General features: G+C 41.1%; 5 protein-coding genes and 1 non-coding gene across 8 annotated transcripts; 4 read left to right on the forward strand and 2 right to left on the reverse strand.

Moving 5' to 3' along the window:
* Window positions 1-10,245: 10,245 nt before the first annotated feature.
* On the reverse strand, window positions 10,246-10,893 carry LOC110588817 (centrin-2-like). Its single transcript, XM_044918852.1, is given in 2 exon segments — window positions 10,246-10,844; window positions 10,846-10,893. Coding segments are annotated over 2 exon segments (519 nt in total). The 3' UTR covers window positions 10,246-10,373.
* A 4,242-nt stretch (window positions 10,894-15,135) lies between these two features.
* Window positions 15,136-170,693, forward strand: AAK1 (AP2 associated kinase 1). The gene is made up of 22 exons (XM_021699275.2): window positions 15,136-15,304; window positions 15,592-15,988; window positions 93,334-93,452; window positions 111,284-111,392; window positions 112,880-113,022; window positions 122,191-122,312; window positions 123,665-123,746; window positions 124,248-124,380; window positions 127,820-127,923; window positions 129,866-129,945; window positions 134,534-134,688; window positions 135,634-135,941; window positions 139,255-139,509; window positions 143,710-143,939; window positions 145,255-145,412; window positions 147,714-147,818; window positions 154,014-154,109; window positions 165,065-165,166; window positions 166,184-166,285; window positions 167,673-167,783; window positions 169,445-169,555; window positions 170,445-170,693. The coding sequence occupies exons 2-22, from the start codon at window positions 15,826-15,828 to the stop codon at window positions 170,537-170,539; spliced, it is 2,883 nt and encodes a 960-aa protein (XP_021554950.2). The 5' UTR covers window positions 15,136-15,304; window positions 15,592-15,825; the 3' UTR covers window positions 170,540-170,693.
* A 9,129-nt stretch (window positions 170,694-179,822) lies between these two features.
* On the forward strand, window positions 179,823-180,987 carry LOC110588744 (uncharacterized protein FLJ45252). The gene has a single exon (XM_021699121.1). The coding sequence runs from the start codon at window positions 179,974-179,976 to the stop codon at window positions 180,985-180,987; it is 1,014 nt and encodes a 337-aa protein (XP_021554796.1). The 5' UTR covers window positions 179,823-179,973.
* Window positions 180,988-198,649: 17,662 nt separating this feature from the next.
* Window positions 198,650-227,202, forward strand: NFU1 (NFU1 iron-sulfur cluster scaffold). 3 transcript variants are annotated; one of them, XM_021699128.1, is made up of 9 exons: window positions 198,650-198,947; window positions 201,872-201,972; window positions 205,125-205,260; window positions 209,924-209,990; window positions 214,795-214,909; window positions 218,638-218,698; window positions 220,184-220,358; window positions 222,818-222,863; window positions 226,773-227,202. In XM_021699128.1, the coding sequence occupies exons 1-8, from the start codon at window positions 198,886-198,888 to the stop codon at window positions 222,860-222,862; spliced, it is 762 nt and encodes a 253-aa protein (XP_021554803.1). In that variant the 5' UTR covers window positions 198,650-198,885; the 3' UTR covers window position 222,863; window positions 226,773-227,202. The 3 variants fall into 3 exon arrangements, with proteins under 3 accessions (XP_021554803.1, XP_021554804.1, XP_021554805.1); XM_021699129.1 differs by lacking the exon at window positions 226,773-227,202 and having other exon boundaries at window positions 222,818-222,992; XM_021699130.1 differs by lacking the exon at window positions 201,872-201,972 and having other exon boundaries at window positions 198,874-198,947.
* Window positions 216,312-216,418, reverse strand: LOC123326085. Its single transcript, XR_006540871.1, has one exon. It is a non-coding gene; the product is annotated as a U6 spliceosomal RNA (small nuclear RNA).
* Window positions 227,203-232,123: 4,921 nt separating the features above from the next.
* Window positions 232,124-284,908, forward strand: GFPT1 (glutamine--fructose-6-phosphate transaminase 1). Its single transcript, XM_021699122.1, has 21 exons — window positions 232,124-232,372; window positions 232,898-232,965; window positions 235,218-235,324; window positions 244,745-244,852; window positions 247,639-247,746; window positions 252,608-252,733; window positions 254,123-254,181; window positions 255,687-255,821; window positions 257,218-257,279; window positions 258,462-258,541; window positions 261,700-261,805; window positions 263,835-263,998; window positions 264,929-265,024; window positions 269,333-269,430; window positions 273,859-273,979; window positions 274,832-274,989; window positions 281,193-281,307; window positions 281,575-281,702; window positions 282,472-282,639; window positions 283,262-283,423; window positions 284,714-284,908. Exons 1-21 carry the CDS (start codon window positions 232,124-232,126, stop codon window positions 284,756-284,758), a joined length of 2,463 nt encoding a protein of 820 aa, XP_021554797.1. The 3' UTR covers window positions 284,759-284,908.
* Window positions 284,909-288,358: the final 3,450 nt, after the last annotated feature.

The raw sequence follows: 288,358 nt of genomic DNA on the forward strand, positions 1-288,358 counted from the left end.
TCCCTGCTTGTGATCTCTCTCCTTTTCTCACTCTCTTTCTCTCAAATAAGTAAATAAAATCTTTAAAAAAAAATAAAGTAAAAAAAAAAAATAAACAAACTTCAGAAGTTTACCCTACAGTGCTGCTTATAGTCAACAAATCCTATCTAAGCACTCGGTTTCTAGTCATCTTTTCAAATCCCCAGTCTTAAATCTGAATACACAGCCAAGGATTGTCACATGTTAAGGAAAGTCTTGATAGGAGACAAAGAGACCAAGTCAGCTAAATAAATAGAAAAAGGCAGCTTGATGGAAACAGAGACCATGTAAGGAAAACAAACAAAAAAATCGTTAATCCTCAAGGAGATACTATATTCATGAAATAGGAACAGAATCATATAAAAAGAAATGCTTAAAGAAAGTGTTCTTGAAATTAAAAATATAATAAATATTTCAAATATTCAATGGAAGAATTGGAAGATAAAGTTGAGAAACTATTCTACTAAGTAAAATAAAGCAAACAAAAAACATTTTTTAAACAGAGAGATGGAAAATAGAAAATTCCAAAAGAAAAAATAGAAGAAAATAAATAGGTAAAAATCATCAGTGAGATAATTTAAGAAAAATTTCCAGAACTGCAGGGTATGTATTTCTAGAATAACACGGGGACAAATAGAATATCCTATAAACAGTGAGAGAGAGAGAAAAAGAGAGAGAGAAAGATTCACATACAAAGAGTCAGTTATCAGAATGGCTTTATACTACCTAAGAATAACCCTGAAAGCTAGGAGATAATAGATCAATGCCTTAAAAATTCTACAAGAAATTATTTCTATCCTAGAATTCTATACTAACCAAATAATCAAGTATCAGAGTAGAATAAAAACATGTCAGACATGGTATTTTTCCAAAAATTTACCTTCTGTACACTATTCTAGAGAAGTTACTGAGGGTAATTCTTATCAAAATAAGATGTGGGATACAGAAAACAGAGGTTCCAACATAGGAGGAGGGCCAAGGGAATTCCCAAGATGATGGTGAGGGAAAATCATAGGATGTCAGCTGCATATCAGGCCCAGAGGGCACATAGGCCAAACTGAAGTAGTCAGAAGATTCTAGAAAGATTTATACAGAAAGATGGAATTGATACAATACCTAATGTGAATGACCACCTTGACAGCTGGTAAGAGCTTGGAGTTGAATTAGTAAAAAGTATATAGAAAACTAAGGAAATGAAAAAAGAAGATAGCTATTAACTCCAGGAAAACCAAAATGTTCCATGACAAAAGAAAAGAAATCATCATACCACATGGCTCCAGTGTGAATAATGTTTACTCACTAATGATAATGTAAACACTGACTACTAATCTAACCAAAATTATGATATAGTTATATTACAAGATGGACATGGGAAGGGTATTGAATGTGGTGGATGTTAGAGAAAAAAGGAAGCAAAGTTATTTTCTACCATAGTGGGAAATCAATAGATTATGACCAAAAGTAAAAAATCTAAAAGTAGCAATAAAGCATATTTAAATACAAAGAGTTAAAGACCAAAACAATCAACCATGAAAGGTGAAAATAATTACTTCCTGGAAGGAAGAAACAGGAGGGAAGTAGGAGTCTGCTATTCTTCACAACAAACCAGAGGGAACTCTTTTAACTCTTTAAAATATGTCATATATAACTTTGATATAAATGAAAACTTAAAAAAGTTAAAGCAAATAATCAAAGATTGTATTTCAATATATAAGAGAAGACAACTTCCCTGAGGTGAAAAAACACCTGAATCTGGGCACAGTTAATTAAAAGAAACTATTACCTAGGGATGCCTGGGTGGCTCAGTCGGTTAAGCATCTGCCTTCAGCTCAGGTCATGATCCCAGGGTCCTGGGCTCCTTGCTCAGCGGGAAGCCTGCTTCTCCCTCTCCCACTCCCCCATTTGTGTTCCCTCTCTCGCCGTCTCTCTGTCAAATAAATAAATAAAATCTTTTAAAAAAAATAAAAATAAAAGAAACTAATGCCTAGACCTACTCTTGTAAACAAGTTTTGAATTTTAAGGATAAAGAATCCTACAGTAAAATTTTCTACAAAGGAACAAAAATAGGGAAGGTTTTAGACTTTTCCTCAACAATAAACATTAGAGGACAATGGGGAAATTTCTAAAGATTTGAAGGAAAAAATTACATCCAGGAATTCTACAGTTAACCAATGTATCTTCTCTTTAACTTGTAAAGGCAACAAAGACACATTCACAGATATCTTAAAAAGCATATCATCCTCATATCTTTGTAGAAAAAAACTGATATATTCCACCTGTTTGAGAGCTGACTCACAAAAACTCAAAGATCATGGTAAAAAGAACTCTCTAGAGGCATTAAAATAAGGCAAACAAAGAATTTAATCAATATATTTTTATAATTGTGGTTTCAAAGCAATTCAAATGTAAAAAATTATATTGAAAGATAAAATAATAACTTCATAATATTAACAACTAACATATTTATAAAGTGACAGGCTCTAGTCTAAATGCTTTACCTGAATTAATGTCATTTAATCCTCAGAATAGCCCAATGATGGTAAGTACCATCATTATGCCCATTTTACAGATGAGGAAACTGAGGCATGGGGGGGGGATTAAGTAATTTGCCTAAAGTCACACAGCTAGTATACTGGCTATTTAACTGTCTCTATGCTGTGATCCTGAGGCTGGAACTCTGCAAATCACATTTCCCAAACTTCCTTGACAGCTAGCTCCCTGTTTCTGCTAATAAGAGGCACCAGAAGACTGTAGGGAGGGAGTAGGAGAGAAGGTCTATCCTTCCTGTCTTCCAGTACTGTCAGTGGTTCCACTGTCAGCAGCAAATTGGCTCTAGCTCCCAGCTTCTTTTTGGGTCTCCCAAGCATGAATCCTGCTTCACCCCTGCAGAGGTATTTCAGCAGGGGTGGGGTAGGGAATCCTCTTCTCCCCTGAAGTTCAAGCGCCAGCTGACAGAGTTTCCTCTCAAAGATCTGAGCACCACCACTACAGGGCCTCTCCTCTGAGCTCCCACGTTCTGGAAACAACTTCCTTTTTTTCTCACAGCCCTAAAAGTGGAAGCTTTTTCCTGCAGTTACTAATTTTTTGTTACCTCAGCTTCTCCTTTTTTCATTTTAGTCTTCCAACATCTGTGTAACCAATTCCCTGCATTAAATACTCTGTTTGAAATAGTGCGGTTTCTATTTTTCTGATTGCACCTTGACTTACACAATTAGTAAATGACAGAGCTGGGATTCAAATCCCATAGTTTGACTCCAGAGCTGTACTCTCAATCACTATTCATATTATTCTAAGCTCTTAAAAACAAAACAAAAATAAGACAAAAGAGTAAACATGACTTTAAATAACCTTGGGACAGGGGTGCCTGGGTGGCTCAGTCGTTAGGCATCTGCCTTCGGCTCGGGTTGTGATCCTGGGGTCCTGGGATCGAGTCCCACGTTGGGCTCCCTGCTCAGCAGGAAGCCTGCTTCTCCCTCTCCCACTCCCCCTGCTTGTGTTCCCTCTTTTGCTGTGTCTCTCTCTGTCAAATAAATAAATAAATAAAATCTTTAACAATAAATAAATAAATAAATAAATAAATAACCAACCAACCAACCTTGGGACAAAGAGGGACTAAACACTGTAAAATGTAATGAGTATTTATTTATTTATTTTAAAGATTTTATTTATTTGTCAGAGAGAGAGCACAGCACACAGCAGGGGGAGTGGCAGACAGAGGGAGAAGCAGGCTTCCCGCCGAGCAGGGAGCCTGATGTGGGACTCGATCCCAGGACCTTGGGATCACGACCTGAGCCAAAGGCAGACGCTTAACTGACTGAGCCACCCAGGCATCCCTATTTATTTATTTATTGTAATTAGAATATTAAATAATGATTAGAGAAAAGTGAAAACTTCTGTTTCATGTGAAAGCTCTATGGACTGAGTGAAAGTCTTAGCTTTAAATGGTTTTATTTTGAAATAAGAAAAAAGCAAATAAACCAAATATTTGTCTGAATAACAAAATAAAGCAAAGTAAAGGCAAAGGAAAAACAAAATACAAATAAAAGCAGAAAATAATGAATTAGAAAAATCTCCACGGTTGATTTTTAAAAAGCTAATAGTAGGGGTGCCTGGGTGGCTCAGTCGTTAAGCATCTGCCTTCAGCTCAGGTTATGATCCCAGGGTCCTGGGATTGAGCCCCATGTCGGGCTCCCTGCTCAGCGGGAAGCCTGCTTCTCCCTCTCCCCCTGCTTGTGTTCCCTCTCTCACTGTGTCTCTCTCTGTCAAATAAATAAATAAAATCTTTAAAAAAAAAAAAATAAAAAGCTAATAATAGTTTCTTTGAATATATAGACAACAGTTGGTCTGATCAAATTAAATGGAGAAAAAATAAATATACAAAATTAGAAAGAGAAATGGATATAATAACAGAATATTTTTACACTCATGAGAGAATGAAAAATACAAATGAATGAAAATAAACCACTGGTTCCCCAGAACTATTTTATGTGCTGGGGATAAAGTAGTTAATGAGATAAAATTTCTACCTTCAAATTTTACATTTATTTGATTACCTGATTAATGTTTATATCCTAACCATCTTCTTGCCTACTCTACTCAAGCTAAACTGAAAAATTTATGATTTTTAAAATATTTAAGTCTCATGTCTATTTTTGCTTATTATTTTATCATTTGAAAAATTTTCAGTGCCTGTTAGAGGTCCTTGCACATAGTGGAAAAAACAGGCTGCAATGCAGTATATTCTCTTTAAATTAAAACTATTACACACACGTTTATCATAATATATATGCATATTGAAAACAATAGGAAGGATATCCTTCTAACTGTGTGGGGTTTACTTGTGAATAATAAGATCAATTATTTTTATTTTCTTCTTTCTGCTTTTCTATATTTCCAAATTTTACAAAATGGTTATGTATTATCATAACTAGAAAAACAGTTTTAAAAATAAGTCATCAAAAAAAAAAAAAAAAAAAAAAAAAAAAAAAAGCCAAAGATCAAATTGGGAAAAAGGGCTTTCCATTTCTGTGACAATGGTTTTAATTAATGCCCAATCTAAAGTAGTCACAGAGGTACTCTATCACATCACCCTAGTCTAATTATCTGTATGGCATTCATCACTATCTAACATTTTCCTTGACTTGTTTGCTTATTTATTGTGTTCTCCTCACCCTGACCCCAGTATAAACTCTCTAACAAGAAGAAACCTTGTTTATCTTGTTCCATATCATCTTCCCTGTGCCTAGAAAAGTGCTTTGCACGCTGGAGGAGCTCAATATTAAATAAATTGATTTAACTGAATAAAGAGCATTTTAAAATCAACTCTTAAGAAGAAATACTCCAACAGAAAAATGGAAAAGGATGTAACTTTAAATGAAGAAATATACATATCCAATGAGTATGAGACTATAAACTCTGTAAGGGAAGGAATATATCTACCTTATTTATCATTGTTTCCAGCTCCTGATGATGAAGTATAGTTGGAAGAAGGGCAGGCAGGGACAAAGGGCCCCTCCCCCCCCCCACGAGGGAACCACCCTTAAAAGGATTTTATGCTACTCTGGAAGGAGCCCTCCACCTTTTCCCACGTGATAGATGACAAAAACCTGATTGGATGACAGGTGCATAGAGGGTTGATCAGATTAAAACAGCCCCCCAACAAGCCCATAAATACCCCTAGACTTAGAAACTTCCCCGTGGCAACCTTCTCGGGTCCCCTCCCTCTTTGGGAGCTTTGTACTATCACTCAATAAACTTTACTATCCTCAATAAACTTTGCTTTGCTGCCTACCACTCTTCCTCTGGTCTACCTCTTCATTCTTCAAAACGGCGTGACCAAGAACCTTGGGCACCGAAGTGAAAGAAATCCTGTAACACTAGCATAGTTTTGGCATGTAACAAGTGCGTAACTAAACAACTAATGAATGAAGTAATGAACATGATGTTAAAGAAAAAATTTTCATGACACTTGTCAAAGACAGTAAGGAAGATTTTATTCAAAAAAAAAAAAAAAAAGAGGAACTATTGCAATGAGGGTTTTGTAGTAAGGGAGAGAGATGGAGCTCAAGTCCAAATACAACCAGGATAGGTGGAGACTTATAGCCAAGGGTGGGGGTTGGTGGATAGAAAATTCCTAAGAGGAGAAACATCAAGAGGAGAAACATCAAGCTAGGGGGATTCTTTGCTATATAGACTCAATAGGATTCTCACTGAAGGTAGGCCAAGGTGGTAAGATATGGAGAGAGGGGGATGAGAAATTCGATCAGATATCAAAAGTGATCAGATTTCAAGGATGGGGGGGATTTTTGCTAAACTGACTCAGCAGGATTCTTGCTAAAACTGGACTAAGTGGGCCAAGCACAGAGCCCAGGGTCAAGATCTAGTCAAAAAGAGGACTCAGAGGAGCCTGGTTCAAGTTTGGCTAAGGAGAAAGTCCCCGTCAATAAAAAGTACCCAAGGTCACTAAGTTGAACAATGACAATTTAAAACAATGAGCACCATCTCTACCTATCAAATGGGATAGATTTCTCTTTTAACTGTACAAACTCAGTGTTTTTTGTTTGTTTTTTAGAGAGAGAATGAGCACATATGAGCAGGGCAGGGCAGAGTAAGAGAATCTTAAGCAGGCTCCACACCAAGCATGTGGGAGCCATTCTCACAACCCTGAGATCATGACCTGAGCTGAATTCAAGAGTTGGATGCTTAACTGACTGAGGCACCCAGGCGCCCAGACTGAATGTCTTCTTTTAAGACCAAAGGCTCCTTGAAGGCAAAGAGTGTATCTATTTTGTTCATTGCAATAAAATTTCTGGTGTGTAACCCATGGTAGGTGTTTAATAAATATATGTTAACTGAATCAAGAGTGGAGAGCAAATCAGTATAACTTTCCTGGAGGAAACATAATTAAGTATGTATGTGAATAATATACATGTAAATGTAATGTAAATATATGTACTACATATGTAAAACAGTAAAATTTTAAAATAAAACAATAAAATATTCAACAGTAAAGAACTGATTATTGAGCATCCATTAAAAATAATGTTTCTGGAGAATATATAATGAAGTGGGAAACTATTAAATGAAAAAAACATAGTAGAATGTACCAAATATGCAATGGGATCTAATATGGTAAAAAAAAAAACCCAACTGTATTTATATACTGGAAAAAATGCTAAAAGGAAATTGATCAAAGTAGCAGAAATAAATGGAAAGACATTCCATGATCATGGATTGGAAGAATTAATATTGTGAAAATGTCTATACTACCCAAAGCAATCTACAGACTCAGTGCAATCCCTAACAAAATACCAAGGGCACGTTTCACATAAATAGTAAAAAAAAAATCCCAAAATTTGTATGGAACCATAAAACACCGCAAATAGCCAAAGCAATCTTGAGAAAGAAGAACAAAAGCATCATGCTCCCTAATTTCAAACTATGTTACAAAGCTATACTAATTAAAACAGTATGGTACTGAGCTAAAACAAATATATCAATGGAACAGAGAGCCCAGAAATAAACCCCTGCATATATGGTCAATTAGTTTAAGACAAAGAAGCCAAGAATATGCAATGGGGAAAAAAACAGTCTCTTCAATAAATGATGTTGGAAAAACTGGACAGCCACATGTGTAAGAATGAAACTGGATCACTATCTTACATTGTACACAAAAATCACCTCAAAATGGATTAATGACTTGAACCCAAAAACCATAAAACTAGAAGAAAACATAGGTAGTAAGCTCCTTGACATAGGTCGTGGAGATTATTTTTTAAAACCTGACACCAAAAGCAACAAGAGCAAAAATAAACACCAAACTAAAAAGCTTCTGCACAGCAAAGGAAACCATCAACAAGATGAAAAGGCAACCTACTGCATGGGTGAAAATGTTTATAAATCATATATCTGATACTGGGCTAATACCCGAAACATAAAGAACTCCTACAACTCAATAGCAAAAAATCTCTCAAACAGTCCAATTAAAAGATGCGCAGAAGATGTGAACATTTTTCCAAACAAACAAAAACGTACAGATAATCAATAGGTACATAAAAAGATGCTCTATATCATTAATCATTAGGGTAATGCCAATTAAAACCACAATGAGACATCACCTCACACCTGTTAGGATGACTAGTATCAAAAAGACATGAAATAACACATGTTGGTGAGGGTGTGGAGAAAAAGGGGCACTCCTGGGCACTGCTGGTGGGAATGTAAATTGGTGTAGACACTACGGAAAACAGTATGATGGTTTCTCAAAAAAATTAAAAATAAAACTACCATATGATCCAGCAATTTTACCTCTGGGTATTTATCTAAAGGTAACAAAACCACTAACTCAAACAGATATCTGCAACCCCATGTTCATTACAGCATTATTTACAATAGCCAATATATGGAAACAAGCTAAGTGTCCATCAGTGGATGAATGGATAAAGAAATTGTGATTTATATATGTGTGTGTGTGTGTGTGTGATGGAATATTATTCAGCCATAGAAAAGAATGCGATCTTGCCATTTGTAACATGGATGGACCTAGAAGGCATCATGCTAAGTGAAATAAGTCAGACAAAGTCAAATACCAAATGATCTCTCTCACACGTGGAGTCTAAAAAATAAATATATTAAGCTTATAGGTACAGAGAACAGATTGATGGGTGCCAGAGGCAGGGGGTGATGGGTGGGAGAAATGGGTGAACTGGGTTTTTTTTTTGTCTGTTTAAATAAATTGAATTAAAAAAAAAAAGGACTGAGAGCTATTTGTTGGACATAGTAATGTGGAGAACTAGTAGAGATGACAAGGATAGACAACTGTACTGATGTGCTTTGCTGGAAAGAGGTGGAGAAAAATGGGGTAGTTGCTGGAGAATGAAAACTCAAGGTAAATTGATATTAAACTAATGACATTAAAATAAACTGCAGGAGAAGGTGGAAATGAGTGACCTAGAACGTCTCAGGTACTTTCATATTGTTAGAGAGAACTGAATATCCTGTACATTTTAGTAATCCTTCGAGATTTACTGATCATCAAACTTTCGGGTCTAGAAACTTTTGTGATGAAGGAATTCTTCTAAAAGAATATTTCTGTGGTTAATTAGACTATTAGAGCTCAATCTAATTAGGACCCTGATAAGAAGCATTAAATATGTTTCAGTATTTTGATATATTTTTTCATTAAATTACTAATTTTCTGTTCAAAATATTTATTGAGCACCCATTATGTATGTGTGAGTCAATTGCAAAGGCCAGAAAGATGAGTGTGATGTAATCCTGAAGGGAGAAACAGGTTAACCAACAATGACAGTACAAATTGATTTGGGCTATAATGGAGGTACATTCAAAGTTCTACAGTAACAGTAAGTAGCAGACGTAGCAGAAGGAATAGCTGAAAGATTTATAGGGCAACTAAAAAGAGAAAAGGGATTTAGACCTCCAACAGGCTGTTGGACTGGATATGCTGAAAGGTCCTTGAAATTTTGAGCTTCATGAAAATAGTCAATGCAAAAAAAAAAAAAGTCAATAGCAGTTATCTCTGAGTGACTTTTATTCTTTATCCTACTTTCTTCAGTGGTTTATGTAATTACCTTTCTAACCAGAAAACAAAAACAATAAATGTTCTTGTTAAAGAAGGAAAATGGTTGTTATAATTTCCCTTCTGCTAAACAGTGGTTCTCAAACTTGAACATGAATCAGAATCACCTGGATGGTTGGTGAAAGGGGACTGCTGTCCCTGCCTCTACCTAAATATGTTCTGTTTTTACTACGATTGTGCCTTTCTTATCAGTTTTAGTTCCTGTCGTTTAATACACTTAATTTTACAGGATATTTTAAATTCCTTGAAAGGATTATATATATATACATTTTTTTTAAATAAGAAAGGCTTTATTTTTAAGACAAAACAAATAGCACAAACACACATCCAAATGCACGTAAGTTCATTGGGTTTTATAAAAGAGAAAGCGGCACTCAGGTGTCAGTTATAACTAGAAACATCAAGGAGATGCCCCTGCTTCTGGTGGCATGGATACAACATGTGCTTGTCTAAAAAGTCGTTCTGGGTGGCATCATTGTGGAAATGCATGACAAGAGTGAGGTGATACAAGGCAGAAATGCAGGTGGGTGAAAGCTTTAAGACCCTTTTCACCACCCTAATGTGCTTTTGTTTTGCTCTGGGGAATTGAAGCAATCCCCAGGTCACCTTAAAAAGAACTTAAGTGTCAAAGAACACTTTCAAATACCTAAGAGAGATTTAAGATTGTTACTAAAGTTATACAGGGAGGTCAGTAGGAGAAAATAGTTTATGTTCTCAAAACCCAGGTTTCACACAATATGAAAAGAAGAGGCTGATTTTAGTAAGGGCTGGTCTTTTTCATGATGCGCAGGAACTCCTGCTCATTGACTTTTCCATCTCCATCTCGATCAGCCTCATCGATCATTTCCTGTAGCTTCTTATCAGTGAGGTTCTCACCCAACTCCTTGGCCACACGCTTTAGATTTTTGAATGATATCTTCCCAGTTTCATCATCATCGAAGAGCTTGAAAGCTTTCAGAATTTCTTCTTTGGTATCTTTCTCAGACATTTTCTGAGTCATCACAGTCAAAAAGTCACTGAAGTTCATTTTTCCTGTTCCTTCCTTATTGATTTCGCTTATCATTTTCTTGATCTCTTCTTTCTTGGGTTCAAAGCCCAGTGCCCTCATTGCCACCTTAAGTTCCTTAACATCTATGGTCCCAGTTCCATCAGCATCAAAGAGATCAAAAGCTTCCCGGATTTCCTGTTTCTGCTCTTCAGTAAGCTCTGGCTTAGGACTCATCCTTTTTTCGCTGGGCAAATGATGCCATGCTTGCCTTCTTAAAGTTAGAGGCCATTGCTGATGGACTCTGCTGCCCGTTGTTACGGCAACTGACGTACATTGAAAGGATTATATTTTATTCACTTTTAGCCCCCTGCTCTCTCTTTTTAAGCACTAACTAAGGAGTTGCTGAAAATAAATTTCTGAAAACTATCCCTGTGTACCATTTTTAGTGCTGGAGAAAATACAACAATGATAAATATGTCAATTATACCTTAGAAGAACAGGAAAGATATTTAAATTAAAAAAGGTTTTTAAAATGTTAAACCAAAAGTGTAGAAAAAAGTATATGGCTCTTCCCCTTAAGCGATGCATTTGATTCATTCATTATTTAGTAACCCAATAGTTAATGATCTGAGTGGGGCCTGATATTCTGTATTCCTAATAAATTCTGCTGGACTAAAAGCTGGCAATATAGAATGGCTACATGGTGTAGTGAAAATGATGAGGGTTTTGAGGTCAGTCAGGTTTTGATTCTGCCTCTGCCCTTTACAGGCTCTGTGTAACAATAGTTAACATACATTAACCTGGCTCAGTCTGTTTCCACATTGACAAAATTAAGAGTAATGTGTCCCTCATAGGTGTATTGTGAAGACTGAATGATATGATTAAATATCCAACACAGTGCGGGCCTTAGTTAAGGTAGTTAATTAAAGTTGGTCCCCTTCCCTTTGATTTCCTCTAAGGATGCACCACACATTGCCATAACTGGGTTTACTGGGACATGAGTTAGCCACACCACAGGGCAAATCATTTTCTCCTAACCTAACAAACCATGCACATCCCTCTGCTACTAACAAAATCTTCACTGTTCATCTATAAAATTGGGGATAATAGTATAATAGTATCTACTTTAATATAATAGATAATAGTATTTACTTTGCAGAGATGCATACAAGAGGATTAAACAAGATATTATGTTAAGTGCTTAATACAGTAACTGGCATATGGAAAATACACAGTAAATGTCACTTTCTTTTCCCCTTCTCGCACTCTCTCTCTCTCTTTTTTTTAATGGGGGTGGGGGTTGGGGGGGAGGAACAGAGGGAGAGGGAGAGGGAGAGAGAGAATCTTAAGCACGCTCCATGCCCAGCGCAGAGCCTGATCTCACAACCCTGAGATCATGACCTGAGCCCAAATCAAGAGTCAGCTGCTTAACTTACTGAGCCACCCAGGCGCCCTCCCCTTCTCTTTGATTAGGTATTTATCAATAGTATCTCCTAGACTAAGTTTAAAAGCTTACCTAGTCCAGAATACTTCAAATCAATTTTTTTTTTTAAGATTTTATTTATTTGAGAGAGAGAGAATGAGAGAGAGCGAGCACATAAGAGGGGGGAGGGTCAGAGGGAGAAGCAGGCTCCCTGCCGAGCAGGGAGCCCGATGCGGGACTCGATCCCGGGACTCCAGGATCATGACCTGAGCCGAAGGCAGTCGCTTAACCAACTGAGCCACCCAGGCGCCCTCAAATCAATTTTTCTACCTTAATCAGACTGCTCTCTTACATGTCACATTTAATTTGAAGTCAATTATTTGGCTTATTTAAATACTGGTAAGGACACATACCAAATAAACTTTTGTATTGAATGCCCAAGGAGATAAGTAGAAGACTGTTCCTGACTTTGAGTACTTGAGGCGACAATATACATGAAAAGTTGAATAGGAATGCAACAAAGGGTGGGGCAAATTACACAGCAAGTGAGTGTGGTAAGAGTTTTGGGATTATGGTGGCTGATCTGTGATTATTTTGCACTCAGGAACAAGAAAATTGTTAAGAGTTGTAAGAGGGCACTGGTTTTATGGCTGAGGAAATAGGTACAGAGATCTAAGTAGTCTAGGGCACAGCTATGGAGTGGCAGATATTTCCTGTCTTCTGGTCCCTTGCTACTTGCAGATGTTTCTAACTATTTTCTAGTATTTTAATCAGTTTATATATATTTTTTCTAAGTAGGCAGTTTAGTGTAGCTAGTTAAACACTGGGCTCTAAAGCCAAAATGTCTGGGTTTGAGCGCTAGCTTCGCCGGACACTATCTGTGTGACTTTGGGCAACTCATTTATCTCTGTGCTTCAGATGCCCCATCTAAAAAATGAGTACAATTTATATTACCTTATTTCATAGGGTTGTTATGAGGATCAAATAATTTATTATATGTAAAGGATTAAAAACTGGAATTTTGTCTTATAATTGTTACTAGTCTCTGAAAGAGTGGAAAGCAAGAAACCCAGTGTTCTAATGCTTTTTCTTTCTTTTGCTTTTTTTTAAAAAAAAACACCTCCTCAAAGCATCAGGTGGATGCTTGTTAGCTGCCTTAATCCTATCAGAAAAAAAACAAGTTTTTGTTCCAAGGAAGTGAGAGTTGGGATTTGCATAAGTCTGGCCTAGTCTGGTAACAGGAATGTCTAGAAAAGTAAAAACTGAGATAGCAACAGATTCTAGGACCCAACAGAACCTCTTTAAAAAGTCAGCCAAGATCAATAGATGTAGATAAAGATGGAGGTCAATGAATCTAATTCCAATGAGCTTTCCCATCTATTTTAAGGTCTATTCCAAACTTCCTTAAGACAAAATCTAGCCTTTTAAGGAAAGTGCAGAGAACATGCCTCCGTGGGCTTCCTTTGAGGGAATGTTTTAGCAGGTGCTGCATTCTACCCTGGAGGTGGCTGCATGAATTTGTGAACTGAGGTGACAACACTGACTCCCTCTGGAAGAAAAAAATGCTGTCTCTACACAGGAAGCTTAACTACAAAGGCACTACTTGAAAAAAGGAGGGGGGGGGGAGGAGGAGGAGAAGAGGGAGAAGAAGAGAGGAAGGAGAAGCAGCAGTCACGGCTCAGTTCAGTCACGGCTCAGTTCAACATTCAGATTAGAGAGGGTAAGAAACACCACCCCCCCTCTCCCCCCGGAGTACCTCTCTGTCCTCTCCTCAAATGCCTATTGAAAACGTTCTGGGATGAATTACAAGCCAAGAGCGCTGTTGCAGAATTAGGGAGAGCGGGTGGAGGTAAGAAATAACCTATATTCAGGTGGTTAGAAAAATCATGGATTTTGGGGGGCAGCGGGGGTGGGGGCAGGGATTTGGAACTACTTTCAGCATCACCCATCAGGAAATCTAGGGATGGAGAAGGGTACTAACCGGCCTTCCAAATCTTCTGCATTTGGCAGATGAAAATCACGTTGTCCACCCAGTGGACTTTGGCACTCAGGCAATATCAGGGTAAAATAAGCATCAAGGAGGAAATCTTGAAGTGAAAAAGAAAGAACAGAAAGTCAGCCTTGGGTGTTTGTGTGAGGGGATTTGTGAAGGTCAGGCCCACCCATAGCATCAGGAAAGGTGGAAGAATTAAGCGTCACTGTCGGCAGCCAAACCCTAAAGTATGGGATCAGACCAGCAATTTGGATCTCCTGGTACCCTAGGATCTGCCCTGCACACACCCCTCAAGTTTCTCGGTTTGAGTCTCGCCTGTAGATTCCCAGACGAAACACTGTCTTAAGTTTTCTCACAGTGCCTAGCTCAGAGCTGACCGCAGAGTAGTTCTCAATAACAACTGGGAGCAAAAACAGCTTTTGAGGTTGAGGGGAGAAGGGTACAGGTTTTACTTAGGGTTGGCGTTCGGGTGTGGCCTTGTACCAACCGCCAGCAAAATTCTCCCGATCACCCCTTGTCTTCCACTTTCTGCCCAGGTGACGTCGTTAAGCCTCGCAGGACAGGCTAGGAGCTAAGAGGTTAAGCCGCGCCTTCAGGTGTCAGCCTCGATCCTTTCGGAAACAACCCCCAGAATCCCTTGTGCAGGGAGGTCAAGCCGCAAATAAGATGGCTCCAAAAGGGTGGTACATGCAGCAGTTTCCTAGTCCTTGGCAGTTTCTTTACCGGATATATTTAAATAACCGAATCCCCACAAATGCACCACCCCACTAACCACCTTCGAGGCCGATGAGGCCACCGCAGCCACCTCGCTCGCTCCTTCAGGGGCATCCTGGGAGTTGTAGTCCAACCGCTGGGTTGCGCCGAACTACCTTTCCCATAGTGCCATGCGAGCCGGGCGATAAAAGTTCTTTTCTAAAACTCTCTCCACACTGAGACGCCCCCATCCCGGGTCCCCTTCTCTCCGACGACTCCTTCTCGTCTGTCGCGATTGAGCGGCAGCAACAGGAGGGCCTCGGCCCGTCGCCGCGCCGTCCCGAGAGGCACTTCCGGCGGCGGTTCACTTCCTGGTTGGGTGGATGGAGCCGGGCGGGAGCGCGCGCGGGGGAGGGGCGGCGGGTCAGTCTCCGCTGGGCGCTCCGGGGATCAGCTGGCGGGCGGGCGGGCGCCGAACGCGGCCCCGGCTCTCGCTGCAGCGCCGCCTCTTCTCCGCGTCTTAGGCCGGCCCGGCGGCCGTGACAATGTTGCAGGGCTGGTAGCTGGGCGCCAGCCGCCGAGCTGTCTCAAGTGGGTGCTGCCGGGATGCTGCCTCTCGGGGCGGCGGGGAGACCCGGGAGGAGGGGGAGGCAGTGCCCGGCTCGGTCGGCGCTGCCCGAGGCGGCCGAATCCTCCCTTTTTCCGAGCCGCGGGCACCGCGGTCCCGGGCTCTGCCGGGTTTTCAGCCCTAGGGTTTTTCTGCTAGGAAAATGCATGAAGCGTTTCCCCGGGATGATGGCTTTTGCTCTCTCTAGGACTCAGCGGCTGAATTCGTAAGTGTGTTACTGATTCATCCTCTCTCTCTTCTGTCATCACAGGTTTAAACTTACACGAATCGCTCTCTTGAGGAGGAGGGGACCGCGGCGCGATTGACACGCATATTCCTATAGGCATCCTCCCTCAGCCCCCACCCCCACGGCCGGATTCGGGTGGCTCCTCTCTGAGCTGAAATCCGAGAAGAAATCCTTGGATCTCTTGTTTTCTTTAAAAAAAAAAAAAAAAAAAAATCCAGAAACCGTCGGTATTTTGCTTTACTGCTTCCTATTCGCAAGATGAAGAAGTTTTTCGACTCCCGGCGAGAGCAGGGCGGCTCTGGCCTGGGCTCCGGCTCCAGCGGAGGTGGGGGCAGCACCTCGGGCCTGGGCAGTGGCTACATCGGAAGGGTCTTTGGCATTGGGCGACAGCAGGTCACTGTGGACGAGGTGTTGGCGGAAGGTATGGTGGGACTCTTTCAGTGCGCCGTGAATTAAAATCTTATGCTGATGCAGCAAGACTGGTTTCTAGTTGTTCAGTGTATGAATGGGTTTTGACCAGTTGACCCTCCCTTCCCCCTTCCCTTGCTCAGTGAATCATTGTCCTTGAGAAATTTAAAACTGAGATTTGGAAGTGACCGGGCTTGTGGGGTGGAAGGACGTTGCTGGAAATTGTTTACCTCAGTGGCCTTTTATTTTATTATTTTTTAAAAAATTGGCAAGCCAATTCTTGTCTGCCTCACTGAATTATAAGGATCAGATGAGAAAACGCATGTGTGAAAGTGTAAAGCTTCACATCAAATGTAGGGTGCTGGGCTTGTCATCCTCCTTAAACTTGAAATTGTGATGTGAGGGCTGAAGGGTGGAGATGGAGTAGCTTTAAGAAGAGAGAGGGGTTTCTCCTTCTACCCAACTTTCCCACTCCCAGGAGTAGGCATTTGAGGAAGAGAGGATTTTCAGAGAATGGGAATATGTTTTTCTAAGAGCCAAGGCTCTTGGTGGATTTGACTAGTTTTGTTTCCTGACCCAACTGTAATCCGGTCCCCAGGATGTAGCCAAGATAACAGAAATTACACGAGATGAATGTGGTTATTTTGAAAGCAGTCTACTAGGCCCCTCTTCCTCCTGTTTTAGTTTTTATTTTTATTTTTTAGCCAAAAGAATTACTTGAGAGTAGCATCTGATTTTTGTTTTTCCTCTATTGGAGAAGATGTTATTTAGATCTGCTGTGTAAATTCTCTCCATGTGTGTTCATCTGTATATCTGTAGATATGTAAATACGTATTTTTATCCCCCAGGCTTTCTGGAAATCTTTGCGTGTATCTTTTGGTAACCTTAACCTCGACCTTCATAATTACGCCAGACTCATACTTTTCACAGCCCATTGCCTGCCTTGTGTGCTTTTATTTTTAATAAAAGCAGCAATTTCCTTGGCATGAAGCTATTCAAACTAATTGGATGGGGCCAACCTGCTGTAGGTTGTGTTATCGGCTGAGAGGGGGGATGCAGGAAGGGGGAGGCTTCTGTTACTGCAACATGGTGGTTTTGGGGGGGACAGTTTATTAGCTGGGGAAGGAGCGTTTTTGCAAGCTAAGGTTGAAGCAAAGGTCCTACCCTGGGCCTGGGAGATGCCTGTCACGGTGAGTGTTGCAGGCAGGTGGGTTGAGAGGATGAGGAAGCTGTGTTTGGCTTTCAGCTTATGAAGTACTGGGTTCAACTTGGGCCCATTTTTCTGGGGTTTGGGTGGAAGCCTTTACTTTAAAAACACTTAACAAAAAAAGATCTGACAGTTAATGTCCTTGTGAAATTCTTGCTCTTTTCCATTCTCAGCACTGCTCTAGGTGGACTTATTCCGGGGCCTGAGTCACTGTCCCTCTGGATCTTTCCTTGTGGGCTTTGGTGCAGGATGGGAGATGCTTCTGTGCCCGCTGCCAGATCCGCACCCTTGAGTCTGATCTGTGTCTTTCATCCCTGTGCCAAAGCCCTTAACTGCAGTGGGATGGAGAAATGGAGAAGGAGTACGTGAGAGAGAAATCAGGAGGCATGAGGGGCACAGAGCTCTTTCCTTCCTTTAAATGGCTTCTGCTGACCTTATAGCCTAGGAGCATTTTGTTCAGCTAGGATATTGTCTTACTGTAGTTGGTGATACCCTAAGCCGTGCCTGTTTTCAGAGTCTGAATGATGGGAGAAAGAGAAAAGGCAAAATTGTTCTTTGTAATCTAGGCTGTCCTCCTCTTCCCTGGAATTCATCCCTGAGAACTGCACATCATGCATTATAGTATTTTTATGTGGAACTTAGGGCTTGCAGCTCTGCATTCATTTATTCATTCAACAAGCAGTTATGGTGTATTTATGATGTGCCAGGCACTGTGCTAGGCCCTGGGGATATGACCTAAAACTAGATGCTATAGTTTACAGACTACGTTGAGAGATGGAAAACAACCAGTTAGAATAGAGTGATATGCGCTATCACGGAGACAGGCTTAGGATGCAGTGGCCCCCAGTTTTAGAGAGCCAAGAATTGCTTTCTGCAGGAAGTGACTGACCAAAGAATGAGTAGGAGTTATCCAGGTGTGGAGACAGCATGGGCCAAGACTTAGAGCAGCAGGAGAGAGTCTCACGTAAAACTGGATCTGGCGATATTGCTCTCTTTATATTCTTTGACTATAGGTGAGTTTGAATTTGTGGCTCTTAGAAGTATATAGCTATATAGGAGTCTGTATACAAATTATTTATGTAGCACCTACTAAGTAAAAAGGTGCCACTAAGTTCTGAGAGGGATGCTAGGGAGGTCTAAAGGGTGATGTCTGCCTTTAAGGAGCTGCCAGTGCGTTTGGTAAGACGAGGCAAATATTCACACATACAGCGTAGCATGGTTACCAGCAGTGTCTACAGAGTCAGGCAGATCTAGGTTCAAATTCTGCATCTGTTCTTTACTAGCTGTGAAACCTTGGATAAGGCATTTCAAATCTCTCTGGAATCTGTTTCCCTATGGCAGTGGTTCTTAAAGCGTGGAGTCCTGGATCAGGAGCATCAGCATCACATGGAAGCTTGTTAGAAATGCAAATTAGGGGGCGCCTGGGTGGCTCAGATGGTTGAGCGTCTGCCTTCGGCTCAGGTCGTGATCCCAGCGTCCTGGGATCGAGTCCCGCATCAGGCTCCCTGCTCCTTGGGAGCCTGCTTCTCCCTCTGCCTTTCTCTCTGTCTCTCATGAATAAATAAATAAAATCTTTAAAAAAAAGAAAGAAAGAAAGAAATGCAAATTAGGCCTCACCCCATAAACCATGAGGGTGGGGCTTTAACAGATTTCTGGAGAGATTCTGATGCAAGCTAAAGATTGAGAACCCCTATCCTATGGAGTGGTAATGAATATCAAATGAGCCGATGTATGAATTATTTAACATTTTTCAGGTGTTCAATGAATGGTAGCCATTATTTGCCAGCAACATTATATCCTTTTTGTAGTTAAGGGGGAGTGGGGGGGGGGATGTGAAGGTTAGTTTGGCTGTAGCAATCTGCAGCAATCCTTTTCCCCACTGTGGGTGGACAGAATCAGATATTTTTCTGCAGAAGCCTCACTAGCTCCTTGAAGGGTCAACAGATGTTTTGGGTGACCATGTTCCTTCCTGCACCCTCTTCTTTTTGAGTCCCCAGGTGTGGACCTAACCACCAGTCCCAGCCAGAGTTGTCCAAGGATGATGAGGATTGTGCATCGAGTTGCCAGGGCAGTGACCAGGCAGTTTGGGAGGGTGGGCTTTAAACACAGACTCTTCAGCACCACATCCCACCTGTCACTCCTGTTTCTTTAAAATGGGTATCAGTCTATGCTTTATAGTGAGGAATGCAAGAGCACCGAGGAAGAGGTGCTAGAGTAAGACAGGAGAATACGTGGGCTGCCATCTCCCCATCAGCATCAGCCCTGCTCGTCTGCTTTCACTTACTAGTCCATTGGGGCTTGTTTGGGAGAAGTGAAGTTTTAGACCATGAGTTCAGAGGGATATGGCTGTCTCCAGGCTGGATATTTTCTCTAGCTTCCTCAGTGAGGATGCCATGATGACTTCCTAATCATGTCTGAGGTCATGGGCATGTGATGTCAAGGGAAGATTTGGTTTAAGCTTCTGGAATGAGCTCAATGGGAAAATTGGAGCAATGCTCAGAGAAGGACTGAAGAGCTGTGCTTTTATTATATGTCCTTAGCTATATGAGGCCTTACATCTAAGCTTTAAACAGTAAATGTTTGTTAAATACCTGCTGTGTCCAAGACCACTTTCCAGAACTGTATCAGTTCTTTTTTTTTTTTTTTTTTTAAAGAATTTTTTTTTTTTTTTTTTTTTTTTATTTGACAGAGAGAGACACAGAGAGAGAGGGAACACCAGCAGGGGGAGTGAGAGAGGGAGAAGCAGGCTTCCCGCCAAGCAGGGAGCCCGATGCGGGGCTCGATCCCAGGACCCTGGGATCATGACCTGAGCCGAAGGCAGACGCTTAACGACTGAGCCACCCAGGCGCCCCCTGTATCAGTTCTGTATAAGGTGGACCACGTGCTCCATCAGAGCAGTTTCCTTACTTCCACTAAAGGAATCCAGGTCTAGAGTTAATGAGAACTACTGAGTGAATTTCCATACCAGTAAACTTACAATTTCTTCTACCAACATCACAAGATAGTGAGGCTTAAATACCTAAAACAAACATATGTATACATGTACGTATGTTTCTATACACACATGTGTAGCATATAATTACATCGTGTTGGTATTGATATGATGCACACATGTATTCATTTAGTGAATGTTCATTAGGCCTTCTTTGTGGCAGGAACTGCATTAGATTCCAGAATTACTAATTTGAATAGGATGTGGGCCTGGCTCTTAAGGAGCTCATAGACCAACAAATAAACCTAAGATTAGTGTCCAGCCCTTGGTATGGCCCTTGATATATAGTAGATGATAAAAGATGTTCTGAGGTGATAAAGAGAAGGGGCCTGAGGGCCAGGGTTTATAGATGAAGTGTGGTTTGAACAGGAATGGAACTTGCCCAGCAGATGGTCCAGATGAGGGTTACCCAAGGCCTTCCCAGTAGAGAGAGTAGTATATGCAAGTGTGGAGTGGTGAAACAGTATGATGAGTTCGGGGATAACTGACTAGTGGTATCATCTGGGTTAGTACGAGTTTCCCTTCCAGAAGCAAGGAAAGAAGGACATGGAATGGTAGAAGGAAATTGTTTTACGTTTGTTTCCCTGCTGTTCACTTGCTGCTCGCTTCCTTCAGTGGCCCTGGGTCTTTGGAGTAATTATTGAATAGCTCTCCAGTATGCACTGCTACCATCTGTGCATCAGCCCTATGCTAATTGTGGGGAAGGGAGGGATAGTGTTTGGGGGCAGGGGAGCAGGCCTGAAGGTTCAGTGAGAGGCAAGCAGCTTGAAGGAGAAGCAGGTGGGGGAGTGGGATGACCAGTGGTACAGAAGGGAGTAGATGAGGGGGAGAGTGAGGATATGTGTGACCAGAGCAGAAGGTATGTTGGAGAGAAAAGAAGAGGCAGCGAGGTTCTGGAGAGCATTAGTGCCAGGCAGAGAGGTTGGTTCTAAGCACCTGAGGTCTTCTCTGACGCAAACACCAGTTTGATCCCTCCCACTTCAGAAGTCTTTGCCTGCTGGGAAGTCTGGTTTTTTAGTGGCAACTGCAGATTTTCAGGGGGTGGTTTGTGAATGGTGTCTTCTTCCTGGCTTTGGGCATGATGACGGTTATAGCTTTGCTAAATATAGCCAAATTTAGAATTCAGAAATGAAATCCAGAATAAGCAATTGCATGGTCAAAGCCTTTCCTTTGGTCTTTCTAACAAAGTCACACTCATTTAATGAGAGATGATAAAGAGAAACAGTTTCACATGGGTTCTGAGTGGGAGGGTAGGAGGGGAGGCGTCCACTTGTACCTCAGTAGCTAAAACTGCATGTAGAGTATACGGGAAAAGCTTGATGAATGTTAATCTGGTACATGTGACATACGACTGCAGCAGAGCAGTCATTGCAGTATTTGAAAGGTGACCCCTCAGAGAGGGGACCAACACCACCACGTACCTTCATTTTGTGCCCTTCAAAGGATAAATGCTTTCTGAGCCTGCTTAAGAAGTAACTGTGACATCTGCATTTGAAAGAGCCAAACAGTGATAATAATAGAAATGGTATTGTCTATTGAAGTAGCATCTGGCACTGTGAAGTAGCAAAGAGTAGCCTTCAGTCGGCTTTTCTGGAGCCATTTTTTTGGTGTGGTAGAAGGAGCACTGCAGTCTAAATGGGGAGATCAAGGTTTGTTGGTTCACTCATTGCTGTAACCAGTGACCAGTGCCGAGCACTCACTATGTGCTGGGCATCAGCCAGTGAGAAATAAGACTCTGCATTGAGGAACTCTTAGTGCTAGAACTTCAGATACATGAGCCAGTAGCTCCAAGTGCTGGAGTGGAAGGCTATGAAAGGGGTAGGGCAACAGACAGGAGGCAGCAATTAATTTTGTGGGGTCAGGAGTAGTCAGGGAAAGCTAAAGAAAGGTGATATTTGAGGTAGGTCTTCAAAAATAAGAATTTATTACTAGGTGGACAAGGTTGAGAGAACATTCAAGTCATAGAGAATAACATGGCCAAAGACAAAAAGTAGGAAAGTGCACTGCTCGTTGGCAGCTTTATGTTTTGAGATAGCATAATAGCATATTAGCATAATCTATTAGTGGTCCAGGGCTATGCTGTCCAGTAAAGTAGCCATAGCCACATATGGCTGTTTAAATTTAAATTATTGAAATTAAAATTCAACTTTAATTCTTCAGGCACACTAGCCACTTTTCAGTTGCTTAATAGCCACGTTTTGGCTACAGTATTGCACAGCACAGATAGAAAATATTTCATCATCACAGAGAGTTCTATTAGACAGTGTTGGTTTCGAGCAATGATGGCTAAACTTTTTGCATAGAATGGCACTATCAGTTAACCATTTAACCTCTTCATTATAGGTATGCTTGTTTGTTTATACATTATATGCATGTCCTGCTATTATTAGCTAATATCTGAAGGTACAATATATACTTAAAATGAAGTTCATCATTTATGATAGTAGATGCAAATCTATATTTTAAGTCATCTGGATAGGTTTTGGTGAATTTCTTGTCATATCTTATTAGATTTTAATTGTTTCTACATTGTAATGTGACTGATGAAAAGTACACCAGGAGGAGTGCCTGGATGGCTTAGGTGGATAAGTGTCTGCCTTCGGCTTAGGTCACGATCCCAGGATCCTGGGATCGAGCCTATCGGGCTCTCTGTTCAGCGGGGAGCCCGCTTCTCCCTTTCCCTCTGTTGCTCCCCCGCTTGTGTGCCCTCTCTCTCTCTCTCTCTAATAAAAAAAAAAAAAAAAAATTAACCCAAATAGGAATGAGGCACTGCCATAGTTTTGTTGTTTGTGTATGCTTATGTTATCTTTAACCCAAGGTATCTTTGCAGGAATCTTTTAAAGCCCCTTTTTGCTTTATGAGGATTAATTCATTCAAAACAAATGTGATCAGTAAATCCACTTAACCAAGCACATGAACTGTAGTACATCGCAGTCCATGTCAGCCTGTGCTATGGAGCTTCCACTCTTTCCTCATTATTCCATCAGATTCATATGAGACCCAGGACTGACATAGAGACTGGATGGGAACACTAGTGTTGGGCCATCTAGTAAATAGTAATAAAGATAAAATCTTATTTTTTAAGGTGGAAATCAATATAAGTGGAGAGTCTCATCTATATATTTTTCTACCCCAGTGGATTGTTTTGTGTACCTCTGTTTGGAGACCGCTGGTCCAGAGCAGTGGTTCTCAACCAGGAGCAGTTACCCCCAGGTGACATTTAGTAATGTCTGGAGACATTTTGGATTGTTACAGGGTGGGAGGTAATACTGGCATCTAGGGGGTATAGGCCAAGGATACTGCTAAACATCCTACAGCATACCCAGTAGCCCTCCCTCCCCACCACAACAAAGAATTATCCAGCCCAAAATGTCAGTCGTGCCAAGGTGGCACAACATGACGTGTTGACCATTGTGGGGAAGGAGAGAGGAGTCAGGGATGGCGCAGAAGGGTCTAATCTGACTTCAGGCGAATCACTTTTTATTATTTTTTAAAAGATTTTATTTATTTATTTGACACAGAGAGAGAGAGAGAGAGAGTATGAGCAGGGGGAGCTGCAGGCAGAGGGAGAGGGAGAAGTAGGCTCCCCGCCGAGCAGGGAGCCCGATGCAGGACTCCATCCCAGGACCCTGGAATCATGACCTGAGCCGAAGGCAGACGCTTAACGACTGAGCCACCTAGGCGCCCTGAATCACTTAATTTTTAAATTCATTTTCTCAGAATCAATGAGCCAGCAGTCTTTCTGTTTAACCTGTTATGGTTAAAAATCTTCACGTCATTTTCTTTATAAAATGGCTACTTCCAGAAATAAACCAGTGAACTAAAGGAGATAGAATGGTAAGTCTTTGTAGGCTCTGGCCGAGGGAGTTGTAACTATACTCTACCACTAGCTGAATATGGAGTATCAACTTTAGACAATTCTCCTTATATTCTCATTGCTCATATCTGAGCAGCCCCAAAGTATTGTGGAAGCATTTTCTGACTTGAAATTGTTTATAGGGAGGTTCAGTTGGGAAGGGTTATTAAAAATCAGAATGTTGTGAGAGAAGATGTTGATAATTCTTTGTACAAAGAAGAATTTTCAGGAAGAGTCTAGCACTTGCAATTAGGGATCTGGGGTTCAAGTTCTTTGACTACTATTTCCAGTGTGGCTTTGGGGAAAGTCATTTAACCAATGTGAGCCACTGGTTCCTCATTTGTAAAAAATGTCCTTCCTACCTCTGTAGGGATGTTGTGACCATGAAACAAGAGGGCATAGGGATAATGCAGAGTGCAGAAGAGACAGCTTGCCCTGCCAACCAGGAGTAGCAAGGGTTATTGAGCATCTACGGTATTTTCAGCTCTACGATGCTGTGGCATACAGAGAAATAATGGAAGATTTGGCTCCTGCCCTCCTTGTTGACATAATGTGAGCAATACACATGAAACAAAAGCACCCTACAACAGGGTGTGTGGTGTAGTGTCTGAATTCTGGAGGTGTTGAGGGGAAGGAGACCAGTGAGGACTGAAATGGTTAGGAAACATTTTGTGAAGGTGGATTGTTCTTAATGGAGTCTTCTCTGGAACCCCTTCGAGTAACCTTGTTTTAGGGAACACGTCTAGTTCTGCACGTTTGCATATGTTATATTCTTAGCAAAGTTGAAGTGAGTGTTGCAACATTTTTGGTTTCTTTTGAGGAACAGAATTGTCTATATAAATAAATCATATGTTCTGTGCTTATACCCAAAGTAAAAAAGCCTTTTCATTGCATGTGATTTCGAATCGCTCAGCAATCCTGGCTGCAGTATTTTGTGCCTCCTTCCCCTTCCAGGATCTAGTATTACTAGTCTGCTATCTTTATTTTTAGTGTATTATGTATACTTTAAACAATCTCAGTTCTTCTTTTGAGTTTTGGACAATTGTTAGGGAAGAGGAGTCCTTCTTATGAGTGACACTTCCATCTTGGCAGAGGGCGAATTCCTCAAGTTGGAACAAAGTTGAAAGAGTGAAAATCTGGAGTTTCATTCGGAGCTGCTGTGAGCGAATCAGCCTGAACTGGTCAGTTTTCTCCTTGGGCTCTGAGTTAACCTTGGCAGACAGTGGATGGCAATGCCAACCGAAGCTTTGTTAGTCCTGATTTCTGAAGAGCCGAGAGATAATTGGATGAAAGAGTTTATGGCATCCCTATATTATTATCATAGAAGGCCAAGCATAGCATTGATGTTAGATTATCATTTGTAATTATAATGATCTTAAATAATGATGCCTTTCATCTGGGACTTGAATCCTGGAGAAAGCAATATAATGCCATGTAATTTTGTTTGCTGCCTGTTTTTGAGGATGCTTACAGCTATTGTACTGGGACCTTTAGGATGAGAGAGAGATTATTGTCCGCCTGGTACAGAGCATGAATTTGAGAACAAAATGGAGACTTTATTACCCTTCGGGAACAAGAAAAAAGAAGAGGACTCTGGCCTTGTCGGTTGGGCCCCTTTTGGAGGATTGGGGCTTGAGCAACATTTACAGAGGTGGCAAGTCTCCTGCAATTCCCCCAACTCATCATTTTCCCTGGTCAGTGAATCTTGTTGGTTCAGGAAGTGCTGATTATCCTACCGGTTTGTTAGATTTGTTTAATTTCCCTTGCCCAGCCCTGTTCCTCAGACCTTTGTCCCCTACTGTTTTTAGAAGCCTGGGCATCTTGGTGGTGGGGATTAGGTAGTGTTGGGAGAAATAATTCCATCTGACCTTTTGGCTATGGAATAATCTTGATTTGACCAGAAGGGGTAACTCAGTAATGATTGAGGAAAACGTGCTATCCGGTACTGTCTTTCTTCCCCTATCCCCCAGAATAATGGAAGCACTGTGATGTTCTACTTAGGAGAAGACTTCCGAGTTTAGCCCCATGTGTGGTGGTTTAAAAGCATGGGAATTGGAGCTAGGCAGCCCTTGGCCTGAATCCTGGACCTGTGATGTTGGGCAATGAAGATCCTGGCTTCATTTGTAAAATACGGCTAATACTGTGGTTGGTTGTAAGGAATAGATGAAATTATGCAAAGTGATTAGCATAGTGCCTAGCATATAGTTAGCAGTCTGTAAATGGTAACTTAGTATTTGAGTGCATGAATTTTGTTTTTATCAGGCAACATTTGTTTTGCTGTGTCTATAACCTGGTGAAGTTAGTGTCCTGGAGATACATACACACACACACATCTTTCAATCTCAAAAATAGAAATATGAGTTATATCATAACTATATTATCTTAACTATATAAAGGAACTCAAACTATTTAAATGAATGCTATACTCAGAAGATAGAAAGATAGATAGAGATGAGGAATAAGGAGAAGAGAATCTCAGATAAATACTGTGGTTTGATTTTTTTTTTTTCCTGCTTGAAAGCCACCTGTGTGTTGGAAAATTTCCCCAGCCTGTCATGTGATTATTAATATGAAGGGCTTCTCTGCCCCTGAGGAACGCCTGATCCCAGCTGCCTATCCAGCTTCAAATTCTTGTGCTCTAACACAGGTTATCTGTTTCGTTTAGGCCTGTGCCCTCCTCATCTCCCTTGTACCGTGAATATAGTTCTTTCCAGTGCTTTACTCATAGTGCTCCCTGTACCTGGGATCCCCTCCCCTGCCCTACCCACCTACCTTAATCCCACCTAACTTCCGTACAGTCCATCCATTTCTCCTGTCCTGTGGTTGCTTGTCATTCTTGCTGCTTTTGTTGACTCTTTGGGCCCATAATCTCAGAGTTTTGTTTTGCTATTTATCTATTTCATTCGTATCTACTTTCTAGTGTTAGATAATTCTTAGGAGGCAGGGTGTAAACCTTAGGTTTATTTTGTATCCAATTCAGGACTCTTACATTTGAGCAACAGTGGGTACTAGAGAATAAATTAATTGAAGAAATAATACAGTAAATCAATACTAATTCAAATTTAGTGGGTAGGCACTACAGACCAGACAAATGTGAGATATACAGACCTCCCTATTCCTATTCCATTACTATAGTAGATCTGTTTGGGACCTTATTAAAAGGATAAGAGCTATCAAATCTTGTAAGTTTTTGGTAAAGTTGAAAAATAAACTCAAAGCAAAGTAGAACACCTTCCAGAAAAATCACATAAATCTCTTTATTGATTGTATTCAATTATGGATAGCTAATGCTATCAATCTCAAAAGTAGAGATACAAAGTATAAGTATCTTAACTACATAAAGGAACTCTAAAACTATGTCAGTCTATATTATGAAGATGGAGAAGATTAGGTCAAGGATCAAAAACTCAGAAGTAACTAGAATTTGTCTTTGAGTGAGGCATGCATTAAGTTTCTAACTCGTGGTGCCCCAAGATCTGATCTTTCAACAAGGTCACAGAGCTCACAGAGCAAACCACTGGGCAAGATTACTGATGATCCCCATTTTCACTGCTTCTCTCTGAACGTAGCAAGAACAGGGAGAAATAAATGCCTATCTATGTTCTAAGAGCTACATACAGTGATCAATTATAGGTACCACCTCTCTAGACTCAATTTATAACTGAGCTTCTAGTGCCATATTTATGAATCTTTTAAAAACATATTCTCGGGTGCCTGGGTGGCTCAGATAGTTAAGCGTCTGCCTTCAGCTCAGGTCATGATCCCGGGGTCCTGGGATCGAGTCCCGCATCAGGCTCCCTGCTCAGTGGGGAGCCTGCTTCTCCCTCTGCCTCTGCCTGTCTGTCTCTTATGAATAAATAAATAAAATCTTTTAAAAATAAATAAATAAATAAATAAATAACATATTCTTGGACACATGGGTGGCGCAGTCAATTAAACACCCGACTCTTGGTTTCAGCTCAGATCATGATTTTGGGGTCTGGGATTGAGCTCTGCATCAGGCTCTGAACTCAGTGTGGTGTCTGCTTGAGATTCTCTCTCTCCCTCTCCCCCGGCCCCTCCCGCTTATGCTGTTTCTAAATAAATAAATAAAATATTTAAAAAACAAAACCATATTCTCTTTGATAAACATAAAAATCTCATGTCCTCCCTTCCCTCAACCTCTTAGGACTACAGTATACCTCTTAAGAGGGTATACCACAGGGGCGCCTGGGTGGCTCAGTCGTTAAGCGTCTGCCTTCGGCTCAGGTCATGATCCCGGGGTCCTGGGATCGAGCCCCGCGTTGGGCTTCCTGCTCAGCAGGAAGCCTGCTTCTCGAACCTCTCCCGCTCCCCCTGCTTGTGTTCCCTCTCTTGCTGTGTCTCTCTCTGTCAAATAAATAAATAAAATCTTTAAAAAAAAAAAAGGAAAGAAAGATCAGATCTTGGTGGCTCTCTGACCAATGATGAGAATTCACTTGAAAAAAGTTAATTGGAGATAATGTAGACTTTCTCAGAAAATGAAGTATTTCTTTCTCTTTTAAAAACATAGTTTTAGATTATTAATATGTTATGTTCATATAAAATGGGTCATTTAAGTGGCTCACCCAGCAATTTTGGAGTGATTTTAAGGTGATATGATAGAATAATGTCCAAGTCTATATATTCAAGTTCTGATTCGAGGTTTCGCTCATACGAACGAACAAGTATATCAGGTAAGGGAAGTAGATTGTGTAGTCTCTCTCAGTGATCTGGGACACATGACTTCCCTTCTGTGAGCGTGTTTTTCGTTATATAAATATGGAGATCACTGGTGGTCTCAAAGATATCTTCTAACTGGAAGACATGATTTTTAAGTTCTGTAGCTTCTGTTGAGACTGTTTGAGACGGACAGTGGCATGGGTTGGTTAGGTTGAAGTGTTAGACTTGTGTAGCTGGGACTAAGACAACATTCCTGAGATGGGTTGTTAACCTTGGCTTACGTATGAGCCATACTGGGAGGTGTCATTATTAGTGGAGGCAAAAGATTCCTTTCCTTTTCTATTTACCTTCTTCCGGATCTCTCCTTTAAACTTGAAAAATTGGTGTTCATAATTAGATGTTGGAGGTGAGAGGAAGCTAGGTTGAAGCTTGGGCTTCTGGCTTAAGTGACTGGGTTGATAATGGTGTCAACAAAATGAAGAAAGAACAGTGTCTGAGGGAAAGAGAATGACTTTAGTTTGGGACTTTTTGGTGTGAAGCACCAGTGAAAATCCAAGGGTGGATATGGTTTAGGACACTGGAGGATAGGACTGGCCTGGATTTTAGAGAAAGGTTTGGTGAGTGTTGTCCTATAACCACATGATATTAATGAAGAGTGAAATGGAATGAGATCTCACAGGGAGACTGTGTGGAAGAAGAGAGAAGCGGGGTATGGGTAGGTAGAGGAAGAGTATAGCACACCTGGAGTAAAATCCGAACTCCTCCCTCTGACCTGCAAACCCTGGCTTATAAAGGCTTATATCTCTCTTCACCCTAACCCTGGCTTATAAAGGCTTATATCTCTCTTCACCAAAATCCTGTGTGCTCTTTAGCCACAATGATGCCCTGTTATCTCTTTTGAGCATTTAACATCGTTTCCTCTTTGGTATCTTAGGCTTGGCTGGTTCTTTTGCCTGGAATGTTCTTTTTTTTTTTTTTAAAGATAGGGAGAAATGAAGGACGGAGGGGATAAAAGAAAAGAACAAAGGAAATGCAAAAGGAAGGAATGAAATAAAGAGTGAAAGAGGGAATGAGGGAGTAGATACTTGGATAGAAAAATATATTAAAATCTATTTTTAAAATAATTTTAATATTAATAAGTAATTTTTTATTGAAGTATAATTTACAGTGTTATATTAGTTTCAGGTGTACAACATAGTGATTCAACAATTCTGTACATTACTCAGTGCTTACCACAATAAGTGTAGTCGCCACCTGTCACTGTTATTACAGTATTTTTGACTATATTTCCTATGCTGTACTTCTTATCTTTATGATTTATTTATTTTATAACTGAAAGTTTGTACCTCTTGATCCCCTTTATCGATTTCACCCCCACCCATCTCCTGTCTGGCAACTACCAGCTTGCTCTTTGTATTTAAGAGTCTGTTTTTTTGTTTCTTTGTTCATTTGTTTTGTTTTTTAGAGTCCCTGTATGAGTGAGATCATGCAGCATTTGTCTTTCTCTGACTTATTTCACTTAGCATAATACCCTCTACGTCCATCTGTGTTGCTGCAAATGGCAAGATTTCATTTTTTCTATGGCGGAGTCATATTACATTTTATATATATACACCACATCTTTATCCATTCTTCTATTGATTGACACTTGGGTTGCTTCCATATCTTGGCTATTGTAAATAATGTTGCAATAAACGGGGGTGCATATATCTTTTTGAACTAGTATTTTTGTTTTCTTTGAGTAAATACCCAGTAGTGGAATTACTGGATCATAGGGTATTTCTTTCTTTCTTTTTTTTTTTTTAAGATTTTATTTATTTGTCAGAGAGAGCACAAGCAGGGGGAGTAGCAGGCAGAGGGAGAGGCAGGCTCCCCGCTGAGCAAGGAGCCTGATGTGGGGCTCAATCCTGGGGCCCTGGGATTATGACCTGAGCTGAAGGCAGACACTTAACCAACTGAGCCACCCAGGCGTCCCAGGGTATTTCTTTTTTTAATTTTTTGAGGAACTTCCATTCTGTTTTCCACAGTGGCTGCATCAATTTACATTCCCACCAACAGTGCACAGAGGTTTCTTTTTTTCTATATCCTCACCAGCATTTGTTATTTCTTATTTTTTTTATTCTAGCCATTCTGACAGGTATGAGGTAATATCTCATTGTGGTTCTGATTTGCATTTTCCTGATGACTAGTGATGTTGAGCATCTTTTTTTTTTTTTCTTAGCATCTTTTCATGTGTCTCTTGGCCATCTGTGTGTTGTCTTTGGAAAATGTTCATTCAGGTCCTCTGCCCATTTTTTACTTGGATTATTTGGGTTTTTTTTGGTGTCAAGTTATATAAGATCTTTATATATTTTGGATATTAACTCTTGAGCAGATAGATCATTTGCAAATATCTTCTCTCATTTAGTAGGTTGTCTTTTCGTTTTGTACAAAACAACACAAAAGCTTTTTATTTTGGTGTAGTCCCAATAGTTTATTTTTCCTTGCCTTAGGAGATGTATCTAGAAAAAATACTGCTGCAACTGATGTCAAAGAAATTACTGCCCATGTTTTCTTCTAGGAGTTTTATGGTTTCAGGTCTCATAAATAGGTCTTTAATGCTTGGAAGATTCTTCTTCCTGATCTTTCCATAGCTGACTTCTTGCCATTCAGACCTCACTTAAATCTTACCTCAGAGAGACCGTCCTTCACCATCCAATATAAGGAACTTACCATGTTTTGTTTTGCCAGGTAGCCTGTATCAACTAATTCTTGCTTGTTGTTTATCTCCCTCCATAGGATTATGACCTTCATGAAACAGAGGCGTTGACTGACTTGTTCACTGTATATCCCCAGTGCCCTGTGTAGCGCCTGACACATCTCAGTTGCTCAGTGAAAACCAGTTGAAGGAATGAATGAGCAGATGGAGGCAGAATGATTGGAGATATAGATGTAGAACCAGGAGATATTAAGTGATGGAAATGAATACTAAGTAGATTTAAAAGGAGAAGAGTGTAGATACTTCGGGGTGTTAGGAATCAGAAAGGTCATGATAAGGATGGAATAGTGTTTATTGGGTTTGGAAACATGGAGATTATTCATGAGCTTTGTTAGAGCAGTTTCAATGGATCGATGGAGTCAGGAGGCAGTGATACGAGTGAATGGGAAGTCAGTTGGATGCTGAGTCACGGAGGAATTTATTATTATTTTTAATGGTGGAAGAGTCTTGAGTACATTAAACAGAGAGGAAGTAGCCAGTAGAAAGGAAGGGGTTGGAAATAGAGTACAGGGGGGATTATTGATGGAATAGGATTGAGGAGTTGATGACAGGTCATGGATAGAAACCTGAACTCAGGTGTAGGAGAGGACTTTGGACAAGAGAAAGAGCACTTCATTCACTGACCTGGAAGGACATAGGAGAAAGAATGGGTACAGAAGATAAGAAATTGGTGAGGTTTGACAGGTTAAGGGAGTTCTTGCCTCATGGCTTTTTTTTCCTTTTTTTTTCACATCTCCTAGCTTTTGTTTTCTATGCTGTGGGGGTAGAAGTTGAATTGGGGGGGTTACAGAGAGTAAGGAAGGATGGGGAGAAATTCCTTAGGTTTATGAAGAAAAGGACTGACAAGATAAATAGAATAGTGGCCTGGTCATTTGGAAAGCCTGTGTGAGATGACTCATCGTGGGAAGACAGGTGTTCCTGACCCCTGAGTGTTTTATCAGTTTTGAAAATGTACTATTTTGGATAGGACCTTTTCTGAAACAAATTACATATTTCCTGTCTTCTAGATTATATGTCACGGAGGTAGTGTGATGTAGGTAGAAAGTACGCCTGATCAGAACCTGTCTGGTGACCACCATGCCCTATACTCTGGACAGCTTACTTCCCAACTCTGTCCATCTGGGTCCTTGTCTGTAAAATGAGGATGACATGATGGTGACGTTACTTTCCAAGTCTAACACCTCACCATTCTTTTATTTCTCGAATGCGTTGTTATTAGATCTGTTAGGATCTTTGCTTGATATAGGTAAGACAGTTTGCTCCTGAATAAACTGCTCCTGGCTTGCACTGCTTGTAGAATTTCATGTTTGTGCTTTATTGTGTTTTCCTTTCTTCGGAGACTGTCCCTTGTCACTTCTTGCTGCTATCTGTGTGCATTCCTGAATTAGTGCCTCTCTAATTTGCTGCTTTTAATCTGCAGTGGACTCAAAACCAGATGACTAAGCCTGTTAGAACCGTGTGCAACTGTAAAGAGGCTGTGAGTGAGAGTTGGAGGGTCTTGCCTGTGATTAAACTACAGGAGCTGCTGAGCATGGGCTTTGTCTCCTTTTGGCACAGAAATTAGTTTTTTAGGCCTCATGTTCCAGAAAGGTTGAGTTCTGAAGAGATAACGAGTTATCATTTGATAGTTCTTATTAATTAAATGTGCTTAGAAGCATTTGTCTGAAAAGTTGAGTATCAATGCCGTAGGGACCTAACCTATTTCCTACTTTCTATCCCTTCTCGTCCTGTCTCCCACCTACCGTCCTCATACACAGAAGGCCCTTCTCAATACTTTCAATGGAAGGCAGTGTTGTGGGGACTATTATAATATTATCTCATTCAATTTCCATTTATTTGAAACCACGGAGAAGTTTCCAGGATTATAACTCACTGCTCAATGCTGTATATGTTTGTATCTCAGTTAAGGGCCCCGCTGGAGATTCTCAACTGGTATTTAGTGTTGGGGGCTGGAAGACTTGAAATAATGAAATGAATGCTAGTTCCGTATATGATATGTGGTTGATAATGGAAGAAAGCAATCATGAAGCCATAAAATATTTTTTTAAGTTTTTTTTTAATTTAAGTAATCTCTACTCCCCATGTGAGACTTGAACTCATGACCCCAAGATCAAGAGTCACATGCTCTTCCTGACTGAGCCAGCCAGGCGTCCCTCATAAAATATTTTTTTATATACAAATTAATCCATAGAGATAGAATAGTCAGAAGATAAAGTTAGACAAAGAAAGAAAATATTGGGGCACCCGGCTGGCTCAGTCGGTAGAACCTATGACTCTTGATCTTCTGGTTGCGAGTTCAAGCCCCACGTGGGGTGTAGAGATTAACTGGAAAAAAAAAAAAATCTTAAAAAAAAAAAAGAAAATATTACCCATAATCCTATAGATCACCATTGTTAATGTTTTGGTGTGCCTTCCAGACTTGTGTATTTTTTATAAAACTAAGACTATACTTCACATCATCCTCTGTAATCTGCTTTTTCACTTAGCAGTATATCCTAACTATCTTTTTGTGTTATATGTCTGCATCATCAGTTTTAGTCCATTGTATGGATGTGTCGTGATTTATTTAGCCAATCTCCTATTAGACATTTAGGTTATTTATAGCTATTATGAAATAACCGCAATGAGTATTTTTCAAGCCTTTGGGTACTTGTTCTATTACTTCCTTAGAATAAATTTCTGAATGTGAAATGGCTGGATCAAAAGATATGCATATTTTAACTTTTTTTTTTTTTTTTTTGAGATTTTATTTGTTTATTTGACAGCGAGAGAGGGAACACAAGCAGGGGGAGTGGGAAAGGGAGAAGCAGGCTTCCCGTGGAGCAGGGAGCCCAATGCGGGGCTCGATCCCAGGACCCCAGGATCATGACCTGAGCCGAAGGCAGACGCTCATCGACTGAGCCACCCAGGCACTCCAATATTTTAACTTTTGATATGTATTGTAAAATAGCCTCCAGGGGCGCCAGGGGCTCAGTCGTTAAGTGTCTGCCTTTGGCTCAGGTCATAATCCCGGGGTCCTGGGATCAAGCCCTGCATCGGGCTCCCTGCTTGGTGGGGAGCTTGCTTCTCCCTCTCCCACTCCCCCTGCTTGTGTTCCCTCTCTCGCTGTCTCTCTGTCAAATAAATAAATAAAATCTTTAAAAAAAAAATAGCCTCCAGAAAGATTAAACCAATACATACTTACATAAGAAATGTATCTTTTTTTTCTTTTAAGATTTATTTATTTATTTGAGAGACAGAGAGGGAGTGGGGGGGAAGGGTGCAGGGGGAGATAGAGAGAATCTCAAGCAGACTCCCTGCTGAGCGAGGAGCCTGACGTAGGGCTTGATCTCAGGACCATTAGATCATGACCTGAGCCAAAATGAAGAGTCAGATGCTTAGCTGACTGAGCCACCCAGGTGCCCCGGAAGTGTATCTTCTTTATGAGGTTGAACATGTTCTCTTTGTTTCTTTCCGTCTGTCTGTATGTCTATTTATCTGTCCTTTATATTTTTTCTGTGTTGCTTTTTTTGTTTGTTTCTTTGCTCATATTCCTGTTACAGTGTTCATCTTAACAATTTACAGAAGTTCTTCACATATTTAAGATGTTAATCCTTTCACACACACATACACATTGCAGACTTTTCCCCCCTATTTTGTCATTTACTTTCTGTTAAAGTGGGGTTTTGCAGATATTTTTAATTCTTGTGCAATCAAATAGGTCAGTCTTTTCCTTTATGATTTCTGTCTGAAGAGTCATACTTGGAAAGGCCTGAGGAGAAATACAGAATACAGAAATACAGGGCCTAGATCACAGAGACCCTGTGAGTCTGGTTTATCTTTTGAGCAGTAGGGAAGCCAGTCAGGGTTTTAGGAGGGGATGCCATGATCAGATTTGCAGTTTAGTTACATATGTGAATGATGGGAAGGAGCTGAGTCTAGAGCCTCTGGGAGGCTGTTGCCATGATCCAGGTTAAAGGCAGTGAGGGTCTAAGTGTCAGAACACTAATAGGAACAGAGAAGAATGCAGACAAATATTTAGGAGGTTCACATAGTCAGGACTTGGATGCTTGATTGGATTTCGGGGTTGAAAGAGGGATACCGAATCAAGCATGATTCCAGGCTTCTAGTTTGAGTGCGCAGGTGCATGAGATAGAAGTGGCACCAGCTGAGCTATATTATTCAGGGAGAGAGGGAGGGTGGAAAGAGGGAAGACACAGGTTTAATGAGGAAGATGATGGGTTTGATATGATCAGTTTGCCCTGTGTCTGGGTTTTCTGCTGCTGTGTAACAAACTACCTGCAACCCCAGGGACTTAAAACAACAATGGTTTATAATTTCTCAAGATTCTGTAGGTTGACCAGGGCTCAGCTGAACTTCTGCCGGGGTTTCTGCTTATCTAATTTAGGGTCTGTTAAAATTGGTCTTTACTGCTACTACTCTGTGATATACCTGAATTCAGAACATTCCAACATGGACTCGTACATCTCCCTCCCTCCCTCCCTTCCTTCCTTTTTCTTTCCTTCTTTCCTTCCTCTTTCTTCCTTCTTTCCTTCTTTTCTCTCTTTCTTGCGGGAGGCAGAGGGAGAGAGAATCCCAGGTAGACTCCATGCCCAGTGCCAAGCCCGATAGGGCTCAATCCCACAACCCTGAGATCATGACCTGAGCCGAAATCAGGAGTTGGACACTCAACCAACTGAGCCACCCAGGCACTCCAGTGCATCACATTACTAACACCATGTTGCATCCTTTACAGAAATATATGTCAGAGAAATATAAGAAGCCCTATGGATCTTACATGTAGAGCTCTGGTGTTTTTCACTCTGGGGGATGCACTACAGTGAGAATTGGGTGAAGGTGTGCCTTTTACAAATTTTGATTGCTGGGGCACCTGGGTGGCTCAGCCGTTAGGCGTCTGCCTTCGGCTCAGGTCATGATCCCAGGGTCCTGGGATCGAGCCCCACATCGGGCTCCCGCTCCTCGGGAAGCCTGCTTCTCCCTCTCCCACTCCCCCTGCTTCTGTTCCTGCTCTCGCTAACTCTCTCTGTCAAATAAATAAATAAAATCTTAAAAAAAAATTTTTTTTTTGATTGCTTATTTATTTCTGGTAAAGTGGGATAAGGGCTTTGGGGAACTTGGGCAAATCATTTTTAGGAAAGAGAACCTAGGGAAGTTGAATATTATGAAATTGATTTGTTTGGAGTTGTCCATAAGGAGGTGCTTGTACTCAAGTTTGAAAAGTCAAGAGTGAGAAGACCAATGGGCTGAGAATGGAATTGAGGTTTAGGAAGATTTAAACGATAGCTTGGTAAGGAAAGCCCTTTAAGGAGACTGCGAAAGAATATCCAGAGAGGTTTGGGGAGAATCAGTAGACTGCAATGTCTCTCTCACACACATGGGACCCTACAGAGGTAAGAAATCAGAGTCTGGAAGAGGATTAAATGCCCCAGAGTGGTCAGGTAGGATAAAGACTGGAAAATGTCCTCTGGATTGGACAGTGGGATGACACTGGCCTCCACAAGAGTGGTTTCAGAAGAGTAGTGAGTTGATGGTGGGTGCTGCAAGGGTTGCACTATTTCTTTAAGAAGTGTGAATAGAAAAGGACAGATTGTATGGTGGCTAGATCAGGAGATGTTTGAGTATATGATTAGTATAATAGGAAGGCACCGGGAGGCAGAGGGGGAGAGAGAGAAATTAAAACAAAAGTAAGGGCAGTTGCCTATTGAAGTGAGGTTCTAGAAGAGACTGGAGGAGATGACGTCTTCATCTTTTTGAATTTCAAGTCTATCCTTTTAGTTACTCAGGTCAAAAATATTTCTTCCAGTGAGCCAGTTGGGTCCTTCCATATTCTCAGGCCCCAAACCTCTTCTCATCTAGCTTGTCAGAAAACTCTGTTTGCCATTCACAATATATCCCCAAACCCAACCACTTCTAACCTCCTCAGCTGCTGTCTCCATGGGTCAAGTTGTCATTGGCCTGGATTACACGAGCTGCTTCTTCATTGGTTTCTGCTTCTCCCTGAGCTTCCTCAGTCTAATCTCCTCACTGTAGCCAGAATGATCCTTTAAAATGCAGATCCTTTCATGTGACTCCTCTGCTCAGAACAATCCTAGTGCCCATCTCACTGAAAGTAGAACTGCAAATCCTGATGTGGGCCTAGGAAGTGCTCTTCTCTGGCCCACGGTCACTTCTCTCCTATTTTACTACTCTCCTCTTAGGTTATTGCACTCTATCTACCCTGGCCTCCTCATAGCTCCTTAAAGCAGGGTAAGTTCACGCCTCTGCCTCAGGGTTTTTGTACTCATTGTTCCTTTTGCCTACAATAGTCTTCCTCTACGTAGCCCCAAAGCTTGCTCTCCCTCATCTGTTTTGCTTAAATTTCACTTTCTCAGAGAGTTCTTCTCTGACTATTCTATTAAAAATTACAACCCTCCATTTCCCCCAGCTCTCCTTATTCCTTTTCCCTCTGTCTATATGCTCTGTAATTTACTTATTTATTTGTTGATTGTCTCCCTTCATTAGAATGTAAGCTTCGTGAGCTTGTCTGTTTGGTTCACAGGCTGTCACAGGATGGGCTTAGTAAATACTTTTGATTAAAATGGTGAATGAATGAATGGGATCAAGGCTGGTCCTTGGAAAAGGAGGAAGAAATTTCACCCTCAGAGACAGGAGGAGATAAATGAATCAGTGTGGACGTAATTCAGTTTGTAGTGGGAAGGCTGGGGTTGTGTGGGGGAGATAGGAATTTGAAGGTAGTCATGACAGATGCCCTCACTTTTCTGGAATAAGGAGGCAAGTTTGTTTGCTGAGGGTGGTGGTGAGTATGGGGCAGAGGTGACTCCTGAGGATTTAGGCTAGTCATTAAGAGGAATAGGAGTGGGAGTTATTCAAGGACAAGTAAAGGACCCAGGCCAGGATGAAGACCGTGAATTGATAGTGATACAGTTTTTCGAGATTGTGTGATTTTTCTCTGGTAGAACTCAGGAGATTGGGGTTAGGAACCAATAGGTGGATTTAGCATTGATTCTGGGTTGGGTAGATGTGCTGGAAAGCCAGGGGTGCAGAGGAATCAAAGGAGCAGTCCACATTGTCAACCACGGGGCAAGAATCAGGAGAGAAGGGGGCACTTGGGTGGCTCAGTCAGTTAAGCGTCTGCCTTCAGCTCAGGTCATGATCCCAGGGTCTTGGGATTGAGCCCCGCATCCGGATCCTTGCTCGGCGAGAGTCTGCTTCTCCCTCTCCCTCTGCCTGCCGCTCCCCCTGCTTGTGCTCTCTCTCTCTCTGTGTCAAGTAAATAAATAAAAATCTTTAAAAAAAAAAAAAAGAAAGAATCAGGAGAGAAGACCATCCAGAGAGCAGGTTGGTTGACAGGAGAAAATGGAAAGAGAGCCTGGAGGATGGATGAGTTTGAAGAACAGATCAGGCCAGAGTGAAGGCATGAGAGACTGGAAGGGTTGGAAGGTGTGTCAGAAAGTGAACAAGTGACATTTAAGATTTGTGTTGACAAGGACTAAGGTGTGGCCATGGATGTAGGTGTTTGACAAGACCAGAGGTCTTTGTAGTGAAGAAATTTAGAGGCTAAAGTATAGGAGTAAATCATCCTTGTAGATTTTGAAACCATCCAAGATGTTGGCAAGAGTTATGGCAGAGAGGAAGCCAGGATGCCAAAGTCTTCAGTGAATTTGGGGAAATGAGTAGGAGGTTGGAGGTAAAAGGCAAAGCAGGGTGGAAGCCATGGGAGCCAGGTGGCACGAGCTCAGAGGAGCAGGAATTTTTTTTTGCATGAGAGTGGAAATTGGAAGCAGTAATGATCTGGACTTAAGAGAGCAAGGAAGATTTTGACCTTCTGCCCTGAGGTTGGCGAGGTGTAGGAAAATCTGGCAGGAGAGGGCTGGTGATGCAAGCCCTGTTGGCCGGTGCAGAAGTGGGCTAGAGCAATTTGGATGACGAATCTTTTAGCCAGGTTAGGGAGCTGAGTTGTTGTTTATGGCATTTATTTGACAGCTTTGTGTTTCCTCTTAATATTAAAAGGAATAAACTTTTCTTTCAGTTATATTTTATATATTACATATTTACTTGTTTTTAAGCATATTTATATAAATTTTAAAAAATTTTCCCTTGGGTTTTGGCTTTGAGAAGAAAAAGACCTGTCATGGTCACTGTAGAGATATCCTCAGTATGTGGTTTTGAATTTACCTTTTGTATTTTATAGATTGCTGGGACTTTCTGCTCACCTTTAACTTTTAGGCCCTGCTGATCAGGTTGGGTGCCTCTTGGTTCTCTTTTGTCACACTGGACTAATGATTAACTCTTCAGGGAGTCTTTTAGCTCAGAGGTTGCTGAGTGATGAAGGACCACTTCTCCCTGAGTCTTTGCCAGCCTCTAGATAAAAGAAAAGGTCTTTGTCAGCAAAAATGCTCAATTTGAGAGTTAGACATGGTATCCTGCGTATTTCCAGTTGTGCAAGAATCAAAATAGTTAGCTGAGAAGTCTCCATTCAATGCTGCCTCCTCCATACCCCTGATACTTCAAGCTCCTCACTTCACCTCCTGCACAGATCAAGGGTGCTCCTGGGAATCCCTGTTGACTCATTTTACATGTGATTAGTTGTTCTCAGTGTTTGTTCTTTCATACACTCAAGCTCTTGGCACACACCTCTTCACTTTTTGTTCCATCTTAACTGTGTTCATTTATCTCTTTGTCATCTTAGCTGTTCTCCACCTACCCCTGACCCAACTTGGGCTCCTAAAGGGTGTGGTTAGGTTTCCACTTACCTTTCATATACACTTAATAAGTAGATACTTAGTAGGTATTGAATTAACACATTAAACTTAGAATTCAAACAGCCTGACTCACACATTTTGCAAAGGAGAAAACTGTGCCCAGAGGACTAAATGACCTGTCCAAGGCTACACAGGTTCAGATGGAATTAGAATCCATTTCTCCTTTCAAGGTTTTGGGGTTTTCTGAAAGATTAATGTCAAAACAAGTAGGCCTCAATTGATTGTGTCCCCCAAAGGTAGAGATAATTGAACTTCTTGAAAATTTAATCCTGTCTTCTAGGAATAGGGGCTTTTGACTTCTCATTTCACCCATCAACCTGTTTGGGGATGGGATGATGGGTGGGACTTTCATTGTTCTTTAATTAACTACTGAGATTGGGGGATGAGGGCCTAGACACAGGAAGGTTCTGTCCTACTTGTAAAACTGGTAGGTTTGCTTTTTCCCTGACCTGTACCTTCAGGATGCTCTTCTGTCCCGTGGTGCTCATGGGGACCTGGAGCCGAGCATTGGGAACCTGTGAGGGGTACTGGGTAAATTCTGGCCTGGCAGGCAGAAAGCAGCATACCTGGGGCACTTGTGAATGGTTTGCGGGAACTTGGGATTAGAAGAAAGGACATTATAATCAGGTGCCAGAAGTTCATAGATAGGTCATTTGTGGCTGGTAGGGTTGGCAGGAAACAGTGAGTCACACTGGCAGGTCGACAGGGGATTGAAAAAGAACAAATTCTTAGTAATTGCTGGGAGAGCCCTTTTTCCATTTAGACCAGTGGTTCTTAATCGGGGGCTATTTTGCCTGCCAAGGGACATTTGGCAATGTCTGGGGACATTTTAGGTTGTCACAACTTGGCAAATGGTATATGTGTATGCTACTGGCATCAAATGGGTGAGGCCAGGGTTGCTGCTGAGCTGATCCTGCAGTGCATAGGACGGCCCCTCGCGACAGGGGATTATTCATCTAGCCCAAAGTCAGTAATGCTCGGCTTAAGAAACCCTGATGACTAGTTAAGTCATTAAAACAAATGTTTTTATATGTATTATTTACTTTGAATTCTGTGGTTAGATGGCAAAGTAGGATTTATTTCACCTTTTCTTTTTTAATTGAGGTGAAATTCATATAATATACATTTAAAAGTGAACAGTTCATTTGCATTTAGGACATTCACAAGGTTGCACAACTACCTCCTCTGTCTAGTTCCAAAGGATTTTTCACATCACCCTAAAAGGAAACTGGTTCCCATTAAGTAGTTACTCCCATTTCCTCCTTCCCCAGCCACTGGAAGCCACCAATTGGCTTTCTATCTCTATGGATTTACCTATCCTGGATATTTTCATATAAATGGAATCATACAGTGTATGACTATCTTTTGTGACTGGCTTCTTTCACTTAGCATAATAATTTTGAGGACTATTATAGCAAGGAATATTATTCAGGCATAAAAAGGGATGGAGTACAGATACATACCACAACATGAATGAACCTCAAAATTATTAGATATATCACAGTTTATCCATTCATCCACTGATGGATATTTGGGTTGTTTTCTATGTTTGGCTATTGTGAATATGCAGATATGAAGATTTTTGTACAGGTTTTTGTTTGAAAAACAACATTCTTTTTTAGTTATTTTGGGTATGTACCCAGGAGTGGAATTGCTGGCTCATATGGTAATTCTACATTTAGCTTTTTGAGGAACCTCCAAATTGTTTTCCATAGCAGCTGAACAATTTTACATTCCTTCCAGTAAGGCATGAGGGTTCCAATTACTCCACATCCTTTCCAACACTTGTTATTTTATTTTTTGATAATAGCCACTCTAGTAGGTGTGAAGTAGTATCTCATTGTGGTTTAAAAATTTTTTTTTTATTGTGGTAAAATATACATAACATAAAATTTACCATTTTGATATTTTACCTTATGATACAAACTGGTCATTCGACCAATATATTTTGAGGCCCTACTCATGAGAGCAAACATTGCTTAAATTATGATGAGCAGAATAGCTATAGGCCCTGAGGAGGCAGGACATTTTTGAACTCCCACCACTAGCTTGTGATTTTAGCAGAAAGTATAGGACGTGTAGCTGCTACATCAGGCTTGACTGTCACAATTTTTTGGTTTCCACTGTGTGTGTAGTTCCTTTCATATAAGGACATATTCATAGGGTGAAAGACACAGGGAAAAAAAGAAATGAAGAGAATACAAGGCCCAGCAGTGAGGAGGAGGGGGGAGGGAGGACTGGGGCTGTGGCATTTGTCCCCCTGTCCTGTAGTCCACTGGGAAAATCCTGTGTTTCAGATTCCTTTAGAAACTCCCCAGGCTGGTTCTTAAAACATCTTCCATTGTAGTCTGTCTTATCTTTTGAGCCACATAGATGGGACAGTCATATTTGCTTTTGAATTGGTTTGAAAGCAAAACTGTGTACCTTCCTCCTCCAATCTGTGTCTTCTGTAAGGATCAGAGTCCAAGTGAGATGAGGTGGGCTGGGTGCCTGGCGGTAAAAATGACCCGTTCCGGCGTGTGGAGCTTCTTTCTCTGTGAAGTCCCTGGGACGTGGCTACGCCGAGGTCCAAGTCCACATGGAAAGCACAGTACCAACGGACATGAAATTTTCTTGGTAGCCTATGTAAGTGAGTATTCCCCAGAAGAAAGACTTTTGATAGTGCCCATGAGGAAGGAGTACAGCACAGTGTTTGGCTTTTTTCTCCCATGCTTGGGGTCATATTATTTTTTTAGAGCTGCTGTGACAAGTGACCACAACAGAGAATTTACCTTCTCACCGTTCTGGAGTCCCTGAACCTGAAATCAGGATGTTGACAGGGCCGTGCTCCCTCCCTCTAAAGTCTCTAGCGGAGGACCCTTCCTCGCCTCTTGCGGCTCCTGGCGGCTCCTGGCGGCTCCTGGGGCTCCTGGGGCTCCTTTGCTTGTAGTTGCATCACTCCGGTCTCTGCCCCTGTCTTCACATGACCTTCTCTTCTCTTTCTTCTTTTTTTTAAGATTTTATTTATTTATTTGAGAGAGAGAGACTGAGAGAGAGAGCACATGAGAAGGGGGAGGGTTGGGAGGGTCAGAGGGCGAAGCAGACTCCCTGCCGAGCAGGGAGCCCGGTGCGGACTCGATCCCGGGACTCCAGGATCATGACCTGAGCCAAAGGCAGTCGCTTAACCAACTGAGCCACCCAGGCGCCCTTCTCTTCTCTTTCTGTCTCTCTTCTGAGTGTCTTGGTCTAAGGACACTTGTCATTGGATTTACGACCTACCAGTATAATCCGATGATCTCATTTTGAGATCCTTAATTACATGCCAAGACCCTTTTTCCCAAATAAGGTCACATTAGGTTTCTGATATTAGGACATGGATCCCAATATAAGGGTGAAGGAGACAAGGTACTTTTCTTACAGGGAACCATTGGACTTGGGGAGGGGATGGGCCTCCTGAGACTTTGAATCACCCACTTCTATTTGATTCCCCAACTCCTCCCCTGCCCCCTGTCCCCTGCCCCATCTAGAGCTTGGGCCATCATATATGGTTAAATGCACATCTCCCCTAAGGATAATAATACGTCTACAGGTCCGAAGCCTAGTCAGCACTTCTCCAAATAACACTTCAAGATGACAAAAACATTGGCAAATCTATAAAGTTGACATTGTAGGTAGTAGAGTGGAGGACACAAAGGATCTGAAATCTTTGCCTAGCTTGGAGAACATCATTGAGTTGCTTTTTATAAACTGGATCATACCTTCCACTGTAGGATGAAGGTGCCAGTTCTTAATTTTTCCAAGGTATGTCCTGTCTCCTGAGGCAACATTGAGACTTGGCTGGGTAAAAATTATACAGGATGTAGTTCAATCCTAGAAGAGTTGAATGGTGAAGGGGGCAAGGGTGAAAGGATCTTGATCAGTAAAATAAAAAAAAAAAAAAAATGAAAGCATCCTTCCCTAGGTAGTGATTCAGAAATAAGTTACAGTCCTTTTGTGGCCAAAGTCCTGGGAGTCAGCTGTGCCACCCTCATAATCTTAGTCCTCGTCGTCGTCGTCGTCATCATCATCATCATCATCATCATCATCATCATCGGAGCTAACTTTTAGTGTTTCTGTGGTGACTGCTTTACTGGGATTATCTCAGTCCTATGGAGTAGGTACTGATATTACCTCATTTTATATGTGAGAGAGGTTAAGCAACTTCCCTAAGGCCATAGAATTATCTATTGTGGGTAAAGGGACTTTTTTTTTTTCCCCTCTCCGTTGTGGTAAAAAATACATACTGTAAAATCATTTTAACCATTTTTAAGTGTACAGTTCTGTGGCATTAAGTACATTCCCTCTGTGGTACAACCATTGCCACCATCCATCTCCACAACTGAACTCTGTACGCATTAGGTACTAACTTCCTATTTCCCTCCCTAGCCCCTGGCAGCCACCATTCTCCCTTCTGTCTGTAGGATTTTGACTGCTTAGAACCGGAGTCATGCAGTATTTGTCCTTTTGTGTCCGGCTTATTTCACTTAGCGTAATGTCTTCAAGTTTCATTCATGTTGTAGCATGTGTCAGAGTTTCCTTTTTAAGGCTGAATGATATTCCATTGTACATATTTACATTTTATCTATTCATCTGTTGATGGACACTTGGCTTGCCTTGCTTTTGACTATCGTGAATAAGGCCACTGTGAATACGGGTGTACAAGTATCTGTTCAAGTCCTTGCTTTTACTTCTTTGTGGTAAATACCCAGAAATGGGTTGGTATTAAACACAATTCTGTGTTTAATTTTTTGAGGAATCACCATACTGTTTTTCACAACAGCTGCACCATTTACATTCCCACGAATAATGCACAAGTTTCCAATTTCTCCACATCTTTGCTAATACTTGTCATTTTCTGTGTGTGTGTGTGTGTGTGTGTGTGTGTGTGTGTGGTGTTTCTGTTTCTTAATGGCCATCCCACTGGGTGTGAAGTAGTAGGTCACTGTGGTTTTGATTCTCATATTCCAAAAGATGAGTGATGTTGAGCATCTTCTCATGTGCCTAATTAGCCATTTGTAGATCTTTGGAGAGATGTCTATTCAAGTCTCTTGTCCATTTTTTAATAGGGTTGTTTGTTTTTTTGTTGTTGAGTTGTATGAGTACTTTATATATTCTGGATATTAACTCCTAATCAGACAAATTTGTGTCCCATTCAGAGGGTTGCCTTTTCATTCTGCTGATAGTGTCATTTGATGCAAAAAACCAAAAAAAACAAAAAACCTTTAATTTTGATGTAGTCCCATTTATTTTTCCTTTTGTGCATTTGATGTCATATTCAAGATATCAGTGCCCAATCCATTTTCATGAAGCTTTTCCTTTATGATTTCTTCTGAGAGTTTTATAGTTTGAGCTCTTATGGTTAGATCTTTGTTCCATTTCGAGTTAATTTTTATGTACATTGTAAGGGTCTCCATTTTTTCTTTTTTTTTTCCCCTTGTGCATCCCAGTTTTCCCAACACCATTTGTTGAAAAGTCTGTCATTTCCCCCTTGAATTGTCTTGACACTCTTGTCGAAAAATTATTTGACTATATATGTGAAAATTTATTTCTGGGCTTTCTAATCTATTTCATTGATCTCTGTATCTGTCTTTATGTCAGTATCACACTGTTTTGATTACCATACTTTTGTAGTAAGTCTGAAATCAGAAAGTGTGAGTCCTGCAACTTCGTTCTTTTTGAAGATTATTTTGGCTATTCAGAGTCTCTTGAGGTTTCTTACGAATTTTAGGGTGGATCTTTCTGTTTTACTGGGATTTTGATGAGGGTTGCATTGAATCTATAGATTGCTTTGGTAGTATTGACTTTCCCCTGTGAAAGTCTATTGGAAGACAGTATTAAGTCTTCCAGTAGACATACATGGAATGTCTTTCCATTTATTTGTGTCTTGAATTTTCTTCAGAATTACTTTGTCGTTTTCAGAGTACAAGTCTTGAACCTCCTGGACTGTTGAGGTTTAGTTTATTCCTGAGTATTTTATTCTTTTTGATGCTATTGTAAATGGGATTGTTTTCTTTTTTTTTTTTTAAGATTTTATTTATTTATTTGACAGAGAGAGACACAGTGAGAGAGGGAACACAGCAGAGGGGAGTGGGAGAGGGAGAAGCAGGCTTCCCGCGGAGCAGGGAGCCTGGTGCGGGGCTCGATCCCAGGACCTTGACCTGAGCCGAAGGCAGACGCTTAACGACTGAGCCACCCAGGCGCCCCTGTGATTGTTTTCTAAATATGCTTTTTGGATAGCTCATTACTAGTGTATAGAACTACAATCGATTTTTGCATGTTGGTTGTATCCTGAAACTTTAATGAATTTATTAGTTTTCACAGTTTTTTGTTGAGCCCAGGCTTTTAATATGCTGCGCTCTTTCCCTGTCACGTACTTTTAAAATTAATCCCTACCTCATTTTTATCTTCTTTAACTTCTTTGTGTTCTTGAGGAATTTAAGTTTTACTTTACTAATTTGATTTTCTGTAGCCCTCAATTTGGTGTTCCTTTCCTCTATTACTATTTAAATTGGCATTCAGAGTTTTAACCAGTCTTTCCTGGTTTAGAAATTCCTTTTTAAGTAACAGCTTACTTGAGTATCATAGTTATATTGATTCCTTAAATCTTATTCCAAACAGAGTTTTGCAACCATCACCATAATCTCATGAGAGAAGGATTCTTACAGAGATAAACTGAGTGTCTGTCTGACTTCTTCATATCCAAGTGAAGAAACAAGGGGAAATTTTAGGTTGATTGAATTTATGTTGGGGCTGCCCATGCCAGGTCCAGCCCTTTAGTGCCACTCCCTCTGTCCGACTTGGTGGCCTGGGCAAGAGGTGGGTGGGATACTGCTGGCCCAGGGCTCTGAGAAGGGTCCGTTTGGTGGGCCTTGACCAGTGCTGTAGCAGCTGTGTGTGTGCTGCGCTTGCCCTCTTGTGTGTTCTGCTGGCGTTGCCTACATTTATTGCCAGAATACTTGTTTCTCCATAGAAAGCTTGCTAGCCCATCTTTGGTCCTGCTCCATCTTGAGTATATCTAACAGAAATTCCTCAAAGTTCTGGGCAGGTGGGATGGCATTCTTCCGAGTTTCTAGCTCAGATACAGATAGAGGTTTCTCTCTATTTTTGTGTTTCTTTATTTTAAAGAAAACGGGGCAGGAGACACCTGTCCTCCTGTTACCATCTTGCCCAGATGTTCTGTAAGATAGAAGTTCTCTCAACTAATCCACCTGATGAGATTAACAGCCCCCCCCCCCCCCATTCCTCCTGTAAAACACATGACTGCTCACAACAGACTGAGTGGTCATGGGCTAATCTCTGCTATATGCACACTGCTAATGATTTCAATCATTGGCCTGATTGAATCATAGAAGAGAGAGCTTCTCCTGTATTAATCTGATGATTCAGGGAAAAATGAAAAAAAAAAAATTTTTTTTTTTTTTTTTAAAGATTTTATTTATTTGACACAGAGAGACATAGCAAGAGAGGGAACACAAGCAGGGGGAGTGGGAGAGGGAGAAGCAGGCTTCCCACTGAGCAGGGAGCCCGATGCGGGGCTCGATCCCAGGACCCCGGGATCATGACCTGAGCCGAAGGCAGACGCTTAACGACTGAGCCACCCAGGCGCCCCCCCCCCCCAAATTTTTTTTTTTTTTAAGTAGGCTCCATGCCCAGCGTGGAGCCCAATGCAGGGCCTGAACTCACGACCCTGAGATCAAGACCTGAGTTGAGCTGAGATCAAGAATCAGATGCTTAACCGACTGAGCCACCCAGGCACCCTGGGAAAAATCAATTTTTTAAAGAAGAATTACTGAATTTAGAAATGGGTTGATTTTAGTATAAGTCTAATCTAGAAGGCTTTGATGATGCATTCTCACCTTTTGATGGCTGTGTCCAGTATGTTTTGCATCCTGGTGGCTGGGAGTAATCAGTTATCTGTATTTGATAAATTATTTTACCCTTGAGTGCTATTTTGGGTGCTTGTTAACATGGGAAAGACATACAGGTAGAAAAGGATAAAGAGTGAAATAAAGTGTCATCAGTAATCAAGGCAAAATCCTGCTGTGTCATACAAGACCCTGCATGATCTCCCCTCCTTCACCCTCTCCCACCCCCTAATCCGCCACCTTTCCGAGCTCATTTCCTAACACTCACGAGCCTTCTTGCTAGTTCTTGAATATGTTTGATGTGCTTCCGCCTGCTTTTCTCTCTGCCTGGGACAGTCTTCCTCCCAAGTAGCCCCATGGCATGCTCCCTTGTCTCCTTCATGGTTTTGTTCAAATGTCATTTCAGGGAGTCCTTCACTGACCATTGCTTTAGAACTGTCCACCTTCCTCTCAACATATATAACCCCCTGTCAACCTTGTTTTGTGTTTCTCCAAAGCACTCCATACCACAATCTGTAACCTACTTTTAAATTTATGTATGTATTTTATTTCCTGTCTCCCTGTACTTGAAAACTCCACAAGGGCAGGTATTTTTATCAGTTTTGTTGACTGCTGTATCCCCAGTACCTTGAAAAGTGCCTGACATGTAGTAGTCACTCAGTAAGCATTTATTGAATGATCAGTGATTGGTGGCTTCTGTGTCACTCAGCAGCATCAGGATCCATGGCTGATGTATTTCTACTCTAGGTCATTGTGTCTTTTTTTTAAGATTTTATTTACTTATTTGCCAGAGAGACAGAGAACACAAGCAGGGGGGAGCAACAGGCAGAGGGAGAAGCAGGCTCCCCGCTGAGCAAGAAGTCTGATGTGGGACTCGATCCCAGGACCCTGGGATCATGACCTGAGCTGAAGGCAGACGCTTAACTAACTGAGCCACCCAGGCATCCCTAGGTCATTGTGTCTTTTTTTTTTCCTTGAAGATTTTATTTATTTATTTGACAGAGCGAGAGAGGGAACACAAACAGGGGGAGTGGGAGAGGGAGAAGCAGGCTTCCCGCTGAGCAGGGAGCCTGATGTGGGGCTTGATCCCAGGACCCCGGGATCATGACCCGAGCCGAAGGCAGATGCTTAATGACTGAGCCACCCAGGGGCCCCTAGGTCATTGTGTCTTAAAAGTGTTTTCAAATGACCTGCAGATTTTTAGGATTCACTCATTCCAGAAGTTTCTGGTGTATATCCTCAGTGAGCTACGCACTGGGGTAGCAGCTCATTAGCCCCCCCCCCTTTTTTTATTAGCCCCTTATAAGCATATTTATTTTTGCATCTCCAGCACTAAGTGCAGCTAGTGACCGATAGCACAAAGGAAGGATTTGTGAAAGTCTGTTGAAACCAAACCAGTGGGTCTTGTGAAGACAGAAATGAATAATACATACCCCTGTGTTTGCTGGATCAGGGTAAAGTGGGGAAGACACAGACACACAACAATTCTGTGCTCTGAGTGCTGTAACAGAGGGATCACAGAGAAGGGAAAAGTCAATTGCTACGGGATGTTGGAGGTCAGGAAGAGCTTTTTATAAATATGACATTTGAGCTGAGCCTTTAGAGATGCTTTTTCTGAGTGGAAAAACCAGGGAGGGAATGTATAGGCAGAGGAACAACATAAGCAAAGATACAAAGGCAGGAAAGTGTGAAGCATGTTCCTAGGGAGTGAGTGCATTGTCTTCTCTTGCTGGAATAGTGAGTTCATGGGAGTGGAGGTAAGCAATATGCTGCAACAGTAGATCCAGACCACATCATGAAGGCCATGCTGAGATCTGCCAACTTTATTCTGTAGGCAGTGGGACATTGTTAAGAATGTCAGTTATGGAGTTAGAGAACATATTAATGGTTGTCAGGAATTAGGGTTGGAGCCGAGGGTGGGGTAGGGAGGAGGATGAGTTTACTGTAAAGAGGCAGTACAAGGATCATTGTAGTGATGGAAGCATTCTGTATCTTGATTGTGGTGGTGGTTACATGAATCTCTACATGTGGGAAGTTTACATGGAGCCAAACCTACACGTACACATGCATATGAGGTAAAATCTGAATAAGGTCTCAAGATTGTGTCAGCATCAATTTCTTGGGTTTATTATTGTACTATAGTTAGGTAAGGATGTTACCATTGGGGGAAACTGGATGAAGGCTACATGGGTCCTCTCTGTACTGTTTTTCCACCTTCCTATGTATCTGTAATTATTTTGAAATAAAAAGTTAGAAAAAAGTGCATAAGAAGGAAAACTTGATGAAGGAGAAGCTGGAGCAGGGAGACTGATTGGAGTTTTTATTTATTTAATAATATTTTATTGTGAAATGCTATATTGAGGTACTACGTAAGATGCTGGGGAAACCGGAAAACATGGTGCCTGTCCTTGAGGAATTTGTTGAGGGGTGGAGCCAGACATGTTTTAAATCATGCTTATACTGCATGCTGGTTTTGTATTGGTAAAGATAGCTACAAAGCACTATGAGAGCAAGGGAAAGAGACAAACTGCTGGTGGTGGGGAAGGCTTCATAAGTGACAGTGACTGGGAAGCAGTCAGGGAAGAGGGAGAGTTCGGGTAGCATACACTAGGTTCTGCAGTCGTCCAGGTGCAAGATACAGCTACAGTTAGTGGTAGCAGGAACTGAGAGTGGGGACCCAGCTTCACGACCATTTTGGAATTGTATCAATGCCAATTGTTGGTGTACTCTGTTTGGACAGAGAGGGAAGAGTCTGAGGTGACTGAGGTTTTGAGTTTAACTGAATCCATGGTGGCTCTATTAGCCGAGATTTAGAGTAGAGGAGGAGACAGGTTTGGGCCAGAATAGTTTAGGTTTGTAGTATCTGAAGAACCCCACTTGGAGAGCCCGGTGTGTGATTGGTGTGTGGCACTTGGGAGAAGCAGACCCCAGAAGTAGAGATGTATTGGACATTAAGCTGCATCCACACTGGATCACTCACCACTTCCTCAATTATCCACCCTCAGCGTGTTTTTTAAGTCTGCTCTCGGCCTGGATCATCCCTTTCTTTTTTCGCCATCTAGTGAAATCCCACTCCCGTCGATGTCTACTCCAGAATAGAGGTGATGGCTGGCACTTTGCTAGTATGTGAATTTGCCACAGATAGTGCAGAAGGGCATGAAGAGAGGAATATGAGTTAGCAACCTGCATTTGGAGGTGGTGAGCCCTAGGGAAGGAGATGAATGGTGGGGAGAGTGGAAGAACCGAGAAAGTAGCGAGGCCAAATGGAAGTTTGGTTGCTCAGCCACAGCAGAGCTGACCAACCAGAATTAGACACGCTAGGAGAAGAAAGAGGCCATGATCTAAATTGTAGAAGTTCCTGACAATTAAAGATCAGCATTCAGTCCAGGCCGGCTCAGAGCTGTGTCTCATATGTAGAACTGCCTGACATTGAATGGTGCTTTGCCAGCTGGATTAATTTTTAATATGTGCTTCTCTGGTGCAGTGGCTGGGCACTGAAGTGTATCAGTGGCAGCTTTTGTTTTTATGAAGTTGGTCAAAATAATACTGGGGAGTTAAGTTACTGTAACCTTGAGCTCTGGTTATTCTGAAGGGATGAGATCAGACTCTTTAACTTCCCTGGTTCCAGAAGGCTCTTCACCTTTTGCAGGGCAAGTTATTTGGAATTGGGAGTAGGCATGCTTCCTGTTGGGTGCTGGGCCCTTTATTATTGGAAAATGCCTTATTTTCTGGCCACAGAGAGAGAATAGCATTGGTGAATCAGGTTTCCGCTTGCCTGCCCACTTCCTCTTCTGTCCATTACTTGAATGATAAGGTGTGTTGTCTGAATTCTGAAAAACTACTGCCTGCCTCTCAAACACGAGAGAATTGAAACACAAGTGTACTCGGAATAATATGCTTTTTACACTGTGTAGTCCCCAAAGCAGATGGTGATGAAGATGATGATTTTTGAGTGGGTTCTACTATACAAGAGCTTCTTAATTCTTTTAATTTTTCCATCTATACTTTTAAATGTTATACCTAAATGTTCTCTTTTTAAATTAAAAAAAACTTTTTTCATCCTCCTATCTTTCTACACAGAACACATTGATAACTGAGGTTGGCTAGGATCTGAGTGGTGAGGACCTATCTGTGTTTAGAGCTTCTCTGATGTGACTCAGGTGGACTGCTACCGTCTGGATTGATGGTGACTGGTTAGGCAGGAAGGGGGAGGATGGTGGAGAGGGAGACGCATTCCCTGGTGGATTCTGTTTTATCAGCCGTGTGCTTTTTGAGAGCCCCTAGTTCAAATAGAGCAATTGGTAGGGACAGAGTCCACCTTTTATTCTCAGAATGGGGTTTTCTCTCTCCTCTTTCTTGCTCAGTGGCTTGCTATCTGTCTACCTATAAATATACTTTCACAAACTGGAAGGACTAGACATTATCATGGACTAGTCAGAAAACTTTCTACTCTACTTGCTTTTGCATTACTTGAAAAATTTTGCAATAATCATAATTACTTTTATAATCAGAAAAGTTACAAATATCCCCAGTGGAAAAATAAACACTTAAAAATCTGGAAAAGATGTTCAAATACTGAGAATTTCTTTTTATTGAATTTATAAGCCTTTTTCTTTTTTGACTCCTATAACTGATTAATTATTTTAGTGGATTTCTTGATATTCATTCATCCATCCATCCATCCATCCATCCTTTCTGAAAGAATTTGATTTTTGATCTGTTATTTTAACATACTGCCAGATTCCATTTGCTAGCCTTTTATTGAATACCTCTGCATCTTTATCTTTAAATGGGTAATCTATAGTTTTCTTTTTCCTATATTTAATGCCAGAGTTTTGGTAATATGGCTATACTTTCTTGCCCCGTAAAATTACTTACTTGTTCCCATAAAATAAATGTGTATTTTTATTTTCTTTTTAAATTTGAAATAATAAATATCATCATTTATTTTGAGCTTAGTTTGTGTGAGGCACAGTGATTAGCACCCAGATCTGCGTAGCTCCAAAGGTCTGTGCTCATCCAGTTCATCATTGCTGCCTATGTCAAAGGAGAAATGCTAGTCTTGGAACCTGGGTCTCTGTGATCAGAAAGCCCGGTCTTTTTTTTTTTAAGATTTTTTAAATTTATTTTTTGACAGAGAGACAGTGAGAGAGGGAACACAAGCAGGGGGAGTGGGAGAGGGAGAAACAGGCTCCCCGCAGAGCAGGGAGCCTGATGCGGGGCTCGACCTGAGCCTAAGGCAGAGGCTCAACGACTGAGCCACCCAGGTGCCCCAGAAAGCCCGGTCTTAAACATACCATATCCATCTGAATGTCTGTTTACCTCCCTCCCTTCCTCTCTCCTGTCCTCTATCCCCTCCTTCCTTCCTCTCTCTCTCCCTCCCTCCCTCGCTTCCTTCCTTCCTTCCTTTTCTTCTTTCTTCCTCAGATTTTGAAATAATTCAGAGTTATAGAAACAGTTTAAAAATAGCACAGAAATTCTGGGGCGCCTGGGTGGCTCAGTCATTAAGCATCTGCCTTAGGCTCAGGTCATGGTCCCAGGGTCCTGGGATTGAGCCCCACATCGGGCTCCCTGCCCTGCGAGCCCTGCGGGAAGCCTGCTTCTCCCACTCCCCCTGCTTGTGTTCCCTCGCTCCCTGTGTCTCTCTCTGTCAAATAAATAAATAAAACCTTAAAAAAAAAAGTGCAGAAATTCCCATATACATTTTTCCCATATTCACCAAAAGCTAAGGTTTTGCTACATTTACTTTTCATTCTGTCTATATACACATTTTTTTTCTGAACCATCTGTTACAGATATAATGACCCCTTTCCCCTAAGTACTTCAATGTTTATTTTCTTAAAAAACAACAACAACAACAACACTATACAGTTGTCAAAATCAGAAGGTTAACTTTGATATAATACTGTTATGTAATTATTTCAGATTTTACCAGTTGTCCCACCAATATCCCTTATAGCAAAAGAAAAACATTTCCCCCCAGTCCAGGAACTAATTCAGGATGAAACATTTTATTTGGTTGTCCTGTCTCTTAAATCTTTTTTAATTTGGACCAGCTCCTTAATCTTGCTCTGTCTTTCATGACCTTGATCTTTTTAGAGTACAGATCAGTTCCTTTTTGTAAGATGTCCCTTAATTTGGTAAGTCTGATGTTTCCTATGATTAGATACAGGTTATGTGTTTTTGGCTGGAATACCAGAGTGTCATTGTGTCTCTCAGTGAATCCTGTCAAGAGACATGTGATGTCTATTTGTCCTGTCACTGGTGATTAACTTTAATCACCTGGATAAATGCTGTGTGCCAGGCTTCTCCACTGTGAGGTACTATTTTTTACTTTGTAGTTAATAAGTATTTTGTGGTATAATACTTTTAAGACTATAAATATCCTGTTCCTCACCAAACTTTCACTCAGTAATTTTTAGCATGCACAATATCTTTTGAGGCAACATGCAAGGGTGCTCCAAGTGAATACAGACTCGCTTCCCTTGGAACTGAAGTGAAGCCAGGGGAAAGTGACACATTCAGTCTCTTAGGGGGCAGATCAGCCACATTTTTTTAAACCACTGCCTTTGGTCTTTGAATTTTGTCTTTACATATGTTAATTTAACTTTCGTCACACTCTTCAGAATAGTGATTGGCTGTAACCTATAACCTTTGGGCTCCTGGTTTGGTCACCCAGGGCCCAAGATCCATCCAACCAGTTTATTTGGACACAAGTGCCCTTTGGGTCTTTGGCCTATGGCTCTATTTGGTCTTTGACCCCTTATCGTTGCTTCTGATTAAGATGCTGTCAGTTGGAGGCCAGAGCAAAATGCTTATGTGTTGAATCACTTGTGACGGAGCATTGTGTCTGACTACCGGGCCTTTCTAATCAGATAACTGTCTTGTGAGCCCCAGTTACATATCCTGTGCTGTGCTAAGGCTGCCATTGTGTGAGTCACAGGAGCCAGTTTTTAGTATGTTAGAGTCCAGCACATGATATGAAGCATAATATGAAGAAATTAAAAAAATACCAGGTGGTATATAATTAATGGCCAGTTCTTACAGTTAGATGCTGTAGAAGTTAAAAGAGAGGTGAGTGAAACAAAAAATAACCAAGGCAGAGCTTCTTGGGGAAAATGAGCCCCAAATGATAAGATTGGTAGGGAAGGATATTGTGAGAAAAGGCACATTGGGTAAGAATGTGCAGCCTTCACACAAAGGATAGGAATCCATCCTTTCTAGTACATGTCTCAACCAGAAGCTGAGAAGTAGGGTGATGAGGCAGAGTGGTGGTACTTCCTTTTGGTGGCCTTCTAGCACCAGGAACATATGGGAAGGCACATGCTAGTTGTCTCTATGCTAGTTTGCAGGCATTCGTAATAGCCACATCTCTGCTTCTGGCCTCTGGTTATGGTGCCTTCCAGCTTTTCAGTTGAACTAGAGGTAAGATTGCATGTTGAAACAAAGAAAGTTGGTTTCTTTGGGTCAGTATTGGTAACGAGGAAGCTGCTCTCCCTCCTTAAACACACACAGTTACTCAGCGGGTTACCTCGCCCTTTTTTAGAGCACAGTTTCTCAGCATTTGTCGGTTTCTGACCTCACCCAGGTCCTTTTGGGTAAAGCTGGTGACTTCTATTCATGAGACATCAATGAGGTAAGATATGATTAATTGGACATGGTATTCAGCACTCACATTCCTGATACCCATGACCTTGAAAACACAGCTCTCTGCCATGGTGTCACCACACACCTCTGTCATGCTGTTAAATATAAAACACTGTATTTTAAATAATTTATTTTGAAACACAATTATATATAGACGTCTGAATAAATTCAAGGTTATCCCCTCAATAACTGACTCTCCCTCAAGATTTGACTTTTCTTGAGTGCCAAAGGATGGTGTGGAGGTACAGCTTATACCCTTTAGGAGTTACACACAGCCCACAGGATGTTCAAACTTGAACTAGCCCTTATGAGAGCCCCCTGGCTGTCCAGGAGCATATGTCTTATTTGTGAATGTCACTGGGCATGCATGCCATGGTAGAGGACAATGGAGTGGCTGGGCTGAAACAGATTCGACTTTAGAAATACACCACTGCCTCACCTCCCTTTCCCAAAGAAAATTTTTTAGGTGTCAGAAATCTCTCACAAAAGCCTCCTCTCATTTGTACCTTAGGAGAGACTCTGTGCCCTCCCTTGGTCTTTTTATTCTTTCTCTTTTTTATTAATGAGCTCTTAAACTTTAGGTTTACTACTAAATTAAAAGCGGTAAATTAAAATAGAGAAAGACAGCATCCTGGCAGTAGTGAGAAATGACAGGAGCCACTGAGCAAGAGACAAAAGCATAAAAGCTGACAGAAGAGTTAAAAGCATTGTAGTCTGGGCTACTTAATGAGTGAGAGAAGTAGTATTACACACTCCAGTAGCTTCTGAGGGCAGTCCAGTGTTGAGTACAGAACACGTAATTAATATCTCTAGTGATTTCCCCAGTTAATGATAAAAGGTAGAATTGTATCCATTATACAATTTGGGAACATCTGGATGAGATGATTATGGTTTATAAACTAACAAATTACTGGTTCTTTACACGAAGAACTTAACATATTCAGTGCACAAGCATGGTAACTTTTGTCTTAAAATGCCTACTCACGGGCTATACAAAATCTGAATCAATCCTCATGAAGGAGAAGAAAAGTCTCATAATTTGAAGAAGAGGTGTAAGTGAATCTGATTCTCATAACCCAAATGGGTGGGTCTCAGAATCAGATGTATTGATTTTTGTGTAACGTTTTTTATGGTAAAATTTTTTCCAGTTGTCTCTAACTTTTTTGGTGTGTTTTGTTTGCCACATGTAAGTTTAAAAAAAAAATTTTTTTTTTTGAAGATTTTATTTATTTATTAGAGAGAAAGTGAGAGAGAGAAAGCAGGAGCAGGGGGGAGGGGCAGAGGAAGAAGCAGACTCCCCGCTGAACAGGGAGACTGATCTGGGGCTCTATCCCAGGACCCTGGGACATGACCTGAACTGAAGGCAGACACTTTACCGATGCACCCTGTAAGTTTCAAATTTTAATGAGGGAAAAATCCATAAAATTTTGGTTACTCCTTTCATATTATGTTTGTAGAAAACTTTCTCTACTTCAAGGTTATAGTCCCATCTTAACTTTCTTTTAGTACTGGTGTAGTTTCAGTTTTTACATTTAAATCAGAAACTGAAAACATTTTTATTCAATAGCCTGATTTCACCCCTAGAAGAGGTGGGGATTTTTTGTTTATTTTTTCCCCTCTAATATACTGTTTTTAAAAGTTGGGATTATCTTCTGATTTGCCCCAGTCCTCACAACTCCCAATTGTCTTATACCTCACATATTTAGATTTGAACATTTTATTTTACTTACATGATCCTTAAGGACATTTGAGTTTGTGACCCCTAATTAGTCAATCTACAGTTTATTTTGGTATTTGAATGATAGAGGGAATTGACTTGAATTCTCCCTACCCTCCGTCCCCCGCCCCAGTGACTAGTACCAACAGTTTTTATTGGATAATTCCCATATATATGTTAAATTCTTACATGTTCTTGAGGTTTTTGCATTTTTCTGTTTGTTGTTACAACAATCACATTTTATAATGTTATATCTAAATTATATGTTTTAAAAATTTTAATGTCTGGTGGGACCAGCTTCTCCCCATCCCCAACCACCATTTGACAATTTCAGTATTCTAGTGTATCTTTTTTTCCTAGATGAAATTTAGAATAATTTAGCTCCAAACAAAAGTAACCTATTGAAATTTTAGTTTTAATTTTCACTCAGTTCAGAATACTTCCTAATTTCCCTTTTGATTTTGTGTCTGACCCATAGGTCATTTAGAAGTGTTCTATTTAGTTTCCAAATATTTGTGGATTTCCCTAGAGATCTTTCTGTTATTGATTTCTAATTTAGGTCCATTTAAGATCATGTTAGAGAACATACTTTTGATTTAAATCCTTTTAAATTTATTGAGAATTGCTTTATGGCCATAGAATATGGCATGTCTTGGTCTTTTGTGGGCACTTGAAAAGAATGTATTCTGTTGTTAAGTGGAGTGTTCTATAAATGTCAATTAGGTCAAGTTGGTTATTAGGTCAAGTTGGTTGGTAGTGTTGTTCGAGTCTTTTATATCCATGTTGATTTTGTTTATTCTAGTAATTACTGAGGAAAGGATATTAGAATCTTCGACTATTATTATAGATTTCTCTATTTCTCCTTGCAGTTCTGTTAATTTTTGCTTCATGTATTTTGAAGTTCTGTTATGGTAGACATTTAAGAGTATGTTCTGTTGATGAATTGACCTCTTTATGATTATGAAATGACCCTGTAATATGCTTTGCTCTGAAATCTACTTTGTCTGATATTAATATAGTCTCTCCAGATTTCTTTTGATTAGTGTTAGCATAGCATGTTTTTTTCATCCTTTAACTTATCTGTATCTTTATGTTTAAAGTGGGTTTCTTATAGGCAGCATATAGTTGGATCTTTATTTTTTATCCAGTCTCACAATTTCTACATTTTAGTTGAGGTGTTTAGCATGTACTCATATTCTTTCTTTCTCTCTGGCTACTTTTATACATTTTGTTTTTGAGGTTCATTCATGAACTCAGTATCCGTATAAAGGTAGTTCATACCTTCTTATTTCTGTGTAGTATTTCATTATATAGACACTAGACAATTTATCCATTCACCTTTTTTTTTAAGATTTATTTTTTTATTTGAGAATTTGAGACAGGGAGAGCATGAACAGGAGTGGCAGAGGGAGAGGGAGAGAGAATCTCAAGCAGACTCCATGCTGAGTGTGGAGCCCAGTGCAGGGCTTGATCGCAGGATCCCGAGATCACTACCTGAGCTGAAACCAAGAATCAGGGGCTTAACCGACTGTGCCACCCAGGTGCTCCTATCCATTTTCCCTTTTTAAAAAAATTTTTAAAAAATTTTTATTTGTCGAGAGAGAGAGAGGGAGGGAGGGAACAAGCAGATAGTGGCAGGCAGAGGGAGAAGCAGGCTTCCGGCTGAGCAAGGATCCAGATGTGGGACTCCTGGGACCATGACCTGAGCCGAAGGCAGATGCTTAACCGAATGAGCCACCCAGGAGTCTCTCCATTTGCCTTTTGAAGGACAGTTGGATTTTTCCAATTTGGTTGTTAATATTCTCATGCAAGTCTCTGTGTGGATGTTTGTTTCATTTCTCTAGGAGCAGGATTGCTGGCTCCTAGGGTAAGTGTACATTTAACTTTGGAAAAATAATCTTTTATAAAGTTATACAGTTTTACATTATTGCTAGCAATGTATGAAAGTTTCTGTTGCTGTACATTCTTACCAAGTTCTTGGATTGTCAATCTCTTAACTTTGGAAAGCTATAGACTTTTATAACCGACTGAGCCACCCAGGCGCCCCGTAGCTATAGACTTTTTTTGTGTTGGTTTTATAACTAGTTTTCTTACTTAGCTTTTATTAGTTATTTTTTTATGTAATTGAGCTTTCCAAGGAGACAATTATATTATCTGTAAATAATGGAAGTTTGATCTGAACATTTTCAGTATTTCTCTCTTTAGTTTTTCTTCTGGTTGAATTTCATTGACTTAAACTTCCAAAATAGGTTTAATAAATCTGAAAAAGGATTTCATCAAAAGAATTAACTCAAAATATGTTGGCATTCTTTGGAAGATCTGAAAAACTCAAAACAGCTCATTCTTTAGTGATGTAGTGTGAATGATTGTTTCTAAGTTGTTAGTTAAATATCTGTAGGCTCATTATCAATTAAATACAAACTTTTGAAGATTAAACAAATTCTCTAAGTTTGTCCCCATGACAGGTTCAGAAGTGTGTAAAATCTTTTAAAGCATTTTAATGCACCTATTTATGTTACATGTTGTAGAAATTCTATGATGGATTTTTTTTAAAGGTATATATTCTGTTCTTATAGTTACCACCTACCTGGCACAGTCATTGTCAACATTTATGAGTTAACAGGTATGGCCTTGTGATTCTAGGATATATATGTGATAGATCATCTCCTAGAGCAGGGTTTTTCAATCTTGACACCATTGACATTTAGGGCTGGATAGTTTTTTTGTTGTGGGTTCCTGTCCTGTGCATTGTAGGATATTAGCAGCATTCCTGGCCTCTACCCACTTGATGCTGGTAGGTCTTGCCACCCCCCCCCCCCCCCCCCCCGATCCCCCACAAACCAAAAATGTCTCCAGACATTACCAAGTGTCTCCTCTCGGGGGCAAAATAGCCTCTCTTGAGAAGTAGGCCTTGGTGTGACAGACATTGAAGTGGGTTTAGGCACTACCTAACTAGAAACACTGGCAGGACATGAGATTAGTTCATTGGCTGATGGAATGCCCTAACGGACCATTTCTTGAGAATTGTATTCTAGTCTAGATATCAGAGAAACAGGAAATTTGGAAGAATAGTCTTCCTTTTGTCTCAGTTTGTGGATTCCACAAGTCACTTGGTTCCTCTGCCTCACTTCCCCGTCTTCTCTTACTGACCCCCCTGTAGGATAGCAGAACCAGGAGAGGGTAACTGGGAGCTATTAATAAAATGTTAGGAAAGTTATCAGCCGATCCCTTGATGACATCTTGCCCCAACTTTCCTATTTAAGCTCCATTAGACTGTCTGTGGTCGTTGTGGTTTGAAATATAGAACCAACTCCAACCCTTGCCCAGAATAAAGTGATTTATAAGTCATTTACACAGACTTCTTCCTCAACGTGGTCTTATTTCTCCTGCCCTGGTCCACTGTGAGCTGTAGGAATGACACTTCTATACTCTTGTGACGCATAGCAGAATCTTTCACGTGGAATCCAAGTTGCGTTGTGGATGATTAGTAGACCTTATTGGTTTTGACTGATTTCCAATTATTTTCATGCTCTAATTGAGCCAGGTAACATAAGTTGCTGAACTGGACTTCATTTTTTGCTTTGCTGCTGTGACCTTTTGAATTGAGTTCTTTATCTACCTTATGCCTTAAATCTACCTATTTCTCAAAGTCATTGAGAGTAATAAAATTGCAGTGATATTTATAATGTTAACCTCTTAAGTATAAATATTTGAACTACAGTTTAAGTAAATGCTCTATAAAATCTGGACATACAAAATGGATTTGCCTTTCTAAATCTTTTCCAGCCCTTCAGAATCGATCCAAAATTCCATTTGTCTCAAGAAACTTTCCCTACCAGTTCCCGCTAACATGTGTTTCCATAGGCTTACATTTTTTGCTTATTGTTTCATGTTTTATCTCTCCCACAAAACTGTAAATTTTTTTTCAGGGGGGTACGAGTGGGGATTGGAAGGGACATTACATTTTTATGCGATATTAAATCCCTTTTATGCTTTATCTCATTTGATCTTCCTACTAACTTTAAGATTGTTATAATTATTCCCATTTACAACTATGAAAACGAAGCTTTAGAGAAGTTGAGACTTGTCCAGTGTTATCCAGTTAAGAATTGATTAAGCCAAGGATAGTACCCATTAGGTACTGGGATTCCTAACTAGCGAAATTGTTCAAACCTAAAAACTGTTTTTGATTTGCCATTATGTTTGCAAGGTGCAGAATCTTCGTGTTGCCAGTTAATGTACTGAGACATCTAAGCCTGCTATATTAAGTAGGCTGTGGACAAGGTTAGTGGGGATGGCTTATGCTGAATCACTCCTGCCCTGGCTCTGTCCTCCAGGAAGGACAGGCACTGCGAATAGCAGTCTCGGGGTGGGTATACAGACTGTGATCACACAACAGCTTCTCTATAAAGCCTTCTTGGAAGGTGTGCTCTTTCCTGTTCTCAGACACATTTGCTGACCAAAGTTCCCAGTGTCCTCTGCTTTAATCCTTAGCATTTCTGCTGCTACTGATAGAGCTTTGTGATAATACCAGCTAAAACCGAGTGTTTTAGGAACAGGCTCCAGTATGCCCTGAAGTGACCAGGAAGTTAGTATGTCTCAACCAGTGTGGAAACCACAGAGAATGGCTCTGCTGGTAGAAGAGGATGGAGCCTTGTTTTTAGCTCAGCTCACAGAATGGATAATGAAGCTCCCAGCTTGTCTGCATGTCTGACCTCCGTTGTTGGTTGTCCCGTGCATTGAACAGTCATAAAGAGGTTTTTGCCTTATTCTCTCGTGGCCTGGCAGAGCTAGTTTCTATAGATTATTTTAGTAGAACTACTTGGACTGTTTGGGTTTTTTAAAAATCGTATTGCTTTTCTTTCTTCTGCGAGATCAAATGGAAGCTACCTTGAAACCAGCTAGGAGCTGCTAACTTCCCTTTGCCTGAAGTACCTAGTCCAGGTGCTCTCTTATCTGTACTTGATGAATGCCTGAGGCAGGTCATGCCTGGAGGGTGCTTCTCCTTTCAAGGACACTTAGCTTCTCGGACCCAATACTCCTTTACCTTCTTTACTTTGGAATATTGTGTATCTCTTCACATCCCCTAGGTTTCCTTTTCCTGCTGATTTTCTTTCTTGGTCTAGGCTCTGTACCTCAGCATTTGACCATTAGCCAGCTTCAGAGTCCAGCAATTGTATCATCTGCTCTGTCCAGCATACAGTCAGCGAATTGTCTGGGCTCTCTGATTTATTCCCGACTTTGACAGGTCTCCACCTAGTGTTAACTAGTCTAGGAACTATAATTCCTGTCCAACCTGATGCATCTGTGCGCCCGCCCCCCCCCACCTCGCCCTAGGCATTCTGTGAAAACGCTGGTTGCTCATCTGTACTCTGACCCTTAGCCCCAGATGACACTGGTACGGCTTTGTGATTAGGTTGTGACACTGACACCTCCCCCCCCCACCATGCATACTGTATGTGTATATTGTTTATGTGTCTCTCAAGACTGAGTCCACCTTTTCTAAAAGACCTCTAAAAAGCAACGGGAAATCAGAAGCTGCCTTTTTGGGTATCTGTTCTTTCATTTATTCTGTTGGAGATACCGATTGAGCTCTTTATAAAATATTCTTCCCCATAATGTACTGGCATAATACTAACAACAGTAGACCTTGACCTACAGATCAGGTGTGCCCTTTGATAAAAATAAATAATGTGGAAGAACTCACTAGCCTGTTTAATGGAAGCATCATAAAAGCTTGTGTGGGGGGAAAAAAAAAAGTCTGTAGCTGGGGTAGCAAGTATGAAACAAATGTCAGAACTGAGGAGTCATAAAATTACACAGCTCATCGCCAAGGGCTGGTTTCACAGATGCTCGGATGCCATAGCCGTCCAAGACGAGGCCTCATTTTGACCATTCAGGCAGTAGGCTTTCTGGATACTTGCATCATCTGAAGCTATCTTTTACTGCCAACAGACCATTATAACATATCGGGAGTCATTAGTTAAGAAGAAGATGGGTTTACTGTTCCCTCTTAATATAAGGAATGGAGAAACTGATGCTCATGACAAATACTGAAATTGGAGCAAAGTTTGTGTCAGCAGAGCTCCTGTACCCAGAGTTTTACTGAAGGTGTCAGGTGGTATCAGACACCCACCTAATGGACATTACTTAGGAAGGAAGGGGTGAGGGGAGATGGGGGTGAACATTTGTTGGCTGCTTCTGCGGTTAGATACGTGCCAGGTGCTTTGTGATGCTGTCTCCTCTAATCTTTTTTTTTTTAAAGATTTTATTTATTTATTTGACAGAGAGAGACATAGCGAGAGCAGGAACACAAGCAGGGGGAGTGGGAGAGGGAGAAGCAGGCTTCCCGCGGAGCAGGGAGCCCGATGTGGGACTCGATCCCAGGACCCTGGGATCATGACCTGAGCCGAAGGCAGACGCTTAACGACTGAGCCACCCAGGCGCCCGCTGTCTCCTCTAATCTTGATTAACATCTCAGGGGAGTTGCTGGTGGTTCCTCATTTTATACATATGCTGAGGTGACGTTCCGGGGAGTGCTTGCACTGGGCTTTGCCTCCAGCTCTGACTCCGAAGCGTGGCTCCTTAGAATGATGCAGGCTTGCTTTAGAAAATGAAAACCTCTGATTTTGGCAGAAAGGCAGGAGATAGGAAGGACTCAGTCTCCATTTCCTCATTTCGTAAAGATTGCTGCATTTGAAAGCGGGGTGCATTAGTTTCCAACATCAGCTATTACGGATCACCTTTGTCTTTTAGGATCACATATGGAGATTTCAGAAAACAAAACAAAACAAAACACCCAAAACCAAAAACAAACCCACCACCCTGAGGATTCTGAATCTCAGTGGATTCTGGATGTGGGGCTGGGACTTCCAAGGTGATTGTGATGTGCTATTGGGATTGAGAAATGTTTCTATAGAGAGAACAATGAAATGGATGTGAGCCCTCGAGTGGCCCTGGAGATAATATCTCCAACCTTCTTGTGAGCGGAAACTGAGGCCCAGAGAGCTCAGAAGCCAGATATTTCTTCATTCAGTATAGCACTTACCCAGCATTGCCTGTTTGTTATTTTAGGTGATTCAAAAAATGCAAAGAAAAGAACACTTTCCCTGCCTTTGAAGAGTTTTTAGCTAAAGGCCACGTAGTTGGTGAGTGCAGTGCCACAGTTGGAATCTAGGTTTCATGACTTCATTGGTGTTATAAAGCCCTTTGAATGTTATCATTCCCAGGTCCTCTTTGAGATCCTTCCGGTCTGTGTAAGTGGTTGCCGTTAACACTGTGGTGAGTGGCCTCCAAAGCCCATGGCTCCCTGTTCCAGAAGTCTCCTGCCTGCCCTTCTGCCTCATTACCAGCCTGGTATTCAACCACCCATTTTGCCGTAGGTTCACAGGCCCACAGCTTTTTAGTTGACTGCTTTGTTCTTGGTTCATTTTTAAGTGTCTCACCTGGAAAAGGCCTGAAAAGCTGCACAATGATTATTTTAGGAATGTGATGCTTGGACAAAACCTGCCCTATTGGTGGTCATCGAGATCTCTTTGCTGTGCTTTCTAATTAGTTCACAGTTGTCTGACTCATCCTGCAGTGTTTTTGCGGGCTGCATATTTTTCAGAGTTTTTCCCAGACCTCTTAGGACAGTGAGCACAGCAGAGGGCAGGGAGCCATTCCTTCCAGTCACTGGGGAGGGAAGGAGGAAGGCAGTGTGTGTGCCCAGCACTGTGCAAGGCCCTTTTCCATACATTTTTCTCTTTAATGCTTCTCAGTGGCCTTGGGGGAGAAAGTTTCTGTGCCTGCAAATATGGGTAATAACAGCCTTACAGAAGTAACTTTGTCAAGGTTATGTAAACAAGTGTTTTGTTGCTAGAAATCCAACCATAGAACCTTCCGACCTAGAGGCCATGTTCGGTTCCTTAGACTGCATGCCACGTCATATGTAAAACTTTTGCTCTAGTCCAAATCTGCTTTTTGGATAAATGACTCTCAGTTTGATTTCTGATATCCTCAGTAGGTTTTAGAGAGCAAGGCTTTGATTTAACAGTCCAGGAGGGATATAGTAATTGGGACAGGACTCCAGACAGGGTAGCATTAGGTGTCATGGTCTGAGAATTGCCGTGAGGCAAGGCGCTAAGCCTGTAGGCCAACCCAGCCACCCCAAGAACAGCAGTTTTGATTCTGGGTAAAGGGAGCAGTGATTCTTGGAGTGTGGCTAACTCCAGAAGCAAAACCAGCGTGGGGATGCTGCATTGCGAGTAGGGTGGAAGGCTTCCGATTTCTTGGGGATGGAGGGGCTGTAAATGAGATCTCTGAGTGCCTAGAGTTGGAGGTCTTGGGACATCAAAGACTAAGCCTGATTCGATGCTGACCTGGGGTAGCAGTTGCCATGTGCTTATGGACACCGTTTTGTGCAATCTTTAGCTTGGCGATGAGTTGTTGAGAGCCTGACTTGACACCAAAATGTGATGGAGTATCTGTAGAAGTTGAATCATGTGCTGTAATGTGTATATGTGAGTCTTTTAATGGAGCCAGTGCATCTGGGGATTGGCATGAGTCTATGTGACAGGTTGTGAGACCAGGGTATCAAGACAGAGAGTTATCCATACAAGTCTGGACTACTCAAAGCTGAAGCTAAAAGCAGTATTTGACTCTTACCCCTCCCACACTCTCTTACCTTCTTTCTTTTCCTTTATCAAAACGTGGTGGGGTGCCTGGGTGGCTCAGTCGTTAGGCGTCTGCCTTTGGCTCAGGTCATGATCCCAGGGTCCTGGGATCGAGCCCCACATCGGGCTTCCTGCTCAGCGGGAAGCCTGCTTCTCCCTCTCCCACTCCCCCTGCTTGTGTTCCTGCTCTCGCTATGTCTCTCTCTGTCAAATAAATAAATAAATAAAATCTTAAAAAAAAAAGTGGTACGACTGTGTTCTCAAGAGCGAATTATAATTAAAGTAACCACAGTGTAAAGCTCCTCAATGCAGGGTCTCCGAGTGAAGTAGAGAAGCTGGTTAGAGAAGAGGTATTATGTAATGACCTAATTATGAGGCCTGCCATCTGCTTAGGAGTCATGCTTGCCTGCTTAGGATTCCCTGATTGTGTTTTTCAAGGAGGATGCTAGATTGTTCAGGGGAGCTGTGTGTGTGTATGGGGGCGGGGGCAGGTAAACAACACTAGAAATACTAATGCCTTTCTTGAAGGAGGTTGGTAGGTTGTGGGGGGAGGGAGCAGAAATAACCTTGGAGGGCTCCTAAGCAGATGTTACCCATTAGTATGAAGAACACTGGTAGAAGGTTTAATTATTCTGTAGAAGAGGCTCCACATATTAGAGGAGGGGCAGTCAGGTGAAGGTGACTGTCAGGATGTGGCCGGAGACCTCAAGTCTACCTGGAGAACCAACTGAGACATTTTTCTCTGTTTAGGAGAAAAAGGGAGATATCCACTTTGTTTTTTCAGTGGGTGGTTTCTACTGGAGATGAAAACATTAAATCCAGGATCCTGAAAAAATAGGATGAGTCAATATAGAACTGAAATGCAAACCACCATGTTCAGGGCACCTGATGAGTTAATTGCCTCTGAAGGGACATAGGTCCAAGAATCAATGAAGAAATCATACAGATAGCAGGAAAGTGGCAGGTGAAGGGAGTGTGTCTTTGAACCTGCAGTGGGTATTGTGCTCAGCTGGAAAGGAGGCTTTGGACTGTGAGCCATGAGGCCAAGCCCCAGGATAGTGACACACTGGGAGAAGCAGGCTTCCCGCCGAGCAGGGAGCCCAATGCGGGGCTCGATCCCAGGACCCTGGGATCATGACCTGAGCCGAAGGCAGAAGCCTAACACTAGACATATAGGGAGTGACTTTCACGGAAAATATCAAACTTTTTTTTCTTTTTTCTTTTTTTTTTTTTTTAAAGATTTTATTTATTTATTTGAGAGAGAGAGAATGAGAGAGAGCACATGAGAGTGGGGAGGGTCAGAGGGAGAAGCAGACTCCCCGCTGAGCAGGGAGCTCGATGTGGGACTCGATCCAGGGACTCCAGGATCATGACCTGAGCCGAAGGCAGTCGCTTAACCAACTGAGCCACCCAGGCGCCCCTCAAACTTTTTTTTCTTTTGAAAATATCCAACTTTCTAAACATTCTTAGAGAACTTTTTTTTTTTTAATTTGTCAGTGAGAGAGAGAGCACAAGCAGGGGGAGGGGCAGAGGGAGAAGCAGGCTCCCTGATCTGCGGGACTGGATCCCAGGACTCTGGGATCATGACCTGAGCTGAAGGCAGATGCTTAACTGACTGAGCCATCCAGGTGTCCCTTTAGGAGAATCCCTAACAGAAAATCTCTTTGCCTTCAGGTTTTAAAAATATGCCTATATCAGGATAATCAGCAAGTGATTGCAGTGAATATCCCAAAGGGTGCATTGTTTTGCCAATTCCTACCCCTACTCCCACCTGTCAGAGAGCTCTTTAAAATTTATTTTCTTCTACTTCTCAACTGCTACCCTCCAGTATGAAAGCAGTGTTGTCTTTTAAAGAATAATAATTCAAAGTCCTGCATAGAATTTAGGAGGTTATTTGATGTGTTTCATGTCCCTAAAGAATTATCAAAATATGGCAGATACCTCGCCCCAAATGTCAGACATTTTTCTGTCCTTTTAATCCAGTGCCACACTTTTATTTTACAGATAAGGAAATGGAGGCCCAGAAAAGGGTAGTGGCTTGCTCAAGGTCATAGCTTGTCATTTGTGGGACTTGGACCAGAACTGGGTCTCCTGACTCCTAGCCTGTTCTTTCTGTTGCCCCTTGGTATCTCTCACGTGGAGATTTATTTGAAATGTTGCCAGCAGTCGTGTGGCAGTGACAGTCACACATGACTGTGGTGGGTGTGTGTTCAAGCCTTTGGACACGATGTGGGCTCTCTCACTGATGTCAACTAGGGCAGAGTCCTCAGGCCCTCAGAGCAACAGGAAAGACTTTGAAGGTGCTAGACATCAGCATTCTTTTTCTAGGAGTTTTCTAGGAGTTTGCCAAGACTCTGGAGCAGAAAGTTTTATTTCTACACCGAAGCCTGCCTCTTATCTTCCCTTTGACCACCACTTCTTGTTGAACCCCATTTCTTTCTTTCTTTTTTTTTTTTTAATATTTATTTGTTAGAGAGTGAGCACAAGCAGAAGGAGTGATAGGCAGAGGCAGAGGCAGAAGCAGGCTCCCCACTGAACAGAGAGCCCAATGTGGGACTTGATCCCAGGACCCTGAGATCATGACCTGAGCCAAAGGAAGATGCTTAACTGAGCCACCTAGGTGTCCCTGAACCCCGTTTCTGAAACAGCTTTGGGTTGGCGTTTCTCTTTTGCCTGACTTTCCTAGCATTCAAACTTGAACTTGAGCAGACATCTGGCAAAGAGGTTTCTCTGTAGGATCTTGAATCGCTATTTAAAATGTGGATTATGGTATATTTTGTTTTCCCCGGTGGCAGATCTTTTCAGGAGAATAGGAATTTGCAGTCATTAGCTTCCTTTCCTCGACAAAGACAGCTAGCATGGTCAGACTTCCTTAACATTTCTCTTACCCTTAAACCACTGGTAGGCTTCATTTAAGTTAGTCACACACACGCGTTATTAACATAAAGAGACACTCTGATTATATTCTAAGTGTTCTTAGTATACTGCAGTTTTTACTTCTTATTTCAAAAAGATCTGAAATACTTCTTGATCCTGGAACAGTGGTTCCCCAAAATGGTAGATGACCCATATTGCCTGGGAGGCTTTAAAAAAAATAGATCTTAAGGCCCCACCCATGCCTATCAAATCAGACTCTTTATCAGCATTTAGCTATTTACCAAGTACTTTATCAGTGAGGTAACATGTACTTTGTATATTGGATACTTAATAAGTGGCTTAAGAATTTATCTAGAGCGAGGACAAAAGGTTTTGTTTTTTAGAACACTGCACTACGTTCAATGTGGCATTGTAAGGTGAATCTGTTTTTTTCAGCAATGATATAAGAATGAATAGTGAAGGGGCGCCTGGGTGGCTCAGTTGGTTAACAACTGCCTTCGGCTCAGGTCATGATCCTGGAGTCCTGGGATCGAGTCCCACATCGGGCTCCCTGCTCAGCGGGGAGTCTGCTTCTCCCTCTGACCTTCCCCACTCTCATGCTCTCTCTATCTCATTCTCTCTCTCAAATAAATAAATAAAATCTTTAAAAAAAAAAAAAAGAATGAATAGTGAAAAGCATTCTCTAAATATGTTCTGAATTGGGCCATTTGAAAATGGACTGGCTTACCTGCAGAGTGTCAAATGAGCTCTACTAAAAGGCAGAGAAATGTTTTAATTTAGGGCTTTAAAAAAGGAAGCAATTTTTAAATGTACACTTATGGTAAATAGATTGAAAATTGGCATGAATAAAACACTTTCTTTACATTAAAATAGATATTCTATTTGTTTGTTTGTTTGTTTTTAAAGATTTTATTTATTTATTTGACAGAGACAGAGACAGCGAGAGCAGGAACACAAGCAGGGGGAGTGGGGAGGGAGAAGCAGGCTTCCAGCTGAGCCGGGAGCCCGATGTGGGGCTCGATCCCAGGACCCTGGGATCATGACCCGAGCCGAAGGCAGTTGCCTAACCAACTGAGCCACCCAGGCGCCCCAATATTCTATTTGTTTTTAAACTCCACATCTTTTGGGGGCGCCTGGGTGGCTTAGTTAAATGTCCAACTCTTGATTTCTGCTCGGGTCATGATCTCAAGGTCCTGGGATCGAGCCCCGCATTGGGCTCCCTGCCCAGCGGGAAGCCTGCTTCTCCCTTTCCCACTCCCCCTGCTTGTGTTCCCTCTCTCGCTGTCTCTCTCTCTCTCTCTGTCAAATAAATAAATAAAATCTTTAAAAAAAAATTTCATTTGGCTGTCCATGATTTTGCACATAGACTGAATATAGAAATAACGCATATTCTACCTGAAAACTGTAGCATGTTAATGTTTACTGCCCTCACAGAGTTTATCTAATTCAGTCTTCTACTTTTACACATGGGGAAGCTGAGACCTAATGAGTAAGAGTGAGTTAATCCAGAAGTGTTAATCAAGACTCTCTATAGGTACATAACAGTTACCTACTTCAACCAGCTGATGTATAAAAAGACAAAGTAGGCAGGAGTCTGTCATGGAACCTGGGAGCGGGAGTGCCGCTGACCCTCAGGAAGGGGCTGAGATCAGGAACAAGAAGGCTCTCAGGAGTTTCTGTTTCTCTGTCTCTGTCTCTCCTGTATCTCCGCTTTTTTCTGTTTCCGTGTTGGTCTTTTTTTTCTTACATGTGGACCTACCCTGTTCACTCATTCATGTGGCTCAATCTGGTTACTATACACCTCCTACTTTTACTTACAGCTTAAGTGGCCTGCCCAGACTTACACCAAAATCCACTTCTGTGGAAGAAAGCATCTGATTGATCCAAGCTTGGGTCAGCTGGTTCCATCAACTCTGACAAGGTGGAGGTGAAGGTATTATTTAGTCAGACATGACTGGAGGAGAGGGAATATCCAGAGGAAGGTGAGTCACTGAGTTGGGCAGACACCCCACAGCTTTTCTGAGAGTACACTAATACATTCTAGCATTCTAGGGGAAAAATGAGGATGATCTGAAATAAGGTAATGGCAGGGAGTGTGGGAAGAAATAAGCAGATTTGAGAGAGATGGAGAAAAATCAGTAAACTCTGGTAATTAGTTGGATATTGGGGAATGGGAGTTGTCGAAGATAGAAAATGGGGTAGGGGGTGGTCACATTCACAGTAACAGGGAACACAGGAAAGGAGGCTTGGGAGGTATGAGGGAGGCAGATGGGGCTTGATTTCAGTTTTAAATGACTGGGAGTGCTTGTGAAAATTACAGGTGGAAATGTCTGTCAGGTTAATTGAGTAGGTCAAAAATGTATGGGTCTGGACCTCTGGGGAGAGTTGTCAATATTATGAATGTAATTAAAGGATGCTTAATGGGTGAGCTTGCACAGGGAGCATTTATAGAGCGAATAGAGATGACTCAGGACTGAATCCTGAAGAAACACTAGCATTTAAGAAGGAGGGAGAAGATGAGAAATTCTAAAGGAGATTAAGAAGTGGACAGAGATGTAGGGGGAAAACTGTGTAATGGCCTTTCCTTTGGGAGCCCAGTGGAAAGAGTACATGATTCAGGAGTGTCAGGAGTGAAAAGTGCCGCGTGGCGGACATGTGACACAACACCTGAAAAGCAACGTGCTGGACTGAGCCCCGGAGAGGGCCGTGCAGAGGGCAGAGACCAGATTACAGGAGGCTTTTGAATGACTGGAAGGTAGAATGTGTGCAGAGAGAGAGGAGTATTAGACCATTAAAAAGATCTGGTTGTAAAAGAGAGGAAAGGGGTAGTAGCTAGGTGGATTAAGAAGGGGTGAAGAGGGTGCCTGGGTGGCTCAGTTGGTTAAGCGACTGCCTTCGGCTCAGGTCATGATCCTGGAGTTCCAGGATCGAGTCCCGCATCGGGCTCCCTGCTCAGCGGGGAGTCTGCTTCTCCCTCTGACCCTCCCCCCTCTCATGTGCTCTCTCTCTCTCTCTCTCAAATAAATAAATAAAATCTTTAAAAACAAAACAAAACAAACAAAAAGGGGTGAAGAGATTGCTTTTCCTTTTTTCTTTTTAAGATCAGAGAGACCTAGAGCGTGTTTAAATACTCATGGGAAAGGGGCAGTAGGGAGGAGCCGCTGGAAATACAGGAGAGGAGGCAGTTTCTGGAGTGAAGTTCTTAAAGAGGGAGTGATGGGCTCCAGAGACAGGAGGAGGGATGGAGGCAGGCTGGCTGATGGAGGGAACTTGGAAGAGGGAGGGGTGTGAAAGTCGAGGACACTAGCTGGATTCAGGACTTTCTGGGACTCTAGAACTCTTGGTAGTTTGGGGAGGTGAAAAGGGAGGAGTTGAGGCCCCTTTCAGTGTTGAGATTTTTTTTTTTAAATCATGCTTTTGACCCTGCGAATAATTTTAGAAATGGAAGTGGGTGTCTGTGCTGCGTATTTCAGTGGGAGTTGGGAAAGTGGTTCACCTGGGAATAGGATCTCCTTGCACTTGAACTCTTATCTGAGCCAGTTGTAGACGTGCTCAGCATTGGAGTCTTTGGTTTCCTTAGGATTGAATCACTAATTGCAATGAAGAAGGCTCAGAGCAGTCAACATCTCTTAATATTCAGCATTCAGAGATAAGTCTAAAGGCATCTTTCTGTTCAAAATTTCACTGAAAATAGTTCCCACAATCCCACATACTCTTATTAACATAGCCCTGTTGGGATATGTGTGTGGTCTGATTTTGTCTAATGCTGACTGCTTTTTACTTCATCGTAAACCCCAAACCCTTGACTTTGCCATAGTTAGTTGCTGCTTGAAAGTTGAGAGGTAAGGCACCATGTTCCCCTCTGTGGCCCTGGGAGTGGGAAGGAAGAAGTTCAAGGAGTTCCTCGCCCAACATAGGCCTTTCCCTCCAACTGAGACCATATTGCCCGAGGGAGCCTGAATTCCCCAGGGTACCTTAGTGAAGATGAAGGTGAAAGAGCACCCAAAGCTAGTGAAAAGAAGTAGACTTTAAGAATAAGATTAGTATCTTCACCATCCTTATTCCCTCCCTGACCGAAAATGCTAGTCCCCAACCAAGTGTGCTGCTGCTGTTCTATCTGGGTCTCTTATGCCTCCTGTGGAAACAAATGTGGTGGGGATAAGGAGGGGTCTCTTGCCAGTACCTGGCCTTTGGTAGATTATAACCCGCCTCCCCCTGGGAGAGTGAATACAAAGGGCAAGAGAAGAGGGGTTAGGGCCAGGAAGGAAGGAATGTAACCGAAGCTTTGTAGCTGAAATCCCTCCCACAGTCTGCTTCTGGGGCAGCTCGGCAGCTCAGGGCAATGATCTCTTCTACTGTGCTGGAAGGTAGAAGATGATGTGCTGAAAGCTGGCGCACAGTCGCTACTTGGCGCGCTCCCGTTATTGTCACTCAGCTCTCCTTGTGATGGGGTGGGAGGGAGCGGGTTTACCTAGAATGGAGCCCGATTAGAGTGTTAGGGCACCATTTCTCACTCACAGTTGGGGAGTAAATTCAGAACAGCACAGTGGGCCACTCTTAAGTGCATGGTACCAGAGGTCAGATAATGGAAAGTTTAGTGAACTCCTGCTTTTCTTTATCAGTGAAATGAGACTTGAGTCTCTGAATGGGCGATGAGAAAATCACAGCAGAATAAGCTGAGGGAGCCTTTGGAAGTCTGGTAGGTGGGCTTTAGGAAATGAGTGTGTGAGGCACAGATTCAGGGCATTGGACATGTGCCTGGGCTGTTGGGGCTCTGCTTGCAGAATGAGTCTGTGGTTCCCCATTGGATAAATGCATATAATAATACTTGCCTCACAGGACTGTCATGAGGATGCAATTAGTTGATGCATGTGAAAGTGCTTGGCACAGAGCTGAATCTCAGTAGTGCTATTTTTGGATGTGTCCTAAACAGATGTGCTATAAAGTGGCTGGAAGATGGGAAGGTCTGATGGAGAATAGGCCATGTAGCATTATATTGTGTGTATGTTTCTTTACCTTATATTCACATTATATTTGTGTTCTTACTAGAGCAGTTATTCAGACTGCTGTCCTGATCGATGGTGCTTCTGTGGTCATTGACTTGATCTCTTGAGCTCTAGAGGCCATTTTTATCTAGAAATATGTACCTCTTCTTTTCACCATGAGGACTCAGGCCTTGATGAACTTCTCATAAGCATGGTTAATTGAGCTTATTATTATAGTTCACTGTCACTCCCTTGCTTCCTGGATGTTTATGTGTGTATCATGTGTCTATGCTGCCATTAAACGCAAGCATAATTACTAACTTACACATTTTTTAAGTAGGATTCTGTTAAGGACTGATGCTTCTTTTATGGTTGAGTGGGGGTTTCAGTCATTGTGTATTGTATATTTTCTGAATAGAAAGGAGTTTTCTGTTTTGATCCCAGAAAATCACTGGAGAGAAAGGTTGGGCTAGAGTTGGGTCCGGGGGGCCTGGGAGAGTGTGTGGGGCTCTCTCAAGGCCATCACCACTCTTTCGTTCATGCTTAGTGCTGCCATCAGACCAGACAGGCACTGGTCCACCTCACTGCCCTGACTGTGCTGGAGGGGTGCAGACATTTTCCAGGAAATTAGCCAGTCAGGATTATGGTAAGCGTAGAAACAAATTTTTTTTTTTTAAAGATTTTTATTTATTTATTTGACAGAGAGAGTGAGACATCGAGGGAACACAAGCAGGGGGAGTGGGAGAGGGAGAAGCAGGCTCCCCGCTGAGCAGGGAGCCCGATGCGGGGCTCGATCCCAGGACCCTGGGATCATGACTTGAGCCAAAGGCAGATGCCCAACAACTGAGCCACCCAGGCGCCCTCTCAGCTTTTACCTTTAAAAAAGTCATCCATGAGAACTAGACAAAGTAACATTTATTGTATTGCATGTTTAGTTTGAACTAAGGTAGTTAATTGAAATTTAAGTTAGTGCATCTGAAGTGTCTGAAGGATATTAGGCGGTTATGTAAAGAATTGTCTTAATTTGATGAAAATGTCATTGTTAGAAGTAAAACCAGATGAAAAGAGCCAGCAGGTTTTTGTTTGTTTTTGCAAACCCAGACTTTGAGAAAGATCTCTGCTTTATTTTTTTTTTAATTTTTAAAATTTTTTAAAGATTTTATTTATTTGACAGAGAGAGACATAGCGAGAGAGAGAACAAAGCAGGGGGACTGGTAGAGGGAGAAACAGGCTTCCAGCGCAGCAGGGAGCCCGATGCGGGGCTCGATCCCAGGACCCTGGGATCATGACCTGAGCCGAAGGCAGATGCTCAATGACTGAGCCACCCGGGCGCCCCAGAAACAAATTTTTTTGAAAGGTTTTATTTATTTGAGGTGGGGGAGGGGCAAAGGGAGAGGGAATCTCAAGCAGACTCCTTACTGAGCATGGAGCCTGACATAGGACTTGAACTCACGACCCTGAGATCATGACCTGATCTGAAATCAAGAGTTGAATGCTCAACCAACTCAGTCACCCAGGCTCCCCAAACATAGAAATAAATTAATGCAAAGTATCTATGACAAACAAAATATCAGACTTTTAAATAAAGACAGGATCAGTAACAGTGTTGTGCCCAGCCATTTTGGAGCCTGAGGCAAAAGGAAAATAAATACGGGTCCTGTCTTTATTTAAAAAGTTGAAATTTGGAAAAAAAAATTGAAATTTGTTCATGAATTTTTTGCATTGATGTTCATTTACAAAATATGTTAATATTTTATTTACTTTGATTACTGAGTTTTTTGGCACTGCCTTAAATTTTGTGTCCAGACAGATACCTCATTCCCCACACCCTATTCCCAGCCCTGGTTTTACATCAAAAGCAGAGGAAATTTTCTCCACATGTAATTTAGTACATTGGTTGGTGCTGGTGTGCTCCTGGTCCTTTTTGAAGACTTACCTTCTTAACACACCTCCCCAGGTTTGGAGGGCAGGTTTTTCTAAAAAAAAAAGTTGTTCTTTAAAAACAACTAAAAGAGTTTGTTTTTATAACTTAAGAAAGATAATATGCGGTCATTATAAAAAATTTGGAGGAGTGCCTGGGTGGCTCAGTTGGTTAAGTGTCTGACTCTTATTTTTGGCTTAGGTCATGATCCCAGGGTCGTGGGATGGAGCTGTGCGTTAGGCCCCGCACTCAGTGGGGAGTTTGCTTGAGGATTCTCTCTGTCCCTCTCCTTCTCTCCCCCCCCCCAAAATGAATAAATAATTTTTTTTTTAAGATTTTATTTATTTGTCAGAGAGAGAGAGAGAACGCACACAAGCAGGGGGAGCGGCAGGCAGATGGAGAAGCAGGCTCCCCACTAAGCAAGGAGCCTGATGCGGGGCCCGAACCCAGGACCATGGGATCATGACCTGAGCTGAAGGCAGACACTTAACCGACTGAGCCACCCAGACATCCCTGGATAAATAAATCTTTAAAAAATTTGGAAAATAGAGAAAAGGATAAGGAAGAAACCAATCATCTATAATCCCATCATCCATAGGCTATTCAGTCTTTGAAAGTTTTTGCATGTTTTAGTCATAGCATTTTGTTGTATTTTCTTCTAGTCTTTTTGCTACACATACGCATTTCCACATAATTGTGTTCTTAACAAGGTTAGAGCTTTATATCTTGTTTTTTTAATTTGCTATCTTGTGCACATTTTAGTATTTTAAAAATGTTAAATATTTTAATAGCTATACATCCCTCTCCTCAACTTTATAGCCTTAACAATAGTACTGGATACTTGGGTCAAGTTGTCCTCCTCTTCTTCCAGATTGGGTGGGATCCTCTGTTCTTCAGACCTACTTCCCTTCCTCGTTTGGCATAAACCTCTTAGAACCCTATGACATCTTGGTTTTTTCCTAGTACCTTGTCCAGGCTCCTGAGAGAGTGAGCACTTTCTTAATCAAACTTCAGATATTTTTTCCATAGGCTCTGCACTGACCCCGTAGCTTCTTTCTTCAGTGAGGGCTAGAAGGTTCTTGTTATTGGAAGACCCACTTTTCTCCCTAACTTATATTTCTCTGTTCTGTTGGGGTTGGTACTCATTTGTTATCAATCTAGTTGATGAGCTTATACTCATTTGGTATCTGGGCTGTTTTTTTTTGTCAGAGAGAGAACGCACAGGCACAGGGAGAAGCAGGTTCCCCTCAGAGCAAGGAGCCCAATGCGGGACTCCATTCCAGGACTCTGGGGTCATGACCTGAGCCGAAGGCAGATGCTTAACTGACTGAGCCCCCCAAGGCATCCCTGGTATCTGGGCTGTTAATACTTGATCAGTGTCCGTGAAATTTGGTTTCTTTATGTTTGTTTGGTGCCGGAGTCAAGTCTGATCTCTGCTGTGTCCGAGAGGGCTTGGGAGTAGGCCATCCCTGGAGCTTTACTGCGTCACTGTAGTTGCCACAGAAAGCGAGAAACGGACTCCACTGTTCTGTGTCTCTTCCTGTTACTCAGTCCCCACTCCCTTTAGAGTCACTCACTGAGTTTCTGTGCCCCCCGCCCCCGCCGGTGTGTTTTGACCTCTTAAGTCTGCCAGGGAGTAGAGTGCAAGGACAGTATGGACATCGGTGCCTGGGCAGGTTTCTCTCCAGTGCGGACAGCAGTTGCACATAGAGCCAAGACTAGAGTGAGGTGCTTACCTCAAGTGCAGAATTTAAGGGGCACCCTACAACTCAGTAATCAACCTTAATAATATTTTTATGCAATATTTAAAAAATAAAAATGAATGTAAAAAGCCACGATGAACAAAATATCAGAGTTTAAAATACAGGATCAGTTTGGGGAGCCTCAACTCTTGATTTCAGCTCAGGTCATGATCTCAGGGTCATGAGATGGAGCCCCATGTCAGGTTCCGTGCTGGGTCTGGAGCCTGCTTACTATTCTTTCTCCCTCTCTGTCTGCCCGCCACCCCTCCCTGCCTGGCCTCCTGTTCTTTCTCTCTCTAAAAAATAAAAAAATAAAATACAGGATCAGTTGAATATTGCTGTGTCCAGCCATACTGCAGCCTGATTCAAAAGGAAAAATCCGTACTACTGACTTTGTCTTTTTGTGCCTATGGCATGTGCCTCACTCTGCTCGTCCTAGTCCCGACCCTGGTTGTACAGCAAAGCAGAGGAAGTTTTCCCCACGCATAATTCAGTGCATTGGTCAGTGCTGGTATATGCCTGATCCTTTTGGAGACTTAACAGCCTCTCTACGTTTGCCCATGCCTGAGCTCTTTTTTCACTTTGTATGAAAGATTCCGCCCTGTCTGCTTCCTCTGCTTCCTCTCACTGGAGAGCTAAGTCCTCTTCTTTATGATTTATTTCTGATAATCCCGGGTAAAAACGATCTTCCTGGCTTTACCAGATAATGAGTGTTCTGGGTGCTGAGGATTCCCCCACTCCTTGACTCCGATCTGTGAGCCCAACAAAGGTTATGATGCAGACCATGTTCCCCTGTTCAAATTCCTTATGGCTGTCCTTTCCCAAATAGATTTTGACCATTTTCTGCCATAGATCTTTGTGCATGATTGCAGATTCTATTTTAATGTAAATCTAGTCTTTAACTGAAAAATTCTCACTCTTCAAGTGCAATTTTTAGTACTCTCTTTTAACATTCTGTTCTGGACACTTTTTGTTAAAGGAGCCTGTATTGGTTAAAATGATTAAAGCCTAATTATATCAGAGCTCATGTATTCTATAATCATACTGGTACAAGGTTTCTTAGGGTCATCAGGGTCAAGGAACAGAACTTTAATTCAAATTAGATTAAGTAAAAAGGAATTTATTGGATAAATATGGTGGAACCTTCCAGAACCCAACAGTAGGAAGTGAAGCTGAATTTTGTGACTGTTGGAAAGTTTTCAGATGGTTCTTTTGTCTGTACCTCTCCCCTTGGAGCCACATAGCCTTGCATTGCAGCTTCTTCCAAGTGTCTGCTCCATTTTCCTGCCCCCCCTTTTTTTTTTGACAGAACTTTTTTTTTTTTAATTGAAGGATAGCTGATACACAATGTTACATTAGTTCAACATAGTGATTCACCAAGTCTATACGTTATGCTGGGCTGACCACAAGTGTAGTTAACATCTATGACCATACAGCACTGTTGACTGTATTCCCTATATTGTATCTTTTATCCCCACGACTTCTTCATTCCATAACTGGAAGCCATTTTCTTGCCTCAGGCTCTCAAGGGAGAGTGCACCAGCTGCCCACTCCTGGTCCAGTTCAGTGTAGCTAGGAGAAGGGGGTCACTTGACACAACACATCTAATCTTATTTCAGCATGGGGTGAAGAGTATGGTAAACTAGACCACTGTGTTTCTCACAATGTATAATAATAAAGTAAAATCTCTGTCCTCTGAAAGAATAGTCCTAGTGAGACAGACTAGTATGCAGGCAGGTGGGATATAATCAGGGTAAGAAAATAATGTGAGGATGGGCATTCTGTGAGGTGAAAGTTCACAGAGGAGTTCTGGTTTGAGCTACACTTGTATTTAGAGCCACAGGTTTTTTTTTTTTCTTTTTTTTTTCTTTTTTAAAGATTTTATTTATTTATTTCAGAGAGAGAGAATGAGAGAGAGCACATGAGAGGGGGGAGGGGCAGAGGGAGAAGCAGACTCCCCGCCAAGCAGGGAGCCCGATGCGGGACTCGATCCCGGGACTCCAGGATCATGACCTGAGCCGAAGGCAGTCGCCCAACCAACTGAGCCACCCAGGCGCCCCTAGAGCCACAGGTTTACTAATGAAACAGAAGACAGGTATTCCAGATAGAGAATATAAGGAGAAAGCATGGAGGCATCAGCGGAAGCTGTCCAGACAGCTCAGTTCAGTGTGGGCTGCAGATTAAGATGGGCCTTGTATACCCCATTAAGACGGGGATTTTGATCTTATAGCTGGTTGAGAGCTAGCAGAGAATTATAAGCACAGAAACAACATTATTGGATTTGCTATTTATGAGACATCTGTTAATCATCTATCATGTGCCAAGCGCTGTGCTAGCCCTGAGGATTCCAAGAGGAATAAGAAGTTCTTGACATTTTAATTTTCTTTGGTGACCCAGAGTGCCCCACTTGGAAAACAATGTAGAATGTTGTCTCTATGATTTCATAGTATTCAGAGTCCTTAAACTGGTGTTTAATGATGACATTTAAGTATCATAAAGTATAAATAGTACGCTTTATGTAAAAAAAAAAAAAAACTTTGTAAAGTATCATATAGTATGTCATAAAATATAACATAACAAGCATTATTTCTACCAAGGCAGGTCCCTCTTTGCCTCAGCCTATCTACTGAAGAGATCAACATATCACAGATAATCACAACGCATTGTGATAAGTGTGACAATAAAGGGAATGGCCAAATGTGTGGTAATATGAAAGCCTGGGGGTGATTGTCAGGAAAAGGGAAGACCTCACAGAGGAGGTGAACTTTTATCAAGCAGAAGATTGGGACAGGATATTCTAGGCAAAGGGAATAGCACATGTGAACCTCCTTCCCAGGGATAAAGGGGCAGAAATGTTCAAGTTTTGAAAGCTTGGTGGTAGAGGAGGAGGGAGCATTGGGAGCTGGACGGGGGGTGGGGAGCAGGGCTGTCTTTAAATTATAAAGGGTCTAGAGCTGTCATACATTGTTGGTGGGAGTATAAAATGATATAAGCACTTTGGGAAAAGGTCCGGCAGTTTCTTTCTTTTTTTTTTTTTTCTTTTCAAGATTTTATTTATTCATTTGAGACACAGAGATACAGAGAGAGAGAGAGCATGAGCAGGAGGAGAGGCAGAGGGAGAAGCAGGCTCCACTGCTGAGCCAGGAGCCCGATGTGGGGCTTGATCTCAGGACCCTGGGATCATGACCTGAGCCGAAGGCAGACGCTTAACCATCTGAGCCACCCAGGCGCCCCCCCGGCAGTTTCTTATAAAATTAAATATACACCTACTTGGTGGCCCAGCACTTACACTCTTGGGTATTAGTTATTTACCCAAGAGAAATATTTATTTTATGATACAAAAGACTTGTACAAGAATGCATATAGAGCTTCCTTTATAATAGCTCCAAATCTGAAATAACTCAATGTCTCTCTGGAAAAGAAAGAATAAACAGGTTAGCAATAAGAGTAATATACAGTTGGGGCTCCTGGGTGGCTCAGTTGTTAAGTGTCTGCCTTCGGCTCAGGTCATGATCCCAGGGTCCTGGGATCAACCCCAACCCCCCAGCTCGGCTCCCTGCTCCGTGGGAGGCCTGCTTCTCCCTCTCCCACTGCCCCCTGCTTGTTTTGTGTCCCCTCTCTCGCTGTGTTTCTCTCTGTCAAATAAATAAAAAATCTTAAAAAATAAAAAAAAAGAGTTATATACTGTTACACTCAACAATAGAAGCTATTATGGTGAGTGAAAGATCCTTACACACAAAAAAAGCCTGCATTGTACAATTCCATTTATATGACGTTCTAAAGCCCGCAAACCCAGCAATCGATGAAAAGTAAAACAGTTGTTGTCTCTAGGGGGGGATACAAGGATGGGATTGTCTGGAAAGGGGTATGAGGGAATTTTCTGAGTGATGGAAAGGTCTGATATTTTGGTAGGGGCCTGGGTTACATTGAGTGTGTGTATTTATCAAAACTCATCCAATAATAAACTTAAGATTTATACACTTCATTGTAAATAGATTTTATTTCTACCCTCCTTCCCTCCCCCAAAAAAGAACCATGAACTCTGGACACAAGTAAGATATGTATGCTAAAGCATTTAGGATGAAGTGCACTGAGGTCTCCACCTTACTTGGAAATGGGTCAAAATAAGACGAGTTTGTATTTGCATAGATGGATGATATATGCGTGATAAAACAAGTATACCAAAATGTTAACATTGTAGACTCTAGGTGGTGGGTGTGTGGCTATTTGAAGTATGATCATCTCAACTTTACTGTGTGTTTGAAATTTTTCATAATAACATGGAAGATATAAAGGTTCTTATATACTGCTGTGTAAGGAATTTGGTCTTTATTCTGGGGAACTAATGAACACTTTTAAGAGGAGTTATTAGGTATGAGTTTTAGAAGAGAAAGAGATTCAAGGCACAGAAACTGAGGACTCTATTTTAGTTCTCCTGGTAAGAAAAGAGGAGAGTGTGAAGGAGCACCAGGGATGGAGTAGAGAGGATGGATCCTGGAGAAGTTTAAGGGATAGAATTGTTAAGACTCAGTGAAATCAACTTGGTGGTGGCAGGTGTTGGGAGGGGAAGGAAACCGTGAGCTGGTGCACAAGTCCAGAGGGAGAGACCACACCTAGGGGATGGTGTATGGCAGTGATGGGTCATAGATCTAGAAATCCTGAACCTCAGACAAAAGGCTTTAGCACGAAGTGAAGGTGGAATGCTCTAGAATTACAGTTGGGAGCTGAGAGCATGTCAGCCATCTTTTGCCTTTGCCAAAACCCCAGTTCTCCTTTGGAGAGTGTGGATCCAAGTAACACACACCAAGGCTTGGTAGAAATGATTAGAGCCAGAGCTTGGATGTCTGTAGTCAGGGTTTGACGGAGCTGACCTCAGCCGCTCTGTTTGCACACCACTTATCAGAAGATTGCTGGCACCAGTGGCTTAGGGAGAGTGAGACAGTTCAGGCCCAAGAGGCTCTCCACTTGTTCAGGGGAGGGATGATGCAGGATGGAGCATGGGGGTGTTTGATTTCCTTTCCTTCTCAACCGAAGAGGGTTTTCATTTCCAGCTCAAGTGTTATTTTTAAAAGAAGGGATGGCGTATAGAGAAAGTGTGAGTGTGTGACAGCACAGAGATTTCTGTACAGCTCTCCATAGTGCTGCACCGTGAGCATGGTGCCGACGTAACTGTCCAGTCTGGCGCTCGTCTCACGAGGCCCTCAGTTGTGCGAGGCTGAGCACTCAGGGCTTTTCTCTATAGGGGTCGACTACCTTTTCCCCAGGGGACCTTTTCTCAAAATGTGTCCCTTCTTTCCCAAAATAGAGTTTAATCTTCTGAAAGCCTGGGACCGTGTCGTGTGTTCTGTTGTTTGGGGTTTTTTTCGGGGGGAGGGGGTTCCATTATGGTGCCAGGCAGACACATTGTGTAACCAACACTGAGTACCTTTTATGCAGTGCGCACAGCGCTGGGTGACAGAGGCCGCAGTGAGTCAGGCACTGTCCCTGATCGTGTGCAGTTTACAGGGTTCAGGGGGAGAAGGCATCAAACCAGGAATTACCCACCTAAGTATTTAATTATACTCCTGATATGTCCCAAAGGAAAAGTGGAGGGTGCTGTGTGTAACAAGGGATTTAACATAAGTCAGAAGAAGGGGGTGGGGCCAGGGGCAATCACGGAAGCCACATCCAAGTAACAGCCTGAAACCTGAAGGATGCTTAGTAGGAGCTGGTCAGGCCAAGAGTGCATAGGGCAAAGGCAGTAGCATGCACAGAAATCTTTAGGGAGGGTGGAGCCTAAGTAACACTGAGGAAGAAAGAAGGCAATTGGGGCTGGACCAGAGTGTGTATGAGTGAGATCACGTCCCATCACGTAGGGCCTTGCAGGCCATAGCCAGCGTTTGGAGTTCTGTTCACAGAGGGGCAGCAAGCCACTGAGGAGCTCCACACAGCTGAATGATACTCACTTTGCGTTTTTAAAAGATGATCACCCTGCCTGTAGTAGAGAGAACAGAAAATAGCTCAGTCTGATCCAGGGAAGCTGCTCAGTGGTTTTAAGTGAAAAAAGAACGTGGCCCTACTGATGTCTCTTACCCTTTCTCTCTCCTTTGTCCAATAGCTAACCCCATGGGAACAGGACAGCGAAGGTGGGGCCGGGGAGCTCGGGGAAGAGGCTCTCTCTTACTTGGCCTTCGCTATTGACAGACATGGCCCCGCGTGCTCTGGTTCTGGTTCTGTGTGCAGTACTTCTCCACACACCTCTGGTGTGTGTGTGTGTGTGTGTGTGAGCGCACACACACGTGCCAACTTGAGTTCTTAAACTCTAACCTTTTGTTCCAGGCAGCCAGGTGCCTTCCCTGGAAATGTCTCTCTCTTTTCTTTTAGGAGTCTCCTGCCAAACCCCTACAGAGAATCCCCTGAGCTGGGGATGCTCTCCAGTTGTCTCTGTCCTGGAGAGGAAGAGGCAGTTGCCATCTGCCCCACCTTCATTCAGCCTGGGCTGTGGACTTACTGGGTTGGGTTGATGTTTCAGCCCTGCTGCCAGAGTTTGCTAGTCTCTGACTTTGTGCCCACGGTTCCTGATGGGGGGCGGGGGGGGCGGAGAAAGTTGAATATCTCTAGTCTTCCCCCATCTGGGTGTTCTTTCTGCCTGAGGAAGGGACTGCTTTAGACATGTTCCCCAGAAGGAGCTGGTACATGGTGATTTTTAATTTGAGGCAAATAGAGAGAGACTGACGTAAAAAAAAAAAAAAAAACCCAACAAAAACCAAGTCCCCACTGAAATCAGTGTTGACAAATGATGCAGCCTGACCTTTTCTCCTGTAAAATCTTTGTTGTGCTCCTTGCCATCTGTGACAGAGTTTTGAAAATTTTTGTTCCTTCTGAAACTTTTGGCAAAGTCGTCCTCGATGTGAATATACAGTAGATGGGTGTTTGTAGGCCTCTTGGTTGTCACTGTCTATGGGAGGTCACAGACACTGCAGACCGTGTACCCAGGCTCCCACCTGGTCAGCTGGAGAGGCCCCCTGGCCTGTCACTGTGTCTTTTCCCTTACCTTCCCTGACAGTAGAGGTGGGCATGGTTTACTGCTAAAGAGAGGGGATTGTGGCAGGAGAAGGTGGAACAAGGTGAGGGCCAGGAACCGGCACACCTGTATTCTAGCCCTGGTCCTGCCGCTAAGTGGCAGGACTAGGCCATCTAGGCTTTTCTCAGTACCTCAGTTTCCCAGATGGCCAAATGGAGATTGCTTACTTCACAAGGCTCTCAAAAATCAAAGCAGGGTTCTCAAGTTCAATCCCAACTGGAAATAGGTTTCCTTAACTGCACAGGTTTTAAGAGATTTGGGGGGGCGGCGCCGGGGTGGCTCAGTCATTGAGCGTCTGCCTTTGGCTCGGGTCATGATCTCAGGGTCCTGGGATCGATCCCTGCATCGGGCTCCCTGCTCCTCGGGAAGCCTGCTTCTCCCTCTCCCACTCCCCCTGCTTGTGTTCCCTCGCTCGTTGTGTCTCTCTTTGTCAAATAAATAAAATCTTAAAAACAAAAACAAAAAAAAGTTGTGGTTTTTTTTTTAAGTTTGTTGCCTGGATTTAAAAATCAGGAGAATTCGGGTCACCTGGGTGGCTCAGTCAGTTAAGTGTCCGACTCTTGCTCTCAGCCCAGGTCTTGATCTCAGGGTCGTGAGTTCAAGCCCTGCATTGGGATCCATGCTGGGCATGGAGCCAAATTAAATAAATAAATAAATAAATAACAACAAAAATCAGGAGATTACACAGAAAACTCCAGCTTCTCTTGGAAGTCGAAAAACTTGGCAACCCTCAGCCCACATTCCCCCATGGCACTGATGGGCTGGGATTTGAGGAGTGGCTGTCTATGAGCTGGGGCACGCACTTTCTGGTTGGTACAGTCCCCACCCCATGGTCTTTCTGACAGCGAGTCTGTGTCACTGGCCTCTGTCTATAACATTTTGTGATGCCTGGACTGTTTCCCTCCTTTGCACGATCTGTCTGGTCCCTATTGGTGTTTGGATTTTATGCCCTTGATTTCAAGAAGATATTCCAGATTTAGAACTTTATGCTAAGTTAGGTATCATACAAATACAAAGGATTGGGGGGGTGGTTAAGGATGGAACCCTATATCTATCACATACCTTTTATGTGCTTGCTGCTCTGCTTATCACGTAATCCTCCCCTAAACTGTGAGGGAGATACCAGCCACCCTTGACAGATGAGAGGGCAAGGCTTCTCAGAGATCGTGGCCTGCTCCAGTCAGGGTTGGAGCCCAACCTGTCGGACTGTAAAGGAAGACTGCAGGGTCTTAGTGCACACTGGGTGCAGGTGCACAGCCCCTGCCCCAGAAGCTGCCCGCACGTATTTATATCTCTGTGCACACCATTCTGGAGATAGTCACTTTGGTGTTTTTCTTCTCTTCCCCATCACCTTACCACCTCCAACCCTCACTTTTCTTTGCCCAGTGGAAGTTGCTGGTCAGGTCTTGATTCATTCAGAGCAGTCCCCGGGGCCTGGTACTATCTAGCGTGATTCAATCTTCGAGACAAAGCCGGGAGAGGTACTACATTTAGTTTTTCAGAAGCCCCCTTGCTGATGTTGAGTATCATGATGAGGCTCCTGAGGAGGTTTTGCTTAAAAAGCTTCAGCCATGAAAATGATATTGAGGGCCAGGATCGCTTATTGGTGTCAGAGTTGAAAATTTTTAGAGATTATATAATTCTCCCTCTGTATATAAATTCTCACTTGTCTGCTTCTCACAGAATAGAACTCGGCACTTCTATCCTCTTTGCTTGAGAGGTAGAAGTCCACATGACCTCAGTAACTCATCCGTGACTCTGTGATCCTATGCTTATTAAAGCCTTTCGTCAGGAAGGTGCTGGAGAGCAGCTAATCCTAGGAGTTTAAATGCTGAAGGATCTATAGGGAAATGTAAATTAAAATCATAATGAAATATCGCTACACACTCACTAGAATGGCTAAAAGAAAAAGATTAACAATACCAAGTGTTGATGAGGGTGTAGAACACCCAGATGCTCATGTGTTGCTGTTGGGAGTACAAAATAGTACAACTATTGTGGAGAAGTACTTAGTAGTTTCTTATAAAGCTGAATATACACTTACCATATGTCCCAGCAATTCCATTCCTAGTTATTTACCCAAGAGAAATAAATACTTATGTCTACAAAAAATAGACTTCTATATGAACATTTTATTTATAACAGCCCAAAGTAGAAACAATGTAAATGTTCTTTAACAGGTGAATGGATAGGCTAATTGTGGAGAATATCTATATCATGCAGTATTAATCTGCAGTTTAAAAAACCCCAAATTACGGGGGCGCCTGGGTGGCTCAGTTGGTTAAGCGACTGCCTTCGGCTCAGGTCATGATCCTGGAGTCCCGGGATCGAGTCCCACATCAGGCTCCCTGCTCAGCAGGGAGTCTGCTTCTCCCTCTGACCCTCCTCCCTCTCATGCTCTCTGTCTCTCATTCTCTCTCTCTCAAATAAATAAATAAAATCTTTAAAAAAAACAAAAAACCCCAAATTACGGATACATGTAACAATGAGAATGAATCTCAGAAATATTATACAGAAGAACCCAGACATAATAGTACATACTGTATGATTCCATTTATTCTGGAGCAAGCAAAACTAATCCACAGGACCGAATGCCGATCAGAAGTTACAGGAGATAGTATGGGAAGGGGTGGTTGCCTACGAAGAGGCACATGGCACTTGTTCACAGTGATGGACTGATGGAGGTGATGGCTGAAAGAGAGTATAAGGGTATGAAAACTCATCAAACTCTACACTTAAAAGGGTGCATTGTATTGTATATAAAGTTGGTTTAAAACATTTAAAAAGATGAGTGATCTAGTCTGCTCTCTACCACTAACTAGCTTTGTGTATTTTTGTAACAGGAGCTTAATCTCTCTATGTTTCTTTCCTATCAGGAAAGTGAGGACAGTGGGTAGTTCATCTACCTCATTCAGTTATTGTGAAAATATAAATGAAATAATTGATTTTGAAATGCCTTTGAAAAAGTATAAAGTCAAATACAAATGCTGGGTAGGGGCAAATTCCATAAATTCCTCTTTAGGGAAGGGAGGCAAGAACTGTGATAACCAGTAGGAGCCTATATATATATTTTCACTTTGTGTACAGCTGGCTGTGGGACTTCCTCCCCTGGCCATCAGTAAGATGAGGGGTTAGACTAGATCAGATGGAGGAAACCTTAGCCTCAGAGACTCAGCCTTTCAGATGCGTTTCCTTTAGCTTTGTAGTGTCAGCCTGTCCAGCGTTAATTTAAAATGTGATTGTTGCCAGTGTTTACATCTGGATATTTCACATACAATTTTGGGTTTCCAGCTTATCTTTAGGAACTAGCAGATCTGGGTCCATATTCTTGTGGCACTGATTACCAGGAGTTGTGTAGTGGCTGTTCCTTTACGTGAGCCATTGCTTTAGTTTCCCATGGTCTCCCCCCTCCCCACTTTCTGTAGCCTTTTCTATTCTCTGTAGTGATGATAAGAGGAAAGTTAATTAATTTGGAGTGCCTGATGTATGTTAGGCACTATTCTAGGGCATGAGGATACAGAGGGGAACCAAAGAGACAAAAGTCTCTAATCTCATAGTGAGTGATAAGTACCCATCCACATCTTTAAAAATTAGGGGGAGCTACCCTATGACCCAGCAGTTACATTACTAGGTATTTATCCAAAGGATACAAACATAGTGTTTTGAAGGAGAACATGAACTCTAATGTTTATAGCACCAATGTCCACAATAGCCAAACTATGGAAAGAGCCCAAAGGTCCATCAACAGATGAATGGATAAAAAAGAGGTGGTGTACACACACACACACACACACACACACACACACTGGACTATTACTCAGCCATCAAAAAGAATGAAATCTTGCCATTTACAATGATGTGGATGGAACTAGAGGGTATTATGCTAAGCGAAAGAAGTCGGTCAGAAAAAGACAAATACCATATGATTTTACTTATGTGTGGAATTTAAGAAACAGATGAACATAGGGGAAGGGAAGGAAAAATAAAATAAGATGAAAACAGGGAGGCAAACCATAAGAAACTCTTAACTATAGGGAGCAAATGGAGGATTGCTGGAGGGGAGGTGGGTGGGGGATGGGGTAAGTGGGTGATGGGCATTAAGGAGGGCACTTGTGATGAGTACTGGGTATTATATGTAAGTGATGAATCATTAAATTCTACCTGAAACTAATAATATAGTATATATTAAATTGAATTTTAAAAAAAATTTTTAAAGCCAAAATAAAAAAGGGAGAGATATACCCAAGAGTGCTATATATTTGGGACGCCTGGGTGGCTCAGTCGGTTAAGTGTCTGCCTTCAGCTCAGGTCGTGATCCCAGGGTCCTGGGATGGAGCCCCACGTCGGGCTCCGTGCTCAGTGGGGAGGCTGCTTCTCCCTCCCCCTGCTCAGGTATGCGCGCTCTCTCTCTCAGCTTCTCTCTCTCTCTGCTTCTCACTTGTCTGCTTCTCAAATAAATAAAATCTTTAAAAAAAAATTTTTTTTAAGTGCTATATATTTTAGGGAAAATGGGAGAAAGCATGTTTCTTTGTGGAAATAAAAGAATATTCCAACATATTTAAGGGGCTAAAATGTGTCTGTGTCAAAATTATCACGGCTATTTCACTTGCTCACCTCACATCATGGAATGAATCCTTTTTCCCTTTGTGATTCAATAAATTCATGAATTTCCCCCCCAAAATGGATTCCAGTGAAATCATAGGGAATATCTTAGCGTTTCAAAAAAGAATGCAAGTAGGCCGAGGGACTGGCACAGATTCCAGTGGGCAGACTGGCAGGGCTGTGCTGCATGTTAGCTTTTCTTACCTCTGTCCACACTGTCCCCAGCTTAGCTTTAGGTTTTTCCATTTAATCAAGGTCTTGGGATGCACCTTAATCTGAAATAAGCATCTCTTCGGACAGTCTTACAGTTGCCTTCTTGTGTAACAGCCTGAGCTCTGTTTAGCTGTGGCCGAGAATCTTCGTACCCTGATCTGTACGGTGGCCCTGGGCCTGTGCTAGAGCAGTACCTCGAGTGGTGCTGTCTCCCCTCTTCTTCCTAACCGACTAACTTACATCTCTAGTCGGCCAACTGCACATTGATAGTGGCCAACATCTTTAAACTGACACATCCTAGCAGCCTTTGAATTTGATCTCAACGATCAAGGAACTCTGACTTAACATGCTTCTCACCTGCACATAAGCCCTTTTGTGGGCATAGAAGCTAAATCATGTGGTTCCCTCTGTGTTAGGCATACAGGTTCGTTGCTTTACCTTTAGATCTGTGATAGTCACAGGATTTGAGAATCTTGGCTGGCTCTTCTCAACCCTTTGTGCTTGCCTGCATCGTGACGTAGGCACCTGCCACATTTCTTCAGTTTCGGCTGGAAAGGTCATCTTGCTACACTGGCCAGAAAGGCTACACTGGCCAGAAAGACTACACTGCTCCCATCTGGTGGCAGTTCTCTCAGATTGCTGCATCGTCAGCCTGCTTCTGCAAGGACTGCCCTGTCCTTCAGTGGTTCCATGCATCACAGAACTGTAGAAGTGGCCCTTCCCGGCTCGTGTTCTACAGCACTGTCGGATGTCTCCTTAGTATCTAAAGGGGCTGTTACGCAGGCTTTCTCTAAGATGGGTAAAGTGGAAAGAACATCGTTTGGACAGTCAGCAGAGTGACAGGTGCTGCATAATTAGCCGTGGGATTCCTAAGCCGCCTCCTTTAATGCTTCTCAGGAGCACTGCTGATAACAAAGTCTGTAGTTCTGTGATTTAAAAAAAAAAAAAAAAAAAAAATTCAGGAGTGCCTGGGTGGCTCAGTCAGTTGCGCAGCTGCCTTCGGCTTGGGTCATGATCCCGGGGTGCTGGGATCGAGCCCCGCATCGGGCTCCCTGCTCAGTGGGGAGCCTGCTTCTCCCTCTCCCTCTGCCTGCTGCTTCCCCTGCTTGTGTTCTCTCTCAAATAAAAATCTTTAAAAATAAGTAAATAAATAAATAAAATAAAAATAAAAAATTCAAATACCTGGGGCACCTGGGTGGCTCAGTTGGTTAAGGTCTGCCTTCGGCTCAGGTCATGATCTCAGGGTCCTGGGATCGAGCCCCGCATCGAGCTCCCTGCTTGGCTGGGAGCCTGCTTCTCCCTCTCCCTCTGCCCTGCTTGTGCTCTCTTTCTCTCTCTATCTCAAATAAATAAATAAATAAAATCTTTTTAAAAAATGTGAATACCTATAAAATGAATACTCGGACTGTTACAAAATAATTATTTTATAATTTATATTAGCATTTCTCATTCTGATTAAAAACAAGACACATCATGAATTTAATAGCTTTTTGGGGAAAAGAAGATTAAATACTACTGCATGCAATGTACATATTTATTATAAGAAAAATTCTGATATCCTAAAAATTCAAATGTAAAAAATACGCATCTTAAAATTGAGATTGTGTGTGTGTGTGATAACTCTACTTGTCAATACATGGTAGGGTTTTAAACAAAAATTTTTTTTTTTTTAAAGATTTTATTTATTTTTTTGACTGAGAGAGACATAGCGAGAGCAGGAACACAAGCCGGGGAGTGGGAGAGGGAGAAGCAGGCTTCCTGTGGAGCAGGGAGCCCAATGCGGGACTCGATCCCAGGACCCTGGGATCATGACCTGAGCCGAAGGCAGACGCCTAACGACTGAGCCACCCAGGCGCCCCTAAACAAATTTTTAAAGTAAATTTCTAGAATTAAAATTGACAATTGAGCAGTGTAAGTGGACTGTAAAGTATTACAAGAAAATAGAAAATGTTACTGAGATACAAAGATTCAAGATGACCGTGGAAATTAAAGACTTTATGGTAAATCTTAGTGCTCATCTGACTCCTGAAGAAGGACGTTGTGATAGGAAATCTACAAACATACCGTTTCTGGTAAACATTATCAAAATGCACGCTTGGAACATTTGAGCCCATTAACATTTTTGTAAACACAGAATTATGTGTGTGTTGTATGAAAACATGCAAGAGTGCTTTATGATTAAAGCTCTCTTTGGTTACAAGCTGCAGAAACCTATACAAGCAGACTTGAAAAAGAATACACATTGTGAGGATACACCAGGAAATGGCCACGGACATCAACAGACAGGTGCTCAAGTGCCATTGGGCCTCAGAGGTTGTAGAGAGATTCAACAGGACTCAAGACTTCTGCCTCAAGATCTAGAGAGTCACTGCTTTTGCCCTCTATCAGTTTTGCATGTGGCAGCTAGCCCCAGCACTATACCAGGACCTCTGCTCAACCTCCCATGCTGGTTACTTCCCTCTGTGTTCCTCTCCATCCAATTAGTGATTACCTGTGTGCAGAGAATAGCCTCGCAACTTTTTTTTTTTTTGCTACCCAGGGTCAGTGCGCAGGATAGTTCAAGCTAAATTATGATGGTGTATAAGCAGGCAGATGGACTAAGTACCCAGTCTAACTGCTGCTTATCCCAAAGCCTTCAGCTTTGACAATTTTGCTGCACTTTATCTATCTATAACCCCTGTTAACGAGGGCACTGAACATCTCCTGCAATATTTGGGGAATGAGATGGAAGGAAGGAGTTATAAGAATCTGTGGAATGCTAAGGTGTAACCAATCCAGAGCATTTATGAATTTCTGTTAGAGTTATATAAAATTCTTTTTAATGAATTTTGGTCTTTAAGGGAAAGGTTGATGTGGACATTAAAACATCTGCCCAGTAATTGAGTTATACTTTGTTGCTGTCTGCTATGTCGAGGGAGCACTTTCATACCTATATTTTGTGTCTTCTCAGTAGCCCATGAGGTAGGAATGGCAGGAGGAATCCTCAAGGTCAATTTTTAAAAAAATTTTATTCATTTATTTGACAGAGAGAGACACACAGTGAGAGAGGAAACACAAGCAGGGGGAGCAGGAGAGGGAGAGGGAGAAACAGGCTCCCCGCTGAGCAGGGAACCCAATGCGGGGCTCGATCCCAGAACTTTGGGATCATGACCTGAGTAGATAGTTATCGACTGAGCTACCCAGGCGCCCCCTCAAGGTCAATTGTTAGATCCTAGTTGGTGGGGAGGGCATGAGGAGGGTTGAGAAGGAAGAGAAAGCTTCTTGAATTTGACAACTATTATTATAACAGTTATTAAAATAATTTCCAAGCCTCTCTGGTTAAGTGCTGGATTTAATTTTTTTTTAAAGTTCTTGGTTGAATCTAATCTCTTGGAGCCTCTGTTTTCTTTAGCTAGTAATCGTCTTTAAGGGAAAAATAATACCCAGCCTCACAGGATTATAGTAAGAATTAAATAAGAGCTCAAAGTGCCTAGGACAGTGGTTGGAATGTAGTTCTTTTTTCTTCATCTGTTTGTTCATCTGTTTATTTGTAGGTTCTTTACAAGATAGTTACTATTCTTCTTTCTTCCTGACATAGGTGTTCAGGAACAATTTTTCTGATGCTTGCCACCCAATCGCATAGTAATGTCTGAGTCCCTTGAATCCAAGAGTGCCTTCTAGGCCAGGCCAGCCCTTAGGTCTAGCTGATGATGGCATCAGTCCCATTAACAGTGACAGCACAAAGCTGCAGCCACCGTGGTTATCCGACTAACTTTTTGAACACGACTCAAAAGAGCTTGTATGTGTGTTTCCCTCACAGGTGGATTTGCTATCGTGTTTCTGGTGAGGACAAGCAATGGAATGAAATGTGCCTTGAAACGCATGTTTGTCAACAATGAGCATGATCTCCAGGTGTGCAAGAGAGAAATCCAGATAATGGTAAGGCTGCCCCTCAGACTTGGGATTGCTTGTTTAAAATGTTCCCTCTCATAAGAAAGGTTTTGGGGGGTTTGGGGAGGCTTGTTCCTTCCCTGATATGGCAAAGGAGCCTCATCACAAGAAGAAAATGAAGAGGGATGGGGTAGAGCATGCTTCTCCTGTCTTGGTCACCCTTAGCTGGAGGGTTGAGGAGAAAGGAGCATATTGACAGAACTGACCAACTTTTAAGGTCAGAGAAGTGTTTGTGCATCGGGAAAAGTTTATTTCATAACTTCATTCCCAGAACTAACTATGGAGTTTAATCCAGAAACCCTGGCTCTCCAATGAGCCTCCTCTTCTAGCCTTGTCTACTACCAATCCTGGTTTTCATCCCTCTTGAGCTTCTCAGCATTATGCGAATACACCTTTATATGTTATACATGTAGTTCTTTCCTCCAGAAATGGTTTCCCCCCCCCCCTTTTTTTTTTTTTGGACTAGAAACCTCTTACTCATACATACTCTATGATTCCACTTATAAAAGTCCAAGAACAGGCGAAAGTGATCTATGGTAACAGATCAGAAAGTGGTCATCTGAGTGTGGGAAATTGACTAGAGGGAGGCATGTGGGAACTTTCTGGGCCATAGGAACGTTCTATATCTTGTTTTGGGCAGTGCTTATACAGGACTATACACGTGTTAGAACTCAACTGAACACCTTAAGATCTGTGCATTTTATTATATGTTAATTATACCTCACATCTTAAAAACTTTGTTTTCACAATTCAGATTCATACTGTGTTTAAAGAAAGAGTCCCTATCTGTTAGAAATATGTGCTGAAATATTTATGGATGAAATAACATGATGTCGGGTGCCTGGGTGGCTCAGTCGTTAAGCGTCTGCCTTCGGCTCAGGTCATGATCCCAGCGTCCTGGGATCGAGTCCTACATCGGGCTCCCTGCTCTGCGGGAAGCCTGCTTCTTCCTCTCCCGCTCCCCCTGCTTGTGTTCCTGCTCTCACTATGTCTCTCTCTGTCAAATAAATAAATAAAATCTTTAAAAAAAAAAAAAAAAAGAAAGAAATAACATGATGTCTTAAAGTTAATGAGTGGATTTAGAAGAGAAACAAAATTGGCAAAGGGTTATGATCAAAGCAGAGTGGTGGGTATATGGGAGTTTGTTAGTCTCTTACTTTCACTTCTGTTTGATATTATACATTTAAAAACTTAGTCTTTTTTTTTTTTTTTTAAGAGAGAGAGAGCAATCAAGTGTGAGTGGGGGGTAGGGAGAGAGGAAGAGGGAGAGAGAGAAAACCTTTTTTTTTTTTAAAGATTTTATTTATTTATTTGACAGAGAGAGACACAGCGAGAGAGGGAATACAAGCAGGGGGACTAGGAGAGGGAGAAGCAGGCTTCCCGCGGAGCAGGGAGCCCGATGCAGGGCTCGATCCCAGGACCCTGGGATCATGACCTGAGCTGAAGGCAGACGCTTAACGACTGAGCCACCCAGGCGCCCCGAGAGAGAGAAAATCTTAAACAGGCTACACACCCAGTGTGGAGCCCAATGCAGGGCTCGATGTCATGACCCTGAGATCATGATCTGAGCCGAAATCAAGGGTCAGAGGCTTAACGGACTGAGCCACCCAGGCACCCCCTTAAATAATCTTATTCCTTTGTGTTTCTACAATACTTTTGTTTACGCCAATTATATTGCTTATCTTGTTATCTTATAAGTAATTTTGCCATCAGAAGGTAAATTTTTTAAAATCGGGAACTTTATATTCCAGCAGACTGCTTAACATGAAGTAAATACAGTTAATCCTTGAACAACACAGAGGTTGGGGTGTTAACTCCTGAACAGTTGAAAATCCTCATATTACTTTCTTTTTTTTTTTTTTTCCCTAAAGATTTTTATTTATTTTTTTGACAGAGAGAGACACAGCGAGAGAGGGAACACAAGCAGGGGGAGTGGGAGAGGGAGAAGCAGGCTTCCCACAGAGCACGGAGCCCGATGCGGGGCTCCATCCCAGGACCCTGGGATCATGACCTGAGCCAAAGGCAGTCGCTTACGACTGAGCCACCCAGGCGCCCCGTAAATCCTCATATTACTTTCAATGCCCCCAAAACTTAACTACTACTAGCCTGCTATTGACTGCAAGTCTTACTGATAACATAAACAGTCAACGCATATTTTGTATGTTATATGCATTATATACCGTATTCTTGAAATAAAGGAAGCTAGAGGAAAGAAAATATTAAGAAAATCATGAGGAGGGGTGCCTGGGTGGCTTAGTGGGTTAAGCGTCTAACTCTTAGTCTCAGCTCAGGTCTTGATCTCAGGGCTGTGAGTTCAAGCCCTGTGTGGAGCCTACTTAAAAAAAAAAGAAAGAAAGAAAAAAAAAACCATAAGGAAAAAACATTTACAGTATTGTACTGTATTTAAGGAAAAAAGTATGCTCTGGATTCATGCAGTTCAAACTCATGTTGTTCAAGTGTCAACTATACTTTATAGACTTAGGATGAAGTGAATGTATGAATAATGGTAATATCTGATGCAAATATTCACCTAGCGGTAATGATTCCTTTATGCCCTGGATTTTCATGCTTTTGTAAAGAACAAAAAGAGGTCCCCAAAATGGGTGAAGGTGGCATTGTAGGTATTCCACGAGGCTTTGCTTGCCCTGTCCACCCCTAAGTTGCCCTTGCAGGGGCTACTTAGAGTAACTAGCTGTTCTGTAGTTGGGTTAACTGAAAAAGACCTCAGGATTTTAGAGAGCCTGGTACTACAGATTTCAAAAAGCTGAGAAACCATTTGAGAAGGAACCATTTGCTGGGAGAAATAAGTGTTGCTGTCATCATTGCAAAACAGACAAAAAACCCCAAGGCTCAAATACCCAGGGCCACCTGGATCTGTCCACAAGGCACCAGTGTGTGCCCACTCCTCCGCCACAGGGCTCCGGACAACCAGCCTCACTGCATCTCCCACCAGCAGCCACTGGATTTTCTGGCTGCTTCTCTTTGCCCCCTCCTCCCCTTGTCCCTGCCTTGCTGAGCTCTCACACTCCGTTTCCTGTCTTTGCTTCTGCTGTTTCCTCTGCCTGGAATGTCCTTCGCATTAATTTTCTGGCGTTATGAAAGTAATTCCATTCTTTAACTTTCTCCCACTCATTCAGAAACATTGTTTGAGGGCTGGCTCTGTGCTAGGCGGGTGTGGAACTAGGAAGACACAGGCCCCTTACGAGCTCACAAATTAACACACCTGAATGGGAACTCAGTTACATGAGTTCAAGTTCTGGCCCAGCTATGTATTAGCTGTGAAAGATTGTGTTCTGTTTTGAGTTTATATTTTTTCAGAACTTAAATACTCATATAAGCGAACGAAGCTTGTTCCCAAAAACTTCAAGCAAGTCCCTGAGGGGCCCTCCTCTGTCACTGCAAGGTCCCAGAGACAACCACTTTTTGTTGATTCATTTGCTGTGTTTCAAAATATCATGCTGGTATTGCTAGTTCTTGATTTTTTTCTCCATTTTAGGCATTATATAGTATGGAAAGTAAAATTTAGCTCTCTTTCATCCCCTGCACGCCCTTCTCCCCAAATACCTGCAATCATGCTCATTTCCCGTTCTGCTGCAACAGCAGAAGTTTCTGGCAGTATGTTAGTTACAGTAGTATTAGTTTTTACATGTATGAAAACACTGTTCTTGCAGAATCTTCTGGTGGACTAGGATTACTATTCCTTTTCGGTATAACTCTGTTTTCACTGGAATTAATAATCTTTTTCCATTTTTTGGTCTGTCTTTTCCTGTGTACTTTTCAGCAGTTTAACCCCAAACTCTCCCTAGGCTGTAGAAATCATTTTTTCAAAATACTTTTAAATGCATTTATATGTTCTGTTCATTTTATCTTGAAGAGATCTCAATCTCCTAACTCAGTGAAATCTGGTTTGGCTGCTCTCTAGGTCTAGTTTACAGCCTTATCTTGGAATTTCTTAGTCATTCCCTTTGCCTTGCTTTTTTGTTAGATTTCCTGACTCGTTTTTTGTTTTACTTCCTCATTTTGGTGGAGCTTATCCTGTGGTAGCTTCCTTATGTATGGTAGGTAAATTTTTGAGGCCTTGCAGGGCTGGAAGTGTCTTTATTTTATGTTCACACATGTGAAACCTTGTGTATAAAATTCTGGCTCAGAAATAATTTCATTCAGATATTTGAAAGCATTGCTATACCATATTTTAGCTTTCATTGTTGTGGATAGGAAGTCAGAAGTCATTCTAATATCAGCCCTTTGGGTGTGACCCATTATTTTCTCCCTAGAAATTTATCAGTTTCCCCTTTGTTTACAGTGTTCTGAAATATCTTGATGATATACCTTGCTATGTGCATTTATTATTTATTAATAAATGGTGTTCCCATGTAATCTAGAGACTCCTGTCCTTGCATTATGAGGAATTTTAGCTTGTCTCATTTGGTGATTTCCTTTTCTGTCTTCCTTTTGTGTGAAATTGCTGTTATTTTGGATGTTGGTCCTCCTGAATTGATTTTCTAATTTTTTGTGTTTTCTCCCCTTGATTTTTCATATTTTTGGGGGTTTTTCCCCTCTGCATTCCAGCAGATTTCCTCAGCTTTACATTCCAGCCACCCTGTTGAATTTTTTATTTGTCAAGCTTTTTAATTTCTAAGACCTTTCTGTTTGTTTTTGTTTCCTTTTGTTTTTAACTTTGATGAAGTCCAGTTTATCTGGTTTTTTTTGGTTTGGTTTGGTTTTGTGTTTTTTGTGGAACATGTTTTTGGTGTCATTTCTAAGAACTCTGCCTACCCCTTGATTCTGAAGATTTTGTCTTCTTTTTTTCCTAAAAGTTTTATAGTTTTACGTTTTACATTTAAGTCTGTGATCCATTTTGAGTTAATTTTTATGTAAGGTGTGAAACTTATATTGAGGTTCATTTTTTGCCTATGGGTATCCATTTGCTCCAGCACCCTTTGTTGAAAAGGCTATCTTTCCTCTGTTGAATATGTTTGTCAGAAATCAGTCAGGCATATTTGTGAGGGTCCATCGCCAGACCCTCCTCTCTTCTGTTCCCATTAATCTATATGACTTTCCCTCTACCAAATACCATACAACCTTGATTACTGTAGCTTTATAATAAGTCTGGAAATCAGACTGATTCCTCCTACTTTTTTTTCCCTAAAATTGTTTTACTTATTCCCATTTTTTTTGTCTTTTCACGTAAATTTTAGAATAATTTTTGTCTACAGGATGTCTTGCAGGTATCTTGATAGGAGTTCCATTAAACTTGTATATTTATTTGGGGAGAATTGACATCTTTTCTGTTTAGTTTTCCAATAAATGAATATGGTGCATCTCTCCATTTATTTGTATCTTTGACTTTTTTCATTGACATTAGGTAGACTTTGTACATGTTCTTAGATTTAGACATAGGTTTTTGGTTTTGTTTTGAATGGTTTTAAATGGTACTGGATTTTTAATTTTGGTGTCCATGTGTTTATTGCTAGTATGTAAAAAACCAATTCATTTTTATTCAGTCATTCATTCGTTCATTTATTTTAGAGAGCGCCAGTGGGAGTGCGGGGTGGGGCAGAGGGAGAGGGAGAGAGAATCTCAAGCAGACTCTCAGCTGAGCGCAGAGCCCAACATGGGGCTCAGTCCCACGATCCTGAATTCATGACCTGAGCTGAAATCAAGAGTTGGACGCTTAAATGACTGAGTCACCTAGGTGCCCCAACCAACTGATTTTTCTGTGTTTATCTTTTATCCTATAGCCTTGCTAAATTTGTTTACTAGTCCTGGAATTTTTTTTTGAAGATTTTATTTATTTCTTTGGGAGAGAAAGAATGAGAGTGAGAGAGAGCATGAGGGGGGGAGGGTCAGAGGGAGAAGCAGGCTCCCCGCTGAGCAGGGATCCCAATGCAGGACTAGATCCTGGGACTCCAGGATCATGACCCAAGCTGGACGCAGCCGCTCAACCAACTGAGCCACCCAGGCACCCCTGGTTCTGGAATTTTTTCCTAGATTCCTTAGGATTTTCTATATAGACCATTGTGTTACCTGCAACGAGAGGCAGTTTTATTTCTTCCTTTCTGATCTGTATCCTATAATTTCCTTTTCTAGCCTTCTTGCATTGGCTAGAATTTGCAATACTATGTTGAGTTAGAATGGTGAGTGGACATCCTTGCCTTCTCTCCAATCTTAGGAGGAAAGAATACTTTCCCTATTAAGCATGAGGTTAACTGTAGTTTTTAAAAATAGATTTAAAAAATAAATTTGAGGAAATTTCCCTCTATTCCTATTTTTCTAAGAGTTTTTATCATGAATGGGTGTTGAAGTTTGTCAGATATTTTTTCTCTGCGTTGATTAATATGCTCATGTGATTTTTCTTCTTTAGCTTTAGTATGGTCGGTTATATTGACTGATTTTCAAATATTGAACCAAACTTGCATCCCTGCAATAATCCCTAGTTGGTCATGGTCTATAATTATTTTTACATATTTTTGAATTCTGTTTGTTAACATTTTGGATTTTTACATCTATAGTGAGGGTTAATGGTCTGTAGTTTTGGGAGTTAATTATTAAGCTTTTTCTGGTTTTGGTATTAGGGTAATTCTGGCTTTATAACATGAGTTGGGAGATGGGAAGTGTTCCCTCCTCTTCTGTTTTCTGGAAAAGATTTTGTAGAATTGGTGTTTGTTCTTCTTTAAGCATTTGTTGGAATTCTCCATGAAACCATCTGGGCCTGGGGAGTTCTTTTTTGGCAGTTATTAATTTACAAAATCAGTTTCATTAATACTTACAGGGCTATTAAAATTATCCTTTATATTAGGTGAGTTGTAATAGTTTGTATTTTTGAGGAATAGGTCCATTTCATTTAAGTTAAGCCAAATTTATGCAGGTAGAGTTAGTTGTTGGTGTAATTCTTGTATTATCCTTTGATGTATGCCAGGTCTGTGGTAAAATCCCCTGATTCATTCCTGATATTGGTAATTTGTATCTTCTTTTTTTCTTTGTTGATATTGCTAGAGGTTTGCCACTTGATGTTTTCAAAGAACGATCGCTTTGTTTAATTGATTTTCTCTATTTTTCCATTTTTTATTTCATTGATTTTTGTTTTTATATTTATTATTTCTTTCTTTCTGCTTGCTTGGGGTTTGTTTTGTTCTTCTTTTCCTAGGTACTTGAGGTGGGAGTTGACACATTGACATATCATTATCCCCTAGAGTTCATAGTTTATTTTAAGGTTTACTCTTGGTATTGTACATTGAGTTTGATATTGTATTGTGGGTTTTGACAAATGTATAACATGTATCTACCATTATAGTATCATATGGAATAGTTTCACTGCCCCAGACATTGCCTGTGCTCTGCCTGGTGATCCCACCAAATATCCCAACCCCTGATAACCACTGATTTTTATTTTGCTGTTTCCATAGTTTTACCCTTTTTAGAATATCATGTAGTTGCAGTCATTCAGTGTGTAACCTTTTCAGATTGGCTTCTTTCACTTAAAATGCATTTAAGTTTCTTCCATGTCTTTTCATGGCTTGATGGCTCATTTCTTTGTAGAGCAGAATAATATTCCATTGTATGGATGTTTCACAGTTTATCCATTCATCTATTGAAGAACATCTTGGTTGCTTCCAAGTTTTAGCAACTATGAATAAAAGCTGCTATAAACATCTGTGTGCAGGTTTTGTGTGGGTATAAATTTTCAACTCAAATATATTGCATAGATTGTCAACTAAGCAATTATTATTTCAAATTTTGAAGATTTCTTTTTGTTTTTAAGCTAGTATTTAAATTTTTATTTTAATTTTACTCTAACATTTAAAAATATTTTTTTTATTGTGGTCAAAACCATGTAACTTAAAATTTACCATCTTAACCATTTCTAAGTGTGCAGTGTTATTAACTGTTGGCACAGTGTTATACAGCAGATCTCTAGAACTTATGTAGCTGTTTTATATATCTCATGTAAGTGGAATCATACAATATTTGTCCTTCTATGACTGGCTTATTTCACTTACTATAATATTCTCATGGTTCATCCATATTGTAGAAATGACAAGATTTCTTTCTTTTTTAAAGTCGAGTCATATTCCATTATAAATATATGCCCCATTTTCTTTAGCCATTTATCCATCAGTGGACGTTTAGGTTGCTTCTTCCCCTTGGTTATTGTGAATAATGTTGCAGTGAACATGGATGTGCAAATATCTCTTCAAGACCTGCTTTTAATTCTTTGGGATATACACGAAGAAGTGGGATTGCTGGGTAATATGGTAATTCTGTGTTTAATTTCCTGTTTTTCACAGTGGCTGTACCAATTTACATTTCTACCAACAGTGCACAAGGGTTCTAATATCTGCACACCCTTGCCAGCACTTGTTATTGTCTCTCTCTCTCTCTCTCTCTGTGTGTGTGTGTGTGTGTTGAATAATGGCATCCCAACAGGCATGAAGTGTTATCTCTTTGTGATTTTGATTTGCATTTTCCTGATGCTTAGTGATGTTGAGCATCATTTCCTATATTTGTTGGCCATTTCTTTGTATAACTTTTAAATATTCTAATTAATGTTATATATATATTAGTTATACATTATATCTGTGTATATTACATATGTATTTGTTACGTATTATATGTTCATGTTATATATATTTTTTACATATTAATGCGTTATATACATAGATACAGTGTGTGTGTGAAGATGGAAGTCTGGGCTCCCCACTTGGCTTTTGCTGGCATGTCTGCAGGGAGAGGCTGCAGTTTTTTCTGTGATTTTTGGCTGGAATAGAGTAGTTAGTGTCTATGAATTTCTGTCTTGCCAGGCTGCCCTTTTCCTGGGTTTGGCTAGAGAGAGCAAGCTTTTTTTTTTTTTTTTTAAGATTTCATTTATTTATCTGACAGAGAGAGACACAGCGAGAGAGGGACACAAGCAGGGGGAGTGGGAGAGAGAGAAGCAGGCTTCCCGCCGAGCAGGGAGCCCGATGCGGGGCTCGATCCCAGGACCCTGGAACCATGACCTGAGCCGAAGGCAGACCCTTAATGACTGAGCCACCCAGGCGCCCTGAGAGAGCAAGCTTTTATTGGGGCTTTTTTTGTCTACACCCATTGGTGTTTTTAACTCACCAGTTGCTTCAGTTTCTAGTCCGGGATATATGGGACAAAAAGAAAACTCAGGCAGCTCACCACCGTTTCATTCATTGGGTTCCAAAGTTTCTAGTCAGGCTGCTTTCTGTCCACATTTCAGACGCTTCTTATTATGCTTTTTAAAATCTATACTAGTGGGGCACCTGGGTGGCTCAGTTGGTTAAGCAGCTGCCTTCAGCTCAGGTCATGATCCCAGGGTCCTGGGATCGAGCCCCGCGTCGGGCTCCCTGCTCAGCGGAGAGCCTGCTTCTCCCTCTCCCTCTGCCTGCCACTCTGCCTACTTGTGCTATCTCTCTGTCAAATAAATAAATTAAAAAAAAGGTATCTTTAAAATCTATACTAGTGTCCAAAGTATTTAGTTGTTCTTAGAAGGAAGAATAGGCAAAAGCACATCTACTCCATTTTCCTGGAAATGGAAGTCTTCAGTTTGTGCTTTTTAAAAAACAAACTCTTTACATCATTTAGTAAGGCTTTAGAAGGAGGCAGAGATAAAAGCAAGTATTCAACTTACTTAAAAAATTTTTTCCTGCCATTTTAATCAAAAGCTCTATGTGATGTTTTTAACCCTCCTAGGCTCAGACTTCTGTCAGATAGAGGGCATACCCTAACCCTGCCTCTCTCACACAGTGTCAGAATTGTGAAAGGAATTAGAGGAGGTAACATGTTTTATAACATGCTAGGGCTTGTGTGTTAGGGATCAAAGCAGCAGAGTTCTCTCTGCACTTACAGCAGAGTAAGGATCTGCGTGTTGCACCCACCCAAACTCAAGAATGGTTACTGGTTTCACTAGAGACATTTGATTTTGACATATGTTGTGTACCATTTACCAGAGTGTGGTAGGAGTCCTTTGATAACATCTGGGATGTGGGCCCTGATGAAACCAAAGGGATTTTGGTTTCTGATGGACAATGGGAAGTTGGGTTTTGGATTTCAGATTTCTTTACCTACAGGCAGGAAAAGATGAATTTTCTTCAGACTTAAAGGAATAAGAACTCAAGCTCAAGATGTGCCAAGTGCTGTTCTGTGTTCACATTTCTTGGCCCAGATGGATTACATCTGCAGTGAGCTTGATAGTGAGGACACTAAGCTGCCACCAGTGACGTTTGAAGGCTTGCTTTCAACAGAAGAGATATCAAAAGATTTGAGGCAGGAAAATGTTTTCGTATTCCTAAAAGAGAGGAAGGTAGATTGTGCACAGTAGGGACATCAGGATTGATGGGGGACAAGAATCTGGAACAGATTATTTAAGAAGATCCTTTGATGCTATTTTTTGTGTAAGAAAAGGTGTGTTGTGTGTGTGTGTGTGTACACAAAAATAATACATACTGTTTGGATTTGCCTGAACAAAACACTGAAAGGATGAGAGAGGAGAGAGGAAGGGAGGGTGAATGGGAGAAAGGGAAAGAAACAGGGAGTGTTTCCTATAGGTGATGAGTACTGGAGTAGAAAATAATTTCCTTTTTTTTTTTTCTTTTTGAATGTTAGTATATTACTTATTTTAAAAATAAAATAAAATTTTAAGCTGTTTTGTAGTCCGTTGGATAAGTAAGCAGAGATCCAAAGAACTTTAAGGTTGGGTAATAGCAGGCCATGTCATACCAACATCATGGCCTCTTTGGGAAGGTTTCTGGATAGGAAGCTCAGGAGAGTGCACTAGGTCCCGTGTCTATGGATTGTGTCATTTGGGTAAGGACACTCACCAGAGATTTGTGAGCAAGTTGGAGAGTCTAGGCTGGATTCCAGTAGTAATAACTACTGTGTATAATGGTTTCTGACCAGTGGTTTGATATTAATTTGGAGGATGCCTTCTAAGAAAAAAGCCGTATGGCTCACCACTACTTTTATGTTATTTTACATTTGGCAAATAACCTGGTTAAAGAGAAGACACACTTATCAATTATCTACCTAATATGAAGTTGGAAGATATAACCACTACATTGGGTAATAGAATCAGGATCCAAAATGATCCTTATGAATTGGAGCAATAGACTGATTCTAATGAGATGAAATAACAAGGCAAGGTCATACACTTGAATTTTTATTTTAACAGCTTTACAAGCATAGTTCTGGGAAGGCAGAGATTTAAAGCAGTGTAAAATGGAAAAAGACTTAAGTATTTTAGTGGTCAATTAACTCAATACGAATGTGTAGTGTAATGCAGCTGCCAAAGAAATGCCATTTTTAGCTACATTAATAAAATTAATAATAGGTGATGATGCTGGTGTACTCTGCATGAGTCAGACCATATCTGGAGTAGTCCATTCATTTCCTGGGGCCATTCTTGTCAAAGGGATATAGACAAAGTGAAGCATTTAAGTGGTGATGCAACTAAAAAACATGTCTATGAAAGTAGGTATATTTAACCTAGAGAAGAAAAGATTTAGAGTCTAAATAATAACATTTCAATGGTTTAGAAAGTGGAAAAGAAGACTTGCTCTTTTTGCTCTGAAGAGGACAGTCTAGGAACAAGAGGTGGAAGTTTCCAGTTGGATGTAAGGAATAACTCATCAGCAGTACATACAGGCTGTCTTCAGTTGGGTGAGGGTCCAAAGAAGTGACATTATTGTAAGAAAATTGCTTGTCAAAAGACTCTAGCAGGGATTACGATTTGAGCTGCCTGACTGCTCTAGATCAGTGCTACTCAAAGGACCTTGTTTTCTTTTTCTTTTCCCCCTTGTATGTTTATTTTTTCCCTTGCTCGTCATATTACTTTTCTTTGTAAATTGAGATAAAATTCACCCTTTTAAATATAATTCAGTAATTTTTAGTATATTCACAGGGTTATTTACCCATCACCATGTATCTAACTCCAAAACATTTTTTTTCATCATCTCCAAAGGAGACCCGTCCCTGTTAGCAGTCACTCCTCATGACCCCCTTGCCATAGTCTTTGGCAACCATTAGTCCACTTTCTGGCGTATATTCGGGACTTTTCATATAAATGGAATAATCTAATACATGGCCTCTTATGACTTCTTTCACTTAACATAATGTTTATGGTTAAACCATCCTGTAGCATGGATGCGTGCCTCATTTATCCATGTGATAGCATGTATGAGTATTTTTTTCCTTTTCATGGCTGCATAATATTCCGTGTGTAGATATCACATTTTGTTTATCCTGATGGACATTTGGATTGTTTCCACTTTTGGGCATTATGAATAGTGCTGCTTAGGACATTTGTGTACAAGTTTTTGTGTGAACATGATGTTTCATTTCCCTTGGGTATATACACAAGGATGAAATTGCTGGGTCAAGTGGTAACTCTGTTTTTTGAAAAAATGCCAAACTGTTTTCCACAGGAGTTGCACTATTTCATATTCTTCCAGCAATATATGAAGGTTCCAGTCTCCACATCCTTGGCAACTTTTTTTATTGTTTATATTTTTAATTATAGCCATCCTTGTGGTTTGGAGTGGTATCTCATTGTGGTTTTAATTTGCATTTTCCAAGTGATTAATGGCATTGAACATCTTTTCATGTGCTTATCAGCCATTTGTAATGCTCTTTGGAGAAATGTCCATTCAGATCCTTTGCCAATTTTTACATCGTGTTGTCTTCTTACTGTTGAGTTTTAAGGGTTCTTTATATAGCCAGGATACTGGATCCTTATCAGGTGTATGGTTCGCAAATATTTTTTTTTCCATTCTTTGCACTTTCATTTTCTTAATAGTGTCCTTTGAAGCGCAAAATTTTTAAATTTTGATGAAGTGCAGTTTATCCGTTGTTTTTTTTTTTCTTTGATTGCTTGTGCTTCAGGTGTCATATCTAAGAACTATTACCTAATCCAACACCATGATGATTTGTGTGCATATTTTCTTTTGGGCGTTTTTATATCTTTGGTCCATTCTGAATTAATTTTTGTGTATGGTATGAGGTAGGGATCTAAATTTATTCTTTTGCATGAAGATAATCTAGTTGTCCCAGCATCATTTTTTGAAAAGACTAATCTTTCCCTCATTGACTTGTTTTGGCACCCTTGTCAGAAATCAATGGCTGGGGGCACCTGGGTGGCTCAGTTGTTAAGCATCTGCCTTCGGCTCAGGTCATGGTCCCAGGGTCCTGGGATCGAGTCCCACATCGGGCTCCCTGCTCCGCGGGAAGCCTGCTTCTCCCTCTACCACTCCCCCCGCTTGTGTTCCTGCTCTCACTATGTCTCTCTCTGTCCAAGAAATAAATAAAATCTTAAAAAAAAAAAAAAAAAAGAAATCAATTGGCTGTAAACGTATGGGTGCTATTCAGAGGATGTTGTGCCAGAATGTAAATCAAGGAACTAGGAAAAGAAACAAGTCAGCTTAGTTAGTTAATTGATTTATGTCCTGGAACAAGCTTCTTATCTCCTTCTGGGCTGGTAACAGTTTACTAACCAGCACGTATTTGTGGGCCACATTTTGAGTAGCGTAGATCTTTGCTACTTTAAATGCCACTGAGGAGCAACATCCTGGGCCCTTTCCTAGAGCTACTGGATTAGAATCTGCTTTTAAACAGGATCCCCAGGTGGTTCATATGCCTATTAAAGTTTGAGCAGCACTGTTCTAAATCAGATTTTAGATGACTTTAAAGATCTGTTCAGTAAGTACAGGATTAATTAATGAGTAAGACTCAGGAAAGGGAGAGTCAATGTGAGTATGGGAAGGAGAGTAGTATTTGAGACTTCTTACGTTGCAGAAGCTTAGATACCTTGGCCCTCATTGAACACCAGGGCCAGCCTAGATCTCACAGTGTTTCTTTTCATTGCTGTACTGGACTTGATGTTTTACTGTGCCTGTGAATAACTCCTTGTGAAGAGAGTTATAAAGGAAATTCAGAGTAATTGAGGGGAAAAGGAGCAAAGAAAAGTAAGGCAGAAGACTTTCACAAAGCATCCAGTAGGAGAAGTAAACAAATTTCAGGCCTTAGAACTGGATTCCTTCACCTTTAAGTTAAAAAGAAGCTGAAATTTGCTTAAAAGGGTCTGTGGAACCCTGGTGTGATCCCAGAAATAAGCAGCAATAGTGATGAGTCATAAAAGCAGAAAACATTGAATATTTGAATGGAGGGTCAAAGCAGGTAAATTATCTCTTTGGAAACTTAATCTGTGTATATGCAAGCGCTATCCATACTGGAAATTGGCAGGTATCATGCTGACATTCCAAGGAAGGGTGACCTGAGCAAATATATAGGGAAATTAGTTATATACCATACTCATTTTTACTATTTGGAGGTGAGTGACATGTTATTAATATGCTCTCTAGAATGCTATCTTCTTTGTTTTCCTGAACTTATGTAATAAAGGTTTTTATAGATGTACTTAGGGATTAAGTCCTCCCTTAAGGCCTCAAGATTCTTAACGAGGAATACTACTGCTGTAGGAATTTTGAAGATAGGGATAGAATACTGTTTTGTGCTACAAGCATCATTAATTAGGACCCCAGATAAACTTGAGATTTGTGATAACCTGTAAGATCTGGATTGAAGGCATGATTTTCAAATGGCAGCTTTTGCATGTACTTATGAAGAAAGTTTTTTAGCACTACAAACAGTTAAATATATTATTAATATTAATATTAATAAGGCAACTACAAATCATTGAAAATATCTACTTAATAAAGCAGGTCTTCTAAGAGCACGTTTATGTCAGTACTCTAATCTAAAAATAAAGTTTGTTAATGTTAATTGTAATGTTAATCTAAAAATAAAGTTTAGGGGCACCTGGGTGGCTCAGTCCTTAAGTGTCTGCCTTCGGCTCAGGTCATGATCCCAGGGTCCTGGGATCGAGCCCTGCATCGGGCTCCCTGCTCGGCGGGAAGCCTGCCTCTCCCTCTACCAGTCCCTCTGCTTGTGTTCCCTCTCTCGCTATGTCTCTCTCTGTCAAATAAATAAATAAAATCTTAAAAAATAAATAAAATAAAAATAAAGTTTAAAATGACAATACACACTCCTTAGACTTATCACTGTTTAAATCATGTAATATAAACTGATCTGATCTATAATTGAACTGAACATTTCTCACTCCCCTGAAAATCAGGTTTTGGCTTATATTCATCATATAGATTTTTATCTCAGTGTACCCCAAATAATAGTTGTAGCCAAGGGCATCAAGGCATCCTCTTTATATCCTGCCTTTTCCTGAGTAATTGAGCTCCAATACCATGTGGGTTCTGTCCCATACCTCTATGTCCATTTCTGTTCTCCAAGCCTGGGACTGTGCTTTTAATGAAAGCCAGGGAATGCTTGGGCCTCCTCTGGCCTATTGCTGCTGCAAACTGGGCAGTGCACCCTCAGTGTGAGTCAGTCTCACTTTGCAGTAAGTTTTTCTCTTGACCTTTTCTGCATTTCACAGCCATTCAAATCGATCTTCTCCATCAGTTGCAGACTAGTGAGGTGTTACTCTAAAATCTGAGATGTTGCTGCATCATCAGGTCGTTAAGTAAGTGCCGTGGTCTCCCTCCAAAGGAGATCTTTTCTGCTTGGACGTCTCTCAGGAACTCTGCAGAAGACAAAATGAAGAGGAATTTGGACTTGAACTGATCAGCAGACAGCTTGGCAACTGTTTTAGGATGCCATCTGCAGATGTTAATTATCCAGTTTGGGTCCTCTGATAGCTCTTGACCTCCTCTTGGCTCTGTCAAATGCTTTTTTTCCCATCCTGATTCTTTATTACTCCTCTTGGGGTGAGACAAATCAGAGGTAGCATTGCTGATTCTTTTTTAAACGGTTAAATGTAGACAGATTACTAATGTGGAAACATTAGTCTTTCATTCTGCCTGTGAACATTTGGAGAACATGATCTTCTGCTCTATTTTGGCTTCAAGAACTCCTCTCCAGTTCTTCCTCCTTCCTCGACTGTGTAAATGAAATCAAGTTTTTGAAGAGTTGGTGATGAGAGTAAAAAGCAGGGGGAAGAACGGGCCTCTGCGACATGAACCCTGAAATCACGTTCTGTTGTGCAGAACTCGAGAGACTGCTTTTTCTGCCTCATCATCTCCTTTGTTTGTTATCCAAAGTAGTTGCTCTAAGCCTTTTATTTCTCTCATCAAGCTTCTTTCTCATTTCCTTATACTGCAAACATGGTCTTGCTCTCTACCAGAAACAGAACAATAGAACTGAACTCACTGAAGTTCCCTTTTCTCCAGCTGTAAACCAATATGCATATCCATCCTCATTTCCTTCCGGCTCCTCTTTCTAAGACCAGTCCCCGCCTTCTCTTCCTGCAGGACTAGGTCCCATCAGTTAACCTTCGTCCTCTCCTGTATGCTGAAGGTTTCTGCTCTTGGCTCCTTCCACTCTCCCATGCTCAGGCCTCTCTCATCCTGAGAATTAATTCCTTCTGGCAATGCTGTTCCTCTCTGGAGCACAGAATGTTCCAGAAGACTCATCTGTAGTCGCCAGCTCTATGTGCTCAACTCTTTGCAAGTCCATTTCTCCCCTCCCCCCGCCCCCCCATCCCATCCCTTTTCTGAAACTGTTCTTGCATAGGGCTCCATTGACTTCCCACTGTCAGCTCCAGCGGTCACATTTCTATTTTTGTCTACCTTTCTGAAGCAATAGTCATTCTTACTCCCTCCCTCACAGGAAAGTTCTAATGAATTTTAACTTTGATGCTCAGGGTTCAGGTATATTCTTTTGATACTATGAGATTTCTTCTTGTTTTGGTATATAATTTCAGATTAAAAGAGACTTTATATGTCACTCTAAGCAGCCAAATCTCTAGTTTGTGTAGAGGTAGTTACTGTTTTTATGGCCTGAACTGTCATGTTTGTCTGGTGACTCAGAACCACTTATGTTTCCACTCCCCTCCCCTTTTTTTAAACAAAAGTAAAACAATTTATTAAAACGAGTTTTTTTAAAATCTTGTATTTGTGCAAAAATCCTTTTACCCAGCTTGCTTTTTCTTTCCCCAACTTACTTCTTGATGACATTGGATTTTAAACATCATCATTACAAAGATTTGCCTCTATGGATGTTGAAATAACTATACCAAGGTGTGAGGCAACTTCTAGGGCCTAAATGGGTCCTGACACATAGGAAGTGCTCAATGTACATTTGTTGACTAAGTGAATTCCATAAGCAGCCCTGAGAGAGCATATGCAGTTCCAACCAGAGAGCTGGAAACATGACCCGTCTTATATTCCATTTGGTTGGCTTGAAAGGCTTAATTATGAGCAAAATATTTAGGTCTGGATGCCACTGTAGTCTGTTCAAAACTTTGTAAAGCAGTTGTTCTTATCACATATTTCCTAAAGGGAGAAAAACAGTGCAAACAATTTAAAAGTCATGTTGAATTCACTTGTGTATCTACAACCAGGGAAAAACCCCGCCAGTTTCATTTTTCTGAATTAAAAATTCACACGTTTAAATACTTCATACTGTCTGGCTCACACTCTCTGCAGTACTTCTGGAGATGGGCGCCTTTGCTCCTGGCTTACATGGAGCACTGATGGAGCGAACAAGCAGGCACCCTGTGTGCATCAGGTTCCAGAATCTTGTTCAGGAGAATGCTGTGGTTTAGTAGGATTGTAGAAGCATTTACTGAAGATCTGGCCGTGAATCTCAGAGACCACTGGAAACCTGCTCTTGACCCTCCTCTTCAGTCTTACCTCTCATTGCGGTTAAGGTCATCTGCATTTAAATTATCTGTGCTAATGGAACCAACGGGCTCATTCTGTCTCTGTTGGTATCTATCTCATACTATATTTCTCAACTCTTCTTTATAGAGAGACCTATCGGGGCACAAGAACATTGTCGGTTACATTGACTCCAGTATCAACAATGTGAGCAGTGGTGATGTATGGGAAGTGCTCATTCTGATGGACTTCTGTAGGGGTAAGTATATGACCCACACCTTGAGCTCCCGTTGCTCTGGCACTTTGATTGTCAAGGGCATGGGGCTCATTTCAATTAATGTGCATTGTGCCCTAATGTATGTTGTTCTATTTTTAAAGATGTGCAAAGAAAGATACAGAGCCTGCTCTCACCTCTTGGTTATTCTTACTACGGCAAACAATTTGAAGTGGTAGATAATACAAAACTCCCCTTTTGTTAGCTTTAGGAAGGTTTGGTGCTTGTATATGAATGAGAATGGATGAGGGTGAGAATGAATGTGTTATTTGTGATGCTTTAAAACAAGCGATGAAGGCACATAATAAAGACCCAACTCCAGATGGACCGAAGAAACGATTCAGCCTCCCCACTCCCTCCCTCATGTGTTCTCTTCTCCACCGACACCTCCATCCTTGTGTTATAGGGGAAAATAATCCTTTTTGTCTAATGGAAATGACCTTTCCTCTCCTTGCTTTCGAGCTGTAATTTCCAGTAAGGCTATATTCAAACGATGCTGCTGTGAACAGTGGAGTTAAGTAGTTGAAAGCTTGGAGTTTCAAGCAACATTTATCTTGGGAAATACAGACTGTAGCATGACTTGATTCAGAGCTGACTGCATTTCACACAACCAGTTTGGAGGTTTGACTTTTTTGGCCTAAGCAACTGCCACTTACAAGCTTGGGTCACTGCCTCACTGTTTGGTGCCCTGTTTTATAATCACCCTTACTTCCACTGACATTTTCCTTGCCTTTAAAGATACTGTCCATAAATTAAATATGTTGTTAATCCCCAAAATATGATGTTAACCAGTAATTTCAGCCTACTCTGTAACAACTCTTAAGCTGATTTTATAAGACACTACCAAATTTGAACTTGACAGTTTGTTTCCTCCTGTCCATTCCTTTTTGCACAGTAAAATGTTTCGAGACAAGGCAGTGGGAGCATCCGGGGATCTGGATAATTTTGTGTAAGTGAGGTCCTCAGTCTTTTGGTCCTGGAGATGAAATATTGGTGTAGCATTTCTACATCCTTGGCAGCAAGTAGTGAGTGAAGCCAGAGAGACCGAGCCATTCCTAAAGTGCAGACTATAAAGCTGTCTTCTTCCTGCTCCTGGGGTCTATTGTGCAGTCTGATTCTTACTAAAAGATGTGGCAGGTTGAACCTGTGGCCTTGTCTCATACAAACGGGGACAGTGTAACCAAGCGGCTATAGCAGGACCAGATTGTCAGTTCTATTGATCTTGAAGATGTCACAAAGGCAGCCCACGTCTGGAGTACTTCATAAAGTAAACTGGTTTTGATGCATTAGAGAAGGACCTGGATTGTAAAAAGATGAATCTGGGTCTGGGAATCAAGACACTTGGGTTGCAGTCGTGGCTCAGCCAGTGACCTCTGTCCAGGTTGCTCCTCTGTGGACAGCCATTCATTGTCTTGGGTAAGTAGTGAGTCTGAATGTTGCTAACCTCTCGCTTGTTCTGTGCCCCCTTGCAGGAGGCCAGGTGGTCAACCTGATGAACCAGCGCCTGCAAACAGGTTTTACAGAGAATGAAGTGCTTCAGATATTTTGTGATACCTGCGAAGCTGTTGCCCGCCTGCATCAGTGCAAAACTCCTATTATCCACCGTGACCTGAAGGTAAAGGCCGCACTGTTTCATTAAGTACATTCCTACAGAGGATTTCCTATCTGCCCCGGGAACGGGGGAGACACTTTGGGGATGTAAGAGAACAGGCGTGGTGACCTGACATTTCTTACATTCTGCTTGGCGAGAGAAGACACAAAGAAAAAAAAGAAAGTACGGTACAGGTATTGCTTTTATTACTTAAGTAGCCTTTAGAAATTCTTCATAATCATCAAATGCCTGAATACATGTTGTTTTTGCTTTTCCTGATGTAGTCCCAAATTTACTTTGTCAGGGGTATGGAAAATGATACACTAATTTAAATGGTTTGCAAACAGCGATGCTTGGTTTTTAACGTCTGCTTCATATTTTGCAAAATCCAGTAAGTGATTATTTTAAAAATTTGTTCTGTTAATCACTGTCTTCTTGTACTGGGCCTTTCCTATTATATAGTCACTTGACAGTGTTTGTTGAATGGACTTGGCACCTGGTTAGGATTCACCAACATGTATGGCACACCAACTATATGCCACGTACCCTACTAGACACTTTACACACACTGTCTCTTGGAGGAAGATGTTCTTCTTTACATTTATAGTTAGGGAAACTCAGGAGTAGAAAGGTTACATGACTTGACTAAGGTCATATAACCAGGAAGGAGCAGGACCCGAATGTGCTCTTCTGATTCTAAATTACAGTTTCTTTAAGTAACTGTGTTTTGAGAAACCTGCTTCGAGGCTAGTAACTTGGATCCGCATCCCCTGGTGTGCTGATTAAATGTAGGCTACCGGATTCCACATTGAATCTGTCAAGCCGTAACTTTTGTGGCGGTGTCAGGGAAGCCCGGGAATCCATAGCTTAATCATCACCCCACGTGGGTTTTGTATATTCTAAAGTTTGAGGATCGTAGCAGCCTACTAGCATTTCTGTGTCGAGGTTTTTGTTTGTTTGTTTTAGCTTTTTAAAAAATGGAGATATAATTCATAACCATAAAATTCACCCTCTTAAAGTATACAATTCAGTGGCTTTCACCAAATTTACAAGGCTTTACAACCATCTCTACTGTCTAATTCCAAAGCATTTTATCTCCTGAAAGGAAACCCTGTATCCATCAGCAATCACTCTTCATTCCCACCTCACCCCAGCCCCAGGCAACTGCCAATCTGCTTTCTGTTGCCTGGTCTGTGCATTTCATATAAATGGCTCACAGAATAAGTGGCCTCTTGTGTCTGACTTCTTTCACCTAATAATGGTATCAGGGTTCATCTGTGTTGCGGTATGTAGCAGTACCTCATTCCGTTTCATGGCATGATAGTCCTAGTGTGGAGAGACCACATTTTGTTTATCTAGTCATCAGCTGATGGACATTTGAATTGTTTCTACTTCGGATAGAATGAAAAGACTACTATGAACATCCGTGTACTAGTCTGAAGTGGGTATATGTTTTCAGTTCTCTTGTTTGTACATCTAGGGGTGGAATTGTTGGGTCATGTGGTAACTACAGTTAACTTTTGGAGGAACTGCCAAACTATTTTCCAGAGTGGCTGTACTATATTACATACCACCAACAATATATGAGGGTTCCAATTTCTCCACATCCTCACCAACCCTTGTCCTTTTTCATTTTAGCCATCCCAGTCGGTGTAAAGTGGTACATACATATTGGCATTTCTGTACTGAAGCCATTTGCTGATGGGAAGATAGTACATACCTTCAGAAGCCTTAAATAGCTTCTCCACTGTCCCTCTGTAGTCAGCCCTTTTTCTGAGTAGAAAAGGGAGAATGCATTTCAGTAATTATTACGAGTCTAGCATAGTACAAATACGTAATTCTGTGGAGGTGGTACAGGTATAATATGGTTCCTACCCCCAAGATGTTTAAGTGTTGGTGAGAGGATATAAATGAAATGCTCGGACTTGCAACAGCGACAGGTGAAGTATGAAAGTTCTAGAACAAAGTGCTGAACAGCAGAGAATCGAGCTGCTTAATGTATGGTCAGATAGTGGGACCAGGTAATGGAGGTTGGAATCTTCTGGAGTAGTGGGACTTCACAGGCTGGTGGGATACGTATGGGTGGTCACAGACAGGATGAGGGCATTTTAGATAGAGAGCAGAGCCCGAGGGCTTCCTAGAGAAGGGAACAAGGAGGCTTCAGAGCGTGCTTAAGTGCCTGAGGGGCATGGAGGTAAGAGCAAGGGGAGGAGGCAGAGATGACCACTGAGCATCCTTTAGAGAGTGCTATTCCCATGTTCTTAAACAAAATCTTCCTTTATTTTAACTGGATTAAATGAGGCCTCAGTGATGAGTCATTGCATACCTGTCGATGATACCTACCTAATTTACATGTTCCCAGCATATCAGTGCCCTGTGGTGCTCCCAGCGCTGCTGTGAGGAGCCTGAAGTCCGGAGCGGAGCTCCAGGTCTAGCCCGGGGACAGGGAGGAGGACAGAGCTTGGGCTTGGGCAGTGGGAGCCCCGGACGCTTTCTTCACTGCACTGAACAGTCCCTGAGATATTTTAGCGGAGGAACATGGCCAGAGCGGAATCGGAGGGGAGGCCAGAGCAGGAGTGAGGAGAGGCTGCCGTGTTCTGTTCCCCAGCTTGCCCCCGAGCCCTGTACCCCTCCACCCTCCTCGGTGCTCCAGAGAGTCGGCACAGTGCTGGCAACACAGTGTTGGACTCTGTAGTTGTGTCTTTTTTTTTTTTTTTTTTAAGATTTTATTTATTTATTTGACAGAGAGAGACACAGCGAGAGAGGGAACACAAGCAGGGGGAGTGGGAGAGGGAGAAGCAGGCTTCCCGCTGAGCAGGGAGCCCGATGCGGGGCTCGATCCCCGGACCCTGAGATCATGACCTGAGCCGAAGGCAGACGTTTAGCGACTGAGCCACCCAGGCACCACTGTAGTTGTGTCTTAATCCGTAGTGCAGACCATCAGGCAAGCAGCCAGCTTGCTGGTAGTGGTTCAGGAGACTGTTGCCTTTTCTCCTCTACCTTGGAAATAGTTGTATGTGAATAGGGGGCCCCTGGGAGGAGGCCTCGATTGTAATTGTTCCAGAAGAGTCCTGCCACTGTCGATTTTAGTCAACTCCTGGTTGTTTTGATGGAAGCTTTCCCAAACTCCACATACCCTCCACTCTGTGCCATCTAGCTGCTTTCGTTAGCAAGTGAACTTTTGTTGGTTTCTGCTCATATGTGTGTGGCGGGCAGTCCCCTTTGCCTGCCACACTGCCAGCCTCTTGAGGCCCGACTGCAAAGTCCCTGTGTACCTCCCTGTTTGCCATCCCGTAGTCTCAGACACTCTGAGCTCCATATCCAGCCACCACAGTGCCAGCAGTAGCCAGGGCCACGAAGTTCTTTATTCCCCTGTTGGCCAGACAGAGTGCTGGTGGCTGGTCTTTAGGTGCTTCTCTGAGCAGGACTTACATCTGGTGAGGTGGCACCACCGTGAATAAAAGTCGGTAGGACATGAAAGATGTGGCAGGCCAGGCCAGCTGTGGATCCCCTTGTGGAGCCAGTGCCGCCCTGCGTGGGGGTCCATTGTTCACATGCAGAACTGAGGGAAGCCCCCTCTTGTCCTGCCCACCACGTGTGCCGTCTTTCTTTCAAATTCTGTGTAGGAAATAAGTTGAAAGCAGTCCCTGTCTTTAAGCAGCTTATGTTCTAAAAATAACCAGGACAGAAGTTCTGTTCTTCATTGGAGGTCTTTCCTCTAATACATTATTTTAACATTTTCATCACTTCCCTGTTTTGTTTTGTTTTCATTTTTATCTTTCTGAGGAAAGAAAGAGATCATTGCAGATCATGGGGTCATAGAGCTGGGAAGGTCACCTGAGCCAGCCCTCTCCTCTTACCAGTGAGGAAACCTCTGCCCAGAAAGGCTGTGACCTGCACAGCTAATTCTGTGATCAAACCAGAGCAAAGGCCACAGGTTTTTACTCCCATTTTGGTTTTTGTTTGGTTGGTTTTGCTCTCTTACACCGTGCTGTTTGTTCAGGTACTTAAGAAAGGGGAAGAAAGGGTTAAGATTTAATAACTGCATCCAGATTGAAAAAGTCATGAATGTCTTCTCTTCTGTCAGAAAAGAGATTTTAATTTCACAAAGTACAATAGGATGAAGATTCTTGTCCCGTTTTTAGAATTGTAAGTCTGAAAACCTTCATTTACCTTATCCTCAGAATTTCTAGTAGTAATAAATTCTGTGACTGAAATGCCCGAATGCCATCTCTGCTTGGAATAATGTCAAGATGAAGGGTCAGTAGGAGGTGGCTTTCCAGACCTTTTAGCTAAAGCTATGAGCAGAGTTTGGGAGTGACGACTTTAATAACCCTCTTAAGCCAGTAGGTTGGGAAGGAAGGTCAGCAGCATTAAATTCTCAAAGAGCTGGGAGACTGTAGGACTGTAAGCAGGGGTAACATCCTAAAGGACTTTGCCAAAAACAAAGTCACTCTGCAAATTCTCTGGAGCTTCCAGAAGATGATGTATGAAGGTCCAGTTGGTTCTCTACCTTCCTAGTCTCACTTAATCCCTCTGGCCCTACTCTAGCCCTGACCTTAGTCACCTTCCCCCTGGACGATTGCACCTGCTCTCGCTTTCCTCCTTCTCCTCTGTCACTGGCTAACCTTCCTCAAACACTCTTTTCATCTGCTGCTGAGTGGCTCCCAAGGGGACCTTCCCCAGTCTGCCATCTGTCAGCTGCTCTGGTCCTCTTTCCTGCTCCCTTCGCGGTCACCCGTCTGAGCTGCCAACATTCCGTAGTAACTGCATAATGCCCATCAGTGCCGTGGGGAGGGGGTAGCCTCAGCGGTCAAGCAGCCCAAGCCCACATCCTGCCCTACCAGCCTTGTGACCTCAGGCACATTAGGTAACTGGACTCTGTTTTCTCATCTCTTAAGTGGGGATAATAAGGCTTTGTAAGAATTTCATGAACTACTGTAGGTAAAAGTGCAGGGGGCAGCATCTGGCTCATAGTGAGTGCTGTTAGTTACTGATACCATTTTTTTTTTAAAGGATTCATTTGGTTTTTTGTTTTGTTTTGTTTTGTTTTTTGAGAGACAGAGAGAGAGCTTGAGCAGAGAGAGGGGCAGAGGGAGAGGGAGAAGCAGACTCCCGCTGAGCAGGGAGCCCGATGCGGGGCTCAGTCCCAGGACCCTGAGATCAGGACCTGAGCCGAAGGCAGACGCCCAACCGACTGAGCCACCCAATCTGGTCTCCGCATTCATAAGGGCACTAGTCCAGAGAATGTCCAGCCCCTGTGTCTTCAGTGTCCTTTGCAGCACCAGTCCAGCACAGTGCTGTCCCAGCCATGGTGGCCTATCTCTCTGTCTCAGATGCCTCAAGCCTGCTGCCATCTCAGTGCCCTCCTGCTCCCTGTCCTGTGAGAGCCACCTCCTCCCCCAGGTGGTCCACGCCTGCTCCCTCCATTTGGGTCTCTGCTCACCTCATCACAGTGACCTTTCCAACTGTGCTATTTGCAATAGCGTCCCTCTTCACTTCACATGTGTCTAACTTGTTGGGTTTTTTTCCCATAACATTTATCACCACCCGGCATTTACACCTACTTTCTTATTCTCTTCCACTGGACTCAGCTCCGTGAGCAGATGAACCTTGATTTGTTCACAGCCTTATCCCCAGAACCTCTTTGGCATATAGTAGGAGTTCGAATGTGGGTGTTTCTCTATTAAATGAAGGGTCATAACTTCTTAGGTTTATATAGGGAGATTTATAGTTTGCTTTCACATACATTCTCTTACTTGCTTCATAACAGCAATGATAGAAATATCATTAGCTTTACTTTGCAGAAGAGAAACAAGACCGAAGAGCTTTAAAGGTTTCTCCGAGGTCAGACATGTGAATAGTCCCCGAGGTCCTGTGACCTCCAAGTCCAGTGTGGTTGTCGCATGCCAGGCCCCGTGTCAAGTGTGTTGTTGATGGTGGTGGCGGTGGTGACAAAGGGCAGCGGCCAGCTTTATCTTGGAGGTTTCCACAGGTGTCGCAAGTCACCGGGTCAGACTGAGAAGGCGCAGAGGGTGCGGCAGCTGCTGGGGTGGCCCCTGCCAAGTGAGTTCACCTTCACAACCTCGTGACTCTCCCAGCAAACTCACAGGGCTGCCCGAGCAGGGCTTCTGGTTCTTACCTGCATTAGCGTTTCTTTGATATTGATAAGGCTTTCCCCTACATTGATAGTTCTGGCTTTGTGTCCACTTTTGTACACACCCTTCATTTTTAACTATTTTTTTTTTCCTGCAAATACAGTTTTGTACAATGTTATCTTTATGGGAAGGAGGTAAGCTGAGATGGGGACCAGGCTGATAGAGTATCAACTGAGTATCTGCTGAGTTCTGCCACTCTGGAACTGACCAGAAATACAAACCTAGTTTTTAAGGTGGGGGGGATAAAAACAAAACAGAAACCCTTATGTGCCTCATCATTATTCAGTCTTTGTCTACTTGGTTTGCCTCCTCCCCCCAACCCAGTGATTTTGGTCCCTGGAACTACCTTGTTTGTGCTTTGAAGTGAATTAACTTTTCAGTTTTTTAGATTATACATTCTAGCGTCAGAGGTATAGACACTAATTGGGGAAGGGGCTGTGCACGTACAGTAGGTGACACATGGTTTCACATGAGGCCGGGGAGGACGATTGCTGCTGACACTGGATAAGGGATCGAGGGGTACGTGGCGTGTGAAATACCGGACTGGCTATTGCAGGACACGCACGGGCGTAGTATAATTATAGACCAGAGGCTGACGGACTTTTCTGCAAAGGACCAGGTGTGTCAGCCATATAGTCCCTGTCACAACGGCTTGGCTCTGCCATCAGAGCTCAAAAGCAGGAGCCGTAGACTAGAGGGTAAGTGACGAAAGGGCATGGCTTGCTTTGGTCTGAAGGTCTTACTTGGCCAGCCCCTCATGGACGGTAAGTTCTACAGATTTTATAGGGTGGCCGTGGAAGATTTTACTGAGGATTTATGATGCGAGCGAGGCCTCGTAGAATGGCTAAGATTTGACAAGTGGAGCAACTGAATAAAAGGACGAAGCAGGTGATGCAGGGAGTGCTTAAGAGACACTGAGCAAAGCAGCCTGGCTAGTAATTAGACACCTGGTTCCGCATCAATTAGATTCCAACTATGGGGCATTTCTGAACATAAAGGACTAAGGCAGCCCTGCCCTTAAGCTTGTATCCAGTACGCTGGGCATACTCATCACACTACGGTTGGAGGATATTATGGCAGGGGACCTTGAGTAATGCTCTGCTTCTAATTTGCTTCCTGCCCCAGCAGAAAGGTAATTAATTACCTGTCTTTCTCTAGAGTTAAATTGCCTAGGTTTACTTCCCAGCTTCATCACTGTGAGCCTCACCCTCTGCATCTGTAAAACAGGGATATTATTATATTATTATGAGGGTAATCCATGTAAAGTGCTGAGTACAGTAATACTCATAATGGTAAAAGCTCAGTAAATAGTAGCTGATCTGTCTATAACCTCTAAATTAGATTGGAAATATTAGTATTGCTTTGTTGGAATTATTTTAGATTCCTCAAGTGAGTATATGTTCAGGATAGCTTGACTGTGTCACTTTGTGTAAATAGGTTAAACTGATGAGCTTTATAGAAAGCTGTAGATAGTAGAAATATTTGCTTGCCTCAGCCTTGTCTCCGGGGAATAAGAACATATCCACTCGAGTTGATAGCCATAGTTCACCCTGCCTATGTGCTTAAAAATCCCAAGGTCAAAATTCTAGATTAAAGTGATTATAGGTTAATAGTGCCCCAGGTGCAAAAGCGTATCCTCTCTGGAAGAAAAATAGATTTTAAACTCAGGCCTCAAAGGCTTCCCACAGATGAATTCCAAGGAACATGAGTTAACAGCAACAATAACAAAACCCCTGATAACAACACCATGTGTGAGACTCAGTAGGAGTAAGAAATAATAAACGAAAGAATCAGTTTGCAGCAAAGGCTTTAGGTATTAGATTTAGCTGATACAGACTATACAATAAACATTTTTGTAATATATAATATAATTTTCAGAAGAACTAAAGCAAGTGTAGAAACAAGTATAGGAATAAGGGACTTTCACAACTGACCAGATTTTTTTTTTTTTTTTTTTTTTTTTTTTAGAACCAGTAGTAGTAGTAGGGCCTGGGCATTTGGTGGCTCCTATCTCGCTTCTGACAGATGGACACACACACAAACACAGTGTTAAGTGTGTTTCTGTTTTTTAACTTACTCCATTCAACAAATATTTTCTGTAGCAACCACTATATTAGGCCCTGGTAGAGAAGACTACAGATAGGATTAAGAGATGGTGCTTGTGTTGAAGGAGCCTGTAGTCTTCTCTTGCCTTTGTTTTCCAAAGATGATCAGTCTTTGGAAGGCTGACGACAAAAGACGGAGACTACAGGCTTACTGGCCTAACAAGATTTTCTGGCTGCCATTTTACTGCCTACGTGTAGCCAGGTCTGTCCTCCAACACACCAGTCAGCTCAGTTCACCTATACCAACAATTACTCATTACAGCTTGAGTGCAGAAGTGCCCACCGTTTTGGAGTTATTCTTTCATTGGCGTAGTCCTTTGATACCAGAGATTTCTGTAGGTTCTGGTATTTGTAAGCCCTCTTTTACCTGTAACTGCTAACTCACTGTCCAAAGAATTCATCTATAAAAAGATAATACTTTAATAGGAAAACTGCACATTTGCCCACAGGCCTTGTGGGAGGAAGTGACATTTGCCTCGGTGGGTCCTTGAGGAAGGCTTCAAAGAAGAGGTGCCATTTGAACTGGAGTTTGACAGATGAATGGGATATTGATAGTTGGGTAAGGAGTTGGGGGTCACAGAGAACATTCTAGACTGAAAGAAGAACATGAGAAAAGATACAGAGGCTTGAGAGTATTAGGACTGTTTCTGCAGAGGTGAGAAATGTGGCTGGAAATCTAGGAAAATGGGACTCTTGCTTCCCATTGTGGAATTCCTCTATTTGCCCCCTCTACTCTCATTTCACCCTGTTACTGTGCTTTGCTTTTTGTTCACTTGGGATGACCCCTGTTGAGATACTTGGAGGGGAATAACTTTCCTGTGCATATTAATGGGGTTATCAGCAATAAAATAGTTATATAACTATGAACGAAATTTTCATATGCATACTAAATAATATCTTGGAATGGGTGGTTGGGGAATGTTTTTCAGGTTGAAAATATCCTCTTGCATGACCGAGGCCACTACGTCCTGTGTGACTTTGGAAGCGCCACCAACAAATTTCAGAATCCACAAACTGAGGGAGTCAATGCAGTAGAAGATGAGATTAAGAAGTAAGCATTTCCTCCTTTCTTGGAGTTTTGTCCATGACCAGATCAGCAACCGTACTTTCAGCTTATGGATGAGACGGTCAGGGTGGGAAGACCATGGTGCTAGTCATGGTGCCTCTTGTCACAGAACATCATGTTGGCAGTTGGGTTGTTTGATTTCAAGTGGAGAATGTGGAAGGGGTCCACAAGCATTGATCAGTAGAGTAAAATGAAGGAATCAAATAGCATTTTATCAATGGTCCAGTGATCACTGTACATAGATATTTTGACTTACGTCACATAGCCCTTAAAAAGCTGAATGGTGCACAGACTGTAGAGGGACGGTGATGTTTTTAAGTGTAATCACAGCATCTGTGACATTATCAGTCAGCTGGATGTGCTTTTCACCGAACCCTACATTGCTGTGCACTCCTTCTTGCTCATAAGGAGCTCACCAATCTAGTGGAATTAATGGTAAGTAGGGCTATGAAGTCTCTACAGATACTGACTCGCTGACTTCGATGAGAAAAAGCCTCTTTAGATTTCTGGCTCCAGTAAGAACCTGACCCATTTTTCCCCTCTTGTCCAGAGTGCTGGATTTTTCACAGGCAACAACACTCACTGATACTACTAATAAACCAGCAGTCTGGTATGCACACCTCTATCCTGATCCTCAGTCTCCTTTCCTGCATCACCCCTGGCAGCCAAGCTGGGGCGGAAAGACTTCTGGTCCACGGTGCTGGTGGACAGCTAAACCATAGTGCCCTCTGGGCTTTAGAGGCTTGAGCAGCATAGGTCACATGCTTGGTAACATCAAGACACTTCACTTTGAAGCTGAGCTTATACCATCTTTCCTTGAGCCAGAGATAAGAGGAAGACTGTTGCTTCATCCCTCTTCCAGCAGCAGAGACCAGCCAGCCACCTCCCACCCCAGCCAGGGCCCACTTTCTGCCCTCCTCCAGGGTCTCAGCCAGTATTACGTATCTGAGTTGAGCCACATTTAAGGGAATTACTGTTTTTAAGAACAAATCAGAAAATATAGTATAAATATACTATCAGACAACAAGGATTTGCAGAAGATTTTATCATTGGAAGACCCAAGAAAAGTTGCTTTTGGTGTTGATTGAAGTGCCTCAGTGTCTGGGTCTCCACGTGCCCTCAGATGGAAGGACTGCTTCTAGAGGGCCGTGGGTGTGTACCAAGGACAGCTTTCCATTTTATCTGCACTAATATTTCATACTCTCTTCTGCGGATTGCTCCCAGGGAACTAGACTTTTTAAAGTTAATATATATGTATTTAAAAAGTATTTCTGCTACCCCTGGTTTTTAATTATAGCTTTGACATATTTAACAAAAAACAAATCTCTTGATTGTAGATACACAACGCTGTCCTATCGAGCACCAGAAATGGTCAACCTGTACAGTGGCAAAATCATCACTACGAAGGCAGACATTTGGGTAGGTGTCAACTAAGCTATCCGCACCTCAGATACCAGCAGTCTTGACCGTAAATTCCCAAGTTTAATGCAGAAAGTGCCATAGTGAGAGTGGCCACTGTACCATGTCACTGTCTACCTAACCCTCAGGGCTATTCTTCACTCCACATGACCAGCCACTGCCTCGTGAAGCATGTCAAAGGAAATGACTTTAGAGTTCTGTGAAAATTATTCAGGTGACCTGCCCATTATTTAGGTGGTTTTCATACATGTGTTACGAGTTCTTAAGAATAAAATAGCTGAAATGCTTGTTCCTTATTGGAGCACAATTTGGTAATGATGGTAGAAATAATGTATGTCAGCAGCTAAATAGTGGTGTTGAGTTCTAAATTCAAGTTTCTAATAGGTTAATAGTACAGAGTTTTTATATCTGCTCATAAATGTGGATGATGCCAATATCTCTCAGACCCATTGGCAGTTATGGTAAATAAACCACTCGTAGCAATCTGCTTTATTTTTTTAGGCTCTTGGATGTTTGTTGTATAAATTATGCTACTTCACCTTGCCATTTGGAGAGAGTCAGGTGGCAATTTGTGATGGAAACTTCACAATTCCTGATAACTCTCGATATTCCCAAGACATGCACTGCCTAATTAGTAAGTATTTCAAGTTTCTAGTTTCATATTTTTATCTCTAATCTCCAGGAATGAATTGGGGGACAGAGGGACTGGATCACAGGAGTGATGGGTTGGATGCAAAGATAAGTCAACTGGTAATGGTTGGTCACTCAAAGATGAATGACGGTGTCTAGTTAGAGTTGTAGGCCTTTTTGCTAGAAATCTAAGCTCTTTTGCACTTGAGCAGAAATCCTAACTGTGCTTTGAACAGTACAGTACTGCTCTGTTCTGTTGCAAGCAGTATGAAAGAGTCCAGCTGACTCCTATCAAGTGATAAAAAATTCATCTTTGCAAAACTGGAAGCAACCCAAATTGAAATGATTGCCATGCGTTGGCTGGAGTGAATACATAATTAAGACTGTATAACTCTGTGGAACAAGGTTTTTTCTCTCTTTAGGTTAATCACTGGATTTTGATAACAAGCATTTAAACTCAGTGCTTGGTTTAAAATGTTTTTTAAGATTCCCCACTCTTTTGCAGCATCCTAGCAAGCATATGTGTCAGTTCATTAACCAGATGGTAGAACCAATAATCTTTGCACAAGCCCTTGTACCAAAATGTGAAACAGAGATATTTTATCATCTTTTCACATTGGTCAAGGGATTTAGCATCTAAATTTTAACCATTATGGGTTATAAGTCCTGGGATAGTTTTTTGGGTCCTGGTTGGGGTTGCATTGAAAAAAATAGAAGCAGATATGGGTGGAGCATCTGACATTTGTTGAGGGCCTACTTGTACCTTATTTAATTCTTAAAATCTTATATAGTAAATATAATTATCCCCCATGATACAAATGAGGAAGCTGAAGCTGAGAAAATATACGTAACTTACCCAAGGTAACATCGTTATAGCTTTTAGATTCCACTGGGCCAATTTTATCAATCCACTTCTTCTGTTTATGAGCCAAAAAGGGGGGGTTGTGGTATTAAAAGAAATGGGAGTATGGCCTTTAATGGTTGCTGGATTGTTTTCAGAGGTAAAGCATTAGAGTAGTCCCTCCTTATCCGTGGGTTTGCTTTCTGCGGTTTTAGTTACCCACAGTTGACCGCAGTGGGAAGCAGACAATCCTACTTCTGATGTATAGTCAGAAGGTCAGTAGTAGCCTAACGTTATGTCACCATGCCTGTGTCATTCCCTCACAACATCTCATCACATAGGCATTTTATGCTTTCGCATCATCACAAAAAGGGTGAGGACAGTATAATGAGATGTTTTGAGAGAGAGAGACCACATTCACATAACTTTTATTGTAGCATATTGTTATAATTGCTCCGTTTTATTATTATTGTTAGTTAATCTCATACCATACCTAATTTATAAATTGAGCTTTATCATAGGTATGTATGTATAGGAGAAAACAGTATATATCGGATTCAGTACTATCTGCGGTTTCAGGCATCTACTGGGGGTCTTGGAACGTGTCCCCCCTGGATAAGGAGGACTACTGTATATCTGTTCTAGAACTGCAGCTATGTAAGTGAGATTGGAAGGATATATAGGAAATGGCCAGATCTGGTGCTAGAATGGTAGGATTTTTTGGTAATACATTTTCTTTTTAACATTTGTACAGCAAATTCATATTAGGAAAAACAACTCTTTATGAATTTCTGTGACACTGACATCTTTCCCAAACTCTGACCTATTTCTTTACAAACTACTTGAAGATCCCACAGTCACCCTAGAGTCACAGATCTAAAATTAAATTTATTGTCCTTGCCCAATTATTCCCAATTCACAGTTCCCCTCTTTTTTCGGTTTCTATTAGTGGTGTCACCATTCACGCCAGGATAATGGAAATTTAAGGTTTTCTTTGGATCTGGCTCGCAAGAGAAAGTAGAGTCAGGCATTTTCTAAGCAGTGCTCTTTCTTTGGAGTCTCTCCTGTCTCCATCACATTCTCTTGTTCTCATCACTGTCACCGTAGTATATACACGTTCAGCTGGTGTGTGCCTGTAGGGGTGGAGTGGCCACCAGCCTCTCCTCCTTCAGTCAGCCCAGCCCAGCCCCGCCTCACCGTGAGATCGGTCTTACACAGCGCCACCCTGTCAGGTCCCTGTGGTAAACTTCCTGGTTTGCCCGTGGTCCCATAGTAGGGCCCAGCTTCTTAGCATGGCATTTAAGACCCTTCATACTCTGGTTCCACCTCACCCACCCAGCCTTATTTCCCTGTGTTCTCCGACAAGGAAACCTCTCCTCTGTCCTTCTGGCACCTGCATTTCCTCACAACAGGGCCTTCCCTTGCCTTTCGCCCAAGTGCATTTTTGCCCAGACTATTCCGCCACCAAGAATATCTTTTTCTCCTCTTTCCCCTGACTGACTAAATTCTTTCTTGCCTTCAAGGACCAACCCAAACCCTGCTTCTTTTTTTTTTGTTAATTAATTTATTTGAGCTGGGCAGGGAGGGGGAGGTGGGAAGGCAGAGGGAGAAGGAGAGAGAATCTCAAGCAGAGCCCCTGCTGAGCAAGGAGTCTGATGCAGGGCTCGATCTTGCAGCCCTGAAATCATGACCTGAGGGGAAATCAAGAGTCGGAGGCTCAACCAACTGAGCCACTCAGGTGCCCCAAACCTTCTGCAAGGCCTTCACAAGACTGTAGCCTCATCAGTCTTTCCTACACTTAGTGTTCAGACCATTCATTTGGTTCCTTAAACAGTAAGGCCTTGCGTTGTTGTTTGTATGTATGCATGTGTATGTTTGTGTGTCTTCACAAAGATGTTTTTCCTGGGGATTTTTCCAGCTTTGGAAAGGGCAGACGTGTCAAGAATCTGGAAATAAATAAGTGTTCTATAGATGATGTGAAAGTAAAGATGTATTTATCATTTTGTAATTTCTTTTAGAATGGAAACCAGCTAATATCTCCAACAAAGGAATAATAAGTCAGTTCTTAAAATTTGAGTTTTGAGGGGTGTTTGGCTGGCTCAGTCGGTGTATATGTGCCTATTGATCCTCAGGGTCATGAGTTCTAGCCCCATGTTGGGGGTAGAGATTAATAAAGAAAAAAAAAAACAGAAAGAAAGTGGGAAAAAAAAAGGTTTTGATTATAAGTCTCAACGATAATCATTTGTTTAGCAAGATTAGGAAGCCAGAAGCCTGTAACTTCCTAGGTACCAGAATATAAAGGTGGTAACTTTAATAATGAGAGATTGCTTGAGTCCCTGTTGTACAAGCCACAGAATGTGAACTTCAGATATCTTTGTTACAGTTCAGAAACTTTGTTACTTTCTTGTGCATATTAAAAAATTTTAGGGAAGTTAGAGCTTCCATTTCTGAGAGGGGAGGAAAAGAGCTAATTACACTGTTTGAATTTTATGAGAAATAAAAATGAAAAAAAAAAACACATTTGGTAACAGAAATTATGTTTCCTAGCTAATGTAATAAGTATTAGGGTATTATTAAATATGTTCACATATGTTTGTCTTAGGGTATATGTTGGAACCAGACCCTGATAAAAGGCCGGATATTTACCAGGTATCCTACTTCTCATTTAAACTACTCAAGAAAGAATGCCCAATTCCTAATGTACAGGTATGTGAAAGGTGCTTTTTAGGGGAAGTAAACATTATCAAATTGTCATTGAAAATTCCTGGGGCGTGAACCAGCTGTTTAATGAATATAGATGTCCCTTGTTTTGTGTGGTAGGGGGCATTCAAGCAAAGCTAACTATGAAGCAATTACTATAAAGAGAATCCAATTTTCCCATAGAATTTAATTATTAAACTAAGGCAATTACACCCCTCCCCCTCAAAAAAAATCCCTAGGGATTGAGTTGAGCACTTTGGGTGAAGATTGACCAACCTACTATCTTGTTAACTTCCACAGTTCACTAAGAGCTATGAGCCTGTTGTATTTACCTAGCGGTGGTAAGGCAGGCTGCCTTCCTGAGGCAGGTCTCTGAATTTGTCCCCATACCTACTGGAACATAAGCCCCTTGTCCCTTTTCTCCTTTATTGCAGCGGAGCCTTCTTGATTCTGCTTCTACTCTCTGCCATCTATAACTCACACTCCTTTTCCGCTACCCTCCTTACACACATCAGGCCATAGGAATGTTTTCTACATTTAGTAATCCTAAGCTCTTCACTCAACAGTTTTCAAACTTCAGACCTTTTTACAGTCTTAGCATATTTTTCATGTGTGATCCAGCTCCCTTGAATATTTTACTCATGGATGCCATAATAAATAAGTTCCAATCTGAAATTGTCTTCCAGTTTTCCCAATAGTGAACTTTGATGTCACTGTTGGAGCTTGAGGGTATTGATAAATAACACTCCTCTTTCACTCCTACATTTGGAATCAGATGTGGGAATCATTCAGATGGAACTCAGAATATTGGCTGTATTACTAGTAAGGTTGAATCAGAGAATGTAGCTTGACCAGTCAGGCTCCCTAACATTAGATCCACATGACTGAGCAGGGAGCACCCGATTCTGTAGAGACAGGCTCTCCCTTAAAGGAGAGGTCAGCCAGGCGAGCTCACTTTTTTCTTCCAGTCCTGTCAGTCAAGTAAGTTACGCTTCTCCCTTGGGAGAGGAATGCTTGGAGAGAGGAAGAGAAGCAAGGAGAGATATCCTAGCAAAAATTCTCCCCACCTGGAAACATGAAGGAAATGGGAGGTCCCTCCTAAAAGCCTAAATATTTACTGTTACTAGTAAAACTATTACTAGTATTCCATTTGTCAGCTTTCCAGATTAAAATGAGGAATCTTGTACGGGAACCTAGCATGACCATGTTTTTCTTTTGCTGCCCCACTTTCCCATTCATAAAGTTAAGTAACCTGAAATATAATTGGAAGCATTCAGATTGGTAACTAGTTTTTAGAAAGTCAGGCTCACAAGTCTCAAGCCATTTGGTACTCAGCAGTGCTAAGCAGTTGTCTTGTGGTTGGGGACGGGAGTGCTCCCTCCGGAGCCGGAGCTGGTGTCAGGTGGCCCGTGCAGAATCCAGGTGGGAGGAGTTCTACTGGCCTCATGGGTCTAGGGGTGCCTCATACACTGGAGAGGCCCCGGCACCGCAACCAGATGGTTCGTGGCTATGGTTTTCTCCCAGTGTTCAAGATAGAAGACAGAATGAATCCCGGCTGGGCATGCTGCTAGTCAGTGCTGACTTCTGTAAGGTTTAGCTGATAGTTTAAATAGTAATACAGGTTACAGACATCTCTCCCATTCCATTCTTAACACCACCTCTAAGCTGTGTGGTAGGAAGTGAAGGGTCCAAAAGGTTGGGAGCCTCGGGGAAGGAGCGCATGGGATGCAGCCTGCTCTGTCCTCTTCTCTGATATGCTACCTTCCTGAGGGGGGCCAAGACTGGTGGGATCTACCTTTGGTTGACTTCCCTTCCCTCTAGTAGACATCAGGGCCTGGAAGCCACACCGGGAGATCCCAACACGTATTTCTATCAGCCCAGTCATGCTGGTATTACTTTTACAAAGCAATCTGCAATGTCCTTTTTTGGTTTCCTTTCAATTCTATAGAACTCTCCCATTCCTGCAAAGCTTCCTGAGCCAGTGAAAGCCAGTGAGGCAGCTGCAAAAAAGACCCAGCCAAAGGCCAGGTAAGAACTGCCCGAGTGTGCGCTGGTCCCGCGCCAGCGGCCGTAGTGGTAGGAGAAGGTCCCTGGTGGTTGTTAGGTTCCCGTGGCCAGAGGCTGCACACAGCAGGAGAGCAAGCTCTGTCTCTTCCAGGGAGTGCAGGGAGGAACAATGAAACACAGCAATCTACATCTGAAAGAGAATGAAGAGCTCCACAGCTGTTTCTTTTGCTTGGGGAGAAGCGCAGGGGCATTCAGAGAAGAGGCAACAGACAACTTTAAATATTGCTAAAAAGAATGTCCTAAACAGGTGTCCTGGTCCTCCTGTAGCCTGGTTCACCACCCTAGTCCTTCACCTCCCATTCCTTCTCACTGTCTGTGACCCTGACCACCTCAGGAGAGTGCCAGTCAAGGCACAGACTCCATGAACAGCAAAAGAGCTTGTGGATCTTAGCTAATCACATTCCATGGAACATGGGGTCTTCCCCGAAGCAGATGCCAAGAGAGGATTGAAGAAGCTAGGATTTTATTTGACTGTGAGAGAAAATAGGGAGACAGCCAGGGAAGGCTGGAAGAACCATCAGAAGGTGATGTAAGTCTAACCCAGAGTGAGGAAGGAAGAGTGAGTGGAAGTGACTAGAAACTGCCACACAGTTGAAGGAAAAAGGTTCACCAAAGGTGTCGGGGAATCCTCAAGCCAAAGTCAGCTACCAGAGCAGCTCCCTTGTCCCGGGAACAGGCCGACTTTAATCCCCCTGTGGCGGGGGTAAAAGGCTGAGAGCAGCCTGTGGGAAGCATGGCCTCAGAAGGAGCATGGCAGTGGATTTCAGGGGCACAGCCCCTGGGGCACGTGGTGTTTGCACCCCTCGCCAGCTGCAGGTCTGTGGGGCACAGCCTCATGGCTGCCGTGCTTCCAAGTGGCAGATTCTGAGGGTAGTCGAAGAGATGTTTATACCTCCTTTTTCTCCCATGTTCCCATGGCGAGGAAACGTTAGCCACCAGCTATCAACAAAGTACCGTAGATAGGGTTATGTGAATTTTTTTTTTTTTAAAGATTTTATTTATTCATTTGACACAGAGACACAGCGAGAGCAGGAGCGCAAGCAGGGGGAGTGGGAGAGGGAGAAGCAGGCTTCCTGCTGAGCAGGGAGCCCGATGCGGGGCTCGATCCCAGGACCCTGGGATCATGACATGAGCTGAAGGCAGACGCGTAACGACTGAGCCACCCACCTAGGCGCCCCGGGTTATGTGAATTTTAATAGAGTGGTAAAATAATTTCTACATTTTTAAACACTTTTTTTTTTTTAAGATTTTATTTATTTATTTGAGAGAGAGAGAATGAGAGACAGAGAGCATGAGAGGGAGGAGGGTCAGAGAGAGAAGCAGACTCCCCGCCGAGCAGGGAGCCCGACGCGGGACTCGATCCCGGGACTCCAGGATCATGACCTGAGCCGAAGGCAGTCGCTTAACCAACTGAGCCACCCAGGCGCCCCATTTTTAAACATTCTTAAATGTTTCTGGAATAAATGTAAATGCTGATGCGGCTCCAAAAGTTAAAGGAGACTTTCGTCTTTCACAGACTTAGCAAACTATATCCATGGTGTTACTTTGTAGTCCGTTTCTTACCTAAGTCTGCCATGCTCACCTCTGGAAGTTGCTTTTGGGGCTGAGTTCATTAGCTGAGTATTTGGGTTTATGCCCATATCGCTCTAGACCCAAATATAGTAGGTACTGAGGCTAAGCAAGGATCCATTCCCACAAAGCCCCCGCATTTATAACAATGACAATAACTGGTACCATTCCAAGTGGTCCTGTGTTGTGTCAAATGAAGAAAATCATACCTGTATCATAAGGCAGTTGTGAACATCGGTGACTGTGAAACTGTTCTATAAACTGTAGAGTGCCCACGCTGTTGGTTTGTATGGATCCATAATGCTGCAAGAATACACAGACCTTACAGCCAAGAGATTTGGGCCTAAGGTGTCCTGTTTATAATTTACAGTGATTTCATTTGCGTTACCATATTTGCTCCCCAATCCCAAGAGGTAAGTTTCTCTTTCTAACTCTGTTTTTAAAGTAACCACTCTTCGTTGAGGCATCATGTATACCAGATACCATACGAGGTTCTTTCTGTAAATAAGATGACTTTCTTTTTCTTGAAATAAATCTATGAGCCATTGTTGTTGTTCTCATTTTACAGATGAGGAAACAGACTCAAAGTTGTAAGTGGCCCAAGGTAATCAATCAATATGTGGTTAGTAAAAAAACCCGAATTCCAGCATCCATACTCTATTCTGTGCATTAAGTGATTTGCCCACAAGCACATAGATGCGACAACTTAGAGCCAGACCTCCTGGCTTCAAGGTCTGTATTTTTTCACAGCATATTGAGGGCCATACAAACTAACATTTTGAGCACTCTACAGTTTATGAAAATGGTTTCACAGTCATTGATGCATTTGATGTTCACATCTGCTTCACGATGCATTATTTTCTCCATTTCATACAGAAATGAACCAAAGCAAGAAGAGGTAAAATGACATACCTATTATCACACAGTTAGTGAGGAACCAGGCTCAAATATAGTTTTCTTTGACTCCAAATCCCTTTATCTCTAAGATGTTACCCTTAAGAGAGATCCATCCAAGGGCTCCTGGGTGGCTCAGTTGGTGGAGCATCCAACTCTTGATTTTGGCTCAGGTCATGATCTGAGGGTCAGGGATCGAGCCCTGTGTTGGGCTCCGTCCTCAGTGCAGAGTCTGCTTGAGATTCTCTCTCTCTGCCCCTCCTCCTGCTCTCTGTCTCTCTCTCTCAAATAAATAATCTTTAAAAAAAAAGAGAGAGAGAAAGAAATCCATCCAGTGTGGAGGTTCTTAGCATTTGGTTTCTATAGACGTCTGTTCGACTTTCTCACCATCGGCTATATATTTCTTAAACCTTTCTCTTCTTCTCCAACATTTGTCCTGTGTTCCTTCCCACCTTCCTTCCCCAGGTTATAGCCTCTCCAAATATGATAGCTTTTATGTTATAAGTTCTCTACCCCACACAAAAGCATTCCTCTAGCAGGATTGCAGAGAAAAGCCTCAGGGTCCACAGTGGACATCCCTTGGAGATATGTCATGGGGAAGGCACATGGGGCCTGCTTTGCTTCCTATTTTGCATTTCATGGAGGCCATGCCAGACATATTTTGGAAATAGTCATGAAGCTTGTTTATTTTGGCCATAACTTCAGTTTTACTCCCTAATGTGCATTTTCAAAAGACCACTACTCTGTTCTGAGTTAGATGGCAGCCAGCTGCCTGGACTGCTCCAAATGAATGGAAGTTATCACCTGGATTTTTACACTATCACAAGGAACAAATAGACCACCCAGCAGTCCTTCCTATATTAATTTGGATTAGATTTGGCTGTGATGTCCAAAATGACAGTGGCTCATATAAGATAGACGTTTTTCTTTCAAGTAAACAAAGTCTGGAGGTAAGTAGTCAGCAATTGGTTTGGCAGTTCTGCCCCACACCCAGGCTTCTTCAAGCTTCTCACTCTACCTTCCCTACGATTGTAGCCATGACCTCACAGACCAAAATGGTAGCATTCCTGTTCCAAGTAACAGATGAAGGAATAGCCAAAGAAGAGAGACAAATGGCATACCCTAGCTATTTCTTAAGGCTTCTGGAAACTGCCGTATAACAGTCTGCTTTCCCATGTAAGGCCAGAACTTAGACACATAGCCACACCTGATTATAAGAGAGGCTGGGCAATGTGATTTTTACTCTGGGTGAAATCCAGCTAAATTTTTTAATTGGAATATATTTTACATATAACATATTCCCCAAATCCTTTATCTTGAATTATTTACTTATTTCTTCTAGTTGCCTTATTGGAGTCACTCACTTATATGCTTTTTTTTAATTATAGAGAGACCATTTTGACAACTAGTTCTTTTTTTTTTTTTTTTAAGATTTTATTTATTTGTTTGACAGAGACACAGAGAGAGACACAGTGAGAGAGGGAACACAAGCAGGGGGAGTGGGAGAGGGAGAAGAAGGCTTCCCATGGAGCAGGGAGCCCGACACGGGGCTCGATCCCAGGACCTTAGGATCATAAACTGAGGCGAAGGCAGACACTTAATGACTGAGCCACTCAGGCGCCCCTTGACAACTAGTTCTGACCAAGTTTGATTTCCCGCTACATCTGAAAAACACCTGTTTCAAATTCGTTTCCATCATCACCCAAAGCATATTCTGGGAAATCCTAGGAAGTGTTAGGTGGAATGGTTCCAGGGTCAGGTAAGCTAGAGAAACATTGCCTTTTGTATTGGGCTCTCTTCAAAGTTTTCCATGCACATTCACACGTGAAAAGTTCCGCTGGAAAGAAATCTGCTCGATATATTTTGATTAGTATGTTAAAACTTCTTTCCCACCAACCCTTTTTTCATAACATCTAGTAACACATAACATCCTGTGGAATACCCTTTGACAAATGTCGATTAAGCAGATCTGGAAGGTTTGGATGAGTGTGGAGGGGAAAGCCAATCCATCAAGTACTCTGTCTACCCCTTTCCCACTCTCCCACACGTTAATGTGAATCTGTGTTTCCCCCCCTTCCTTTTCTAGACTGACAGATCCCATTCCCACAACAGAGACTTCAATTGCACCCCGTCAGAGGCCTAAGGCTGGGCAGACTCAGCCAAACCCAGGAATCCTTCCTATCCAGCCAGCCCTGACACCTCGGAAGAGAGCCACGGTTCAGCCCCCACCCCAGGCTGCAGGTCAGTAACTCAAATGGTTTGAAATTTGGTACACCCTCTTTGTTATCCCGGACATTAACAGAAGTCTCGGGAAGCCTACTTTTGCTTCAGGAATGGAATCCCGAGACACATAAGGAATAAATGGTTTGCCCTGAGGACCAGGAGGTGAGCACCCATTGAAATTATATGGCACGTGGCTGGCAAAAGGGAAGCCTTCTCAATGGGTTCTGCGGGGGGCCTCCAAGACCACTGATGCCTGATGTCTCTATTTTTTCTAGTCTTGGCCCTGATTTTGTGGCTTGGTCCATTCATCCCATGCCTTCCTTTTTATTTCATATTCTTCTCTGGCCTTTAAAGAAACAAGATTCTCTTCTTTTTGACACAGGGGCATTGTTTCTTTAATGCTCTGTCTTCTGAAACTATCCGTTACCACAACATGTTTTGGTATTCCGGTTCTAATGAGATGACTTAGTTTAGAGGACCCAAATGATCAAGTAACTGAATTTAGTCATCACTTCCCCTACCAGGAAGCTGCTTTTGGTGAATTTGGTGGTCATCTACTTATAGCCAGGTATCTAGATTGGGGTCGTGTAACTTATATGTAAAACATCAAAGAATGCTTTTGTCCTAGAGCATTAGTGCAAAGATTGTATTTGAATGCAGTAGCATCAAAGACCAGTTGAATATGTAGATACTCGGGTGCTGACTAAAGGAATAATTGACTAAATGGGATGCTGAATAAAGGGGGGCTTTCTGAAGGAGGCAAGCACTGAACCTTGTTCCTGAACCTTGTTTTGAAAAACATGAAGCACATAGTTTAGCAAGAAGATGCAAAGACAGAAGCACATGGCTCTTGGGATTATCTGTCCTTTTATCACCCCCTCTTTATTTCCTTGGCAAGATAAAGCAAGCCATTTTCGTCTGGAAGAGTTTTGAGCCCTTATATGGAGTTTATTCTCATTACAGGATCCAGCAATCAGCCTGGTCTTTTAGCCAGTGTTCCCCAGCCAAAAACCCAGCCCCAACCCAGCCAGCCTCTACCCCAGTCTCAGCCCAAGCAGCCCCAGGCTCCACCCACCCCACAGCAGACGCCGCCCACCGCCGTCCAGGCTCTGCCCACTGCGGCCCAGGCCACGCCCCAGCACCAGCCGCAACTCTTCCTCCAGCAGCCGCCGCCGCCGCAGCAACCGCCCCAGCAGCAGCCGCCACCTGCCCAGCAGCCCGCGGGCACGTTTTACCAGCAGCAGCAGCAGCAGCAGGCCCAGGCCCAGCAGGTAAAGTGTTCAGTCTGACCCTTGCTTGCCGTATCTGAGGCGGCACTGCGGAAAGGCCCAGTAGGTACAGGCATCTTCCTCGGGGAGCCCTTGGGAGACAGGGAGCCACTCCACATCGCCTCATTGCTTCTCCCAGCGCTGCATACTGGGAAGCATTGCGCAGCGGATGCATCACTGGGCCACTCACACCCCTTTCCTGGGCCATGGGGAATTCTTCACCTGATGGAGGAACCTCAGCAAGGGAGCTATTTTTAGGGACGCTTTTTCTCTTCTCTCTCTCTCTTTTTTTCCTAACACAATTGCACCATTACCATACTAAAAATAATAATTTCTTCTTATTATAAAATATCCAGGGGCGCCTGGGTGGCTCAGACAGTTAAGGTCTGCCTTCGGCTCAGGTCATGATCCCGGGGTCCTGGGATCCCCCCCATCGGGCTCCCTGCTCAGCGGGGAGTCTGCTTCTCCCTCTCCCTCTGCCTGCCACTCCCCCTGCTTGTGCTCTCTCTCTCTCTCTGTCAAATAAAAAATAAAAAATCTTAAAAAAAAATATCCAGTAATGTTTAACTCTTCCTGATGTCTCATAATTTCAGTTGGCTTGTTGGAATCAGGTTCCAAACAAGGCCCACATGTTATATTTAGTTGTGAATCTTTCTTCCTCCATTATCTATTCATATTTTTTCTACATTTTTTACTCTGAACATACTCATTTTATAATGATTGACGTATCTTTTAAGTCCCCTTTTATTCATGGTGCCCTCTCCCTCTTTCTTTCCCCTTTGGCATTTAATTTTTTGAAGAAACTGGGTCATTTGTCCTGTAGAATTTTCCACCTTCTGGATTTGGCTGATTGCATCCCTGCGGTCATTTAATATGTTCTTCCATCCCCTGTGTAAACTGGTAGTTTTTTGAGGCTTGGTCAAAATTCGATTCAGTTGGAATAGTTCTTTGTTCTTCTGGTTGTATCACTTCAGGAGGCGTATAAAGTCTGGTTGTCCTATCTTTTATCAATATGAAGATCAGTCCGTGAGTTTGGTGTTGTCTGTCTGATCCATTCATTCAGTGTCCCTGATCAGTTTAGCAGCAACTGCTGATCATTTCCTAAGTCCCTTCACTCATTAGGGATGTCAACCTGGTTATATTCTAGCATTCCCTCTTCACTTAGGGGCTGGAATTTTTCTGTGAAGAATTTTTCTCAACTATTTGATGACCCTGAGGTACTGTTTATATAGAAAAGGCAGAAAAAGCGCTTGATTCTTCGCCTGTGTTTACCAGTTTTCAGAATGGGTTTGTTCTTAGTGTCATCTAAAGGTGAACAGAGGTTTTTGATTTGTTTTGTTTTAGTATCATCGTGAATTCAGGGATTTAAACGTATTTGTAATGTTTCCAGACATTGCCTTTTTAAAATTTTTATTTTGATGCTTAAATTGCCTCAGCTTTGGCCAGTGGAATTCTCTTCAGACTGGCTCCTGGGTCTTTTGGTGGTGACCCAGCCATCTTTATGGTTTCCTTGCTATTTATTTATTTATTTTTAAAGATTTTATTTATTTGACAGAGAGAGCACAAGCAGAGGGAGAGAGAGGGAGAAGCAGGCTCCCTGCTGAGCAAGGAGCCCGATGTGGGACTCGTTCCCAGGACCCTGGGATCATGACCCGGGCTGAAGGCAGCCGCTTAACCGACTGAGCCACCCAGGTGTCCCTCCTTGCTATTTATTGTAACAGGCCGCTCTGGGCTTACTCTGCCCTTGACCTGGAAACAGCCATTTCTCTGAAGGAGCTCCATTTCCTTTTAAAAATGGTATTTAGAGACCACAGTTTGGTGCTAAAGATACTCATTTGCTAATGGATCAGTTATTTGTTTTTAAGGCTTTTCAGTGGATACTTGCGAAAGATGTTTTGTTTCTTTTGTTAATATACACCACGAATCTAAATTTATATTCATAATTCAGAATTGTAATTATAGAATTTTTGCTTAACTCCTTGGATTTTATATTTGTATTTTTCTAATCTGAAAATCTTGATTCCTAACAACATTAACATAATCACTTAATTGCTTTATAATTTCAAGACAATAGTGCCAACACGAGTACTGGAAACAGGTTAAGATTTCTTTGCCTTTTTCATTCTTAGAATGTTTTGCTCATTATTTTCTGGAGAGTTTGGCTATCAATTTGATACACAGGTTTATTTGTTTCATTTTGCTTTTGATTTATAGTTATTGCCAAATTTTGGGTTAATTTTGTTATATGAAAATATAAAACATTTACAGAGTTTCAAAGTTAAATCTGCAGAATTCTGCCCCCTCCATCCTGTAATAATAGAGGGAGCCCTCATTCCTGTTTACAACTTGAGAGTATTCTCTTTTAAGGATACATAGCATGGCTTATTCAATTAGTGTCCCTGTTGATAAACATTTGGTCATTTCCAGCATTTTGCAGTTCTAAATAGGCAGCTATTTATTGACATCTGCTTCTTTGCTAACCCTTTAACTTTGCCCCAGGAGGCCGACAGTGTCCTCTCAGTTAACTCTACAACTAAGTAACAGTGTTTGGGATATTCAAAGACAAGACCTTGACTTTTGTTCATCAGTAGGCCCTTGTTTGACGTGTGTGTGTGTGTGTGTGTGTGTGTGTGTGTGTGTGTGTCACATAGTCCTTGGCAGTGGGGAGTAGACAGACGGATAAAAAGTATCCCTATCCGTAGGCAGTTTATAAGAGAATATTGAGAACTTGAAAGAATCGGTTACCAATACAAGATAAAATATCAGTAAGTGTGGTATACAGAACATTTTGAATGTTTAAAGGTGGGACTGTTAATAAGATGGAGCTACAGAGAAATAATTTTCAGAAGGGCCTGAACGGGCTCTTTATAGCTGGCTTAGCACTTAGGTGATTTTCAGTGTCACTGCTTCATCCTGTTCATGGAGCAAAGCATTTTAATCTTGGCTGCTGCCAAATCCCTTTACAAGAGGGATTACTTCTGTGATTGGGAGATCATTTATTAGCTTCTGCTACACTCCAGCATGGGGAACCACAAGGTGCCCAGTGGAATGGAAGCCCGCAGGCTTGCCATAGAAACCCACCCGAAGCTGGGCTGGGGGCCAGGAGGCAGCCTGGCCCTGTCAGGTGCTGTCAGGTTTACGTCCATGCCCTGAGGGTCCCCTCGGGAGTTGTGAGGCCAGGCCACGGGACTTCTGCCCGCCCTTGCCTTTGGCTTCAGACTGGGCTTGGTTATTCCTGAGACCTTGGTCTTTTGTGGAAATCTGTTCCGAGACAGGCTTTCTTCCCCTCCTCCTTTTTGCCGCTTCTCATGCTCAGTTTCAGGCAGCACACCCAGCCGCCCAGCAGCCGGCCCTCGCCCAGTTCCCCGTGGTGTCGCAAGGCAGCTCCCAGCCGCCGCTGACACAGAACTTCTACCAGCAGCAGCCGCCGCAGCTGGCCGCGAGCGTGCACCAACAACAGCTGCTGACTCAGCAGGCCGCCTTGCAGCAGAAGACCGCCGCGGCGGCCGGACAGCAGCCCCAGGCGCCGCCCGCCGCAGCCCCGCCGGCGCCCACGGCCCAGGAGCCGGCGGTGAGGGCGTGGAGTGAGGGGCGCGGGAGGGCGTGGGGCGGGGAGCGCCGCGGGACGGCGCGCAGGGGGGGCTGGCCAGAGCGCGGGAGAGGGGCGGCAGCAGCCCGGGCGGGAGCCCTGCGTTCGGCTGCTTCCCCGGCCCGTGGTTAAAGTACTTGATTTTTTTTCTTATTATGCCCGAGGTCAGGATGAGGTATTCTCTAGAAGGTAGAGGTTTAACAAAAATGATTCTAGGCTAGTGGTGAAGATGAGCATTCTTATTTATCACTCTTAAAATTAGACTGGCAGAAAGAGCTGTTCACTGTCTCTGTCGGTGCCAGTGTTGAGCAGTCAAGGACCTCGGTAGGATTAGAGCGCATCCCTTTGCCTTCAAGGGCCAGGTTGACCATTGTGGCCTTTCCAGTCTCGGGAGGTTTGCGTGGGCTCCCACCTTTACCCTGAGTCCTGACAGGGTTTTTATTTATCCTTGGTCTTGGACAACATTACCTCATTTAAGTCTACCATGTAGCGGCCTTCAGGGGCCTCCGCGCTGGGACCATTTACCGTAACCCGATCCTCCGGGCACCAGAGCATCTGAGTGCTGTTTGAGCCGTCTTGTCAGTTCAGAAATTGGGCATGTTTCCACTTCTAGATACTGGCTGACTACAGCGTCAGAACGCCTTACTCCTCTCCTGATTGATCTTTACAGCTTCACCATCCTCAGGCACGTTGTGTCTGGCCTCTACTAAGTGCTCTTAATTCTGTACTCACATATTTCTGAGTGATAGTGAAGAAAATATCATAGTGATAGAAAAGGCTTTGTACATATCCGGCCAATAGAGTATCACAGCTACTCTCTTATTCCCAGGGAAGTCCAACTACTAAACAAATGAAGGAAAAGTAAGAAACCGTCTTTCTGAGGATTGATTTCTAATAGAGTTTTGTCGCCCATCTTAAATCAGAAAATCATCCCTTCAAAAGGAAGCAGTGCCGTAAATAGATTGTCTTCTTTGAGCCTCAGCTAAGTGTGTGTTCAGTGTCTTTACACCTTCATTTCTGAAACAACTCAGTCTTCCTGCAGGCATGTGGTAGACAGCTACTCTCTGTATTTTTAACACAAACGAAAGTTCCTCTTGTTCCTGCTCTCGCTCTCTCTCTGTCAAATAAATAAATAAATATAATCTTTAAAAAAAAAAAAGAAAGAAAAGAAATTTCCTCTTATTAATAGAGTTTAAAAAAAAATTATGATATGGGGGTGACTGGGTGGCTCAGTCGTTAGGCGTCTGCCTTCGGCTCGGGTCCTGGTCCCAGGGTCCTGGGATCGAGTCCTGCGTGGGGCTCCCTGTTCCCTGCTCCCTCTGCCTCCCCCCCTGCTCGCTCTCTCTCTCAAATGAATAAAATCTTAAAAAAAAAAACTCTAAAAAAGTATTATACGATGTAGGTAGTTGAGATCATAATTATCTAGTTTAGTCCCCTTGTTGGAAACTAGGCCCCAGGCTAGAAAGGGATTACCCAAGACACACAGACTGATAGCAGCAGAGCTGGGGAAATAACCAAAGAATCCTGATCTGTGTTTAAGGATAATAATAACAAATGTTCATCCAGGGAGATGAAATGATCAACAGTCATTGACCACATTTCTTATGAGGTTCCCCTTTGCTGTCCCTCTCTTGGGAATGAATTATAAACCTTCTCCATGTTCCTTGGCTGAAAACGTACTTTGGGCATTTTGCTCCAGGATAGTTGGTTGAGGGGATGGAGAAGGAACAGGAGCAGAACTTGCTTCAGCCAGGAGCCAGAGAGCTTCCCAAATTTGACCCATCCCTTTCTCTGGTGACCCTTGTCAGGACTTACCTAGAGAAGCAAGTGAGTGAATGTAAGGAATTGCCATCTTAAAGCAGTAATTTACAAGAGGAAAATGGCAGTATGCCATAGATGTTTATTATAATTTTATTAGTAACAGCCAAAAGAATCAAAGTAACCTAATTGTTCAAAAACCCAACTGTGCAGCCATTAAAAGTCATGGTTATAGAGTTTGTACAACAATGTGAAACACTCATGAGATAATGTTGAAATTATGGGAAAAGTATGTACTTGAAAAGGGATTTAAATATAAGATACCAAAAAGATAAAAACAGTTGTATTAGGATAGTGGGATGGAAGTCTGGGTGTTTTTTTCCCCCTTTTGTGTATATTCTTACATTCCTGGTCCGACTATACTCCTTTCATAATTATGTATATATTGTTCTTTAAAACAGTCTCTAGCAAGACAGACATCTGAGTTTACTTTGATTCTCCTCCCACTGTGGTTTGTCTGTCCCCCACTTTCCCTTCCTAATCCCATCTTTGGAGGAGACATGATGGTGAAGAAAAGAGAGTCCTGAGCAGTAATCAGGAGACATGGATTCTGTCCCAATTGACTCTGACCTTGAGCGAGCACTTAGCCTCAGGGGGCCTTGGTCTCAGCTCCTCTGAAGCGAGGGAGTTGGGATCTGCGCTCTCTAAGGTCCCTTTTGACTCTCATATTCTTAGATTTGAAATGGAAATAAAACTGTCTGCCTGACATGGTCATTGTGAGGAATAGCTGATTGGATTGGAGTAGTTTTGTATTAGTAGATTGCTGTGATAGGGTAGGGTGTCCTCATGAAGTGTCTGTTCCTCAGTATGCTGCATTGGGGATAGGTGAGAGGAAGAGAAAATGTTTTCCAAGTAGTCTGGACTCTTCAAAATAAAGGAACTCACCAGTGAAGCATACCCTTCTCAAAGCAATGAATGTCTTAAACTCCAAGAAATAAGCTAATCTAGTTCTGCCCCTAAAGCCATGATGGTCTCTGTGGGTACTAGCTCTAGGTTGGCTGTTGCAGGTGCAGCCCTGGGCCCCTGAAGGAAGTTGTGGGGCCGGAGCTCTGGTCTTCCCAGGGCACTCTGCTTCTCCCTCAGAGATGCCTCAGCGTCTTTACCCTCTGACCTTAACCTGAGTGATGTTGGAGCCTTGTACTGTATCATTCGTTCAGTTGGTGAGTGGTTGTGTTCTCATACGTGCACATAACCTGCCTCAGTAGAATCCAGTGTGCGTCAATACAGGGACAGAAAATCTCAGGCTGTCAGCATCCTCACGCAAGTAGCTGGCCCCTCTGGTTTCCTTTCTCTCCCAGGACCTACCTTCAAAGGCACCAAATGTGAGAGCTGAGCTGCAGCACGGAGGGACGTCTTAGTCTGAAACGAGGGACTGGAGGGAAGGGATAGGCCTTTAATATTCTGAATAATTTTGTTTCTGAACTGACAGAATTAAAGCATTAGGTGGTCTTCTTAATGCTATTTTTTGTTCATCTTCCTGACGTAGCACTTTGTAGATTGTGTCTGATGCTTGACGTCTAACCACGTGGCCACAAGGATGTTTCTACCTATTTGTTTTTCTGTGGTGACAGTTTGTTCTGCCTTCTGAAAATGGCCCAAATCTCAAGAGTCCTTGTGTTATTAGATCAATTATCATCAAGGGCTTTTCAAATTTTTTATTTCTTCTTACATTCTCTACCTGGTTCTTCAGTGCCATTTCCAAACTGAAGGTGGGAACAAGTTAATCCCACTGCCCCAATGCTATACATTTTCTCAGGGGAGCCACAGAAATAGAATCTTGTGGACCCATCTTATCAGTGAAATAAAGAGCCTTAATAACAAAACAAAACAAAAAGCACTACCATTTATGAATTACAATGGAATCCTAACTTATTCCCAACCAGTAGTCTGAGCTATGTCAGAGTCAGGGATCTCTTAGCAATTGTTCAGCTCAAATGTATTTTAGCTGGAGGTGTGCCTTCTGTGGTAGTAGATTGCTTAAAGCTCCTCTTTGGAGGCATTCTGAATGAGTGTGACCCCAGAAGCAGAAAGTGGTCCTGTAGGATACATTCTTGATTTTTGGAGTTAGAAATAGCTTCTGCAATCTTATGCACTGGGCTGTATTGTGTATGGTTGCTCTGTATATTATTACTGATGAAGATTGAAATTTATGTATAAACAGCAGATAAATACCATGCCATCAGTCCCAAAGTTATAGCTCAGATTGTCAAAAACTGTTTTTTCTTTCTGGGTGTTATTGGTAAAATCAGCCACTTGAGCCCCATGTTAGCTCTCACGTGGCATTTTTTATTATGCTTATCTGTTTATTTGTTTTTCCTTTCCCTTCTTTTGGGAACACTTGCCATTTTTTTTTTTCCCTAGCAGATTCAAGCCCCAGTAAGACAACAGCCAAAGGTTCAAACAACCCCACCTCCTGCCGTCCAGGGGCAGAAACTCGGATCTCTCACTCCTCCATCATCCCCTAAGACCCAACGTGCTGGGCACAGACGGATTCTCAGTGACGTAACCCACAGCGCAGTCTTTGGGGTCCCTGCCAGCAAATCCACCCAGCTGCTCCAGGCAGCTGCAGCTGAGGCCAGCCTCAATAAGTCCAAGTATGTGGTGCTTCCCCTTTCTCTTTTTCACTTTTGTGGGCCAGGGCTGCTGTGGGCCACTACTGTGTAATTCTCTGCATCTGTATGTAGATGTGTATGGGTACATGTATATGAAGGTACGTATGTGTCTGTGTTTATTAAGAAACTGAAGTTGCCTGTAGTACCTAGACCATACTGATCTTAAGGAATAATTTCATACTTGCTTTATTGTTTCCATTCTCTCATCCATTCCGTGTTCTGTGAAGTATTTTTTAAAATCTTAGTCTGACCAACCCTCTCCATGATGAAAATCTTTCATTGGCTCCCCATTGCCAGAGGGATAATATCTGAACTCATTGGTTAACAGACCAAAGGCCATTGTATCACATTTGTGGATTTGTCATTCTCTGTCTTTGTGAGCATGTTGTTCATCCTATGCCCTCTCCCTGAACTACCACTCTCCTCCTTGTCTACCTAGGAAATGCTTATTTAGTCATCAAGATCCATGTCAGCAGTTACCTTTTCTTTGGCTCCTTGGGTGTCATATATAAATTTGTCTGAACCTTTTTGGAGATGTATCACTTTATATTATCATTATTTATTTGTATATCCAGCTGACCTAGCCTGCAAATTCCTCCAAGACAAGGACCATGTCTTAACCATTGTAAATCCAGTGACCGGCTCTGTGCCTGAAATAAAGTAGATTGCAGTGAGTGCTAGGTAAATGCAATTTTGGACCCTCAGCTTTCTTGGAACCGTGGACTCTAAAGTTAAAAATCTTTAAGTTGTTAGTTAAATGCAAAGGGCATCAAGAGAGACTTCAGAAGAAAATTAGGTAATAATACCTAGAAACACGAGGTAGTGATAACTGTGTTTATTTCTCCTTAACTGTGGTGGTGACCACTCATGGCGGCCCTTCATTCTATGCATGCTAGATCCTGACTGCTGGGAGGCAGCCTGAAAAGGCATCAGTCCCAGCTGCACCGGGGTCAGTTATTAGAGTTTAGGGTGGGTTGGCGTCACAGGAGTCACAAGCCTAAGAAGAGGCTGCTTTGGGATTCTGGATTGAAAGGACTTGCTGATGAGACCAAAAATCTAAGCAAAAGATTAAAGAAGTAGTGGGAGATAGTGGATCGTGAAGGAAAGGGAGACATTTATTTCACACAGTGATAAAAGTATCTGTGAAAACTGTCCAGTTGCCTTGGAAAGCCCTTTTAGAAAACCACTGCAGAAAATAATGGTTTGACTCAGAAAACAATTTGATCTCAAAACAAAGAGAAAGTAGATTGACCCTTTTTCAACTTTTTTCATTTCGTGGGGGTGGGAACCTACCTAGGTCTGCAACGACCACTCCATCAGGCTCTCCTCGGACCTCCCAGCAAAACGTTTATAATGCTTCAGAAGGTTCTACGTGGAATCCCTTCGATGATGACAATTTCTCCAAACTCACAGCTGAGGAACTGCTGAACAAGGACTTTGCCAAGCTGGGGGAAGGTGAGCAGTTGGTGTCCTTCTGTGATTCTTAAACCCTAACTCTAGAGGGGTATGCATGTGAAAATGTAGGGTTGGGTCTTTCCTTCCCTCAGAGGCTTGATTTGAAGTTTGAGTGCAGATTGCTTTGAATGTTTACTAGAGCACTGACGGTCTTTTCATCCTCAGGAACTCCTGGCCAATTGTGGGTGGCGGTAAGGAGAGTGGGACAGTATTAGCAAAGATTTGGTAGCATAGTCAGGATGATACTGTCAAGCATGGTCATTCCTTGGAGGAGTGTAATGGTTTTCTTGTCCTATGCCAGAAAGTTATAACTGCTTACCCAGGAGAGAGTGTGCCCTCACGTGAACTTTGAATCTTTGATTACGGTCAGAGTTCTGTAGTACTGTGACTGACTGTAGAGAAGTGATCAAATAAATAGAAGGTACCGTTTCTACTCTCAAAAACCCCCAGTCTTGGGGCACCTGGGTGGCTCAGTCGTTAAGCGTCTGCCTTCAGCTCAGGTCATGATCCTGGGGTCCTGGGATCGAGCCCTGCATTGGGCTCCCTGCTTAGCGGGAAGCCTACTTCTCCCTCTCCCACTCCCCCTGCTTCTGTTCCCTCTCTTGCTGTGAATCTCTCTGTCAAATAAAAACAAAAAACAAAAAACAAACCCACAGTCTAAGAGCACCTTAGTGGCTCGGTCGGTTAAACGTCCAACTCTTGATCTCAACTCAGGTCTTGATCTCAGGATCATGAATTCAAGCCCCGCGCTGGACTCCACACTGGGTGTGGAGCCTACCTAAAATAAAACAAAACAAAACAAAACAAAACAAACCCACAGTCTTATTTTGAAAGGTGGGACTCATACACACAGACACACATGCACACTTTGGAAAACAACAACATGCCCTGGAAAAATTCTTCAAAAAGAGTACCTCGGCATTAGACAAGAGCACAGGGTAAAGGAATGATCAGAAATGAGTGAATGATACGAACTTTGGCCATATCTTTTAACTTTACTCTTCTAACTTTTGTTAATCTCTTTTAACTTTATTATTTTATAGATATCTTTTAAAAATTTGTGTTACTTAGGGTGCCTGGGTGGCTCAGTCATTAAGCATCTGCCTTCGGCTCATGTCATGGTCCCAGGGTCCTGGGATCGAGCTGCACATCGGGCTCCCTGCTCGTCAGGAAGCCTGCTTCTCCCTCTGCTTGTGTTCCCTCTCTTGCTATGTCTCTATTTGTCAAATAAATAAATTAAGTCTTAAAAAACTTTTTTTATATTACTTTCTTATTGTTTTAAACAAAAGATGGGGTATAGGATTTAACTCTGACAGACAGCTAACTCGTTGTCAAATTATTTCATTGTTATGTATGCCAGTTACTGTTCTAGAATAAACAGAAATACCTTCGTGGGCTATTGAAAACGCTAGTATTTTTGCACTTGATTAAGAGACTCCCAGGTTTTAAAATTCTTGTGTCTATTTTTCATAATTTCCTGTCTCTCTTCTGTCACATTAAACTGCTGCCATTGTGCCTGTCCCTGGTCACTTCTCACTCCTGCCGTTTCCCCCACGCCCCCTTCTCATGTGCTCTCCTGAACTGTTTCCAACATGGAAAACAGATTGGCAAACTCAGTAGAATTATATCAAAACAAATAGACTCAAAGTAAGGACTGGAGACATTATGCCTGAGTAATGTGCTTGAGGTTTTGGGCTTTAGCTCCAGCCATCTCTTTTGTTGCTTATTTATTTATTTATTTGAAAAAAATTTTAATTGTGATAAATATACAGGCGCCTGGGTGGCTTAGTGGGTTAAGTGTCTGCCTTAACCCCACTCAGGTCATAATCTCAGGGTCCTGGGATCGAGCCCCGTGTTGGGCTCCCTGCTTAGTGGGGAGAGTGCTTCTCCCTCCCCCACCCCCCCGCTCATTCTCTCTCTCTCTCTCAAATAAGTAAATAAAATCTTTTTAAAAATTGTAATCAGTAAACATAACATAAACATGAACTTCTTAACCATTGTCAAATATAGAGTTCAGTAGTGTTAACTACATACACATCGCTGTGCACCCAGTCTCCGGAACTCCTTCCATCTTGCAAAACCGATGTGCTGTCTTTGATTCTCACAACTTCCTCTTCTCAGCTGTTGTCTCAGTTATTGCAATGATTAGACAAGGACCTGCGAATGTCCGAGGTGTTGCCGTAAGGCGGTAAAAGGAGTCAAGTCTAGAATTCGGTTCAGAAGGTGCCCTCCACCACCTGCATGTGTGTGTGCATCATGGGATTCTGCTGGGATGAACTGAGTGGTGTTTTGTCCCTCCAGGGAAACATCCTGAGAAGCTTGGAGGCTCTGCTGAGAGTTTGATCCCAGGCTTTCAACCAGCTCAAGGTGATGCTTTTGCCACTCCCTCGTTTTCCGCCGGAACCGGTTAGTATAGCAGGTGCCTGAAACACAGGGCTCACAGTGGTTACCTCCACAGTTTCAACTGCTGCACAGATAAGCCTGGCACACCAGTAAGCCCCAAATCTTGTGTATTTTCTTTTATTCAGAAGATTTCCAATATAAAAGCTAGGGAAAAAGAAATCTCTAGAATCATTCTGAATTAAAATGACAGAATGATGTGTCAGTAATATACAGGATTTGTTCTCTCTAGTTCACACACATACTTTAAGCAAATATTTCTAAATTTAAGAACATCACTCCGTTAATCGCTTGTAATTGCTTAGATCTTTGGAATGACTTGAAGAATTCTAAAAATTAGATGTTCTATCCTCTATCCAAGATTCTACTGAGCTGTGTTTCTGTGTGTGTGTGTGTGCGTGTGTGTGTGTGTGTGTGTGTTTACAGGGAGAGGAAGATATCTTTTTAAATTAGACCTTTTTTTAAATTAAAGAAGCAATAGTAAAAAACTTTCTCCTTTATTAATAAAAATTATACATAGTCAACTATACTTCAACTAAAATTTCTTAAAATTAGAAAATTGTACATATTTATTACATAAAAGTCAGTAATTTATAGAAAAGCATAGAGAAGAAAGTTAAAATCCCCATAATCTCACCATTAAGAAGTAGCACAGGGATACCATTTTGGTGTCTATTAGTGGCATTTAACCTTTTTAGGGTCACAGCTATCTTCGTGAATGTAATGAAAGTTACAGATCTTCCTCACAAAAATACATGACCACATTTTGTACATAATTTTTAGCCTCAGCTTAAGACTCTAATGTACATCTTTATTGTCCTATTTTCAAACCAGATTTTCTCTCTTACTAAGTCTGGCACATTGCCCACATCATTAAAGACTCTCCTAAAAGATAAATTTTAAAAGGTCTGTATTAGGGGCGCCTGGGTGCCTCAGTCAGTTAAATGGCTGCCTTCGGCTCAGGTCATGATCTCAGGGTCCTGGGATCGAGCCCCGCGTTGGGCTCCCTGCTCAGTGGAGAGTCTGCTTCTCCCTCTCCCTCTGCCTCCCTCTCTGCCTGCCTCTCTGCCTACTTGTGCTCTCTCTCTATATCTCTGTCAAATAAATAAATAAAATCTTTAAAAAAAAAAAAAGATCTGTATTAAATTGCTTCATATGGATTTGTCCTAATGTTTCTAACCAAGTAACCTCTTTTTTAAAAACATTAATTTGGTTTCAGTGTTTTCCTGTTATAATTCCCTCAGCAACCATATGAGATTTTGAGCATATATATTCCTTGTAGATGCGGAATTTGATATGCTTCCAAAATTGATCTTTTTAATTTTATTGATTAATTTCTGATTTTAACCTTATGTATTCTTTCTTCCCACCTTCCTTCCCACACCTTCTTTAGGTGTGTTAGCAGTTTTTCTGACATCATCAATTTATTTCTTATTGGAACTTTGGCTGTCATTGCATAATATCTTTTATGGTTTCTTTACGATAACCTCTAGAAGATTATTTGTTAAATCAAAAGATTGTCTTTTAAGGCTTTTGGTGCATATTTCTAAACTAGCCTCTGAGAATGCTATACAAATTTTATTTTGATCAGCAGTGAATGAGAGTAATTTTCCCTCCACTTCTCCACCCAGCCCAGATCAGAAGCTGTAGATAGGACAGTGTTTACTGGCCACTTTTTTTCCCTGGGATTTGTGTTGTTTATGTCCTTTGCCTTTTTTTTTTTTTCTGATGTTCTTTGTTCATTTTGTTCTTATTAATTTGTAAGAGCTCTTCGTATATCCTGTACTGTAAACATTTTCCCCAGTCTGTCCTTTGTCCTACACAAATATATGTCATCTGACCCTCAACACCATCCTCACAGTTGAGGTACTGAGCACAGACTAGTCTCTTTTCCAGGATCACATAGCTTGGAAGTGGCAGAGCAGGGACACCAACCCCCTCCCCTGGCTCTAGAACTTCCTCTCTCAGGTTTTCTGCCACATAATGAGGCAAATTTAGTAATAATTTTCTAGAAAATTATAATGCAGTTTAAAAATTTTTTAAATAGGGATGCCTGGTGGCTCAGTTGGTTGAGCATCTGCCTTTGGCCCAGGTCATGATCCCAGGGTCCTGGGATCGAGCCCCCTGTCGGGCTCCCTGCTCCGTGGAGAGCCTGCTTCTCCCTCTGCTGCTCCCCCTGCTTGTGCTCTCTCTCTCTGTCAAATAAATAAGTAAAATCTTTAAAAAATAAAAAAATAAAATTTTTTAAATAAAATAGAATAATGCGTTTAAACCTTCCTTTTATAATATTTTCTTTGTATACATATCAATTTTCATTGTATGAAATGAAAATCACTTTAGCTAGAGATTTGTTGTTTTAGCATCTTTCCAAGACAACTCTTAGATGTATAAAATCTACCGTTCTCCTGTCTTCTAATTCTTTAACTTTTGTTTTGTTTTTTTTTTTTTGATTATAGATCCCTGTTTTTCTTAGGTTTGCTTTGTCAATATTAAAAGGAACACAGTAAAATTTTTAAAAATTCTTCTTAAAAATGTAATGAAAGTGTTTAGAGTTTTTCTCCCACTATAACAGTGATTTTCAACCAGCATGAGAGTGGGGAGAGAGGCTCATTATAATCTGCTTAGAAGACTTGTCCACAGATATTTTAATATTCTCTTTGCCTCTCTCTTTAATTGCCCATCCCACCCTGACCCTTGAGGATTACACTGTTTATTGATAGTGCTGTCTAATAGGTGTGTGTTTCCCTTGTCAGAAAAAACCTGAAGTTTTAATCATATCCTATAAGTCTTCATATGATAATCTTATTGTTATTAATTTAGAATACACATTGGCCTTATTTGGGGGACATGCTTTTTAATATTAAAAAGTTAAAGGGTTTTGTGTTATTTTTTATTTTTAGCTTTGTTGTCTTACCTATGTAATTTTTTAAGTTTATTGGTATTTGGTTTATCTGGTTTAAAGTGCTTAAAGTGTAATAGGCTACATGTTGACTAAATGTACCAAATGTATAAAGCATTGACCGTTGTCCTTGAGATAGAGCATCACACAGATGCCCAGCTATGGTACTGAGTAGGATATAGTTTCCCTGGAAAGGGGCTCATGGAATAAGCTCCAGGAGAGTTTTCTTTGCTGTTGAATGCTAACATTTAGTATTGTGTTTGGTTTAGTACAGATTGTTGAATGAATGAAAAGAATTGCTTTTTGCCAAAGGATAGGAGCTTGGATTCACCAATGTTAACAACAGAGGTCCCTACACATTTTCCATACACTCCCAGTTTTAGTGCCTGTAATTCCTGCTTATCACATATTTTGTTGTTTGTCTATATGAACTGTTTTTTTAAGGATTTATTTATTTATTTGGTAGGGGGGCAGAGGGAGAGGGAGAAAGAGAGAGCCTTAAGCAGACTCCACACTGAGCACGGAGCCTGACGCAGGGCTCGATCCCACGAACCTAAGACCACGACCCGAATGGAAACCAAGAGTCCAGCACTCAAATGACTGCACCATCCAGGCGCCCCTGTATGAACTATTTTTAAAACAGTTTTTATTTTTGTTTTAGCCTTTTCTCCCCCTTTATGCTTACTTTGAAGGCTATAAATGGCTGTATTTTTTAAGGGACTTAAAGACCCCTGCTTTAAAAAACATACATTTGAGTAGTTAAAACAGTAATAACAGTGAACATATACTGAGCACTTGCACTGGTTAAGTGCTTTTTTATGCATTATCTCAGGTCGTCCTTAAAACAGCTCTCAAGGGGCGCCTGGGTGGCTCAGTCGGTTAAGCATCTGCCTTCTGCTCAGGTCATGATCTCAGGGTGCTGGGATTGAGCCCCACATCCCCCGCATTGGGCTGCCTGCTCAGCAGGAAGTCCGCTTCTCCCTCTGCCCTTACCCCCCCCACCCAGCCTAGGTGACAGCTGGAGAATGACATACCAGAGAGTTGTACCTGAGCAGCCCAGCTCAGAAACTGTAGTCATAACCCCATCTCAAGAAACTTTGTAAATCAGTTACACTAGCTTTTACGAACATTATAAAACATCTCCAGATTTTTTTCATCTTATCCAGCCTTTTTTTCTTTTAAAGATTTTATTTATTTATTTGAAAGAGAGAGAGAGACACAGCGAGAGAGGGAACACAAGCAGGGGGAGTGGGAGAGGGAGAAGCAGGCTTCCTGCGGAGCAGGGAGCCTGATGTGGGGCTCGATCCCAGGACCCTGGGATCATGACCTGAGCCGAAGGCAGATGCTTAACGACTGAGCCACGCAGGCGCCCCTTATCCAGTCTTTTTTAAATGAACATTTAGTATTTTTCCTTCTTCCTTGTTTGTGGTGTAAACTTTTATGTGTGCAACACTTTTGTTTTTTATAATGAAAGAAAATTATATCTAAATCCCAGAAATTAATATGTCCTCATTTGTATGAAGTATAGGATAGCATCATTTTTAGATGTTTTCTAATCAAGCTCAGACTGTTCACTATTTTAAACCTTCTGATCAACCAAGGGAGGAAATAAGCAGGAAATTTGGCAGTGAGTCAGAGAGGATGACAGAAGGGTTATTTTAAACACTTTTATGGTAAAAGCTGCAAAAATGATGAACTGTGTCCATATGTTGGAATAGACATTTAAAACTTGACATTGTACCTCTTTATTTAAAATATTTTTCTGTTAAGTTATACACATTCACTTGTGTAATTTTGGAAAAATGACTAAAAGCCCAAAGAAACAAGATAAAAGAACTCACAATTCCAGGCCCCAGAGGAAAACATTGCTGACATTTTACAATATTTATGTCCATAATTTTATTTCTGTATATATACTTTTTTCAAAATGAATATACCCAGTTTTATGATTTGTTCTTTTCCTTCTAATGTATTTCACTGTGTCTCATTTGAAAATATTATAGAAATTTTAAGAGCAGTGATTTTACCCTTGTCTTCCTTCATCTACCTTTAAAGAAGCTTAGTTAAAAACCCATTTAATAACCTTCTCAAAATGACAAAATTATAGAGATTGAGAACAGATTAGTGGATTCCAGGGGGTAGGGACTGGAGTAAGGAGTGGGTATGACTATAAAGGAGAACAACAAAGGGGTTCTTTGGTTTGATGGAACAGTTCTTTATCATTGTCACAGTGGTGCTTATGTTAACCTATACATAGGATCTAATTGGGAAGAACTGCACGCGCACACACACGCGCGCGCGCGCGCGAATGCATGTGACAACTGAATAAAGTGTAGGTAACAGTATCGTAACGGTGTCAGTGATACTGTCCTATAGTTGTAAAAGATCTTACCGTGGAGGGAAGCTGGTTGAAGGTTCCCAGGACTCTATGTATAGCAAATTCCTATGATTTCATAATCATTTGAAAATAAAAAGGTTTTAAATCTATAGAAGGCAAAATGAGATTTTAAAGAACAAATGAGTATTAAAATGCAATGTAAAGAATGCTAAGTAGGAAACCAGCAAGCCTGGGTTCTGACCTTGGGTTTGCTGGTAGACCTCTGGCTAGCCTCTTAACTTCTGGGCTTCATTTTCTTTTCTGTAAAATAAGAAAATTGTGCTATAAAATCCTAAGACCCCTTCAAGCCCTGATATCCCACAGGGTGTATAGATTTTTGTAAATCTGCAAGTTTGCCAAGTATAGAATGAATGTCAGTGAATGTTAGATGTAGTCCAGAAGTTAGGGCCTGTCTAACCTTGCAACAGACAAGAAGCCTATTTCTGTTTCTGTCTGTGTCTGTCTGCCTGGCACTGTAATAGACATTTGGTGATACAGTGACCTCAGGATGGTAGAGGGCATATTGAAGCACATAACATCTGTGTTAGATTACAGAACAGACAGTGTTTGTTTACATGCTACAGTGTGTGATACGGACAATAGTTGCTACAGGAATCTGGAAAAGATCCCTGTAGGCTTCCACACAAGGAAGAAGTGGATCTCAGGTGTATGAATATACTAGTTTTATCATCAATTGCATCTTTGAGTGTGTTGCAAGGACCAGATTATATCTCTCATACATATTTTGCCATTACACTGGATTATATCCACTCATCCCTCTTTATTCTGCCTCTGAGTTTCGATTTACTCTACAATTTGAGCTGTTGGGTTAATAGATGGTAAATTCATCTAGATTTACTTGATGTTTTCTGCTTTTCTCTTTTTTTCTCTCCTTGACCCTTTCTTCCCCTCCAACCAACTCCAGCTGAAAAAAGGAAGGGTGGGCAGACTGTGGATTCTAGCCTCCCACTTCTAAGTGTATCTGATCCTTTCATTCCTCTTCAAGTACCTGATGCACCAGGTAGGTAAACCGAACTGATCTGAGCTTAAGCAGCTTGATTCTTGTGTCCAGGGTCTCATGAGAGTTGTTTAAACACTCCATAAAAAGGATGTGAATTCCAAGCCCTAATAATAGGTACTGTTATGTATTTTTTGATAACAGGAACAGCCTTGTGTATTAGAAGGAACGTTAGTCCAATATGATCATAACATGTTGGGGGGGGCACCTATAAGCATGTGATAGAAGGAACAAAATGCTAATAGTGGTTAGTATGATGATTGGATTACTGGAGATTGCCTGTCCCGTTCCTGTTTTCCTATAATGTGCTTTTATTTTATAAATAAAAGCTAAAGGGAATGTGAGTCAGGAGACTCAGGTTCCCTTCCTGGCACTTCTACTATCTGAAACCTTCTGGGCTTGACTCTTCATCAGTGAAGTGTTTTGGACTGAATGAGTTTGGATATCCCTTTAGGCCTGCTATATCCTGATTTTTAAGTGAGCAGTCTAAAAAAAAAAAGTAAGAAATTGTTAGTGTGTTCCGATTGAAATAGCTTTTGAAACAATAATTGGATGCTTTCTATTTGGAGCTCATGGATGCCAATGATTTCTCCCCTACTCTCCTCCCCATCTTTTTGGGGGTGGAGTGGGGAGCATGATGTGAGACACAGAAGCCACCCTTTCTCTTCTCTCTCAGTCTTTTTGAAAAAGCAAATAGATCCAACACTTTAGAAGCATATAGCCACCATTTTGTTCCTGTTCCTTGTTTTTTTTTTTTTTCTCATTCATACCCCGGCCTGTTCTTGGTTTTAAACTAATAGGATCTGTTTGGTTCTTCTCTCTCCCAGAATATTAAAGGTATTTGATTGACTCAAGATTGGAAGTGACTGTGATGTTTGTACCATCTACTTAGTAAGACAGACTGCAGCAAGCGTGCCGTGAGAGTTTTTATTTCTTTAGACAATTTGTTGATCCTCCTTAGGGGAAGCAAACCTGCCTTGATCTGGTAGTGTTGTGTAACTTTATAGCTTGCTGGACCTGGATGTAGGTCAAAAATGCCTAAGGTCACCGAGGAATGATTCAGCATCGGATAGTTAAAGAAAAGGGAAGAAAGGAATCAAGTAGAGGCCCTTTTCTCTGTTGTATCGTTCGGGTATGCTTGGCAGTACCTAGACAAGCCAGTTTCTAGCAGAGCGCTGGAAACTCAGGCTGGGGCCTACTGGCCTCTTTTTCCTCCCTGTTGTGGCATTCATGGGATCAGACAGGAAAAAGAGGTTATTGAAGCATTCTCCCTCTGACACCCCTCAGGGTTCTTGCCTTACACTTTCCCAGATAGCCCGTGAGCTGTGGAAGCTGGAAGGGTGGCCTCTTGGCACAGGCCAGAAGATGAGGCGCCACAGGCGAGTAGCTGTCCTCTGCAGCTCTCACGGGTGCCCTTCTGATCAGGGATGAGGAGCCAGGCACACAGGCCAGGTGGCTCAGGATATCAACTCCCGGTTGTAGAGATGAGTTGTGGAGGGTTGTGAAGATGAGCCTGGGAGGCAGCAGAGGTAGCTGGCTGCCATCCTGCCTCCCTTAGTGTCATTTTTCCTGTCTCCTGATCCTCCATATTTCTCTCACTCCGGGGGATTCCTGCTAAAGTGATACTGGTGTACACTTTAATACCAATTAAGCCATGGCCCCTCTTGGTTTTAATGGGAAATCTATTAAAATGGAACATTCTAATAGAGAATATCAGAGGTATCTTATTTGTTTTATGATCTGTCAGGCCAAACTCATCTGAAAACATAAATTAGACATGTCACTCCTTTGTGCTCCAGTGAATTTCCGTATCACTGAGCATAAAATCCAGACTTCTTACTGTGACCTGAAAGGCCCTAACTAATCTGGTAGCCCTCCGGCTACCCCTCTAACCTGAGCTCATAGCATTCTTTTCTTCCGTCTTTCCTCCTACAGGCGAAGCTTGTTCTCACCTCAGGGCCTTTGCACGGGCTGGTACTCTGCCTGGGAAGCTTTGTGTACCTCCATCTCTTTTCCTCCTTGTCATCTGGCATTTGGGTTTCTGCTTAAATGCTGTCTTCTCAGGCCCATCGTGGTCTCTCAGTCACACTTCCTGGCTTTTTTCTTCATAGCACTTACTATGACACTGTCATAGTGTCTTTGGTTCATTATCTGTCTTTCCCCACCAGGATGTCAGTGTGCTGAAGGAGGGCCTTGCTGTCTGATCTAGCACTGCGTAGCCAGTGCTCAGAAAACTTAGAGCTGGCACTCCACGAATATTTGCAGATTGGATGAAGGAACAAAGTAAAACCTAGGCTGCAAGGCTTATGGCGGCACCATTGCTCTCCATTTCTGTCCCCAGCTCCCAAATACCAGACTACTGGCTCCATAGCCTTCCACCTGTGCCTCTGCCAACTGGCCTCCAATCCACTCCTTGAGGATGAATAAATGAAGGCACAGCCCACAGTGTCAGGAAGCCGCCAAGCCCCAGAGTAGAAGCGGTAGCTAGACCTAGCAAATCCTTGAGCTCCAACCGTTCCTGGAGCCCTCCAGAATCTGGACTGAGCAGGGTGTGTTGCCACTGTGGCCGACTCTTGTATGTCCTGTAACATTCAGCCTGTAGCACCATTCGGTTCCGTGGCCTCTTTATCCAAGGATGCAGATAGGATATAGATAGGATTACCCTACATGCTTCCTTACCGTCTTGAAATGTCTGAGTGAAGAAAGGCCTGAGAGTTTAGGGTCTCTGGGACCTCAGTATTGTCTCTGGGACAGTGGCCAGTTTGTCTCCCCCAGCCTCCTGCCCCCCTAAAGTACCCGGTTTGTCACTACTTCCAGCCCATTACGGGCACCAGTCACGCTTTTTGGTCAGTTAGTTAGTTTGTTTTGCATACATGCTTACCTCCACACTCCACCTTCCTGATTGTGAGTCGGGAAATCTCAGTCTCCTGACAACTATATGCCTTTTAATGACTTAACATTTTATTTTATGCTTTTATGTTCTCACATATAATTTCCTTGGATCCCACAAAGAATACTGACTGGTGCGTATGTCAAGTAATATCTCATTTTCTGGCAGAGGAGGTGAGGCCCCAGTGCTGCTGTGACAGGTCCTGCTATATACACTCCTTTTCGTGGCCCTCGGACCCCAGCAGTGAAGGTTTCCTTGTCTGGAGATCAACAAAGCCTGCGACTGGAGAGCTAAATTTAAGGTTTAGGGAAATACAAAAATGGGTTTGAACTTATAAGACCTAGGTTTGACCCGCATAGTAGCTTGTTGATCTTGATGAAATCACTTAAACTCTGTGTTCCCCTCAAAATTGGTGCCATTAAAACCTACCCTATGGAGTGGCTTGTGAGGTTCAGATGAAAGCGTGTGTTTGGAATTGCTTTATAAAGTTTAAATTAGTATGAAGATAGGAAATGTTATAACAGCTTTGGTTCTGGGTCCTTATTCCCCGTGGGACAGTCCTACTTATGATAAAGCCTTAGGCAATGATATTTCCCTCTTACAGAAATTAAACTTGCTTTAGAACCTTTGACCTTTGCACGACTGAGAGCCATTGAAGTAGACTTCCTTGACATAATGATTATTAAACTGTGGGCAAAGGGGACTGAACAATCGAATTTGTTCGGGTTTTCTTAAAGGAGCATTTCTATTTTCCAAAGCATCATAAAACAAATTTTCTTAGAAAATCTGTTATATAGGGCACCTGGGTGGCTCAGTTGGTTAAGCGACTGCCTTCGGCTCAGGTCATGATCCTGGAGTCCCGGGATCGAGTCCCGCATCGGGCTCCCTGCTCGGCAGGGAGTCTGCTTCTCCCTCTGACCCTCCTCCCTCTCATGCTCTCTGTCTCTCATTCTCTCTCTCTCAGAAAATAAATTAAAAAAGAAAATCTGTTATATATATAAATCACAGCCGTGAGCATTTGTATGCTCACAGAGCTGCCAAATGAAGCCTACCTCTGGTGAGTCTCAGAGTATTTCATGGATGCTCATGTCCTGTGTGTTCATTTATTTTTCCTTCTGTTTGTGTCAGAGAACAGATAAGCTATAGGTGGTACCAAACTTAAAATATGGTAGAAGAGAGTGCAGAATTTTCCCTGAGAATTGGCTGAAAGATTTAATCTTTGTTTTTTCTACACGGTAACATATATGTAACACAGATTTACCATTTTTAAAGTGGCATTAGTACATTCACATTGGTTTTTGCAACCATTATCATCCATCCACAAAACTTCTTTATCTTGCAGAACTGAAACTCTCTGTTAAACAATAACTCTCCTTCCTTCCTCCCTCCCGCAGCCCTTGGCAACCCCCATTCTACTCTCTGTCCCTATGACTTTGACTGCTCTACATACCTCATATAGGTGGACTCATACGGTATTTGTCATGTTGTGACTGGCTTATTTCACTTAATGTGTTCAAGGTTCATCCATGTTGAAGCATGTGTCAGAATTTCCTTCCTTTTTAAGGCTGAGTAATATTCCATTGTATGTATATAACCGCATTTTGTTTATCCATTCATCTGTTGTTGGCCGCTTGGGTTGCTTCCATATTTTGGCTCTTGTGAATAATGCTTCATGAACGTGGGTGTGCAAATATCTCTTGAAGATCCAAGATTCTTTTGGGTTTATATCCAGAAATGGAATTGCTAGATCTTATGGTGATTCTATTTTTAATTTTTTGAGGAATCACTATATTATTTTCCATGGCGACTACATCTTTTTACTTTTCCACTAACAGAGCACAAGAGTTTGAGGAAAAGATTTCCATAGCAACTCCTTAATACTGACCTCTCTCAACATCAGTGTTCCGCAAGACTAAGCAAGAATGCATTAGTTGCCCCATAAGTGCCACTTCCTAGAATCAACAGCTTTTAAAAACTGTGCCTCCTGGTTTATGGCACTTCATCATCTCTTAAAAAGTAGGCAAGAGGGGCGCCTGGGTGGCTCAGTTGGTTGGGCGACTGCCTTCGGCTCAGGTCATGATCCTGGAGTCCCGGGATCGAGTCCCACATCGGGCTCCCTGCTCGGCAGGGAGTCTGCTTCTCCCTCTGACCCTCCTCCCTCTCATGCTCTCTGTCTCTCATTCTCTCTCTCTCAAATAAATAAATAAAATCTTTAAAAAAAAAAAAAAAAGTAGGCAAGAGAGGGGCGCCTGGGTGGCTCAGTCGTTAAGCATCTGCCTTTGGCTCAGGTCATGATCCCAGAGTCCTGGGATCGAGCCCCACATCGGGCTCCCTGCTCAGCAGGAAGCCTGCTTCTCCCTCTCCCACTCCCCCTGCTTGTGTTCCCTCTCTTGCTGTCTCTCTCTCTGTCAAAAAATAAAATATTAAAAAAAAAAAAGTAGGCAAGAGAAAGTGTGTTTTCTTAGTGGTTTGTTGTCAAGATAGTCATTCCTCCTAGAGCTGTTTGCTTGGCATCTTCCTCACCCAGCTGCTGTTCTGTGATACTGAAAAGTCCAAGGTTGATCACCTATGTGTCTTTGCTCTGGAAAGTTTCTCTTTCTGCAGATTCAGTTCCCTGAAATGAAGTTGGAATGGGGCATGGTGGTTGACTTTTGCTTCCAACTTGCAGATGTTACAGACAGTTTAGTGTCTAGTTTCTCAAAGATAGGAACTATTTAAAGGGACTAGATTTTAAAAACAGCATCTCTCATCACAAGGCTTCAGACAAGATGTAAATTTCCAAAGCCACAAAGCTGTAGCAGCCAGATGATCTTTTTTGTTGGGTCTGCCGTCAAGCTCTTCCATGTTCGTTAGTTCAGCCTGCTTTACTCCTCATGGTCTTATTCCTGATTAGGGCGGGGACGATCCTTGAGCAAACCCTTAACCTTTTTGGCCTATAAAACAGATACCTATCCTCTCTTTTGATATTTTGGAAGAGAGAAAACTCACAATTTGCAGTATATCCCAGTCTCAAATCAGGAAGCAGTTTTGATTATCTAACCTTAGACAGGTTTATGAAGGATTTATTACCTTCTTGCCTTGTGGTTGATGTTTTTTCAGTAATTAAGGCTTGAGAGAAATGTAAGAGAAGACTCTGGAGTGGATTAATTCCTACCTCTTCCTCTCTTCCCCTAGTCCCCAATGCCACTTGACTTACCCTTGAGAGGAGAGAGAGGGGTGCTCAAAAGATCCTTTTTCCAAGTCCTCTTTTAATTTTTCAAAGTACTAACAATCTTCTCCTTTATTTTTTCTAATTTTAATTTTTTAATCTTTAAAAATATTTTATTTATCTGAGAGACAGAGAGAGTGAGAGAGAGAGCACGAGAGTGGGGTGAGGGGCTGGGGAGAAGCAGACTCCCCGCTGAGCAGGAAGCCCGATGAGGCACTCAATCCCAGGACTCCGGGATCATGACCTGAGCCGAAGGCAGACACATAACAGACTGAGCCACTCAGGCACCCCAATCCTCTCTTTTAAAGGCACTCTGTCTCCAGTGCCCAGGCTAACTCCTTCTGCATCCACTTTGCTCCGGAGGCCCACCTTCTCAGTCCTCTCACCGTGATTTCAGCACTTTTCCATGCTCTTAACCAGACTCATTTTTATTTGGGAACCCTAGAGACTTGAGAAAGAACTGAGTATGGTAACGGGGATATGCTAAGAAAATACCACCAAGAGGAAAATAGGAGCAGACAATTCTAAAAGAAGAGATATAAATTACCATTAAATATATATTTTGTAAAAGTCCATCGTGACGATGAATTCAAGAAGAGCCCTTTATCAAACAATGAGCTGCTGCAACCTCTGCCATCAGCTTGGAAAGAGGGAAAACCCCACCACCTCATGCTTGACGAACGTCTAAGGAAGCGGACACACTCAGATCCTGCTAGTTTACGTTCTCTTTCCTTTTCTAAAAAATTATTTGAAGAGGCGCCAGGGTGGCTCAGTCAATTGGGCGTCCAACTGGTGATTTCTTTCTGTTAGACCACGCTGCCTCCTCTCACATTTCACTTTATTCAAGGAATTCTGCTTTTTCTGATCTCATACCAAGGCATGTGGGTAAAACCTGGAACTCCGTGCATTCTCGCTACCGTAATCTCAGGCGTCTGTGGCTTCACTAGATATCAACAAATCGTGAAATGCCCAGGGAGAACTTGGTTGAGGTTTGGGATCTTAAAGAACACTTTCTGCACATGTTCCTAAATTCACTATCCTCTTCTCTGCACTGCTGTTTGCCGCCCACCCTCTTCATGACACATGGTCTCAGAGTGTCTTTATATAACTATAAGAGGGCAGATAGAATCCCTAACATGAGCGATATCAAGGCCAGCCCTTGAGGCGCATGTGAGGCCTGAGGTCTGTGAAGTCCAAATGTCTTCGCTAATTTGGCCATTGTGCCTGGGGCCATGTCTGTGTGAAAACCTATTCTCCTACGTTGAGGGACACAGGTAGACCCTATAGGCAGCATGTGGGGGAAACTGTGAAGTCAAGTCCATGCTCTACCATGTCCCCTCTGTGACTTTGGGCAAGTCACACAGTCTCTGTCTCCATTCTTCTCAACTCTTATCAGTATTCCCAAACCCACGTCTTTTTGTGAATAATGAAGGAAAATGTTTGGCATTAAACCCTGCAAATGGCAGTGCTGACTGCAGTTACAATGGCACCTGGGCACCCACACTGAGTCGCTGAGAGTTTCTGTCATCTCGAGAACGCTGGGAGTGGCAGATGGTGTTGCACATGCCGTCTGCCCTCCTTATGCCGTGAGAACTCCTAGTTCTCTGTCTGCTCCTGCCCTATCCCTGCTCCTGCCTCCCACATTTCAGTAGTCGAGGATTCTCAAGCAGCAGTGACCACACAGATTATCTGTGTGAAGAGCCTGTTACTTGAGGTTCGGTCAGAAGATAAGCCCCCTAACTTTGGCGACTTACCCCATCCCCACCCTGTTCTGTCTCACCACACAGCACTCGCATGCACACACATACTTTTTCTTACCCCTCACATTATCTTTTTTGCTAATGGCTAATAAAAATACTAGATTCTTGCTAAAGTTACCTGACTTCCCAGTTGATCTCCTCTTCCTCCCCACCTCCCCAATGAAGCAGAGAATGTGACATAGGGTATGAGAGGAAACCGAGAACTGGGGATACCGAGATTAAGAAGATACCTTGTCCTGTTGTAAAGGCTGCAAGAGAAGCGAGTGCAGAGTGCTCTGGGAGGCTCCTGATGTGGCAGGGAGGATGGGGAAAGGAGTAGAGGAGATGATACTTGAGTGACCTATACAAAAAGGTGGTGGGAGGTATCTCCGCTGTACAGTTGAGGAGGTGAAGGCAGAAGTTTAAGGACCGACCCCATGGTCGCAACCGGTCACTGGAGAGGCTAGAATTCGGACTCTGCATTTGGCTAGCTTAAGGTTTTGCACCAAGATAAACTACCGTATGAAAGATAAGCAAGTAATTTGGGGTCATTACTGTTTATCCATTGCTTCGTAAGATTGCAAATGTATGAGTGCTAAAAGTGGAAGAAGCAAATAATTACTTTCCTGTACGTGAAAGAAGCTCTTTTTGGGAATAAAACAAAAGCTAGCGTTCAGCATAATGAAAAATTAGACTTTTCGAGAAGGCCATCTTATTTTTGCCGGTATGCTAAAAATTGTCACATATTTTTAACATCTTTTCTGCTAATAAAATTTTATGCACGATGCAAGATTAATTCTGATGTGCTAATATACAAGTGTAAATTCACAGTACTCTGGGCTTTTTTCCCCCTGCTTTTGAGAAGCTTCTTTTCTTCTTTCTTCCTTTCTTCAATGTAAGTATCAGGTGTAAATGAGAAAAAGTTAGCAGATTGTCATTTAACTCCAAGATATCTATATGCCGTATACTGCAAAGATGGTAAATTGATTTCACGTGTAAAAATCTTCTTCTGCAGTGTGTTACTTGTACCAAAGCAAATTATCTTGCCAAGACACTAAAATCCATTGTTTTGTTTCATCTGTGTTGTTATAGATCACTTTAAATTACACATCACCTAAAATTTGGTTTCAGTCCCTCAACAAATACCAATTTCATCTTATCTTGATTCCTGATGGCCTAGAAGAATGCAGATTCATTAAAATGTTCTATACACAGACTTGAACTTTAAGTTACTTCTTTTCCTCAAACATTTTCATTTCAGTTTTATCTTAATGGCATGTATTTCTGTGACAGAAAAAAAAATGTCAACAGGCTTAAACTAGGCAAATTATAGAATTTATGTGGCTTCAGCCTCCTTGTAAGTAAAAGGAGGTTGAGCTCTTAATTCCCTTTTTCTGTAAGATTCTATGATTCAGGATTTTGTTTCAAGTAATGCTCTCTACCTTTCATAAGTTGAAGATAGAGAGTTGTTGATGGATCAAGGCTGAAAAAATCATGAAGAAATCTTAACGTGTGCACTTACCACACATTAAGTTATCAGGTGTGACAAATCTGGTGGCTTCTTATATCCTTTTGTTTCCTAGCCAAAAGGCATCAAAAGTAATCCATCTTCAGATGTAAGTGCATTTCATGAGATTTGACCATAGAATGTTAAAGAGTACCAGCTTGTCACAGGCTCTCAGTTGGCAGACAATACATGATGGTTGAAGTTAATGTAGGCATATTTTGATTCACTTGCTGAGTTACACAGCATTTCTAAATGCGAGTCCAAAATTTTTTTTCAAAACTAAGCCCAGGAAGGGGTATGAATGCATAAAGACTTACATGCATATGTTTATGGCAGCTTTATTTTAATAGCTAAAAACTAGAAACAACCAAATGTCTATCAACTGGTGAATGATTCAACAAAATGTGGTACATTCATACCATGGAACACCACACTGCAATAAAACAGAACAAACTCCTGATAACATGCCACGACAGGGAGGGGTCTCAAAAGCATTATGCTCAATGAAAGACATCAGACAGAACAGACTACATACTGTATGGTTCCATTTATAGGAAATTCTAGAAAAGGCAAAGCTGTAGGGACAGAAAGCAGATCAGTTGTTGCCTGGGTCTGGGGGTAACAGGAAGGCACCGACTAGAATAAGGCACAAGGGTAATTTTGGTGGTAATGGAAACATTCTACATCATTTCAGTGGTGCTTACATGAATGTGCACATTTGTCAAAACTCAGCAATGTGTACACTTGAAATTGGTGACTTTTATTCAGTGTACATTGTACTTCAAAATATTTTTTTCAGGTTTTTATTTAAATTCCAGTTAGTTAACAGACAGTCTAATATTAGTTTCAGGTGTAGAATTTAGGGATTCATCACTTACATACAACACCTAGTGCTCCTCACGACAGGTGTCCTCCTTAATGCCCAGCACCCATTTAGCCCATCCCTCTACCCTCCTCTTCCCCTCCAGCAACCCTCAGTTCTCTATAGTTAAGAGTCTGTTTTATGGTTTGCCTCTCTCTTTTTTCCCCCCATGTTCATCTGTTTTGTTTCTTAAATTCCACGTGAGTGAAATCATAGGGTGTTTGTCTTTCTCTGACTGATTTATTTCACTTAGCCTAATACCCTCTACATCCATCCATGTTGTTGCAAATAGTAACATTTCATTCTTTTTGATGGCTGAGTAATATTCCATTGTGTACATATGTATAGACCACATCTTTATCCATTCATCAGTTGGTGGTCATTTGGGCTCTTTCCATAATTTGGCTGTTGATAATGCTGCTGTAAACAGCAGGGTGCATGTATCCCTTCAAATCAGTATTTTTTTTTTTTTGGTTAAATATTTATACCTCAAATTTTAAAACAAACAAGGCAGTATCTTGAATGACTTACAAAGTGACTACTTCAACCAGAGAAATAATCACTTTTAAATTTTGAACTTTGAAAGCTTATTTTTAATTAACGGTAAAAGATACAAATAGTATTTGTTTTTATGATGAATCGATACAAAAGTTTGACCCCAAAATGTGTTTGCATAGAAAACGGTAAATGATCAACTTGTTTTAATATCTCACTGCATTTTTGCTTTCTCTTTACCTCTCTGCCCAACCTAGAAAAACTAATTGAGGGACTCAAATCTCCTGACACTTCTCTCCTGCTCCCTGACCTCTTGCCTATGACAGACCCTTTTGGTAGCACGTCCGATGCTATAATTGGTAAAGTCGTCATCTGTTTCTTCAGTCCTGCATGATATATGTGTCTGTTTCAAGAATGATAACTAACTGGTTAACAGATCCCTAGTGAATAGCCCTGCTGAGGAGTGGAAAATGCCACAAAGCCTCCTTTAATCATATTTATTATCACCCCAAAGGAAGTGTTTTCTCTGCCTTCCAGGGGCACCACACTGTTATTTTTGCTTTGCTTGATAGCCTGAGATTTCTAGAGGGACTTTTTATGAATGAGAAGGAATGGAAAAATTCACTGTTCGTTACAAAATCTTCATGAAGGAAGTTGGTTTCAAGCTGGGACCTTACCTTTAGCAGATTCTTCTTTAGAAGGCCCCTGTATGTGCCGGGTATCCATAACAGGAACACTTGCCCAGTGGTGAAGCCCCATGAGTAGAATCCAGGCAGGGGCTTGGTCTGCTCAGTCTGATACTGCCCTGTGCTCCTACAGCAAGGCAGGCAAGACGTACAAGATGTCCAGGGCCTCTGTACTCCAGGGCACATAGTCCACGAATTCAGCAAGGCCATGAGCCTAGAGAGAGATGGGCCTTCAGCTGCAGGATGTGAGACAGTGCAGAAGACCTCCCAGCTACGTCAGGGGGTGGGATTTGAAATGGACTAGTGGCTTTTGCGAGGCACAGAGGATGTCTGCCCCCAGGTTTATCCCTTAAGAAAAGCAAAATTACCGTAAGATATTACAGTGCCTTTCAGCCTATGTCTTCTGACATGGAAGAAATCTGCTGGGTGGCTCGTGTTCTACATTTATCTGTAAAAACTGAGACTCACCAAGACACGTCATAGCAGTTAACCTTGCAAATGCATATTCAATCAGTGAAGCCCAGGCACTCAAAGCAGCAGAAATAAAGTAACTTCTTGTGCTGCCCATCTTGCCCTAGACTAGCATTTTAGAGCCCTGTAGAAGAAAGCCTTCACAGAATTGTCTAAAGAACCTTTTGACTCCTTTTCCCTTACCCTTTGTTCTCCTTTCTTAATGCTGTGTTACAAAAGAAAAAGCCGATGTTGCCGTTGAGAGTCTCATACCAGGACTGGAGCCCCCAGTGCCCCAGCGCCTTCCATCTCAGACGGAATCTGTGACCTCGAACCGCACAGGTCAGTCAGGTCTCTCTGTAGCTGCGGGGACCATTCATTGTGGTGGACCTCACAGTCAGCCCTTCCACCTGCAGCAGGTGACCCTGGGCTTCTTTTGCAGCCTGGTCAATTGCCCCTAGAATGGATACTTCATATGGATACAGCCCCAGCTTCTAGATGTTTAGTGATACCATTCCATGCTGAAGAGCAGAGTACTTTTTGGAGCCATGTTCTTTGTAGAGTGGTACTTGGGATTTCTCTGGTTATGGTGTTTCGTTATTCAAGATTCTTTTCACTGGTGGCAGGTTCCCTCCACCTCCTTCCCTAAAGAACTCTGCTGAGCTGCAAGGATGACCTTAACTCCTCCAAGGTTTCTGAGCTGTCTTTCCACCCAGTGGTGTCAGTAACTTCATGGAGCTCACGCTCTGGATGTTGACATTCTATTCCCAGCACAGTGCTTTTAGCCTGTGTAGGTGGTTTGCTGTTAAATTGTAAGCAGAGTTGAAATCTGCCCTGGTCCAGCATTGTTTTTACCCTAATTTCAAACTTCACTCTTAATAGAATTCCTTAACTGTCCATAAATCCAGAGCTGATAACCTGCATTTTTATTGAGTCCATAGTTGCCTTGGTAAAAGTGTCTGATTTCCTACCTTGGAACAGAAAACAATTAGAAGTCTGGGAACTACGAAAATGAACTCAAGGAGGTGGGGGAAAAAATGAACATAGAAGGCTAGATGGTTCCTTTCCCTTGTGCTTACTTGACTTTTCTAAAACTTTCCCAGAGAACAATTTGTATGTTAAAATGCTTGAACTCTGCATTTTGTCTTCCTTCTGTTCCTTACCTAAAAGCAAAATCATATATTCAGAGGAGCAATTCAAATTTAAAGAAGACTAGTAAGAAGCAAGATCATTTTATTTTGAATGGGGATCTGGTTGAGTTCTAGAAAATGCTGTTTATCGTGTCATAGTCTGCTAATAAGCCAGGGACAACCCCTTCCTAGTCAACTTAGATACCTCATCCTATTGTACCTTTCCCCCAAAATGTTTAGGGAAAGTTTAAATGAAACTCTTTAGTGGCAAAGTCCTTTTTCCCAAGTGGCATTTGCTGAGAACTGAGTTGCTAAAGTTTTATTGGCATCCAGATCACAGATTTGCTGACCCAGCACCCTCTGAGCAAAGAATTATTCCATATTTATATCTTCATGTGAAGAGGAATCTAGAAATACATGTTTCTATTGATGAAAATGCTGGGGGGCTTAAGATATTACTTGTGGTTTTCTTTCTCCCACCTTGGCTTGTACATATGACATGTAAATGCGGTAACTTCAAGGCTAAGCTCTAATCTCATGATATTGTGTGTGCCATTTAATGCCATCACCGACTTGGGATGCTGTCAATCTGGACTCAGATTCTCTCACCGGGGAAGATTCCCTGATTGATTGCTCCCTGCTTTCTAACCCTACTACTGACCTTCTGGAAGAGTTTGCCCCCATAGCGATCTCTGCTCCAGCCCATAAAGGTAAATGCTTTCCTGTCCTCGGGCTCCCATGTCCTTCAAGGAGAACTGAATGACCCCTGAGAATTTTCCTTATGGAAAGTCTTTGCCAGTGAAGTGTTTGTGCCCCCTCCTTCATATGGAAAACTCGAGTTGGTACTCTAAGCCACTGTGTTCTAATCCCTCTCGGGAAAAGTGCCTGATGAGGCTTAGACAACAGATTGGTGGAACCACTGCTTCCCAGCAGTCACGAGGACTGCAGATGTTCCGTGTTCTCCATTCAAGGCGGAGCTCTATACCTTTGCAGTCCCCGCAAGTAGATGGTTGAATTGACTATCCACTGACTGACTGTTATTAATATGATACTGTCGGCCTTAGACCTTAAAATTGTTGCATCAAATCTGACTTAAAGTTTTTGGGTAGTGATTGCTACAATAAAAAAGCAGGCATAAGTCCTCAAAAGTCAGTCTTCAAAGATTGAACTTGGAATTCTAAGTTTTAAGTTTTGAGTCATGATTGATTAGTGGATTTCTCTTTCTCATCTACCACTTTCATTTCTTAGTCCTGGGTTAATACCTGTTTGAAATGCTGCTGGACAGAAGTAGCTTGAATTAATTGAGTTCTCCTCAGTGAGCTGTTTGTGAAAGTGACCGGTACAGTGCCTGGCTTACTGGATGCAGGCATTCACTAAACTTCTTTCTGTACTGGGGTGATAACATTGGTTTCCTGGAAGGAGCAAATATATAGAAAACGAACAGTGTAAGTTTATTCTGAAAGAAATTCAAGAAGGAAGCCTCTCCAAGATGTCTAAAAATAATTAGTTTATGGTTTGCGGTGGTAACAGCTGAGTTTTGTTTTTACCCTTGATGGCATTAAAATGATTATGTTTTTATAGAGTGTGTGTTTAACCAATTACGTCTGGCAGGAGTGTGTCAGCAACAATATGTAATTACAGAGAAGCATCACTTGCAAAATAGGTGCTCAGCTAGCACTCGCCCGTAGGGTAATCTTAATCAGAATGGAGGGGACTATTCTAACAAACTTCTGCTTGAAATCTCAGGGCATGTGATCTTGGGCCCCAACACTCCCTGAGGCATCAGAGTTGATGGAAAGTCTTTTTTCCCAATCACAGGACAGCAGGTCCTTTCAGAAGTATTTTGTTTGCCTTGTACACAAAAGCAGCAGGTGCTTTTTTTTTTTTAATTTAAATTCAATTAATTAACATATAGTGTATATAGCAGTTGCTTCTTAAAGAGCTTCTAATTACCTCCGCCCTGCCCCTGGCTTTGAGTTTCTTGAGTATTGTTTGTTAGGCCTCTGTTTGTTCAATAAGGAAGATAAATGACTAATTCCTGTGCCTTTGTGAATTATTGATGCTGAAGAGATACCTCACAATAACCACAATTAATGGTCTTAAAATGGCAGAGAGAATTCATCCTCTAACCCTTCTCCCTAATCATTTCTGAAACTCTTAACATGGCCAGCTCGAAACCGTTTGTTTTTTTTTTCCTGTCTCCCTATTTTCCAGTTTTGCTACTTTTATTTCAAGTCATGAAAATAAGCATTTTCACCTTCAAAAACAAAAGTGATTGTATAGTTGGGAACTTTGTGCCTCTTACATGTTCTCTCATTTGCTAATCTCTACCTCTGTTGTTTCTGCTTGTGTACTTGCATTATGTATTAAGCTGCAGAAGATAGTAATCTCATCTCAGGTTTTGATGTCCCTGAGGGCTCGGACAAGGTGGCAGAAGATGAATTTGACCCTATTCCTGTATTGATAACCAAAAACTCACAAGGTAAGAAAGAGAGGATGGGGAAAAGAGGAGAGCTTGACATCACAGCTCACTACAAAGTAGTAGTGTACCTAATCTCCAAGAGGGGATAAAGCATCCACACTTAATGAAGGAAACTGGAGATAATGTCAGGCCTTGGGGCTGAACCAGGATAAGATAGAGATACAGGTACAGATGGAGATACAGTTATCTTAAAGCTTGACTGTGATGTTTATTTAGAGGGAGGAAAAGTATTTAATACTTTGACTAAAACCTGATTTTTACAGAGTATCAAGCCAAAAATAAAGTGGAAACTTAGTGGAAACTGGAAGGCATATATTTTTTAAAAAGCTCTGAACATTTTTAGCATGATCAGAATCATCTGTAATAAATATTCTTCCCCAAGAGATTAAGTATGGTGCTTTGATACCATTTGCATCTTTTGGACATTTGTGAAGCATCCTTTTTCCTCTTTGATGGGTTAAAATCATTTCAATGTGCCATGAGACACCGAATTGCCATGGGACCGTCTATATACTTCTTAAAGCATGTTTCTATTGCAGTGGTCTTAGAAACTAATTTCTTCCCAAAGCAAAAACTATTGGTTTTTACTTTGTCAGGGAGATGATTCGATGTGATCAGGAAGTTAGGTCCAGCCAGCGGTTCCCAGGCAAAATATATATTCACTTGAAAATAGCATCCTCTTTGCAAGGTGTTCTGCCTGAAGTTTTGGTGGGAGGTGGTGGATACCTAACTTGTATGTTTAAAAATCAACATGTAAGAGTTTGCAAATGTAAATTGTTGCTTCTCTAGGGTTTGGTTTGGTTTTTGTTTTTTTCTTCTTTGCTTGCTCTGCACATCTAAACCTTAACCCTCTGTGTTTTGTACTGAATTCCTATCTCTCCACTTCCAGGTGGGCACTCTAGAAACAGCAGTGGGAGCTCTGAGTCCAGTCTTCCCAACCTAGCCAGGTCTTTACTGCTGGTGGATCAGCTCATAGACCTGTAGCCGTGACCCAGTAGCAGATGCAGTTCTGTAACCTTCACACCGTAATATATGTTTTCATTACGGAGTTATAAGAGAAATGATTTTTTTTAAAAATCTGCTAATAAGGGGCCCTCTAGCCCTTATCTCCTATCCCTTGCCTTCTCCTGTAGAAAATGATAAGGAAAGAAAATCACTTTGGCCCTCCAGATATTCCTTGGCCAGTTCCTCCCTGTTAGTTTGCTGTGTTTTCTCATTACCCTTCTTCAATAGCATTATCTTAAATCAAGCGCTAGATGCCATGAGCTTCACCTCTGCTGGAATCAACTCCACCCAAAGCTTAACTGTAACTTAAACTAGTGAATTGACACCTTTGTCTCATTCTTGCTAGGAATGGCCTCCCAAATCAATCCTCCCAGCCCCTGTCTCCTTTGGCCAGATGCTGATGAATGTGTTTCTCTGTTTTTGCTTTTTATGCTGCTGCATTATCATGAGGACATGGCTTCTTCAGTTGGTTTTAACTCTAGGCTGTAGCCTAGAGATGGGTGTGTGACTTAAGAGAGGGTAAAACTGACTGACGGATGGGATATGTTTGAAAAGAGAAATTGAGCCCAGCTCTAGCCAACCAGCTTTGACCTTGTTTGATTCATAGATTTAGCCAAGGGATTTTACACCCCATGCAACCTGCCCAGCATTCATCCAGCATTCTGGCTTCCATTGAACTGTGATTTCTCAGATCTGGAGACGTGACTGCAAGTACTTGAGATCCTTGGATAAAATGTGTACATTATATAAAACCCAAGTATTGCCATTCCTTTTCATGTTAACTGTCCCGAGCTGGGATCTCAGAATTAGACCAAAACAAGACAATGGTGGTAATATGATACCTTTTATTAGAAGACTTTTCACTGGGGGGTGGATGGGGGAGGGGAAGGAATTGTAGCAGAAACAGATGTATTTTTCTTGTGATTTTTATTTTGAATCAAATATTGTAAATTGTGTATAAATGAAGACGCTGAATAGTTCTGTTTCCACTTGGCGTTTCAAGTCTGATATCAGGTGTCTGTACAGGGTTTTGATCTCTTTCCCTTGTATTAACTACACAGCAATCCTACAGTGTAACATATGGAATCATTTTGAGTAGACTTGTGTGTTGCTATACGCTTTCAGCAGGTCCTCTGTCTTTGTAGAATAAGCATGTTGTTTATTTTCAGATAATCAGAAATAAGTGTGCTGACAAGCTAGGCACAATTTGATTCTGGCTACTTACCTTTCTTTCTCTATGATGTTTGAATCGAAGGATGCAGCCAATGAAATATGCTCAGTTGGTTTTCCTTGGCTTCCTAGATTAAAAAAACAAAACAAAGTGTAGTTCCTCACTAACCTTAGAATATTGTTCATAAAATAAATAAAGGACCCTGCACTGACATGACAACATGCCTCATGGTCACCCTCTGTATATGTCCTTACTCATTGAAGTGTATTTTTTTTCCCTTACATAGAAAGCAATTTTATAAAATTGCTCTTTTGAAAAGCGGTGGGCACAGAGAAACCCATTGTGGTTCTCTTCCTTGAGTGCCATTTTCCATGATCAGAAGGGGAAACTCTTAGTTGATCAGATTTGTACAAATAAAATTCCAAGCTCATTTGCTTGTTTCTCTGTCTAGTACTTTTGTTTCTTCTTCCTCACGTTTGCACTTTAAGGGGGAAAAAAAAGAAAGTTGAGCAGCAACGACAGCCTGCAAAACACTGCACTTTGGAGGTCAAGCTTTGACCCCAGAAATGTGAGAGCAGCCTTTGAAAGGCAGCGAAGGAAAAGTCTGAATCTTTCAGTCTTCCTTCTGACTTTAAATACTTCCTGTGGCAGCTGAAACTAGCTGAGCTAAGTAAAGCCCTCTATTAGGATAATGGATCATTTCCAAGATTGAGGGAGGCACAACCTTCCTGCTGAAGATAAAAAAAGGTGTCCTTGAAGAGCTCTCCATGATTGGATAGCAGTGAAAATGGGACTCGGTTTGCCCCTTTATGGACAGGAATATTACTGAAGATCAAAACTGTATTCTTTTTCCTGGACATAGAAAGAATGTATAAACTAATGAAGGAAATGTTTATTTTTAAATAAGAACAATGTTTTATGCCTATGTTTTCCAATTTGGTTTTTTTTCATACATATGCATGTTAGAAATATAACGAAACATCTAGTTTCTCAATATAATTGAAAAAGTGAAGAGTACAGTTTAGAAATTCGGTATCTCTAAATTGTTCCTTTCATGTATTACCCATAATCACATTGAGATATATTCTCTAGTCATCTGGCTCAATAAAGCTTAATGGGAACTGTTAATGAAAATGAACAGACTAGAAGCCAGAGATTGGATGGAGGAAGTCTGAGAGAGATAATGACATGAAATCATCTTGGGTTTATTCTTTAGGAAAAGGACCTCAAAGGGGAGAACTCTGTTTCTGTTAAGTTAGGGAATCCATGTGAGTGACTCGGTAAATGGGACCTCCCTTAGTTTATAGCTTCATCCCTGAGCTTAAAGGGTTGATTTGATATGACACTAGACACACTACAGTGTCTGATAATTGGTAGACATAGGAAACTCAAGACTGAGCCACAAGCGGGATCAGAGAGACCAGTCTCTAGTCCATCCACTTTCTCTCACAGGGGTGGGGTCTGAGGCCGGGCCATGGGAGAAGAGGCCTGGGCAGGACAGGCCACCTGGGGTCTCTCCCTGAACTTTGCCAGTCACCGGCCAAGTAGCCGTCAGCAGGCACTTCATTTCTGAGAGCGGTTGTTCCTTATGTATACAATGATGAGTTTGGACTAGATGGTCTTTAAGCTTATGGAATTCTAGAGTTCTACGTACATATTATTATGCTTTGGAAGGACTATGAAGGATCTGTGTAATCCTGATGTTCTTCAGCTATCTTCTGTTACTGGAGCAGTATTTACATTTTAGAGAATTATAATGGGCCTTTACTAACTTGGGTGGCTCTTCCTTGGTTATCTGAATAGAAGCTTACATTATTGGACAGTTTTGGGCATAGATTTTTCTTTCAAATATCTAGATACCATTTTTTTCTTTTTTAAATGGCCCTACCTATTCTAACAAAACAGTATCAGAAGACTTCAATTCTTTTAAAATATATAATCCGTGATCTGGCACTTAAAAATGGGCAGATACTATAAGCATATGTTTCTGATTTGCTTTAATCCAACTGTGCAAGAGTAGTAACTATACCAGAACACATCACAATTTTTTTTCCCCTTACAGCATTCAAATAACTAGATCACCAAATTTAAGTCCCAGTATTTTTAAAAACATAGGCCTCAGAGGAGATAAGGTTTAAATGGACACTTCTAACTACGATCATAATTAATGAGTTCTTCAGCAGACATACCAGAATTTTGGCCACTCATTGAGTGTTGTTCCCTTCAAAGGCATCTGGTTTTACTTGGGGAGCTAATACTTAACTCTAGTAATGCTGCCTTCACTTAGGTTAATTATGAAACTACCCCCCTCCTTAGAAATACCATCAAGGACAGTAATAAGGTGTAAGAAGATCCGTTGAATTATTATCTAATTAGCATTGCTTTCAGTACCTGGAAGTATGTTCTCTTTCTTGATCTTTTCCCATGACTCCTGGTTCTCAATCCCATTTCGCTGTTTCCAAAAAGGGAAATCACCCCCACTCCCTGCCATGAAGCATGGTTACTATTAAAGACAGTAAAAGGAATAATCTACAGAAAATTCCCAGAGAGGACCTTATAATGGAAAGTGACAACAATCAGTCTTAATTTCTTTTATTCTGAATAAGGGAACTTCCATAATTTCACCTGTCTTTGGTAGTTTAGAAAATGGAAAGATGTGGATTTTAAAATAATCTCTGAAAGAAGTTGTCGCTGTGTCCAGTGTCATTTGATATTGGACTTGGCTCTTCTTCAATTAGAATTATAGAACTTGGATTGCTAATAATTATAGGGGAACAAACTCAAGAAGAACCTGTTTTTCTCAAGGTGAAATTTTAGTTTTGTTTATAATACTTTTTTCCCCTGCTCTCCTGGCAGGTAATTGATCATTTTGATTTGAACTAACACAGTTTTCCCCAGGTCAGGAACAGTCCGCCTTCAGCAATTTTAGAGGAAGGAGAAGACCTTTGGGGTTGACCTCAGCCCAGAAGTATGGAGGGATCTGAGTTTAGCTGAATAAATGCACACTGTAGATACCTTGGGCCAAAGTAAAGTCTCCCATGATGATGTTTGTCTAAATTTCCAGGAGTCTTTAACTTTCTCTGGCTGTAACATTACCAGGACCATGTAGCCACTAACTTAGAGTTTAGGGACAAAAATGACAGGATTGCCCAAAGTACAAAATTAAGCAAATTAGAGGCTGCCGGGCAGAACAGAGAAACTATCAGAGGGATATTTAAAATGAAATCTTTACGGAAACACTCCAGATAATACAAAGCTATCTTTTATTCTTCTCTAGAGACTATAATTTTACCAACACAAAGTTAGTCTTTTCATTTTCCACACTAGTCATGTTCCTGAAGTTGGATGTACTTGGGTTTCTTGAGTCAAAATGAATCCCAGATGGCCTCCGTTTCAAATAATCTGTAACAAGATACTCCTTTGTTTATCCTGGGTTTCCTTCCGTTCACTAAGGTGGAGGAGGGAGGTTCTTTGGGTAATGCTAACTTATGCAAAGCTACCAAATGGTGGTGGTTGCTTGAACGGAAGACACTTTCTTGGTTCCCACTCTGATGTAGTGTCCTGACTTTACTCTTTTTCCTGTGAGTATTCTACTCCACCCTATTGCACAGCCCCTTGTCACATGGATGTATATTTACCACAGGTCTTTATCATGTCCTCCCCAAGAAGACAAAGCAAACAGAGGTACGCGAAGCTACCTTATACAGTAAAAATATGAAATTTAAACATTGCTATGCCAGTATTGTATTAAAAAAAAAGTCTGTAAACAATTTATTATGTAAACGTACAGGGGAATAAAGACTTATCTGTTCAAACAGGAGCCTGATGTTCACAGATGTAAATAACTTACAGTAGCTGCCGCTTTCCTGATCTGAAAACCCACTTGTGCAAAAAGGACTTAAACCCACTGTTGAGTGACAGTAAGTACCTGCGCACAAGGAAAGTGCAGACACGTGCTGAGGACTTTTACTGAGTCATGGCTTTTGAGGTTTGCCTTTGCAGTCAGGGGGAAGAAAACCCCTGTGAGCCTGCATTTGATAGACTAGACTCGGGTTTGCAAATGGAGCACGGATTTCATCTTCGACATACCCAGGCCAGTTTAATCAAACCTTTGATGTTGGCACCAGCAGTTTTATGCCCAGGGACGAAGCTCTCTCATTTCATTGCTCCATTGGTTTGAGAGACACAGCATCACTGGCCTGCATCGGCTCCCACCAAATCCCTTTTCCCCAGGCACGGGTGTTAATGCCACTGCACAGCAGAGGGTAGAGCCAAACCCTTCCTTTTATTATCTAAGCTGGGGAAGGTCATGGAAATTATTAATTTGACGTACATCTCTTGATTCCCTGATTTGGCTCCAAGAGTGTGAATTTCAGCTGGTGCTGCATTTCTGACCTTGTGAAGGGGTAGTTTGCTTTCTATTTGCTAAATGTATGGGAAGGTTTCTCAGGACTCCCAAGTCTTCATTTTCAGTTTTCGGCAAGAGTTATGTCTTCGATACTGCTTGTAACTGAGATTTCAGTTTACAGTGTGCGGGAAAGTAAAATGCTGGCGGTGCGTGATGTATTGCACTAAAGAATATCCAGCCTGGAATTTCAGTCTTCAGATTCTGATTTTTCTGAATGCACTCTGACGACCCCCCTCATTATGTTCATCAGATCAAATCCCCAGGGTAAACCTACCCCAAATCATTCAGCCCTTACGGTTGCTTTGAAAGTTAATAGGCAGTTAGTGAGGAGAGTTGCCAAGTCATCAGAGAGTTTTGGGGACTCCTTTCCTACTCTGTCAAGCATATGAACTCTTACTGAAATCTCCATAAATTTGGAGCCTCAAAATAGACTAAAATGGAGTTACCCCTCGTAGAAGTCTCAAAAAGTGTGCTCACGCGTAACCTTGCACACAGTCCTACGTGAGAGCAAGGAAAAACAGCATGTCTTGCCTTCTTGCTTAATTTAATGGGACTAAACCAAAATTAAAAGAGACCTAACCCAGTTTGAGGGGATCAGAGCAAAATGCCCTACTTTAGGCTTCATGATAAGGAAGACCCTTGTGTAGCCTATGAGACCAGGTCCTGGATTGAAGGCCTCCACTCCTCACGAACAACTGGTTGGCTTTATTGTGCTCTGTGGTCACGGGGTGTCTGCTGTGCATGCTATTGGTTGCCAGAGGAATGGGGCCAAGACATGAGGTTAAATTAGTCCAGATCCTTCTTTGCTAGTAGCCAGACTGCTTCAAACACGTTTTCCTAATAGTGCAAGGCCATTTTCCTATACAAGGATTGTTCACCTTGAAAACACATGCTTTCCCTACAAGAACATACATACTCACATTCCAGAAAAGACCTCTAACTGCCAACAAGATTTAATGTCCATCTTCTGCTTACAGTTATTTAGAATCTCTCCTTCTCTTGACGACTTTGTGTCTCGTGCTGAGGGCATATGGATGTCTGTGTTTCCCCAAACCCACCGGCATTCTGTGGTCTCCAGAATGCCCGGCTTGGGAGAGCTGCAAAGGGTGCTTGCTTTCTGCTGTAGTCACACTACACCTTCTTGAAAAAGAATGAAGAGGTTAAGAGACTTGGCCTTCTCGGGAAAATCCTTTAAACGTAGTTTTCCAACCCTAGAAAGCAGATTCCTGCTGAAAAATAGAAACATGTCTGGCGTTGTTTTGAAGAACAGGAAACAAGTTTCCCCTTCAGACTCAATGTCACAGGGTTTTTGTGACTGGGCTTGTGAGTTTTTGAAAGTTCTTGAAATTTTAGGTATGATTTTCCTATTATGTAATATCGAGGTCCCAGAATATGCTAATTTGACAGGCTTCCAGTTGACCAAGAACCCGCTTTTTAAAGTAATTTGGTTAGGTTAAGCATGTTCTTCTATCCCGTCCAGCTCTGGATATGGTCTCCTCTACCTGGTATTTGATAGTTCTCAAAGTGTAATCCAACATTGCAGGCATCCAAAGCGCCCCTGGTTCTGTAGGTAGCTGCTTGTTGGCATTCTCTGCACACAAGCAGATCTGACCGAATTCAATTTAAATTTCCCAAAAACACTAACTCCAGTCAAACTAGTGTTTGGTTTTCCTTATTGATCGGTATGATGTCAGAATTGGTCATTGGCTTGACTAAGTTTACCATTTTTCCCCTAAAAGATACTTTGCTCTCCCACAGAACCAGCTTGATAACGCCAGCTTTTGGGGTAGTTTTGGAAGATGAGAAATTGTGCCTTGGTTTTGGCGACTGAAAACTTTGTCTAGCTGATGCTATGTTAGAAAGTGGTTCAAGGAGTCTTGGGGGAGGGGAGCTTCCATGCCCCTTTGCTAGGCATATCTTATTTTGGAAAGCCTCTTTGCCCCCTCTCATTTGAATTTCCTCCCAGAAATCACCACCTAGGAATCACAGTGACAGAACTAATAACAATATACTTGCCTGAGAGGTTAGGATTATGTCTCTTCACATATACTGCAAAGAGAGAAGATGTTCCGTGTGCTTCCTATCAGCTGACTAACGCTTTCATATCGCCACGCGGGTGCGCATACTCAAGCTGCAACGCAAAGAAAAAATGTATGCTCTTCAGAATCATATTCTTCAAACACTACTCAGAAAGCTGTTTGGCACCAATACAGAATTTCACTTAAAGACTCCTAATTGGAAATTCATTGATTGCATTCAAACTCAGAAAACGAGGGGGACACCCACCTTTTTTTGTTTCTGAGAACAGTATTTAAGATCATTTAAGATCAGAGCTGTTTAAAAAGAAGCACTGCTAAAAAGTTCTAGAATTCCGAGAACTGTAGTATTTTTGTACAGTATCTTCTAAAATGTTCCGATCTCTCTCTACATCTCTTTACAATGTAACGTCTCTAAGTGACTGGTTTCCCAATAAACTGATTTTGATGCCGCTTCTGATGTGTTCTGTGTGCTTAATTCAAGCAGAAACCCTAGCAGGGGATAATTGTTAGCAGAAGTTTCTACTAGCTAATGATTTGCCTGGAAGGAGAGGGTAACATGGGGAGGGGTTGATGGAATTACCTCAGTACAGAGGTTCCAAGCCATCTACAGAATCCAAAGCATTGTACCGAATGCCTAGTGGGTTGGGAAACCCATGATGAAATGATCTCTTTACCCCCAACCGCCCTTTCTCTGGATTCTTCTTACTTAGTTACATATGCCTTTTTCCTGCCCTCTTGCTAACATGTGCCCAATGACATACTTCTAACCTGCTAATATTTCTTGGAAGGTAAGCTCTCTTGCATTCTGATAATTGTCTATTTGATTTTAAAAGCCAGAGCACCCTGAGGCACGTCTATCTAGCTAGAAGTAGACTAGTATATTAGAGTTCGCAAATATCTCTGCAGTTACCCATGTGTTTTGCTCCTTCTGCTTAAAGAACTTTGTGATAGATTCATTTAAGCGGAGGAGATCTTTGCTAGCTTAGAAGATTGAAAACAAAAATTCCACAGCGACTCCAGCTGAAGGAGATTTCTTTAATATGATTTTGAGTATGTCTCCTCCCCTTAGAAAGCGCCTCCAGTATTGGCATTTGGGGCACTCTTGTGCTCTTTGAGTAGTGCTCATGATGTAAATCTTGCATTTATCAAGCAGCTGTGCTCTGCTGCTCTTCTGGGGGGGGGGGGGGGGGGGGTTGGGATTGAGAATCTGTCCTCAGATACAGGCAGTGTGGAGCAGATGACCACATGTCCGCTACTGAATTGCATTTGTCCCCAGACAGTATTTCTACATAATCCAGAACTGCCACGGTGTATGTGGAGATGAGCGACTGGGTTTGTTTCCATCCCACCCTGAGCCAGTGCCAGGTAGAACAGGAGGCAGTGCCTGGCCCCGCGAGTCGGAGCGTTGTGTGGTTATGCTGAGTGTCTGTGTGCCCAACATCGTCATCTCCTTTCCTGTACACTGTGCCTGTCATGTTCCAAAATGTGAGACAGTGACTGCTTGTGTTCCAGTTTGTGTGCCGTTTCCTTGCCTGACTTTTATTGTTCTGTTTTTCCTTTTCCATTTCAACCTTTATTATTTGGTCCCACAATGTTTCTGCCGCGGGTTGACCATTTTAAATGTTCTGAGGAGAGTTGAACTGATCTATGCATTAATTCTGCGTTTTGTGCTTTTCTAGGTCTCCAGAGAGAGCCCAATCCCTGTCCTGTAATAACTGTAGAGCACTTTAAAGACTCAACCGGTATTAAAGGCCTTCCCCTGTATCCAGACCCCTCGAGAGTACCTGGCACGAAAATGCAGAACAATTTAGAATCTGACTACTTGGCCCGAGATGGCCCTTCAAGCAACAGTTCATTCCACAGCAGTGAAGAGGAAGGGACTGATCTCGAGGGGGACATGCTGGACTGCAGTGGGTCTCGACCACTCCTCATGGAGTCTGAAGAAGAGGATGAGAGCTGCAAGCCTCCACAGGGGAAGCTGGGAGGAGCTATTCTGTTCGCTCAGCCAGAGGTCTCTACTGAGCAAGCAAAGGCAGGTCAGGGTGGCAGAAAGAACCAGTTCCAAGCCCTCCCACAACCAACCACGGACGGTCTCGGGGAGCCGGATGTTTTTGCCACAGCCCCCTTCAGGAGCTCAAGGGTTCCAGCTGATGACATGGATATTTTCTCCAAAGCCCCATTTGCCTCCAAGGGCAGTGTGGCTCCTTCCCAGCCAGAGGAGGCGGACGTGTTCTTGAGAGCTCCTTTTACCAAGAAGAAGAGCATGGAGGAGTTATCAGTTGCCCAGAGCGCCTCCCAGGAGTTGCCTGGGCAGGCCAGTCTCCTCAGTCAGACTGATGAGGTCCCTTTGCTTCCAGGCCTTGAGAGAGCAGCGTATGCCCCCGTCCGAGCTCAGTACTCCATGGCTGCTTTCGTCCCGCAATCTAACCCCCCCTCCCATTCTGCACAAACAGCAGACCATCCTGACAGCATCTCTCCCAGGGGATCCTCCCTGGAATCTGGGGGCCATCCTAATGACAGAAACAAAGGACCTCAGCCCCAGAAAGAAGCTGTCTCAGGCCCCGTGGCTGGCAAACCATTCCGCCCCCAGTCTTTATCCAAATATTCCCGTCACTATAGCCCAGAAGATGAGTCAAGTCCAGAAGCCCAGCCCATCGCTGCCTACAAAATTGTTTCACAGACCAACAAACAGTCGATAGCTGGCTCTGTTTCCATCACATCCCTTTCCTCCAGGACTACGGAGCTGCCAGCCGTGGATCCATTTGCTCTAGCACCCTTTCCTTCAAAATCAGGCAAGCAGAAACCTTAGGAGCGATACCTGAGCCTTCAGGCCTTTTGTCTTTACCACCTCCCCCCACCCCGCCCAGTACCTACCACATCACTCCCAGCTGAGCCTGTCTCAGAAGAGATACACCAATTACTATCTTTCAGTTCCGTATATCAGAGCAGAATTTCTGCGGACAACAAACTCAGTTGCAGTGATACTTAGTTGAAACCCCTTTAAGTTATGCTCATTTCTTTTGTTTATATTGATTTCTGGACTTGCCCACATTTCCATCTCCACCTCCGCCCAGAACTCTGCTCTCTTTTTTTGCCCCAAGACTGTTTAAATCCAGAAATACTTCACCCCAACCCCAAAGGGGCCATGTTACTGCAATTTTTGTTTTCCTGCAGTTCCTGTTCTGAGTCTTACCCATTGAGGACTCAAGATTAGTCCCTTCAGGACTTGATTTAATTCTCTTGCAAAGGGAATATTTATGGAAGGAAATGCAAGATAAAAATCCTGCAAATCAAGAGGAAGTGTAATCCTGCAGATACTAATCATTCCTGTAAAACCAGCAGCTCTACAGAGGATTCTCTGGGTCTGTTGCGGAGTCTTTGCGAGCCAGGCTGGCCTCTCACACGAGTGTTTGTGGGTGTGTAACCTGTGTCAGACCCTTTCCTATGTAGAAATGCGAACAGATGAGATATCTGTGCTCATGTGGAACAGTATTGAGCCTTCCCACGCCCATGCTTTTTAAATCACTATGCACAGGTATGTGTGCGTGTGTGTGTGTGTGCACGCACACATGCAGGGATCGGTTTTCCTTTAGGTAAATCCTGTCTCACTATGCCTACCTCCACAATCACTCATTTACTGGCATTTGTCTCCTGACCTAACTGAGTTGAGCCCTGTTTTTACTTAGTTCTGTCTTGTGGCAAGATTGAATCCATTGGAAGGTGTAGGAGAATCCTGCTGAAACTGAGGTTTCACGGAGTAGATGTTTTCCTCCAAAGTTTGCTATTTGCTATTAACAAATTCTATTTACATGGTCTTAAAAAATTATGATTTTTTCCCCTCAGAACAATAGTATAGAGCACGTTGTCCCAATTCTAACCATTGGGTATGTGGTCTTAGTAATATTTTAAAGTACTTAAAAACCTTAGGTCTGAGCACTCCATGCTGTCCTCATGACATTAACATTAATTAATCATGAGACTAGGCTACAAATTAGATTTGCATACTTGTTTTTGTTTTCCAATTCCTTACTACCTTTCTCCACTGCCTCTTGAGGAAAAATAAATCTGAGACATGTAAATCAGTTTGAGAGAAGAGTAAAGAGCTGAATCAGCTATCCATGAAAATTTAATTCTCTATCCTCTGTAGATGTCGAAGTAGGCCAGATAGGTGACTGACTTTTTGAAATGTCTTCTATTTCTGGAAAGATCTGACTTATTCCCAGCTGTTTCCATTCCCCTTATTATTAGTGCCCTAAGGTGAAACTTGTGTCTCAATGGGAAGATCTCTGCTGAGAAAGTTCAATTTAATGGAAAGAGCTGCTGCACCATGTTTCAACCTGAAAGCTTCCAGTGACTTGTAATCGATGTCAGTGATGTCTCCATTAGCTAGAAAAGTTGGGAGAGTTGCTTACCAAACCAGATTAATGATTTAAGAATTGGAAATTCATCCAAGGATCAAGCCTGAATGCCAAACTCTATTGCAGTTGATTAGGTGTCATACTCTTTAAATTTGAAATTCAGGAATCTTAGGGATAGAATATGAACAGCAACTTTTCAAGACATTTTTCTAGTTTGGTCTCCACCTATTTCAAACGTCCAGGTTAAAGGATAAATAACTGGCACTGGATCAGGGCTATCGGCAATGGTTTTACAACTGAGGTTTCAACCACGCCAGTCTTTCACTTTGGTGAATGTGAAATGTTCCTTCTAAGAGTTTGCCTTTCTCCCCGTGATTATTTCTGATGTTTTTTGTGTGTAACAGTGGATGCAAAATCATCTTTCCAGTTGAATAAACAGTTTGGGCTAAGGCATATGGAACTTTGCACCCCAGCCTCTTCCCTTGGCCATTATCAAGTAAAGCCCTCCAAGGCAGGAGCTAAGAGGATGGGAATATTCAGGGAGAGTTCTCATCCCAAGTCAGGAACTCTTCAAGTGGAAGGTCATTCTCATTCACTCTTCCATATACTCAGGATTACCTCTGTAATAGCCCTGCAAAATGTCTTTCCTTTGGTTATTTAATCACTTCTTCATAATCAAGTAGCCATTTTAGCCCTTGAGGTAAAATCAAAATCATAGTGATTTTAGCACACCGTTGAATCATTTGTCAAGCATGGGCTTGTAACCCTTTTTTATTCTCACTGGAGACCTATGATGGGTGGAGACTCTAAATACATTCTTTGAATAGGAAGTGAACGTAAACACATGCAAATTACTTGTGTTCTTACTGAGTGATGCATGAAAATTTTTGACTATATTACATTAATTATTAGCTAATGATTAGTAAATTCTGCACTGATCTTTGGATCATATAGGGTAAATGCATCATTTAAAGATAAAATATTCTTCCCAGAGGCCATTCTGGATCTGGAATTCTAGAAAATTTAGTGTTAAGGGAATTAGGAGTGCTCAGGGTGCTTTGAATTAGTAGCAAATGCATGTTTCCAACAACTATACTGCAATAAGTTAACATTAAAGAGAAAAGATATATAGTCAACAAAATGCTACACCTTTTAGTTTTATGTGTTATTTGCTTTACACATCTGATAGGGAATGCAAGAACTTGTGACTTCATTTCAGTGGAGCGCAATGAGCCAGAATATATTTAGATACAAAGAATTGAACCACAACATGCACTGATGAACTCTTTTAAAGAATCTGTGTTAAATGACTAACAGGCACTGTTGAATTAATGAAGTTATATTATGTGTGGTGGAAAATATTACCTGAATATTTACCATATATTTATCATAGCTCACATACGGCCCATTAGCTCCCAGTTCTTGTTAGATTGGAAGATGGAATGAACAAAACAAAAATCTGCAGAAGCAGATGCTGGGCAGGACCTAAGGGAATCTAGGTCATAAATTCAGTTTCATTTTGGGCTCAATCATTATTGAGTTGAAACATTCGTATGTGTAGATGTGTGTACATGTTCACGTGCCCACGTTAGGTCTGAGTTTAATCTGGCAACCAACATTTCTTGAAACTTTCGAGAAAAAATACCAGCATCTTTTGGCCCATTATTTATTTAGTAAGTTTTAGAGTACATGCACATCAGTGTTTTAAACCATTTGGTGGACATTTCACTGACTCGTAAAGTAGCAGATTTCAGTTTTACTTAAATGTAATCACCAGAATGCTCTGACAGTACAAATTCAATCATGCTGATAAAGAAAAATCATCAGAATGTAGTCATTTAATATGTATGCATTTTATCAAATAGGAAATGCATTTTTATAGGAAACTGCAGAAGGGTGAGATCCAACTCATTCTCTAGACGGAAGGGTGCAACTTAAAATGGAGTCACTTGGGTGCCTTTAATAAAGAAAATTGTTATTCTCTGCTGTGTCTTTGGAACTGAAATTGGAGAACACATGCCAGTCAACTTTGGAATGGCTGCTGGTCGCATAGATGCAGTTTTACCTGAGAAATTTGGAACTCAGATCATTTTGATAAAAGGTACATAGGAGAGCCGCTGGAAAGACTGCGGCTTCTAAGGAGGTAGAAGCACTTTGTAAAATGCCCAGAGTCACCCCTGGGTTCTAATCCTCCAATCCTGCCTGATGGAGTAAACATGAGGATTTTAAATGGAATCATGTAATTTAAATTCTTCGTTTTTCAGTGTTCAAACAAAAACGTTTTGTTTTCTTAAACCGTCAGAACACTTGCAAACTTGTCAAGTTCACTTAAAGATTTCAAGATGCTTGGAAATAAAAAAAGTAGTATCTGGTTGGGAATTGTCTCTGTGTTCTTTTGCTACAGGATAAGTCCTCTAGGTTGCTGAAAACAACTAGATGCCTCAGCTTAGATGTAAGAACCCACACTGGCAGTGTCTGGCTTCCCCAGGTGCCACTTTGCTCTCTCACTTCCTGGTCCTCCCTGCCTCATTTGTACCTTGACCTTTATTAGGAAACAGGCCTCATGTGTGGTCTCCAACATCCCATCTCTAAAACACTACCAGACTCAGCTCTTTCCTGCTGCTTCTCTACTCCTGCAAGTCTTCCTGGGTCACCTTCCTTGTTCCTGTTCCCACTTCATTTCCTCACTTAACAAGGGGGTATAGCTCAGGGGTAGAGCATTTGACTGCATTTCCTCACAACATTCCCCTGCTACAGCCATACCAATAAGTGGATGATGAGAGGTATGACTGAATGATCATGTCAATTTTTCTGTGCCTTTGTTATCATAAACAGTTTCTTCCTAAGTTTCAGCCTAACCTATGATAATTTCACCACACTGGAATAATTCCAAATAAGAATGAAATGGCCCACCTTCCCCATTTCTTATGGACTAGAAGAACAGATGAAGGAAGGTTGGCAGAAGTCCAGCCTACTCTGGAGACACAACCCAAAAGCATCTCTCCACCATGATCTAATACAGGCCCTATGTACCCCAGAATGCAGGGGTTTAGATGTGAAGGGACTCTGGAATAGCTTGTAAAAATGGCAGTTAACCAGCACCCTGGTGGCTCCAGTCCAGTAATCCCAGAACTTGTAATTCTGTAAGAAATTTAGTCCGAGCGGGGCGCCTGGTGGCTCAGTCATTAAGCGTCTGCCTTTGGCTTGGGTCATGATCCAAGGGATGGAGCCCCACATCGGGCTCCCTGCTCTGCGGGAAGCCTGCTTCTGCCTCTCCCACTCCCGCTGCTTGTGTTCCCTCTCTCGCTGTGTCTCCCTCTGTCAAATAAATAAAATCTTAAAAAAAAAAAAAAGAAATTTAGTCGGAGCTACTTCCCAGCAGTCTCAATATGGGTGACACTGTTTCGAGTTTATGGTAATGTTTTGTTCTTGAAATCAAGTCAATGTTATCTGCATTGCGTTATGATAGAACTGTATATGCGTGTTGAAGGGATCTGTTTGATTCCTTTTGGCAAGGAATTGCAGAAATGGTTTTTGGTTTTTTTGTTTTTGTTTTGCAGAAATGGTTTTTAACAATGTCAGTTATAAAGTGAGACTTTGGGAGGGAGAGAAGACAATGTAGCCTTTTCACTCTGAAATGGCAAAACAGTTGTATTCTCTGAGTCTACCAAAGACTCCCATTTGAGGATTGTGAATGGAGAGGGTATGTGTGTGTGTGTGTCCTCATGCTTTCTGCCATGGTGTTAAGACCTCCTTAGGAAGGCGTGTGTGTGTGTGCGTGTGTGTGTGTGTCCTCATGCTTTCTGCCATGGTGTTAAGACCTCCTTAGGAAGGCATGCAAAGAATATCAAGTAGTGACAGTAGGTAGTTGGCTTGAGTGAATTCAGTCCCATTTGCCAACAACTCAAAGAACTGGAGTTGTTTTAGATAAAGGTGGGGAAAAATCAGCCATTGCCTTAGCCTGTTTCCACAGTAAGCATGCTCTTCTCATCCACAAGGATGAAACTTGGCCTGAACCCCTGGCTCATGTGTGGTGGTGGACTGGCAGTAGTGACCAGAACAGCACAAGGCCTGCAAGATGTTCCTTTGAAAGAGAGAGTGTTTGATGTCATTTGTTAGGGCACAGAAACCAAACAAAGGCCAAGGACCATGCTCATTCCATGGAGAAGAGGTGAACTCTGCTGACAAAACATTTTGAGTTGACTTGAGGAAGTCGACCCAGCTGTAAGGAATACTGAGGTCATCAGACCCCAGGAAACAGTATGTGCACACAATCTCAAGGGCTGTGAACATGGGAAAGGAAGGGAAAAAGACATTTATAAAGTCAATCTTAACAGTTTTTGCGATACCTCCTATTTGCAGACTATTGGATTTATGTTATTGCACTCTCCGTGTGATCTATCTTATGTATCTGATAGTTTTTATGAATAATTGTTTTGAGTTGTAAACTCTTACACACTTTATTAAAATGGACCTAATAAAAGTAAATGGTTTATATTTTGTATTATTTCTTAAGTCAGATCTTCCTAGGATTGAAGGGTTCCATAAGTGCCTTTTACAGTACCAAGCCTAGTTTTGTGTTTTTAAGTTTCAAAGAACAACGTTTGGTTGGTTGGTTGGTTGGCTGGTTGGTTGGTTTCCAATGCCAGCATTGTTACTTCCTGAGACCTACTTTCCATTCTATATGTTACATGGAGACATAAATGAAATAATAAAAGACAGCGGGCCTGTATGGACTGAGCCAAGAAAACCACAGAGCTCCCTATTGTAAACTTTACTGTGAGCTCCTAAAATACGTTATCTGAATATGACCTGCATCAGTATTCAGTCCTTTTTTTTTTTAAGATTTTATTTATTTATTTACTTACTTACTTAATTTGACAGAGAGAGGGCAAGCACAAGCAGGCAGAATGGCAGGCAGAGGGAGAGGGAGAAGCAGGCCCCCTGCTGGGCAGAGAGCCCTATGTGGGGCTCGATTCCAGAACCCTGAGATCATGACCTGAGCGGAAGGCAGACGCCTAACTGACTCAGCCACCCAGGCGCCCCCAGTATTCAGTCTTTAAAAAACAAACAAAAAAATCCCTTAAGAGACCAGCATTAACATAACAAATTAAAGAGCAAAGTCTTGGAAACAACAAACAAAAAAACCCAGACTCTTAACTATAGAAAATTAACTGGTGGTTACCAGGGGAAATGTAGGTGGGGGAGGGGTGAACTAGGTGAAAGGGATTAAGAGTACACTTACCTTGATGAGCACTGAGTAATGTATAGAATTACTGAATCACTATATTGTACACCTGAAACTAATATAACATTGTATATTAATTATACTGGAATTAAAATAAAATTTAAAAGTACACAAAGTACATACATACGCAAAGAAAAGTCTTGAGGAGAAATGAATTATACCTAAGAATCTTATAATCCATAGTGTGGGACAGAACCTGCCTGCTTATTTCCTCTCCAGATTTGAGAAAATAACAGTAATATTTGAGCTTTAATGAGTTTTGACATCCATCATTCAGGGAGAATTGGTAAAGGGCTGAGTTCAGGTCTGAGTTCAAGCTGGTAATGGTGTTCAAAGAAGATCCAGGCATCCAGAGAGTTCTGGTATAATATACATGAGTAAAAATCAAAATTGCCTCCTTTTTCTAAGATTTATCTAAGATCTGGTTCATCTCTCTTTAAATATATGCCCCACCTCATTCTACAATGTGAAGTTCCTGTGCTTTTTCTGTTTCAAGTTATCATTAACCAAGAGTGCAATCTTCCTTGTCTGTGACTTGGCTTGCTCTCAGGGAAGCATCACTCCCACTGAGGTAGATGCAGGAAGCACAGCCTTCTGCAAATGTGGACAGACTCACCTGCAGTGACTTAGCTCTGTCTTCCTTGTAGGGAGAGCCAAACTTAGAAGCTCCAGCTCCCACAGGGTGCTATCGTTTGCATTCACCCTTTTGTGCCAGCCCTGAGACTGGTTACACTTTATTAATCTCCCATGTAACACTTGCAAGTTCATATAAAATGTGACCATGCCATGGGACACTCAGTCGGTTAAGCATCTGCCTCTGGCTCAGGTCATGATCCCAGGACCCCTGCTCAGCCGGGAACCTGCTTCTCCCTCGTGCCTGCCGCCCCCCCTACTTGTGCTCTCTCTCAATCTTAAAAAAAAAAATTGACCATGCCATGAGCTTGAATGGAAATGAAAGGAGAACTAGGGAGTTTGCCAGTGGGGGACATGGATGGAGAAGGGTGAATGGGGGAAGTACTTGAATATGGTTGTACCTTAGCAGCTAAGGAGAAACGATCTGTAGGGAGGGGGGCAGATGAAGATGAAGGAATAAGAGAGAGCAAAGTAAATGGATAGCAAGCACACCCAGGACCCAGATCTTGGTTTCTAAATGAAAGGAACCAGGCCTTCGTGGAGAAATGGCTGAGGGCAGGAAATACATAAGGTGAACTAGGAGTATCTTGTACTGCTAGAGAGTAAAGAAGTGCTGGGGGGGGGGGGGAAGCCACAGGCGCACAGGCACCAGTCTGAAAGAACTGCCGATGTTCAAAGCTGGAACAATGGGATCAACAAAATAAATAACATAATCTTAGATTATAACAAAATATAAATACCCCACAGCCCATACTGATATAAAGATGATTGAAAAAATAAATAGGGAAGACAAGATATATCTCTCACGTAGAAGAATTTCAATGAATTTATGTAGGTCTCCTGCCTCCAAAGTAGAGCTTAATTCCACATACTTTGAAAGCTGGCTGTGCTTCCAAAAAATAGTGTGTGGAAAGGGGAGATGGAAAGAGTAACTTCACAGTGGAAAAACCTAACCACTACCACCTCAGCCAGATGATCAAGGTTAACATCAACAGTGATATCTCGATAATATGTACCCTTAATATGATGTGATGAGAAGGGTACATTACCTCCATGGTCCTCCTCTCCAAAACCCAGTAATCCCAGTCTAACCAAGAGAATAACATCATACAAATCCCAATTGAGGGACATTCTACAAAATACTTGACCAGCACTCTTCAAAACTGTTAAAGGCATTACAAACAAGGGAAGTCTGAGAAACTGGTACAGGCCAGAAGATGCTAGGAGATATGACAAGTTAGTGTAATATATCCGGATAGGATCCTGGTGCAGAAAAAAAGTATTAGAGAAAAAGTAGTGAAATCCAAATAAACTGTGGAGTTTGCTTAATGTTGGCTCCTTAGCTGTAATAAATAGTAATGTTGGTTCCTTAGTTTTGGCACATGTATAATGGTAATGGAAGATGCTATCAGCAGGGGACACTGCTTAAGGGATACATAGAAACAGTGTGCACTGTCTTTGCAACTTTTCTGTAAACCTCATGGTACTTTAGAATAAAAAGTTTGCTTAAAAAATAATAAGCTGGGCAAAGTCCCTAAGGAATGGCAAGAGGAGTAAGGAGTGGGGTGGATCCAGAACACAAATGAAGTTAATGGTTTTGGGTAAGGAAGATGCCTCTTCTGCTCCGGTAAGATTAATGCAGTGTCAAGGAGGAAAAACTTTTCCTCTGCACTCTCCAGTTATTTTCCTAGGGGCCTGCAAATTAAATTGCCAAAAAGACAGATTAATAAAAGAAAAATATTTTTATTCACATACTTACACGGGAGTTCACAGAAAAATATAACTCAAGGAGGCAGTTAGAATTGGGGTTTATATACCATCTTAATAAGAGAAGGGAGTGGGGAGAAGGGCACCGTAGGAAAACAAATGACTTTTAGGAAAAGATAAATGGGGAATAGATAATGACAGTTTTGTGAAAATGTCTGTTTAGGTGATTGCTTATTCCTGAGCCAAATTCTCCTTTTCAGTGATAGGAGTCAATCTTTCCTGGTTGCTAAATTCCTGGAGAGGACACTGATTTATAACTAATGGATTCTTTGGGAGGCTCTGCTTTCAGGTGGATAAGGCAGTTCAAAAGAAAAGAAAACAAAGCCAAGCTCTTCAGCAGTGTATTGTGGATGCCTTCAGCAGGAAGAGGTGAGTGTGTGAGTCTGGGTTCTGACCCATTAGAAAGCCCATTGCTGCCACTGCCACCACCAAGTCCTCCATATTTTTCTCTGCAAAGTAAAATCTGCTAAGAATGAGGACGCAAGGCGTTAAGTTTGGAGTAGCTAATAAAGGGAATTGTTAAAAATATTTGCAAACTGTTTTTTAAAAGATTTTTACTTATTTATTTGAGAGAAAGAGCGCAAGCAGGGGGAGTGGCAGAGGGAGAGGGAGAAACAGGCTCTGGGAGCCAGACGTGGGACTCGATCCCGGGACCCTGGGATCATGACTCGAGCCAAAAGCAGACGCTTAACCGACTGAGCCACTCAGGTGCCTCTGCAGCCAGTGTTTTAAATAGACTGAGTTCAGTAAGGTAAGAGTTCAGGAAAGGGCTTAAATGTGATCCTTGTGATCTTCCTGCCTCACTCCTTGATGAAATTCCTGCAGATCTCATCGCTTTCTGGTTACTTTCCCAAGTACTCTCAAGTATTAAAAAAATCCAGCCAAGTCTTCACAACTTCCATCTCACATCTGCCTCAGAGCTTCCCTCCTTTCCCTAGGTTGGGCTCAGGGACCAGCCTCCTGCAGGTTGGGGCAGGAGGAGGGGCAATGGGATCAGGGTGCATACAGCAGTCCTCTTCCTTGGCTGGGGCTGCCTGTGGCTTTCTGCACTGTTCCTGTTCAGGGTGTTACACCCTCTAGCTCGGGGGGTTGACAAACAACGAGCCATGGGACAAATCCAAGCCACGGAGAAGAATGGTTTTTCCACTTTTCCATGTCGGAAAAAAACCCCAGAATATTCATGACATGAAATTATATGAAATGAACATGGTAGTGTCCATAAATAAGGTTGTATTGGGACACAGGTACCCCCATATACGTGTCTACTGCCCACGGCCGCTTTTGCTCTATCATGGCAGGGCTCTACCGGGAAACAGGATTTCCGGTTGGTATGTCTTATTAGTTGTGACAGAGACCATATGGTTGGGAAGACTAACATATTTACTCTCTGGCCCTTTACAGATAAGTTTGGTGACCCCTGTTCTAACTCACTCCTGCAACCCACTCTCCTCCCATTCTGCTGCTGGTGATATACCCCACTTGGCAAGCTGGAGCCCCCTGCCCTCCTGGGGACCCTGGTGAGCAAGAGCCCTCCAGAACGGTTCAGCCTGGCTCGCTTCTGCAGCATCTCCTTGTTACATGGGAAAGTCTTGCATCCTTGTCCCTCCACATGCCACCAGTGCAAGCTCATCCCCAATTCCTTCCCTCTTTGCTATACCGTTGTGGGATGCTTCGGTTGGCCTCCTATCTTTAGGCTTCACCCCCAAACTCCTGGGGACACTCCAAGGACTCCCTCCCCATGTTTTACCCCAGTAACCGGGGAGGCAGACCCAGAGTTCCTATAGCTCAGGAAGCCTGCCCCCACAGGGTGAGACAGCACAGTCCTCTCGTAGCAAGCACCCTGGGGCCTTAAAACAGGATTTCCGGTTGGTATGTCTTATATAGCCAGGATGGGTTGAGGGGGTGGTCTCCATTTTTCTGCATCTTTTAGGAAGCTTACAGGGTTGTCGCTAATCACTTTAAAATGTTGGAGCCCTTATCACCGAAGTCTTTGCCTTTGAAGCTTTATCCAAAACACTAAAACCACAGGAAAAATTCCAGAGTGTACCGTGACACAGGGCTATGATGTGGTACAACCTCAGGGGTCATGGTCCACACTGCAGCCTGGGTTACCGTGGCCGCTAGGGTCGTAGGGGGCACAACCTGCCGGGCCAGAGGCAATGTTCCTACGGCTACATACACAAACAACAAACCCAAGTGAGCCCACGTCCTCCTCTTAGAGCTCAAACCTAAGGACTCCTTCCTGACTTCCGAGGCGAAAGCAGACTGGTGCCGTGGGATGAAGGAAGCCAAGGATTTGGTGGTTGTTGGTATAAGCCTTTGAGCATAAAATAGTAGAGGAGTTCCAAGGCTTGCAGAGTGGTTTGGGGAAATACTACAGTAGGGCCTTTTGCTCTTATTTTTAAAAGATTTATTTATTTTAGAGAGCGAGCGAGCGAGAGAGAGCACAGAGGGGAGGGGCAGAGGGAGACAGTCTTTTTTTTTTTTTTTAAAGATTTTTATTTATTTATTTGACAGAGAGAGATATAGCAAGAGAGGGAACACAAGCAGGGGGAGTGGGAGAGGGAGATGCAGGCCTCCCACCGAGCAGGGAGCCCAACGTGGGGCTCGATCCCAGGACCCTGGGATCATGACCTGAGCCAAAGGCAGACGCTTAACGACTGAGCCACCCAGGTGCCCCAGGGAGACAGAGTCTTAAGCAGACTCCACACTCAGCGTGGAGCCCTACACGGGGCCTGATCTCACGCTCCTGAGATCATGACCTGAGCCAAAACCATTAACTGACTGTGCAACCCAGGTGCCCGGGGACCTTTGTGTTTAAAATGTTTATTCTAGAATTTTTAAGAAAGAGGAACAGATTTTTTTTCTCTTAAGCAACAAACCAAATAGAGTGTGGAGAGAGCTGTATGTAATTAGATAATTAGAAGGCATGATCTCTGTTGTCACTTGTTTAACATTTCTTGAGACCTTAACCGATCTCTTGGGAAAAACAGGGTCACAGTACAATGTTTGTCTGTGCACACGTTCTCTTAGAAACTCCAGTGACCTGCATCTCTTCCCAGCTATTCCTGGCATCACATGTGCTTGGAACAGATTCTGTTCTGCTCTCATTTACATATTTGCTTCAACTGCTCTGCCACTTGCTGCCGAATCAGCCCCAGAAGGCCAAGGCACCCACAGTGCCGCATCCTCCCACCTCTCCTGTCCAGACAGGGGCTGCTGCAGCCTGCTACTAAAGCGGCAGGACCCAGGGCTCAGGGCTCACTCCGTCTGGGATGTTTTAACAAAACAGCCCTCTTATTTTGTGGGTCACCTTGGTTTCAAGCCCCCTTCCTGGGGGCTCGAACTGCCACAGAAATGCTCAAACCTGTCTCAGTTCTAAGAAGAACAGACTCGGCTGCTGACCTCAGGTGTTGCTGCTCGTAGATGTGTCAGGAATGGGTCTCCAAGTTTTACAGGAGAAGACAAAAACATCATTATAGCTACCCACGTGACAAGTTCAGTGCAAAGCACTTGAAATGCATTTTTCCCTAATCCACTCAACCCTTTTTGATAGATATATTTTTTTAAAGATTCTATTTATTTGAGAGACAGAGAGTGCAACAGGGGAGAGGGGCAGAGCAAGAGGGAGAAGCAGGCTCCCTGCTGAGCAAGGGGCCCAACACAGTCCCAGGACCCTGAGATCATGACCCAAGCTGAAGTCAGATGCTTAACCGACTGAGCCACCCAGGCACCCTTGATAGATATTGTTATCTACCTTTTACAGATGAGAACACTTAGGGCTCATTTCTTCAACAAGTATTTATTGAGCACTTACTGTGTGCCAGGCACTGTTCTAGGCATGCGAGATACCTCAGCTACCAATGGAGGCACCCTTGTGCTGTACGCTTTCTAGAGGGGATAAATGACTGAATAATTAGCATAATCGTGAAATAAAATATGGTAGAAGGTGCCCGGTTCTATGGGACTTCAGAGGGGTTTCAATTCAGCAAGTATATTTTGAGCCTCTCTTAAATGCCAGGCACTGGGCACAAGATCAAGAAGATAAATTTGCATGCTGGCATGCAGTTCACATCCAGTGAGACCACTGAGTGAGCAGCAGAACCAGGGTTGGTGCTGGTGGTCCAGTTCCAGCCATTGCTGGAACATCTTAACGCTTCTTTTTCTTTAAACACTCAACACAAGACTTTCCTCTTATGTGAAGCCTTCCTCGGGCTCTCCTCTCACCCCTAAGTCCTCATTCACTTCTCCCACCTGCCACCAGTGGGCTCTGGACATAGCCCTTGTGGAGCATGCTGTCCCCTGGGGCTGCCTTCATTGACTTACACATCTCTCCTCTAGGAGCTCCCTGAGAGCACGAATTGTTTTGTTCATCTTTAGATCCTCGTATCAGGGATTTTGATCATTTGTGAGTAATGGGAAACCTGATTAACCCGTGGCATCAGCAAGACCGTGGCTGATCTTTTTTCTCACGCCACAGGTAGTCTGGTTGCTGGTGGTTGTTGGCTCATTGCCTCAGGGATGTCATGGCTGAAGCGTGGCTGCCTTGACTCCAGCATTCCCGCCCCCACGCCCCCACGCAAGCAGGAAGAAGGGCCCGCGCCCAGAGCGGGAAAGCAAAACCTTCTCGGACAGTTCTGGCCGTCTTCCACATTTGTCTTACTGAATGGAACTGTGCCACGTGACAAGCCGTAGATGAGCGAGAGGCTAGGAGAATAATAATTCTTATTTTTAGACTGAACACATTGCCACCTGAGCAAAGTCAGCATTGGCTAGTAAAGAAGGGGAAAGTGAACACTGGAAGGTGTCTAGCATTGTCTGCCTCAATCCCTAAGACAAAGCAGAGTGCCTGGCACCATGCTATCAGGAAAGCACTCAATAGTTATTGAAAGAAAACAAATGAACAAGGGAAAAAGAGACAAAAAAACAGACTCCTAATTATAGAGAACAAACTAGTGGTTGCCAGAGGGGAGATGGGTGGGGGATGGGTAAAACAGGTGAAGGGGATTAAGAGTACACTCATCTTGGTGAGCGCTGAGTAATGTATAGAATTGCTGAATCACATTGTACACCTGAAACTAATGTAACACTGTGTGTTAACTACACATGAATTTTGAAAATTAATTAATTAAAAGATAGTTATTTTAAAATCATTTTTAAAAGTTTTTATTTTAATTCCAGTTAACATATAGTGTTATATTAGTTTCAGGTGTACAATACAGTGATTCAGCACTTCCATACCTCACCCAGTGCTCATCACAAGTGCACTCCTTGATCCCCATCACCTATTACACCTAACCCCTCACCCACCTCCCCTCTGGTAACCATCAGTTTGTTCTCTATAATTAAGCGTCTACTTCCTGATTTCTCTTATTTTTGATCTGAGCTTGTTTTGTTTCTTAAATTCCACATATGAGTGAAATCATATGGTACTTGTCTTTCTCTGACTTATTTCACTTAGCATAATACTCCCTAGCTCCATCCACATCAGTGCAAATGGAAAGATTTCATTCTTAAAAAATAGTTATTGAATAAATGGTGAATGAGTAAATAAATGATTTTTTGGTCCATGTCACATGGTCTGGTAATCTTCTTAGCCAACAATTAAAACAGAGCTGACATCTTATTGAAACGGTACTGGGGAAAATATCAGTTGTCTATCAGTTATCATGGTGAATGAATGAGTGTGTGTGTGTGTATGTGTGTGTACATGTGTGGTGTAGAGACAGAGAGGAAGAAGTGGGGCTTAAATAGAAAGATCCAGATATCTCTGGGGCGCCTGGGTGGCTCAGTCGTTAAGCGTCTGCCTTCGGCTCAGGTCATGATCCCAGGGTCCTGGGATCGAGTCCCACATCGGGCTCCCTGCTCGGCGGGAAGCCTGCTTCTCCCTCTCCCACTCCCCCTGCTTGTGTTCCTGCTCTCGCTATCTCTCTCTCTGTCAAATAAATAAATAAATTCTTTAAAAAAAAAAAAAAAAGAGGGCGCCTGGGTGGCTCAGTCGGTTAAGCGACTGCCTTCGGCTCAGGTCATGATCCTGGAGTCCCGGGATCGAGCCCCACATCGGGCTCCCTGCTCAGTGGGGGGTCTGCTTCCTCCTCTCCCCCTCCCCCGGCTTGTGTTCCCTCTCTCGCTGTGTCTCTCTCTGTCAAATAAATAAATAAAATCTTTAAAAAAAAAAAAAGATCCAGATATCTCAAGTAGTAGTTTTACTTTTTCCTAAAAGAGTCACCCTCCCTCTAGTATACTTGGGGAAAAGATGAAGGCTGTTTCACATCTGTTTCTGAGTTGTCCACCCGGCTGCTGTGCCCAGTTTCATGTGCCAGTGGCCACAGTCTTCTCCATGAGATGCTTTACCCTACCTCAGCTTAGCACCAGCTAAGGCGTGAATGAGGCCAGGCCCTCTCTTTCTGCTGTCCGCACGGTCATCAGACAGAGTGAACGAATGTACCGGATTTGACAAAAGGGTTGAGGTGACTACATTCTTGTTGAGCACCTACTATGTGCCGGGTATTACAGTAGGTGCTGGGGTACAAGAGTAAAGAAACAGACATGCCCCTTGTAAGTCTTAGGATATGGGAGGGAAAGGATCATTAGAAAAATTAATACCCAAATCCATAATTTTACTTGAGATAATGCACTATGAAGGAAAAGGAGAGGGTATATTGAAAGAGAATAATGAAGGAGACTATTTGGGTGGGGATGAAAGGAGGTGTCACAAAAGGTAGGATATTTAGGGAGAATATCTCTACCTTACAGTCAGACGTAGGGGAATTAATACAAGCGATTCAAGAAAAAAAGAGGGAGAAAGGGGAAAAAAAAGAGAGAGCGGGTGGGGGGAAAGGCATTCCTCACAAGGGGAGCAATTTATGCAAAGGCCCTGAAGTGGGAAATAATCTGGGACACAAGAAGCGGGTTCAGTGGTTTGAGGAATGAGAGGTGAAAAACTAAAGATTAAAGGTGTTTAAAAGAGGGACGCCTGAGTGGCTCAGTTGGTTAAGCATCTGCCTTTGGCTCGGGTGGTGATTCCCAGAGTCCTGGGATCGAGTCCCACACTGGGCTCCTTGCTCAGCCAGGAGCCTGCTTCTCCCTCTCCACCTGCTTGTGCTCGCTCTCTGTCAAATAAATAAATTAAAAAAAAAATGTATAAAAGATTAAAACTCTTTTTATGACATTTGGCTCTGAAGCAAGAGCTTCCAGAACGTAACCTGCACTCAAGAACCACGGCCTGCTCAGTGTCCAAGCCCACACCTGCGGCAGGTCTGCAGCAACCCCCCCAACCCCCTTAGACACTTCTCTGGGCCATAGAAACCACCAGGGTTATCTCGGTGTGGCTCCAATCTGTACAACAGGTGTGTTAGTCCAGAAACCAGTACTGTGCTTACCTTCTAGAGCAGTGGTTTTCAAATATTAGCTGGAGGTGGTATTAAAACCTTAAATTAAATTTAAAATGAAATTAAATTAAAATTATTACTAGGGGCGCCTAGGTGGCTCCCTCAGTTAAGCATCTCGTCTACCTTCAGTTCAGATCATGATCCCAGAGTCCTGGGATCCAGTTGGGTTTGGGCTCCTTGCTCAGTGGGGTGTCTGTTTCTCTACCCCTCATCCTGCTCGTGCTCCCGCTCTCTCAAATATATAAATTAAATCTTGAAAAAAAATTTTTTTAAAAACCAAAACCAGGGGCGCCTGGGTGGCTCAGTCGTTAAGCATCTGCCTTCGCCTCAGGTCATGGTCCCAGGGTCCTGGGACCCCTGCTCGCGGGAAGCCTGCTTCTCCCTCTCCCACTCCCCCTGCTTGTGTTCCCTCTCTCGCTGTGTCTCTCTCTGTCAAATAAATAAAATCTTAAAAAAAAAAAAAAACCACCCAAAACGAATTACTAGACCCCATCTTCAGAGACTGATTCAGTAGGTTTAAGGCGGGCCCTGCTAATTTGCCTTTCCAATGTGTTCCCATCTGTTGCTGCCCCCCAGTCCACATCTTGAGAACCGTTGTCCTAGAGAAAGCGGAATACTCAAGAAAAGTTCTGGGAGAGTAGTTAAGGGGCTTTTGTACTTTGCACTGGAAACTAGTCAAACACTCATGCTTATACAGCAAAGGGCAGCACCGCAGTAAGTGAGTGCTCCGTGGGGCTCGGTCCAAGATGACAGGCTCTCTAAGCCCAGCCTAACAGAAGGATAAGACAGATCTACCTCAGCCCCATGGTAGAAGGGCAGGCATCTTGCTGGAAAAGGCCAGAACTCTTCCAAGGGGATGCTCCAGGGAGTCTTTTGAGGCCGCCATTGAGCCGGGCCCGGAGGGTGAGCAGGATCCTCCGAGCGGCCCTGTGGCCGGTTTAGGGATGGGAAACATCATTCCACCTGCAGGCCTCCGTCTCTGTAAGCACAATACCCATGAAGAAGGAAGGGTGACGCCGGGCTCCGCGTGCGTGCCCAGTGCCGCGTGCCTCACCGAGGGCGCCTGCGCAGGCGTCTCCGGGACTTCTCCCCGCCCTGGCGCAGGCTTACTGTGTAGGTGGGCGAAGGTGGTCGGCAGCCGCGGCCCAGCTCCTGCGGCTCGTCCGTATAGCCGCGCCGCCCGCGGCCGGCAGGGTACGCTCTCCGCGGAGCCTGTCCTGCTCCCGGCCTGCCAGCGCCTGCGCCTGCGCGGGGCTTCCGCCGCTCGGCGAAGGGGGAGAGCCGCCCCACTGCGGCGCCCTGGGACTAAGATGGCAGCGGCGGCCCGGCTGGGCTGGGGAGCTGCGGCTGTTGCCGCGGGGCTGCGTAGGCGGTAGGTGACGAGCTAGGAGCTCCGCACGGGGGTGCCGCTGGGCTTAGCAGAGCGGTCGCCACCCCCGCCCCGTGGGGGCGGGGAGAAGTACCCCTGACCGAGCCTTTGGGTCCCCCGGGTCCCCGCCGTTGGGGATTTCGCCCTGCGGTCGGCGGCTACCCATGAGGCGGCTCTGCGCCCCCAGTTCGGGCGGGATCTGCAGCGCCCCGTCCCAGGCTCCGAAACCCGGCGCCTGAGTGCCTACGGTGGGGAGGCCCGCAGAGACTCCACGGAGGAGCTGTTTTTAAAATCGTGTGGCCCCTCCAGCCCTTCTATCACGTGCATTCCCTCCCTCTGCTTTTTAAACACAAATCAGAATGTCTACGGAATGGGAGTGGGTACCTCATCTCATTTCCTCATTTTCCCAGTAGGCCCAGAAAGGGGACGTGATCTGTATGAGGTCACACAGCTTCTAAGTGGTGGAACTCTGATGAGAATCCAGACCCCTAGATTTCCTCCCCATCACCTAAACCCACTCTCTTCTCTTGTTTTTTTCCCCTTCTGTGCAACCTGCCTTTGAGTTTGACCTCCCAGTGACATCTGTCCACAACGTTGGTTAGGTGAAAAGGAATGATGACTTAAGTAGGTATTGTACCTTGATTTTGCTTCTGGAACAAAAGAACAACAGGGCCTAACAAGGTTTCACCTAGTGAATATTAAGGAGTTTTAGTGTTAATGATGCCCTTGAAGTGTAAATGCATTAAGTTTGCTGGAGGATTTTTTTGTTAGTCACCTCCTGGCCCCCTCTGTTATGTTTGGATAGATGTCTTACTGGAATAATTTTACTATTAACCTTTACGGTTTTGTCATGTTAAACCCATCTCCCACCGTATTCATCCATTCTGTTGCTTTTTCCCTGGGCTGAAGGGACAAGAATACTGGTCTTCATTGTATTTCCATATTCCAGTGTAGTCAAGATTTAGGCAGTGAGCTATAGATAAAAGTGTTTTCACCCCAAACCTTAAACTTCATTCAGTAATTCATTATTGGGCACCTATCACATCATAATAATGGTAGCTAACATTTGGTACAAGTGCTTGGCACTGATTTAAGCACTTTACATGGAGTATCTGGGTCCTTCTTTGGCCCAATCTTTGAGGTAGCTGTGAATATTCTTTGAGATGAGGAACTGAGGCCATCCTAGCTGCTGAGGGTCACAGAAATGAAGATGCTCCTTTTCCTTAGTGAGTTTGCAGATAAAAGTAATCAGAGAAAGTTTAAGTGATCATACATATATTTAAAATTCTTCAGCAACTTATGCAAAATGAGAATTGTAATGGTAGCAATATATTTTAAAGTAAACTGGATTTTGGGGTGCCTGGGTGGCTCAGTTGGTTAAGTATCTGGCTCTTGATCTCAGCTCAGGTCTTGATCTCAGGGTCCTGAGTTCAAGCCCAGCATTGGGCTCCATGCTGGGTGTGGAGCCTACTTAAAAAACAAACAAACAAAAAGTAACCTGGATTTTAAAGTAACTTGCATCCGATTTCTAAAATTTTTCACTACTGAAGTTTTTTTTTCCTTTTCTAATAATATTTATTTTTCCCTTCTCTCGTCATTTTTAATTTGTCAAAGCCCATGAAAAAAATAGCCAATCAGTACTTCTCTATTACAGTGAAATAACCAAAGTTACAAACACTGGCTTAAGAGGTTTCCAATCAAAAAGCATATATAGATTGTTGGCTTCTTTAGCAGGTTGGAGGGGAATAGTACACTTTCTATTAGACTTTTTGAAGTATTGAAATACCTTTCAAAACAGGTAGTATTGGGGCGCCTGGGTGGCTCAGTCGTTAAGCGTCTGCCTTCAGCTCAGGTCATGATCCCAGGGTCCTGGGATCGAGCCCTGCGTCAGGCTCCCTGCTCAGCAGGAAGCCTGCTTGTCCCTCTCCCGCTCCCCCCTGCTTGTGTTCCCTCTCTCACTGTCTCTGTCTCTGTCAAATAAATAAATAAAAAATCTTAAAAAAACACACACAAAAAACAGGTAGTATTGGTTCTCTCTTACCAGGGAGACATGGTGGTAGAGACAGAAAAGGGAGGGACTTCACAGTATTTAATTTTGTTCCCTTCGAATTTTGAACTGTGTGACTCTATTACCTAGTTTTTTTTAAATTTAAAAAGAAGAAAAGAAACAGTTGGTAGTTCTTTGCATCCTTCATGCATAGCTAAGAGTCTGGGAATCCAGGTTGTAAATCACAAATTTAGTTGCATTTCTGTTTCTTACACTGGTACACTCGGTTATCAAGGCTATAAATTTCCACTTGAGCTCTTGTTTTTTTTTTTTTTTTAAAGATTTTATTTATTTATTTGACAGAGAGAGACACAGTGAGAGAGGGAATACAAGCAGGGAGTAGTGGGAGAGGGAGAAGCAGGCTCCCCGCCGAGCAGGGAGCCTGATGTGGGACTCAGTACCAGGACCCTGGGACCCTGACCTGAGCTGAAGGCAGTTGCTTAACTACTGAACCACCCAGGCACCCATTGAGCTCTTGTTTTTAAATTGTTTGCAGAGGGCGCCTGGGTGGCTCAGTTGGTTAAGCGACTGCCTTCGGCTCAGGTCACGATCCTGGAGTCCTGGGATCGAGTCCCACATCGGGCTCCCTGCTCAGCAGGGAGTCTGCTTCTCCCTCTGACCCTCTTACCTCTCGTGCTATCTCTCATTCTCTCTCACTCAAATAAAAAAAAAAAAATAAATAAAATAAAATAAATTGTTTGCAGATATTGCTTGCCTAAGGAAATGGACATAATGTGGATGGAGAATGAAATTAAGCTTTGTTGTTTTCATTATCATATATATGTATACACACACATATATATGCATATATATATATATGAAGTAGAAACTGAGCTTAAAAGATTATCTCTTGAAATGTCATTTTTGTTTTTAAATGTAGATTCTGTCCTATGATGAATCCATACATCATTAAGAAACAGCTTCTGCATCAGTTCGTACAAAGACCACTTTTCCTACTGCCTACAACCTTATATAACACAGGTAAAATTTCACCTTTTATTTTTTTTAATTTTTTTAAAAAGATTTTATTAGAGAGAGAGCACATGAGAGGGGGGAGGGTCAGAGGGAGAAGCAGACTCCCCACTGAGCAGGGCCCCCCCCCCATGTGGGACTCAATCCCAGGACTCCAGGATCATGACCTGAGCCAAAGGCAGTCGCTTAACCAACTGAGCCACCCAGGCACCCCAAAATTTCACCTTTTAGAACAAATTATGTTTCAGAAGCTATTGAAACTGTGCTTAAATACAGTTTGGTGGATCATAAAAGATAAGAATTTGTATTTTCTTTTTTTTTTTTTAAAGATTATTTATTTATTTGACAGAGAGAGAGAGAGCACAAGTAGGCAGAGTGGCAGGCAGAGGGAGAGGGAGAAGCAGCCTTCCTGCGGAGCAGGGAGCCCGATGCAGGACTCGGTCCCAGGACCCCAGGATCATGACCTGAGCCGAAGGCGGATGCTTAACCGATTGAGCCACCCAGGCGCCCCAAGAATTTGTATATTTTCTGTTCAGGGGTATAAAAAGAACATAGCATTTTTCTGTGTCATAACATAACATTTACTATAATTATTTGCTTACAAATATTGGCATTAGATTTCAAGAATCTGCAGCACAGGGGTACCTGGGTGGCTCAGTTTGAACATCTGACTCTTGGTTTCAGCTCAGGTCATGATCTCCAGGGTCCTGGGATCAAGCCCCATGAGCCCCACATCATTGGGCACCTCACTCAGCGGGGAGTCTGCCCCTCCCCCACTTGCATGTGCTCGCTCATGTGTGCTCTCTCTCTCTCTCTCTCTCCTGAGTATAGCGTCCAATAGACCTATGAAATCTCAGTATTTTGAATAACACATCTTCTGGAACATTGCTCAAATGATTTCTCAAATGAAAATATTACAAAAAGAAGTTACAAATAGGTTTGTTTCAAAAAATCATAAGTATTTTAAGCTGCTGCCTTCCTTATTTTATTAAGAATACACCTAAAAAGGGCACCTGGGTGGCTCAGTTGGTTAAGCGTCTGCCTTCACCTCAGGTCATGATCCTGGGGTCCTGGGATTGAGCCCCCCATTGGGCTCTCTACTCAGCAGGGAGTCTGCTTCTCCCTCTTCCTCTGCCCCTCCCCTGCTCGTGCTCGCTCTCTCTCTCTCTCTCTCTGGAATAAATAAGTAAAATCTTAAAAAAATAAAAATTAAAAAAAGAATATACCTAAAATCAGTAAATTTCTAGCTTTTGTCCAAGCATTAGAAAATAGTACTTTCAATGTAGTTTTTCTTTCTTTGGGGTCCAAATTAATTACTTATGGGCTTTGTTGACGATTTTGTTGATGTTACACGCTTTTATTTTCATTAATATTGGAAGTAGGTATGAAGATAGGATTTGAAAATTATTGAAATGTGACCAGTGTCCTGTGGCTAGGGAACCTTGAGAGCTGTCTCTGTGTGTCTGTGTGTAAATGTCTTCCTGTGTGTGCTTATGGATCTATATATAAGAGTTTGGATTCAGCTCTTGGACCCTCTCCCATTTCCATCACTACACTGAACATTTCGTGGCCATATTCTGGTAGCTGGCTGACTCTGGCTAACCACATGAGTTGGATCAAGACCTTACCTCTTCTGTATACCGGGGCAAAAAGAGGAAAACCTTGCCTGGTGCCTTGAATCACAGAATAAAAATTTAGGCATAAATATTGAGTTAGCATGTTAAGCTACTTTAATTGGACTTTTAAATACTGTGGTATGGAATCATGTGGTCATCAGGTTTTTCAAATTGGAAACCCACTGATCTTAGTCTTTGATATTGACTTTAAGGACCATTAATGTATATTTTGGGGGAAGTTTCTGCCTCCCTATTAATCTATTACTTATTAGTACCAAGCATAATGGGAAGAATTATTTTAGATCATTCTATTTTGTTATAACCCTTATGACACTTTCAGGGGCATCTTTCTGGATGATGGACCTGGGCGTCATTTCTGAAATACCTAATTAAGCCTAGCTTAGACTATAATTGAAATGATTTTGTTAATACCTAGTGAAATTACTGTTTTGAAATAGCTTTGTTCATTGTCAAAAGAGAAAATTTATGTTGTGATGTCATATGTTTTTTACTTCAGACAATATATAGAGATTATGCTTTCAATTTTTTTTGTACTTGTAGTTTTTAAGTTTTTATTTATTTTTTTAGTAATCTCTACACCCAACGTGGGGCTCGAACTCACAACCCTGAGATCAAAAGTTGCATGCTCTTCCCACTGAGCCAGCCAGACACCCCACATTTACAGTTTTTACCTTCAAGTATTTCTAAAACCTTTTCTTGGGCGCCTGGGTGGCTCAGATGGTTGAGCGTCTGCCTTTGGCTCTGGTCGTGATCCCGGGGTCCTGGGATCGAGTCCCGCGTTGGGCTTCCTGCTGGGCGGGGGGCTTGCTTCTCCCTCTGCCTCTGCCTCTCTCTCTCTCTGACTCTCATGAATAAATAAATAAAACATTTTTTTAAAAAAACCTTTTCTTTCTGCATATATAGTTTTACAGAAATGGACTGAGTAGAAAAATGCCAGATTTAATTCTTCAAATACTGTGGTAGAGTGCTTAATGTGTGTGGAGATTTTGATTACCAATAAATTATTAAGAAAGGCTTCAAGAAATGATTGGTCATATCCAAGGTTAAAAGAACCTTGTTGTCTTTATATTTACAGAAATTGGTGGCAGGCCTTCCTTTAATAGTTCCATCTGAAAACTTGTTCCCATGTAACATAGATTTTTCAGAGGAATTTATTTGTTGGAGGTATAACTATTTTATTTTTTTAAGATTTTATTTATTTGAGAGAGAGAGAGAGCATGAGAGAGAGAGCACGAGCAGGGTGGGAGGGGCAGAGGGAGAGAGAGAAGCAGGCTCCCTGCTTATGCAGGACTTGGTCCCAGGACCCTGGGATCATGACCTGAGCCAAAGGCAGATGCTTAACCAACTGAGCCACCCAGGTGCCCCTTTTTTGTTGTCTTTAAAAATTATTTCATCAGCTTGAGCAACAAAGCCTTATTTTCTTTTTTCTTACATCTTGTTTCTTTGAAAATGAGTACTTCATAGTCCATAAGCTTAACTACTGTTTTTCTGGAATAACATTCTTTCTTCTTTTTTCTCTTTCAGTGAGACACATGTTTATTCAAACACAAGATACCCCCAATCCCAACAGTTTAAAGTTTATTCCAGGAAAACCAGTTCTTGAGACAAGGACCATGGATTTTCCCACACCAGCTGCAGCATTTCGCTCCCCTCTGGCTAGGTATACTACTATTTCTCATTTGCTTTTACCAAGAAACATAAATAACTGACTTTGGGGGTAAGGCAGCCTCGTTTAATGATTGCATTTTTATGTGCATTGCACTGTTTTCAATGTAAAGAATGCTTTCTTTTCAGGTAAGAGATAAAAGAAAAATAACAGTTGATATCAGGAAACGCTTGTCCTGAAAAGTAATGTATTTGAGAGATCTATGGCAGGACTAAAGAAGACTTTATATTTTTACTTTAAAAAAAATTCATCAAAATGAAAATAGGATAAATTTCCATTCTAAATCTTTAAAACTATTTATAAAAAACAGTGAAAACTTGTTCATTTTTTTTCTTAAGGGTAGTTGAATTTTTTTCGATGTGCCAAAATGGAGCAGTTTCTAAAATATTCCACTCAGAACCATAAATAATAATAGTTATTAGATTTGGCATGATTTTTTAAAAACAAGTCAGAGACAATTTTTAAATTCACTAAAGACATGTTAGATATATGTCATGATATAGGACAAACAAAATTATTGGAATGAATTTCTTTTTTTTTTTTAAAGATTTTATTTATTTGACAGAGACACAGTGAGAGAGGGAACACAGGCAGGGGGAGCGGGAGAGGGAGAAGCAGGCTTCCTGCTAGGCAGGGAGCCCGATGTAGGGCTTGATCCCAGGACCCTGGGATCATGACCTGAGCCGAAGGCAGACGCCCAATGACTGAGCCATCCAGGCGCCCCTGGAATGAATTTCTTTGTAATGATAGCTAGAGAAATTATTTATAATAAGAAGTATTAGAGTCAGTCTACATCAGTTTAAATTTTTGGTAACCTAAGCTTGACGCTGATTGCCAGGGGTATTTAGAAAGTAAAGCTTAGATAACTACTTCTATACACATAGCTGTTTTATATGTCACACTTAGAAGAGCGAGAAATAATACACTTATTGCAGGAATGTTTTTTTAATTTTTTAATTTAATTTTTTTTTTTTTTTTTAGTAGACTCCATGTCTAACATGGAGCCCAGTGTGGGGCTTGAACTCAGGACCCGGAGATTGAGACCTAAGCTGAGATCAAGAGTTGGCCGCTTAACTGACCGAGCCACCCAAACGCCCCTTTTTAAATTTCTCATTAATAAAAATGCACATTTCCTTTGACCTACACATGCCACTTCTCACAGTATGCCCTAGAGCATTTGTTTTTCACACTTTTTTTTTACAGGCTGCAGTAAGAAACCTTTTATATTACAACCCAGTTCATACACATACATAGGTAGATAGATAGATACATACACACGTATTCGATGGGACAGTTTTGACCCTGTGTAAAACATTCTTATTTCCTTTCTAATTCTCTTTATTCTATTCTGTTTTATTATATTAGATAAAAATCCAGGTCAATACCTAATTGATTTTACAAGCTACTAGTGGAGTTGAAAAACACTGCCTTACAGAACATCCACATACATATACAAGGTGATACAAGCCTTGTTGGTAGTGGTAACAAGTTGGAAACAACCTAAATACTCATCAGTAGGAAGAGTTCAATAAACTTTGTCCATAGTCTTAGATATTAAAAAAAGATGAGGATAACCCTCATTTACTGTCATAGACTGACCTCTACGACACACTTTTGGGGCGCCTGGGTGGCTCAGTCGGTTAAGCGTCCGACTCTTGATTTCTGCTCAGGTCATGATCTCAGGGTTGTGAGATTGAGCCCTGCATCAGGCTCTGCAGTGGGTGTGGAACCTGCTTAAGATGCTCTCTCCCAGGCGCCTGGGTGGCTCAGTTGTTAAGCGTCTGCCTTCGGTTCAGGTCACGGTCCCGGGGTCCTGGGATCGAGCCCCTCGTCGGGCTCCCTGCTCGGCAGGAGGCCTGCTTCTCTCCCACTCCCCCTTCTTGTGCTCCTGTTCTCGCTGTCTCTCTCTCTGTCAAATAAATAAATAAAATCTTAAAAAAAAAAAAAGATTCTCCCTCTCTCTCCCTCTGTCCCTCCACCCCCTTCTTTTTCTCTCCCCCTTTTAGAAAAAAATAAAAAACTATTAATTGAAGAAAGTATGTTGTAGAACACTGAGTACAATATGATTATCTATATAAAAACAAAAAACATACAAAACACTAACATAAAGGTCTGGAAGAATGTACACCCAACCGATAACAGTGGATTTGGGGGAGGGGTGGTCAAGAGGCATTTTCACTTTATATGAATAGTTTGAAATGTTTACATCAAGAATGAATTTATGTATTTTGTATTTAAAAGAATATAAAAATAAAAAAGACTGTTCAGTTACAGATGAGTTGGAGATTATTTCTGTCAGATGTTTAGTTGGCAAAAGCCCTTTTCAAATTAGTCTTTTGAAAGTAGCTTATTTCCTGGACTCACAGAATTTATTATCTTCAGTCAAGCAAAACTAATCTTGTTTTTGTTGTTTTAACAGAGAATGTTTTTACTGTAAGCTAGAATGTAAAGCTTCCTGAAAACAGAAACCTGTCTGTCTTGCTCATCATTGTATCTCTAGTGCTTAGTACAGTGTCAATATTCCGTGAGTTTTCAAAAATTTGTTGAATGAATGAGTAATTGAATGAATGAACAGTAGTGTATCTTACTTCAGAGAGGCATTTGACCTATTTCTTACCATCCTTCTGGACAAGACAGAAAAATTTAAGCAGAGTGTAAATCTGTCTCTAGTGACATACACAAGGGCTCTGTAGTATCTGTAATATCTCTGTAGTTGGCCTATTTATTCAATACTTTATCTGCGACACATTAATGATGATAAGATTATCAGTTTCCAGATGGGAGGAATTGCTTCTATGTTAGATGGCAAAATTCAGAGAAATGTTTAAAGGTTTCATTAGGCCGACATGATAGTTTAAAGCAAGTAAGGTAAAATCTAACAGGAATAAATATTAAGGCTTATTATTTAAATGTTTAAAATGAATAGCTCAGTTGTGGGATGGAAGAATCTGACTTCTTAGTTCATTATGTTGGATATGTTGCAGCACTCAAAATCAGTCAAACTTCAACAGAGTCACAGTATCTAGCTCAATAGAGGTAACAGTCTTTGTATTCTGAATAAGTCATACTATGTTTGGGATATGTGTTCAATGCTGGATATCATATTTTATTTTGGACATTGTAGAAGTTGAAATTGTCCCGAGGAAAGTAACCTAAATGGCAAAGCATGTATAATAATGTTTGAAACTCCTTTTCAGCGTTTTCCTTCTTAAAGCACAGAACCTGTGAACTCTTGCCTAAAGCAGTCCCCATGACATGACCCAAAGATCAGGTTGATTCTTTTGCATGGTCCTTTCATTTGAAGAAAAAAGCTTTGCTAACAGTACAGATGCACAGAGCCAATCAAGGGACCTACTTATAGGTCTGTGCTTGGGTTTATTGGATCATATTATGCAACCAAGTACCTTGTAACTTCTTGTAAATTTAATATTGAATTAGAGGACCCAGATGACATCGTTTCAGACAAATTCCTAAATAATTTCAAAATAGTAATTCCGGTAACACTCATGCAATGATAGACAAGGAAGAGGTAAACCTTTTTTGGAGTATGTCAGCTTTTATTCCTAAAAAGGGGTGAGGGAAAAAGGAAATTGCTCTGGTATGTTACATATATCAGTGATTGGGAAAGGAAGATGCATTTCAAAATCCCTTGTAGGGGCTTTTCAAATTATAATCCTCCCCTCCTCCTCTTAGAGGATTTTAAAAATTAGTTGAGGTATAATGTACATGAAATGAAAATCACCAATTTTAAGTGTATAGTGCAGAGTTTTGATAAATATATACAGAGTTTTGATAAATATAGACAGATAAATATATACATGATAAATATGATAAATACACACATCTACAAGTATATACTGTATATATTTTGATAAATATACAGTAACCACCACTAAAATAAAAATACAGAACGTTTTTATTACTGCAGAAATCCCTCATTTCTCTTTGCATTCAATCTTCTTGCTTCACTTCCATACCCTGGTAACTGTTTTGTTTCATGGCAATGAATTCCAACTTTGTTGAGATATAACTGATGTAAAACATTATATAAGTTTAAGGTATACAGTGTGCTGATTTGATATACATATGCTTTACAAAATGCTTACCACAGTAAAGTTAGTTAACACACCTATCACCCTGGTAACTATTGAGCTTTCTGCCACCACAGTTTTACATTTTTAGGGTTTCATATAAATGCCCCCATATAGTCTTTTGTGTTTGGCTTCTTTCATTTAGCATAATGCTTTTGAGAGTCCTCCTTGTTTTTGCATGTACCGTTAATTTATTCTTTTTTTATTGTTGAGTAGCCCTGCATTGTACGGGTACACACGGTCTGTTCAGTTATTCACTAGTTGATGGGCATTTCCAGATATTTTTTTTGGCTTTTATAAATAAAGCTGCTGTAAAGATTCATGGACACATCTTTGTGGAGCATGTTTTCAATTCTCTTAGGTAAATACCTAAGAGTGGGATTGCTAGATCGTAGGGTAAGAGGATGAAACAAGATTGGCCATGAGTTGATAATTGTTGTCCATGAATTGTTGATGCTGGTGATGGGTATGTAAAGGTTCTTTTACTTTTCTGTCCACCTTTGTATATGTTTAAACTTTTCTGTAATAATGCATTTTATTATCTCTTATTTCTTATTTATTCACAGGCAGTTATTTAGAATTGAAGGAGTAAAAAGTGTCTTTTTTGGACCAGATTTCATCACTGTTACAAAGGTAAACATAGGATTATGTAAAATAATGTATGAAGTTCTTTTAGTTTTTTTCCGAGTCCAACATCCCTTTCTAGAATTTCCTTTTTTGATATATTTTATACATATTGTTATTAAAAATCTCTAAGTTTACTTTTCACATTTCTCAAGTTAGTTATTAAATAGAATTTTCAAGTTGAAATTAACTATAGTCCAAATCCCTCATTTTTCAGAAGAGAAAAACTTGAGCTTCAGAGGCTTAAGTGCAGGATTGTGTCCAGGGTTATGTATCTGCCCTACAGCAGGGCCATGACTCAACCTGGGCAGAACTAGAATTTAGGCTCCAAGTGTTATTTTTACTAATTCTTTTTTTTTTCTTTCATAATTGAGACTTTATTGGTGGTTTTGTTTTTTTTTTTTAAGATTTTATTTATTTATTCGACAGAGAGATAGACAGAAGAGCACAAGCAGAGGGAGTGGCAGAGGGAGAGGGAGAAGCAGGCTCTGCACTGAGCAGGGAACCCGATGCGGGACTCGATCCCAGGACCCTGAGACCATGACCCGAGCCGAAGGCAGACGCTTAACCATCTGAGCCACCCAGGCGCCCTATTGGTGGTTTTGATATTTTTACTAGTTCTTAATTTAAAATGATAGAGTAAAAAGCAAAGCAAACAAATAATCAAACTATATGCTTATGTATTTGACCAACAGATGAATATAAATCTCCTTTAAAGGGGGCTGTTTCATCATGGCCCATCTGCTGAAATACTTCAGAACTTCACAGATAAGAGCAGGGGACTGTGTCGTTCTGCAGCACTTGGTTAACCTCTAAATGTCAGAAAGTTGATCTAACTATGTTACCCATTCCAACACCTCATATCTGCTAGGAAAGGCGGTTTCATTTTTAAGTCTACTAGATTAATTAGAAATGAACTGTTTAAATTTGAACTATGTATACTTTTAGGTCTGTTAATTGATACGTATACACTGAACTTGATCACTTGTTCAATATTATGTTAAAATCCAAAGTTTTCGGGGCACCTGGGTGGCTCAGTTGGTTAAGCAGCTGCCTTCGGCTCAGGTCCTGATCCCAGGGTCCTGGGATCGAGCTCTGTGTCAGGCTCTGTGCTCAGCAGGGAGCCTGCTTCTCCCTCCCCCTCTACCCCTCCTTCGGCTTGTGCTCTCTCGCTCGCTCACTCTTTCTTTCTCAAATGTATAAATAAAGTCTTAAAAAAAAAAAATCCAAAGTTTTCATGTAATTCTCTTAAGCAATTTGAAAGGATTACTCTGAGTTCTTGATGCACTGATAGGACTGATAAAAGTGTACTGGGTTAGTGACCTGTTACAAAAGTCCAGTATGCTCTTGTAGCTATCTGTGTGTGGAGGAGAATTAGTTTTCCTCTGTGGTGGCATTCCTGGTGGCCATAGTTGTTCTTGCAGATATACCAATTGTAAAAGTTTTTTTCCTGTTGTTTAAAGTGTTATTGGCTCTAAATTCTCACAAAGCCCTTTCTTGCCCATATCGGTTGAAGTGGCTGTCCCTCCAGGAGCTCATTACCCTGTTTATTGTCTTAATTGCACTTATCACTTAGTCACTTTTTTTTTTTTTTTTGGTTTATTTTTATTATGTGTCTTTCCTACATTGGAATGTACACTCCATAAAGCTAGGGATTGCCCGACTTATTAAGTTCACCTAGAACGATGCCTAGCACATAGTGTGCACTTCAAGAAATTTTTATAGAAGGAAACAATTTCATAGACTGAATTTTCAGGCTTTAAGGGGTTTCTGCCAAAAGGATTGTGGTGAGTAAACCCATGCTGACAGATCCCTCATGTTTACCAGTTTAGAGACATCTGATACATCTTTGGTTTTCTTCAGTTTGCTTTCTTTGATATTTTTTAAGGGTGGGGGGAGGATCTGCTCTTGTTTAATATTTCCAGCGTGTCTGGTATGGCATTTACATAGCAGAAGTGCTTTACATATATTACCTAATTTAATTATTTAAACTAGGTATTCGTGTCTTCATTTTACAAATGGCAAATTATGTATTTATTTTAACAAGTTCTTTTTTTAGTCCTTTTATATACAGCCTATGGCATATAAAAATTTTTTTTAGATGAAAATGTGATTATATCTTACAGAGTTGTTTTTTTCTTTGATTTTGGTAAGTCATCTTTCATTTCCTTTCTCATTCATAATTTAATTACTCTTTTTGGAATTTCTCCAGCCCCACTATTTTTTCTTAAGTGAAGTGACATAACTAATAAGTAATAATTTAAATTAGGGCATGTATTGAAATTTAATAGGCAGAATAGTAGATTTGTTTTCTTCCAGTTACCTTTTTTTTTTTTTTAAAGACTTTATTTATTTGACAGAGAGAGACACAGCGAGAGAGGGAACACAAGCAGGGGGGAGTGGGAGAGGGAGAAGCAGGCTTCCCGCAGAGCAGGGAGCCCGATGCGGGGCTCAATCCCAGGACCCTGGGATCATGACCTGAGCTGAAGGCAGATGCTTAACGACTGAGCCACCCAGGCGCCCCTTTCAGTTACCTTTCTTATGGACTATCTCATCTACCTGATATCTTCACCTATTGCCTATTTCCTTTTCTGATTTGTAATTGATGATTCAGAGACTTCCTTATGCATAATTTGTTATTTATTTATTTAAAGTGAATAATTTATTTCTTTTGCAGAGTAAGGATAATTTTCTTTCCTTTTTTTTTTTTTAGATTTTATTTATTTATTTGACAGAGAGAGACACAGCGAGAGAGGGAACACAAGCAGGGGGAGTAGGAGAGGGAAAAGCAGGCTTCCTGCAGGGCAGGGAGCCTGATGTGGGGCTCGATCCCAGGACCCTGGGATCATGACCTGAGCCAAAGGCAGATGCTTAACGAATGAGCCACGCAGGCACCCCAAGGATAGTTTTCTATTCTTTGAAATAACTTTGATAATTCCAATATTTTTTTTAAGTAAGCTCTACGCCCAATGTGGGGTTTGAACTCACAACCCCAAGATCAAGAGTCAGATGCTGTACTGACTGAGCCAGCCAGGCACCCGTGTTATTTTTTTCTAAATGAGTAAATGTATTTGAAACTTATGTACTGCCTTTTTTTCTCATTCAGACAACTTCAGAATATTTTTCTTTTTTTATTACCAATATTTCCCTACTCAGTAGAGCCCACTATTTACTGAAGATCTGAAGTAGCCCTCTGATCCATCTTCCAAATAAGTTATTAAAATGTTATCCAGAGCCAGATTCCCATTCCCAGTCACTAAGGCAACTCACTAGTTTTGCTCTTGTATCCATAGCAGTGCCCATTTATCTTGTCTTCTGTATACCATGTCTAAATTTGTTTTTTTTTTAAAGATTTTAATTTATTTGAGAGAGAGAGAGAGTTTGTGCAAGCAGAGAGAGAGAGTCTCAAGCAGACTCCATGCTGAGCAAGGAGCCTGATGTGGGGCTCGATCCCAGGACCCTGAGATCATGACCTGAGCTGAAATCAAGAGGCAGATGCTCAATGACCAGCTGAGCCACCCAGGCGCCCCTAGATTGGTTCTTAATCCATGACAAAAATAGCCCCTTTTATTTATGTAGACTCATTTTTTTTTTAAAGATTTTATTTATTTATTTGAGACAGAGAGAATGAGAGAGACAGAGAGCACATGAGAGGGGGGAGGGTCAGAGGGAGAAGCAGACCCCCTGCTGAGCAGGGAGCCCGATGCGGGACTCGATCCCGGGACTCCAGGATCATGACCTGAGCCGAAGGCAGTCGCTTAACCGACTGAGCCACCCAGGCGCCCCTATGTAGACTCATTTTTTAATAGTATTTAAGCATAGCCACTAGCTAACAGCCTCCTGAGAGTCTAAATGGACTACATCTAATAGTCTTTCCTCCTAAAGAGCTCTCCTTTAAAAAACTTAAAGAGGGGCCCTGGGTGGCTCAGTCTGTTAAGCAACTGCCTCCGGCTCAGGTCATGATCCTGGGGTCCCGGGATCGAGTCCCGCATCGGGCTCCTCCTGCTCTGCGGGGAGTCTGCTTCTCCCTCTGCCTCTGCCTGCCACTCCCCCTGCTTATGCTCTCTTTCTCTCTCTGTCAAATAAGTAAAATCTTTAAAAATATATATATATATATATAAAACTAAAAGAAAACATGTTCCCTTTCTCTTTTTGGATATTAGTACTATTTAGGTATTTAGTAATCGTGCCTTTTTTTGATGGAATCAACTAGTTGGCCAGACATAGAGGTGACATAGGTATGGATTCTTTCTTAAGGATACCAGGCTTGTTGGAGGTCCACAAGTCTTCTAGCACTACCACCATAGATAAGACATGTTACATGTTTTGGTTCTATAGTTGTGTCATTGGATTTCTTTAGTACTCTTAAGTAATATAGGAGTTGAATTTTTTGGATACTTGTGGGATATCCTGTATATTTGATCAAGCAACTCTATCCTATTTTCTTTAAAGGAATGGGAAGTCTCTTTATCATTCTCACCGAATTCACTCAGTGTTTTAACTCTCTTCACCTCATGAAAAAGTATCTTTTAATCGTTGTGGTATCCCCTGTACAAGGCATGGTGCATTTAACATAAGTTTGATGAATGAATGGAGGAATGTATGAGGAATGTTCTAAGATTATATCTTCCAAAGTCCTTATAAACCAGATCCGTTAAGGACTGGAATTGACAGGTCTTCTCCATAAATGAGTGCTGTTGTTACACAGTATAGGATATATATAGGAAAAGATTCTTAAAAGATACAAAGTATTATTTTGTATTAGTCTTTGCTCTTGATTAGAAATGTAGCATTTTCCTTTAAATATTTACAGGAAAGTGAAGAGTTAGACTGGAATTTACTGAAACCAGATATTTATGCAACAATCATGGATTTCTTTGCTTCTGGCGTACCCTTAGTTACTGAGGAAACATCTTCAGGAGAAGCAGGTACTGTGTTGGATAGTTAATATTTATTTTAATTAAAAAAAAACTTTTCTACTTTCTTCGCATTTGTCTTGATTTTGGAGGTCATGATAATATAGATTTTTATCATTGTTTAGATCTGGAACCAATTCCAGAGGGAACAAGACTTCACATATACTAGTTTTATTCATCATTTTTGAAAAGTTGTGCATAAATTGAATATATTATACAAAACTGATGTTTTTCAATTACAAAAATTTTCAGACATACAGAAAATAATATGATGTATACCAATTTGCTCTCCTCTCAGATTTAACAGATGGTAATTTTTTGCGGTAATTGCCTGAGACCCATTTTTATTTTTTTTTAAGATTTTATTTACTTGAGAGAGAGAGAGTGAGTGAGAGAGATCACGAGCAGGGTGAAGGGCAGAGGGAGAAGTAGACTCCCTGCTAAAGGGAGCCCGATGTGGGACTCAGTCCCAGGACTCCAGGAGCATGACCAGAGCCGAAGGCAGACGCTTTAACGGACTGAGCCACCCAAGCCCCCGAGACCCTTTTTAAATAGAACATTAAAGATACAGCCAAGACCTCACAACCTCCATCCACTGCTTTCCCCTTTCTATTTCCAGAGATGTATGTAAACCTGATTTGTTTTTAAACTTTTACTACGCGTGTAAGTCTCTGCGGGGAATATATGGTATTGGTTTTTTAAACTTTAAATAATGTGTTATATGCAACTTGCCATTTTTCACTGAGCATAATATTTTGAAATACAACCATTTTGAAAAAAATGTCATTCTAGTTTATTTAAGTGCTAGATAGTATTGTTATATGAATAAACTGCAGTGAGTGAATTTGTTCCTTATGGTCAAGTGAATTGTTTGTGCTCATTTCTATTACAAACATTGCTACAGTGGGCATCCTTGTACAAGTCTCTGTGGGTATGTGGAGAATTTCTTTAGGGTATATTCCTAAAAACAGAATTGCTGTATTGTAAATTGTTTTAATTTACATGCAGATGAGCAGGATATAAGAATTTGAACTTTCTTATATCTTTATCATCACTTGGTGTCTTTTACTTTTTTTTTAAAACCAGTATGTTAAGTATAAATGGTACCCTGTTTTAATTGCAGTTCCTTGATTAGCACTGAGACTGAAGGTTTTCATATGTTTTCTGGTCATTATTTTTCTTGTCAGTAAATTTCCTGTTCATAATCTTTACCCATTGTTTAAAAATTGAGTTGTGTATATATATATATATATATATATTTTTTTTTTTTTGGTATTGACTTCAGCAGGTTTTTGAAAAATATTCTGGGTATTAATCCTTTGTTAGGTATATTCATTGCAAAGAACTTCTCCCTAACCATTCCTTATCTTCTCACTATGTTTAGGATTTTTGTCATTTAGAAATTTTTCTTTTTCCAGTTTTTTAAATTTTCACGAATTTGCATGTAAACTTTTCTCAGAGGCCATGTTAATCTTCTCTGTTTCATTCCAGTTTTAGTATTTATGCTGTTGAAGCAAGCACAGACATTTTTCTTTTTCATGTAGTCACATATATTCATCCTTTCCTTTGTGGTTTGTACTTTTTGTACCTTTTGAATAAGTTACTTTGTATAAAGCACTTGGAAGAGTCACTGCATATGGAGCTTAGTATTAGCTGTGACTATTACAATTTGTTGTTGATGAAGTTTTTCTTTCCCCTAGTATCATAACGATATTGTCATGTGTGTTTACATGTACATATACATGTACACACAAAAATATGTATAGTCTTTAGATGAACAATTCCACTTCTAGATATATACCCTCAATGAGTCCTGTAAATGTACACAAAACAATACATGAAGCATGTTCATTGAAATATTTTTAAAATATATCAGCAGTTAAAAAGAATGAACTAGATTTGGAGATACCAATTTGAAAGGATATAAAAGAAAATACTAACTGATTAAGGAAAATTGAAGGGTACATTTATTTATATACTTTTACATATATACTATTTATGCAAACTTGAAATAATATCTTAATTATATTTGTTCTTGGTGGGTATATACATAGAATTGACAGAATGTTTGTAGAGCCACTTGACTACACCTCCCCAGAGTAAAAAAATACACAAGCCTGTTGACCCAAATATCCCACCACTAGGAATTTATCTCATAGATACGTAGATATGTGAGAAATCTCTCAGATGTTGCAAAAGTACACAGAAGCATGTATGCTTCAGATTGTTAGAAATAGTAACAAACTGGAAACAACTGAAATAATTGAGAAATTAGCTAAATGAAAAAAAAAATCCATACAATTACTGTGTACCTATTTTAAAAATTGAGGCATATCTATATATGCTGATATGGAAAGGCCTTTTAGATATATTAAATAGAAAAAAGATATAGAACAGTGTGTGTATGTTATCTCTGTAAATTTGCACATGTAAATTTAATGCAAATGTACTGGAAAGATATATGCTAAACTGTGATAGTGGTTGTTTATGGAATGATAGTGGGGAATGGAACTTAGGTTTGCTGGCATAAGAGAATTTTTTTAAAAGATTTGTTTATTTATTTTAGAGTGAGAGCATGCACACTCACATGTGTGGGGAGGGGCAGAGGGAGAGAATCTTTCAAGCAGACTCCTTGCTGAGTGTGGAGCCTGATGTGGGCTCGATCTCATGACCCATGAGATCATGACTTGAGCTGAAACCAAGAGTCCAATGCTCAACTGACTGAGCCACCCAGGTGTCTTGACATAAGAGATTTTAATTTTATTATATTTTCTTTCTTTTATTAAAAAAGACTCAAAGTTAATATAATTTAATATTGATAATTGTTACATTGTTGTCAGAACTCTAGTACGTATTGTAGTATAATGTGAATTATCTAATTTTTAGTTTTCCTAAAGGTAAATTTCTCAAAAAAATTTTTAAACCCATAAAAAAGGTATTGATGAAGATCAGTATATAACCTTATAAAGTAAAAGAAAAACAAAAATGACACAAAATGAAAAAACTGATTTTTTAACATTTTGAAAATTTCCATAAGGCTTATATCTATATTTAGTATAGTTGTCATTTTGACAACCACTAAATTGAAAAATTAAAAATGTAAGTTAACTTACAAAGTAGGTGTGCCTTTGTGTCTCACACTTTCCATCAGAATCCAGGCAATTTTTTTTCTCTACCATTTCTCAGTCCTCGAGGATGATGAAAGTTTACAAACCAAAAAAATTCAAACCCTGACGTCATTAGTAGATCAAGTTATGTCAGTTACTCACCTTTATTGCCAAGTGTTGAGTTGACCAGTGCTCCTTAATTTTTCTTCAGAGAATCAAGGGGTGCCTGAGTGGCACAGTTAGTTGAGCAACAGACTCTTGGCCTCAGCTCAGGTTGTGATCTCAGTGTCATGGGATTGAGCCCAACGTCGGGCTCCGCAGTCAGTGTGGAGTCTGCTTGAACTCTCTTTCCCTCTCCCTCTGCCCCTCTCTCCCGCGCATGCGCACCTTCTCTCTCCCTCCCTCAAATAAATCTTAAAAAAAAAAAAGTTTTTCTTCAGAGAATCGAATGATCTTTCCATCTTCCCAACTATCATTTCCATTTCCCTTATATCACCATACCAAGTTACATGTTCTATGCTTTTATTATTTTTTTAATGAGACATTAAGTTAAAATCATCCTGTTTTAATACTTGTATTTGCATGGATATAAAATTTCTACCATTGATTTATTTTATTTGTAATTGTTTCTAGGATCTGAAGAAGATGATGAAGTTGTGGCAATGATTAAGGAATTGTTAGATACTAGAATACGGTATGTGCTCATCATTCTGCCCAAAATCAAATATACTGCAGAGGCAATTTTCATTATAGCAGTATACTTTTAGTTGTCTGTGAGGAAAAAAAGCTCGAATAAATAAGTAGAAGTGAATGTAAACCATAATAGGTAACCATGGCAGTTGAATTTAAAGCCTGTACATTCTGTATATTCACTCAAAATTTTAAGACAGTCTAAACATAGTGAAGGAGTTGATCTTTCACAGACACCGTCTAGGTTTGATATTGTTATAATACCAAATTTCTTAAAATGAAAAAATGAGTTAAACAGTGTTTGGGTAGATTGTGAGAAGTACTTTTTTTCAGGCTATTGCCCATAAAGAATAAATTTAAATGAGTGGAGAACCACAGGCTTCCACTTTTGCTTGTAGCAGACCAATGGTCCTGGTGAGAACTCCCAGAAATACAATAAAATACAATGAATTTTTTGTTTGTTTGTAAACAGTAGAGAGCTGCCAAAGCACACAAGATCCTATAGAGGGGGGAAGCTCATGAAGCCTTCCCGTGGGTCATTTTGCTGATTTTGGTGTGAGGCTAGAGTATGAGAACCTGGGCAGAGGGCAACTGTTTGTATCTACTAAATGTGAATATATGTACATTCTTGATCCAGCAATTCCATGCTCAGGTGTATTTCCAATAGTCATATATATATATGCCAAAAGACATCTGTAAGAATCTCCATAGCTACACTGTTTGTAAAAGCCAAAATCTGATTTTAACCCAAAAGTCCATCCACAACAACAGGGATAAATTCTGGCATTTTCACTTAATGGAACACTATGTGATGATGTGGAAGAATCTCATAAAGAGCAAAATAAGCCAAATACAAAAGAGTAAATGCTATATGTTTTTTAAATGGAATTTATATTTATAAATTATAAAGTTACAAAACAGGCAGAACTAATCAATGGTAATAGCAATTAGGAAATAGTTACCTTTGGTTGCCAGGAGGCACAAGGGGGACTTCTGGGGTGCTAGCTTTGTGTCTTGGCCTGGGACAAATGTGTGTTCACTTTGTAAAAATTCATTTAATTGATCATACGTGATTTGTGCATTTTTCTGTATTAATGTTATATTTCGATGCAAAGTTTATCTGGCAAAAAAAAAGCCAGCATGTGTCATATTAGTCGGTCTCTGTTCATTCAAAAGAAATGGGTATTATCTTAGGTAATTGCTGTAATTATTAGGACATTTGAGATCTTAAATCCCTAAAAAGATTATTAATAAGCAGGATTAAATATAATAAGTGAAGCAAATATTTGTATGAATGAATTTTGGCATTTTATCTGAAATTTTTTAAAAAGTTACAAATGAGACTAGCTATATTTCTCGTTCTCTATTGTATAAGTAGCTCTAACTTTGTGAATTTTACCAATATAAATCTAAGCCCTGAGTTGTTTTAAATATTTTTGATGGAAACTTCAGTTCTTTTACATACATAACGAATATTCTGTGACCACAGGCCAACTGTGCAGGAAGATGGAGGAGACGTTATCTATAAAGGCTTTGAAGATGGCATTGTACAGCTGAAACTCCAAGGTTCTTGTACCAGCTGCCCCAGTTCAATCATTACTCTGAAAAATGGAATTCAGAACATGCTGCAATTTTATATTCCAGAAGTAGAGGGTGTAGAACAGGTATGCCAATATTATATGACAGTTGAGATTCAATATTAAACTCAGTATTTGGGGATAAAAAGAAGAAATTCATGACCTGACATATTCTTCAGGGGCTGGATCTCAGTGTTACAATTATTATCAGACTTGAAGACTCCTTATTTTAGAATCTACTTTAGTGTTATGAATACCTACTATTTGCCAGGCCTTCTTACAAACATTACTCCTTTAATCTTCTCACAACACAGTATTGAGTAAGTTGTTCCCCATTTTGTACATAAGGAAATGGAGACTCAGAGGTCATACTGCTGCTCTGATTGTAGAAAAATTATGAAAAGGGGATTCAAAACATGAATTTCATAGATGAGAGTTGAAAGTCCTCAGTGGAAGAGCTCCACTGCATCATACTCATCCAGGCAAGAAACTCATCGAGAAATCATACTTTGTTGTGCAGTAAGACAGAGTACTGAGCGGAGTTCTAGCCTGATAGCAGCATTTTTTCTGCCCCAAGGTACCTCAGGAATATAGCACAGATCCATCTCAGCAGTAAATAGTGACCTTCAGTGCAGCAATTCTCAACCAAGAGGCTTGGCCTTATGGAAGGAGATTATCAAGGAGGAAAAAAGAATGTATGGAAATGAGAAATTTGAAAAAACTCTTCAGATCATTCTGTGCCTTTAGGGCGAGGGCATCTCCTCAGCTCCTTTGAGAACCACTCATCTCTGGGTAGTACTAAAATCTGTCCTTTCAGTACAATACATGGCATCTTCTCTTTGAAAGCCTTATTGGTCTTTTCTGTGGACTTAGGCTCTGCTTCGGTCCAAAGCCTCTTTCATTGTGTCTGTTTCAGATTTATGTTTATGGGTAAGTTCCTTGAAAGACTTGTCATCGTATCCAGGTCTTTGTGTTCCTCTCCAACACTTAGCCCTGTGTGTTGTACATGTTGTGTACATTCTTTGTATTAAATAAGTATTTGGAAGAATGTTTCCAAATTTAGGAATATTCTGCCTAAAATAGGAATTGATTGACAAAATTCTTCGGATTGTATGTTGCTGAGATTAATTATAAAAATATCAATTCCTTAGAAGGAAATATCTATTTTTACTCAACTCAAAAGAGAAAATACGGGGGAATTATTTTTCCATGATAGTCTCAGATCAGAACCACATTCTTCCAGATTTAAAGAAACAAACTTATTTTTGTTTCATAATCTTCTCTATGCCTTATATGCCTCTTTAAAGAATTGCATTACTTGACACTTTGGTGGATTGACAAAGGAACATTTGTTCACTTGTCCAGGGTGGGGTGATGAATTGGTAGTCAGGTTATAAACTTGAATTGGTGTTTAATTGTAGTAGGTATGTTGAAAAAAAAAATTCCTGAGTTTATATAACTTTTTTCCTCTCCGAAGGACAATTCTTTATTTTCTGAGTAATATATTAACTCATGAAAAGATACTAATCTTGGGGCACCTGGGTGGTGTAGTTGGTTACACGTCCGACTCTTGGTTTTGGCTCAAGTCTGATCTTGGTGTCATAAGATCGAGCCTGGCATGGGCTCCATGCTCAGCTGGGAGTCTGCTTGAGATTCTCTCCCTCGGCCCCTCCCCCAACCCCCTCACCCCCCCACACACATGCTTTCTTTCTCAAATGAATAAATCATTAAAAAAAAGATTAATCTTTTCCTTTTTAAATCAGGTATTCATTAGTATTTTTCTAATAATTTAACTTATTAGAAATGAAGGTCCTCACATTTTTCTAAGGTTTAAAATGAATTTTTATCTGAGTAAGACCAAAACAATTAGTTGCTAGTATGATATTTTCTTTACTTTTTTTTTTTTTTTTAAGATTTTATTTATTTATTTGAGAGAGAGAGAATGAGAGAGAGAACACATGAGAGGGGATAGGGTCAGAGGACGAAGCAGACTCCCTGCCGAGCAGGGAGCCCGATGCGGGACTCGATCCAGGGACTCCAGGATCATGACCTGAGCCGAAGGCAGTCGCTTAACCAACTGAGCCACCCAGGTGCCCTTCTTTACTTTTTTTAGGGATTCATTTTTCTAATAATATATTTTTATAAAAGTTTGGTGTAGCTCCTAAGAATATATTTAAGTAAATAGAATATTTTGGGGGAAAAAAAAAGTTAATCATATTAGTCTTGTGGCTAGGAAATACCAATTAATTAATTGTTATAGTCAGTGTCCAGCTGAGACTCTGGTACTGGAAAATTTTTTGGGGACAAGAAAAAGAGACCAGTGCTTAATTAATTTGCAATATTAAATTTGCTTTTATGTTGTTATACCAGATTATGAGACAAACTTGTGTTTTGGGGGCTGTTGATAGACTTGGCCTTACTGGATTGACATGCATTATTATAGAGTAGAGTATTTCAGGTAAGCAAGTAATGGTATAATCAGGAAAATAGCAATTTCTAATCTTTTTCTTAATTCTTAAATTCTTTTTTTTTTTTCTTGGTTTTAGGTTATGGATGATGAATCAGATGAAAAAGAAGCAAACTCACCTTAAAGTAATTAGAATTTTCTTTGGGCCCAGCAGTTGGACTTATTGATAATATATACCAAGCTTTTATTATTAATCTGCTAAGGAACTTGAGGATTAATAAAATATGCCCCTTTTTTGGAGACTGATATATAAACATTGCAATATTTGCTTTACCTCATATGAGTTATTTATAACATCCTGAATCATCCTCTGTACATGTGGATTTTATCCAGGGATATTTTAATGTTTGTTCTTTATTTCTCATGGTTCCTTCTTTGCATAATGTGTGAAGCAGTTCATTTTCCCTCATTTAATTTATTTACTTTTTTTATACAGAAGTAAATGAGGAGAATGCTTATAAAAATACTTTAAAATGGCTTAGCTTTTTGTGAAATATTTGAAACTATCTTTACTGGATTTTTATCTTGTTAAAAAAAACTAAACCATTTCTGGCTTAAAAATGGTATCTGGTTAGGGGTGCCTGGGTGGCTCACTAGATTAAGTGTCTGACTTGATTTCGGCTCAACTCATGATCTGAGGGTTGTGAGAACGAGCCCCACTTTGGGCTCTGCACTGGGCGTGGAGCCGGCTTAAGATTTTCTCTCTCCCTCTCCCTCTCTCCCCCTTCCCCCAAAAAAGTAGTCATAATGCTGAAAACTAATAAAAGAACCAAGTTCCAGAACGTAGACAGAATTTCCATTGGTAGAAAACACAGCAGGCTGAATTGAGGGAAAAGCTGCCTTAGTATGCTCAGGCTTTATTTTTTGAAGCAGAATCTCTAAAAAAAAAAAAGATGAGAAATTGCTTTGGTTCTTCTTCCACTGGCTTTTCCCGACTCAGAGATTTATAATCCGTGCCATGCCAGAAATTTGGTCAGTTATCTTTCTACCATAGAGGTACTGCCTTTTCGAATACCCAACATAGTAAATTACCCTTCTCTCTCATTTTCTATAATATTCAGAGACAGTAGTTCACAGACAATATCATGATAAGAGGGAAATAGCAGTGGTACATTGTATTTCTGGAATTCTGGTTCCCAAAAGTATCGATATTAAGATAGGGTTGGAGGGGCACCTGGGTGGCTCCGTGGGTTAAGCGTCTGCCTTCAGCTCAGGTCATGATCTCAGGGTCCTGGGATTGAGCCCCAAACTGGGTTCCCTGCTCAGCGCAGAGTCTACTTGTCCCTCTCCCTCTACCCCTCACCCCTGTTTCTGTGCATGCTCTCTCTCTCTCTCACTCTGCTCTCCCTCTCAAATAAATAAAATCTAAAAAAAAAAAAAAAGATAGCGATGGAAACAGGAAGAACTCCAGGATTTGTAAATGCTGGGATTTAAAGTTTATATGTTTGTCCTTTGGTTCATAGAACCAGACAGTGGGGTTGGAGAATTTGTTCCCTAAGCTATTATAGATGAATTCAGGTCAGACTCTGGGAATTGCTTTGTAGACTAGACACATTAACCTGCCCTTAAGAAGCTACAGGAAATTGAGATGAGGAGATAGAGTTAATGACAAGTCTTGGGTATGGCCATGAAATAAGTGGCTGAAGTGGGGAGTGAATTAGATTCTTGGAGGAAAGGAAATCGTGGAACTGAGAGGCCAAGGTATTGGGAAGATTTTCTGCAAAAGGGAGCAGCCATGAGAAACAGGAGGAAAGGTGGGGAAGATCTTCCTAGACATACAGAGCAGTGTAAACAGAATCTGGAAGCTGTGAAATGTATTTGGGAACTGCAAGAAGCGAAGTACGGCCTGAGTGTAAAGTGAAAGTCCTTCCCTGGAAATGGTACAGAAGCAAACAGTGGGCTGAACAGAGTGCTACAGAATCTAGTGGTGGAGGCCCTTTCAAATATCATTTCTTTTTTAAAGATTTTATTTTTTTGAGAGAGAGAGAGCACAAGCAGGGGGAGTGGCAGAGGGAGAATCAGACTCCCTGCCAATCTGGAAGCCCTGTGTGGGGCTCAATCCCAGGACCCTGGGATCATGACCTGAGCCGAAGGCAGACACTTAACCAACTGAGCCACCCAGGTGCCCTGTCAATTATCATTTGTGATGTGACCAGGGAAGGTAGATCCCACCTCAGGGGATTAATTATAACTAATCTCAACCAGTCATTTTGACTCCTTTTCTCTTTGCCAGTCATTAGTTTAGGTGTGGGCATAAGACCCAGCTCTGGCCAACGAGCTGGAAGAGAGGGTCTACTGGAGTGTTTTTAAAAGATTTTCTTCCCTGATTAAGAGAGAGAGTTAATCTATGTAAAGAGGGCTCTTTTCCCCTCGATTCTTTTCTTTCCTGTTTGGTATGCTGTAGAATGAAAACTTAATGTCAAGGCTATGACAGTCAACTTAAAATCATGATGAAAAGCCAGTCCACTGAGAATGGCAAAGAAGAAGGAAACAAGGCCTGGATCCTTGAGGACATTATTGACTTTTGAGCTAGCCCGGGAACCACCCATTTTCAGAATATCATGTGAGATAAGAGGTTTCCTTGTTTTGAACAACTACTGTTGGCGGGTGCTGTCACTTGAAGCTGATTGCCTTCTAACAAAGAGCCTTGGTAAATCATGGAGGAGTTGGTACATTAATTTTACTGCTTTTTTTATTTGTGGCAGATGGTGCCAAATACCAATCTTAAAATGAACACAATATATTTTTAAATTAATTGAGCCACTTTTTTGATCAAAAGTTAATTTAGAAGGTGTAGTTTAATCAGGTAAAAGTTTTTACTTTTGAATTTTTTAATTATACTTTATTTTCTCCTATACGGTCCACAAAAAAGGGAAGTAATCATTCACATTAAGTTGTGTTTGGTAAAAACAAAAATTAGTCCCCCAAAATGTATAAAATCTTGCAAGTATTATTGGAAAACCCTTTATGAACATGGGACATTTGAAACTAAGATTATTGGCCAAGAGTCAGCCAAACACTTGGAGGATTTTTTGCTAATGAGAATTAGGATGAAGCGCTATCCAGAATGACAAGGAGTAAAATATTTAAAAATAGCAAACTTTCATTGGCATTCACTATGTGACAAACACTATTATAAGCACCTTACATTTATGAAGTCATTTAACCCTATGAGATCGGTAACTGTTACTGTCCCCATGAGGCACAGGGAGAAGTACGTTTTCCATTGCCATACAACTTCAGTGGAAAAGCCAGGAATATGAACCCTGGCATTCTGGCTGCAGACCCTATATTTTGTCTTAAGGGGATTAGACCCACATACCCCTCCTGAGTATTCTTACCTGATGGGGGAGAGCATTCCTTGCCTTCATAGGTGCTGCTTTCTAGTGGGCCAAAGTCTTCCATCTTTTATTTGCTCCTGACTTTAATGAGCCAAAGCAGTGGTATGTGCATATGTGTCCTTCCCCCCCACACCACCACCCTTTTTCCAGCAGTAGGAAGCTAGCTGCTCTTCAGTCCAGTGGGAATTTATATCTTCTTGGGAAAACCCAGCTTTATACTCCATTTCCCCACAACAGTTATCTATGCAATCTTGACAGGGTTCTTGTAGGCTATGCAGAAATGCCTTTGTATCACCTGAAAGAAACTAGGAAATCGTATTTTTTTTTCCTGTCACCTTACACTTCTAGTGATCTTTCAGCTCTAGGCAGCTCCATGAATGGTCTGCTTTCATTCCAGCTCTGATCACATCCTACAGAACAGAAATAGTAGATAGGACCAGTTAATCTCATGGTTTCCTATTTGGGGACAATTTCTAGGCAGTAGAGTGAGTTTCCTTCTAGCAGAGCTAGAAAACTCTGCCCTAGGTTCTGCCTACTGGGAAAAGTTGGAGGCACTGCAGAGAGGAGTATAGGGGAATATCCTAATTCTAGTGGGAGTCCACATCCTTTGTTCCTAAGCTTGAGGTTTCCTGGTGGGGCAGTCAAGGCTGTGTTCATCTGATGTAGTGGGCATCTTTTGTTTGTGTCTTCCAGGTGTCCCTTCATTTTTTAGCAACACCTTCCCCTTTCCTTTGAGGAAAAGGAGTCTACGTGGTGCTGGGGGAACTTGCTGGCTCTCTTGTTGGCTCTGTGTGCCTCTGATGACTCCATGTGGTGCTGGTCGAATTGTCTAACCACAGTGTCCTGCCTTCTGCCACACGAATGAGTGGGGCATAGGAGTCTGCATTGGACCCATCCGAATCCTTGCCTAGAATATGAAAAGTGAGGATGGAGGAATAGCCTCTCTCCCCTTGGACTGCAAACTATAAAGATGTGATTCCAGAGGTGTTTGAGGGTCATTTCCCTGTGCATAAGGTCAGGGAGAGAGAATCAAAGGGAGTTCTGACAATACCGTTTGTGTCCCTGGATACAGGTGTGCCTGAAGCTGTACCCCTGTCCTTTCCAATGACATTAGCCAATAAATCCCCTCTGTAGCTACTTTGAGTGGATTTCTATTCTTTGTCATTAAAAGCTCTATCCTTTAGAAATTTAAAACAAATTCATATATTCAGCATTGAGAAAATCAGTAAGATCAACATTAAGTAGATGTATTAAGGTTCTCCAGAGAAACAAAATGAATTGTATCTATTTATCTAAGTATTTATTTCAAGGAATTGGCTCATGTAATTATGGAGGCTGGCAAGTCTGAAATCTTCAGGGTGGGCTGTGAGACTGGACACAAGGGAAGAGCCAATGTTGCAGTTGAAGTCCAAAGGCTGAGTGCTGCCTAATTCCTTCTTGCTCCAGGGAGGTCAGTCTTGTGTTCTATTCAGGTCTTCAACTGATTGCGTGAGGCCCACCTGCATTATAAAGAGCAATCTGCTTTACTCAAAGTCCACTGGTTTAAATATTAATCTCATCCAAAGTACACTAACATCCAGAATAGTGTTTGACCAAATATTTGGGCACTGTGGCTCAGCCAAGTTGATACATAAAATTAACCATTATAGAGGGCAGAGTTTGCTTTTATCTTATTTCTGATTCCTTCTTCCATATCTTGGCCACTTCTTTCTGCATTATCATACTCAATTCCACATGCCCTTATGTTGTCCCTTTTTTGACCAGTGTCATCAACCAAGGTGATCTGTCCAGATCTGCCTTCTTTCTGATTTCAGAATCAACTTCATCTGCATCAAAACTCTCATTTCTTCAGTGACCTTTTCATACCTGGTATCCAAATGAAAATTATATGTAGTGTCACTGTAAAGTGTTAATAGAAGATAATGACTTACTGTAGACCTCCTGGGGGAAGGCAAGGTGCTCTGCCTCAAATATAGAAATACAGATAAGAGTTTAGACAATGTGATAGGTAAGGAGTGGAGGTAATTTTGGACAAAGGAACTTTGTGGTCCCCTTCTAATCCCATTTTGTGATTAGTTCTCTATAGTCATGCCCTATTTAACATAGAGTTACCTTTTTAGTGCTTCCTTTCAAAAAAGAGCACATGCAAAGATGAAAAAGCATCGTAGTCCATTCATAGGGAACTAGTTCAATATAGCTAGACCATAAGATGATTGCTTGAGTAGAGTAGTGGGAAATGATGCTGATAGAACCGGCAGGAATGAAATCCTGGGTAACTGTGTGTGTGTACATAGGAGTCTGGACTTAATCCTGCAGCTGAAGGGTACCCACTGAATTGGAAGCAGGGAGAAACAATCAGATTTGTGTTTTTAAAGGTCATTTTGGTGTGAAGGTGTATAGGATGAATTGGGATGGTGGTGGAACCAGAGGGGTTCACTGAAGGGGTCTTGCTGAGGCCCTGACTGGTGCCTTTTATTCTTGTGTTCATTTCTTCCATCTCATAGGCCTTAGTAGCTCCTTCTGTTTCTTCTTCCTTTGATACTTACCACCATCTTCTCTGCCCACTGGGGTACATTTCTCCACAAGACTCCCTAAAAATTGGGACATTTGTATCCCTGCTCCCCATATTCTTGTTACGCACAGGCCTTTCTTTTTTAATTGAAATATAACGGACATATATTAGTTTCAGGTTACAACAGAATGATTGGGTATATGTATATATTGCATAACAATCACCACAATAAGTCTTGTTTACACTCATCACCAAACATAGTTACAATTTTTTTCTTATGATAAAAACTTTTTAAGATCTACTCTCTTAGCAACTTTCAAATATACAATGAAGTATTATTAACTATAGTTACCATCCTGTTCATTACATTCCCCAAACCTATAACTGGAAGTTTGTATCTAGGCATTTTTTATTCTAATAATTTTATTGCTATTTGTTATTGGAATTCAGGTAAGGGATAACAAAAATTACAAACATGAGGACATTTAAAAATCTTTTTTTTTTTAAGATTCTATCCATTTATTTGAGAGAGACAGAAAGAGTGTGCGTGGTGCACACCCAAGTGGGGTGAGGGGCAGTGGGAGAGAATCTTTAAGTAGACTACCCCATGAGTGGGGAGTCCCACATGGGGCTTGATCCCACGACCCATGAGATCACAACCTGAGCCGAAACCAAGAGTCTGAGGCTCAACTGACTGAGGCACCCAGGTGCCATCCCCCTGCCCCCCATTTAAAAATTTTATAAAGCTATTTTAATTACAGTTCCTTTTCTTTAGAAATGGCAGCTGGAAACCCTAATGGCCTTCTGCCCATCAGGCTGTATGGCATGGAGGAGACAGAGCCATCAGGTTTAACCGGACAAATCTGTGAACAGAGAAATGGACTTAAAGAGATGATGACACCATCCTTACCATCATTCCTTTTTTTTTTTTTTTTTTAAAGCTTAGTTAGTTCAGAACTTTTGATGAGGAGAGAAAATCCTTTCCATTTCTTCAGATGTTTGAATTAGACCCAGATGTCCCCTTTCCTTTACAGATCATTTATTTTATTCTCCAGCCCCTATTCCCAAAGGTCCAGCTAAGGCAAAGCTCTATAGAGACGGGGGTCAGACAAACAGAATTCTTTCATATTAGTGTCTTGACTGGAGCATAGTTATAAAGGGCTCTTTGTTGCATTGGGTTGGGAAAATATTGACTTTGAAAGTTTCTCTCAACCTCCTCCTTGCCATACATCCTGCTGGGCAGAAGGCCATCGGCCTTCTAGTTGGTATATCTAAAAAAAATGTGGAACCCACAGTATTATTAATTATAATCACCAAGGAGTCAAAGTGTGATTCCAGTGTTTGAACAACACCTTTGTGCACTGCTAGCAAACCTGATGATGCCACAAAGAAAGTGACAGCAGTAGCACCAAAGTTCTCACGCTCAAACTAAAATACCATTGAACCCCTTGCTTTCCTCCTCTCTTTGTTACCTTGACTCCTTGGCAATATCACTGCAGTCTTACTAGAAACTCTTAGATGAGGGTTCTGAGGCCAAGATGTACATCCACAGTCTCTTGCCTCTTGAATTAAGAAATGTGTTGTCGGGGTGCCTGGGTGGCTCAGTCATGAAGCGTCTGCCTTCGGCTCAGGTCATGATCCCAGGGTCCTGGGATCGAGCCCCGCATCGGGCTCCCTACTCAGCGGGAAGCCTGCTTCTCCCTCTCCCACTCCCCCTGCTTGTGTTCCTGCTCTCGCTATCTCTCTCTCTGTCAAATAAATAAATAAAATCTTTAAAAAAAAAAATGTGTTGTCTATTAACAAACAGCTCACTTTTTTTAACTTTGCTCTGGGGACATTTAGGGGCTTAAGGGCCTAAAATATTAAAGGGCTCTTAGGTGATAAATACTTCTATTAGTTAAATGTAACATTTTTCTAGCCTCTCTTTGAGGCAAGTAATAAAAAGCATTTATTTTTTCCCTCTAAGAAAATCTGAAAAGCCCTTCTTTCGTTCACTTGATCATATACCCAGTCATAGGAAGTCAATTCCACTAATATGGCTTTTTTCACTCCTTCAAAAACATTTTTTAAAAAATTTTATTCTTTTATTTTTTTTAAGTACTCTCTACCCCCAATGTGGGGCTCAAACCCATGACCTTGAGATCAAGAGTCGCATGCTTCACTGAGTGAGCCGGCCAGGTGCCACAGAAACATTTTGATCTGTTATTTTGTGCTAGGGTTTATACTAGGTGTTAGGTATGCAAAGGCTTGTTCTAGCCTCAAGAAACAGCCTAGGAGGGAAATACACACACACAATGTCAGAAGTATATTGATTTAAAGGGGGCAGGTCAAAGAATGAGAGCTTAATCCATGTCCCTAAGTCTGTCTAGGGAGAAAAAAATAGGTTTTTCCCAATGGGGTGGGGATTCCACGAAGAGTAACTAATGTGTACAAAATATTTGAGAATGTTGGCGCAGTAGGGAAACGGGAAACGGTGTAGCGTTGTTGGAGTGTAAAGGGCTGGAAGGTGGGGTAGGAAGACAGCAATCGTGTGAGGTAAGCCCAGATAACTAGGGTCAGAAGTCCATGCCATGTTCTGTATGCCAATCAAGTTTTTATTTGATCCTAATCTAGAGCCATTAATAGTTACGATAACTATCTACATTTGACTAAAGATACCATTTAAATCTTCCTAGAGCAAATGCTTGGATAATAAATTCTCAGAAACATCATCTCTCTCTGATTAAGTCTCTCTTGGCAGGAGTGGTGCATTAATTCACAGAATGAATCGTCAGTGAGTCAAATGTACGGCTGTCAAATCTGGGCAATTCCTAGTCTTCTCAGGTGGGCCATCAGAAGTCCGGGCCAGAAGTTTCACAAGCCCAGGAGCACAGTGTTGTATCGTTGAGCTTTACCTTCCCCCCACCCCCGAATCCGCTCTGCCAAAATCTGGGGGTTAGGGAGGCAATGAATGGGAGTGGGGTGGGGTGCGGAGGGCGTTAGAGGCCAGGCATATTACACAGAGCTTAAGTCCGGAACTGAATTGCCTGTCACCAGAAAGACTGGACGAACCTGAACGGCGCTTTACATCAAGAATTTTGGTTTCCCTTTCCTCCCTACCTCATTCAGTTTTCTTTGCAATTTTTCTTCAGCCTTATGTCCCTTTCCAGCCTGACTTGTTTATTTGTTCCCCAGAACCCCCTTTTCAGGCCTCCCTCTTTCTTCCCCCTTTCTCCGCTGCTTCGTAGCCTGGGGCCTTGGGTTGCATTGGGCGCGTGCTCCAATGCTATTTGCTTTGCTGACAATTCCATCCTCCTCTTTCCTTAACGTTCCGTCTTTCCCTGCCAGCCGCCGAGTTTCTTCCTCCCCCACGGCGTGGTTCCTCCAGCTGCTCGCCCGGGGGCCGGGCAGCTCCAGGAACCCCAAGCGGATGCGGCCGCCGACTGCTGCCACGTCTCCGCCGCCAGCAGGCCAGCGCCTGCGTGGGCTCGAGGGCGGTGCGGGGCGGTGCGGGGAGGCGGGAGCTGCGCGTGAGCGGCACGGATGCGGCCCAATGGGATCCGCGGGAGGCGGCGGCGGCGGCGCGCTGCGCGCCGAGGGGCGGGGCCCGTCGGCAGTTGCTGGCGAGCCCGGGAGGCCGAGAAGGCTGTCGTTCCTTCGGCCGTCGCATCCCCGAGGGAGTCGTGTTGGCTTGCCCCGGGCCCCCAAGCTCGCCGATCGCCCCCGAGGCTCGTGTGTGCGCTCCCGACCTCGCCAGCCGTTCGCCGCTCGCCCGCGGACCGTGCCTTTTGCATCATGTGCGGTAAGGGGGCTGCGGGCGGGGGGCGTGTTGCGGGGCGGTGCTGGGGTGCGGTGCGGGCGCCGCCGAGGCCGGAGGCGCTGGCGGGAGCCGGAGTGTGAGGGTGTGAAGTCTGGGTGCTGGGTGCGGAGGCCGGCCTCTGCGAACGGGATGGGGGTGGTGGACCTAGGAGGGCACCTGAGAGGAGGGCGGGCTCTAGAGTGGATTTGGGGGGCCAAGGGGGGCGGTTTTTCGCGGAGAAGGGAACCAAAATGTAGATAGATGTCTTGGAAAAGGAGAGAGGGCCGAGGGAACTGAGGTGTGGAGCGGTTTGCCTTCAAGAGTCCGTCAGGTGAGTGAGGCAACCTGTGGAACATCAGGTGAGATCGCTTGAACTTATCTTCCTTTCTTCCAGGTTTTATCTTTTTAAAAATACTTATTTTTAGTTGCTTTCTTTCGGGCAGGCCCAATAGAAACAGAACTATATACAGCTGGAATGACAGTGGCATTCCACATAATCTTACTTCCTGCCACCCCCTGTCTCAACAGAAACCATTGCTAATCAATAACTTGGTGAATGGGCTTAGACCTAATCCTGTGGTGGAAGAGGCCCGAAAGTGACCATAACATGCGTTATCACGTGCACCCATTTAAAACACCTATGAACAATGTTGGTCCACATTTAATAAATGTTTTACCAAGAGCAGTTAGAACATATGTCCTTTTATTCCATGTTTCAGGACTTAGTAGTTTTAATATTCCCTAAAACTGTTAGTAAAGGGGATTGTCAGAATTATATCTGAAATGATTGATAAACTCCAAAATAGGTATTTACTTGGCCATTGTTGGTGGAAAGTATTCCTGCACTTTTACTGAAATTTACAGCTAACCTTACACCTGGAAGAAGGAACGTTTTTTTAAGGGAAGTAGGCTTGTAATAGAATTGAAGCTATCTGGGAAACTTATTCTTCACAGCCTTTTGCAAGAATATCCTGGGGGGAAGTGGCTTGTACTCATTAGTGTATATTTTTCTTGTATTTAACTTTATGATAATTTCAGCTTCTGAAAATGAGCAGGTTTAAGTTTAGAGTAGCTTAAAAAAAAACACTCAAAACAGAAACATCTATAAATAGTTTCTGGAATTATTAGATTAGAGCCGACTTTGGAATCAGTTATACTTTTGCTGTGCCTAGTTAGTAGAGTGGTTTTGAAAAACATTATTTAGGTTGTAGCTGCAAAGTAGTGAATTTGCAAACTGGTTAATCCCCAAGATGCTTCATTTGGTAATTAACTTTTCCTGAATGATGAGGTGTGTGCCTAGTTAAGTACGTGGCTTTCTGGTTGCGGGTCATTTCCTCTTCTTCTTCATCTTGTTTCAGGAAAAAAAAAAGTACCATAAAAGAAAAAATCAGATTTGCTTTAGAAAGGTTCAGATAAGGGTGAGGCTTTGGGGTGGAGACTAGATAAGTAGGAGTTTTCACGCAGCCAACATCCCCATTTCATAGAGTTTTACTGCTGAGGAAACACACCAGTTATAAAGAAATAGTATTTGAAACATTTCCAAGGTCCTGCTTTTAACCCAGAACAGTTTTGCATGATTCCAGGAATAGAGTTCAGAATTTATTTCCTCTTTAATGTAAATTCTGAAACTTAACTGTTAAAAGAATGACATTTCTTTTCTTTTTTTTTTTTTTAAGATTTTATTTATTTGACAGAGACACAGCGAGAGAGGGAACACAAGCAGGGGGAGTGGGAGGGGTGAAGCAGGCTCCCCGCTGAGCAGGGAGCCTGATGCGGGGCTCGATCCCAGGACCCCGGGATCATGACCCGAGCCGAAGGCAGACTCTTAACGACTGAGCCACCCAGGCGCCTCTGACTTATTTATTTTCTTCCCATATCTCAATCATTGAAATAAAATTTCTAGGCAGAGGAAGTGAGTGGGAATGAGATTAGATAGGAAAATTTAGAGGTTTACCTTCTTTTTCATTTTAATTTAATTCCAGTGTAGTTAACACAGTGTTACATTAGTTTCAGGTGTACAGTGTAGTAATTGAAGGATTCCATACCTCACTCAGGGATCATCATGGACAAGTGCCCTCCTTAATCTCCATCACCTATATCACCCATCCCGGACCCATAGAAGTTTACCTTCTGATTACCTGCTGCCTATTCCAAGTTTTTCTAAAAGATTATTTTGTTTCAACACTGTACAGTGTTGAAACAGAAGAATGAAGGCAGAAAATTCTGTGATATGCTTTTTCCAATCAGATATACTGATAAAACTGTCATAATGTTTACCAGCTTATGTTGGGATGTTAATAGTGTTAATCAGGAAAAAAAAGATTCTGCAGTCAAGTAAATTTGGGAAGCAATAGATTAAACAGTGTTGAACTGGCTTTTTTTTTTTTTTTGGAAGGTTTCTTGGAACCTTTAGTGGGCTAATAAGTGTTGTAAATCTCCCAGAGAAGAAGAATAGTGTGCCTGTTTTCCAAATTTATTTTATCTTCCTCTTCCTCTTGGTTCTTTAGAATACACTTTGTCCTTTTTTGTTTGTACTACCTTTTGTTTTGGTGAGAGAATGGCAAGTCACTTAAGCTACCCACAGCTTTTAACAGATTGTACTGTTGTGGGTTTTTTTGTTTTTTGTTTTTTTTTTAATAAATGTAGGGTTATACTGTTCTTTTTTTCTTTTGATTTTTTTTATTATTCAAAACTGCATTTTTAAATTTAGCTTTCTGACTCTGTGCTTGTTCCTTCAACACGTTCAAAACACTGTTCTCCTCAGTAAGCCCAGCATGCCTGATCCAGTCACTGACACAACACACATGGAATCACCGCAGTCTCTACTGATGTGTTTTTTCCGTCTTAGACAACCTCATAAGAACTGTAAGTCTCACAGCACAAATGCCTCGAAAGTTGGCCTGGGCACATGCCACATGTGGATTTTGGTGCTTTTCCGACCTCCTTGGTATAAAGGTAAACAGTTCTATTACCAGGGGTTTGGGACAGCCTAGTTTTGTTAGAGGCTGTATTTTGGACAGCCTGTGATGGTATGTCAAACATGGGACCATTCTTGGGGCGCCTGGGTGGCTCAGTCGTTAAGCGTCTGCCTTCGGCTCAGGTCATGATCCCAGGGTCCTGGGATCAAGCCCCGCATCGGGCTCCCTGCTCTGCGGGAAGCCTGCTTCTCCCTCTCCCACTCCCCCTGCTTGTGTTCCCTCTCTCGCTGTGTCTCTGTCAAATAAATAGATAAAATCTTTAAAAAAAAAAAACAAAACAAAAAAACATGGGACCATTCTGAATGCCTCTAGACATTGTCCCTGGAAGAGCGGGTATACCCTCTGATCCAATGGTGTATATAAATGGAATTTTTGTAAATGGAGCCATTACAAAATGGAAATTTTGTAAATGGAGCTATTTAAAAGCAGTAAGGGAGCTTATAATTTAAAAGTATCCTGAAATGAATCCTTAAAAAGATTTTTGTAATAATACTATCTAATAGCTTTGGAGGTAATTGAGGGATGCTGAGGCTGGCTACTAGGATAAATCGTAAAACCAATTCTATTAACATATCCTTGGAAATCATACTGGATATAAAGTAGTTGTGAAAGAAAATAATTTATTGCTTAATAAGTATTTCCTGAATTGTGTTCCCTGGAAAGAGAGAAGTTAATAGGTGCTGGTTATGAGCAATAGAAGGTGGGAAAGAGTTTTATAACACAAGTGTGGGAAATTCTGCTTTTGGAGATTCACAATTAGCAAGATTAAAGTTTCTAGAAAGTTCTACAAATAAACCTGTTAACTTTAACTCAGTATTTCTTAAACCTTTAATTATGGAACATTTCACCTTATCCCTATTTAGCATCCTGCAAAATAGTGTTCTCTTTCTGTGGTTTAGGAATTTTTTTTTGTTTGTTTGTATGTTAAGAGTATGTTTAATTTTATAAAGGAATTTTTGACTGTACATTTCAAGTACCTAGAAAGCATTAGAAGATATTTGAAGTGATGGCTTTATATAGTTGGTGCTTTGTCCTTTGGAGAGATGACTAACATAAGGGAATTGCCTTCAAGGAATTGCTGTCTGGTTGAAGGAAACCGTGAATACGCAGGTGCAACACAAGGCATGCAACAGGTGTGAGTGTTAGTAGGCATTTCTTGTTCATTGTTCATTGCCATGTTATGGTCTACAAGTGGGTTGAATAGAAATTCAGAGACTAGTTAGGGGAGGAATGTTCCAGGTAATGGGGCAGTACCTTTTTTTTTTTTTTAAGTAATCTCTACACCCAGTGTGGGGCTCGAATTTAATAATCCCAAGATCAAGAGTCGCATGCCCTGTGGACTGAGGCAGCCAGGCGCCCCAGCAGCAGTACTCTTAGGTTGAGGAATAGTGCCAGCTGGTAGAGAATTAGTGCACTGTGAGAGATATCATTGGTGGCATTTACCCAGCAGTGAATGGAGGCAGAAATAGGTTGAGAACTGTTGCCATGGGGTTTGAAAGAAGAAGTAAAAATTCCAGGAAAAGGGGCCAAAGAGCAGTGATTAGAGGCAGAAGAGTTCCAAAGTAGTTTATTGACTTGGACAGAATCTACAGAAGTAGAAGATCATTCATATTTAATATTGCAGAGAGAAATTAATTGCATTTGGCTGTAAAGAAATGATTAGAGAAGTTGAATATATGAAGGCAGAGGAACCTGAGTTTGTGTTGAGGAGGAGGGCATGCATACCAGCAGAGGAGGGAGTATTGTGGAACTGAGGTCCCCTGATAGAGTTGAAAAGTTGAGTTCTAGAGCTGTGGTTCTTGACCTATAAGCTGTGAAGTTATTATTGGTTTTCACTGATTGATTCATACTCTAAGCATTGTCTGTAAAGTTGTACAGAAGTTGTTCTAGATCACTGGATAATTAAAAATTCAACCCACGATTGTGTAGGATCCTCAAAATATTTTGATGTAATAAAAGGTTCTGTTTTTAGACAGTTGAGGAATCACTTATCAAGAGTTACAGGTAGGAGAGACTGGCTTCAAGGAATAGTGTGTGAGATATATTTCTTTATTTTGAGCTCATAGTGAAGGATAAGGCACCCTGGAGTGGGTTTGCCCAGAGGGAGGGCCCTGTGCCTTAGATGTTCCAGTGGTGTCTGGTGAGCTCTTTTTGGCCCTTGAAAATCCAGGGGAGAGTGTTGTGGATCTCTCACCAGGCTGTATCTGTATCCACAGCATGTCTCCAGGGTGAACAGCCTCTGGCATGTTGGAACAATGTAGGAAGGGTGAGAGGGTATATACTGTTAAGATGAAAATGAAAGCTTCAGTTCTGTGAGAATCTACCAGAAATTGAGAAACTGGGAAGAGAGACATGGAGTAGTCTAGATTCTAGTTTTAGAATAATATCTGGGGAAGTTTGAAAGTTGGACAAGCAGTGAATTAATAGGATTGGCCAGCAGTTGGGAGGGCCCGTACAAAAGTGGGCCTGAAATGGATGGATGGACTTGAAGTGGATGGACTCTGATGTAGGCCTGCTCAGGGACTCGAGAGTAAGAGCATGGTGGGCCCAGAGGGGCTGACTTGTCAGGATGCTGAAAAGTTGTGGTCCGATGGGATTGGTTAGATGGAAGTGGGAAAGATGGAGTGTTTGAAGGGTTGTGAGCAGGAGGTGCATGCTTTTTCTCAGGAAAGAGGATGCCGTAGGTAGGCTGTGAGGGAGTGTGTAATTAGAGATGTCAGGGTTTGAACAGTGCTTTGAGTTCCAGAGTGTTAAATGTGCAAGAGAGAAGGGTTACGGAGCTCCTTCCAGTGGCAATGTGTATTTACAACAAAGTAGGGGACACTTGAACCAGCATTTATAAATAGGGAAAAGATTTTAAATAATTAAAAAACACTAATAATTGAAATTCCTCATTGTGTCACTCTAAATGTTATAATTTTTTCTTGGTGTTTTTAGGATTGTAGAAAACATAATCTCAGTATTTCCTGTTTTTAAAGGAACCTTGTGTGTAGGATATGCCTCCATGATTAGAGTATTGAATATGTTTTATGATAAGCATCAAGTTTTGATGTGTATACGTTTAATTGCAGCATTGTTTGTAATTACAAAGAGTTAGAAAAACCTCAACAGGAGGGAAATGATTAGGTAAAATAAATCTATTATGGAGTAGTACGCAGCCGTTAAATAGAATAAGGTGGATGTGTATATACTGACATAAAAAGATATCCAACATTTTAAGTAAAAGAAACAATATATATAGAGTCATCACATTTATGTGTTAAAAAAAAGTGCCCTCTAAAACTATGTACATCTAGCTTTATATATGAATAGTTAAAGGACTGTACATATACGTAGGTTCATAGCTGAAGGATTGGGACAGTTTGTGTGGGATTAACAGTAGATACCTCCCTTGTATGGAGATGGAAAAAAGATAGAAAAAGGAGAAAAAGGAGATTTTCACAATTTTTTAAAGAAGATTTTATTTATTTTATTAGAGAGAGAGCACACAAGCTGGGGGAGCAGAAGGCAGAGGGAGAGGGAGAAGCAGGCTCAATCCAGAACCCTGGGATCATGACCTGAGCCACAGGCAGACACCTAACCAACTGAGCCACCCAGGTGCCCCAGATTTTCACAATTTATTCGATAGCATTTGTGTAATTTGAATCTTTAAAGATGATAATGAATGAAATAGAACTTGCATTATAAGAAGAATTTAAAAATGAAAGTTAAGTGGCATTGCAGATGGATTTTGATTCAGAAACTAAAATTTACAGAATGAATTTGAACACTTATCACTGATGAATTACAATGTCTGAGGTCTCAAAATATTGAAGTTGTCAAGGGAAAAATATGTAAAAGTATTCTTATTTACAAGGACATAAATTCAACCAGGCATATGATCTTTAATAATTTAATTAGCTAAGTTGCATTCAGTTTTCATTTCAGGAAGGTTTAATGGCCTTTCAACCAAGTGTGTGTATGATCCAGGTCATGTCTGAATATTTTGTTAGGCGAAGTGCTCATTATTGCTTTCATGTTGTTGAATTTAAGTTGCAGTTTTCCAAGAATGATGCCTGTAGGAGCAAACATCTGCATCATTTAGGGAGATATTTACTTCAAGAATATTCCATTAATAAGAAAACTTACATCCTGGAAGCGTGTGGTGATGTAGAAGTGGAAAATCTCCTGCGCTCTGTACAGCTACTGTGTGTGGTATTGGAGCAATTAACCCAAGAGCTGTAGAGAGTTGATTTTTAGGCTTTTAGTAGTTAACCTGAAGCAGAGCTGTTTATGGGAGGTTTGAGAAGACAAGTCAAAGACCTAAAATGGGGTTCATTCTAGTGATTTCTACTCTAATAAGCACCATTTTGAGTTATGAATGCCTCCCTTGTGAACATGCCCTGCATGCCTGATTGGCTGGTTATTTGCCATTATATTTTCCCAGCTACCCCATGAACACACATAACCCACTAATCTTATTAGGTGCACTGTTTAGGGGTCACGGGTCAACAGTCTTGGCAAGGGGCTGGTCTGTTAAATTGACAGGTTCAGTCTCTTCTTTATCTCTCATTTCTCTAAGCAAGGATGATTTAGATTTATCCCCTCCCCCCCTCCTCCCCCCCCCCCCCCCGTTTTTTCTTCACCCAACTCTGTTACTTTTTCTTAGAAAACTTCTCTACATAGGTTGTCCTTTTCTTCCTTTCAATTCCTCTCTGGCTATATAGGGAGAAATGTTGCTCAAACTTCTTCCTCTGTTCCTCCTCTTCTTTTCTTTGTTCCAAGAGTGAACCAAAAAATGACAGTGATGATTATAGATAATAGTAGTGCTTCCTCTCAAGGAAAAGGCAGGTTTTGAGTTGGAACATGATATATGGTATTTTATTGAATCTAAGATGCCACTGATTGGGAAATGCACCATTATTTTATAGATCAAAAAGAAAGAGAATATGAATGTCTTAAAATCAACACTGTCAATATCTGAAAAAGTATTCTGAAGATGCTTTCAGAATATGATAGGCTAGATGATCTAATTATCTTTACCAGTGACAATTTTAACATCACTAATAAGGGACCTATGGACAATATAAAATGCATACATACATTGTGAATAATTCTTGCTTCCATACTTAACTCAATCAAGTCTTTAGATCTATCTTCCAGTCTACAGGAAATAGAAGGAATAGAGGAATTGGTTAGACTATACTGTGTGGAAACAGTTAGACATAGCCGGAAGGTGAGACATTCAACAAGAAAATTGGCCTCAGCTTACCAGTAAGTCAGTGTCTTGGGGAAAACAGGGCAGTAGGGGAGAGACCATTCTGGATTCAAAGAGACTTTTGAGACATAGCAATCAAATGTGAGGTATGATCCTTTATTATATCCTAGAATGAACAAATCAGCTGTAAAAGACTTTTTATAATAGGGAAATTTTATTTTATTTTTTTAAAGATTTATTTATTATTTGAGAGAGAGAGTGAGCGAGTACAAGCATGAGCAGGCGGGGGGTGGGCAGAGGGAGAGGGAGAAGCAGGCCCCTCACGAAGCAGGGAGCCTAATGTGGGGCTCAAGCCCAGGATCATGACCTGAGCTGGTGGCAGATGCTTACCTGACTGAGCCACCCAGGTGCCCCAGGGAAATTTGAAATATGAACATTGTATCAGGTGGTGGTAGCATTATCTTCTTAGGTATGATAATAATGCAATTTTGCGGGGCACCTGAGTGGCTCAGCCTAAGCGTCTGCCTTTGGCTCAGGTCATGGTCCCAGGGTCCTGGGATTGAGCCCCACGTTGGGCTCCCTGCTCAGTGGAGAGCCTGCTTCTCACTCTCCCTCTGCCTGCCACTCTCTCTTAAATAAAATCTTTAAAAAAAAAAATGCAATTTTGCAGAAAAATGTCCTCAAATTTTATATGTTACTTTGCTTTTATTCTTAACAGAATACAATTGACCCTTGAACAACATGGGGCTTGGGGTGCCTACCCTCACCCCCCTGCAGTGGAAAATCCGAGTGTAACTTTTGACTCCCCCAAAACTTAACTACTCATAGCCATGTGTTGACTGGAAAGCTCACCAATAATATAAAGCTCAACCAAAAACATTAGTACATGTTTTGTGTGTTACATGTATTATATATTGTATTCTTACAAAAGCTAGAGAAAAGAAAATGTTATTAGGAAAATCATAAGGAAGAGAAATACATTTACAACACTGTACTGTATTTATGGAAGAATTCACACATAAATGGACCTGTGCAGTTCAAACCTGTGTTCAAGGGTCAACTGTACTCTGAAAATAATAAGGCTCTTTACCAGGTTTCCAATTTTAATTTGGTAGATACACTGTACACAGAACAAAATCATGTAAATGTTGTAACAAAGAAATGAGGCCCAGAAGTGTAGTGTATATAGGTATTTAAAAAATGTCAAATTCAGCTGGAATAGTTCTAAAGCAATCAGAAGAATTTTCAGAAACTACAGAACATCTAGCAGGCAAGGACTATAGATGTCCTCAAATGTCAGGCAATATGTCGCCCTTGTGCTGTCACTTTCCACTTCCTAGTAATACGTGTTGCTGATCAATCATGGTTTTCCTTCCTGTTTAGGAAATGGGGCCACTGGATCAATGTTTTCTACAGCCACTACCAATTAATAACTTGGTACTTGCTGTGAAACCTATTTTACCGCCTCTCAGTCAAACCCATTCATTTTGCAGAGGGGAAGCCGAGGCAGGGTGGTATGGTGGAAGGTTTGAGGACATACATGAGTTAAAAGAGTCACAGGATTTCTTCAGTGCCAGAGTACTTTATGAGCTAACAGATGTTTAGTGTGAATTTTATTAGTTTCTCAAATAGTTACCATTTTGGAAGTTTGTTTGGAGTTGGGTATTTAGAAGATCCCTTTTGCCATGAAATGATACTCAGGATCTCAAGAGCAGCACACTAAGCCAGTGTAAACCAGAGATTGAAGTTAGAAACAGTATCAAAGTTGAATGCTATTACTGAGTTCCATGTATTGGATATTGTGAATTTAATATTGCATCACTCTGAATTTTCTTTTAAAAAAATGTGTTGAGTCTCTAATTTGTCTTAAGAACAGTTGGTTTTATATCAGCATTTATTTATTTATTTATTTATTTATTTTAAAGATTTTATTTATTTATTTGAGACAGAGAGAATGAGAGAGACAGAGAGCACATGAGAGGGGGGAGGGTCAGAGGGAGAAGCAGACTCCCTGCCGAGCAGGGAGCCCGATGCGGGACTCGATCCAGGGACTCCAGGATCATGACCTGAGCCGAAGGCAGTCGCTTAACCAACTGAGCCACCCAGGTGCCCCGGTTTTATATCAGCATTTAAATTGACTTTTTAAAAATTGTTATTCACTTATTATATTTAATCTTTAGTTCTCCATATGTATTACTTGTACCATCATAATTACATTTCTTAAAAAAAGAGAGATGACTTAGTAGTGAGTTTTCTGGTTTGTGCTGCATTATTGGGATTTGGCAACTCTGGATTTCCTCTTCAGGATTTCCTAGAGCCCCTCAGATGGCAAACAGTTCCTAGCAGTGTAATGTGTTTTATTGTTTAATGACTTTCAAATGAGCTTGGTTGTATCCTCCTTTAGCAGATTATTTAGCTGATGCTCATCACTGTGGTAGAGAGTAGACTAGTTGAGAATCAGTGTTTCATTAGATCATTTATATTACAGTCTTATTTTGGGAGAAGATTCATCTTCTGTGAATTCATTTAATCTGTATCAAATGCCAGTGACCCGTGGTGGGGGAAAGTGTAGACCACGTAGAAGTTTCATTTATAGTCGGGTTATTAGTTGAGTTCATTTTCCAGATATTTATGAAGGCATAGCAGTGACAATAGGAACCACAGCCCTCATGCAGGGTTGTGGTGCTGTGCAAGTGATATGCTTGTGCATGATAACTTAAAAAAATCTTTACAAATGTAAGGCTTTAAAAAAAAAAATGAATGGGGCCACCTGGGTGGCTCAGTTGGCTGAGCGACTGACGCTTGGTTTTGGCTCAGGTCGTGATCTCATTGGTTGTGGGATTGAGTCCTTCGGGGCTCCACACTCAGTGGGGAGTCGGCTTGAAGATTCTCTCCCCGATTCTCCCCCCACTTACTCGTGTGCTTGCTCTCTCAAATAAATAAAATCTTTAAAAAATAAAAATAAATATATGCACAAAATACAGGATTTCTATAGTGTTTGGTCTCATACTGCCTTTTTTGGGAAAGTTCAGACAGTTGTTTTCATTTTGTTTTGGATTGTAGTGTTAAATGTGGAGTTCCTTTTTTTTTTTCTGAAGAGCATGATAGTTTATCTGAAAAAACTGCACTGTATCGATCATGGTGATCATGCACATGATAGCTTTTTGTTGGATATTGACATTATGGTATTTTTTTTTTAAGAATTTATTTATGAGAGAAAGAGAGAGTGAACGTGCACATGGACGAGCAGGGAGGAGAGGGAGAAGCAGGCTCCTGGCTGAGCAGGGAGCCCAATGTGGGGCTCGATCCCAGGACTCTGGGATTATGACCTGAGCCAAAGGCAGTTGCTTAACAACTGAGCCACCCAGGCGCCCCATGCTGCTGTTTTTAAAATGTGGATTTCCTTTACCTGTGTTCTGCCTGTTTGCTTTTCTGGTTCAATTCACATTGTAGTACTAGTCCTTTTATTCTAGTTTTGCTTTTCCAAATAAGTGCTCCTTTTTTATGAATTCTCAATAGGTGTTAACATTTATCATAATAGTTGTTTATCTTTTGGTAGTATCTGGTGAACAAATGATTCATCCAACAAATGCCATTTTCCCTTATGAGGATTATATAAATATTTTAGTCCATTTTCCCCTATTATTAAATTATTTTGGTTGTATTTTTCACATCATTAGTATTTATTTATGTTTATTCTTATATGTTACTGATACCATAATCATTGGAAATGAGAATAATTATTCCATCTGCCTAGTTTTGTAGGGTCCATGTGTTGCTTAAAATACTTATTTCAGAAATGTTTTCCTTTAAACAGTGCTCAGTACATAAAACATAAACCACAAATTTGTTGATTGGTTAATTTTTTTTTTTTGATTGGTTAATTTTTGAAGTTAAATTTTACTTGACAAAGTGGCAGTGATGGAAGATATGTGACTAGCCTTATAAGCTTCTTTGCAAACGCTAAACATTTATTTTGATAGTTTTGCTTCAGTCTTTTATACTAAGGAGAAATACCCCTTTGTAAAAGTTTCACCACCTTTAAATAATTTGAAGTGATAATTTTTCTTTTTTAAAGATGACTCTAGCTTCATATTTCTGCACATCTTAGACATAATTATGCAAATTAGGATTTTTTCATAATTATGTCAATTTTGCTTCATTAGTCATATTTTTTATTAAATATTTGTTCATTTGCAGGTATATTTGCTTACTTAAACTACCATGTTCCTCGCACAAGACGAGAAATCTTGGAGACCCTAATCAAAGGCCTTCAGAGACTGGAGTACAGAGGATATGATTCTGCTGGTATTTCCTTTTAAAAAAATAAAAGTTTTGCATGATTCTTGAATCTAAATAAAGAGGTTTTTTGTATGTTTTAGTTGACTAGATTCTTTAGTAATATCTGTTTTGAGTAAACCTAAAAACAAGAATTTTTGTCCTTTGTCATGTTTAAAGGGTTTATACATATAATTTCAGTAGTGTTACCATTTCTACTACTTCTTAAGGATATCTGACTTTGTTAAGAATGTTACTGTAAAAACATAAATCACCTGGGGCATTTTCATGGTAGAACACAGTTCTTGAAGGCCTTATTTTATAAATTATCTTTTTTCTTTCCTGTAATTTCTTTTTCTCCAAGGATTCCCTGATGTTGGCATATACACTTAACCTGAGATTCTTCTACCTTAAATAAATGACAAAGCAAATAAAAATAACTTTTTGTTAACTTTGTGTTCTACTCTGGCTCCTTTCCTTAACTGTGTCAGGGGTCCCCGCGACCGCCCTTGGTTCCGGTGACTCCCGAGGACGACTGAGCATATAGTGGAACTCATAGCTATGATTTATTACAATAAAAGAACAAAGCAAAATCAGCAAAGGGAAATGGTGCATGGGGTGAAGTCTGGAGGATAATGAGGCACAAGCTTCTGAGAGTTCTCTCCAGTGGAGTGACACAGTGTGTGCTTAATTCCCCAGCCAGTTGTGACAATGTGTGTGAAATGTATATCAGAGAAGCTCATTAGTCACTCAGTGCCCACGCTTTTATTGGAGGCCGGTCACATAGACACCCTCTGCCTAATGCGTACCAAAATTCTAGACTCCCAGAATGGAAGCACATGTTCAGCATAAGCCACATTGTTTGCACAGTTAGGTGCAGTAAGCCATTCTTAATCAGTTAGGTAACCGTCCTGAAATCCAAGTTCCCAGATGCCAACCAGGGGCCAACTTTGCAAGCAGACCTTTCTAAGGAAAATGGTGTCAGGCTTGCTCTGTTAAGTCTTTATTCTTTTTTTTTTTTTTTTTTTTTAAGATTTTATTTATTTATTTGAGACAGAGAGAATGAGAGACAGAGAGCATGAGAGGGAGGAGGGTCAGAGGGAGAAGCAGACTCCCTGCCGAGCAGGGAGCCCGATGCGGGACTCGATCCCGGGACTCCAGGATCATGACCTGAGCCGAAGGCAGTCGCTTAACCAACTGAGCCACCCAGGCGCCCCAAGTCTTTATTCTTGATATGGCCAAATGTAATAGATGTTTGTTTTGTATGACTTTCCTCGGTTAATAGAAAGTGAACTCTTCAGCTCGTTTGTTCTTAAAATTCTCTCCTTCCTTAGCTTCTCTGACAACACATATTCTCTTCCTAACATGCTGATTCTTTTCTGTCTGCTTTGAGGGTTCCTTTTCTTCCACTTTTTGCTTAAATTTTAATGTTCTTTCAAGATTGTTTCCTAGGCCCATTTTTCTTACTTTGTATCTTCATGGGTGAGCTCTGACTTCATCAACCTCCTATATGTCAGTGACTTATAACCCACATGAATTTCCAAGCCGCAGACCTGTATTTCCAACTGCCCTTTAGAAATTTCTTCCTGGAGAAACCATGATGCTGTAAACTTTGCACATCCAGAACTGAACTGAATACACTCCCCATTCTGTTCTTTCTGTGTTCCTTTATTCAGCAATCATTCTACAAGTGAGCCTAGGAGGTATCCTGGACTCAGGCTGCATTCTCACATTGCATCCAGACAGTTCTACCCTCCATATCACTGATCTCTGTCTTCATCACCACCGTTTGGTTCACGTGGCTATAGCTAGATCTTTTTTTTTTTTAAGATTTTATTTATTTGACAGAGAGAGAGCGAGAGCAGGAACACAAGCAGGGGGAGTGGGAGAGGGAGAAGCAGGCTTCCAGTGGAGCAGGGAGCCTGATGTGGGGCTCGATCCCAGGACCCTGGGATCATGACCTGAGCTGAAGGCAGACGCTTAACGACTGAGCCACCCAGGCGGCCCTATAGCTAGATCTTCTGACAGCTGGTTTCTTCTTCTCTTTCTCCCCTTCAGTCTGTACTCTGTTTCCAAAGAGAGTTTTCGAAACATTTTTGCCATGTGATTTCTTGATTTGAAACTACTCAGTGCTTTTCCAGTACCTTCAGGTCACTTTTTCAAATTCTTTAGGAACTTAAGTAGAATTTTGAGAAGTGTGTTTCCTGATGTTCCTTCCTTCTTCCCCTTCTGAAGTGGGTGCTGACCTTCTGTGTTTCTCCATTGTGCTCCAGTTGTCACCCAACCTGTAGGACTTGTTTTTCTTTTTAAACCTGTCGCACTTTTATTATAACTCAAACCCACACTGTGTATTGTAATTATTTTTTCCCTGTCTTCTGAATAGATTGTTAGAAATTTGAGGGAAACAATGGAGTTATTTTCATTTTTGTTTCTAGCAGCTATCGTGTTTCTTTTTTTTTTTTTTTTTTTAAAGATTTTATTTATTTATTTATTAGAGAGCGAGCGAGAGAGAAACAGCATGAGAGAGGAGAGGGTCAGAGGGAGAAGCAGGCTCCCCGCCGAGCAGGGAGCCCGATGCGGGACTCGATCCCAGGACCCCGGGATCACGACCTGAGCCAAAGGCAGTCGCTTAACCAACTGAGCCACCCAGGCGCCCAGCTATCGTGTTTCTTGACATATAATAATTTATCAGTAAATGTGAATTGATGAACAAATGAATTAATTAGATGAAAAAATAATTTTTAATTAAAAATTTTGCCTCACGATGATAATCTAAGTAAGTTTCTAAATCTTGCTTTTCTGCCTCGATGATTTAGGTGTGGGAGTTGATGGAGGCAATGACAAGGATTGGGAAGCCAATGCCTGCAAGATCCAGCTCATTAAGAAGAAAGGGAAAGTCAAGGCACTGGATGAAGAAGTTCACAGTAATGTACTTAGTTTGAATTTTGTCCCCCCTCCCCTCCCTTTGTTTCCTTCTCCCTTCCCTACCAAATTGTCTTTCTTCCCATATTTTGGGGTCCATTTTAAGTATAGTGGTATTTAAAGTTGAGGGGAGGGAAGAAAGGTAGTTTTGTTATTGTCTCTACTAGTGTACAATGTACCTTAGTTTCAGAAATGACCATATTAACTAGGGAAGGAAAATAGGTATATTGTGTTCATAGCAAGCTCAGTATCCTAAAATGAAGTAAACACCATTCCTGAGGAAGGACCTTTCATAGGACAAAAGGTATTTTTAGTGGTGCCCTTATTCTAGTGTCTTCACTTGATTGTCTTCACTTCGGAGTAAATGCCTCCTTTGGACATATAGTCAGTCTAGATGACTGTTTTTAGTAGATCTGATATAATCAGGTAAGTGTCATGTTTTTCCTTCAGGATTTTCTTCCCTGGCATAAAGTACTTGTCCAGAGATACATGCTTCATTAAAGAGGATATACTTCTCAGTATTTAGTTCATAACATTATGCTTATACGTTTTAATTTGTCACAGGAAACTTAAAAGCTTTGAAGTAAATTGACTGAAAAAAAAAAAACCATTAAAAAAAAATTTTCCATAGGGGTGCCTGGGTGGCTCAGTCGGTTAAGTGTCTGATTCTTGATTTTGGCTCAGGTTATGATCTTAGGGTCATAAGATCGAGCCCTGCATCAGGCTCCGTGCTGGATGTGGAATCTGCTTAAGATTCTTTCTCTCCCTCTGCCCCTACCCCGCTCTGTCTCAAAAAAAAAAAAAAATCTTCCACAAAACCCAGGAAACAGGTGTTTTTATGTACCTGCTCAAATGGATGCCACTGTAATCATGGTAAAGGAATGCAGGTAGAGAGGAAAATGATGGACTTAGTCACTTTTTTTTTTTTTTCCCACATAAGCCGAATGTTTAGCTTTGTAGTACTTGCTGAACATACTTGATCAATACTTATTTTGCATGGATCGTGGGTAAGATTAGCTTAGGGATGAGGCAGGCACCCAAATAACTATACCTCAAAAACTGTAGTATAAATATTCGACCTGCTGTGTGGACTGCATCCTGTATACCAGGCTGATTATAGTAGTTTCCGTAGGTGAGAATAAACAAGTTGCTTAAGGATGCAGGAGAGAGCTAGTTCCTGCTTGGGGCTGGGGTTGGAGAGACTTGGTATACGGAAGGAATGGCTGCTGATTCCATTTGGGCAGTCAAGGTGAGAAGGGAGGACCTCCTGAGTAGAATAGCGCGGGCAAAGATAAGAATAGGGAAGCCAGCTTTGGTAGAATGGTGGGTAGTCCTTTTACTCTGCATTGTTGGTAGATGAGTGTGGGAGGCTGGAAGACAGACTGTAACCAGAATCACCATCTTTGCATATCAACATATTGAAACATGCCGCCTCCTGAAGGAAAGTCAAGAAGGGAGTCAAGAAATGGGAACTTGCAGACATTACTGGTGAATTTGTCATAAATCACTTTGAAGAGGAAGCTGGCAGTGTCTAAATGGGAATGCCTGTACCCTGTGATCCACCGCTTCCATTCTTGGGCATCTCCTTGAAAGAAGCTATGGACAAGGAGACGTGACAGCAAGATTCGTTGCAGCAAAATGTAGAAACAGCCTAAATGTCTAGCAGTAGGAGAAGGGAGATTTAAGAAAACACAAAAGAATACTAGCATTTGTGAACACATGTTAGGGTATTAGATGTTTAGAGGCGCAGGTGGGCGAGCTCTCCATCACCTTGAGAACCCCCTGGGGAGGGATGGCATGAGGCCAGGGCATAGGGGAGGCATCAGCTGCCTCCTTTTATTTTAGGTCTTAGAATCTGAAGCACGAAATGGTTAGATGTTCACATCTGTTAACTCTTCGTGTGGGTATTTGGATGTTTGTGGTGTTCGCTTTATCACTCCTAGGAAGTTTCAATGTTTGACCTGTTAAGACTTCCTTTGAAGGAAGTCATCAAAGAAAAGGCCATGAGATTGGTCATTGGTAACTTCTGACTTAGATGGTACTAGCTAACATTTATTGTTGCTTTCTGTGTCCTAGGCACTCTACTAAGTGCCTTACTAGTCCTCAGTATAACCCATGAAGTGGGTATTATCATCCTCATTTTGCAGATGAGGAGATTGAAACACAGGAGTAAGTACTGTCCAGAGGAAGAGGTGCTGTCATTAGATGGTGTCGGCAGTAAAGGCAGTGAACTTTGGGGACAAAGGAAGGCTGCTATTTGTAACAAAAATTTAAGATTTTTAAAATATATCATAAGATTTAAAGCATGAACTTTAGGAAGGGTCAAGGATTGGCAGTCATGATATATCTATAAAACATGAAATATTTGTTAGAAATATGCTTATTGTCATAGTAATGATTTTTTCTTATTGGGCTTTAGATAATTTTCTTTTGGCAACAGTGAAATAGGTATGATAATTACTGTGAATTTGAATTGGATTCAGTCTGTAGACTCTTGTTATTTTCTTCAGTGTTGCTTGCCAGCATGACCATGGGGTGGGGGTGGGGGGTGGGTGCCTTGATTATAATTAGCCTAATAACAAAGTAGTCAGATGTTTTCATTGCTTGCATTAGCCTGTTGTGATAAACAGTAATACTTTACTTTTCTGGAGGTTATTTATCAGGTCACCTTAGTTATTCAGGACACAGTTAAGCCAGGAAAGAATACATTGATGATTTTATCTGTTGGTTGATTGAGCCATCCAACAAAAATATGAATAACTGCCCTATATAGCTTATTGCTTGGGATTCAAAGATAATAAGGCAAGCTGCTGCTTTTGTAGAACTTAAATCCTGGTAGAAGCCAGGTTGACACATGTCATAAGTGTTACAATAGTACAGCAGAATATACCATTGTGGTTTTAATTTCCGGCTCTGGAGTCAGCCGGACTTGGGGTCACATCCTATTTCTGCTTCCTATTGGGCCTAGGGCAGGTTCTCTGACCTCTTAGAGCCTCAGTTTCTTTATCTATAAAATGGGGACAAGAGTACCTAACAGAGCATTGTAAAGATTCAGTAACAAAATGAATATTTCTTAAATACTCTCTTCCAGCCATTGTGCCAGGTCCTGGTGACACAAAAGAGAACAAGATAGGCAAACTCTCTGGCCTGATGGAGCTTACTGTCTAGTGAGGGCCAGACAACAAATATATAACGTTAGGTAGTGATTAGTGCTATGAAGAGAAACTATAGTAGAGGTGACATGTAAGCAGAGAATGCATTATTGTCTGAAGGGGGAAATTTTAGGCAGAGGGAACACCCAAGTGCAAAGACTCTATGTGGGCATGGCCTTATAGCTGAAAGTCAGTGGGCTAGAGCACAGTAAGTGAGGGGGAGAGTGCAGGAGATGAGCTGGAGAGGTGACTGAGGACGACGTCATGTAGGGTCTTCAGAGAGATGGATTTTACTTCATGTGCCATGTGAAGCCATCGGGAAGGTTTTGCATTAGGGGATTGACATGATTTAATGGGATCATTTGGTTAGTGTGCAAAGACTAGATTGTACAGAAGGAAGGTTGGACATTGGGAGACCAGTCAGGATTCTCTTGAAGTAGTTTAGTTGATGGTTGCTTGGGTCATACTGTTAGGGATAGGGCAATGAGAAGTCTTAAGTCCTAGCATCAGGTAAGTTCTCAGTAAATCGTGGGTGTTGTTATTTGCAAAAGGTGTGTTGAGGGCTTTGAGGGGTGATGGGCGAGGTGGGGGAATGAGAATGTAAAGGCAGCTGGGGCCAGATGGTGGAGGGCCTCGTATCCACAGAAAGGCACTGGGGCTTTATCTTGTGAGAAAATGGCTCTCTGGCTCTATGTGAGAATTTGAGGATCTTTTTATAAATTCCCGTGAGCAGGATTAAGATGATTCATATGGGTAGCTAGGAATGCAAACCACTTTTTAAGCAATGGGCATCTGTTCAAAGATTTTAAGCATTGTGTTTTGATCACATTTATGTGTTAGAATGATGTCTGATTAGCCAGTATAAAAACCATAAAGACTGTGCTAAAATAAAACGCAGGGACTTTTCCTATTTGAGACTTCTGAGCAGTTTGCTCTTCTTAATTTAGGCCTAATTCTCATAGGCTTGGTTATCTGGTTTCTTTGCCAAATGAATTTTATATTTAGGAGATCAGAAGGGGGGCATTACTAGTAAATACTAGAACTGCCTTTTTTTTCCTTCGGAAAAAGCAGGAAGAGATAGCTTATAGGGAAAAGGAATCAGAATAGCTGCTTTTCAAGATAAAGAAACATCCTTTATATAACCCCATACTTTCATGGTGTTCTATTCTCAAAGACTATTCTTTGATTTTAGAAGCTCTCCATAATTGCAGTTTATATTGTGAGATATGTTTACATTCACTGAGGACCAAACAAATTGCAGTCATAGGTTGTGTGGCACTGAGAATGTGAATTTATTTTTACATGTTTAGTTAAAGCAGTACTGATTTTTTTTCAAGTCAGAGATTAAATATAGATTTAAAAAAATCACATTAACTTTTTTTGTCCATAATCCTTCAGTTTGAAAATTATCAAGTCTTCAGAAAAGTGGAAAGAATAGTGCACTAACCACCCATATACTTCATCTAGTTTTACCAGTTGTTAGTATTTTATCACATTTGCTTTATCTCCCTGGTTGTTATTGGATTCATTTGCCCTAAATATTTGAGCTGCATTAACTCAATCTTTTAATTACTATTTTGAATATGGCTGATCTTCAGTTTCAATAATTGTATATTTCAGGTGAGCAGCACTGTAATAATTATATTTAAATACACCTTCTAGTATTATCTCTACAGCGTGATTTAATAATGGAATTTTTCATATTCTTCAGAACAACAGGATATGGACTTGGATATAGAATTTGATGTACACCTTGGAATAGCGCATACCCGTTGGGCAACACATGGAGAACCCAATCCTGTCAATAGCCATCCCCAGCGCTCTGATAAAAATAATGGTATGGACACATTCTACATGCTTTGGAATGATTGTAGAGGGGTCAATAATGGGAGAAGAATGAAGGCTCTTATGCTTTTGTTATTTTAATTTTTTTAATCTGGAAAGTTTCAGACATATTCACAAGTAGAGGGTATGTAGAACCAGATGTGTCTGTCACCCAGCTTTAACATTTATTAATACATAGTCCGTTATATTTCTCTATACCCCTCCACCCAGATTATTTTGGAAGCTCTCCCTTTGTCTCCTTTTTCCTTGCAGATTACTGTGGTGTTTGTCCTGTAGATTTTCCTACAGTCTAGATCTTGCTAATTGTATGCATCCATGGTATCATTACCATGTTTCTCCATCTCTTCTCTTTACTATAGATTGGTATGGTATTGATTTACATCTGGAGGTATATGATGTTTGGGCATTTTTCTTTTTGTATTATTGGTGGCCATAGATGATCATTGCCAACATTAATTATTTCTTTAGGGGTTTGTAAAATGGTGATAGTCAAATACTCTCATTCCTTTTTCACTTATCTCACATACTTCTATAAAGAGAAACTTCTCCATATCTAACTGCTTAGTTACCTAGACTTAAAGATTATGTATAGGAAAGGCAGGATAAATGTTTGATTTTTTTTCCACTTTATTTACCATTTTTCAAAAATGAAGTGGTTCTAATGTTCTAAGATGAACAAGTTTCTTTTATTATTAGAAACTCATGGATTTAAAATATTGCATTTATATTTTTCAGTTATTTAATCAAAAAAGATGAAAATTATCCCACTCCATATGTATTTGATTTTGGAATACTGTTTTAACATCAGTTTATCTGACATGTTAAGAATTGTCTGGACCTCACCTAAGTAAATTTCACTATAAATCTGAATAACTCGTTTTTCTTATTCTTTAATTTCAGTTCTTAAACTCGTTTAATGTAAATCAGGTAATTGTTTTAGTTTGAAAGTCTTTCACTTTAAATTTAGGAAATTTTTATGGATAAAAATGAATGAACAAAGAAGCGAGAGTAATAGTTATATAATTCAGCCTTCTTGTTTTGCAAATGAAGAAACAGGCCCAGGAAATTTGCCCCTTTCATATGGTGACATTGGGTTTAGTAGTTTAGCCACAAATGAAGTTGATGTCTCTAGACCCCAGTTTATTATATTTCCCCTCTATGTCCACATCCCCAGCACTGTGTGCTTCCACTAAACCACATAAATAATGCTGCTGATCTACCCGAGGATAATCTGATAATGAAAAGTAGAAGATACTTGATTATACTTGGAATTATAACATGTGACAAATTTTTTGACTTGAGAAAAATCTGACAGTACTGGCTATTTATAATGTTTACCAGCCTATAATTTTTTGTCATCAATAATTTTTATCTCTTTTAGAATTCATTGTTATTCACAATGGCATTATCACCAACTACAAAGACTTGAAAAAGTTTTTGGTAAGTAAAGACACAGGCTTTGAGAAAGTTCTAATGAAAGTAGTGAAGTGGTTTGTTGAAATGTGCAGCACCATCTAGGTATGATCAAATAATGGTTACAAGGGTATGTGGTTTACTGGACTTGTCTTTGTTGACAGTGAAATAGTTTTGTTTCTTATGTGAATAGGAAATAATTATTGGCTTTATTATAAATGACCCCAAAACTCGAATAAAATTGGAATTTGGGGTGGGGAGGACATCTTTTGCATTGTGAGAGACCTTATCATTTTTAAAAGATTCTGGGATATATAAGAAGAATTAGGACAGATTAAATGAAGTTTCTCTGCCCTAAATAGCCATGTACTATATAGTAATAGTCATAGTGATGACCTTCCTGAGTGCCTCTTGGGGCTGTCCAACTGAAATTTCTGCGGCGCTGGGAGCCTGTATCTGTGCTGTCCAATATAGTAGCCAACACCCACATGTGGTTATTGGTCTGCTGTGACTGAGCAACTAAATTTGAAATTTTATTTCATTTTAATCGGTTTAAATTTATTTTTATTTTTTTAAATTAAATTTTTAAAGATTCTATTTTTATTTTTTTAAGATTTTTTATTTATTTGTTTGTCAGAGACAGCGAGAGAGGGAACCAAGCAGGGGGAGTGGGAGAGGGAGAAGTGGGCTTCCCGCGGAGCAGCGAGCCCAATGTGGGACTCGATCCCAGGACCCTGGGATCATGACCTGAGCTGAAGGCAGACGCTTAACAACTGAGCCACCCAGGAGCCCCTAAAGATTCTATTTTTAAATAATCTCTGCAGCCAATGTGGGGCTCAAACTTACAACCCTGAGAGTAAGAGTCACATGCTCTACTGACTAAGCCAGCCAGGTGCCCCCTAATCAGTTTAAATTTAAATAGCCATATATATGGGGCGCCTGGGTGGCTCAGTCCGTTAAGCAGCTGCCTTCTGCTCAAGTCATGATCTCAGGGTCCTGGGATTGAGACCTGCGTGGAGCCCCGAGTCAGGTTCCCTGCTCATAAGGGAGTCTGCTTCTCCCTCTACCCCCCCCCCCCCCCCATGTTCTTTTTCACTCTTGCTCTCTCAAATAAATAAAATCTTAAAAAAATAAAAAAAAATAGTCACTATAGCTAATGACTATTTTGTTGGATAGTGCATTTTCATTATCCACAAAAGAATCATTATATTCATTATGGAATTATTGTTTTGTGACTGTTATATATTATACTTTAATTATTTAAAATGTTATTAATTTGTATGTGGCATATATATAGATTTATATAATTATAAGTGTATATTCAAAATTACACAAAATACCTCACCATTTTGGGTACACTATGATTAGATGGTGACTTTAATTTTGAACAATGGGTAATGGGGTATGGTGTTGAAAAAATATTAGAAATTGGTTAGTGAAATTTTTGAGGAAAAAAATTCTGTAGGAAAGATTTGGATATCATGACTGTTTCCTTAAATGTGTCCATTTTTTTTTCCCCTTTCTAATTTCAGGAAAGCAAAGGCTATGACTTTGAATCTGAAACAGACACAGAGACAATTGCCAAGCTTGTTAAGTACATGTATGACAATCGGGAAAGTCAAGACATCAGTTTTACTACCTTGGTGGAGAGAGTTATCCAACAATTGGTATTAAACCACACTTTATAATTATTGCCAGTGTTAATCACAACAAACTCTTAAAATTAAGATAAGCAGAAACTATACTAATTTCTTAAATATTTTTGGCTTTTATTTCCTATATATATATTAATATTCAGCTTGAATAATTTTGAGAGACTGTTTGATTGACCCCCTTCCTTCCCACACACTTAAAATTCTACTTCTTTCACTATAGTTTAGTGTCATGGGAATTAAAAATAATCCAAAATCAAAGAGTTTGTCCAAAAGCTATGTGCGCGCACACATACACACAAACCTAAACATACCACCCAAACATGAATATGATAGACACAGTCGGGGTTCTTCGCTTTCTTCCTACTCACTCAAGTATTCTTTTCAGTCAGTAACTTAGCACAAGGGTAGCTTCAGTAAAATGCACACTCTACCGTGGGATAATGTCTGCATGTCTCTGAGCCACTATAGTCAACTCCTCGTTTTCCCTTATGGGGACTTTTCCTTGGCCTCATAACACCGTAGTAAAGTATTTCCCAGCCCAAGAAAAAAATGGCCTTCTTTTTGATCCCATCCCAGTTGTCCTAGTTAAAGATTAAAGATACCAACGATCCACAGAAGTCCAAATGCATTGTGATTTCTGCCCCCATCCCCATTCATAACTCTAGTTTTCCCATTTAAAAGCCCTTCACTTCCTTCTGAAGGTCTAACCCTCACTTCCTCCCTCTACTCAAATCTGATGATACCTGCAGCAAATGGATGAGTCAGGAAGATGGAGAAGATAGAGGCCTGTTCCTTCCCTTTACTCAAGGCAGAGTACTGTGCCTTTCCAGCCTTTTCTTGTTTCTACTCATTATGTAACCCAGTCTGTGTTCTCTCCTACCTCGTGTTCCTCTTTTATTCACTCTTGATTGCCTTAGGCCCGGTCCTTGAGGAGGTTGGTTTGAGGAGGTGGTATGATAATGCATGTTAATAATTGTGGTTGTGTATATTTTTATCTCCAGTATCAAGGTCAACAAGCATGGAAGTTAGCAGTGGTGTAAAATCACTGGACCGGAGAATAGGTTTTGGATATTGAGCTTGGAATCTTTTCTAATTCTCTCTTCCCTGCATTCTAATGCATAGTATGGGAGATAGGATGTATCTGTTGAGAAATAGGTACAAAATAGTCTGCTGTGGAGCTGTTATCTATTGAGTATATTTCAAGAGTGGGCTTGGTTAAAAAGTGTGTCTTGGATACACCAAACCTCAGGAATAAGTGTCTACCGAAATTTTAGACTTGTTTATAACCTACTGCCAAAGAGCAGCGTGTAAACAAAAAATTTCTGTGCTGAAGCCAATATGTTTTAGGCATTTCACATTTGATAATTGATTATAATAAATATTGCTAATGCATTTTTTTCCCTTCTAGGAAGGTGCTTTTGCACTGGTATTTAAAAGTGTTCATTTTCCTGGCCAAGCAGTTGGCACAAGGTACATACAAATTTAATAATGACTCATAATTATATGTATTTTGAAACATCTGAATTATAAGTTGTGTTTTCTGTACACAACGATTACCCTTTCACTGTAAAGACTTGCCCTTTCTCAGAGACGCCATGTGAATATATTTATTTTCATATGTTCTTCCTTGTCCGTTTTTCACCACTCTTCCATTTAACAGAATCTGTTAATAAAGCAAATATATTTTGGCATTTATAACTGGCCTTTTATCTGTAGTGGGACACCATGGTTACTTTGTGAATTTGGATATTGAGTTTTCTCTAGTTTCAGGCCCCAAACATTAACTTTCTCCATATTTTTTGGAAGTATATATTCCAAAAAGATTCCTAGATCATTGTCCCATCGTTACTTTTGCGAAGCTGTTTAGGCCTGATCATGACGTCCTTTTTAGTAGGACAGTGAGAAGCCCTAATATTTGGCAAGAAAGCTGTTTTTTTTTTTTTTTTTTAGAGATTTTATTTATTTATTTGACAGAGAGAGACGCAGTGAGAGAGGGAACACAAGCAGGGGGAGTGGGAGAGGGAGAAGCAGGCTTCCTGCTGAGCAGGGATCCCCATGTGGGGCTCGATCCCAGGACCCTGGGATCATGACCTGAGCCGAAGGCAGTCGCTTAACGATTGAGCCACCCAGGCGCCCCGAAAGAGCTATTTTTAATATGAAGGCAAGGTGACTAAGGAGAAAGTGCTAAACATTCATCAGAATTCCATGTACAGTTGAAAGGAAGGTTCCATTTGACATTTTAAAAAGGAGAAACATTTCAAATACACTGTTCTAGAACAGGCATTGGCAGACTTTTCTGTAATGGGCCAGAGAGTAAATATTTTAGCCTTTCTGGGCCATATGGCCTCTGTAGCACCACAGTTTTGCTATTGTATCTGAAAGCAGCCATAGAAAATAGGGAAAAAAAGAGCATGGCTGTGTTCCAGTAAAACTCTTGTGTAACAAAAATAGATAGACTTGGCCTCGGGAGCATAGTCTGCTGACCCTGTTACTATTTTTTAAAAATTCTGTTTATGTTGTTATTTTGTTATACCTGAAGTTGAGCTTAGAGGGAAAATTTAAGCATTATTTGACGAGTGTTGGCTCATGAAAATTTATATTTGTGCATTATTTATGAAAATGATTTAATTCTGTGTAATTTTGCACTAACAGACGAGGTAGCCCTCTTTTGATTGGTGTACGAAGTGAACATAAACTCTCTACTGATCACATTCCAATACTCTACAGAACAGGTAAAAACTCTTCCTATGTCATGCCAAGAGGAAACTATAAATTTGAGTGCAGTAGATATAAAGAATTGTGTTCATTAAATTGAAATAAATGCCTCTTTGGTCAGATCCACACATATGTGTATATAGTTCTGTCTAGATATGAAAAGGATTTGTTGTTGTGATTTCTCTGACGAGGAGAATTTTTTTCTGTTGTATATCCTTAGCTAGGACTCAGATTGGATCAAAATTCACACGGTGGGGATCACAGGGAGAAAGAGGTGGGAAATGCACTCTGCATGGATGGGGAGGAATCTTATCCTCTTTTGTTCATTCTTTACTAATTCTTTGTTCTTGGAGTGAATGAATGTGCTGGGCCTCTAAAAATGTGCTTTTTTATGGGGGAACATATTTTGACATTTTTCTAATTTGCAGAGTATATTTTGTCTGTCTGCTTTTGGCATTTAGAAAACCGCTTTTGTTTTTTGAAATTTCTGAGATTTGAAATTATAAAGTTTTTTTTAATTAAAATCGTGTAAGATAACATTATTATAAATAAGATGTTTAGATTGGGAAAAGAGCATTGTGTGCTAGGCTGTTGTAGATTGAATTCAGTGGTAGTTATTTAATTTATCCTAACTTTTTACTAAATTACGTTTAAATAATCTTTATTTTATGCATGACATTTTACTTTTAGATTTACATTCAACATCTTGATTGCCTTGTTTGAAGTTGGAGTCTTTTGTTTGTTTGTTTGAAGTTTATTTTTCTTTATAGGACTTTCAGCCATACAAATTCTGGATCATTTTATTGATATAATTAGACAGAAAACAAATGGCATGCTCTTTTCATTTACTTATCATTAAAAGATTTCCAAGTAAAAGGGAGTGGTAAATTCAGAAAATTGAAACCCCTATTATTAACGTATAATTCTTGGTTTCTTGAAAAAAAAATTAGCAAAGGACTCTAAACCTGTTCATCTTTAGATAGTGGCTGCTTTAGCTCTTTTATCTAAAACAGAAAGTTTGTTCCTTACGTAGCCTTCAGTCATGAAATATTAGGATTTCTTCTTACCCTCTCTCTCCTTCCCTTTTCAGAAGAAAAACTAGTTTACCAGTAAGAGTACAGGATTTTGGATCCAGAGTTCCAGATTTCTGTTAATAATCCTGCTCTTGAATACATTACTTTTATGTTACCTTGTACATTTTCTTAGGCTGCTCTTAGGAAAAAAAAATGGAAAAACGTTGGCTAAGGTCTTAAGAAGTTAGAATAAAAACTTAACATGAGACATCTTTTTAAGATTATGAATTACATTTTAGTAACCTTTATTTCTCTAGCTCCTAGTAGGTAGATAATGTGTGGCTCAGCAAAGTTTAGTTTCAAAAGTTTAGCCTCTTATTGAAGAGTCTGTCTAAAGGGGGGCTTTTAGATTTTTGCTATTTTCTCTGGGTGTAACTACTGACAGAACAAGGGGGGGGGATGGTAATGATTGTGTTCCACTCAAATCAGATGAGAAAATCGATGTACAGCAAAACATTTTATAGATTGTAAGAGTCCTATAGGTATCAGGTGGTAATGTTCTTTTCATTTAAATAGGCAATGATATCTTAATTCCTTCTAGGTATAATAATAAAATATACCTTGTTACTTGAAAAATAAATATCTGGAGAAGGAATGTAGTGAAACTTGACAGCATCAGGGCATTGTATAACTTAAAGCTGGTTGTATTTATTTTGAAAATATCGGTGCTAAGCTATCCTTCTGTATATTTTTTAATTCCTGATGTAATTTTTTACATCAGGAAAATTCACTCTTTTTGATGTGCAGTTTCATGAGTTTTGTCAAGTGCAAACAGTTGTATAACCACCATGATCAAAGTACAGAACAGTTCCATCCCCATGAAAGTTCCCTCCAGCTGGAGCCTTGTAGCCAGTCCTTGTTCCCATACCCAGGCCTTGGCAAACACCGATCTGTTTTCTCTTTTTGTAGTCATAGGATGTCATCTTATACGTATTTTTTAAAGTATGATACCTTTTTTTGCTATCGAATTTGGATGGAAAGAGCTAAAGAACTGTTTTATTTTCATGTCTAAAACACATCATACTAGCACGATTGCGGAGGACTTTGGATGTGCATTATAAGCAAGTCTTTCTAGACGTGCATTTTAGAGGATAGATACAATATGAATTTTTACAAGTATATTTACTGTGTCCTCTGACCATTGTGTCCATAGTTACAAGGTCTGTAAATGTCCTGATCTAAGAAAAAGTTTTTTTTTTTTTTTTTTTTGGTCTCTGTGACATTTATATAGTCTTCAATTAATGGATTCCTCCCCCTATATTTGGCTAATTTGTCAAACTTCACTTTGCTTTCCAGTTTTGACTTTTGTTGTAAATGAGCAAAAAGGAAAAAAATTCTTCATTCATGACTTGACAAATTAAATAGAGCTGCCAGAATTCTAAAGTTCTAGGATTAAAAGGATATTACTATTGCAGAAGGATCGTATTTTATCCTAATTTAAAAGAAATATAAGAAAACCCAATTTTAAGAAAGAAGAGTTTCTAGGTTTATGATATTTCCGGTCCTTAGCAGTAGGTGCCACATATGGTATATGATGGTTAGAGAATTATAAGTATCTTTGTTTTGTTTTGAAATCAGAATTAGTGTAGCCTACAACTTGATTTGTTGTGCTGACTTACTGTTAAAATCTAGAGTTTTAAGATAATAAAAATTAATATGCCATCAGTCTTCATTTTATTCATTGCATAATTTTGATATTTTTAATGTAATTTTTATGATAAGCTTAGTTACATAAACTTATATGTATTCTATCAAGTTTTGTATGAAGTTAAATTAAAATTAGGTGATACATACTTTGAGTGATATTAGTGAATTATTTGCCTTTTACCTGGAAAAGAAATATTCTGTTTTAAAAATTTGTAATGTAGCACTCTTACCTGCCATGCTCTCTTGGATAGTTGCTGTTTCACTCTATACTTTGTGTCTGTTGTTCTTGTTGGCTTTTTGCATGGAAATAAGGTGATCAACCTAGCATCTTAAAGTTGCTGAAATTATTTTGTGTTGCTATGGTTTTTTGTTGATTTTATAGAAAATTAGGTCTATTTACACATTGGCCATGGTTTCCCACATGATTGCTGATTTGTGTTAACTCCGTGCTCTAGGGAAGGACAAGAAGGGAAGCTGCAGTCTCTCGCGCGTGGACAGCACAACTTGCCTTTTCCCTGTTGAAGAAAAGGCAGTGGAATATTACTTTGCTTCTGATGCGAGGTGAGCTTCCTTCATTGGTTCAGAAAATTTTAGTAAAACTTCTCATGTTACTGAAACCAAAATCATTTTGTACCTATCTAGTCATCCCGTGTGGGAGAATTTTGTCGATTAGGGGAAATGTAGGTGTCCTTTTTGGAGATGGGGTTCTAAGAATACTTTTCCTCTCAATTCAAAGCCCGTAGGTCAGTTTATTGAGAAAAGAGAACAGTCCTTGAGACTTGTTCCTGCATATTTACTCTGAGCTCTTGTATTATTTTTCCTCTTCTTTCTGCAGCCTTATCCAGGTTTTTATGGGGAGGAGAGATTTTAAATTAGGGAACAGAATGGCTTAGTGTCCCACCAATTACAGTATGCTTGCTAAACCATTATAGTTTTAGTCCAATAAAGACACTTGCCTTTTTTAATTCGGAAGTAATTTGCAACATAATCATTTTTATAAAAGAAATAGTACTAGACTAAGACATTTAGAGCGAGAAATACCGTGGGATGCTTAGATGCATTTATAAATGGAATACTAACAGTGATGAGGATCGAGTGGAATCAAGTTGCCAGCAAGCATTTGAGTCCTTCGTTGTGCCTGAAAGTGAGGGGATCTGAGGATGAGAAAGTGTCGTAGCCTAGGACTGCCGGGAATGCATCATCTCTGGGGGAGAATAAGCTTCACTGTTTCCTAATCTTTGCAGGAGTGTAGTCAGTGCTAGGATGTATCATTGTTGTCATTAAGTAGGTTTGTTACAGAATTGACTGTTATGGCTTTAATAAACTGGAAATTGCAGAAGCTTATCATCCTTTTGTCATTCACTCATACGTTCATATTGAACATTCTGAACAAAGCCATGTGCTAGGCTTAGGAGATAATTGTGAGTAAAAATAAAAATATACTTGTCCGAGGAGGGCCTGGCTGGTTCAGTCAGTGGAGCCTGTGACTCTTGATCTCAGGGTTGTGAGTTCGAGTCCCACGTTGGGGATGGAGATTACTCCAAAAAAATAAAATCTCAAAAAAAAGATATGTATGTATATATATTATAAACGCTTGTCCTTGAGGAGCTTTTCCTTAATGGAGAAGACAAATTTTAATCAATCATACAAGTATAGAATTCCAACTGTGACAAGAGCAACAGAATGCCTGTAACAGGGTGACTTACCCTCCTATGGGTGAATTTCTTTAAGGGAGTGACACTTGAGAGATAAGGAGATATTAGGAGTTAGGTGAAGAGGTCGAGGGAGGAACATTTTCTGCAGATCAGTCTGTGAAAGCTCGGGATGGGTGTGAGTATGGCTGGAACAGAGGAAGTTTGGTGGGAGAGGAGGCTAGGGAAGGAGGTAGGGTGTGTTAAAGTGTTTTGTTTTCAGGAAAGCCAAAGGAAAGCCATTAAGTGGTTTGTTGGGTGTGAGAAATGTTGGTTTGAGTTACCTGTTGGTACTCATTTTGGCAGAAACAGAGAATGGATAGAGGGGGGACTGTGGTTGGATAAGTTAGCAGGTTGCTGCAGTAGTTCAGCCAAGAGCTGATGGTAGCTTGAATTGGCTTGTGGTCGTGGACATAGAGGCTTTGAGAAATATTTAATAGGAGTTAAAATTGAAGGATTTTCGGGATAGAATGAGGAGGAAATAGCCACGGTTTCTGATTTGTTCGAGTCTAATTTGGTTTAGGGTGCTGCACAGAGATTCTTTTGTTCACTGTCCACAGTCACTGCCCACTGCCCTGTAGGGAATGGCTTTGGTAACCAGAAAGTTATCAGAGATACTGCAGGATGATAGATTTGTATTTTTTATTTTATATTATTTTTAAAGATTTATTTATTTATTTGAGAGAGAGAGGGAGAGAATCTCAAGCAGAATCCCCGCTGAGCGCGGGACGACCCTGAATCATGACCTGAGCCGAAATCAAGAGTCACATGCTCAACTGACTGAGCACCCAGGTGCCCCAAGTTTGTATTTAAACTTGGTCCGTGTGTCCTAATGATAGTTTTATTTATAATAATCATCCTTGATTATTGATTGTAATATCTTCTTGAACATTTTATAGTGCCGTCATAGAACATACCAATCGTGTCATCTTTCTTGAAGATGACGATGTTGCAGCGGTGGTGGACGGCCGTCTTTCTATCCATCGGATTAAACGAACTGCAGGAGACCACCCTGGACGAGCTGTGCAGACCCTCCAGATGGAACTCCAGCAGATCATGAAGGGTGAAAGTTTTTGTCATGTGGTAGCTTGGTGTTCTTAATGGAAAGGAGACCTTCTACTTGCTGTGGTAGTGTAGGAATCTGGTGACACAGTGTTGACTGAAATCTTCCACACGATTAGTGAGGGGAGAACCCCAGGAAAAGGGATGATTCTTTGGAAAAATTACGTGCTGGTCTTAAAGTAGTTCTTCAAACTAATTCGTGGTTTGTTGTTTCTAACGTTAAAAAAGAGATTGATTATTTAAATAGTAGTTGATATTTTTAAGATACTTTATAAGCATAGTTTGTGTTCTGTTCTTTATTCCTCTCTTATTCTTTCTGTGCTTCAGTTTTCTCATATATAAGTAAATGGGGATAATAGGACCTGCCTCATTAAGGTTGTTTTGAGGATGAAGAGAGCTAATTGATGTATAGAGCCTTCAGAACAGTGCCTGACACACTTAGGCCTACATAGTGTTTGCTGTTGTTAACTGTTAAGATTATTTGCGGTCATGATTTTTATTCTCCTTTCTGATGGGGTCGAGGTGGGCTAAAAGCTAACATTTATTGCATAACTGCTACATGTCAGGTCTCTCCTATATTAACACACTACAGTGCTGTGAAATAGTTGCTGTTCTTATTTTACAGATGAAGGAATTTCCCTAGAGCCGTTTAGGTGTTCAAGGATAGAACCATAATTTGAACCTAGATCTGACTCAGACTTAAGTCTGTACCCCTCCTCTGTTTTGTTCTAACGGCATATTTTAGGTATGAAGTTAAGAAAGCGCGTTTTCCTCATTTTTCTTCACATAGGGCAAAATGTCATATATGAATATTGTACTCTATTGCATGAGCTCTTGTTTCATTTACTGAGATTATGTCACAAAAGGTAGACTTTAGTTGGTACAGATTTCTTAATTACATAAATTAATGATATAATTTATGTTACTTCAGGTAACTTCAGTTCATTTATGCAGAAGGAAATTTTTGAGCAGCCAGAGTCCGTTGTGAACACGATGAGAGGAAGAGTCAACTTTGATGACTATACTGGTAATTAAATTCACATTATTATTTCGGAGCCTCCTGCGGGGTTTGGCCTCAGCAGCCTGAAAGCTCAGTGTCCTTGATAGCCTCACAGAAAACGGTGGCTGCCAGCCGCCAGCGGTGCCCTCTTACAAGCCTTCCCGTATATTATTCCACTGAAGTGAGGTGCACCTAGAGTCGTCAGAGACATAGAGACAGAAGATCGATGAGTGGTTGCCAGGGGCAGGGAGAGGGGACGAAGAGGGAGTCATTTAATGAGTGTAGGGTTTCAGTTTGGGAAGATGAAAAACAGTTCTGGGGACAGATGGTAGTGATGGTTGCACACCAGTGTGAATGTGCCTAATGCCATGGAGCTGTACACTCAAAAATTGTTAAAATGTTAAATTCACCCAGTCACCCCATCCTTCCCACCCCACCCCCCACTCCAGCAACCCTCCGTTTGTTTCCTGAGATTAAGAATTCCTCATATCAGTGAGATCATATGATACATGTCTTTCTCTGTTTGACTTATTTCACTCAACATAATACCCTCCAGTTCCATCCACGTCGTTGCAAATGGCAAGATCTCATTCCTTTTGATGGCTGCATAATATTCCATTGTATATATATACCACATCTTCTTTATCCATTCATCTGTTGATGGACATCTTGGCTCTTTCCACAGTTTGGCTATTGTGGACATTGCTGCTATAAACATCGGGGTGCACGTACCCCTTCGGATCCCTACCTTTGTATCTTTGGGGTAAATACCCAGTAGTGCTGTTGAATCTCAGATCTGTACCTCTGAAACAAATAATGCAATATATGTTAAGAAAAAAAAAAAAAGAAGAAGAAGAAGGTAGCGGGAGGGGAAGAATGAAGCGGGGGAAATCGGAGGGGTAGACGAACTATGAGAGACGATGGACTCTGAAAAACAAACAGGGTTCTAGAGGGGAGGTAGGTGGGAGGTTGGGTTAGCCTGGTGATGGGTATTGAGGAGGGCACATTCTGCATGGAGCACTGGGTGTTATGCACAAACAATGAATCATGGAACACTTCATCTAAAACTAATGATGTAATGTATGGGGATTAACATAAGAATAAAAAAAAAAAAAGTTAAATTCATGCTACGTAGTATTTTACCGCAATAAAAAAGGGGAGATAATAACTAATGGTTGCCAGAGGCTGAGGGGACGGGGGTGGAGAGTGATGCTAATGGCTGTGGGGTTTGGGACAGGTGATGACATGGTCTAAAATTAGATAGTGGTGATGGTTGCACAACTCTGAATATACTGAAAACCACTGATCATACACTTCAAAAGGGTGAATTTATGGTGTATGACATATCTTAATAAGGTGCTTATAAAAAATGTAAAAACTGGCTAGAAAGTCACAATTGAAAATTGTCAAAGGAGTATTAGCATGATTTTCCTGGAGGGGGGCATGTCCTCCAGTGTATCATTAAAAACATTTAACTTCTTTTCACTTCAGAAAACCTTTAGTGGGCACTTGCTATGTAGCAGGGATTGTTCTGGGCACTGTAAATTCCAAGAGTAGTGAGACCTGGTCCTCTCTTTGGGAAGCTTGAGATGCAATTGCCACTTAGGATGTTGTCCTGTCTGGGCTGAAGCGATGGGGAAGGGGAGAAGAGAAGCAGGACGTGTATCTGCGGATGTGGGGAGAGGGGGCTGTTAAAGGCGGTTGAGCCGGAAGAACTGGGAGAGCAGCAGTAAGGGCCACCTATGGTATTTATGGAAGAAAGATCTGGAAAAGGATTTATTTCACAAGGGAAGACAGATAAACTTTCAGAAATTCAGAATTTTAAAAAGCACTTTTATCGATGTTATCTCCTTCTCCTTCATAAACGTTCTGTAATGCAAACAGGATAGCTGTTATCTTTTTTTATTGTTAAGGAAATTGACGCTCTGTCAGTTTGATCATCTTGCCAGAGGTCACATTACTGATCCTTTGTGGAGCCAGACTAGCCTCTGGTATTCAGCAGTGTTCCTGAACATGCTCCATCCCTGCTCCTGTCCTCTGGGCGCTCTTGCTGCTTCTATTTTTGTTTTTTTTTTTAAATATTTTTTTTATTTATTAGGGAGAAAGTTGGGGAGGGAGAGAGGGAGAGGGAGAAGCAGACTCCCCACTGAGCAGGGAGCCCGATGTGGCGCTCGATCCCAGGACCCTGGGATCATGACCTGAGCCAAAGGCAGACGATTAACTGACTGAGCCACCCGGGCACCCTCTTGCTGCTTCTAGTAGCTGTGGCCCACCTTATCAAATTAGGCTTTTCTCGAAAGCATCATCCATTCAGACCTTGGATGACTCCATTCAGAACTACCTCAAACCTCCTTCAGCTAGTAGGGAATTTGCTGGTGTTTAGGGAAATAGTTGTCACCCAGCTAATCTCACCATCTTACTTCCTGTCATTCTTGGTCATCATCTGAAATACACGTCTTTCCGATTGTCTCCTTTTATACTGAGTCATCTGCAGACTGATTTGCCATTGCATGACTTTAACCCAGCCTCTTAATATTGTTTGCTTTCTTCCCAGACCTTTGCAGTACATGCCAAGGTCTGTGGAAGAATACTATAGGCAGGGGTGCGCTTGGTCAAGGGAAGAACAGCAAGAAGGCTAGTCTGGCTGCAGTGCTTGGGTGGGAGGGACGGTACTAGGAGATAAGGTCAGAGTTAACCAGGAGACAGGGCATGTGGGCACTTGAAGACATAATAAGGAGTTTAGATTTTATTCTAAGTTATTTGGGAAGCTGCTGAAGCTTTTTGTGGTTGTTTTATTTTTTACCTTGCTGATTTTTTAAAAAATAGATCTAATATGCCCTCTTAGTATTGAAATTTAAAAGGGAGACCATAAAGTTACTCAGAAAAATAAAAAGCAAAACATATGCTTTGGTTTTATATTATGACCAATGAAGGTAGAAAAAAGTGTGGGGAGACAGCAGGGGCAGAATAGACAGACGGAGGGTGTGTCAGAGGCAGGAGGATGCTGCCCTGGGGCGTGCATGTCTGTCTTCTCAGACAAGCTGCACAGTGCCTTGGAAGTATATTCACTTGGTGGGTGCTCAGGAAATATTAGTAAATGGATGTTGAATGAAAATTTCTCACAGGTAGAAAACAAGCCTTGTGTTGAAGTATTTTTACACAAGATGCCCTTAGAAGAACCCATAAATAGCCATAGGGACAGAAAGAGGACAGACTCATTGGAAGGTTTTGAGATCATTTAATGTTTTTATTTTTATTTATTTATTTTTTTAAGATTTTTATTTATGTTTTGACAGAGGCACAGGGAGAGAGGGAACACAAGCAGGGGGAGTGAGAGAGGGAGAAGCAGGCTTCCCACGGAGCGGGGAGCCCGATGCGGGGCTCGATCCCAGGACCCTGGGATCATGACCTGAGCCGAAGGCAGACGCTTCATGACTGAGCCACCCAGGCACCCCTCATTTAATGTTTTTAAAGAATCATTCTAAAAGATGATTTTGTTCAGGCTGTGTGTGGAGGACAGGCTCTAAGAGGCGGGGATAGAAGAGAGAGTAGTTAGGAGAGTGTTGCTCTGATCCGGGGCGGAGATGTTGGACTACATGATGGCGTTAGAGTCCCCCTTGGAAGGCGCGCTCACAGGACCTTTGGGGTGGTTGTAGAGAGGGATAGGAGCAGTTGAGGGCACTGCCATCTGGTTCCTGGGGGTGGCATTTACTGAGATGGGAAAGACTGAAAGGAGAGGGGGTTTTTCTTGTGTTCAGAGCACTGTTCTGGGGGTAGGGGGAACACTGTTCATGTGGGAAATGAATGTAACTAAGTCCATTTTTTCCCCGGTAGCTTAAAGAGATATAATCAGGTATAATAAAATTCACTGTTGTTGATGTATAATTCTATAAGTTTTGACAAACCTCCACCACGTGATCATAACCCTAACCTCCACAGCAGCCAAGATGAAGCACAGTTCCATTGCCTTCCATACACCCTGTTCCCCTTTGTGGTCAGTCCCTTCCCCGCCTCCAGCCGTTAGCACCTAGTGTTCTCTCGTCTGTGCCCCTGTGGTTTTGCCATTGAGATAAATTGTAATCTAAAGAGAGGAATGGAAAAATGACCAGACAAGGTAGAGTGAGATAAAAACTGTAGGTGTGTGGGCCTGCAAGGGGGTGAGTACGGTTAGTTACAAGTTTGGGTTGGACAGTTTAATTTAGTTTTCAAAACCATGTATAAATCTTTAAAATGGTAGTGTTGTTTTCCAGATTGGCAGTGGACACTCACGAAAAGTGATTACTTATTTCCTGTGGTTCTTTCCTAAATAATTATTTTCACAAACTTTTATTTCAGTGAATTTGGGCGGTTTGAAGGATCACATTAAGGAGATCCAGAGGTGTCGGCGTTTGATTCTTATTGCCTGTGGGACAAGTTACCATGCTGGTGTAGCAGTAAGTGGCTTCTTAAGATTTTAACTGTTTGATGTTGGGTATCAGAAGGTGTCTGTAACACACCATGTAAAATATGCTTTCTTAAAACATGATGTTACCTTGTTATGTTGCTAAGACAAAAATCAGGAAGGTTGGGGCAGAAATGTTAATATAGCTGCTTGGAATTATTTATCAATGGAAGATTTGCTTTAGAAAGATCTTTAGATATACAGATAGACCTGCAGTGACTTCATGGAAGGCAAAGATTGGGAAAGTTTTTCTGTAGGAGCAGTCATTAGGTTTGGTTATCATTATTTTCTTGGCTCAGACAGATGGCTGGTAACGTGTATGAACCTCAACAGGATTTTACTTGGTAGGCACATTTCTGCAAATGAAGGAAGTCTGCTTCTTGTCAGACTTTGTTCTTTATATTTTTGGAAGCTAAATTAAAAAAAAATTATTCAGATTTTTTTCTAGTTTTACTGAGAAATAATTGACATCATTGTCTAAGTTTAAGACCTATAGCTTGATGGTTCAACTTAGATACATTGTGAAATGATGGCCACAATAGGTTCAGTTAACATCCATCTTCTCATAGAGGTACAGGAAAAACAATAGAATAAAGGAAAGAAATTTTTCTCTGTGGTGAGAATTCTTAGGATTTACCATCTTAACAGCTTTCCTATATATCCTGCAGCAGTGTTCGCTATAATCTTCATGTCGTACATTACACCTCTAGTGCTTGTTTATCTTATAACTGGAAGTTTGTACCTTTTACCACCTTCCTCCAATTCCCCTCCCCCCACCCCTACCTCTAGTAACCACAGGTCTGATCCCTTTTTCTATGAGTCTGTTTTTGTTTTGTATGGTTTTTTAGATTCCACATATAAGGGAATCATACAGTATATGTTTTTGTCTGTGATACTTATTTCACTTAGTAAAACGCCCACAGATCCATCCGTGTTGTCATAAATGGTAGGATTTCCTCATTTTTCATGGCTGAATAATATTCCTCTCTCTCTCTCTGTGTGTGTGTGTGTGTGTGTGTGTGTGTGTGTGTGTGTGTGTGTACACACCATAGCTTCTTTATCTCCATTCAGCAATTAGGGACACTTAAGTTGTTTTTGTGTCTTGGCTTTTGTGAATAATGTTGCAATGAACATGAGGGTGCAGATACCTTTCCAAGTTAGTGTTTTCTTTACCTTTGGATATACTTCCAGAAATGGAATTGCCGGATCATATGGTAATTCTATTTTTAATCTTTTGAGGATCCTCCATAGTGTTTTTCATGGTGGCTGCACCAATTTACATTCCCACCAAGAGTGCACAGGCATTCCCTTTTCTCTACATCTACACCAGCGTTTGTTAATCTCTTGTCTTTTTGATGATGGCTATGCTAACAGACATGAGGACATATCGCATTGTGGTTTTAATTTGCATTTCCCTAATGACTAGTGATGTTGAGCATCTTTTCATGTACCTGTTGGCTGTTTGTATATCTTCTTTGGGGAAATGTATATTCAGGTCTTTTGCCCATTTTTTAATTGGGTTTTTTTTTTCAGGTGAGTTGTATGAGTTCTTTATATGTTTTGGATATTAGTTCCTTACCAGATACATGGTTTGCAAGTATTTTTTCCTGTTCTGTATTGTGACTTTTCACTTTGTTGATTTCTTTTGCCGTGGTTTGATGTAATCCCACCTTTTTATTTTTTATTTTGTTGCTTATGCTTTAGGTGTCATATCCAAGAAATCATCACCAAGACCCATGTCAAGAACTTTGTTCCTATGTTTTTTTCTGGGAAGTCCCTGGTTTCAGGCCTTACATTTAAGTCTTTAATCCATTTTGAATTAATTTTTGGGAAGCTGATATTCTGTATCAAAGATGTATGTTGGTTTTCAGTGCAGAAGCTTAGGAGTATAATGGTCTTTTAGTCCAATAAATCAGAATCCAGATATAGTTTTCTTATCAAGACACCATTTATAATGCTGTTGTGGTCAACTCCCGTAAGTACAGAAGACCCTTACACATTCAGTTTCTACTTCTAGAGTTGATTCCAAAGTTTATGACGTAGTGATTTGGGGGCAAAAATATCTATGATCTGCACTTGTGGGAGCCAGTCATGTAACTAGTGATGGAAACTGGGTGGTTGTCCAGCCCTTACATCTCAGTTCTCTAACCCACCCACTTCTCAGATCACATGGTCTAAAAAGGAAAGTCTAGGCAGTATTGAAGGGGAGAGTTCTAAGAAAGTGCTTGTTTCAGAGTGCCTGGGTGGCTCAGTCTTAGTTAAGCATCTGCCTTCTGCTCAGGTCATGATCCCGCATTGGGCTCCCTGCTCAGCTGGAAGCCTGCTTCTCCCTCTCCCTCTGCTGCTCCCCCTGCTTGTGCTCTCTCGCTCTGTCAAATAAATAAATAAAATCTTAAAAAAAAAAAAAAGAAGAAGAAAGTGCTTGTTTCAAACATGGGGAAAAAAAATAAAGACATGAGTGTAAATGAAGGGATTGGCCAGTTCCCTGGTAGCTTAGATCTGTTGTTACAGAGTGAGCCCTCTATTCAGAAATTTAAAAAATGATTAAATGTTTCATCTAATGGTAAACCTGAATTTTAGGGCAGAAAGTATATGCTATGTTAGAATTCTCCAATTACGAAATTTGAGAAAATGTAAGGTTTGTTTTGTTTTGTTTTTTGGTAGATGCTGAGACTACTATAGTTAACAAACATTAGAAGTCCCTTTGGGGTTTATCATACAAAATAGTGTCGTCAGTTCTATTCTAGCTGGTTTTTGTTTTTTTTGTGTGTTTTTTTTGGTGGAGTCCAAAGTGAATGACACATATGCATAAATGCTTTTTTAATATATGTATCCTGAAGAATAACAATCAACTAAAATCATTCTAAGTATAGTTTGCTTTTCAAAATGTTATTTGTCTCTCGGTTTTTACAGTGACATACAATAGAATTTTTAACAGTATATTCTTTTAAGATGCAAATATGTCATGCTGTGTATTTATAAAGAGTTGCTTCCACTGAAAGAAAAAGACATTTATTAGCACAGATACCTTGAGATGACTTTTGTGGGGTATATTTTAAAATATCTGGTAAGTTGCTAGATTGGTATCTTTCTCTTTTTATTTTGAAGAATATAATTTCAGTGTAACATTTATATTGTAAATGAGGGGGTAGAGTTTGATTTTTGTTTGAGGAAAAACATCCAGCATTTTAGGGTAACTTATTTATGTATAATTAGTTAAGTAAAATACAGCAATGGAAAAGATTAGTTAAAAATAAGATTTTATCTTTGAAGACTTTCTGTAGGTGATGTTATAACGTTGTTAAAAAGTGCCAAACCAAAGTTATAGAAAAAAACCATTTAGTTTACTTTTGTGGACAAGAAAGTTAAAGGGATATGAAGTAAGGAAACCTATATGTTCTTCAGTCTGGTGAAGGAGGAATGCAGTGATGGGGCAAGAGATGAGTGGGGCCCTTTGCCTAAAGAAGCTTGTGATCTCCACTACAACGAAATGTATGCATCTGTAGGGCCTAAAATTTTTGCTGTCTAAAATTTATTTTTTTCTATTGTTTAATTTTAGAGTAAAAGGAATTTAGAGTAAAAGAAATTGAATTAGAATGGAAATTAGTAAAAAAAAAAAAAATGCTAAGGTGCTGTTTGAATAGAAGCATACTACCCCCTACTTCATCCTCCATCCTACAAAATTTAGAAATAGTGAGCTTTCTTAAACAAGAGTTCTAAAGTGTGTTGACTTTTTTTGGAAACAGTACTAATTTATGAATACATAGTATTTTTTTAAAAAAGATTTTATTTATTTATTTGACAGAGACACAGCAAGAGAGGGAACACAAGCAGGGGGAGTGGGAGAGGGAGAAGCAGGCTTCCCGCGGAGCAGGGGGCCCGATGCGGGGCTCGATCCCAGGACCCTGAGATCATGACCTGAGCCGAAGGCAGATGCTTCATGATTGAGCCACCCAGGCTCCCGAATACATAGTACTTTTGAAGTGTTTAATTTTTCACGGGGTGTTTATATACCTGTGGTTATCTCATTTTAAATCTCTCAGTGACTTGGTATTATATGAATTGTCATTTCAAGATTAGAAATTGGGAAGTTAAAGATAATATACAAGCTAACTCAGAACAGTGCTTTTTCTACTTCTCAAGACAGTTTATTTGTGTAGGTGTATTGCTTTTAAGAATACATGCATTGATAACTATCCAAAGAGACTTGTACTAAAATGCTAACAGTGCTTATATCCTGGCTGGTGGGATTTTGATTATTTTTAATGCTTTAATAGTATTGTTTATATTTTCTAACAATGCATGTGTGTCATTTTTGTAATCAGAAAAAATAAAAAGTGTACACTGAATCTAAATAGTCCAGTGAGAATAAAGAGTATTTGAAGTCAGGTGATATGACCGAATCATCTTTTCTCTGCAGACACGTCAAGTTCTTGAAGAGCTGACTGAGTTGCCTGTTATGGTGGAGCTTGCCAGTGATTTCCTGGATAGAAACACGCCAGTTTTTCGAGATGATGTTTGCTTTTTCATTAGTCAGTCAGGTATGCTAATTTTAAAGACTTGAAGGAAAAGGAAGTCATTCAGTTATAGCATATCTTGGCAAAAACTGATATTTAACGATAAACAGGTATTGCAGATGACCTGACAAATACAGTAATTTATATTGATATTATGTAATTCTCTGTGAATTAGTAAAATTAACACATTTTATATTCAAGGAGCTGAGTTTTCAAAGACAAAGAAAGAAAGGAGATCCTAAAAAGTAGGAACTTACTATTCAAAGTTTTACAAATTTATTAAAGTGCATGTTTTTTGTTGTTGTTTTAGACTTATTTATTTTAGAGAAAGCGTGCATGCGAGCTGTGGGGCAGCGTGGGTGGTGCAGAGAGGGGAGAGAGAGAATCTCAAGCAGACTGCCCGCTGAGCATGGAGCCTGATGTGGGGCTCGATCTCAGGACCCTGAGATCATGATCTGAGCCGAACAAGAGTTGGACGCTCAACCACCTGAGCCACCCAGGCACCCCTAGTGTATGTTTTAAATTTTACTTAAAACAAATGATACTGTTGGGACGCCTGGGTGACTCAGTTGATGAAGCATCTGCCTTTGGCTCAGGTCATGATCCCAGGGTCCTGGGATTAAGTCCCACACTGGGCTCCTTGCTCAATGGGGAACCTGCTTCTCCCTCTGCCTGCCGTTGCCCCTGCTTCTGCTCTCTCTCTCTTTCACGCTCTCTGGCAAATAAATAAGTAAAAAATCTTAAAAAAAAAAAACAAAAAACCAAAAACCAAAATAATACTGTTGAAAGTGAAAGTGAAACTTTTTTGTTTTTGCATCTAAGAAACAGTGTCTGCTGACTGCTCTGTGTGTTACTTTTGTCTTCCTTTTTACATAGGTGAGACAGCAGACACCCTGATGGGTCTTCGGTACTGTAAGGAGAGAGGAGCTTTAACTGTGGGGATCACGAACACCGTGGGCAGCTCCATATCGAGGGAGACAGACTGTGGTGTTCATATTAATGCTGGGCCCGAGATTGGTGTGGCCAGCACGAAGGTAAGTTCCTGACTTAGTTCTCTTGGTTATCTAATCATAGTACTGGTGGAAACACACTAATCCATACCATATAGTTCATTTGTTAGCACTTATAGAACTCCTGTAGTTTACCAATCATTGTAATTATTGTAAGGTTTAACGGTCAATAGTAGATAAAACACTTATTTTTCCGTCCCTCACTCCCATCTTAAGAGGTTAAAAGGGACAAGTGTATATAACATACATGCTGCCTGTTTCCATTCATCACTTATATTCCTCTTGCTGGTGCAGCGGGGTACATGGTAAGTCTGATGTCCTTCTTTTATTAAGTATAGTAGGGAATTAGAAAAAATAACAGATTAGAAACCTCCAGCTTAATTCTAATCATTTTTGACATTTTAATTTACCTACTCATAGCTTCTAATAAATATACCAAAATATACATATTACCTGTGAAAGTTTGTAAGGGGGTGTACACTTTTTGGTATAAAATTTGCCGATTTAAAAAAATTAAAATGAGTATTATATGACAATATCTGTTTCTCCACTGTACCTGTGGAGACTTAAAGCACCTTTTTTTTTTAAGGCCTATTGAGACTATTTGGCTCTTTGAAATTGGAATATCCATAAATTTAGTATTAGTAATAAAAATAAGAATCTTAAAATACAAAAGATGTTCTCTTTCCACAGTTGTATTACTCTTTATGATTTCAACATTTCTGGTTTTCTGCTTAAGCATAATATTTACTGCTGATGGTCTAATAGGATGCGTAGGTACTGGTGGATTTGATTCTAATTAAGGGTGTGTGGAAGATGATGTTAACATGTACAGAACCACATTTGAATTTTTTTCCTCTTCAGAATTTTTTTTTTTTAATTTGTGATTCTTATGTAAAAACTCTGAGGTTTTTTGTTTCTTGGTTACTTTGATGTTGCTAACCCTGTAATTTACAGAAAGCTGAAACCTAAATTTTCTCCATGTGGTAATTAAAACATGTAAGATGTTTGTGCTTGGGTTTCCATTCTGTGCCTGAATAAATAACCAGCTGCCCTCAGCAGCAGCTTATGGATTTTTGGAACAGTATCCAGACAGCTTTGATCAGGGATTGGAATTCCAAGGCCCCTTTATTCACAACACATGGTGAAACAAGGCCTTCACCATAGTATATGTGGGATATGGGGTCATACCACTGAATGGGTGCTCTTGACTTACCTTTTTAAAAATCTTTCTTGAGTCTGTGTTGGTGGTATAGTGGTGAGCATAGCTGCCTTCCAGAAATCTTGCTTGAACTGTGAGCTGCCAGGGGAATTACAGTTTTTTTGATTTCTAATTCTATTGTTCACAAAAACTTCAATTTTCTCAACATTTTATTAAATTTATTTTTAAGATTTTTTATTTATTAGAGAGAGCACAAGGGGGAGCTGGGAGCAGAGGGAGAGGGAGAAGCAGGCTTCCCACTGAGCAGGGAGCGCAAAGTGGGGCTTGATCCCAGGACCCTGAGATCGTGAGCTGAGCGGAGGGAAGCAGATGCTTAACCATATGAACCACCCAGGCGTCACTTCTCAACATTTTATTATGATTATTTTCAAACACACAGCGAAGTTAAAGGAATTTCATATTAACACCCATATACCCATCACCTAGATTCTACCATTTTTTTCAGTTCTGTTGAGGTATAAATTTCACCACCGTAACATTCACCAATATTCAGTGTATAGTTTTAGTAAATTTGGCTGTGTAACTGTCACCACAGTCCTGTTTTAGAAGACTAACTCACTTGGGGCGCCTGGGTGGCTCAGTCGTTAAGCGTCTGCCTTCGGCTCAGGTCATGATCCCAGGGTCCTGGGATCGAGCCCCGCATCGGGCTCCCTGCTCCACGGGAAGCCTGCTTCTCCCTCTCCCACTGCCCCTGCTTGTGTTCCCTCTCTCGCTGTGTCTCTCTCTGTCAAATAAATAAATAAAATCTTAAAAAAAAAAAAAAAGACTAACTCACTTGAAAAAAGTTCCTTTTTGCCTTTTTACAGTCAACCCCCACTCCTACCTCTCAGCCTCAGCCCGAGGCAGCTACAATTGCTTTCTCTTGCTACACTATGTCATCTTCCAGAAATTTCTTATAAATTGGATTGTATAATACAGGTCTTTTGTGTCTGGCTCCTTCTGTTTAACATATGGTGAAACAAGGGTTTCACCGTTGATATTTTTGAGTTTTTTTTTCATGTTATTTCTAGCAGTAGCTCTCTTTCTTGCAGGTCCTTTTTTAAAAATCTTTTTATTTTGAAATAACTATAGGGTTTATAGGAAATTGCAAAGATAGTAGAGAAGTCCATGTACTTCTTACCCAGTTTCCCCCAATGGTTACATCTTTTTTTTTTTTTTTTGGTTACATCTTGTATAAGAAAAAAAAACATCTTTTCATAGCACATATTTTAATTAATGTCTTTAAAAAAATAGCTCCCTTAAAAATTTTAGTAAGTATGGCAGTTTAGTCTTACTTTAATTTTTCTTGGACTCCAAAGTAATTTTGTTTTCTTCAACTGCCTTAGACATTCTGGGCTTGGAGTTACAAAAGTTTTGCAATGTTTAGTCATAGAGCGTTTCTGAATGGCAAATATAAGTTTATATGTTAATAGGTGATCAAAGAAGTTCATCATTGGTCCTAATCCCTGGCCCTGTGATGGACCTAGCCTAAGAATTCTATAATCTTGTTTATAAATCCCGAACTTCACCTGAAAAACTCAGGGTTAGAGAGATTACTAAGTTTCTCATAATATCAGACCATAGACAGTTTGATATTTCTGTAAGAATTGATGGGCATAAGTGTGCAGATGTAGCAGTTTTTTATGTTATTGCAGGTGTTTAAAATTTAACCACAGTACTGACTTATGTTGATTTTTAAAAATAAACTGATATAAGCTTTTGGCTGAATATAAAGTAAAACCAAGTTTAAAAGTTCAGAGTCAACATTTTCCTGGTAAATTCTTTCAAACCTCAGTAAATTCTAAGTGTGAGGTGTAACTTACTTTTCTCATAATTGGTTTTCTGGTATATATTGGTGAAATGAAAACCATGAAATTGGAAATTAAGCTGTAATGGAAATGCAATGGAAAAATGTATCCGTTAAAGCTATTTAATATTTATACTTAAAAATCAGTGTTGAGATGTCTTAAGTCCAAATAAGGAAACATTACTCTGTAGAGTAATATTTTTAGTCGTGGGCTCGAGGAACTGGAACTCATCTGATTGGTTTGAGTTGGAAAGAGTTTAGGTATGCCAGGGGTCCCAGATATTGGGTCTCTCCCCCTGTCCTGATCATATGTTTTGTGATTAATTGGTTTATTGAAAAGTAAGCGTCAGTAGGAAAAGGTAGACTGGAAGGGATTGCAATTTAGAATACAGATGTGCTCATTAGCCTGAAGGCAAGAGACTGCAAATCCACACTGGTGCTATGGAGAAAAAATCCCAATCTTCTGGTAGATCACATCATAGCACAGGGACAGGTAGCTGTGGAGAAATGTATGAGCAGCTGACCACTGTGAGGCTCAGCAAGAAGAAGTAGGGAGTCTCATTTAACTACTGGGAAGGTCAGGAGCATTAGCAGATTGTGATTTCATTATACAGAAGGCTCATTATCCTCCTATTATGACAGGAAAATAGTCACTTATGAAGTGATTCCTTATCCAGAGAAGAGTAATAGAAATTCAGCCTATAATCTACAAGAAAACCCAGAATAAATTTCCTATGTTAAAATTATACATAATACTGCAGCTGGCCACACCACAATAGTGCTGATAATTCAATAATAAAAATATAAATAAGAAAACATATGCCTGAAATGTAAAATTTAGTTTCTTTAAGTAGCTGGTGAATTAAAAAGGTATCAGAACTACTGTAAAAAAGACTTAGTACAGGGGTGCCTGGGTGACTCAGTCAGTTGAGCGTCTGTCTCTTGATCTCAGCTCAGGTCATGATCTCAGCTTCCTGAGATGGAGCCCTGCTTTGGGCTCTGTGCTCAGCAGGGAGTCAGTCTGCTTGAGATTCGCTCTCTCTCTCTCCCTGCCCCTGTCCCGCCCTGTGCGTGCATGCTCTCTCTCACATAAATAAATCTTTAAAAAAAAAAAAAAGGTAAAAGGAAACCCAATAAAGCAGAAGGAGACTAATAATAGAGAAGAGTAAATGAAATAAGATTCTCCTTATTTGCAATTGATATGATGGACTCCTGTAGAGCTTAAAAATAGCAAGTCTTAAAGATTTCTTAGAATGAGGAAGAATTCGTATAAAGTGTTTTATATAAAATATATACAAATATTTTCTCTATAAACTGACAGTGGCTACTTAGAAGAAATATGGGGGTGTGTGTTTGGAGGCGGATTCTATTTTCAATAGCTATAAAAATGCTTAAAAATAACTTTACCAAGCACTGTATAAGATGCTCCATAAACACTTGTTGAATAGATGAAAACTATATAACTTTATAGACTTTTAGGTTTTTACCACAAATTGATAGAAATACCATACTTCTGGATGGGAAGATTGTTTTGTAAAGAAATGGCAGATCTGTGGGACAGAATCAGTTCTGCAACGTGACTCTAGGGTATCAGAGGACTGAGACTATAGGAAATGGCACAAGCCAATAGAGAAAGGGTGGGCGAAATGGAGGGAAAATTGGCTATTTATAAGAATAAAAACACAAGTTAACACCTTGCACTAAAATCAATTTCAGATGGACTAAAAAAAAATCAAAAAGAGACAATGAAAACAATAGAATTAAGAAAATTTAATAATACTTAACTGATGTTAGGATGGAAGGATTAAGCTTAAAAATACTACTTAAAAGTTAAAAAAATAAAACTTTTAATTTAATAAACACCATTATAAAAGGTTTAACCCAAACTGGGAAAAAGTATTTGAAACATAACAGTAAAGACCTTCCTAACACCAACTAAGAACAAACAAACAAACCCAAAAACTCCAAGTCCAGAAACAAGAACATATAGTCAGTTCTTAAAAGAGAAAACATAAATGGCTGATGAACATGAAAACAGTCTTTTCAGATTTAAGATATGATATGTATGATAAAGTAGTAGTGAGAGACCATTGTCTAGCAGACAAATGGTATAAATTTATTAAAAAGATAATTTTCAGTATTGCAAAGAATGTGGCAAAACATCTCTCACATTCTCATACAGCTAATGGGAATGAAAATAGTCTTGGTAGTTGACTGCATGTTTTAAAACATTCACAGTTCTCTATCCTAGGAAAATAAATGTCTCTTAGTTCAAGCTTTTATCAGTAAAAGTTTGTTTTGAGCCTGTGTGTCAGGCATTATGCTGAATGCTTTACGTTGGTCTCATTTAATTCTCATCAGAATCTTGTAAATGTACCTTTAACAGATGGGCCATCTGACACCTAAAGAGATGAAAAACTACTCTGGTTTCAAAACTGCATATCAAACACTAGTAAACAAGAAAGAAGGCACTCTTCCTTGGGAAAGTGCTTGCAATTAAATTAAGAATAAGAGCAAGTTATAAAATTATACTTACCAATTAATTTTCTAACCATTTAAAGAAAGAAGAAAGGCAGTAAAGATTAGGAGGCGGTATTCACAAATGCTATTAATACCATGTTGTTAAAATTAATTATTCCTAAGAATGATGATGATTCTTATTTCTACCCACTTTTCTACAATTAAGGTTAAAAAATTTTTTTTGAGCTGAACTGGAAAAAAAAAAGGTGGGAGTGAGGAAAAAGCGATAGGCAAAGGTGAAAAAAAAATCAAAGAACAATCAAAAAAAAAAAACAACAACAACCAGCAAAGCCAGTATAAGTACCTTAGGGAAAGTCCTTCAATGCTTTGCTTTTGACTTATATGAAAAACCTAATCTGGTTATGCATGTGCAGATTTACACTCTGCTCACCTTCCTTCGCATGTTTCTGTTCCTTTCTGAGGGTGTTAGGGATTTGGTAAGCATCCAGATTATAAGGAACTTTTGTATTTGGAAATAAAAGTTAAGTCATTTGTTCAAATTCAGAAAAGGAGAATAGTGATAGATTTCCCAAGTACTGGTTCAGTTTGCTGTCAGCTAACACTGTTTTTTTTAAATGGACAATATATATTTATAAAACCAATGGGAGGGAATTCTTTATTTTCATCTTTTTTTTAATTAAAAATTCCAAGTTCTTAAAATGCAACTGCAACTAGTTCTGCTTTTCTGTGGTGTTCCAGGCTTACACCAGCCAGTTTGTATCCCTTGTCATGTTTGCCCTCATGATGTGTGATGACAGGATCTCCATGCAAGAGAGACGCAAAGAGATCATGCTTGGATTGAAGCGGCTGCCTGGTACGAAGATCTCACACAGTAGATTTTTGTTGTCTAAGGGAGTGGCTAATGGGTGAAGTCTCTTCTTGTCCTTGAAGCTGTGGCTTTTAGCTACTTAGTCAAAAAGATCTTTCTTCTTTGGCACCTATGTGTTTAAAAATCCTTTACTGATATTACAGAATAGAAACATTGGTCTTTTGTTGGTTGCTGCCAATATATCATTGTTATTATATCAGTTCAGTTTATTGCCCTTTTTTCATAGACTTTGTTAATATTACTTCTTAACAGATTTGATTAAGGAAGTACTGAGCATGGATGATGAAATTCAGAAACTGGCAACAGAACTTTATCATCAGAAGTCAGTCTTGATAATGGGACGTGGCTATCATTATGCTACTTGTCTTGAAGGGGCACTGGTAAGTCTTCTCACTTATAATTATGTCTGTGGACTTAAGGACCTGGCACACAGTCATACTTTTAGATCCAGTGAAATAGGTGGGACTTTTGAAAATGTCTCTGTATTTATGCACTCTGATTTGTTATCTTGAGAAAGGGTCACACAATATTCAAAAGTGAATATCAAGAAAAGTACATTTTACCACCATGATTTGGGTTTAGCAAGTTACTTGGGTTAATTTGTTCTCCAAATGTTAATAAATAAAAGATTAAATTCTCTAGGTGTGGGATTTCATTGAAGTAAACATGAGGCAAGTAAAAGAACAGTTACAGAGTAATAGGAATATATTCATGATCACCTAAAATCTTCACAAAGTTTTTGTGGTTTTAAAATTTCTAATTAATGAACAAACTTCCAGTTACTTGTTTATAGTTCAGAAATAATCTATTAACCTATATTTACAGGTCAGAGGTCCTTTTATACTTTTGGATAAATAGTGACTTCAGACAACAGATTTTTTTTTTTAAGATTTTATTTATTTGACACAGAGAGAGATAGTGGGAGAGAGCACAATCAGGGAGTGAGGGAGAAGCAGTCTCCCTGGTGAGCAAGGAGCCCGACTTGGGGCTCGATCCCAGGACCCTGGGATCATGACCTGAGCCAAAGGCAGATGCTTAACCAACTGAGCCACCCACGCGTCCCTGGACAGCAGATGTTTTATGTAATATTTACGTAAGAATGGGTTTTTGAATAACAGACTGAAGACTAATCTAGTTCTTTCCTGTTAGAAAATCAAAGAAATCACTTACATGCACTCTGAAGGCATCCTTGCTGGTGAACTGAAACATGGCCCTCTGGCTTTGGTGGATAAGTTGATGCCTGTCATCATGATTATCATGAGAGATCACACTTACGCCAAATGTCAGAATGCTCTTCAGCAGGTGGTTGCCAGGCAGGTAAGTAGGGGCTGCTGGGAGGGCGCTGGGAATTATCTAAGAGTTGGGTCACTAAAGCTTATTTGAATTTCATGACATTTAAAGTGATAGACCAGTGCCTAGTGGGAGGCTTACAAAACATGTTGAGGTTTACGTGTGAAGAATCTGAGATACTCAAGAGTTTTGACAGGACCCAGCTCCTAGATCTCATAATAAGCAGAACCAAGACCAAAACTGAGGTCCTAGTCTCCAGATCCTCTCCTCTCTCTTAGTGTATGCTGCTCCCTTTTAAGTTAATATTCTTAAAAGTATATTTCAGGAGAAACTGGGTTTTACGTTAATATTACAGGTGTTATGCTTAACTGTGTTTTCTTCAGATCATTTGCTTTTCTATAAAGCCCTGAAGGTAACTGGTAACTGAGCTCGGTATTTCTCAGTTGTGTGAGTTTAAACAAATTACAGAATCCCACAAAGTTTCCGTTTCCTTGGCTGCAAGTGAGCTCAATCTGAGTTATCCCTAGGGTTGTGAGTCAGGGAGGCCACGTGTATATGTGCAGTGCAGAATTTGCACGTTCATGTGCAACAGCTCTGCCTTTGCTTACCAGTGATTTTGTGTGTGTGTGTGTGTGTGTTTCTTTCCCAGGGACGCCCAGTGGTGATTTGTGATAAGGAAGATACCGAGACCATTAAGAACACAAACAGAACAATCAAGGTACCCCACTCAGTGGACTGCTTGCAAGGCATTCTCAGCGTGATCCCCTTACAGCTGCTGGCTTTCCACCTTGCTGTGCTGAGAGGCTATGATGTAAGTGATGGGCCCCTGGAGAAATCTTGAGTTCACGTTTTACCTGGTTCACTCTTAGTTTTCCTTCTAAATTTTTAGCAATAGCATTTGAGAAATCCTTCAGATATTTATCTGTCACCTGTTACATTTGCACGGCCCAGTGTGTAGGTTACGTCATAACCTTTTCTTACCCGCTGAACCTGAAGGAACCTTGGAGCCTACCTCTATGATTGGAGATTTACCTCCTTGGGGAGTCTCCATGTGTTTTCTGTTTCCTTCCGGGTGGCTGGCAGTTCTTTGTTTGGGATGCCCCCGCACATTGCAGGACTTAGCATTCCCAGTCTCCCGGTCATCATGACAGCCCAACGTCCTGCTCTTACACACAAATCATAAGTCACTACCGACTGGCATTTCTAGTAAAGGATTTAATGTGGGGAATTGGGCTTACACAGCCATTAGAAGAAGGCCTGGGGAAAGGCAGGGGAGGGAGGCCCCTGTGTCATCCGCCAGGGTAGGAATTACAAGGAGCCACTACTGTTGGGGGTCTCGGCTGCTGTAGCACCAGGGTGGGCCACTGCCAGAAAGATGTGTGGAAGCTGTTGGCCAGTCTTACATTAGCTGCCTGAGGCCCGTGACCCTCCAAGTGGGCTGCCCCTTTTATAGAGGACCAGAGAAGCACTTCCTGTGCTGAACTGGCTCCTTTAGAATGCTTTTCCCTCATTTCAAGATTCTTAAGATACATTATTTGACTCTATTTTCTTTCTTTTTTTTTTTTTTTAAAGATTTTATTTATTTATTTGACAGAGACACAGCGAGAGAGGGAACACAAGCAGTGGGAGTGGGGGAGGGAGAAGCAGGCTTCCCACCAAGCAGGGAGCCCGATGCGGGGCTCGATCCCAGGACCCTGGGATCATGACCTGAGCCAAAGGCAGACGCTCAACGACTGAGCCACCCCGGTGCCCCTTGACTCTATTTTCTTCTTTCTTTTTTTTTTTAAAGATTTTATTTATTTGACAGCACAAGCAGAGGGGGAGAGAGGGAGAAGGAGGCTCCCTGCTTAGCAAGGAGCCCGATGTGGGACTTGATCCCAGGACCCTGGGATCATGACCCGGGCCGAAGGCAGCTGCTTAACTGACTGAGCCACCCAGGCGTCCCTTGACTCTATTTGTAATGTTAGTTTTCTGTAGTCTGTAATTAAGATGGTTGAGGAACATGTTGTTTTCTGGTTTTATACGCAAAAGTAATTTGCTTAGAGTCACTGCTCCTCTCCCCCCAATCTATACAGTCTTTCAAATATTGCTTCTTTTGCAGGTTGATTTTCCCCGGAATCTTGCCAAATCTGTAACTGTAGAGTGAGGAGCGTCTGCAACTCTGGGCGATTGAGCAACACAAGACACCTTTTGTATTTAACACCTTGATTTAAAATTCACCCTTTGAAGCCTTTTTTAGTAAATCCTTATTTATATATCGGTTATAATTATTCCACTCACTTTGTGATTTTTGTGAAATTACCTCATATTTTTCCAGTAATTTGTGGGGGAGTTTAAATTATGGAATTTATATTGGAATCATTACCACAGAGATTTAGCTCTCATTTTCTTTAAAGGATGCTGGGTGTTGGATTTCTGGGCCCTTCACTTCAGTCTGGGAGAATTGTGTGTTTTTAGAATAATTGGCCTCTGTTTTACCATGCTTCTATTCATTCAGCCCAAAGAAAGTATAGTACATTTAATTTGGAATATCTAAAGCCAATGGCAATGTATGCTAATGATTGGACATTTAATTAAGGTTTTGTTAAGTTTACATATAAAGAGAAGATGCTGTGATTTGTTTTTAAATTTGTGTTTTGTTTTTAAATCAAACTGTAGAACTTAAAAACTGAAAGCTTTTCTTGGTGGGATTTCTATGTAAGTTAGGTTAACCTGAGTGTCTCAGACCTGTTGCTTGTTATCTGGAGGTCGAGTTAATGTAGGAAGCTCGAGTATGGTAGTACATTGGTTTTCTCCACTCTTAACAGCAAGTATTTGCACAATTTCATAGCAGAAACTTTAAATTTTAGCTGCTTTGGACAACTGACAACATATGTTTTCTTGTGAAGATGGGGGACCTCCAGGTGGGGTGTCCTACTCCTAGTTTTTCCATCTTCTAAAACTGATTTTTATTTCCTTGTATCTGTAGTTTTTTGTTTCATGTGTTTTTTTTAATGACTTGTTCTTTGAAATCACCACACAAAGTTGCTGTCATATGTCTGAGATTAAATCAGTACTGATAGGGCGCCTGGGTGGCTCAGTTGGTTAAGCAACTGCCTTCGGCTCAGGTCATGATCCTGGAGTCCCGGGATCGAGTCCCGCATCGGGCTCCCTGCTCGGCGGGGAGTCTGCTTCTCCCTCTGACCTTCCTCCCTCTCATGCTCTCTGTCTCTCATTCTCTCTCTCTCAAATAAATAAATAAAATCTTTAAAAAAAAAAAAATAAAATAAAATAAATCAGTACTGATACATGTAGAATTCTCTACTTTTTGTCCCAAGGAAAAATTTCCTGCAGTGAATTTTAACTTTTTACTGCCTTTTTGCATAAAACTAGTACCATCCTGCCAGTTGGAAGTTCTTTGTAGTTTGGAAGATTTGCAAGTCTTTTGACTAATCATTTGACGATAAATGTATATGCTGAGCTAGGCTTAGAGAAAGAAAGCTGTATGCTTTACACTGATGCTAGTGAAGGATTGCATCGAATATAGTATTATTTCCTAGGTATATTTCTCTATTGTCTGTGTTCTACCCCTGAAATATATTTAGGAATGAAGAAGATACAAATAAGTAAAGTGATATCAAGGTGCCTTCAGCTGGTTTACGTCAGAAATGGAAATTAACAATTTAGATTAAAATAGAGTAGAATATTAGTTTGACATCCAACATGTTGTGAGTAGTAATTTCTTTACGGGGCTTTTTGGCCAAATCTTGGGGGTTATAGGGCAGTGTGTTTGTGTTTTGGTGAAGTCCTCTTTCTAGAGTTTTTGCCTTTCAATGGTGAAGGTAAGATATTTAGCATAATTATTTAAGTAAATTCATGTTTTTTCTTTTTTCTGTGTTTGAATTCCTTGATGAGGTTAAGATTTTCTAATAGCTATTGCTGCAAGGGGAGCACAGAATTCTACTTGTGTATTAGGGTTAGAAAAATACTTTGCATATTTTGAGGTACTTTGGAAGGACTGTCCTCCTAGGTGGAGACTAGAAACCTGGTTGTTTTTAAAAATAAAATTAAGTTTACTATTGATATCCTATATATATGTAGCTACTATAGCTATATTTATCCAATTTAATTGTTTCTGAGATTATTTTGTTTAGGCCTGCTAGTTTTAGTATGTGTGTAGTGTCATTTCTTATGTTAAATTAGCATTTTGTGTCTGTGATTTGTATGGGTTTGTAGCATTTCTTAATGGTCTGAAGTTTGAGTCAGCATTCTAAGTGAACAAATACGTGAAGTCAATCATTAGTTTTCAATTTCTCTTTTTCTCTTCCTCTTTGTCTCTCTCTCTCTCTCACACACACACACACACACACACACACACACACACATTTACACTTCAAACTAGGATAAGTTCTGAACTGGATATCAAAAGCTGATATTGAAGAACAAAGAAGTGATATTTTCCAAATAAACACGGTTTCTCCTTCTTGTCCCTTCTTGCTTCTTACTTTATTTAATGTAGTGATTTTTAAATGCTTTTATGTATTAATTATGAACACAAAAAAAGATACTCTAATGAGGCAAATCACTAATAAGTGTGCATGCCCAGTTAAAATGAATGTAATATTATCAGATAAGAAAATCTGATTTTTCAAGAAAGGTATGCTACAAAAGGAGTCTTTTATATAAAAAGTTCTTTCTTGTAGTACATTTAAAGTTTAAATTCACTCATATGTAACTTAGAGTTCCTTACCTCAGCCATGAGCCCTTTTTAGGCTGGGGTCATGGGTAGCATCTCATACATGGCCCAGTAAATGATGGTTATTTTGCAGTCAGTTGGCTTTTCTGTCTTTTTTTAATTCCCTGTGTCAGGAATGAATGGGAAGAGGAAAATTAACGTTCACTGTTTTCAGTGTGCTGTAATTGTGTCAGCATCCTTTTATGGGCAAGTCACTGTGCCAGGAACTGGAAAGGACATCTTGTTGAAAGCAAAGTCTGCTTGTCGGGCAGACTTATCAGTGGTGAAGACCAAGATCATTGGGTGAGGGAGTGGAAAAGTGGAGGTGAGCTGTTAAATAATGGTCCAAGTTTAGGGGCGTATAATGTTCACAAGAGGTGGAAGATGCATTTTGTAGAGTGCACTCTTACCGCACACTGCGTAGACCATCTATCTGTGGTATGCTAAGGAAGGTAAAGGCGAAATGCACAAGGAGAAAGAAGTAAGCATCAAATACTACTCAAGGGGAGTGGACACAGGGTGGTGTGCAGCTGGGGCTGGGGGTTAAGAGAGCTAACACAGATTTTCTCTCTTAGTTTTGTGAAAAGTTGTTTCTAAGATGATACCGTCTTATCCTTCTGAATACAGGTCTGTTGACTTAAGCTAATCATGAGGACAGGAGGAAAAGGAGCCCTGGTTTTTTTTTTAGCTCTTTGGTAATGTTCATTTGGCACTTACTTATATTGTCTTCAAAGAAGGAAGACCAGCTGAAATGTTTGCTTTAACAAACATATTTTAAGAAGTCCTTTGGAGTCAGTGTTTTATCTGTTTAAAAACTTAGGATATACTGTAACAATAAAAGGGAAAGATTAATGTTAACTATTGTATGTGACAAGTGATTTTTCTAAAAAGCACAATGTCACTGAAAAGTATTTGTCGAAAAAGAAATCATAGCTCACATGGAATTTGTGAAGGCCAAAGAAGTGGAAGGGAATGGTAAAGGAAGGTATTTTAGCCTTATGTTCACATATTTAGTGGGTTTTGTTTACCAGA

This window comes from Neomonachus schauinslandi, chromosome 10, assembly GCF_002201575.2.
Source record: "Neomonachus schauinslandi chromosome 10, ASM220157v2, whole genome shotgun sequence".
NCBI lineage: Eukaryota > Metazoa > Chordata > Mammalia > Carnivora > Phocidae > Neomonachus > Neomonachus schauinslandi.

Coding starts and splice junctions, on each gene's coding strand:
- AAK1 (XM_021699275.2), top strand. CDS start 15,826: ATGAAGAAGTTTTTCGACTCCCGGCGAGAGCAGGGCGGCTCTGGCCTG. Junction 93,453..111,283: donor AGAGAGAAATCCAGATAATG/GTAAGGCTGCCC, acceptor TCTTCTTTATAG/AGAGACCTATCGGGGCACAA. Junction 169,556..170,444: donor GATAACCAAAAACTCACAAG/GTAAGAAAGAGA, acceptor CTCCACTTCCAG/GTGGGCACTCTAGAAACAGC.
- LOC110588744 (XM_021699121.1), top strand. CDS start 179,974: ATGCAGAACAATTTAGAATCTGACTACTTGGCCCGAGATGGCCCTTCA.
- NFU1 (XM_021699128.1), top strand. CDS start 198,886: ATGGCAGCGGCGGCCCGGCTGGGCTGGGGAGCTGCGGCTGTTGCCGCG. Junction 201,973..205,124: donor TACAACCTTATATAACACAG/GTAAAATTTCAC, acceptor TTTCTCTTTCAG/TGAGACACATGTTTATTCAA. Junction 218,699..220,183: donor TTGTTAGATACTAGAATACG/GTATGTGCTCAT, acceptor CTGTGACCACAG/GCCAACTGTGCAGGAAGATG.
- GFPT1 (XM_021699122.1), top strand. CDS start 232,124: ATGGGATCCGCGGGAGGCGGCGGCGGCGGCGCGCTGCGCGCCGAGGGG. Junction 232,966..235,217: donor GTGGTGGAAGAGGCCCGAAA/GTGACCATAACA, acceptor TTTCCGTCTTAG/ACAACCTCATAAGAACTGTA. Junction 261,806..263,834: donor TACTTTGCTTCTGATGCGAG/GTGAGCTTCCTT, acceptor AACATTTTATAG/TGCCGTCATAGAACATACCA.